Below are 288,358 nucleotides of genomic sequence, written 5' to 3'. Positions count from 1 at the left end.
GAAAGTCTATTTGCATTTTCAGATTGCAAGCTGTGTTCAGTTTCCTGATGTGAATTGGCTGCACAGTGTGTATCTTTGCATGTTACTCTTTTGTATTTGTAACAAATTGTTGCAAATGGAAACCAAATAATTCTTTCTGCACCCTACTGCTTTAAGATCTACATGTTTATTTATGTGTCGTTGCTTAGCAATGGAAAGGACTGAACATTTGAACAAATAATCATTTTGTCTATAAAAAGGTGATTGCTCATTAGTTAAAGGGGACCCATGCTTGTTTTATATTGCCGGCTAGATAAACAAATTTGCCCTTAGGACGATCAAGGTTTTGCAGCATACAGCAGGGGAATGCAGAAATAATGCGAACAAGGGAATAACTGAGGGTAGATCAACAAATTGTTTGAAAATGTGTTCTCGGAAGTTAAAAATGCAATAGCTCTCTGGCTATAATTATTTGAAAAGGGAGATAAAAAAATGAAAATTGCTTGTGCTGCAGGCTAAAGTCCCGGTTATTGGCCAACCCTCAGGTCAAATGGTCACTGGATTTTCTAAAGATGTTTATGGATTGCTTTTGTTGTATATACCTCTATAAAAACTAGCTCTTTAAAAGAAATAACCTGGTCAGAAAAATACTTATCTCTCTTTGTGAATTCTTGGATACCACACTTACTGGAAGCGTAGATAGCATACCTATGGAGCTGTAACAAATATATGCTATATACTACATGCATATGCTCACAGACTAAAAAGACAAATGCACCTTCACTAAAAGAACACTAATTCACCCTCCGTAGCACCCTAACCTAAAAGGAACCCCCCACCAGTTGCTTACCAGAACATGCCACTCAAGTCTTTGAGAGTCCACTGCATAGGCATGGCCATCGCCAATAAGATTTCCACATGGAAAATGTGAAATTAGAGGGTGTCATGGTTGCCATGCTGAGGAAGTTAGGTATAAAGGGCAAAATATTCTAATATTTTATTCTGCCTAAAAGGAGAAGCATGTTCTGTGACCTTTTTTTACAGACAGCGGGCTAAAGCCCACAGTCAGCTGACATCATTTAGCTGGTTCAGGCTCTGGAAGGACCTTGACTTTAATTTCAGGATTTACCCAGATGCCTGGACCGGCAGTTGGCTCACCCATTCAATGTGCTACTGAGAGACTGAACCAGCTGCTCCCACCTCCTGCACAGCCCAGTGCTCCTGTAAGAGCTGGAGGAGGAGAGCAGAAAGCTGGTGACCAACAGTCACTGATTTCTGCGCAGAGTGAAGGGGAGAACTGAGAGATCAGTGGTCTTTGATCACTTATTACACTTATGCAGAGCTAGTGGGGGACAGATGCGTCATTGGATCGATGTCGCACCCACCTAGGTAAGTATCATTTTTTTTTCCTAACCCTATACTTCTCTTTTAATGAATCAGTGACAGTGCAAACTTTTTATAACAGGAACTTAATTTATACAGTCCAAAGGAAAAAAGGGAAAGGGCAGACATGATTGAAACCTTAATACATTAAGGGGGGGGGGGGATAAAGTTCAGGAGGGCAGTCAAGAACATAGGAACATATCAGGAGGAAAGTTCAAAACTAATCCTAAAGGTATTATTTTACTGAAAGAGTAGTCAATGCTTGGAATAGATTTCCAGCAGATGTAATGACAGTAAGTAGCTTCAAACATGCTTGGAACAAACAACAAACATACTATAGATCTATACTTATGTAGCAATGACCCCGAGGGGTTGCTACGTGTTACAGCATCCACACATTTCACCCTGCTTCCAGACCTCTATTAGGCACACTTCTCAGTCAATGAACAGTCTTTTGCTTGTTTTTGTTGTTTTTATTAGGGGATTGAACTTGGTTGGGGAAAAGGGAGAGGGGATGCCCATAGGATTAACTGTACTTTGTAGAATAAAAGTAACTGTGTCACACTTCTCAGAAGAACAAGATGGCTGACCCTAAACTTGACAGAATTTTACCTCAGAACACTTCTTCCAGCTCACTTCCTCCAGCACACTACTTCACTGTCCAATTTTAGTAATCCTGTCACACCATCAGAACATGACTAGTCCTCACTCTGAATAAGTCCCAGTGTATTTACTTGATGGCCCTTTGTAGGCTGGGGCCTGCAGTACCCCTTTGTGGTAGCAACAGATTTACTTGAGAAGAATAAATGTACTTGATGGACTACTGATCCCAGCAAGTCCGACTTGCAAATCCTGCCCACCCTCCTGGCTGCATCGACTTGACACAAACTCCCAGTCCCTCCCCCTGGCTCTACATCCAGCTCCCCTGGCATGTCTCTTCCAGATCTCTCCACTGTGCTCTCCACTCACCGACACCTGCCCTGAATGACTTTACTCCGGACATGTGGACCAACTGTCTCCTCCAGCTCCTGTCCCAGGACATATCTCCATGACCGTGTAAGGAGAGGCTCCCTCCCAGCTCCCAAGCTCCCCGCCTGAGGTACACCCCCCAGAAAGGGGGTTCCCTCAGACACGACAGTCTAACACTCCATCATCCAGTTCACCCAGCCGACAACTCCTCCCCCAGCAGGCTGACTATGGGTATATGTAGGAGGCCTGCCCCCTGCCAATCCTAGTTGGGGATTGGTCAGAGCTCCTCACATGCACCCCATGTCACTTAAGCTCTTTGCCCTGCCCCCATTTCCAGAACATTCTCCCTGGAAACAGAGGAGGCGCCCAAGAGCTGAAGTACATGTCAGTCACCTACTGCTATACTAAACCACTCCCCTGCCCCAGATCAAAACAAACATGTCCAGCTCACAGCATAGGCCTGCTTAAATGTACCTGCGCTGGCAGCTTAAAAAAAACCTAAACTAGCACCTACCTACCTAGGGTAGAGAGTACTACACTCAGACTAAAAAGTAAAAAAAAGATATATATCTCAAAAAAATTGGAGCAGACTCGATGGACCGCTTGGTCTTTTTCTGCAGTTATGTTTCTTTTTTTAATAGTTTCTATATGCAGTTTGTTCAAGCCTTTTTCTTGATATGCAAAAAACATAAAGGTGATGTGTTAGTTGCCCATTCAGGGCACCCCAACAGGCAGTCTGATAGTCTTTGGGACCACTCAGTCTTAAGCCTATGTAAACCCTGTGTTGGTCAGCTTAAACAAGTTTAATAAACATCTTCCCTTTCTTCTTTCTTTTTTCTGAGGTTGTATTCATACAATGCCACATTGGAAATATAAAATATCCAGTCCATTACACACATGGAAATTAGCACAATCATATTCTTGTTCTACTCTAGACTAGGCTTTTTTCTTTCTCAAGCCTATTTTAAAGGTTAGATTCCTAAGTTAGGAGTTTATGTCCTTTTTGCATCCATTGTTCACACTGCTAAGACACTATCAATGTTGTCATCCCCTTTTAAGCACAATGCTTAGTCTATATAAATGTAGCACCTATAGAGGCGTAAGACCCCAGTTCATAGACCAATATATTGTACTATTACATTGCTCTAGTATGTACAATGTTCATTTTCTAAAACTGTACTTCCTGCAACGGTGTGAGACCCCAGTTAATTGACCATACAACTGTAATGATATTATTTGTTTGTTACCTCTTAAACTTGAATAAAGTTCCTGTAAAAAAAAACAAAAGAACAAAAAAAACTTACTTTTCTCACATTACAGTACTTGGCTCTAGCGGTGGCTGCTTGGGCCATACTAGGAAGAAGGTCATAAGCTTCCCACATTTTTAAGTGCCCCTGCAGTTGAACAAAGCAGCATGGTATACGGCACAGTATCAGTGGTTGAGTAGTAGTGATGGGGTTAGGGTGAAATGACAAAGTGACATATTCTCTTTAATAAAACTGACATTTTTTGCCTAGATGCACTTTTGACATTCACAATGATCCAGACTGTGTTGCTAAACTAGTAGCTTAAAAATATTATTACTGGTTTCTATGGAGCAATGCTACCCCTAGGGTCAAACTATCCACTTACATATTCATGTATAGTGCAGAGAATTCACTCTTCTAAACATTTTAAGGTAATTTTTTTAAATCGAAGTTAGTCTCTACCAATTGATGCTGGTCCTGGATAGCTCAAATGCAGAAATGGCATAGAAAATAGATTATCTTGGCTCCTATAAAGCTATAAATAATTTAGAGTATAATGTTTTAAAATGCCCTTTACTGGCTCTTTTTTGTGCAAATTTCACTTAGTCTCTGACTGTTGTATATACTGTATACAATAATGTATATTTACCAGAGGTCCACTTTCTTTGTCCCTCTTTGTAGAGAATTGGTGATTTAGGGCCTGGAAAGGTTTGTACCACATTGTGAAAACAAAATCAACTGCAGCTGATGGAAAATCTCAATGGATCTTTTGGGCTGGAAAATAACTGACTATTACATTTTTATAGTTTATGTGTACTTTTATTACATAGTTCAAAACGTTCCCTTCTGTCAAAAAATGGACTGACCTTGAACATTTATTGAGAAAAGAACATTTTAAAAAAGCAATGCCACTTAGATATACAAACTGCTAAACGTTGCTTTCTCTAATGGCTCAGTAGCATGCAAAGAAAAGTAGGTAACTAATATCCATCAACTTGACAGTAAATACTAGGAGCATTCCTTTTCTTAGCTAGTGTCTGTAAGAGACAATGTAATTTCATATATCTTCCCAGAATATACTGTATTTGACACCAATCTCACTTAAAGCAGCCCTTTATCACCCAGGTCACCTATGGCTCCCTGCACTCCTATCCACCTCTGCATTAAGAATTGGCATGTTTTTATTTACATTTTTTTTGTTTTAATCATTTTTTTTCTCACATTATTTCTGGCCCTGCCCCCCACCACTATTCTTGCTTAGACCTCTTGCCTCTTCCCTGCTGCCTCAGCTTCCTGGGATTCCACGTCACATATCAAAGGAGGCTGCAGAAGGGACTGACAGCAGTTAGTGGGCAAAGCTGTGCACATCATCAAATCAGATCACAGACATCCCAACCTGCAAAAACTTCAGGGTGGTGGCAAACTCATTTCAGGGAGGTGGGTGTGGCTTAAAACGTGCTACATATTGCCCATGGCTTAAATGGGGTGTGGTTTTATAAAGTCTGAGATGACTTCCATAGTGCAGAATGTAGTAATGTTAAATAGGGAATGTACAGTGTGGAGTTTATGGTGGTGGGTAGTTTGTGCAGGAGAGGAGTGCAGAGTATATGTAGGTGGGTATAATGTGCAGTGTGGAGTGTACAGCGGTGAGTAGTATGTGCAGGATGGTGTCAGTAGGGCAGTGGGCGGTGTCAGTAGTTGTTTATTTTTAATATCTTTTTTTTTACAAATTCAATTTTTTTATTGTTTGTTTTTCACAATAATTGGTGGTGGGGTTGGTGGAGGTGTCAGTAGAGCAGTGTGTCAGTAGTTTTTTGTTTTTGTTATTTTCTCTATTATTTTTTACAATTTTGTTGTTTATTATTTTCTTTAAATCATTTTTTTAAATATTTTTTTCACAGTGCTTCTGGGGAAGGGGTGGGGAGTATGTAGCGGTGATGGTGTCAGTAGGGCAGTGGATGGTGTCAGTATTTTTTATTTTTATACATTGTTTTTTTTCCAATTTAGTTTTTTTTTTTAAATACTTTTTGGGGGGAGGGGGGTTGGGGCAGTGGACAGTGTTGGTAGGGCAGGGGGATGGTGTCAGTGGCTTTTTATTTTATAATGTTTTTTAAATTTATTTTTTTATAGATTGTTTACAATATCATTTTTTGCATTTTTCAAAATCAACCCTGTTGGGGTGGTGGGACTTTGGTGAGATATCAGGGGTCTAAACAGATCCCTGACATCTCCCCTTTGAGACAGAGAAAGAGGCTGAGGGCACGGATTCCCCAGTCCCTTTCTCAGCATTGAAGATGAATGGACAGAAGACAATGGCTCCTGTCCATTCATAAACTGAGCAGAGTAACACACAGGTTGCTCTGCTCAGTTTTCACAGGACACAGGAGCGATCTTGCTCACTGTGTCCAATTCAGAAAAGGAAGGGTCGGGTAAATGACCGGTCCCTTCCTCCGCTATCCATCCTGACAGATCCCCACATCCGGTGGGAAAGGAGAGGAGGGAAGCCAGCTTTGGGGGACGAGGGAGGGTGGAGGAGGGGGACAGGAAGCCGGAAAAGAACAGAGGGGGGGTGAAGGACACAGAGAAGAATGGGTGGAGAAGAACAGGGGGTAGAAGGACACGGAGGGGGGCTGGAGGAGGAGGATATAGGGAACAGTCGGGGATGATCGGTGCAGCAGGAGGAACAGCTGTGATCACTGATCTTCCCTTTCACACTGAGGTGTTTTTCAGGTGCTAAAGGGCTAAAAATAGAGCCTGTAAAGCGCCTAAAAAACACCTCCCCTGCCCCCCAATATGAAAGCCCGAGTGCTTTCACACTAAGGTGCTGCGCTGGCAGGACGTTAAAAAAAAGTCATGCAAGCAGCATCTTTGGGGCGGTGGAGGAGTGGTGTATACACTGCTCCTCCACCACCCCTGCCCATTGAAATGAATAGTCACCGCTGCCGAAAGCGCCTGCAAGGCGCTACACGGGCGCATTTAACCATTTAACCCTTTCTTCGGCCGGTAGTGGGGGTTAAAAGCACCCCACCAGTGGCAGAATAGTGCCTCAAAAACAGCGGTAAAGTGCCGCTAAAACTAGCAGCGCTTTACCGCTAAGGCTGCCTATGGCTCAGTGTGAAAGGGCTCTTAAGTACAGCAAAACTGTAAGCATCAAAAAGGTAACTGAAATTGTATTTTTTCCTAACGACTAGAACTATAAGGTGGCTGTGTATATGTCCACCAATCTGGATATCAAGTCAGACCCTCTCGCATATTCCCAAACATCACTTTAGTGACCCTTAAAGCATTCATTGCACTATGACATTGCTGGAGGGAGATGTCTTGCCAGATCTCAGACTTGGGCTCCAAGTTGGTTTTTGCATATAGCATGTCCCTGGGTTTAGGGGGTCCCTAAAATATGCAGGAATTACTCCCACAAGAACAAACAAGTGACCATACAAACATAATGCGCTATACATTTCTTGTTGGTTGCCTTAGGGCAGCGTTTTTCAACCAGGGTGCCCAGGCACCCTGGGGTGCCTTGAGGTTTCTTCAGGGGTGCCTTGGCAAAATGTCTAAAAAATTGATCAAAAATTGTATAAAAGCCAGCAGGTGGATCAAGCCTGCCTTCTAGTTACACAAAGCCACGGGTTTTTATTATGCACCATTAAAACTTCCTAGACACTGGGCATTCTAACAACCAATGACATCATGGGTTAATAAAGAGGATGCCTGTTGCCTCCACAGCATCCTTGTTTGAGCCACCTCTGTCCCTCTCCCTCAGCACTGGGGTGATATTAGCTGACTAATGGAGAAAAATTGAGGGAGAAGAGAAACATTGGAATACTAGTCAGTACCAGTGTGCAAAAGTGTATTTGCTCTGGAAGAATAAATCACCTCTAACATTGGGTGACATACATGTGGCTGTTGCTGCATTATGTAAAGCTATTAGAGTCGTTTTTACATTTTAGAATGGGGTGCCTTGAGACTGTGCATAATTTTAAAGGGTGCCTTGGGATTGTCTACAATTTTAAAGGGTGACTTGACTGAAAAAAGATTGAGAAAAACTGCCTTAGGGTACCAAGTCATGTTAATCAATTTTTTTGTACTAACATCATATACTGCCTTGTAAAACACCATCTGTATCTATCCTACCTGGATCTATGACTTATGTTCTATATTTGCAATGCAAATAGGCACTCTGCAATATAATCATAAAACCTATAATTACAAATGCATGAACCATCGTCTTCAAATGACTTGAATTTACTGGCTTGTAAATGCCCTCCTGCAAGGCTTAACGCTGTATATGTCCTCTTTCAAAGCTAAAAGTGATATTAAACCCTCAGTTTTTAAGGACTTTCAGTAGCTGAATTAATCACTTACTGAGTATGCAGTTTCTTATTTTTTTAATCCTTGTTCATGTTTATGCTGGTGCCATCACCTTTGCCCAAGGTTTCCTGCTTCAGGGTGGCTCCCTTCTTTTGCAATGTCCTTTGGACTACCTTTGCATGCAGGGACTAGCGCTATGTCTCTCTACATTGTGTGCATCAATAGAAGCACAAAGTCCCACTTCCATCCAGAGATTGTAAAGCAATATTATGTCCCACTCCCTCCACCTCTGGGATACTGTTTGCAAAACATGTCCCTTCAAGTCACTACACACACCACCTTAAACAACCCTGCATTCCCGCCAAGCCTATCTCTCCACGGATTTATTTGGTGGACAAACAAGGGCCTATATTAGATAGGACACTTTCTAGATCACAAAATAGTTAAGCTACCAGAATAATTCCTCCAAACACATAGGATGACCCTCTGTGAAATGGTCCACCTGCATCAAATACTTCACTTTATGTGTTGTCTTAAGCAGTATACAGATGACCTTACTACAATAACCCTCTTTGAAACAGAACCCCAACCCAAGAGGGGGCAACTCAGTGTTATATATACTCTTCTCTACAACCACGACCAAGCTACCCTACCAATTGGTGTGGGAAGCAAACTTGGAAACAGAGATAGCTAAGGAAGGTTAGTTTCAGTGGGCAGCCAAGATACGTAAAGGGATACGTTACACCACTCTCATAGTAGCAAACTAAAAGATCCTGTCCCATTGGCTTCTAGTTACATTCAGTAGTTACATAGTTGGTAAGGTTGAAAAAAGAAAAAAGTCCATCAAGTCCAACCTGTGTGTGTGCACTTTTATGTCAATATTACATTGTATATCCCTGTATGTTGTGTAGTTTAGGTGCCTATCTAATAGTTTTTTGAAATGATCTATGCTCCCTGCTGAAACCACAGCTTGTGGAAGAGAATTCCACATTATTACCACTCTTACCGTAAAGAACCCTCTACGCTGTTTCCAGTTAAAATGCTTTTCCTCTAATTTTAGTGAGTGTTTTTAAATGCCCTTTCGGTGAAACGTTTTATCCCTATTGTGGGGTCACCAGTACGATATTTGTACATTGAAATCATATCCCCTCTCAAGCGTCTCTTCTCCAGAGAGAATAAGTTCAGTGCTTGTAATCTTTCCTCATAACTAAGATCCTCCAGTCCCTTTACCAGCTTTGTTGCCGTTCTCTGTACTCTCTCCATATCCAGCACATCCTTCCTGAGGACTGGAGCCCAGAACTGGACGGCATACTCCATGTGCGACCGGACCAGAGTCTAGTAGAGTGGGAGAATTATTGTTTTATCTCTTTAGTTAATTCCCATTTTAACGCATGCCAATATTCTATTGGCTTTGCTTGCAGCAGCTTGGCATTGCTTGCCGTTGCTTAGCCTATCATCTACTAGGACCCCAAGGTCCTTTTCCATCCTAGATTCCCCCAGAGTTTCTCCCCCTAGTGAGTAGATTGCATTCATGTTTTTGCCACCTAAATGCATTATTTTACATTTTTCCACATTAAACCTAATTTGCCATGTAGTTGCCCACTCCATTAATTTGTTCAGATCTTCTTTCAAGGTTTCCACATCCTGCGGAGAAGCTATTGCCCTGCTTAGCTTAGTATCATCCGAAAATACTGAGATTGAGCTGTTTATCCCATCCTCCAGGTCATTTATGAAGAAATTAAATAGGATTGGTCCCAGGACAGAATCCTGAGGGACCCCACTTTCCACATTTCTGAGTACTCCCCATTTATCACTACCCTCTGAACTCACCCTTGTAGGCAGTTTTCAGTCCAGGTACTCACCCTTTTGTCCATGCCAACAGACCTTAACTTGTATAGTAAACGTTTGTGGGGAACTGTATCAATTGCCTTTGCAAAATCCAGATACACCATGTCTACCGGCCTTCCTTCATCTAGATGGCAGCTCACCTCCTCATAGAAGGTTAGTAGATTTGTTTGGCAAGAACGATTTTTCATGGATCCATGCTGATTACTGATAATGACACCACTTTCATTATTAAAATCTTGTATATAGTCCCTTATCATCCCTTCCAAGAGCTTGCATACTATTGATGTTGACACATTCCCCTCTTTGTTTTAGGGGTTGTGGACAGGAAGGTACCATGTACCAAATATGGTGGACTTGTCCTAAAGTCAGAAGATTCTGGAGTTTTTAATTTATTGATGAGAGCAGTTCCTTATTTTCCTCTGTTTTTATCTCTTCTTTGTTCAATTCTCAATTCTCCCTTTTCCATCTTTTCTTCTTCTTTCTCATTTTCCTTTCTCTATTACCCCTGTGTGATGCAATCTCAACAATTCTGAGGATCATTGGCAACTTTAATGTTATTAAAGCGGCTCTTCAGTCATTTTTTTAACTTTCCATCTATTAAACACTTATGGACAGCCCGCCGTCGTTATACGTCGGTACTTGAAGAGGGATATCGTTGTTATGGCAGCAGCTAGCTACCATAACCCCGGTATCCTCTTCTTCAGTGGGCAGTCCGCTTTCAGATAAAAGGGGTCTCTGTGATGCATTTGCAAGATCACATTTATCGGCCGCGGGAGAGGACTGCACTCCAGTGCCTTCCGCCGCTTACCGGAGCCGTCGGTAGCGACAGAGGCGATCGGGTCCTCTTTGTGCGTAGTAAGGAAATGAGTGAGGGAAAGATGGCCCCCACTCATCTCCATACCATTGCAGGGTGGAAGCGACGTCAAAACATCACTTCCACCCATACCTCTTAAAGAGACTTTTTTTTTTCTACAAATGACTTTTAATTTTATTCTTATTTTTTATTGCATTTTAGTGTAAATATGAGATCTGAGGTCTTTTTGACCCCAGATCTCATATTTAAGAGGTTCTGTCATGCTTTTTTTTCTAAAGAACAGTGTAAAAATAAAAGGTAAAATAAATTAGAAAAAAAATTTTTAAACGCGCCCCGTACTGCCGCGCTCGCGTGCAGAAGGGAACGAAAACATGAGCAGCGCCCGCATATGAAAACGGTGTTCAAACCACACACGTGAGGTATCGTCGCAATCGTTAGAGCGAGAGCAATTATTCTAGCCCTAGACCTCCTCTGTAACTCAAAACATACCAACCCGTAGAATTTTTTAAACATCGCCTTTAAAAGATTTTTAAGGGTAAAAGTTTGTTGCCATTTCACGAGCAGGTGCAATTTTGAAGCGTGACATGTTGACTATTAATTTACTCGGCATAACATTATCTTTCACAATTAAAAAAAAAATTGGGCTAACTTTACTGTTGTCTTATTTTTTAATTCCAAAAAGTGTATTTTTTCCAAAAAAAGTGCACTTGTAAGACTGCTGCGCAAAAACGGTGTGCAGAAAGTATTGCAACGACCGCCATTTTATTCTCTACGGTGTTAGAAAAAAAATATTTAATGTTTGGGGGTTCTAAGTAATTTATTAGCAAAAAAAACTGTTTTTAACTTGTAAACACCAAAGCTCAGAAAGAGGCTCGGTCCTTAAGTGGTTAAATCATCTGCCCTTGTTGTTTTAACTTTGGATAGAAAAACATTTTTTTTCTGCCAGTAAATACTAGGGATGAGCCCAACAACCCTCGGTTCGGTTTGCAGCAGAACATGCGAACATGGGACACGAACGTGAAAAATCAAAAGTGCTAATTTTAACCACTTAAGGACCAGCCTCGTTTTGGATTTTAGGTGTTTACATGTTTGAAACAGTTTTTTTGCTAGAAAATTACTTAGAACCCCCAAACATTATTTATTGTTTTTTTTCTAACACCCTAGAGAATAAAATGGCGGTCATTGCAATACTTTTTTTTGCACCGTATTTGCGCAGCGGTCTTATAAGCGCACTTTTTTTGGAAAAAATTCACTTTTTTGAATAAAAAAAATAAGACAACAGTAAAGTTAGCCCAATTTTTTTTTATATTGTGAAATATAATGTTACGCCAAGTAAATTGATACCCAACATGTCACGCTTCAAAATTGCGCCCGCTCGTGGAATAGCGTCAAACTTTTACCCTTAAAAATCTCCATTACCGGAGCCGTCGGTAGCGGCGGAGGGCGCGGGAGAGCGGCGGGAGGGGGGTGGCACCTCTCCCGCCGCCGATAACGGTGATCTTGCGGCAAACCCGCCACAGAGACCACCATTATCGTGTACAGAAACGCCGGCCACAAAGATGGATACCTCGGTTGTGGCAGCAGCTGCTGCCGTTACCGAGATATCCATCTTCAAAAAAATTACGTATATATAGTGGCCGGTCGTTAAGTGGTTAAGGGTTAATATGCAAGTTATTTTCATAAAAAGTGTTTGGGGACCCGGGTCCTGCCCCAGGGGACATGTATCAATGCAAAAAAAAGTTTTAAAAATGGACGTTTTTTCGGGAGCAGTGATTTTAATAATGCTTAAAGTGAAACAATAAAAGTGAAATATTCCTTTAAATTTAGTACCAGGGGGTGTCTATAGTATGCCTGTAAAGTGGCGCATTTTTCCCCTGTTTAGAACACAGTCCCTGCACAAAATGACATTTCTAAAGGAAAAAAAGTCATTTAAAACTACTTGCGGCTATAATGAATTGTCAGGTCTCAGTAATAGAGATAAAAGTCATTGAAAAAAAAACACATGGGGGTCCCCCCAAAAATCCATACCAGGCCCTTTGGGTCTGGTATGAATATTAAGGGAAACCCCCGAACCAAAATGTTTTAAAAAATTGCGTGGGGGTCCGCCCAATTTCCATACCAGGCCCTTTAGGTCTGGTATGGATATTAAGGGGAACCCTGCGCCAAAATTTTTTTTTTTAAATGTCGTTGGGGTCCCCCTCAAAATCCATACCAGACCTCAATTTTAAGGGGAACCTCGCGCCAAAATTTTTTAAAAAATGGCATGGGGGTCCCCCCAAAAATCCAGACCCTTATCCGAGCATGTAACCTGGCAGGCCACAGGAAAAGAGGGGGGATGAGAGAGCGCCCCCCCTCCTGAACCATACCAGGCCACATGCCCTCAACATGGGGAGGGTGTTTTGGGGTAGCCCCCCAAAGCAGCTTGTCCCCATGTTGATGGGGACAAGGGCCTTATCCCAACAACCTTTGCCTGGTGGTTGTGGGGGTCTGCAGGTGGGGGGCTTATCGGAATCTGGACACCCAATGTTACTTACTTTTGACTCTAACATTTGGCTCATCCCTAGTAAATACTTTATACAGCCATCTTTCTCTTTCTTTTGTGCTCATTAGCCTAGGCTTATGACATTATGCACAGCTCTCTTTGTCACTCTCGTGAGAGTTTGCCAGCAAGGAAGGGGGGATGAGTCATAGGAGGGCCAATAAGAGCTGCAGAGCTGGAGGGGGCTGGATGAGGGCAGAGATAACAGGAGACCCATGTGTATTCATCCACATAGGAGAAATGAGCAGGTAAGCAGAGGTGTGAGTGTGTCTGTGTGTCTGTCTGTCTATGTGTGTATCTGTGGGTCTGTATATATGTGTATGTGTCTGTGTGTCTGTGTGTCTGTATATGTGTGTATGTGTGTATGTGTGTATGTGTGTCTGTGTAAATCCAGGAAGTGAACAGGCAGTAGCTAAAATGGATGCAGCCAGACTCAGCATATTTAGCAAGTATAGAGTCACAGTATATATATAATATTATGCAAAGTGGTTGGAGGGAAGCTTCAGAATGGCAAAGATGTTTTTATTACAAATTATGTATGCAGACTGCAGTTCCTCTTTAAAGTGATTCTAACGCCGCGTACACACGACCAAACTTTCCGGCAGAAAAGGTCAGACGGAATCATTCCATCCGATATTCCGATCGTGTATGGGCTTCATCGGACTTTTTTGTTTCGAAAATTCTGACAGATCTAGAAATAGAACATGTTTCAAATCTTTCCGACGTAATCAGTTCCTATCGGGAAAACTGCTCGTCTGTATGCTGTTCTGACAGACCAAAGACGACGCAAGGCCAGCTATTGGCTACTGGCTATTGAACCTCCTTTTTCTAGTCCCGTCGTATGTCATCACATTCTAAGCGATGGGACTTTGGTGTGATCGTGTGTAAGCAAGTCCGTTTCAGCGGACCTCCGTCGGAACTCAGTCGAAAAAAATGTCAGAGTTTATACTGACGGAAAGAAACGGTCGTGTGTACGCGGCATTAAGGTTGTGGGTTTTTGGGGTTTTTTTAAATAACAAGCATGTTATACTTACATATAGTTACATAGTAGGTGAGGCTGAAAAAACACACAAGTCCATCAAGTCCAACCTATTAGATAGGCACCTAAACGACCACAACATACAGGGATATATAATGTAATATTGACATTTTTCTACATTGAACCTCGTTTGTAGTTGCCCATCCCAATAATTTGTTCAGATCTTCTTGCAAGGTTTCCACATCCTGCAGAGAAGCTATTGCCCTGCTTAGCTTAGTATTGTCCGCAAATACAGAGTTTGAACTGTTTACCACATCCTCCAGGTCGTTTATGAACAAATTAAATAGGATTGTTCCCAGCACAGAACTCTGGGGGACCCCACTACCCACCTCTGACCATTCCGAGTACTCTCCATTTATCACCACCCTCTGAACACGCCCTTGTAGCCAGTTTTCAATCCATGTACTCACCCTATGGTCCATACCTTATTTTGTACAGTAAATGTTTATGGGGAACTGCGTCAAATGCTTTTGCAAAATCCAGATATATCACGTCTACGGGCCTTTCTTTATCTAGATGGCAGTTCACCTCCTCATAGAAGGTTAATAGATTGGTTTGATCTGTGCAATAGTATTGCACAGAGCAGCCTCAATCTTCTCCATTCTGGCTCCCCCACCTGTTGTCCTTACTCTTACCCCCTGCTGAGTGCCTCCAATAGTGAGCCTCTTGCTATGGGGCACTCAAGCTAGAGAACTGACCACGGTTAGCTCTCTTGTTTAGTGTGGTCAGTTTTTAATAGGAAAGCAGAGGGACTGGAAGGATCACCAGGGATTCACACAAAGGAAGCAATACAAAGAGAACAGGATATGTTCTCATACAATTACATGGTACAGCAGGCACATATCAGGAATATGAAATGTTGGGGTAACAAACACTTTAATACTACTTTAAAGTGTATTCCACCTTTACAGCCAAATTGGGATAATACCTACTTTATATATGTTACATGTTGCTAATTCATATAGCATAACTTTAAAAATGATTTTAAAATGCTGCTTATCATTTTACATGCTCTCTTCTGAAAACTCTGAACTCCCATAGTTTTTAGTAAGAAAACATGCACATTGCAAATTTTTACATTTATTTGGTTCTTTTGTTGTACAACAAAAATTGTGAGTGTCCACAAACACATCACCTTGTTTGATGTGAATGTACATTTGCAATTGTGTTCAGATATACATTACACAGTACCGTAGAAAAAACTTCTGGCTGAAGACATTGGGTCATTTTTTTCAGTAGCATCAACACCGCTGGTATCTTGAAAGGTAGATCAAAGATGAACAACTAGACAAAAATGAGAAATACTCAGGAGAGCCCCACAGAAAAACATCATTGTCTTATAAATGTCAGCATCATAAGTGACCAAAAACAGCATCTCTGACCAGTCAGGGAATATGAAAGGTTAAACCATGAAAAAAAATTCTTCTATAGAGTCTTATTTTGTGGATTTGGCAGCGTGACAGAATGGCAGCAGCATGGAAGTAGAATGTTTATTTTATAAAATATATAATATATATATATATATATATATATATATATATATATATATATATATATATATATATATATATATATTTATTTATTTATTTATTTCTCTCAACGTTTTATTGAGAATATAATCATGAACAAATAAACAGTTACAGAGTCCAGAGACAATACATCATTCCAGAAAAAGTCTTATAACAGTACCATTACTTCCAGAAGTACTTCCTGATTCTGAAATACGCATTCAAAGCACTAGTGCTACACCAAGCTTTGCAAAGTGTGAGATAGTTTACAAAATTCTAGCCAGGACTAATTCAATATTTGGAAAAACGTGCAATAGCTGCACTATTTCAAACCATATGTGAATAAAGCATGAGCTTGAGCTGTCTGTGATACCAAAACGCAAAAGTGGAATATATATAAAAAGCAGCGCTAATAAATGAAAATCAGTGTTATGAAAACAAAGATAAAGTTAAACATAACAAAATAAACTTATAAAGTGAAAAATTTGAAAAAAAATCAGCAATTAAACCAAAAGTCCATCATAGTCCATCCAAACAGGGGCTGAAATATATGTGCATCACACAAAAAAAAGTTCAATAGAATCCACATCCATGGATTCACAGTGCTAAACCAGTATTTGTATATTTTTGATATGATATTTCTTTGGCTCCTGCTTGTAGGAGGAAATGGAGTACAGTCATGACTAGGGATGAGCATCAGCTGTTCGATCGTTCCTCAAATTCGTGTGGCGCGTCACGGCCCATAATTCACTGCGGCATCGCAGTGCATTGCTTGCTGATGATTGGCCAAGCATGCACTATGACCCGCATGCTTGGCCAATCACAGCGCCGCCTTAACAGAGAGCCATAATTGGCCAAAGCCAAGGAGGCTTTGGCCAATTATGGCTCAGGGGATTTAGTACACGCCCCACACTATATAAGGCCGCCTGCACGGCGGCCCTGTGCAGTGTGTTCCGGTGTGCTTAGAGAGAGAGAGAGACAGTGTCATTTCATTTGAGTTAGCTAGATTAGGCAGGACAGTCAGTCAGTTAGCTGCACTTAAAGTGTATTGTGTATATATATGCATCCCAGGTGTTGCATATATATATATATATATATATATATATACACTGTATTCAGTTTAGCTAGATCCGTTCCTGTTATCTTCTAGACTATTTACATTTAGTGCAGTGCGTCCTGCTCACAGTGTTCAGCTAGATCCGTTCCTGTTATATTCCTACTGACAGGCAGGCTTGTCTTGTTACAGTATTTTTCTTTTGATCCTATTAGTGCCACAGTCAGGCAGCTAGACTATTTACATTTAGTGCAGTGCGTCCTGCTCACAGTGTTCAGCTAGATCCGTTCCTGTTATCTTCTTACTGACAGGCAGGCTTGTCTTGTTACAGTATTTTAAAGAAAATTACTGGTGTTCTTTTGATCCTATTAGTACCACAGTCAGGCAGCTAGACTATTTACAGTTAGTGCAGTGCGTCCTGCCCACAGTGTTCTGCTAAACCTACAAGTAAGTGGGGTGCGTCCTGCTCACAGTGTTCAGCTAAACCTAAAAGTTAGTGGGGTGCGTCCACCTCACAGTGTTCAGCTAAACCTACAAGCTAGTGGGGTGCGTCCTGCTCACAGTGTTCAGCTAGATCCATTTCTGTTATCTTCTTACTGACAGGCAGGCTTGTCTTGTTACAGTAAATACAGCTATCTGAAGAAAATTGCTGGTGTTCTTTTGATCCTATTAGTACCACAGTCAGGCAGCTAGACTATTTACAGTTAGTGCAGTGCGTCCTGCTCACAGTGTTCTGCTAAACCTACAAGTTAGTGGGGTGCGTGCTGCTCACAGTGTTCAGCAAAACCTACAAGTTAGTGGGGTGCGTCCACCTCACAGTGTTCAGCTAAACCTACAAGCTAGTGGGGTGCGTCCTGCTCACAGTGTTCAGCTAGATCCGTTCCTGTTATCTTCTTACTGACAGGCAGGCTTGTCTTGTTACAGTATTTTAAAGAAAATTGCTGGTGTTCTTTTGATCCTATTAGTACCACAGTCAGGCAGCTAGACTATTTACAGTTAGTGCAGTGCGTCCTGCTCACAGTGTTCTGCTAAACCTACAAGTTAGTGGGGTGCGTCCTGCTCACAGTGTTCAGCTAAACCTACAAGTTAGTGGGGTGCGTCCACCTCACAGTGTTCAGCTAAACCTACAAGCTAGTGGGGTGCGTCCTGCTCACAGTGTTCAGCTAGATCCGTTTCTGTTATCTTCTTACTGACAGGCAGGCTTGTCTTGTTACAGTAAATGCAGCTACCTGAAGAAAATTGCTGGTGTTCTTTTGATCCTATTAGTACCACAGTCAGGCAGCTAGACTATTTACAGTTAGTGCAGTGCGTCCTGCTCACAGTGTTCTGCTAAACCTACAAGTTAGTGGGGTGCGTCCTGCTCACAGTGTTCAGCTAAACCTACAAGTTAGTGGGGTGCGTCCACCTCACAGTGTTCAGCTAAACCTACAAGCTAGTGGGGTGCGTCCTGCTCACAGTGTTCAGCTAGATCCGTTCCTGTTATCTTCTTACTGACAGGCAGGCTTGTCTTGTTACAGTATTTTAAAGAAAATTGCTGGTGTTCTTTTGATCCTATTAGTACCACAGTCAGGCAGCTAGACTATTTACAGTTAGTGCAGTGCGTCTTGCTCACAGTGTTCTGCTAAACCTACAAGTTAGTGGGGTGCGCCCACCTCACAGTGTTCAGCTAAAGCTACCTGTAGAAGGTTGGTGGTGTTCTCATACTACAGGCAGGCAGTTGATTTTGCTAGCTGCAGTATCAGTACATATATATATATATATATATATATATATATATATATATCCCAGCTTAGTGCAGCTACAGGCCATTAGTATGTCTGGAAGGCCAAGAAGGAGAGGCAGACAGTCACAAGCCAATAAGAGAGGGCAAGCAGGCTCTGTGTCTAGTGCTGGTCATGGAGACGGTGCATCCTCATCAGCACGTGGCCATGGGACACGCTTGGCCTTTTTTTCGGCAGCTGGCCATGTTGAGCCGCAACATGCGGAAGACTTGGTCGAGTGGATGACCAAGCCGTCCTCATCCTCCTCATCCTCTCTCACCCATGCCCAGGGTACTTTGTCTGGCAAAGCAGTGGCCTCTTCCCTCGGCTCAATGTCATCAGTGACTCCTTCCCTAGCCCCACCATGTCCTCCTGAGGAGTCCCTCGAACTGTTTGACCACAGTGTTGGGTACATGCTCCAGGAGGATGCCCAGCGTTTGGAAGGCTCTGATGATGATACTGAGCTCGATGAAGGCAGTAACACGAGCACGGACAGAGGGGGTGCCCAAGAAGGACAGCAATCTGGCAGTCATGCTCCCCCTGCTGCAGCATACTGCCAGGTTTGCTCCAGTGATGAGGAGGGAGGGGATGATGAGGTCACTGACTCAACGTGGGTGCCTGATAGGAGAGAGGAGGAGGAGGAGGAGGAGGAGGCGGCACATCACCAACGAGGCAGGATGCCCTCCAGGGGCCAGCCTAAGGGCAGCACATTGACTGCATCACACCCCAAAGCTCCACATGTGCAGGGCGCTGCAGTCTCTGCGCGTTATTCAAAAAGTTCTTTGGTGTGGGCCTTTTTTGAGACGAGTGCATCAGATCACACCGCTGCTATTTGCAACATATGTCTCAAGCGTATCTCGCGTGGCCAAAACATCTCCCGCTTGGGTACCACATGCTTGACCAGACATATGTTGACCTGCCATGCAGTTTGTTGGCAAGCGTATCTAAAAGACCCACACCAAAGAACAAAGAGGACCTCTGCTTGCTCCTCATCAGCTGAGATTTCCAACCCCACTAGACCTTCAGTCCTCTCTGAGACCTGCACTGAGAGGAATGAAGGTGAAGAATTAGGTGTGTCACAGCCACGTACTTGTGGGCAATCTGATTTTGGTACACCGACGTCAGATTGTACCAGGCAAATTTCCCTGCCCCAGCTGCTGCACCGCCGAAAGAAGTTTGCTCCCAGCCATCCACATGCCCAGCGGTTGAATGCTAGCTTGGCAAAATTGCTAGCACTTCAACTGCTGCCTTTTCAGTTGGTAGACTCTGCCCCCTTCCGTGAGTTTGTGGAATGTGCAGTTCCTCAGTGGCAGGTACCCAAACGCCACTTTTTCTCACGGAAGGCGATTCCGGCTCTCTACCAGCATGTGGAAGGCAATGTCCATGCCTCGCTGGACAGGGCGGTCAGCGGTAAGGTGCATATTACCGCTGACTCATGGTCCAGCAGGCATGGACAGGGACGTTACCTAAGTTTCACGGCGCATTGGGTGACTCTGCTGGCAGCTGGGAAGGATGCAGGACAAGGTGTAGTAGTGTTGGAGGTTGTTCCGCCACCACGCCTCCAAAATGCTAATGATTGTGACACACCTCTCTCCTCCACCCCCTCCTCTTCTTCTTCCTCCATGGCCTCTTCCTCGGAACCAGCGGTGCTCCGTAGTCGTTCAAGGGGCTACGCAAGTACGCAGGCCAAAAGATGCCATGCGGTGCTTGAGCTGGTGTGCTTGGGGGACAGGAGCCACACTGGGGCAGAGGTTCTGTCAGCTCTGCAGGGGCAGGTTCAGAGGTGGTTGACGCCACGCCAACTTAAGGCAGGAATGGTGGTTTGCGACAATGGCACCAACCTCCTCTCTGCCCTCCGACAGGGACAAATGACCCATGTGCCCTGTTTGGCTCACGTCCTTAACTTGGTGGTGCAGCGGTTCTTGGGCAGGTACCCGGGCTTACAGGATGTCCTGAGGCAGGCCAGGAAAGTCTGTGTGCATTTCCGCCGGTCATATAATGCCAGTGCTCGGCTGACGGACCTCCAAAAGGAGTTTAACCTGCCCAAGAACCGCCTAATCTGTGACATGCCCACCAGGTGGAACTCAACGTTGGCCATGCTGCAGCGGCTGCACACGCAGCAGAGGGCCATCAATGAGTACCTGTGCGACTATGGCACCAGGACAGGGTCAGGGGAGCTTGGTTTTTTTTCCCCACGCCAGTGGGCCATGATCAGGGATGCATGCACTGTCCTGTCACCATTTGAGGAGGCCACGAGGATGGTGAGCAGTGACAGTGCATGCATCAGTGACACTGTCCCCCTTGTCCACCTGTTGGAGCACCCGCTGCGTGGAATAATGGACAGGGCACTTGAGGCAGAACAGAGGCAGGAAGAGGAGGACTTCCTTAGCTCTCAAGGCCCCCTTTATCCAGACAATGTTCCTGCATGCCCGCCGATCACACAGGAAGAGGACGAGGAGGAAGAGGAGGAAAAGGGGAGGAAGATTGTGTCAGTATGGAGGTGGAGCCTGGCACTCAGCATCAGCAGCAGTCTTTAAGGGATCAGTCCCAAGAAACACATGGACTTGTACGTGGCTGGGAGGAGGTGGCTGCGGACCATGTCGTCCTTAGTGACCCAGAGGACTCCGGACCGAATGCCTCAGCAAACCTACGCTGCATGGCCTCCCTGATCCTGCAAAGCCTGCGTAAGGATCCTCGTATTCGTGGTATCAAGGAGAAGGACCAATACTGGCTGGCAACCCTCCTTGATCCACGTTACAAGGGTAAGGTTGCGGACCTTATCTTGCCATCGCAGAGGGAGCAGAGGATGAAACATCTTCGGGAGGCCTTGCAGAAAGGTCTGTGCAACGCGTTCCCAGAGACTGGGAGGTTACAAACTCCTGTTTCTGGACAACGTGTTGCTGAGGCTTCGGTCAGTCAAAGAAGGAGCGGTGGAGAAGGTGGCCGTCTGACCGATGCGTTCAGACAATTTTTTGGTCCGCAGCCCCAAGGTATGATCGGTTCCAGCAACCATCGCCAGCGTCTGTTTTACATGGTGCAGGAATACCTAGGGGCAAGATCAGACTTGGACACCTTTCCCACCGAAAATCCTCTGGGTTACTGGGTCTTGAGGATGGATCACTGGCCAGAGCTTGCACAGTATGCAATTGAGCTACTGGCCTGTCCTGCATCCAGCGTTCTTTCGGAACGCACATTCAGTGCTGCTGGAGGCGTGGTAACCGATCACAGGGTGCGTCTGTCCACTGACTCGGTCGATCGACTGACCTTCATAAAAATGAATGAGTCTTGGATCACCACCAGCTACCAAGCACCTGATGCTGATGTAACTGAATAATTTTTTTTGAAATCTCAGATCCCTTCAAAGACTGCCTATGCTGATGCTGAGTGACTATTCCTGAGTAATTATCCTCTTCCTCCTCAATCATCACGCTGATAGCTTGTAAGAGCATTTTTGGTTCTGGGCGCCACCACCAGTGCCTAAGGCACAATTTTTCAGCCCCTGTTTAACAGGGGCGTGTAATTACGATTTTTGATGCAATACTTTGCAGCAGGGCTCGTTCCTGCATTCCAACTAGAGTGTCTGTGAGGGGTTGCAGTGTTGTGGCACCAGCACCAGTGCCTAAGGCCTAATTTTTCAGCTCCTGTTCAACAGGGGCATGTAATTACAATTCTTGATCTAATATTTCACAGCAGAGCCCTGTGAGGGCTTACAGTGTTGTGGCCACAGCAACACCTAAGGCCCAAATTTCTGCTGAGTATATAGGGCAGGACCCTACTTTCAAACAACTAACTTACAAACGACTCCTACTTGCAAGCGGAAGGAGACAACAGGAAGTGAGAATAAATCTACCCCTAGGAAGGGAAATTCTCTCCTGTAAGAGTTAATTTGGGAAAAACATTTCTCCTTTCCACTGATGCTTTCCAATCCATTGGGACAAAAAGTGAGGTGAAATCTTCTGAAGAGGAGGAAAGACAGCAAAACAAATGTCACAGGGGTGATAACCCTTCCCTATGTTTTCCAAAAAGCTTAAAAAAGATTTTTTGGCTGGAGCTAAACACGTTAAAAATGTACCCGTTCAAAATTACAAAGAGATTCTACTTAACAACAAACCTACAGCCTGTATACTGCTGTTCAGAGTATATAGGGCCTGGTGGCCCCACACCTTTCCTTATTTTAATTTGGGTGCGGGGTTCCCCTTAATATCCATACAAGACCCAAAGGGCCTGGTAATGGACTGGGGGGTACCCATGCCGTTTGTCTCACTGATTTTCATCCATATTGCCAGGACCCGACATTACATTAAACCCGCAAGCAGTTTTAAATGAGATTTTTTCCTTTAAAAATGACATTTGGTGCAGGGACTGTTCTAAACACGGGAAACACGCGTCACTTTACAGGCATACTATAGACACCCCTCAGGTACGATATTTAAAGGAATATTTCACTTTTTTTTTTTTACTTTAAGCATCATTAAAATCACTGCTCCCGAAAAAACGGCCGTTTTTAAAAGTTTTTTTTGCATTGATACATGTCCCCTGGGGTAGGACCCGGGTCCCCAAACCCTTTTTAGGACAATACCATGCAAATTAGCCTTTAAAATGAGCACTTTTGATTTCGAACGTTCGAGTCCCATAGACGTCAATGGGGTTCTAACGTTCGTGCGAACTTTCGGTCCGTTCGCAGGTTCTGGTGCGAACCGAACCGGGGGGTGTTCGGCTCATCCCTAGTCATGACCATGGCATGGAGACACTCACTCATTTATTCACACTGAGTATCAATCACTTAGATATACCACCTGCCTTATGTTAGGCAATTTTCAGGATCTTTGGTAAAACAGGCAGCAAGCACTATATTGTTTTCTTTCAGATTTCTATCCCAGGGTGTGTAACTGTGCATCAAGGGAAAAAGAGTTCCTTTTTGGATTTGTTTATCAGGTGTGACGTTTTAACAGTGAACCTGCAAGAGAGAGATATATCACATAGGAAAAACTACCAGTTAAAGCAGGGATCTCAAACTGGTGGCCCTCCAGCTGTTGCGGAACTGCAAGTCCCATCATGCCCCTGCCTGAGGGAGTCATGCTTGTAACTGTCAGCCTTGCAATGCCCCATGGGACTTGTAGTTTTGCAACAGCTGGAGGGCTGCCAGGTTGAGACCCTTGAGTTAAAGGCTTTAGAGCTAGTTACTGACCAACTGTCTTTGAATGGGTTTGGATCCTTCATATTACAATTGTTATGGGTCATATCACACAAGGACATGCAGGACATACTTATAACACCACAACTTCCATTTTTCCACTTAATTCCTTCCCACAGTTACTAAAGGAAACTAACACTGATCCTAATGCCTATATGCTTTGAGTTTGACAATAGAAACAATCCTATATCACTCAGGAAGAAAAAGTGGATAGCCAGTGCCTGTGAATAGGGAGGAGGTTCAGGTCCACTATCACCATGGGTTTTGGGGTGAATTCTGTGGGTTTAAAAATTATGGTACAAGCAAAATTTTGTGCAGAGGCACCAAGGAGTATTTTTTAAAAACCATAATGCACAGCATGTCCTTTAAACCATAGTTTTAAGGCTTTGGGGGGTCATGAAGAAGGGTTAATACATAAGCCAGTCCCCTCACTATAAAAAGGGGAGCACAGAGTAGCCAAAGTGTCACCGTTTTGAAAGCTGCTGTAGGAAAAAGGCAGAAGAAGCTGACAAACTGCATTGAGAGAGATTAAGTGTATGGTAGAGTCCAAAGTGGAGCTTAGGCTGAGGGTAGAGTGTAAGCGTAGTGAGACAGACTGGGTAAGCAACAAACCTGGCAGAAAGGAACAGAATCAGGATCCAAAAGGATAGTCACGAGCAGGCAGCGGTCATACACAGTCTGGCAGAGGACAGCTGAATCGTCAGACAGAAGTGTAAGTCAAGAAATCAGGCAGAAGTCCAAAACCATTGGTTCAGCAGTACACACAGGGAAGCAGACACCCAGGGAACAAATCCACACAAACGGGCCCAGAGCACAGGAAGTGCTGCAATTTAAGGGCTGAGTTGATTGCACATTGACTGCAGCTGGAAGGCAGGTGGAGCCAAAGAGTCCAAAGGGGCAGAAGCATTAAGCAGAGTATATGCTACGACTCAGATCTTCCTGTGACAGAGTGAATAGAGTTGCAGGACCAAAATCAGAAACTTCCAGGTTCAAAAGCACCCAAATACATGACATTAGGTGAATTAGAAATTCACACCTTTAGCAATGTAAATCAAAGAATTAACACCTATGACGTCTTCCTGACATTAAGGATTGAGTTATGTAACTAGAACAGGGTGGTCCCACAGCTTTTGCGCATCCTATCCTGTTTTTGGACAATGATGACTGTCTTTCCATGGTGATTGGATTAGAACGCCTATGCTACCTGTGTGGATATAAATGCTAGGGTGTTTTCCTGCTACTCATTAGAACTGAAGAAGTGGCTAGGGTAAGCTACGAAAAGTCCTCAACATTACAGAATGTCTAGTAAATGTGACTAACTATTACTAGATATACCATGGCCTAGATAAATGAGAACCTTCACAAACCCACTGGGTTGTGTTCTTTGTCTATAGTACATTTTGGCCTATTATCCCTTAATAATACTGTCCTGCCACTGACCAATTTTACACTACTGTATCCTCTGCAGCAGTGGTATAACTATAGCCATAGCAGCCAACTAGGCTGCTGTGGGACCCAGGGATGACAGGAAGACCACTAGGGGGGTTGCTGTAACAACAAACACAGAAAATCAGTGTGCATGTAAAGATAGCACAGATTCAGTACTGTATCATTAATCCTGATACCCTCCATTCTAGAAGAGATTGCTGTGGGGTGCACAGCTGGATCATGCTGTCTGTTAGTCACAAACCCACTTCTCTGTGAGCTTCTGGTCATCCTGGCCAGCTGTCTGATATTGTGCATCAGAGCCCTAACAGGTATGTAATAATATAAAATTTTAAATTATATAAATTTATTTTACTGACAATAAAGCCGAAAAGTTTAGGAGGTGAAAGGGCATACATTTTACGCCAAAGCCATAAGATCTTATACTGCAAACAGAACAGGTGATGCAAAAAAATTCTGTACACTGCTGCTCTTCTCTGGGAACTTCTATTCACAACACAGACTAATACTGTCTCAATTATGGACAGACTAATACTGTCCAGACTATGGTGAAAGCTTTTCTATTCCCTGCCCTTGATTTAGGAATCCTTTATGTTAAAGTGTAGGTCAAGCCAATGTTTTTCATCTTGTTCTTGATAGAGTGTTAGAGGATTAGAGCTCTTGTAAGGTTTTTACTGCTATCTGGAACTCTGTTAGAGAGATTTCCTCTCACTTCCTGTTCTGCTGACAACAGCCTCACCTTGCAGTAAATGAGAAATCTGCAAAAGACAGAAATAAAAATCTGAAAGAGATTCTAGCCTTCTACTCTTCTAACTTAAACCTTTTTTTTACAGTTAAATACAGAAATGGAAAATGGACTTTCCAGGCACCAATTATACAAAAAAAATATATATTTTTTATTAAACAATTAGTACAGAAAAAACACATTAAAATTCTGCAAATAAATGCAGTAAGCAACTAAACCTCTCCAATATGGATCATAGGTCAAGGTCATGTCAGTGTGGACATGTATGACTGTAATGACTTATAACATACAAAAGAGCTCTACATGTTTCGCGAAAATCGCTTCTTCAGGAGCTTGGAGGAAGTGATATCACCCACTGCACTTCCTGCATGCCCTGGTTCCAGGCCCCTTTTGATTGCTGTTTGTACATTCCCTGCAATACTTGAGATTTTATACTAGCTGCTGAAGAAGTGATTTTCGCGAAACATATACAGCTCTTTTGTATGTTATAAGTCATTACAATCATACATGTCCACATTGACATGGCCTTGACCTTCATGATCCATATTGGAGAGGTTTAGTTGCTTACTGCATTTATTTGCAGAATTTTAATTAGTTTTTTTCTGTACTAATTGTTTTATTAAAAATTGTATATATTTTTTCTATAACTGGTGCCTGTAAAGTCCATTCTTCCATTACTCTATTTAACTATTGACGTCTAGGACATGGCACTGCGCTACCTTAAACTCCCACAATTCCATCCTGTGTTGGAAGTTTGGCTAACTTTTTGATTCACTTTTTTTTTTTACAGTATGTCTGTGTTGTTGTTGGTGGTTTAACCTTACATGCTCTCTGGTAAAGTCTTACAACAGGATACAAAGTGAGGGGAAATCCTGTTAATGGAGCCCCAGATAGCAGTAGAAACCTTACAGGGGGTTCCAATTCTTTCCCGCTCCATCCAAAACTTAAAAAAGCTTTGGCTGAACTACTGTCCCAATTGACACAGCCAGGTGCCACACAGAGGGGTTGCTGGATTGGCCCCGTTAACATTTTGCTATGAGACCCCATGAATTGTAGTTATGTCCCTGCTGTGAAGTAACCTATTCTTGTAGTAAAGCTCCAGCCTGTGTTATTTGTCTCTAGAAAATTTAAGTTTAGTCTTGCTATATAAAATTGACCTGTAGCGTGCCAATTTTACACTGCTGTATATTTGTGACCTCTTAATTCTTGTAGTAAAACATCTGGCTGTAAACTTCCTCTCTAGTACATTTCATCCAATTCTCCCTTATTAAAAATGTCCCACTGCTGTTCAGTTTTACAGCAACAAGACAGTTAAGGATCTGGAATGCTTAAATTTAACCTAGAAGAGATTTTTCTTGTCAAAATAAAACTGGGAGTTTCATTTTCAAGGGCATGTGAACTGTAATTGTGGTGGCATTTCAAATGAAACAGGGAGTTCCTACACTGGCTAATGAAATGATAGGGGAATTAGAAAGTTAGAGACATAAGGGCAATTCAAGAGCTTCTCAATGTTCTTTATTAGAAGCAACTCATTGGGCAACATTTTTAATGTACTGGGAAGAGTGAGAGAGATGTCTGGCTGCTCATACAGTGCAGAGACAGAACAAACATTTATCAGTAGGTTCGGGGCCGTGCCACCAATGGACCAATGCCAATCAGGGAAGTGCAGTCAGAGGAGGCGGGTGAAGCAATGCCTTCCTGACCAAGCCCTTTTTTGCGATACGGCACTGCGTTGCTTTAACTGATAATTGCGTGGTCGTGCAACGTTGTACCCAAACAAAATTGATGTTCTTTTTTCCCACAAATAGAGGTTTCTTTTATTTGTATTTGATCACCTCTGCGTTTTTTATTTTTTGCGCTATAAACAAAAAAAGAGCGACAATTTTGAAAAAAAAGCTATATTTTAAAATTTTTGCTATAATAAATATACTCAAAAAATATATAAAAAAAAAACAAATTTCTTCCACAGTTTAGGCCAATATGTATTCTTCTACGTATTTTTGGTAAAAAAATCGCAATAAGCGTATATTGATTGGTTTGCGCAAAAGTTATCGCGTCTACAAAATAGGGGCTAGATTCATGGCATTTTTATTAAGAATTTTTTTTATTAGTAATGGCGGCGATCTGCGACATTGCAGCGGAGAGATCGGACACTTTTGACACTATTTTGGAACCATTGGCATTTATACAGCGATCAGTGCTATAAAAATGCATTGATTACTGTGTAAATGCCACTGGCAGGGAAGGGGTTAAACACTAGTGGCGATTAAGGGGTTAACTGTGTTCCCTCAGCATGTTCTAACTGTAGGGGGGATGGGCTCACTAGAACATGACAGAGATCACTGCTCCCAATCAGTGGGAGCAGTAGATCCCTGTCATGTTGCTAGGCAGAACAGGGAAATGCCTTGTAATGCATCTCCCCGTTCTGTCTCTCTGTACCATGATCGCGAGCCACCGGTGGAGATCGAGTCCATGGGTACGTTGTTTTGCGCACCCATGCCACTTTGCCAACGTATATCAGCGCGAGCCAGTCGGCAAGTGGTTAAATACAAGCTGGCACACTCTGTTTGCAGCAGACTGAAAGGATGGACAGCTTGGAGTCTTGGACCAATGGTAAAGTACCATTGGCCCAAGTTGTTCAATAAAAATGCTGCAGTGGAGGCACGCCTCTCGCTGCAGTGTCATAGAAGGGGGCATGTGTCTAAAAGACACATGCTCCCTTCTTGCCCAGCTCTCTTAACTACAAGGAAAAAGCATGGGTTTATGGGTATAAGATTTACTCACAATCCCATGTTTTTCTCATACACTTAAGAGGGAGAATGAGAATCTGCTTCTGTTGAAAAGGTACTGTTTTAATTAAGATAAATGATATATTATTATGCTATATCTTATAACATAATAATTTATTGTTTATCTATTTACTGTGAAATTACTGGTTGGAAGTTATAACTTCAAACTTCAGTAATTTGCCTGTTAAGTGCTTGAGTGCAGTTTTTGAAAATATAGTAAATTACCTTAAAAACTATTTATAATAATTATATGTATATTGCTTACTTATGGTAATTAACCCTTGCTACCCAGGCCAATTCTGACACTTCTCTCCTACATGTAAAAATCATAAATTTTTTGCTATAAAATTACTCAGAACCCCCAAACATTATATATATTCTTTTAGCAGACACCCTAGAAATTAAAATGGTGGTTGTTACAACTTTTTATGTCACACGGTATTTGCCCAGCAATTTTTCAAACTCGTTTTGTATTTGAAAGAAAATATATAATGTGAAAGATGATGTCACGCCGAGTAAATAGATACCTAACATGTCACGCTTTAAAATTGCGCACACTGGAATGGTGCCAAACTTCAGTACTTAAAAATCTCCATAGGCAACACTGTAAATTTTTTTACAGGTTACATGTTTAGAGTTACAGAGGAGGTCTAGTGCTAGAATTATTGCTCTCGCTCTATGTATGTAACCTGTGTGTATCTGATATTAGCCAGTGCCTCATCAGCCACTGACCTCACCGCAGCTCCCTGAGGCCAACTGAGGCGACACTCATGGAAGCACAGTGAGGGGGAACCGCTTATACTGGAGTGTGCATACTGCACACTCCATCTTCAGTAAAGCTCAGTAATGATGAGCCTGATAAAATTGCAGAGCAAAGCAGCATCACTAAGCTTTCTGCTCAGTCATTGCGCCTGTCAGCCAAGCCTCATCAGTGACCCTGAGCCTGTTAACAGTGCAGGCTTACCATCATGTGTCACATAGGTAGGTGCAGTAGCCAGGCAGGGACTTTCACCCAGTGATGCTGAGCCTGCACTTATAACAGCCTTTGCATCACTTAGCTTACTGCGTGTGTGTGTGTATGTATGTCTGTGTGTGTGTGTGTGTGTGTGTGTGTATTTGTGTATGTGTGTGTGTATTTTTGTATGTGTTTGTCTCCAATGATAGGAACAATTATTGATACAGAATCACCCCAGTTTGCAGGGAACTTGCGGTTTTGTAAATATCAATACTGTTAAAAAAATGACCACTATGAATCATGTATTATTTCCCATTTCACAATTGTCATATTGCTACCTTTTATGTTTATCCTACTCTTCAGTAACCTCAATTTGGAATAATGCTATCCTCTACAGTGCTGATATTGGAAAACCTACAATCGCAATGTTTGTTTTTCCATTGTTCTTGGTAGGATTGTTAGCCATGCAATTATTACATAAACTATGATTTAAAACATTGATTGGGGTTTTTATAGCACATAGCGTACTGGAACTGCCTACTCTCTGCTATAATGGAAGCTGCTGAGCAGCTAAGTTTTAATAGCCGTGGCCAGAACAGAGGCAGAGAGATTGTCCCAGCAGTGTATGATGGTTTCCTTGGTAACATCTCTTGAAATAAGGTGATGCCTGACGCTGGGTTATATCAACACAATTTACAAGAGAAGGATGCATGTGAAAAGTCATTCTTGCTGAACAGGAACTGAAATTAGTCTCCTTTTTACCAAGCAGAAGTTGATAAACACAACTCCAGCAAGAAATATGTAGCTGGCCTGGTTTCGGTTTTGTTCAATATTAAGAATATTATTTAATACCAGTCTGGCTAAGGGGCTTTTATTTAAAAAAACAGAAGCACTTTTATTTAATATGACAGTGCAAAGCATAATGAAAATGTGTGCAGTGCACTTACCTATAGCAACCAGCCAGAAGCAATCTCTTGCCTGAGCTGCAGTCATTTTATATATGATTGGCTTGTATGAGGAACTGCACATTAAATGTCTTCTTTCCACTTTCCTATGTATTAGATTACATTTAAAATTCTGCATTTTTCACAAGCAGCACTGTTATTTGGTGTGTTTGAGATGCGTTTTGAATGTGGTGCCATTCAGTTCTATGGGGCATGTGCTTTGCTGGAAAGCATACAAAAGATGGAGAAAGTAGAACTGCTTCTTAATGCTCCACTATCAAATGAATAAGTATAAATATATCTTTAAAGTGGCTGAAAACCTCAAACATGAAATATAACCAAAGAATATCCTTCTGTGTACTTGTCTCAATTAAAAGCACTCATGCCGCGTACACACAGTTGGACTTGCCAACGGGACAAGCTCCGTTGGCATTTCCGACGGAAAAATTTAGAGCATGTTCTCTATCTACAGTTGCAATAAAAAGTATGTGAACCCTTTTGGAATGATATGGATTTCTGCACAAATTGGTCATAAAATGTGATCTGATCTTCATCTATGTCACAACAATAGACAATCACAGTCTGCTTAAACTAATAACACATAAAGAATTAAATGTTACCATGTTTTTATTGAACACACCATGTAAACATTCACAGTGCAGGTGGAAAAAGTATGTGAAATCCTAGACTAATGAGATCTACGATTAAGAATTGTTGACTTGCATAAAGCTGGAAAGTGTTATAAAAGTATCTCCTAAAGCCTTGCTGTTCATCAGTCCACGGTAAGACAAATTGTCTATAAATGGAGAAAGTTCAGCACTGCTGCTACTCTCCCTAGGAGTGGGCGTCCTGTAAAGATGACTGCAAGAGCACAGCGCAGACTGCTCAATGAGGTGAAGAAGAATCCTAGAGTGTCAGCTAAAGACTTACAAAAGTCTCTGGCATATGTTAACATCCCTGTAAGCGAATCTACGATACGTAAAACACTAAACAAGAATAGATTTCATGGGAGGATACCACAGAGGAAGCCACTGCTGTCCAAAAAAACATTGCTGCACTTTTACAGTTTGCACAAGAGCACCTGGATGTTCCACAACAGTACTGGCAAAATATTCTGTGGACAGATGAAACCAAAGTTGAGTTGTTTGGAAGAAACACACAACACTATGTGTGGAGAAAAAGAGGCACAGCACCCCAACATCAAAATCTTATCCCAACTGTGAAGTATGGTGGTGGGGGCATCATGGTTTGGTGCTGCTTTGCTGCTTCAGGGCCTGGATGGATTGCTATCATCGAAGGAAAAATGAATTCCCAAGTTTATCAAGACATTTTGCAGGAGAACTTAAGTCCATCTGTCCACCAGCTGAAGCTCAGCAGAAGATGAGTGTTGCAACAGGACAACGACCCAAAGCATAAAAGTAAATCAACAACAGAATGGCTTAAACAGAAGAACATATGCCTTCTGGAGTGGCCCAGTCAGAGTCCTGACCTCAACCTGATTGAGATGCTGTGGCATGACCTCAAGAAAGTGATTCACACCAGACATCCCAAGAATATTGCTGAACTGAAACAGTTCTGTAAAGAGGAATGGTCGAGAATTACTCCTGACCGTTGTGCACGTCTGATCTGCAACTACAGGAAACGTTTGGTTGAAGTTATTGCTGCCAAAGGAGGTTCAACCAGTTATTAAACCCAAGGGGTCACATACTTTTTCCACCTGCACTGTGAATGTTTACATGGTGTGTTCAATAAAAACATGGTAACATTTAATTCTTTGTGTGTTATCAGTTTAAACAGACTGTGATTGTCTATTGTTGTGACTTAGATGAAGATCAGATCACATTTTATGACCAATTTGTGCAGAAATCCATATCATGCCAAAAGGGTTCACATACTTTTTATTGCAACTGTAAGTCCATCGGAAATGCCGACAGAAAAAGTTCGATGGGGCATACACACGGTCGGATTATCTGACCAAAAGCTCCCATCGGACTTTCTCTGTCGGAAATTCTGACCGTGTGTATGCGGCATATGTGTAATTTATGTCTGTTGCTTTGTTCCTCTGCTATCAGTATGAATCTTCCACGTACCCTCCGGTAGAGCCTGACGAGTAGAGGGAGACCTCTCATACAGCCCCGGCTCAAGGACCACTGGAATTGCAAAAGTGGCTGCGAGAGCACGGCAAGGTAAGAGTGCTTGCAAGATTCTCCATTGGTAGCAGAGGTGGGTAGCTGGTGAATAGCAAGAGCAGACTGGGTCGCTAAGCAGCAGATGACAGCAGGAACAGCATATGCAGGTATGCTGCGGATGCAGGACAACGTCACTGGAGCTACACAGAGTTGGATGGCGGAAGACTGATGCAGGGTCAGACAAGCCAGGTCATACACGGAGGATCAGATATCATGTAGGCAGGCAGAAAATGGTCAGTGTTCATGTTCATGCAGCGGCTGGCAACAGGAAATCAGGCAGTTAAGCAGAAATAACAAGGTCAAGGTAAGCCAAAGGTCAGGACCGGGGATAAGCAGCATGGTCAATACAAGATTAAATACAGGCACAGTAACAAAACACAGGGTAAAGCTGCAGATCAGACAGCACTGCACTAGTACAGTTGCTGTCCTTATATAGGCCCATTGGTGCCAATGTAATGGCTAATGCACGCGCCTGCGCACAAACATGCGCATCTGGTAAACATTCCCGCCTATGCGGGCACCCACAGGAGTGCGTCTGCACATACGCACGCTCACACGCATGATCATCTGCCTAGTTGCAGGGCGTTCCTGACAGAATCACTTCTGACAAATTTTCCTGACACCAAGAGAAAAGTGGTGACAGGGGAGGAGCCTCCAGCAGATTGCCTCAGCTCTGTTCCTGTGAGCTGCTTGAAGGAGAGTGTGTCTCTTCCCTCCAATCAGCTCTCAGAGCTCTCCTCGCTGGGCTCTGCAGAGTGTAACTTCAGCTCTCTGCCCCCTTTTTTCTGAACTCTCAGACAAGCTTATAAATTCAGCACATTGAACAGACTTAGAGAAGAGAAGACTGCAGATAGACAGGTACAACGTATGTAGACAGGAATCTCCTCCCTCCTGGCCTCCCCTCTATTGCGAAAACTTCTTTCACTGATAGCATTTCCTGTAACACGATCTATGAATGGGGTAGAGTCTGATCAGTCACAGGATTCTCTCTCCCATTTACAGATCATGTCAGGTAATGTTAGCATTAAAAGAAAAATGGGAAAAAGTCCCCCGAGCGGGGTTTTTAGGCAGCTAACCATAGATATGAACAAGGCATTAAATAAAATATTAAAGTGCTTTATTGAAGGGTAATGAATGAATGTAACAACATATAAATATAAATTGGGAGCTCCAGTGGGAAAATACCCATACCAAATACATATAATAGCAAACATAGGTTATACACAGCATATGATAAGGCTATTGCATAACAATCCTGACGCGTTTCGACCCATGAATTTTGGGGTCTCTTCAGAGGATGAGTTTGCTACAGAAAAAAGAAAAATTTTTTTTATAACAGTATGTCCAGCTTATTTAAAAGAATTACAGCATAGGCAAGTTTGTTTAGCAACCCTTTGCACATAATTACCACTGAGTTTGGATGTACCCCTCGATCAGAGCCTCCCCACACAGCAGCCAGACCATCCAGTGTGCCCGCACATAGCAGCACCCCAGGAAGAAGGGGGAACAGGAATCCACTTGATATGGCTTGCAAGGAGTCACACGTATAATTGCCCCCCCACCAACACACCACTGGGGGGGTGGGGCCGGAACCTACGAAAATTGTCAGAGCGTTAGCTCCTGAATATACCCATATAGGTTAGTAGTTAGATTTAACTGTTGGGCGGTCAGAAAGTGTTGTAATAATCTATTACAGCTTGAATTGATCATGTGAAGGATAATAAAATGAGTAAAGTGACTATATTGGTATAACTAATATAGAATATGTCAGGGATGACCTTGTCCTTAAATGCTGACAATGGCAGTGATAGGAAGAGAAGTGAAGGATGTGCACAGTGAATAATGACATGTAAAATATGTGTGAGAACAGGAATGTGCATGAAAATGATGCGAGTGAGTGTTTAAAACAGAAAAAAAAAAATACAAATGAGTGTATGTGTAATGTGTGAATTTGAGGAAAAAGTGCATGATATTGCCAAGTATCTAAGTCTATGTGAAAAAAAGAATGTGCATGAAAATGATGCAAGTGGAGGGCAGGAGGCGGAGCCTAGCAGAGCAGACATGCATTGTTAGAGCTCCACACCGCTGAGGAGAGAAGAGAAGGACAAAGCGGAGCCTGCAGGCTCAAAAGGTATCCATTTGAACCTTTTTGCCCCAGGGAACAAACTGTGAAAGTTTGGGCAGGAAATATGGTACTGGGAGGAAACCGTGGCAGAAATAAAAATCACCTCACAAAGAGATCACAGGCACTCACTGCAGCTGAAGCAGCTCCAGTCACCTCACAAGATACAGCATCAGGGCGCTCTCACAGACAGAAAATGTCACAGCAAGACTCTCCATTTGAGTCAGATACAGAACAAATCCTCTCACAAACTTCTCCACAAGCCTCCTCAGTATCCCCAGTAATATTATTACAATTTGAAAAGATGCTTCATAAGGCTTTAAAACAAACCTCAGACCAAATAACAAAAAGCCTAACCAAAGAAATAAGAGAGCTGGGAAACCGCACCGCAGCCTTAGAAATAAAAATGGATGAAATTGAAATTACAACCCAAGAAAATATAACAGAATTGGAACAATTAAAAAAAGAGAATTTAATACTTCAAACTAAGCTCGAAGATTACGAAAATAGAGCCAGACGTTCAAACTTGCGCATAAGGGGAATACCTGAAACTGTGACAGACCTGCAATCTACTATTACTGCTCTATTACAAGAACTAAATCCAGATATCCCTATTGAACGTTTAGAACTGGACAGAGTACACAGAGCCCTCACAGCCAAAAAGAAAGATGGACCCCCACGTGATATAATCACAAAATTTCATTATTACAGAACGAAAGAACAAATACTAATTGCTGCAAGAGAAAAAAAGGAACTTAATTTTCAAGGACACAATTATCAAATTTTTGCTGACCTATCCCAACTTACTATTACTAAAAGACGATCCATGAAACCCCAACTAATGGAATTGCAACGCCACAACATTATGTATCAATGGGGCTTCCCCTTTTCAGTCAGATTTAACTACCAAGGTACAATTTACAGAAGCAGATCAGCAGATGAACTACAACAAACCCTTTTAAAATTAAATCTGACAGAACCCACAAGCAGCAACACTCCCACACGCAGAAGAATAGCGTCATCTTCACCTTCAGGCAGCACCCAGAAAATTTCAGAACAAAATGGGAATCATCATTCTCACAAAAGAGGCCGTTATGCCACATCATCCATGGACCAAGAAGATTCAATGGACTGACATCCTAATTCCTGATATCTCTTCATATATTATACTAAGAGATGGTTCTCTATAAAAAACCTATATTTATAACTGAATGTAACTGCATTCTGATAGTCACACACTGTGTGGGATCATGTTACATTCCAGTTATATTTCTTATTACTTCTGATTCATATAGCCTTAGAATATATAAGTGAAATAAGGAAATTCTTGTTCAGTTATATATTATCAGGTAATAACAATAGATTTATTACTTTTTAGGACAAATATGTTCAATAATCCAGAAGTAATGGAAGCTTTTTCTTTCTTTTCTTAAAACAAATATATTATTACCTAACTAGTTCCTAGAATTATGTTTTTGTTTATTCTAATCTGAAGCAATACAACCTCAATTTTATGAATTAACATATCTAAACAGTTACATATGAATAAAATATGTAATTGTTTACTCTAAAAGGGTTAAAATCCCAAAATAATTCAAACTATCTTCATCAATACCAAAGTTATTAACAGTACCTTTCTAACTGAATTATTTAGCCTAGGGTAAGACTAACCATATACAACCACCCTGGAATAAATAATTTCAACAAAAACTATATTCTGCACTCCAATTAATGAAACATCATTTTGATGTCTTTTGACATAGCACTTCTCTCCTGTAAGCGGAAGATCCGTGTACCCCCATTAGCCCTCCTCATTCTCCCAACCATATTATGTGGGAGTGTGACGAAGGCACTTATTCCCCTGAGAGAGATATTTATTCTCTTTCACGGGTAAATTGTGATTACTTGCAAAAAATAATTTATACAATGTATCATCTAATCTCATATGTTTTTTGTTTACTCTTTACTCCAGAATTCACTGGTTTCTTTTCTATCTATTCATCTCTTCAGTCCACACAGGTTGATCTGCGCAGTCAGCTCTGCATAACAAAAAGTAAGTCAAAACTATTTGATCTATTGCCATGGCACCACTGAATATACTTTTCCTGAATGTTCAGGGAATAAATGTCCCTCAAAAAAGGACCAAAGCCTTCCGTACTTTCCATAACAAGAAGGCTCACATAGTATGCCTCCAAGAAACACACTTCACCAAAGATTCTACTCCAAAATATATTTCTCCTTTTTATCAACAAATTTACACGGCTTCTGCCTGTACCAAGCAAAGGGGAACTCTAATTGCATTTCACCGATCCACACCATTCACCTTATCATCAGAAATTAAAGACCCAGAAGGTAGATACCTGATACTCATGGGTTATATAATGGATACAGCAATCACGGTGATTTCCTACTACGCTCCTAACAAACAACCTACACCATTCCTCTCACATATATTACAAGTGATTAATACACACAAAATAGGAACAGTGATAATGTGTGGGGATTCGAACCAGGTCCTCCTCCCATTTCTAGATAAATCACCTTTTACACCATCCAAAATAACCTCTAGATTACCTTTTTCTCAACTTCTTTCCAAATACAATCTGGTAGATTCATGGAGAGAAAGTAACCCAATGAAAAAGAAATTCACTTATTTCTCGCACCCTCATCAAACCTTCACCAGAATAGATCATATTTTTCTAACAATAGGAATGATACCAGAAATTATTGCATCAGATATAATTCCGATTCCTTGGTCTGACCATAATGCAGTATACACTACTATAGCCTCAGCCATACCAAAAGCGCATGACCCAACGTGGTACTTACCGGACATAATGCTCAAACATCCACTACATCAGATGGCCATTGAACAAGCTTTAAAGGAATACATATCAATTAATAATACAACAGACATCTCCCCAATAACACTGTGGGAAGCTCATAAGCCTGTCTTGTGTGGTACAATACAAAGACAAATGGCACTATTTAAACGGGAACGCAAAAATCTAGCAAAAAAACTAGAGCTCAATTTTAATGCAGCTTACATATCATTTCAAGATAATCCATCTCAGAGTACAAAATCTCATCTGGAAAAATCTAGATTGGAATACGATCTATTTCTCACTGAGTCAGTTGATAAATCCCTCAAACGCTCCAAACACAATTTCTACATGAATACAAACAAACCAGGTACATATTTGGCTCGGGCATTAAATTCAACTAACAAATCTTTCAAACCAATACGTTTGAAATTATCAAAAAATGTTTACACTTGTAATCCAGTTAAAATAGTCCATAAATTTCACTCACATCTCGCAACTTTATACAAGACAAACAATGAATTTAATCCTACAGAAGCTGAATCCTTCTTCTCAAAAATAACCTTACCTGAATTATCTCAGAATCAAAAAAGCAGTTTGGATGAGCCTATAACTATAGATGAAGTTGCTAACGCCATAAAAGACCTAAAACTTAACAAAAGACCAGGCCCAGACGGCTACTCGGCTTTATACTATAAAACATTCTCAGAAATACTCTCTCCCATTCTCACTGAAACTTTTAACAAACTTCTAGATGGACATTCTTTTCGGCAAGAAACACTAATGGCAATTGTTTGTATGATCCCAAAACCCCTTTCTGATGATACTTCCTGTGTAAATTATCGGCCTATCTCTCTGTTAAACCTCGATATTAAATTATTAGCAAAAATAATAGCAAAACGCCTCAATAGCATTATAGGAAAATTAATACATAGAGATCAAGTAGGCTTCATGCCAAATAGACAGGCAGGCGATAATATACGCAGGGCAGTGTTATTGGCACATATTGCTAAAAAACGGAAAATCCCTTTATGTTTTCTATCTCTCGATATTAAGAGGGCATTTGACACAGTATCCTGGCAATATATGCAATATTCATTACAAAAATGGGGTTTTGGACCCCTCTTTTTAACATGGATCAAAGCATTATATAATAAACCCAAAGCCTATATAAAATATGCTGGATACAAATCTGAAGCCTTTAATATCGAAAGAGGTACCCGACAGGGTTGCCCATTATCTCCCTTATTATTTGCCCTTATACTCGAACCCATGGCCCAATACATCAGAACAAACCAAACTATAACTGGCATTGAAGTAGGAGGTATTACACACAAATTATGCATATTTGCAGACGATATATTACTTTTTCTATCATCACCACAGGTCTCTGGTCCTAACTTAATACCAGCTCTTGATGGATTTGCAGCCCTGTCCGGCCTTATGATTAATCCTAAGAAATGCCTAGTGCTTAATATTTCACTCACAAACATGGAATTGATCCCGGCTAGGGCTGCACTCCCATTCACATGGGCAGAAAAATCAATCCCATATCTTGGAATTCATTTAACAGCATCTCATTCTGACTTATTCTCAACCAATTATCCTCCTGTATTAAGACAGATCACAAATCTAATAAAACAATGGTCGCAACTTCCTTTATCCTGGATAGGGAAGATTAATGCAATCAAAATGACTATTCTACCCAAATTGCTTTATCTATTCAGAGTCCTCCCTATTCCAATTCCTTCCTATTTTTTGAGAATAGTACAAAAAAGAGCAACTTCGTTTATATGGGGATCTTCTAAACCACGTATACCTATACACACACTACATCTTCCCAAAAATAAAGGAGGCCTGGGATACCCTAATTTTACTAACTACTACAGAGCAGCACATTTGGCCAGTCTGTCCAAATACCATGCAAAACAGGAAATCCCATTATGGGTATTTATAGAGGCTTCAGAAAATGACCCTCTATTAATATCAAATTTATTATGGCTTGATCCTAAAGACCGCTTTAAAATTCATAATCCCATAACTAAACACTTCTTATCTCTCTGGGATAAACTAAAAACCAAATATCAGTTACAATCTCCACACAATCCTCTCCTTTCTTTTATCAGAAATCCGGCCTTTTATCCAGCATGGATCTACCCAAATTCTTTTAAAGCTTGGACAACATCAGGCATTCAGACACTAAATGACTTCATAGCATCTAAATCATTCCTTTCATTCCCATCGCTTAGAGAAAAATATGATCTACCAAACTCTGAGATATTTAGATATCTCCAAATCAAAAATTTCTATACACCATTCCTAAAGGGGGATACACCATTATCCCAATTATCCATTTTTGAATCAATCTGTACAAAAGATCCATTTGCTAAAGGTACAATTTCATCACTTTATAATCAATTATATGGAGTAGCAAATCTTAATAGACCCTCTTACGTTCAGAGGTGGGAGGAGGACCTGGGACGAACTTTAGAAGACACGGACTGGTCTAATATATGGCTCACATCTAAGTCATCTTCACCCAACATCTTGGCACTGGAGACAAATTATAAAGTCCTAACTCGCTGGTACCTTGTACCCGCTAGAGTGGCAAAATATTCACCTAATACCTCAGCTCTTTGTTTTCGAGGATGTCCAGAAATAGGCACATATTTACATATATGGTGGACGTGCCCAGTAATCCAAACCTTCTGGAAGGAAGTCTTCGTGATTGCATCTAAAATATTTAAAAAAATAATACAACCAGATCCATATTTAACTTTACTTAATCTAAAACCGGAATGGTTAACACTCTCTCAATTCAAACTTATGATCCAACTAATAACGGCTGCAAAACAAACAGTGGCCAAGGCATGGAAATCTCCTACATTGGTACTAGCAGAAACAATTCACAGAATGAATAATACAATGTCCCATGCTAAGATGGTAGCCATCGATCAAAATCAAATTCCAAAATTTGAAAAACTTTGGCATCCTTGGATAAAACAACAGTTCCAGTCAAATTTCAATGACTCTGTCCTGTTGCCATGGTAACAGATTAAATGACTTACAGAGACACCCATTCTAAGGCTTCAAAGAGAACTAAAAAGAATAATAAACTGACGAGCGGGACAACCTTGTGGACCATACCTCTACCTTTCAACCCTTTTTCTTCTTTCTCTTTCCTTTTCTCCACCTTACGATTAAAGCTCATTATCAGAATTTATTTGACCTATATACACTCTACTTGTAAACAATATGTATAGTAGGTATAAATCATTTAAATACCTACAAAAGTAACTAAGGAAATGATATATATCTTTAATTTAGGTTTACGTGAACCCAATGTTTAATATTTGAAATTTCATGATATTTACCTATATAAACCCTACTGTAAAACAATGAGCTTACTTTATAGATCCTTGTAAATTTACTTTATGTATCTTTTTGTATCTTTATAACATTGTATACTCAATAAACTTCTTTTGACAAGGAAAATGATAAAAGTGAGTGTTTGAACAGCAGAGAAACAAAAAATAAATAAATAAATGAATAAAATAAAAACCAACACAAAACAAAAAAGAGTGTATGTGTGATGTGTGAATATGAGGAAAAAGTGCATGATATTGCCAAGTATCTAAGTCTACGGCATCCAGAGCTGGTGTGCACATAAATAAAAATTAAATATAAGTAAAATATTATTCTATGGGGTCTGACAAAGCATTGATAATCAGATGTATCATAAGTTCATACTCACTCCTACTGTTGAGGAAAAGAGTCTGGCCGTCCAAGGAGGAAGTGGAGGGATCACACCCAAATCCACCCTCATTAAATAGTGTCCTTAATTAGTACTGAAATTAACAACAGGTACCGTTTCTTCCGCCCCTTAACCCCGGAGTGTAGAGGGAGACTGTGGCCGCCATTGGCAGGCCTCGTGTGGCTCCCTCGGCATCCATCAAGGCGAAGCCCCGACATCTGTCGTCACCTTCGCCGTAAAATACGTGACATCATGAGGCCGCACGCACATGCGAACCGCACATGCGCGCACATCGCACGCAATGTCCGAAGGTGATGAGGGATGCCACCGGCAGGGTAATCACGCCCGTGGGTGGCCGACCCGGGAGTCCGGCCATCCAAGGGGAGAGACAAGGGGAGCGCAGGTGACTGAGCTCCCCACCCTGCCGGGAAGACACATCAGAGAACATGATCCCTGACCCAGGGAGCATGCGACAGTGCAGGCATCACAGGGGCCCCGATGGCGCAAGCTGCAAGCGGGGAGGCGCCGATCGAGAGGCACACAAACGAGCTCACATATGCGATCTGTGAAAAACAACAAATAACAAAAGTTTTCTACATAATTACTTATTGATAATACAAAGTAAACATTAGAAACTGCGCACTGACAATTCTAACAATATTCCCAAAAGTATGTAAGAACCACAACAACCCAGAAATGGCAACATAATTTCAACGTTTAAATAGATTTGTTTGAAAGGACATAACTCTCAAATACACAAAAATATCTCCCAGATACACAAAATAGTAAATGTATAACAACCCAGATAAGGAAATTTGCATCGGATCCAGTGGATCCCTCATTGCTCACGGTTGCGATGCGATTTTACTCTATTCGCAACCACGAACAAGGCTATGGATTATAGACTCAATTAAGTATAATAATAATACAGACTCACAATACAAGAGCGTAACTGATTTAGTGAGCTCAAGGGAAGAAATATAATTCCAATTTAGTCCTCTTATTGAGAGTCTACTTAAAATCCTAATGTGCGATTTAACATGCGATTTAACACATTTTTGGAAAATATATGGATATAATCTAATGTGGTATCTAGGATTAACACAGAGGGATATATACAGGAGAACAGACAGTGCACAGCTCATGTCTAACTCCCATGTGTCAAATGGGGGAAGGGGTGTTTAACCACCCAAATTTGTATAGCAAAGAGGGAAGACACATTAAGGAGTCAATGCTGCTCACCCCAATATGGACAAGAAAAATGGGAAAAAGTCCCCCGAGCGGGGTTTTTAGGCAGCTAACCATAGATATGAACAAGGCATTAAATAAAATATTAAAGTGCTTTATTGAAGGGTAATGAATGAATGTAACAACATATAAATATAAATTGGGAGCTCCAGTGGGAAAATACCCATACCAAATACATATAATAGCAAACATAGGTTATACACAGCATATGATAAGGCTATTGCATAACAATCCTGACGCGTTTCGACCCATGAATTTTGGGGTCTCTTCAGAGGATGAGTTTGCTACAGAAAAAAGAAAAAATTTTTTTATAACAGTATATCCAGCTTATTTAAAAGAATTACAGCATAAGCAAGTTTGTTTAGCAACACTTTGCACATAATTACCACTGAGTTTGGATGTACCCCTCGATCAGAGCCTCCCCACACAGCAGCCAGACCATCCAGTGTGCCCGCACGTAGCAGCACCCCAGGAAGAAGGGGGAACAGGAATCCCGGCAGGGTGGGGAGCTCAGTCACCTGCGCTCCCCTTGTCCCTCCCCTTGGATGGCCGGACTCCCGGGTCGGCCGCCCACGGGCGTGATTACCCTGCCGGTGGCATCCCTCATCACCTTCGGACATTGCGTGCGGTGTGCGCGCATGTGCGGTTCGCATGTGCGTGCGGCCTCATGATGTCACGTATTTTACGGCGAAGGTGACGACAGATGTCGGGGCTTCGCCTTGATGGATGCCGAGGGAGCCACACGAGGCCTGCCAATGGTGGCCACAGTCTCCCTCTACACTCCGGGGTTAAGGGGCGGAAGAAACGGTACCTGTTAATTTCAGTACTAATTAAGGACACTATTTAATGAGGGTGGATTTGGGTGTGATCCCTCCACTTCCTCCTTGGACGGCCAGACTCTTTTCCTCAACAGTAGGAGTGAGTATGAACTTATGATACATCTGATTATCAATGCTTTGTCAGACCCCATAGAATAATATTTTACTTATATTTAATTTTTATTTATGTGCACACTAGCTCTGGATGCCGTAGACTTAGATACTTGGCAATATCATGCACTTTTTCCTCAAATTCACACATCACACATACACTCTTTTTTGTTTTGTGTTGGTTTTTATTTTATTCATTTATTTATTTATTTTTTGTTTCTCTGCTGTTCAAACACTCACTTGCATCATTTTCATGCACATTCTTTTTTTCACATAGACTTAGATACTTGGCAATATCATGCACTTTTTCCTCAAATTCACACATTACACATACACTCATTTGTTTTTTTTTTTTGTTTTTTTGTTTTTTGTTTTTTTTCTGTTTTAAACACTCACTCGCATCATTTTCATGCACATTCCTGTTCTCACACATATTTTACATGTCATTATTCACTGTGCACATCCTTCACTTCTCTTCCTATCACTGCCATTGTCAGCATTTAAGGACAAGGTCATCCCTGACATATTCTATATTAGTTATACCAATATAGTCACTTTACTCATTTTATTATCCTTCACATGATCAATTCAAGCTGTAATAGATTATTACAACACTTTCTGACCGCCCAACAGTTAAATCTAACTACTAACCTATATGGGTATATTCAGGAGCTAACGCTCTGACAATTTTCGTAGGTTCCGGCCCCACCCCCCAGTGGTGTGTTGGTGGGGGGGCAATTATACGTGTGACTCCTTGCAAGCCATATCAAGTGGATTCCTGTTCCCCCTTCTTCCTGGGGTGCTGCTACGTGCGGGCACACTGGATGGTCTGGCTGCTGTGTGGGGAGGCTCTGATCGAGGGGTACATCCAAACTCAGTGGTAATTATGTGCAAAGTGTTGCTAAACAAACTTGCCTATGCTGTAATTCTTTTAAATAAGCTGGACATACTGTTATAAAAAAAAAATTTCTTTTTTCTGTAGCAAACTCATCCTCTGAAGAGACCCCAAAATTCATGGGTCGAAACGCATCAGGATTGTTATGCAATAGCCTTATCATATGCTGTGTATAACCTATATTTGCTATTATATGTATTTGGTATGGGTATTTTCCCACTGGAGCTCCCAATTTATATTTATATGTTGTTACATTCATTCATTACCCTTCAATAAAGCACTTTAATATTTTATTTAATGCCTTGTTCATATCTATGGTTAGCTGCCTAAAAACCCCGCTCGGGGGACTTTTTCCCATTTTTCTTGTCCATATTGGGGTGAGCAGCATTGACTCCTTAATGTGTCTTCCCTCTTTGTTAGCATTAAAAGAACTTTTCTCAGTGGAGGAAAGGGCAGGAAGGGGCCCCCATGGGATCATCTTTAGTGCAGCTAAACCTGGAGACCCCAAGTTATTACTCCCACAGTTCAGTAGCAGGAAGAGGACAGGATAGCCCTGCAGTGAAGATTTCTTCAGAATCCAGCAGCTTACAAATCATGGGACGTATTTAATTACAGGTAAATAATATAACTAAAGTGGTAGAGAATTTTTTTTCCCTAAACTTCAGCTTTAATGCAGCTCTGTAATCACTGATACATCATTGAATGTATATTTTAAGTGCAAGCAGTGTAAGTACCAGAATTTGACTTGGTATCAGCCTTTTCCAGTCCCTGTACAGCAAGTCTGGAGTGTGAGGGGAAAAACAGCACAATAAGCATGCATGTTCATGTGCTGACAAGAAGCATGCTGATCAGAAGGGAAAGCAGAGTGACAGAGAGATAAGCTCATCATACCCCCACATATGCTCCACATCCACACTTACCAACTGTCCCGGATTTCCTGGGACATTCCCGGGATTTGGACTCTTTTCGAGAGTTTATTGTTTCCCGGGAAATGTCCAGAGAAAATCAGTTTTTTCACGAATTTTCACCGCCGCCGCTAGAGGTCCGCAGCCGGCGGAGCCATTGTCTCCGCCGGCCGCCATTTTTAAGAAGACCAGAATGGCTGGGTGGCTAGATGAAGCTCCTGTGTTGCTGCCCACCCTGCGCCCCGCTCCACCTTGTCCCGCCTACCCCCCCGCCCCGCTGCCGGTCTGTTATGGAAAGGGGCAGGGGTTCTATTGTAACCACGCGGCTGGTGGAGGGAGACATTATTTTGTATACCCCCTCCTACTAGGACACCTGAGGTAAGGGGGGGCACCGCTAGGGACACCTGATGTTAGGGGGGCACCGCTGGGGACACCTGATGTAAGGGGGGCACTGCTGGGGACACCTGATGTAAGGGGGGGCACTGCTGGGGACACCTGATGTAAGGGGGGCTCCGCTGGGGACATCTGATGTAAGGGGGCTCCACTGGGAACATCAGATGTAAGGGGGGGCTCAGCTGGTGACACCTGATGTAAGGGGGGCTCTGCTGGTGACACCTGATGTAAGGGGGCTCCGCTGGGGACATCTGATGTAAGGGGGGCTTCACTGGGGACTTCTGATGTAAGGGAGGGCTCCGCTGGGGACATCTGATGTAAGGGGGGGCTCCACTGGGGACACCTGATGTAAGGGGGGGCTCCACTGGGGACATCTGATGTAAGGGGGGGCTCCGCTGGGGACATCTGATGCAAGGACGGACTCTGCTGGGACACCTGATGTAAGGGGGGCTCCACTGGGGACATCTGATGCAAGGAGGGACTCTGTTGGGACACCTGATGCAAGGATGGACTCTGCTGGGGCACCTGATGCAAGGACGGATGGCTGGTGGCAGGCAACGTGGCAGGTGACATGCTCAGGGATCCCACTGATTCAGCATTATGGTGAGTTGAATGATTTAATTTTATATTACAATGTAATAATAGAAATAATGCACTTCAATCATCCTGACACCATAACAACCATGGTGCCGGGATGATTGAAGTGCTAACACCAGGTGTTTGGAGTATCTTTATCTGCTGGTTGTTAAACTTTCTAGAATACACATATTTCCATTGTTGTGTAGGATCTGGGCCTGCTGTCCCTCCATCCCTCCCCCCCTTTCCCTCTCCATCCCTCATTCATCTCAGACTCTAACCACACCCCCTTTGAGCCAGGCCCGCTTAAGACACACCCACTATTTTGTGTAAACCACACCCATTTTTCACCGCGCTTTGTGCGCCACATTTTTACTTTCCCCCTGTGGAACACCTACAAACGCATGTCCCGCCCCCTAATTATAATAAGACTCCGCCTACAGCCAAAAAAGTGTCCCTAAAAATTTTTTTTCAATGTTGGCAACTATGCACATCCAGAGAGCCAGAGTTGTGCCTCAGGATATGAATGTCCAGGTGTGTGTTTGTGGGTGTGAGTGTGTATATATGTGAGTGTGTGGGAGTATGTGTGCATGTGAGTGAGTGTATGAGGGTATAAGAGCCTGGGTGTATGGGTGCTATACATTAAGATTAAGGTTTATATACTCCAGTCACCTGCACTGTACATTACATACTTCTAAACCCTGCATTCTGTGTACTGGAATATAGAAGCCTTTAACCACTTCAATACCAGGCACTTAGACACCTTCCTGCCCAGGTCAATTTTCAGCTTTCAGCGCTGTTGCAATTTGAATGACAATTACGCGGTCATGCAACACTGTACCCAAACAAATTTTTTATCATTTTGTTCCCACAAATAGAGTTTTCTTTTGGTGGTATTTGATCACCTCTGTGGTTTTTATTTTTTGCGCAACAAATAAAAAAGACCGAAAATTTCGAAAAAAAAGTTTTTCTTTGTTTCTGTTAAAAATTTTTGTAAGTAAGTACGTTTTCTTCTTCAATGACGGGCACTGATATGGCTGCACTGACGGGCACTGATACGGCGGCACTGATGGGGACTGATGAGGTGGCACCAATGAGGTGGCACTGATGAGGTGGCACTGACGGGCACTGATGATGGGCACTGATAGGTGGCACTGGTATGCGGCACTGATGGGCACTCATAGGTGGCACTGATGGGCACTCATTGGCAGCACTGATGGGTACTCGTAGGTGGCATTGATGGGTACTTATGGGTGGCACTGATGGGTACTTATGGGTGGCACTGATAGGTGGCACGGATGGGCACTGATAGGTTGGCACTGATGGGCATGGATGGGCACTGACAGGTGGCAACGATGGACACTGATGGGTGGCACTGATGACACTGATTGGTGGCACTGATGACACTAATGGGTGGCATTGCTGGGCATCACTGAAATATAATGGTGCCAGTCAGTGCCCATTTGTGGGCACTGATTGGCACAGATCTGGCATAATTTGCACATGTGGATGGCCATGGGGTACATACCTGGCCATCCACATGTTGCCCGCTTCCCTGGTGGTCCTGGCGGCTTCCCTAGTGGTCTAGTGCGGGCATCCGAAGGGGGCTGCACTGATAACCAATCAGCGCAAACCCCCCTGTCAGGAGAGCCGCCAATCGGCTCTCCTCTACTCGCGTCTGTCAGACGCGAGTGAGGAAAAGCCGATCACCGGCTCTTCCTATTGACATCGTGATCAGCCGTGATTGGATACGGCTGATCACGTGGTAAAGAGCCTCCGCCGTAGGCTCTTTACCAAGATCGGTGGAGCGGTGTGTCACACTGACACACCTCTCCACCGATCGCCGCCATGCCCCATGGGCACACGGCGGCATGTTATCCTGCTGGATGTCATTCGTTATATTCGCTATAATTTCTTTCGTATTAGTTGAAATTCGTTATTTTTTACTCGGACATTCAGATGCATCCGAATGTCCGAAAGATGCAAAATTCGGCCAAATTTCGATTCGTTATGAAACTCATTGCACATGTCTACTAATAGCCACAGTCTCCAGATGATGAAAGAGAGGATGTAGAAACCACCGCAGGCTACGTCCTCTCTTTCGTCATCTGGAGACTGTGGCTATTAGACAGATTGCCATCCTTTAAAGGCTTCTATAGTGCGGTTTACTTTCACATGCTTGTGAGTAGTTTTTATTTGTTTCTTAATAAACCTAATGCCGTGTACACACGGGTGGACTTTTCGGCAACAAAGGCCTGACAGCCTTTCCGACGGACTTTCGACTGACTTCCGACAGACTTTCGAACGAATGGAGTTGCCTACACACGATCACACCAAAGTCCGACAGATGACCGGACTAAAATAAGGAAGTTCATAGCCAGTAGCCAATAGTTGCCGTAGCGTCGGTTTTCGTCCGTCGGACTAGCATACAGACGAGCGGATTTTTCTATAGGAACTGGGTCCGGCGGAGTTCCGACATAAAGATTTGAAACATGTTCCAAATCTAAAGTCCGTCAGATTTTTGACAGAAACAGTCTGCTGAAGGTCCGATGAAGCCCACACATGGTCGGATTGTCCGCCAGATTCGGTCCGTCTGACCAGTCCGGTCGAAAAGTCCACTCGTGTGTACAGGGCATTAGGATAATGCACAAGGCTGGTGCGCCCTCTCTTTTTTACTCCTTTTTTGACTGTTAGGATACCCCCATCCTGGAGGACAGCAAGGCCTGAGTCATTATCTATCTTGAACTATAGATCGCCTGATCAACATATTTGTGCACAAGAGTATTTGTTTTCTGCTATCAAAAAAACTCTGTCTACTGGGTTGTATGTTGCTTTTACTCCTGACCCCGATAATCTGTATACAAAACACTCCTGACCTCTGCACACTGTACTTTATTAATCCTAATCCCTGCACTGTGTATATTACATATTCCTCTGTCAACTGTGTGTTATATACTCCTAATCCCTGTACTTTATACTGTACATTATATACTCCAGACCCCTGCACTCTGTACACATTTATTATGCATGCATCTGTATGTAACACACCTCTGATCCTTGGACTCTGTACATAACACAATACTGACCCCTGCCAGCTGTAAATTACATACTACTGACACCATTACGTTGTACTTTATAAACTTCTGACTCATGCACTCTGTATGTTACACATTTCTTGCCCATGCAAGAAATGTGTGTATGTACTCTGGACATAATTGACTCCTGACCCCTGATCTCTGTATGCAAAACACCCCTGACCCCTGCACTCTATATGTAACATGTTTCTGATCTCTGTAATTTGTTCTCTGGGCTGTATATTAGTTTTACTCTTGGTTATTGTACTCAGTGTAATGAGCTGTGTGTTATTTTTACAAATGATTAAATGAGCCTTTTGTTGGCACAGCTGGCATGTGGTTGCTACAGCATGTGTGTGCGCAGTATATACATAAAGTAGGCTATTGTTCGGTTTAGCTATTCCCCTCCCACTTAAGGGCACAACTTGGCCACACTACGAATTACAACTCCTCTGTGTGCCTCAGGGTGTTCCAGAATTCTCAGAATCCTAGCAAGGCACATGGTCCTACCTCTGATCTGTTCTAATGCTGCAGCCTCTGTCAGTTTCTTCGGTATTGAACACTGAGTGTCAATTGCCTGTGTGCTACGCCATGTGCCATGGTTTGTCCCTCCAATCATTTTGTCACTGTTGAGTTCTGCAGAGTAGTAGGGGATGGAGAAAAGAACCACAGTGCACATTGTGGGTTAAGGGCATCCAACACTGGGGAGACCACCAAAAAGTGATTTGGTGCCGCAGCTCTAAAGGCATGGGAGATGGGAGACATGACACACATTAAAAGGTATTAAAAAGATGCTGATGTTACATTGGCTCCTGCTGCTGACAATTAAATGCTGTAATGAGGAAGCAGGGGTAGGGCAGGGGCCAGTCTGGATGACTCAGGAGCGAGCCTGCACAAGTTCCTCTATAGAAAATTGCTTTCTATGGGGGCACTCGCCGAAGAAGAGGAGTCTGGAGCATCAACTGGCGACCCCAGAAGAGGAGGATCAGGGCTGCTCTGTGCAAAATAATTTTTTCTTCAATTTGGATTAATGTAAATATGCATATTCCATATCTAGCTGATCCCTGTGGAATCTGGAAATCACTGTAGTAGCCTCCACTACCACAGTGATCCTATCTTCCAGGTCCTGACTTCCCTGCTGCATAGTAACCACGGGGGGTCACCTGCTCAGCTGTTTTCAATGAATACAAGACATCCACAAGACATCCACTGATGTTACTGCTCCACCTCTCGACCATGTCCAAATTCAAGGTGTTCTCTGAAGGACATCCGTGCCAACTGAATGACCGTCTGTAGTCACTAGGAAGCAGGGCAGCTGCTTGGCATGGTACCTGGAAGACAGCAAGGACCTCTGCAGTAGTGGTAGCTACTACAATTCTTCTCCGCTTTCATAGGATTCAGCCATGTATAGAATGTGCATAATAACAGTAGTATACAGTGGGGACAGAAAGTATTCAGACCCCCTTAAATTTTTCACTCTTTGTTATATTGCAGCCATTTGCTAAAATCATTTGAGTTAATTTTTTTCCTCATTAATATACAAACAGCATCCCATATTAACAGAAAAACACAGAATTGTTGTCATTTTTGCCGATTTATTAAAAAAGAAAAACTGAAATATCACATGGACCTAAGTATTCAGACCCTTTGCTCAGTATTTAGTAGAAGCACCCTTTTGATCTAAAACAGCCATGAGTCTTTTTGGGAAAGATGCAACAAGTTTTTCACACCTGAATTTGGGGATCCTCTGCCATTCCTCCTTGCAGATCCTCTCCAGTTCTGTCAGGTTGGATGGTAAACGTTGGTGGACAGTCATTTTTAGGTCTCTCCAGAGATGCTCAATTGGGTTTAAGTCAGGGCTCTGGCTGGGCCATTCAAGAACAGTCACGGAGTTGTTGTGAAGCCACTCCTTCGTTATTTTAGCTGTGTGCTGACGGTCATTGTCTTGTTGGAAGGTAAACCTTCGGCCCAGTCTGAGGTCCTAAGCACTCTGGAGAAAGTTTTCATCCAGGATATCCCTATACTTGGCCGCATTCATCTTTCCCTCGATTGCAACCAGTCGTCCTGTCCCTGCAGATGAAAAACACCCCCACAGCATGATGCTGCCACCACCATGCTTCACTGTCGGGACTGTATTAGACAGGTGATGAGCAGTGCCTGGTTTTCTCCACACATACCGCTTAGAATTAAGGGCAAAAAGTTCTATCTTGGTCTCATCAGACCAGAGAATCTTATTTCTCACCATCTTGGAGTCCTTCAGGTGTTTTTTAGCAAACTCCATGCAGGCTTTCATGTGTCTTGCACTGAGGAGAGGCTTCCGTCGGGCCACTCTGCCATAAAGCCCCAACGGGTGGAGGGCTGCAGTGATGGTTGACTTTCTACAACTTTCTCCCATCTCCTGACTGCATCTCTGGAGCTCAGCCACAGTGATCTTTGGGTTCTTCTTTACCTCTCTCACCAAGGCTCTTATGGAGGCCACTGTGCTCTTAGGAACCTTAACCACTTGCCGACCGCCTAACGCAGACCACCTGTTACGTGATTTTCCCCCCGGTGCCCGAGGCAGTTGGCATTGTTAGGGGAGCGATCCATGGTGAGGGGGAGGCCACTCATTCGTGGCCACCCCCTCGCGATCGCTCCCAACGAATGAAAATCTTCCTCCGCTGCTGTAATGTAAACAGTGGCAGAGGAAGTGATGTCATCTTTCCTCGAGTCAGCCTTTTTGTCCTGGCGCCGAGGAGAGAAGACATCAAGTAAGTGCACAAACACAACACTTACAGTAGAACGTTCTAGGCACACATTTCACCCCCCAGTCACCCCCCGATCACCCCCCCCCCCTACACCCCCTGTCACAGTGACACCAATAGCAGTTTTTTTTTTCTGATTATTGCATTGGTGTCATTTGTGACAGTTAGGGCAGTTAGTGATAGGCCCTTTAGGTCTAGGGTACCCCCCTACCCCCCCTAATAAAGTTTTAACCCCTTGATCACCCCCCCGTCGCCAGTGTCACTAAGCGATCTTTTTTTGATCGCTGTATTAGTGTCACAGGGGACGCTAGTTAGGGAGGTAAGTATTTAGGTTCGCTGTCAGTGTTTTATAGTGTCAGGGACCCTCATATACTACCTAATAAAAGGTTTTAACCCCCTGATTGCCCCCTAGTTAACCCTTTCACCAGTGATCAGCGTATAACTGTTACGGGTGACGCTGGTTAGTTCGTTTATTTTTTATAGTGTCAAGGCACCCGCCGTTTATTACCTAATAAAGGTTTAACCCCCTGATCACCCGCCCGGCCCAGCCCAGCCCACCCAAGTGCAGTATCGATCAATCACTGTCACTTACAAAACACTAAGCACACATAACTGCAGCGTTCGCAGAGTCAGGCCTGATCCCTGCGATCGCTAACAGTCTTTTTGGTAGCGTTTGAATCAGTCGTTAACAGTCAGGAGCTTTTTTACCTGTGAGTTTCACTAGTGTACCACTAAATTTAGAGCCCAAAATGGCAAATCGAAGGTACAGTAGTGAAGAGGCCTACATGTTTCTGAGCATGACAGATAGTGAAGAGGAAGTCACTCATCTGTCAGATTCAGGCTCAGAATACGATCCTGTAGACGACAGCGGCTCCATGACAGATAGCTCTGACGACGGAGTTGTGGTCCCTGCCAAGGTCAGGCGTACCGACCCCAATCTTCTTCTGCTGTTGTTGAGGTGCAGGAACCGCAGGTCCCTCGTATGGAGCAGAGCAGTACTAGCGCTGCTTTTCCTTCTGGTGAACTGGCAAGCACCAGCGGCCTATTACACCCCGGTCGTAGTCAAACCAGCACTGCAGTAACACTTGTTGATGTGGTGTCCCATAAGTGCAGTTCAAGCTGGTGAGGTGGCAAGCACAAGTAGAAGACAAACACAGGCCCCCAAGAAGAAGACAAACACAGGCCCATCGTGCCCATAATGCCCTTCCTGCTGCATTTGCCAATCCTAATTGGGAACCCAGCACTTCTGCAGGACCTGTACTTCCCCCATTCACATCCCCAACCAAATGCAGTCGGCTGCATGAGAGGCATTTTCTTTATGTCCTCCCGAGTACCCCTACCCAACGAACCCCCCAAAAAAGATGTCGTGTCTGCAGCAAGCACGGATATAGGCGTGACACCCGCTATTATTGTCCCTCCTGTCCTGACAATCCAGGTCTTTGCATTGGTGAATGTTTTGAACGCTACCATTCACTAGTTGAGTATTAGCGTAGGGTACAGCATTGCACAGACTAGGAACACTTCCACAGTGTCTCCCAAGATGCCATTGCATTTTGAGAGACCCGAACCTGGAACCGGTTACAGTTATAAAAGTTACAGTTACAAAAAAAAGTGTAAAAAAAAAAAGTAAAAAAACAAACAAAAAAATATATAAAATAAAAAAAAACAAAAATAGTTGTCGTTTTATTGTTCTCTCTCTCTCTATTCTCTCTCTATTGTTCTGCTCTTTTTTACTGTATTCTATTCTGCAATGTTTTATTGTTATTATGTTTTATCATGTTTGCTTTTCAGGTATGCAATTTTTTATACTTTACTGTTTACTGTGTTTTATAGTTAACCAATTTTTTGTTTTCAGGTACGCCGTTCAGCTGCAGCGTGAATTTATTCATCTTGACAGTAACAGCGTTTGCTCCCACGATACAGCCGTGACTCCGGCGCTGTTGGTGGTGATATATGCCGAAGCATGGGGGCAGCAGGGGTGGAGGAGCAATTTGCTCCTAACTTTTGGGGTGGATGCCCCCATGCTTTGCCATATATAAATGGTGCATGTATGCCCATCATTAGAAGTGGGTGGATGAAAGGAGGTATTCTAATGGTGGGCATACCCACCAATCAATCTCTTTTTTTTTCTTTCAGCCCACAGGCTGCATAAAAAAAAGATTACAATATATGCCCAACAAGGACCAGCAACGTACTGGTATGTTGCTGGACTTTGAGTGGTTATACCAGAATGACGCCTGCAGGTTTAGGTATCATCTTGGTATCATTCTTTTCAGCCAGCAGTCGGCTTTCATGTGAAAGCAATCCTAGTGGCTAATTAGCCTTTAGAATGCTTTTACAAGCAGTGGAAGGAAATGTCCGCCCCCTCCCATAATCTTCCATGTTTTTCTGTGGCTCTCCTGTCCCAACAGGCAACCTGAGAATGCAGCCAGTGATTTGGCCAGCTGACCATAGAGCTGATTTTGCTGGATGTAAACAGCCCCACTGGGAAATTGGGAAAGCATTTTATCACACTGATCTTGGTGTGGTCAGATGCTTTGAGGGCAGAGTAGAGATCTAGGGTCTAATAGACCCCAATTTTTTTTAAAAAAGAGTACCTGTCACTACCTATTGCTGTCATAGGGGAAATTTACATTCCCTGACATAACAATAAAAATGTTAAAAAAATGAAAGGAACAGTTTAAAAATAAGATAAAAAAGCAAACAAAAATAATAAAGAAATAATAAAGAAAGAAAAAAAAAAAAGCACCCCTGTCCCTCCCTGCTCTCCCGCAAAGGCGAATGCAAACGTTGATGTGGCGTCAAATGTAAACAGCAATTGCACCATGCATGTGAGGTATCACTGCGAAGGTCAGATCGAGGGAAGTAATTATAGCAGTAGACCTCCTCTGTAAATCTAAAGTGGTAACCTGTAAAGGCTTTAAAAATGTATGTAGTTTGTTGCCACTGCACGTTTGTGCGCAATTTTAAAGCATGTCGTGTTTGGTATCCATGTACTTGACCTAAGATCATCTTTTTTATCTCATCAAACATTTGGGCAATATAGTGTGTTTTAGTGCATTAAAATTTTAAAAAGTGTGTTCTTTCCCCAAAAAATGCGTTTGAAAAATCGCTGCACAAATAATGTGTGAAAAAAAAAATGAAACACCCACCATTTTAATCTGTAGGGCATTTGCTTTAAAAAAATACATAATGTTTGGGGGTTCAAAGTAATTTTCTTGCAAAAAAAATATTTTTACATGTAAATAAAAAGTGTCAGAAAGGGCTTTGTCTTCAAGTGGTTAGAAGAGTGGGTGATGTGTGACATAAGCTTCTAAATGTTGTGCATAAAATGCCAGGACAGTTCAAACCCCCCCAAATGACCCCATTTTGGAGAGTAGACACCCCAATCTATTTGCTGAAAGGCATGTTGAGTCCATGGAATATTTTATATTGTGACACAAGTTGCGGGAAAAAGACACAGTTTTTTTTTTTTTTCACAAAGTTGTCACTAAATGATATATTGCTTAAACATGCCATGGGCATATGTGGAATTACACCCCAAAATACATTCTGTTGCTTCTCCTGAGTGTATTTTGGGTGCAATTCCACATATGCCCATGACCTGTGTGAGCAATATATCATTTAGTGACAACTTTTTGTAATTTTTTTTTTGTCATTATTCAATCACTTGGGACAAAAAAATGAATATTCAATGGGCTCAACATGCCTCTCAGCAATTTCCTTGGGGTGTCCACTTTCCAAAATGGGGTCATTTTGGGGGGGGGGTTTGAGGTGCCATTTTAGCACCTCAAGAAATGAGATAGGCCGTCATAAACTAAAAGCTGTGTAAATTCCACAAAATGTACCCTAGTTTGTAGACGCTATAAATTTTGTGCAAACCAATAAATATACGCTTATTGACATTTTTTTTACCAAAGACATGTGGCTGAATACATTTTGGACTAAATGTATGACTAAAATTGAGTTTATTGGATTTTTTTTATAACAAAAAGTAGAAAATATCATTTTTTTTCAAAATTTTCGGTCTTTTTCCGCAGAGGTGATCAAATACCATCAAAAGAAAGCTCTATTTGTGGGAACAAAAGGACGCAAATTTCGTTTGGGTACAGCATTGCATGACCGCGCAATTAGCGCAGTGCCAAATTGTAAAAAGTGCTCTGGGCAGGAAGGGGGTAAAACCTTCCGGGGCTGAAGTGGTTAAGTGCAGCAGAAATTTTTTTGTAACCTTGGCCAGATCTGTGCCTTGCCACAATTCTGTATCTGAGCTTTTCAGGTAGTTCCTTTTACCTCATGATTCTCATTTGCTCTGACATGCACTATGAGCTGTAAGGTCTTATATAGACAGGTGTGTGGCTTTCCTAATCAAGTCCAATCAGTATAATCAAACACAGCTGGACTCAAATGAAGGTGTAGAACCATCTCGAGGATGATCAGAAGAAATGGACAACACCTGAGTTAAATATATGAGTGTCACAGCAAAGGGTCTGAATACTTAGGACCATGTGATATTTCAGTTTTTCTTTTTTAAGAAATCTGCAAAAATGTCAAAAAAGCTGTGTTTTTCTGTCAATATGGGGTGCTGTGTGTACATTAATGAGGAAAAGAAATGAACTTGAATGATTTTAGCAAATGGCTGCAATATAACAAAGAGTGAAAAATGTAAGGGGGTCTGAATACTTTCCATCCCCACTGTAAGCTGGACCAATATAACTATGCAAAAAAAAAAAACTATCCTTAAGCTGGTTATATAAGTACAGTTTTTTTTTTTCATTCAAATATTCAAATAGCGGGCTGAATGAAAACATAACATAAGCGATGTTGATGCAGGGGTCTCTCCTGCTGTTCTACTGTATTCTGACAGGGGGACTCCCCCAGTCAGAATACACAGCTCAGCAATCGCAGCCAGTGGCTGCTGATCAAGAACTGTTTTTCCAGTATTACGTTTTAACAGAAGCCAGTCTGTTTAACCACTTGCCGACCAGCTGCCGTCATTATACTGCGGCAGGTAGGCACGATCCCGCGAACCGTCGTAGCTATACGTCGGTCCCATTAAGCAGGATGGCAGGCGCGCGCACGCCGCCGGAAGCATAGCGGGGGTGCCGATGCTCGTGAACCAGTGGTGACGATGACCGCCGGCCACGAGCGATGGTGGGCACAAGAGGCAGAACAGGGACATGTGTGTGTGTAAACACACAAATCCCTCTTCTGTGAGGAGAGGTGAGAGAGATTGTGAGTTCTTACGAGCTGGGAACCACAATCTCTCCTCTCCTATAGTCAGTCCCATCCCCCACAGCTAGAACACACACATAGGGAACACAGTTAACCCCTTGATCGCCCCCTAGTGTTAACCCCTTTCCTGCCAGTGACATTTATACAGTAATCAGTGCATTTTTATAGCACTGATCGCTGTATAATTGTCAATCGACCCAAAAATGTGTCAAAAGTGTCTGATGTATCCGCCATAATGTCGCAGTCTTGATAAAAATCGCAGATCGTCGCCATTACTAGTAAAAAAAATAATAATAATAAAAATGCCATAAATCTATCCCCTATTTTGTAGACGGTATAACTTTTGCAAAAACTAATCAATATACACTTTTTGAGATTTTTTTTATTACCAAAAATATGTAGAAGAATACATATCGGCCTAAACTGAGGAAAAAAAATTACCTTTTTTTTAAAAAAAAAATTGGGGCTTTTTATTACAGCAAAAAGTATAAAAAAATGTGTTTTTTTCCAAATTGATGCTTTTTTTGTTTATAGCGCAAAAAATAAAAACCACAGAGATGATAAAATACCACCAAAAGAAAGCTCTATTTGTGGGAAAAAAAGGACGTAAATTTTGTTTGGGTACAGCGTCGCACGACCGCGCAATTGTCAGTTAAAGCGGCACAGTGCAGTATCACAAAAAATGGCCTGGTCATTGAGCAGCCAATTCTTCCAGGGCTGAAGTGGTTAAACTGGCTGTAGACACATGTACCGGGCTTTACACTTATATTTCCCACACATGGGTTTTATCATGACACCTTATCCAAAACAAAATTACAGCATTCTGGCTATAAAGCAGTCTAACTACACCAGTTCTCAGCATCTCTGGCAAGAATATGCAGCTAGATACTTCTGCAGAAACTTTATTTGCCAGGCATTGGCTTGCCTAGTGCACAGACAGACACACACTCTTAGCCTGTCTGTGCTCCTGCTGCTCCCTGGCAGCACAACGGTCTCCTTGGGTGGATAAAACCTTGAACCATAGTCAGCCCCCATTGTAAGAGGGCTGTGTGCACTTGCACAGTCAGCACGTTGGTGGTTGGCAAAATGTGGACCCAGGGTTGGAAGCTTCATCCCAGCCCAAACTCTACAAAGCCATCTGGCTCCATGACCCATACCAGGTTTACCAATCCTGGGGAAAAGTTAAAATCCAGTTTTCTCCACCCAAAATAAATTTCCAGAAGCCCCTTAACCTGTATGAGTAAGAACCATGGGTCACACCAGGCTCTTTGGACACATTGACACAGCACAACCCTGCCTTTGATAATGCATTTAAAGCTGAATTTTGAATATATTCCTCAATAGCCACAAAAGATAGACGCACAAATCCACTTTGTGTACAGCAAAGGCTGTTGAAAATCCTGATATTGCCTTGTAAAAGTAGTGGTGACATCACCACTGTGCTGCACTTACAGGAATTAGAGCTGTGGAAAGGATCTAGCAAATCAGCCAACTGCAGAAAACTACAGAGAGTGGAGACAAGACCGGTCACTCTGCACCAGTAGAGAGTGCAGCAGTTACTGGTCTTTATTACAGGAAGCAACTGCACAGAGGTAAACTTTTATCCTGTATTACTGCACAGATTTGGAAGAAATAGAAAAACTCAGACGTCAAAATGAACAGTTGACCTGGAGCATGGAGAACGTAGGCTCCATTCACATTAGCACGTCTCAAAATTCGTACAATTTCCGGTGCAACTTTGGAGCGTGACTTTGATACAACTTTCAGTGCAACTTTGATCCGACAATACACTCAATAAATTTAGGTCACATCAAAAGTCGCAGCAAAGTAGTGCAGGCACCTTTTCAAAGTTGCTGTGACTTTAAGTCTCACTGATTTGAACAGGTGTCATTGCAAATAATGGGGTGCAACTTGTCACGCGATTTTGAAGTTCAAAGTCGCATGACAAATCACACAAGTGTGCATGGAGCCTCACTATAATTCCTTTATCTGTAGAGATGCATATCTGCAATTGTGTATGTGCAGAATCATTGTGTGATTAAAAAAATCAGTTTATAAAAAACTGGTTATTTTAACCTCTGAATATCTTTTCCCATCAAAGGCCTTCTAGTTAGGTGGTGAAAAATTCAAAACCCAGTTTAGAACATGTTGGATCATAACCAAAACTTGAATACAGTTTTAGACTACATGCATGAATAATAATACAATGTAATATACGCATTTGAAAAAACATTTTTTAACATACAGATTTTTATTATTTTTTTTTAACATTATATGATAAATAGATAACTGAAGTAAACATATATCTCAAGATGTTAGCTTCAAAATTACAGAGCATCCTTTCAAATTACAATACCTTACATTTTCGATCCCAATACACTTTGTTCTTCTGTGTAATTTAAAATTCTATGCTTTCTTTGTTCAAAAACATTTTCAAATCTACTTCTTTTTTATTACGAGAAAATGAAAACCTGATATTACATCAAAGTCTTACTTTGCTTATATATATACTTGGAAGCAAATCGGTATTCTTATTTTTTTATTCTGTTTGGCTCAGTGTAATAATATGAACAAGTTATTATTTTGTATGGTTTTTAAACCAAAACCTACAAACAATCATTTCTACATACTGACATTGCTTAAGTTTCATGTTGTTCAATCATGCATAGAAACAGCAAATTCATGTCTTCAACACTACTAGATATGCTAAGCAGTATAGTTTAATGCAATGTAATTCATTTCTATGCTGCATTTCCTTGGAGGGAGTCCAGACATCAATTAGGATACTTTGACAGCCTGGTTCGATTATCATACTGCAGACATTTTTAGGAGAAAAAAATGGAAAACTAATAACTGACCCATATCTGAAGCCTGTGGAGAAGAATATTGCTAATACTTAGCTGTCAGAGAAAAAAGAATATAGCAAACCCTATTAGCCTCATGGAATATATTATACAGTATAATGTGTATAATATATATACATATATTATTTTTTATACTGTATACATGTACTGCTTTTTTATTTATATATATGTACAGTATATATATTATTTTCATATAACCAGTTCCAGACATCATAGTCCACAGACAGTATAAAAGAATGCACTCACTAGTTAAAATTGGGTCAAGGCTTGTCATAATATAGACCTCCATAGGATCACCGTGAGGCTGCAGAGCTCTGTAGGCATGCGACTACTTGCCACATGCCTGCAGAGCTCTGCAGCCTCACAGTAATCCTTTGGAGGTCTATATGGGTTTATGACAAGCCTTTATCCACTTTTAACGAGTGAGTGCATTTTTATTGTCTTTTATATTTTTTAATAAATCTCTACACCTAGATGGAGACACCCTCTTGTTTGTTTTTTATACGTGCATTAGGATCTCAAGACCTAATCTGCATCCACTTCACGAGGTGTTCCTTACCTCTCTCCTGGCCCTCTTAAATGATGTTTGGGCTCTAGTCAGCGCAATAGCTTATTCATTTTCTTTAGTCCACAGACAGTCTTTAAGTTTGATACATTTTTTGTAACTTTGTGGAATATGCATACAGCCTAGTAGCATATTTGATCCTGATATCTCAGGTGAAATATTTACATACATACTATACAGCACTTATTATATATACCCGGTAGCACACACTATTTTGAATACCCATATAGCCAGATCCTGACGCCCTGATGGAAAAATGAACAGGGTACTACTGCCAATAATTTATTAAGAAATTTATAAATATAGAGAAATTAAAGGGTTGATCCAAAAGCGGTAAACATTACAGAATGGGGCAAATATTCTGTATAAATAGGAAACAGCACTTTTACACCCTGTTAGGTAACAAACTAAAGATATATTAAAGTTGATAGTGGGCAACATTTAACTACCGTATTTGAAATTCATTCTTTTAGCCATTTTAACCAAGTACAGTGTGTTTCAAAATTAATGACCCAATGTTTAAGAAGCCATACAAACTTCCACAGCATGAGCAAGATTCACCAAAAATGTATGTATTTTGTGCGGTTTCGTTTACAAAGATTTATGGCCCTTTTTTGAGGGAAAAACCGTTACTGGACAATTCTATCTTGAAATGCTGAAAGACTGGCTTTTCCCACACCTCAATGAAGACTCTGAAGATTTTATTTTTCAGCAAGACAGAGAACCTCCACATTGGTACAGCCAAGTTCTTCGGTTTCTAAATGAAACATTGCCTTAACAATAGATTGTTTGCACGGGACCCAAAGACTTGGCATTACACTCTTGGCCCCCCAAGATCTCCAGACATTACACCCTGTGACTTTTTCTTGTTGGGATATGTAAAACAACGTGTTTATGTTCCACCATTACCCATTGACTTGGATTATCACAAAAACAGAATCAGGGCTTCAGTAACTTCTGTGGAAAAACACTCTCTCAGATGCGTTGAGGACAAATTCAGCTATCATCTTGATGTAATTATTATTATTATATGTGATATATATAGCGCCAACATGCAGCACTTTACAACATAAGGGCAAACAGTACAATTACAATACAGTTTAATACAGTTGGAATCAGAGGGCCCTGCTTGTTAGAGCTTACAATCTCAGAGGGAGGGTCAAGAGATACAAAAGTTAATAACTGTGGGGGACTAATCCATGCAACAGGTGGAGGGCACATAGAGCATTTATAACATGGTGAGTGAAACGTGAGGACTTACTTAATAGTTTGTCATTTGTTATGTAACTATAACACATTTTCATTATTAAAAAAACTATTTGAAATAAGGTCATTCTTTTTGAAATTTGCAGTAATGATGGCCAACAGAAATAGCCATCTATAATCTATGGGTATCTATATCACTTGGCTTGATAGTTCCAAAACCAAAAATAAATATATTGCAGCTTACCAGCCATTAGATGTGATGGCTGCATTCGTTTTCTTTTGTTTGGGTTTTTTCCCTGGTGATTTGGCCAGTAACACACCTCCTGTATTAGTAAGACACAACTCTGGATGAATGAGAATCGAAGGCATAGCAGATCACAGCATTGTCAGTCTAAGGGGGAGGGTAGTGTTAAATGCATTAGTAGATTTAGAAGTGTCAGTGTTCAGTGGTTAGTCTTATCCATGTAAACTGATACATTCTGCTGGAGAGTTTGTGCTGGGAAAATCAAGACTTGCTGGCTGGATCACCAGATGAAAATAGAAGAAATAAAGCCTAAAAAAGGGAACTGATATCCATCACATCTATGAATTGGTAAGCTACATTGTAATAAACGTTTGCTTTTGGGTTTAGTACTGGTTTAAAACAGATATGTTTATAAAGATGTGAGGCCAATTGCAACAAGTATAACACATATTTAGGTCATATTTAGGTCCATATATCCAGATGGAAAAAGAGGAGAACAGAGACAATTGTACAATACATGTATGCCCTGATAGACATGGCATAGCTGATTACATTTTAATTAACTTATTCCTTTTACCTATTAGGCCCGGGAATGGCCAATTATTGAAATAGCAGTACCAAAATGTCACAAGATTTTGTACAAATTAGCACAGTGTATAGGTACTTGTGTGCATTTTAATTACCTGGGCATCTAAGTCAGCTAGTACTTTAAAGAAAATAATTTTGTTCACCCCCACCCCCCAAAAATAAGGACCAGCCTTGTTTCAGAGAACAAAAAGTGCAACTAGAATTCAAATTAAACACATAATAAAAGATATATATTTTTTATTAACTTTGGGTCAGGAATATCTGTGTGGTTATCGAATGCTCTTTAATTTTTAATATCAAGGAATATTGTAAAGGCCACCATTAAATATTTCATCTGGGCCACTGCAACAGCATCTTATGAATCCAAAGTCTCCATAAGTAATAATGAAACCTACATATATTACATTTACAGTGTAATCATTTGCTTTGGGAACAAGTAATACATTTTATGAATGTGTGCGACTTTGTGACACCATGTAAAGAATTCATCAATGCTTGATCAATCTTTTTTCTATTTTAGATTGATGTTACATTGCTAACAGCATAATTTTTTTATGCACTTTAACTTTTCATAAAAGGGAGCAGACATCCATTTGCTGCCCTGGTGAAGATTTAGTAAGTAAATATTTCATGCTTACAAGATTGAAGAGAATCACGTGTACAAGAAAACACACCATCAATTAAGTATTTTCTGTTACATAAAGTTCTACTTTTATATGGTACAAAAACAACACATGGTATGTTAGGTGATATGTTAAAGAGGTATTAACCCCAAACAACAATGTATAATATTGCAGGTTACCAGTCAATAGATGTGGTGGCTGCATTAGGTTTCTTTTCTTTGGCTTTTTCCCCTCTGTTTTAACTTCTGGCCAGTAACACACCTTCTGTATTAGTGGGACACAACTCTGCAGGAATTTGAAGAAGAGGTCTAGCAGACAGAAGCCTTGTCAGTCTTGGGGGAGGGTAGTCTTAAATGTTTTGGCAGATTTAATTATACTACCAAATTGAAACCCAACTCCAGCTCATACTTTATTATCAGTTACAGCAAATATTTATTTTCCTTTTGGGATAAAGGTTTTGTTTGAATGCAGTAAATACACGCTGGTCACTTTAATCACCCCTTTCAGTGTTAAAGTGGAGTTCCATAGCCAAAAAAAAAAGAAAATATTAATGTGCTTAAAAAAAATAAAAAAAAAAACACTTGGAGAAAAATTTTTTTTTTTACTCACCTCTAAATGCCTGTTGCTAGGGGGTCCCTCATAGTCTGCCTCCTTCGGCACCTGGGCTCCTAACGTCACTTCCTTCGGCGCAGGAAGGGAGATCACCTCTCCCCCCTCCCTCTTGTCAATCATCTGGGACACGTGACCGGTCCCAGATGATTGCACGGCCAGTGATGGCGCGCGGCACGGCTCGTGCATGCGCAGTGGGTGCCCGGCTGTGTGGCCACAGCCGGGCGCCCACAGTTAAAATGCCGGCGCCAACGAGCGGAGGGGGGGGGACGAGCGGGGATTCGAACCCCCGCTTCGCTGGACACCGGGACAGGTAAGTTTCCAATTATTAAAAGTCAGCAGCTGCAGTATTTGTAGCTGCTGACTTTAAATTTTTTTTTTTTTTAAGTGGGAACACCACTTTAAGTGGTATGTCTCATCTATGTAAACTGATACATTCTGCTGAAGAGCTTGGGAAAAAGAACAGACTTGCTGGCTGAATCACCAGATGAAAATAGAAAAAAAAATAGAAAAATAGAAAAAAATAGAAGAAAAAAGCCTGAAAACGGAAACTAAAACAGCCATCACATCTAAGAATTGGTAAGCTGCAACATAATAAATGTTTGCTCTTGGGTTCTATACTTGCTTTAATAATTAATGGTATTGTACTGTACAAATTCTGCAAATTAAACAATAGCTGAAGTTAAAAAAAAAAGGATAAAACATTAAAATAGTGTCTATAGCATCCTCCTCAAATTTCAAAACAGTTTCCCATTACATCAGGCACCAACCTTCAAAATCAACTGCCATATTAAGCCTACATATTGTAGATCGGCTTAAAGAAAATTCCCATTGTATCCAAAACTGTATTTAAAGAAACTTGATGGGTTATATAGCAGATACCCATCAATACCAGAAGACTTATTACATTTCAATGGGGAAACTGTCAATCATGGATAGTACTAGACTATATCTGCTTACCTGCAAGTTTCCTTTCTCTCAGCACATGTAGTTGCTTTAGCCTTTCTATACTTTAATACAGTTGGAATCAGAGGGCCCTGCTCGTTAGAGCTTACAATGTCAGAGGGAGGGTCAAGAGATACAAAAGTTAATAACTGTGGGGGACTAATCCAATAAAAAAATGAATAGACAAATGTGCTAATCCGTGTACATCTCTAATCATAGAAATTACAATCATATAATGCAGCACTGCCCCAAGTCTCAAGAATTATAGCACTATTAACGTGAACTCCAAACAACAAAAATTCTCCTGCATGCTAAGAAATCTTTATACCATTCCAATCAATAACCCATCAATCTAAAAGAAGTTTTCTACATTACATAAACTTAACATATACAATATCACTGCTTATAGTTATAGAAAAATCCATCTAAAAATTATAGCAGTCATTTTTAAATATCTTGTGCTTCACACTATCCATAAAATATGTGATCTCCTGCATATCCTTCCACCTTCCACACCATGTGCGCACCTTCTTTTTTTGACCTATAATTGTGATAGGTCAAAGTGCACCTTCCCTTTTAAAAAGGGGCTTATTCACCACCAATTTTTCGCCCTCCGCGGTCTTCTGGTGGGAAATGGTACCTCTACTTCTCTTCCTTTGGAGATTTTGGGGTTCTCCAACCTTTTCACTGTTCCCAAGGTGAAGGAAAGCATCTCAATATTCTTAACAGGTTCATCTGGATCCAGAATTTCTGAATGGGATCTGCCAGGTCAGTCGTCACTTCCCTTCAGTGGGAGTACCTTCTGGCATCAGTGGACATCAAGGATGCCTACTTGCACTGCATGAATGCTACGTGCATTTTGTGGTGGTCATGTAACATTACCAGTTTGTTGTTCTTCCTTTTGGCCTGTCCATGGTACCTTATTACCATGGTCTTCATTGAGGTGGTAGCTCCTGTTCCAGTTTTGCTGCACTTTCAGGGTATCCCAATCATATGGTACTGTGTGACCTCCTCCTGAAGGAACAGTCAGTCTATGTCTTGTCAGCCAGGGTCCATGGTGGTGCAGAGTACATAAAAGGACAGAGACCCCTCCCCTCCTTTCCTTAAAAGGGAAGTATGTTTTTTTTTTCCTGAATCATACTTACCTAGGTGGATGCAGCATCGTTCCAATGCTGTATCTGTCCCCTGGCGCCTCTAACACTGAGAACCGAGCGATTGAACACCACCAATCGCTCAGTTCTCACAGCTGCCGGAGCAGAGGACTGGAGACTGTCAGTCACAGATCTCTGCTCTGTTCTGCTCTCTCCTCGCTCATTGGAGCGCTGGGCTGTGAAGTGGGCAGTGGCGGCCCAGCTCAGGCTTTTAGCGGCTCACTGAGAGCCTGAGCCGGGTGTCAGTCCAGGGATCTGCTGGATCCTGACTCCGTGGTCAAGGTGACGTGGAGCCTGAACCGACTTCTGTGACATCAGCAGAGAGCGGACTTCTACCTCTGACTTTGCTGTGAAATATTTTTGGTAATTGTCTACTATCCATCTGCACATCCCTACTGAACTGACTTTGCTGTGAAATATTTTTGGTAATTGTCTCCTGTCCATCTGCACATCCCTACTGAACTGACTTTGCTGTGAAATATTTTTGGTAATTGTCTCCTATCCATCTGCACATCCCTACTGAACTGACTTTGCTGTGAAATATTTTTGGTAATTGTCTCCTATCCATCTGCACATCCCTACTGAACTGACTTTGCTGTGAAATATTTTTGGTAATTGTCTCCTGCTGCCCTATCTTTAAACTTCCATATTTACTGCTAGCTCTATAACAAACACACTGCAATAGCAATATTACTGGTGATTGATTCTCAACTCCATGTGGCTTGAGTGATCAAGAGAGGTAATTGGCTTTACGACCCTAGCCTGTGTCTGTATCTGGTCACCTCCTCCCCATATTCAGGTGTCTCACATCAGACCCAATAATGACCAACTGAGAAATGCATCCCAGCTTAGTCTCCCTATAAATTTATGGCAGCTTATGGGGTGGCGCAGACAGGGGCAAGGCGCAGACATCATGGCTCTGTCTTGAGCGGCTCTGTCACGAGTGATGCGCAGTTTCACCGACGCAGTTTAACGAAAGCAGGATAACTAAAGCTGCATGAACAAGAACTCTGCCCCACTCTGCAAGACGACAAGCAAACCAGCTTTGACATTTATTTTATATTAGGTTCGTTTCCCACTCTCTATCCACTAACATGCTCCTTATTCTCTTCCTTCTCACATTGGTGTCTTCTATCCTTAAATTATCTTTACTCTACCCCTCCTCTCTTCCCTGCAGCATGCACATATCACCCTCACTCCTACCCTCTCCCTACTATGGCACCCATCATCTCCTGCATTTGCTGCACCCACATGCTGACATAAACACCAGGGCCACTAGACAGGTGCGCTCATGCACATCCCACTCCCACCTTGCCTTCCTCACCCTCCTCCTTCTCCTAGTCTCAGGTGACATTTCTCCTAATCCTGGTCCGCCATTTTCCAAATGCAAGCCACATATCCAATACCCCTCCCCCTCTGGCAACCACCGCAATCCACTCAGTTTAATTTCTATCTCCCTGCTTCCTCAAAGCTCCCCACCAATCTCATGCACCCTTTGGAACGCCCGCTCCATCTGTAACAAGCTAACATCTGTACATGACCTCTTCATCTCTCATGGCTTGAACATACTCCCATAACAGAAACCTGGCTTCAAAATTTTGACTCAGCTTCTCCTGCTGCCCTCTCCCATGGTGGTCTCCATTGGACTCACTCCCCCCAGACCCAACAGACAGAAAGGAGGTGGAGTTGGCTTCCTTCTATCCCCACAAAGCACCTTCCAAGTCCTTCCTGTCCCTCCCTCTCTATCCCTCTCTTCTTTCGAGATGCACTGTATTCATCTGTTTTCTCCCATTTCTCTGAGGATTGCAGCAATTTATTGGCCTCCAGGACCGGTAACTTTCTTGATACCCACCATTACCCACCATTACCCACCATTATTCTTGGTGACTTTAACATTCCTGTCAATATTAACAGCCCAACTACAGCTAAACTTCTCGATTTAACCTCATCTTTTGACCTAACCCAATGGACACATACTTCCACTCACTCCAATGGTAATACCCTTGACCTTGTATTCTCCCATCTCTGCAACCCTGGCAACCTCACCAACTTTCACTGTATCCTTGCCTCCAACCACCCATCCCTCCAAGCAGCAAACAATTACTTGTAGAAACCTTCGCCACTTTAACCCTTCTCTTCTCTATTCTGCTACAGACCACCTATATGACATAATCTCTCCCCTGTCCTGTCCTGACCTGGCCACCTCTGTCTACAACAGTTCACTTTCATCATCACTAGATGCACTTGCTCCTCTAACCACACGCAGAATCAGGCCCCGACCGTTACAACCCTTGCAAACTCAAGAGATATTGCCGTGCTCTTGAACGACTGTAGCGTAAAACCAAATGCCTGCAAGACTTCACCCTATATAAATCTGCCCTTCTAAAATACAACTCATGCCTCCATGCTGCCAAACAAGCCTACTTCGTCTCTCTTATTAATTCCTTGTCATCCAGTCCCCATTGGCTCTTCTCAACCTTTAACTCTCTGCTTCGTCCACCACCCCCTCTACCCACTAACTCACTCACTGCCCAAGAGATTGCCAATCACTTCAAAGACAAGATCGATGCAATTCGTGAGGACATCTCCACTGTGCGTACGTCTTCCCCACCCAACATACCTTGCCTAGCAGCACATTCAACACTCTCCTCTTTTGAATTGGCTACTACGGAAGAGGTTACAAAAATTTTCTCGGATGCCCACCTAACCAATTGTCCTTTGGATCCTGTTCCCTCACAACTACTACGGTCACCCTCTTCTTCTATCCTATGCTCCCTCACCCACATCTTCAATCTCTCCCTCTCTAGTGGCATCTTCCCCTCCCCTCTAAAACATGCGCAGATCACTCCCATTCTTAAAAAGCCCTCACTGGACCCTACCGACCTGAACAACTTAAGACCCATCTCATTGCTCCCATTCACCTCTAAACTTCTAGAACGCTTAGTCTACAACCGTCTTAGCTCCTACCTCAATGAAAATAACCTTCTTGACCCCTTACAGTCTGGTTTTCGCTCGCCGCACTCCATGGAAACTGCCTTACTAAAACTCATTAACGATTTACTAACTGCTAAAACCAATAGCCAGTACTCCATACTCCTACTGCTTGACGTCTCTGCGGCTTCCAATACCACTTATACGCTGATGACACCCAAATCTATCTGTCTACTCCTCACCTCACTCCTTCAGTCTCCTCTCGTATTACTAACTTACTAACTGACATATCAGCATGGATGTCACACCACTTCCTTAAACGAAATCTCTCTAAAACTGAGCTATTAATATTCCCCCCTGCCCGTGCACCCCTCCATGACTTTTCCATCAAAATCAACAATGCAACCATCAGTCCCTCCCCTCACGCCAGGGTACTAGGTGTAATCCTAGACTCTGACTTGTCATTTCAGCCTCAAATCCAATCGTTGTCAAAAGTTTGTAGAATTCACCTCCGTAACATCTCTAAAATTCGCCCCTTTTTAACAAATGAAACCACCAAGCTCCTCATTCACTAACTTGTTATCTCTCGCCTTGACTATTGCAAATCCCTTCTCTTTGGCTGCTGCCAGACTTATCCACCTTACCAACTGCTCAGTGTCTGCCAACCCTCTACTCCAATCCCTACACTGGCTCCCAATCACCCAGCGAATTAATTTCAAAATACTAACCACAACATACAAAGCCATTCACAACTCTGCCCCGAGCTACATCACTAATCTTGTCTCCAAATATCATCCAAATCGACCTCTCCGCTCCTCTCAAGACCTCCTGCTTTCAAGCTCTCTCATCTCCTCCTCCCATGCTCGTCTCCAGGATTTCTCCAGAGCCTCTCCCATCCTCTGGAACTAGCTACCTCCATCTATCCGGCTATCCCCTACTCTTGCTACCTTAAGGCGATCCCTGAAAACTCATCTTTCAGGAAAGCCCATCACATCTCCAACTAATCTCCTACCACTTCCACCAGCTCATTCCCCACAGTTACAACCTTTTGTACCACCTGCCCCACCCTATTAGATTGGAAGCTCTTCTGAGCAGGGCCCTCTTAATCCTCTTGTATTTTATTGTATTATAACTGTATTGTCTCCCTTTTATATTGTAAAGCGCTACGTAAACTGTTGGCACTTTATAAATCCTGAATAATAATAATAATAATAATACCTCTTATGAATCTTCTATAATAGCCTATCAAACCAAGGAAGGCTTGTACCTCCTAAAAAGTTCTAGGGGTTTCCATTTGTCACTTAATTAATTTTATTTTTGTTTGGCCTCACCTCCCCTCAGTGATCTCAAATACTCAATGGAAGTATTCAACAGATGAATATTTTGTGGCTTTAATTTTAATCCATGATTTACTAATCTCAAGAAAATTATTATGTCATCCATATAGATAAGTAAATGTTAAAAATTTAAGTCACACAGACACTCATTAGAAATCTGCCTCCTGGCCATGTGACAAATGGTGCAGCTTGAGAGAGAATCATGTGCATGTTGGTAAGGTGTATATAAATGAATCTGTCGCAACTCTAAAAGAACTGTCGCACCAACTAAAAACATCACAAAAAAATTAATCAGTACACACTCCCTCTCAGGATCACTAAATTGTAGTACTTTTTCTGTAGGTACAGTGGGGTTCTTAAAATAAGTGGCACTTCTGCTCTTGCACCATCCATCTGAACATTTTCTTCTTTCTTCACAGGTAATCTGCGTTTATATTCCCATGTCCTTCAAACTGAAAATTGACTGACCGCTTATATACATTTTTGGTAATCTGCGTTTATATTCCCATGTCCTGCAAACTGAAAATTGACTGACCGCTTATATACATTTTTGGTAATCTGCGTTTATATTCCCCTGTCCTGCAAACTGAAAATTGACTGACCGCTTATATACATTTTTGGTAATCTGCGTTTATATTCCCATGTTCTGCAAACTGAAAATTGACTGACCGCTTATATACATTTTTGGTAATCTGCGTTTATATTCCCATGTCCTGCAAACTGAAAATTGACTGACCGCTTATATACATTTTTGGTAATCTGCGTTTATATTCCCATGTCCTGCAAACTGAAAATTGACTGACCGCTTATATACATTTTTGGTAATCTGCGTTTATATTCCCATGTCCTGCAAACTGAAAATTGACTGACCGCTTATATACATTTTTGGTAATCTGCGTTTATATTCCCATGTCCAGCAAACTGAAAATTGACTGACCGCTTATATACATTTTTGGTAATCTGCGTTTATATTCCCATGTCCTGCAAACTAAAAATTTGACTGACCGCTTATATACATTTTTGGTAAATCTGTTTGTCACCGCTGTCTCAACTACATCTGTAGCCATGCTCACATTATTTCAATGTTTATTTAGCCATTAAATCTTACCTAAATTATGGGTTTCCTTATCTTTACAATTTTGGCCTTTTAGTCCCCTTGCAGTTTGATTGTGGTGTGAAAGTTATGACCTGCTTGCTGTGTTCCTAATATGCCCTCCTAATTGATTAATTGCCAGATTCCATCCACACCCAACACAGTATATAACAAGGGCTTCTTTACGGGGGAACATACAGGGGGGTGCACATACAGGGGGTCCTTCCAAAGATGTGGGGTTCTTAAAATAAGTGGCACTTCTGCTCTTGCACTTCAGCGATTTGCACAAAGCAAACCATAGCAGATTGCAGGTGATCTCGTTTTCATATTATCTCACCTTCTCTGAAACATGCACTCTTTACCTCTCCTCCTCTTCACAATTGCGGCCTCTCTCCTCAAGCTCTCTTTTCTACATCCCTCTGCTCCACCACACAATCTGTACATATCACCCTCACTTCTCCCCTCCCCCTATTACTGCACTCATCACCTCTTTCTAACTCTAAGCCCACTTGCTAACATACCCCCCAGGATCCTAAAGCATGTCCCCTCATACAAATCATATTCTCATATTACCTCCCTCACTCTTCTGCTTCTCCTAATCGCTGGAGATATTTCCCCAAACCCTGGGCCTCCCTTATTTAACTGTGCCCAACACACCCATCACCATCACCCTACACCCTCTGGCAGTAGTCGCAATCTACACAATTTAGTCTCCATTCCTCTTCTTCCCAACACCAGCCTCCCTCTCTCCTGTGCCCTCTGGAACGCCCGCTCTATCTGCAACAAACTCACTGCTGTTCATGACCTCTTTGTCACTAATTCCTTTAATCTACTTGCTCTCACCGAAACCTGGCTCCACGAATATGACACCCCTTCTCCTGCTTCCCTCACCCAGGGTGGCCTTCACTGGACTCACTCCCCTAGGCCTAATGGACGCAAGGGAGGTGGAGTGGGATTCCTCCTATCCCCCCAGAGAACCTTCCAGGTTATTCACCCTCCTCCCTCTTTTTCCCTCTCATCATTCGAAGCCCACTGTATACGTCTATTCTCTCCTACTTCCCTAAGAATTGCTGTGATCTACCGGCCCCCTGGACCATTATCGACTTTCCTTGATGAGTTTTCTGCCTGGCTACCCTACTTTCTCTCTTCGGATATTCCCACAATCCTTCTCGGTGATTTCAACATCCCTGCTAATACAAACACTCCTGTTACTTCTAAACTTCTTAGTCTAACCTCTTCATTTGACCTGAAGCAATGGGTACAGGCTTCTACTCACTCTGATGGCAACACCCTTGACCTTGTATTCTCCTACCTATGCACTCCATGCAACTTCTCAAACAATCCTTTTCCTCTCTCCGACCATCACCTTATTAGTTTCTCTCTCCCCCTGTCTTCCACCACCTTTCCCTCCAATCGCCTAACCATCACTCGTAGAAACTTTCGCAACTTCAACTCCTCTCTCCTCTATTCTGCTACTGACCCCCTCTATGACAAAATCTCTCCCCTGTCCTGCCCCAACCAAGCCATGTCCATCCACAATAAATCTCTGTCCTCCACCCTGGACAAGCTCGCTCCCCTCACTACACGTAGAATCAGGCCTCAACCCCTACAACCCTGGCAAACAGATGACACTAAAATTCTCAAAAAACGTAGTCGCGCTCTTGAGCGTCTGTGGAACAAGACTAAGTCTCTCGAAGACTTCAACCAATACAAATCTGCCCTCCAAAAATACTATTCTTTCCTCCACACTGCCAAGCAAACCTATTTTACAACTCTTATTAACACCTTCTCATCCAATCCCCGTAAACTCTTCTCTACCTTCAACTCTCTACTTTGTCCTCCACCGCCTCCACCCACTGACTTACTCACTGCCCAGGAAATCGCTAATCACTTCAAAAACAAGATTGATACAATCCGTGATGAAATCTCCATTCTACAGATATCTCCCCCAGCTAAGACCCCATGTCAACAGGTACAGCTGACACTCCCCCTATTCAAATCTACTACTACAGATGAAGTTGCTAAACTCCTTTCTATCGCCCACCTAACCACCTGTCCCCTGGACCCTATTCCCTCTCAAATGCTATGGTCACCCTCTGACCCCATCCTACACTCTCTAACCCACATCTTCAATCTCTCCCTCACCTCTGGCATCTTTCCCGATGCTCTAAAACATGCACTGGTCACCCCCATACTCAAAAAGCCGTCCTTGGACCCTACCAATCTTAACAACCTACGCCCAATCTCCTTGCTCCCCTTTTCCTCTAAACTCCTTGAACGCCTGGTTTACAACCAACTGAGTGACCACCTCATTAAAAACAACCTTCTTGATCCCCTTCAATCTGGATTTCGCCCTCAACACTCCACAGAAACTGCTCTTTTAAAACTCACAAATGACCTACTAACTGCAAAAACCAATGGACACTATTCTGTACTCCTACTTCTGGATCTTTCAGCTGCCTTTGACACGGTTGACCACCCCCTCCTCCTCAAAAAACTTTACTCCTTCGGTCTCCGTGACTGTGCTCTTCAGTGGCTCTCATCCTACCTATCCCAACGCACCTTCAGTGTCACTTACAATTCTACTTCCTCCACTCCTCTTCCCTTCTCTGTCGGGGTCCCCCAAGGTTCAGTTCTTGGACCTCTTTTAGTTTCAATCTACACCTCTTCCCTGGGTCAGCTGATAGCCTCTCACACAAATCTATCTCTCCACCCCTCAACTCACTCCATCAGTCACCTCACGCATCACTAACTTACTAACCGACATATCTGTATGGATGTCACACCACTTCCTCAAACTCAACTTCTCAATAAAAATATAACTAGAGATATCCAATGGTGCGATACAAATGTATATGCACATTACCACACATCAATATCCACCACTGTAACATCACCTGTGTGAAAAATCGCATATGCAACTTCACGCATACGATATGCAAAAAAATCGCACATGCGATCATTAACACACAAATAAATGAGCAGTATGAATAATAAAAATAAAATAAAGTGTGATGAAATCTCCTGAAGTTATTCAGAGATATAATCATCTGTTAATACGCAAAGAAATAAGGGTGTCAAGCCGGTGTATCCAGCTAACCTCTCGCTTTCTTAATTCCTTTTTTTTTTTCTTTTTTTTTTTTTTATCCACTTCAGCGAAAGTTTTCCGAGAGACATTATTTCAACTTTATGTGTCAAACTTTATCTCTTCTCCTTTTTCACATCATTGTGGATTGTTTCCGTCACATCTTTATTATTTTTCCCTTCTAGGATATTCTTAAATAATTTTAACAACCGACGACAAAACGCCTTCTATAATTATAAACCCTATTATTATCTTAATCTCTCTCAGTCCCTCTTATTTCCCCCCGCCCCCCCCTCCCCCTCGCCCCCCCCTCCCCCTCCCCTGTGTCTGGTCCGTTCCTTTATGTTGTTTATTTATCCACTTGGCTCTGCACCTATTCTTTCTTTTATCCTATCTAAATAAATATCCGAGACTTTGTAGTTTTTCCAACTTTCCCATCTACTATTATCCCCTTTCTCTCCTCCTTCCATTTTGTAGTGATAATCTATTTCCTTTAGCCAGTTTCTAATGTCTGGTTTTCCACTTTTTAGCCAATTCTTGGGAATTAAGGCCTTGGCCGCATTCAGGAGGTTAGGTATTATTGATTTTCTATATTGTTTCTTAGGTTTATTGTAGATATGGAAGAGGCAAGTCCAAATATTTTGTTCTATTTCTTCTCCAGTTATTTCTTTTATGTTATTTAACACTTCCTTCCAGTACTCCATTATTATTGGGCATTCCCACCATATGTGTGTGATCGTTGCTATTTGGCCACATTTTCTCCAACACAAGGAGGTTCTATCTTGATGGAATCTGTGTATTCTTACTGGGGTCATATACCATCTTGATACTAGTTTATAATTCATTTCTATAGTCTTCATGTCCCAAGCCTTATTATATCCCATTTCTATCATTTTTTCCACTTTTTGGTTATCTATTTTTAAATTCATTTCTTTTTCCCATTGATTTATATATTCTGGTCTTTCTTGTGCTTCCAAATCTGTCAGTATACTATAAATTTTTGATGTTCCGTTTTTTAATGGTGTTTCATTGCTACATAGCTTTTCCAGTGCAGTTAATTTTGTTTCATCTCTCAGTGGGTGTGGTATTGTGCTTACTAGGTGCCTTAGTTGAGTATACTTCCATTCATTCATCTTCCATCCATTCCTTTCCTCTATTTCTACTCGTGTTCTTATTTTACCATTTCTAGTGATATCTTTCAGTTGTGGGTTACCTATTCCTTGGATTTCAAATATTTCCCTCCCACGGGTGAAGAGATTCAATCCTGTGAGTGCTAATAGTGGTGAATTATATTTCCATTCATTCTTTAAGTGGATGGTGTCCCAAATTTTAAATACATTTTTTGTTATTTCGTGCGTGTCGGTGTCCAATATTCTATATTTCCGTGGAATCCAAATATTCTTATGTAGTGTGGCTCCACTTATTGTGTTTTCCATTTCCACCCATTTTTTTTCATTTTTCTCATTTGTCCACTCTAACATTCGTGTTAAAACTATGGCTTTATAGTACCTACTTATATCTGGAGCGGCAAGACCTCCATGCTCCTTTTTCCTTGTGATCAGCGTGTAATTAATTCTTGGTTTTTTATTAAGCCATATGTATTTTAGCAGGATTGTTTTAATTATTTTAAAAAAGCTCTGCGGGATTTTTACTGGTAACATCTGTAATCTGTAGTTTATTTTAGGTAATATCGTCATCTTAAACATATTTATTCTTCCAATCCATGAAAGTGGCTGTATTCTTAACTTTTTCATTTCTTCTTTGACCTCATTGATCAGTGGAATAAAGTTTGCCTGATAAATTTTTTCGACTCTAGGAGTTATTTTAATTCCAAGGTAATTTAGTTCTTTTTGTAAAAACTGAACTTCCTTTTTCTCTAGACCTATGTTTAATATTTCCGTTTTTATTGGATTAATTTTGAAGTTTGACAGTTCTCCGTATTTTTTAATTTCTTTCAGTATGTTTGGGAGTGACACTCTTGGGTTGGATACGTACATCAAGATGTCGTCCGCGTAAGCAGCGATCTTATGCTCTTTTCCTCCTAGTTTCGCTCCTTCTACCTCTTTGTTATTGTGGAGTGTTGCTAATAGTGGTTCTAAAGCCAATACATATAATAGTGGAGACAGTGGACAGCCTTGCCGTGTTCCATTCTGCATCTTAATTTTTGGAGAGAGTCTACCGTTTACTTTTACGACTGCTGTCGGGCCATTATACAAATTTGTTATCCACTTCATCATTTTTGTCCCGATACCCAAATGCCGCAATGTATCCATCATGAAACCCCAGTCTACCCTGTCAAATGCTTTTTCTGCATCCAATGACAGGAATAGAACTGGGGTCTCATTCTGCACCTTCTTGTGCAACATCAATAATGATTTTAGGCTGTTGTCCTGCCCCTCTCTCCCCGGGACAAAACCAGTTTGGTCCGGGTTGATCCACAGTGGGATTAGTTTTTTTATCCTAGTGGCCAGGATCTTGGAGTACAGCTTCGTATCGGCGTTCAATAGGGCTATTGGCCTGTAGCTTGAGCAGTTAACTTTGTCTTTCCCTTCTTTTGGTAGTATTGTAATATGAGCTAATAACGATTCACTTCTTATTTCTTCATCTTCCCCTAAGGAATTCATATATTCTAATAGTTTTGGAGTCAGCTGTTCTTCAAATTTTTTATAGTATTTGACCGTAAACCCGTCTGGTCCTAGGCTTTTTCCTACGGGAGTTTCCTTTAATGCCAGTTTTACCTCTTCATGCGTAATATTTTTTTCCAATTCTTCTAGTTGGTCTATTTTTAGTTTTGGTAAGTTTGCTTTTTTTAAATATTCTTGTATCTTCTTTGTTCTTGTATTCGCTTCTTTCCAACTTTCCTGTCCTTTTATTGCATAAAGGGAGCTGAAGTATTTTTGACATGTTATCGCTATATCTGTAGTTTTATTTACCACTTCTCCTTTTTCATTTTTGATCTTCTCAATGTAATTCAAAGACTTCTTTTTTTTTACCAGATTTGCTAGGTATTTTCCTGGTTTATTACCCCATTTATATTTTTCTTGTACTACTCTGTTGTAGTCCTTCCTTTCTTCTTGTTCCATCCAGTCTTTTAATTGCTCTCTCTTTTGAGAGAGTAGGCCGAAGATTTTGTTGTTTACTTGATTTTTATGTTTTCGTTCCAATTCATACATTTCTTTAATTATTTGTTGCATGTTTGTTTTCCTTTCCTGTTTTTTTCTTGCCCCTATGACTATTAACTTGCCCCTAATAACAGATTTATGCGCCTCCCATATTGTTGCTTTCGATACCTCTGGTGTATCGTTTTCCTCAAAATATCTTTTAATTTCTTCTATGATGCTTTTTTCGGTCTCACTGTCTTCTAATAAAGTTTCGTTGATTCTCCATGGACCCCTTTCAAGGACTTCTCCTTTTATTTTCATTCTCAAGGTTACTGGGCTGTGATCTGAGGCGGTTATTATGCCTATTTTTGTTTCTTCTATTTCTTCCAAGTTTCTATGTTCGACCATGATGTAATCCAATCTAGAGTAAATTTTGTGTACTGTTGAGTAGAATGTGTAGTCCTTTGTGCTGGGGTGCTGAATTCTCCAAGGGTCTATTAGTTGCTGTTCATATAATGTTCTTTTTAATTTCTTTAGTTGATTTACCTCTTTGTCCCTTACTCTTGAGGTACTGTCCATTTTATTATCCATGCTGAAGTTGAAGTCTCCAGCTAGTATTAATTTTCCTTGCTTGAATTCCATTAGTATTTTAATTATATCTATCAAATATTTTTTAGGGTTCTTATTAGGACAGTACACATTGGCCAATGTATATTTTACCCCGTGTATAGTTCCTGTAATAAATAGATATCGACCCTCCGGGTCTATTTTCCTTTGATCTATTAGAAAACGTACATTTTTCCCTATACCGATGGCTACTCCTTTGGCCCTTCTTATTGGCGAGTCTCCTTGATACCATGTTGGTATGTTTCTTGAATAAATTTTGGCATTTGAGTTTTGGGTTATATGCGTCTCCTGTAGGAAAATTATTTCTGCTTTACTTTTTTCTAGTTCTCGGAGAATGATGTTTCTCTTCCCTGGGGAATTTAGTCCTCGGACATTGTAAGAGATTATTTTTATGCTGTTTACGTTTTCCATTCTTGTGCCTTTTCTTCCCCGCCCGTCCTCCGGCCCTCCCCCCCACGTGGTCCCCCTAGGTGACCGGATGGAGGGGACACCCCGCGGACGCACGGGGTCTCCTCATCTCTTGTCTCAAAATAGGTGCGCCTATGTAACCACTCATGTGACTCAGACCTTTCCCTCCCCACCCTCCTTCCCTCCCTTTTCCCTCCTCCCACCCTCCCCCTCCCTTTTTTCTGATATGGGTTTTTTACCCCCATATTCTCTAGAGCTGAGAGCGTTTTACTTTGTTTTGTGGGGCACGCTCTGCCCCCTCTGCTCTATTTATTGTGAGGCGGAGCTCTGTAAGACACCCTATTCCCCCCCTGCCTAAGCACTAATAGGGCGACCCCCTGTCCACTCCGTGAGTCCCTGTTTCCCTCTCCCTGCATTTTTGTTGTGTTTTACCAATCCTTTCACTTTCCTTTTTTCCCATCCCATCAACCCCAGCCCCCCCCCCCTTTCCACTCTAAGGCCCCTTGCACCGTTGTGTGGTATTTTCTCAGATATTAATTTCCTCGAGAGTCCATATCTTGATGTCTGATCCTTGAATTTACTTGCCACTGCAGGTCATCTCCTGCCGTTATTCGCTCCTGACTATTTGCGTATTTTTCCAGTTCTGGGGAGGGGATTTCTAGTTTGTTGCAAAAGTCCGGAATCTCCTCCACATGTCTTAGCCTCGCACTTATTCCGTTTTTCCTTGCTATTAGACATGCTGGAAAACCCCAGTTGTATTGAATTTCTTGCTCCCGGAGGATTTCTAATAATGGCTTTAGTATCCGTCGTCTTTTCAACGTTTCTTGAGATAAATCTTGAAATATTTGTAATTTACCTCCCGCAAACTCTATTTGTGTTTTCCTCTTTAGGTTTATCCCGATCTGTTTTTTTTCTTCCCATTTTTCAAAGCGTACGATTACATCTCTAGGTGTTTCCCTTGCGAACCTTTGAGGTTTTTTTACTCGAAAGACACTTTCTATTCCTATTGTGTTAGTTGTTTCCTTTCCCAAGATTTGGTTGAAGAGATTGTTCATTTTTTCTATTAGATTTTCTGCTTGTTCTATTTCCGGTAACCCACGTATTCTCAAGTTTTTCTTTTTATCTCTATTTTCTTGCTCTTCTATTTTATATGATTGTTCCTGTTTTCCCGTTTTAATTTCTTTATTTCGTCTTCCAGTTCCTTTATGTTTTTTTGATGTAGGTCTACTTTGATCTCTACTTCTTCCACTCTGTTTAACATATATCCCATATCTTTATGAAGTGTTGACATCTCTGCTTTTAGGGAATTCTCTAGTGCCGCGAACATTTTTTCCATATCCTGTTTTGTTGGCAACTGTGGCCCTTGTTGTCCTTCCTCCTTTCCTCTGTCTTCCTCTCCCATTTCTGGCTCCATTCTGGGTTCTGAGAGGTGGCTGGTTTCTGTTTGTACTTTATACTGGCCTTTTTTATCCTTGTTGTCCTTCTCTTTTGTATCTATTTGTCTGCCCTTTGAACCCACTTGTTTCTCTCCTTCTCCGATTCCTTGCTGTATATACCTATTCATAGGGCCTGGACTTGGGCCTAGGCTGGTCCTAGGTGATTTCGGTATTGCTCCCGCACTTCTTGTTGTTTTCCCCTTCATGTTTGTTTCTATGGCTGGATTTATAAGATCTTCGAAGCTGCCTTCCAGAATACCCCTTGATTGGGGTCTCTTAAAAAAATGAAAAAAAAAAATCTCCCAGCCTTCTTAAATTGACTTATTTTTACTAATATTTCTTTTGTTCCGTTCTCCTACCCGGCATCCTCCCCACAATCCAATAATAGAAATAATTAATGAGATATGAGTAGTCCCCGTTTTCCAGAAGTTATGTTACTACCTTAAGTACATTAAGCATTCCTTGGTGCTGTTCAATTGTTTAAACCATAGTATTAAGTCCCCATGCACACGGACGTCTCCACAGCTGCTTTTCTGAGCCCTTTCTGCAGCTCAAAAAGGCCTGTCTATGTCAGTCCATGGCCTCACGCCCACCTAGGCGTCTCTGAGCCGCAAGTGGCATAGGCGTTCCTAAGCTGCAAAAAAAAAAAAAAAACGCTCAAAAACGCTATTGCAAAAATGCTGAAAAAAGCTGAAAAAAGTTAAAAAAAGTCACTGCAAAGACACCGGCGTCTTCACAGCGCTTTTCTAACAGCCCGTGTGCATGAGGGCCCAGGTGCTCAGCAAAATAATTCAAATATTTTAGCGATATAATGCAATCTAATTCAAGTATTCAGCAAGATGATTTATATATTCAGTAGTATAGTTCCAGTATGAGCTTATATGTTCCACATTTTTGTTACTATGAAATTTCTTCTTATTCTATAGTTTGTACTATCGAGCCTATAGTTAATACCATTTGCAAAAAACAAAAACAAAAAAAGACAAAAAAAAAAAAAAAAAAAAACATCACAAGAAAGGGAGATACTGCAGCAGCAGCAGCAGCAAGCAGGTGGGGGCTGGGAGACAACTCTTCCGCTGGCTTGTCTCTCTTTCACCTTCTCCTTCTCCCCTGTTCCCCCCCTGTTTTTATTGTTTTTCTTAGCTCACTTGATTCTACTTTTTCAGCTCTTTCGCCTTCATTTACTTTCATTTACTTTCGCTTTTCATTTCATTTTATTTCATTTTATTTCAATGTGTTCTTTCCCTTTCCCTTTCTTTTGTTCTATTACTTTTCCTTTGCCTGTTCACTTCAAGACAATTGCAATAGAAAAAAGCCAAAAGAGGGGAAAAAAAAAAAAAATACGGTACTTATCTTTTAGTTGTTGTTGAAGTTGGGACAAAAAGGGACGCTCACTACTGCTTGTTGCTGCTCTCTGATGCTGCGAACGTTCAGGTGCTGTCTCTGATGTTATCAATCTGCCCAGGTCTGTCTGACCCGCTGAAGTCTCAGCTGTTCTCTGCTCTCAGCTCTTCAGTGTCCGCTGCCGCTGCTCCTTGCTCCACTCACCCACCTTCCTGGCTCTCTCCTCCGAAATTCCCCGGTGCACTTCAGCTGGTTCCTCCGCTCTCCGCGGCCGGCAACACCGCTGGGGACTTGAAACAGCCCCCTGCAGCGCACCGTTTTCCCTGCTGCCGTTGCTTCCGAAGCGCTCCGATCTCCGCGGTTTTTCAGTTCTCCTAACCCCCCGTCCTCGATGAGCCTTCTAGCCCATCCGACTCCGGAGGGGTGGGGGGGGGGGGGGATGCAGTCAGACGCAGGTACAAACTTCCTCTGGCTTACACCACAAGACAGCTCAGTGAGTGATGAGCAGGGGGGGCGGGGAGGGAAGCTACCTACACCTTCTCATCAGGCCGATCATTCCTCTCAGCTGCAGGGAGAGGGTTCTCAGGATCCTCACGCTGTGCACAGAGCCATTACCAGGCTCCTCCCTCCTCTACCCGTGTCTGTCAGACGCGATCGCTTTCTTAATTCCAATTCCCTATTGCCTCTCCGTCTATTTTTTTTGGGAAATACCATCTATTACCATAAAGTTGTGACACTGTGTGTCCCTTTTTGATGAAATGTTTAGCCAAGGGGAGCTTTTTCCAACTTGTCCCTAATTGAGTACTTGTGTCTGGCTATACGGTCTTTAATTTTCTGTGTGGTCTCTCCTACATAAAGGAGACCACAGGGACATTTGACAATGTACACAACAAAAGACGATTGGCAGGTGTAATGATCTCTGATCAGTATATCATAACCTTTTTGGGGATGAGAGAAGCATTTTCCTCTGATCACACTGTATGCAACAGAGGCATGGAAATGAACACATATTTTGAGACCTAAAAAGGTCACTCGTGAAATTGGTGCCGAATATTGGTCAGCTTTCACTAGTTTAATGTGATTAGTCCCACCCCAATGGTATGAAGGTGGGGGGGATTACAGAATTCAGGAAACAAAGGATAACTACTATCAAAAATGGGCCAATGTTTCTTGATGATATTATTAAAGTGGAGTTCCACCCAAAAGTGGAACTTCCACTCATCGGATTCCTCCCCCCCTCCGGTGTCACAGTTGGCACCTTTCAGGGGGGTGCAGATATCTGTATATTACAGGTATCTGTACCCACTTCCAGCGTAGATAGCCGCAGAATCTGTAGTTATTTACTCCACATCCTGTCCCCCCCCGCTGTCTGCTGGGAAACACACGGGTCCCAGAGACAGCAGGGACCAGCCGTATTGCGCTGCACGACTCGCGCATGCGCAGTAGGGAACCGGGAAGTGAAGCCACACGGCTTCACTTCCTGATTCCCTTCCCGAAGATGGAGGCGGCAGCACCCGAGGACCGAGAGACGGTTCGGCCTCGGGTGCCGACATCGCGGGCGCCCTGGACAGGTAAGTGTCCATGTTTTAAAAGTCAGAAAAAACATTTCGGTGGAGCTCCGCTTTAATTCTATTAGAAAAAGGGTGAAATTGAGAAGTGAAAGGCATTCTGCGACCTGTGTTTTTAATTGTAACATTATTATGTATATTAATACGTTCAGAATGAACTAAATTTGTAGGATAACCTCATTGTTGCAGCCTGTCTTCCATCTCATTTAATCTAACATTGCAAGTATCTGTTTCAGTGGTAATTCTAGTCACTCGTTTTAATTGACTCCGGGGGATGGATTTAAAGACCCTGGGGGATGAAAGCTAGAAAATAGCAATAATTGATTATGGTCGGTAGGTTTCCTATACAGATCACTGACTATATGTCCATCCTTAATGGATAAAGATGTATCCAAGAATGGAGTAGCATCAGTGTTAGTGGACATATTAAACTTTAAACCTGGAATCAATAAATTCAAGTATGAATTGAATGAGGACAGTGAATTCAGGTCACCAGTCCATATAGCAAAAGCATCATCAATGAACCTGTACCAAACTGTACAGTGTTCATCGAATAATGTACAGTGAAAAATAAAAGCTTGCTCAATTATATCCATGAACGCATTAGCATAGGGAGGTGCTACATTGCTGCCCATCGCTGCCCCAGCGAGTTGCAAGTAATAGGTGTCTTTAAATAAAAATAAATTTTCCTCTAGAACTATTGTTAGCAGCTCCAGGAGAAATGAAATCTGAGCAGGAGTGTATTTTTTTAAATTAATTAGCAAACGTTTACAGGCTTCTATACCAAGACGATGAGGAATGGCTGTCTATAGATAAGCTACCTCCCATGTGACCAGCAGTGCATCAGGTGGAATGACAAGAGATTGTATTTTATTTAAGAAGTCTTGGGTATCTCTTATATATGAGTGAGTCTGTGTAAACAATGGTGTTAAACACTTGTCCAAATATTTAGCCAAAGGCATAGTAACTGATGCAGTGCTGGACACAATAGGTTGACCCAGGGGATTAATGGGATCTTTATGTATCTTAGGAAGCACATAAATGATCGGAGTTACAGGATATTCAGAAATTAAATAAGTATGTGTATTAACATCAATGATATTATTTCATACTGCTTGGCCAACCACCTTTTTATTTAGAACACGTAATGTGGGATTAGTCTCCAGACATCTGTATACCTTAGGATCTGCCAACTGTCTGTAAATTTCCCTCTCGTATTGTACGGTATCCATTATCACTACCGAGCCGCCTTTGTCGGCCGGCTTGATAGTGATTTCCTTACGTGTGGCCAAAGTGGAAAGAGCTGTAATTTCCTCTCGAGTCATATTATTTGGAATATGATCCCTCCCATTATTATTACTAAGGAAGAGATTAATATATATAATGTTTAAGGGGGTTCTAAGTAATTTTCTAGCCAAAAATACAGATTTTAACTTGTAAGCAACAAATGTCAGAAAAAGGCTTAGGCATGAAAGGGTTAATATAGCCATAATGCCAGAAAAGCATTACAACTGCTTTATTGAAGAAATAGATATCATCCCTGTATTCTACAAGGAATATAATAGTGATATTTTTCTTTTAAACTAACATAATATATGCAGCCCATGTACTTTTACTTTCTACTATGATCCCCTCATCTAACACCTTCATTAGCACTACTTTCCCTTCTTGATACAGGTGCAGTGGAATGGCCTTATATTGTTCCCTACTTGGTGGCGTATCAAAGGTTGGAATTGTATGAATAATAATTCTAATTTTGCCTAGACAAAACAAAATCCGATAAGAGACATAAGAGGAGAGTATATTGTCTCAATTGGATACCGATAGGCTAGAATAGTTCCAGGAAGAACATGCAATTCTGTGTTTTGCCGGTTCATTAATCTCACTGGAATCCTTCTGTTCTTTACTATAGTTGAAGCTCTGGCCAAACCCAGATCATCCGGTGTAGTCCCAGGTTCTATAAGCAAATCTAACCCTTGGAGACTCCTCTAGGGTTAAAACAGTTTTCTGCTTAGCAGGCAAAGTTATACCATGTTGATACAGGGCTTTTATAACTCCCATTTTATCACTGCAATTTACACCTTGCTTCAAGGAACCGCACACCCTTATTAAATTACATATATCCTCTCTGTTGTATCTTTAGTTGTATCTTTAGTTGTCTTAAGTTGCATCCAATATCTCATCCTATATTTAAGGAAATATTGGCCAGCCAACATTTTAAGAATTCTCATGCAGATTCATAATGATGAGCACACCATGTTACATAGTTACATAGTAGGTGTGGTTGAAAAAAAAGACATAAGTCCATCAAGTCCAACCTACAGTAGGTGACCGCGATATTGTGTCAATCTCGCTGCTGTTATCGGCGAGATTTGATACCCGCGAGCCCCGTCGCCGAGCTGGCTCGCTCATCAGGAAAAGAAAACTGTTTTTTCCTTTCACGAAAAAAACGGCGTGGGGGTCCCCCCAAAATCCATACCAGACCCTTATCCGAGCATGCAGCCCGGCCGGTCAGGAAAGGGGGTGGGGACGGGCGCGTGGCCCCCCTCCTGAATCATACCAGGCCGCATGCCTCAACATGGGGGGGTAGGCGCTTTGGGGCAGGGGGGGCCCTGCGGGCCCCCCACCCCAAAGCACCTTGTCCCCGTGTTGATGAGGACAAGGGCCTCTTCCTGACAACCCTGGCCATTGGTTGTTGGGGTCTGTGGGAAGAGGGATTATCGGAATCCAGCAGATCCCGGCCCCCCACCCTATGTGAATGAGTATGGGGTACATCGTACCCCTACCCATTCACCTAGGAAAAAAAGTGTCAATAAAAAAACACACTAGACTGACTTCAGGGGTCTTCTTCCGACTTCGGGGAAAGAAGAGGGAACAAGACGATGGAGAAGACCGGGCCACCACTAGCAAACGAGCGGCTAAAGAGCAGTGGGTAGAGGAGGAGCCCGGCAGAAGAACTGGAGAGCAGGAGAAGAGGCCGGAGAGCGGGAGAAGAGAAGAGGCCAGAGAGAGCAAAAAAGTCGGAAGAAGACCCCCCGAAGTCGGAGGAAGACCCCCCAAGTCAGAAGAAGACCCCCGGAGCTGCCTAATAAATTACTTTAAAAACCTGTTTAGTGTGTTTTTTTTGACACTTTTCTTCCTAGGTGAATGGGTAGGGGTTTGATGTACCCCATACTCATTAAAATAGGGTGGGGGGGCCGGGATCTGGGGGATCCCTTATTAAAGGGGGCTCCCGGATTCCCATAAGCCCTCCGCCTGCAGACCACAACAACCAACGGCCAGGGTTGTCAGGAAGAGGCCCTTGTCCTCATCAACATGGGGACAAGGTGCTTTGGGGTGGGGGGCCCGCAGGGTGCCCCCCTGCCCCAAAGCGCCCACCCCCCATGTTGAGGGCATGCGGCCTGGTATGGTTCAGGAGGGGGGGCACTCACCCTTCCCCAACCCCTTTCCTGACCGGCTGGGCTACGTGCTCGGATAAGGGTCTGGTATGGATTTTGGGGGGACCCCCACACCGTTTTTTTTGGTGTAGGGGGTTCCCCTTAAAATCCATACCAGACCTAAGGGCCTGGTATGCCCCTGGAGGGGAATCCATGCCGGTTTTTTATTTAAAATTTGGCGCAGCGTTCCCCCTCATGATTCATACCAGACACCTGTCAACAATGCCTGTCGCTCATCGCGAAAGGAAAAAACTGTTTTCCTTTCCCAATGAGCGCGCCAGCGCGAGATGTACAGTACCCTGTCGCCGAGAACCAGCGCAATGGGATCGCACTGGAAACACATTCTCGCGGTCAGGTAATGTATGTGTGTGATTATATGTCAGTATTACATTGTATATCCCTGTATGTTATGATTGTTCAGGTGCTTACAGTATTTAATATTTTTTTGAAACTATTGATGCCCCCCCCACTGAAACCACCGCCTGTGGAAGTGAATTCCACATCCTTACCGCTCTTACAGTAAAGAACCCTCTATGCAGTCTAAGGTTAAACCTCCTTTCTTCTAATCTTAATGAGTGGCCATGTGTCTTATTAAACTCTCTTCCACAGAAAAGTTTTATCCCTATTGTGGGGTCACCAGTATGGTATTTGTAAATTAAAATCATATCCCCTCTCAAGCATCTCTTCTCCAGAGAGAATACGTTCAGTGCTCATAACCTTTCTTCATAACTATTGTCCTCTAGTCCCTTTATTAGCTTTGTTGCCCTTCTCTGTACTCGCTCCATTTCCAGTACATCCTTCCTGAGGACTGGTGCCCAGAACTGGACAGCATACTCCAGGTGAGGCTGGACCAGAGTATTGTAGAGTGGGAGAATTATCGCCTTATCTCTTGAGTTAATCCGCTTTTTAATGCATGCCAATATTCTGTTTACTTTGTTAGCAGCAGCTTGGCATTGCATGTCATTGCTGAGCCTGTCATCTACTAGGAACCCACGTCCTTTTCCATCCTTGATTCCCCCAGAGGTTCTCCCCCCAGTGAGTAGATTGCATTCATATTTTTGTCACCCAAATGCATTGCATGTAAAGTAAGGTTTTCAGTGACAATAATACCTTTTTGTCCTAACTCTGTTTCTCAGTTTAACACTCATCAAGTTACTCCACTTACAGGGATAGGCAGATTGTGAGAGGCCACCAGTTTTACCTAGAAAGCATTCACTGAGGACTACATATGAAGAATATTTTACCAATTAAATCCCTCAGTCATTCAGTGCCTAACAAGCATTCTATCCACTGTCCATCCAAACAAAAATTGTCAATTGGGCATGGACCAGACAACTCTTCTGGACCCAAAACCTAAATTTTCTTTTTTCTTCCCTCAAAGTATGGCCTGTCTCCATACGGCAATCTAGTTTAAGAGACCCCTTGCTCATCCTTCCCCATTAAGGAGCAATATATCCTTTTTTCCGGCAACTTCATCAGATTGGACCCTCCCCTCTCCCTCCTGTTATAGGGTAGATCCTTGACCCCTCATTTCTGGTTGAGCGGTCTACCAGTTGAGATTTGATCATTCTTTCTGTATAGTTTTAAATGGGTCTTTTCATTGGTGGTGGGATTCTTGGAGTTTGCTGAAGCCATTAGTCCTTGTTGTCATCACCAGACGTTATACAGCTGCCCTCCAGTCCACCCTGTCTACCATCCTGGGAAACAGCAAACGATACCACAGCACCTCTGCACGCAATTTGCAAATTTCTTAGATGTAAGTGAATATTAAATAAAGTGATGTTGTTTTTACCTACACTGACCTGACGCCCTTTCTTCTTCTTTCATTGCTAAAACGTTCCTCAGTGGACATATTAATAAAGGTTCTATGTGCTTCTCCTTCATATTTAAAGCCACCTTCAATTGAAGCCCCCGTGACATACAATATGTGAGAATTGAGTCCTGTACTTTTTTGTCCAGTCACTCAGTTATGTTATAACCATCATATTTTTTTTATTTGTGGCACTAGTGCTCCAGCTGGCATTAGCGGGAGACAGCTTAGGCTGGAAGCCAAGGGTATCTCTGAGCTGCTTGGTGACTGCATCTGTTCAAGCATCCTGTTCATTAATGCCAAATTTGTAACAGTAATAATAAGTTAGTCTCTAATTTCAAAAGAGGGTTTATTTAATACAGGTAAAGTTTCTTGCACATAAGTATAATGTTCTGTAACTTCAAGTACACACTGGGGTTAATATTATATCAGTTGTTTACTTTTCAGGTACAGATGCAGATAATATATTTTTTACAGAACAATATTGGAAGTGAAAACTTTCCTTTTACTTTGATTTACTGGTACTTGAAGAATAATCTGACAATTAAGTTATTCACTTGTCTCCGAAAAGACCACAAACAGTGCCGGTGGTCATTTTTTTGGAGGGGGGGGCAGCAAACAGTATGCCACCGACACCCCCTGCCCCCCTGGTGGGTAGACTTACCCCATTGCTTCACCGGTGGCTTCCCCTGCTCGGCGGTAGCCTCCCGTTCCCCTACCCTCCACGGATCAGCACGGCGGTGGCCTCCCATTCCCCTGCTCTTCACGGGTCACTACAACGGCGGCGGCGGATCAGTGTTTCAACAGTGAATATTCATTTGCTGCTGTAACACCTGGGTGGGCTCATGGCGCAATGCTCTGCGCCACAAGTCCACCCTATTTTGAAGCCTATTGGAGCCTATGGCTCTACTCAGGTGCTTCCAAAAAAACACCCCCACCACTGTAATGCAGGTGCCCGGTAATTCAGGTTCATGATGCATGAATAGGGGGTGGCTGTGATTAGATTTATGCTATGCATGAATCTATCTTTTATACATATATAATAAAAAAAAATTAAATAAATTAAAAAAAACCTGGAAGCTGATTGGTTTCTATGCAGAGCTGCACCAGATTTTGCACTCTCCGGTTTTAGTAAGTCAACGCCAATACGTCTCATGTGGTACTTCCGCCGAAAAAAAAAAATTAAAAGTCAGCAGCTACAAATACTGCAGCTGCTGACTTTAAATAATCAGACACTCACCTGTCCCAGGGTCCCGCTCGTCTCCCCCTGCTCTCTGCGGCACCGGCATTGTCACTGTGGGCACCCGGCTGTGGCTTCACATCCGGGAATGCAGTGCGTGTGCGCGAGCCGCGCTGAACACCGTGACTGGCCGGGCAATCATCTGGGACCTGTGACATGTCTCAGGTGATTGCCTCTAAAAAGAGCGTCTCCGCCCCCCCCCCCCCAAAAAAAGAATTAAATGCCAAATGTGGCATGTCAGGGGGTCACCTTCCCTTAAAGCGGAAGTTCAATTTTTGGGTGGAACTCCACTTTAAAGTAGTATTAAACTCTCAGCATTTTTATCTTAACACACTGAGCACAACAAAATAAGCATTCACTAGTAAACTATTTGATAAAATTCTTACCCCGGCACTTGCAGTTTACAAGCTGACTCATGCTGTCTCACTGCTGCTTCTCTGAACTTTCAGTCTTCACAGGAAAGAGTTAACAGTGGATAGTAAACCCTTCAGGGAAAGGCAGGGGATTGCCATGCCATCCTAGGCTGCAGGGCTGTGTGTTTCTATTATTTTAGGGAGATACATCTTTAGTCCCTGCACACAAGGGAGGGTGGCTCCATAATATGCTGCAAGAGAAAGGAGCCACTCTGAAACCATAAACCTAGGGCAGTGATCATGGCACCAGTTCAAAGGGTCAGAGGTGGAAAGTAGGGTTCCCCAGGGTTCTGTGCTGGGGCCAATCCTATTTAATTTATTCATAAACAACCTGGAGGATGGGGTAAACAGTTCAGTCTCTGTATTTGCAGATGACACTAAGCTAAGCAGGGTAATAACTTCTCCGCATAATGTGGAAACCTTGCAAGAAGATCTCAACAATTAATTGGGTGGGCAACTACATGGAAAATTAGGTTTAATGTGGAGAATTTTAAAATAATGCATTTGGGTGGCAAAAATATGAATGCAATCTATACACTGGGGGGAGAACCTCTGGGGGAATCTAGGATGGAAAAGGACCTGGGGGTCCTAGTAGATGATAGGCTCAGCAATAGCATGCAATGCCAAGCTGCTCCTAACAAAGCAAACAGAATATTGGCATGCATTAAAAAGGGGATCAACTCCAGAGATAAAACGATAATTCTCCCGCTCTAATAGACTCTGGTCCGGCCGCACCTGGAGTATGCTGTTTGTTCTGGGCACCAGTCCTCAGGAAGGATGATCTGAAAATGGAGCGAGTACAAAGAAGGGCAACAAAGCTAATAAAGGGTCTGGAGGATATTAGTTATGAGGAAAGGTTGCGCGCACTGAACTTATTCTCTCTGGAGAAGAAATGCTTGACAGGGGATATGATTTAAATTTACAAATACTGGTGACCCCACAGTAAGTATAGAACTTTTCAGTGGAAGGGAGTTAAATAAGACACGTGGCCACTCATTAGGATTAGAAGAAAAGTGGTTTAAACTGCGTAGAGGGTCCTTTACTGTAAGAGTGGCAAGGATGTGGAATTCCCTTCCACAGGCGGTGGTCTCAGCAGGGAGCATTGATAGTTTCAAAAAACTATTAGAAAAGCACCTGAATGACCACAACATACAGGGATATACAATGTAATACTGACATATAATCACACACATAGGTTGGACTTGATGGACTTGTGTCTTTTTTTCAACCTCACCTGCTATGTAACTATGTCAAACTTGAACATTGGCAAGGATTAGAAGATGAAGAAGTGACATTCTCATAATAAATTAGCCACTACAAGTGCTTAAAAACTGATGGTAATGTCACTTTAAACAGAGCTGTCAAGGCTTGTTGGCATCTCCTAGGAAACCAGACTGCACTGTAGAAGCACCCAGTCACTGGTCTTTTATGGTGTTACTTCACTGTCAACTTAAAAATGTACTGTATTGGAAAGATATCTCCCATGGGACTTTGTTGCAGCAATAGAAATCACACAAATTCAAATATATATAAAAATAGAAAATATTTATTGGACAACAGGTTTAAAAATTGGCTGGTATATCGCAAAAAATCTGCGCTAACCCCAAAATTGCTATCTTATTTAAAACATGATAAGGGTTCAAAAGTGAACAGCAGAATATTTCCACACAATTCTGCACATATAAAGTGAAATTAATTTCTTTAGATTACAAAAAACTATATAAATAAACAAACAACAAACTATCCAGTGAGTGAAATGAGACAAATGACAAAAAGTGCTGCAACCTTAAAAAAAACTGAATTTTCAGTTTTAGCAATATGGTAACTATATTCAGGTGAGCTACTAATGTCACAAACAAACGGACTGAGGGAACTCCCTCAGCCTGGATGTGTGTGTGTGAATTATACCTTAGAGCAGAATTTCTCAACTCCAGTCCTCAAGGCACCCCAACAGGTCATGTTTGCAGGCTTTCCGATATTTTGCACAGGTGATTTGATCAGTTTCACTGCCTTAGTAATTACCACAGTTGTTTCATCTGAGTGAAATCCTGAAAACATGACCTGTTGGGGCGCCTTGAGGACTGGAGTTGAGAAACACTGCCTTAGAGCAACAATAGTAAATAACAAAAAAATTGTAACAACACAAATGTTGGGTATTGCACCTTCCAGTGAGGTAATATGTGAATGATTACAATGTAACAAAAAAGTCCACCGAAGGAATAGATAGTTGAAGGAAGGCAAGGAAAGTCCTGCAACATAAATAAATGTGTATGCTTCCTGGGTAAATTAATCCTTTCTCTGTGAACCAGATTCTTGTGATAAAATGAGAAAAGGTGGCCGCTTACCAGATCACGGGGGTCTTATGGGCTCATAGAGCATCCAGGAACAGCTGATAAGATCCTCCTACTCAGTCATCCATCCACCCGGGATTCTCCACTGTAAAGAAATCCCATACACTGGAGCAGCTGATCAGATAGTCCAGCTGATCGGATCACACAGACTCAATCCTTCACAGGCGCTGTTAGTTCTATGCAGCCGGACTGTCTTCAATAGTGACTCTCGCCGTATATGAATTAAAAAAACAGGAGAAACTCAATAGTGTGATAGGTAAAAACTTCTTTAATAAAACAAGAACATGGCCAACATCCAAAATGTTAGCAGAAAGTCAAAAAAATATGGAAAGTTTTAGCAACACTGCTGCATTCAGGCTAGTCAGCTGCTATGTGGTGACGTCAGGTTTCTTAGCTCCCCCTACGCTGCGTTTCTCCGTAATAGGCATCGACTGGGAAAGGAAGAGCCTCCTTTCCCAGTCGATGCCTCTTACGGAGAAACACAGCGTTTCTGCTCTAACATTTTGGATGCCGGCCGTGTTCCTGTTTTATTAAAGAAGTTTTTACCTATTACACAGTGGAGTTTCTCCTGTTTTTTTAATTCATATACGGCGAGAGTCACTATTGAAGACAGTCTGGCTGCATAGAACTAACAGCGCCTGTGAAGGAGTGAGTCTGTGTGATCCGATCAGCTGTTCTATATGTTCAGCTGCTCCAGTGTATGGGATTTCTTTACACCGCTACCTTGATGCCAGTGAAGGATCCCGGGTGGATGGATGACTGAGTAAGAGGATCTTATCAGCTGTTCCTGGATACTCTATGAGCCCATAAGACCCCCGTGATAGGGGTCCCACGGATCTGGTAAGCGGTCACCTTTTCTCATTTTATCACAAGAATCTGGTTCACAGAGAAAGGATTCATTTACCCAGGAAGTATACACATATATTTATGTTGCAGGACTTTTCTTGCCTTCCTTCAACTATCTATTCCTTTAGTGGACTTTTTTGTTACATTGTAATCATTCACATATTACCTCACTGGAAGGTGCAATACCCAACATTTGTGTTGTTACAATTTTTTTGTTATTTACTATTGTTGCTCTAAGGTATAATTCACATACACATCCAGGCTGAGGGAGTTACCTCAGTCTGTTTGTTTGTGACATTAGTAGTGCACCTGAATATAGTTACCTTAAAAATTGGCTGGTCTAGACAATTCACATCCTAATCTTGAGGACATTCCTACTAAGCACATATAAAGCAGGGATACATCAAATTAAAATAAATTGCATATCCACTAAATCATGCCAACGTGTTTCAACTTATGCAAAGTCTTCATCAGGGAATAAGGAAGTGGAAGGAATCAAAGATATGGACGTGACCCCATGTCCAGACCGACAGGAAATGGCTCAGTGGTACAGATCGCACGGGTATCGTCCCAAACCAGGCTCCAAGCCCCACAGAGAATCAATGGTCACCAAAAAAGGGGCAACAGAGGCGGCTTGCTCGCATTCACTGTTTTGAAATGTGAGAGACCGCAAAAAGTATAAGCTGGATAGTGTGCTACAGCAACAACAATGAGAAAGCAACCTCCTGAAAAAACATCCAGCATGGACTGATGGTATGGACTCCACTGGCTGAATATGGGAAGGGAGGGAGCTCTATATATCTGTGTGGTAATGCAGGCCTGCATAATCACCCCCAGCTGATGCCATTCAAAATTGATCCCCCTTGGTGCCCAATCCCCTCCCTGACATCTCAAGGGGGCGTGGTGGCTGCTGCTATATATTGTAGAACCATTGTTCATCTAAAAATAAAGAATATAATGTGAATACAAGACCCAGAGCAGTTGTTCACACTTATGCCACTAGACATGTGCAGAACAAAAAAATGTGTTTTGTTTCGATTCGTTATTTACAAAAATTTGTTTAGTTAAATTTGTTTAATCTGTTTAATCAGTTTTCGGAATACATTTAGTTTCTTTGTATTCAAATTGATTCGAATTTTCGAATTTGAATTCGGATCGATTGGAAAAGTTTTCAAATCAATTTTGAATAGTTTTCTAATTCGAAACGTTTTGGAATTTTAAAAGTTTTCCTGTTTGAATCATTATCGAATTCGAATCGTTTTCCAATTTCCAAAGAGAATAAAATAGAATAAAAGAAAAGGAATCGCATAGAAAAATTAGAATAGAATAAAAAAGAATATAACAAAAAATAAAAGAATAGAATACAATAGAGTAAAACAGAACAAAATAGGATAGAAAATAAAAGAACAGAATAAAATGGAATAGAATAGAATAGAAAGGAATAGAATAGAATAAAAAATGAATAGAATTAAAATTAAAAGATTATAACCATCTTCTGAAATTCAAATAGAATTGTAAAGAATAAAATTAAAAAACAATAGAATCAAATAGAATAGAAATAATATAACCATTTTTGGGAAATGGTTATATTCATTCTATTCTATTCTATTCTATTCTATTCTATTCTATTGTTTTTTAAATTGAATTTTTTTTTCTATTTGTTTATTCTATTCTATTCTATTCTATTATTTTATTTTCTATTCTATTCAAATGTATTCTATTCGAAATTCGAATTTCGGCAGATGGTTATATTCTTTCTATTTTATTCTATTCTGTTGTTTTTATCTATACTATTTTGTTATTTTCTATTCTAATCTTTTCTTTTCTATTCTATTCAAATTTGAATCGATTCTATTTACATTTTGGGAAATGGTTATATTCTTTCTATTCTATTCTATTTTTTTCTTTTCTTTTTTATTCTATTATAGTCTATTCTATTATTATTATTTCTATTCTATTCTTTTCTATTCTATTCTTTACTTGTGTATTCAAATTTATTCTATTTGAAATTCAAATTTCAGAAGATGGTTCTATTCTATGTTATTCTATTCTATTTGTTTCTATTATTTCCTAGTCTATGCTGTTCTTTTCTTTTCTATTCTATTTTGTTCTGTTTTACTCTATTATATTCTTTTATTTTCTGTTATATTTTTTTCTATTCCATTATTTTTTTTCTGTTCTGTTCCTTTATTTTCTATTTTATTCTCTTTGGAAATTCGAAAATGATTCGAATTAAAAAACTAATCGAATTCTAAAACTTTTCTAAACCGATCCGAATTCAAATTTCGTCCAAATTTTTTTTCATTATTTCAGATTCATTTAAATTTGGTACTATTGTAGTTCAGAAATTCAGATACATCCAAATTCCAAATTTCCAAAAAACAAAAATTCATCTGAATTTCAGTTTGGAACGAAACAAACCGCACATGTCTATACGCCATTAAGTTTTCATACAATGTAAAACCATATCAAACACTATATTGTGGTAAAAACCACACTGTGCCAAAAACAGTGAAATAATTGTCTTGAGGGAAGAAACAAATAAATATATATATAGTCCATTGGGTTGAAGGAGAATGCTTGTACCATACATTACAAGTATTACAAAAATAGCAAGATAATACAAAGAAAGACCAAGCAGTTCAACCAACTTTCTGTTTTTTAGCTTTTAGAATCTTTGCTTTATCACAATATTTATTATGTTCAAAACCAAAACTGTGGTCAAATGAATGTAACATTTTGTGAATATCAAATTAAAGCCATATTTTCTTTCTTGTAAATGTGTTTAGTTTAAAGGAAATAATAAAAAACCTGTAAAAAATCTGTAGCTCTTATTTGATAGGTTACCAATAAGGTTCACTCTATATTGTTAAGATTAGGGATGAGCCAAACAAGCCAAACACCCCCCCCCCCCCCCCCCCGTTTGGTTCACAGCAGAACATGCGAACAGGCAAAAAATTTGTGCGAACTCGTGAACACTTAAGGTCTATGGGACGCGAACGTAAAAAAATCAAAAGTGCTCATTTTAAAGGCTTATATGCAAGTTATTGCCATAAAATGTGTTTGGGGACCCAAGTCCAGTCCCAGGGGACATGTATCAATGCAAAAAAAGTTTCAAAAACAGCCGTTTTTTCGGGAGCAGTGATTTTATTAGTGCTTAAAGTGAAACAATAAAAATGAAATATTCCTTTAAATATCGTGCCTGGCGGGTCTCCTTAGTCTGCCTGTAAAGTAGTACATCTACATAATAGTGGAGAAGGGACAATGCCTCTTATTTGAGAACACACACAATTACACACCCTAAATAAGGGGTTGAGTGGACAAATGACAGAAAATACACACCTTTCTGAGTTTGTCCATCCTCCTCCTCCTCCATCTCCTCCTCCTCCTCCTCCTGCACCTCCTCCTCCTCCTCCACCTCCTATACCTCCTGCCACAACTCGACAAACAAAGCCACAGAGTGCATGGATGCGTGGAAGGAAGACAAGAGAGTGATGGCCTGGGTTCTCTCGGAGTCCAGGACCAGATTGTGTTCCCTATTGTACGGACGTCTCAGACTACTAATTTTCATTTTCAAATAGTTGATGTCTGCCCTGGGGTACAAAGGCTTCACAAATTTCTGCAGTTTCTCCAGCATTGCCTTCCCTCTTTCTTTTGTTATGACCCAGAATAAATGGTAATTTTGTTTTCAACAAATATTTGCTATGTGTTTTTATTAAAAAAAGACAGATTGTTTGTGAATAGGCAGGTACATTTCAAAAATACAATGTCAAATTAACAAGGGACACCAACCAACCTCCTTGAGATTAAAAAATACAAGATAATTGAAGACATCGCAGGTGAATTTGAGAAGTTCTACTCAAAGCTCTATAACCTACACCCCAGTCGCACAATCCAGACTCCCGCTGAAACTCGCACTAAAAACATCAGAGAATTCCTGTCCCAATATAGCTCTAAAGCATTACCTCCCCAGCAGGTCCAGGAGATGGAATGCCCTCTCTCGGGAGAAGAACTGGAGATTGCCATTAAGCAAATGAAACTGGGTAAGAGCACAGGACCGGACGGCTTCACCCTCCAGTACTACAAATTGTTCGCTGATGTTCTTTTTCCAAAGCTTCTCTCTACCTTTAACGCACTAGCAGATCCCCTTATGCTCCCAGGTAGAATGCTGTCTGCCCATATATCTGTTATCCCGAAGGAAGGGAAAGATCCCGCCCAAGTAGCCAGCTATAGACCAATTTCCCTCTTAAACGTGGACATCAAGCTCTATGCGAAGATTCTAGCTAATAGTCTACTTCCCCTATTACCTGGCATTATTTCCACAGACCAAGTGGGATTTGTCCCTGGTAGGGAAGCCAGGGATAACACCATACACACTTTAAACATTCATCACTGGCTGACATCCTCAAAATCCCAAGGCTTTCTTCTTTCCCTGGATGCGGAGAGGGCTTTCGACAGGGTGGCCTGGGACTACATGCGCAAAGTACTCTTGGCCCTGGGCCTAGAGACTCGCATGCTAGCACACATAATGTCCCTGTATTCCGGTTCCACTGCGGCCGTAAAGGTCAATGGCAGCCTGCCGGACGTCTTCTCCATTTCCAATGGTACACGCCAGGGCTGCCCCCTATCCCCCCTACTATATATACTAACTCTTGAACCCTTCCTCAGTAGGCTACAGAACAATCCCAACATACAGGGTGTGATTGTGAAAGGAAGGGAATACAAGGTCTCAGCTTTCTCTAACTTCCCCCGAACCTCGCTTCCCAACCTCCTTAAGGGTATTAAAACCTTCGGTACTCTATCCAATCTCTAGATCAATCATGCGAAATCACAGGCCTTAAACATATCCCTCCCTCCGCAAGAATTAACCCACTGTCAAGACTCCTTTCCCTTTAAGTGGGAGAATGAGGCTATCACATACCTTGGAATTCAAATCCCATCCCGTCTGTCAGACCTTTACATGAAAAATTTCCACACTGCCCTTCTCACAGCTCCAAAACACCTGAAGGACTGGATGGGATTGAACGTCTCCTGGTTTGGCCGCTCAGCTCTAATCAAAATGATAGCAAAGAAGAGACACAAAAGAGAAAATTTTCCTTCTTTTTTGTAATCAAAATGATAATCCTCCCATGCATTCTATACTTAATTCAATCTGTACCGATTCATCTACCACCAAAATTCTTTGCGAACTATCAGAAAGCTTGTTCCGCCTTCATATGGAAAAACTCCCCACCGCGTATTAAATACTTCCGCTTAACACTCCACAAAACCAAAGGGGGTATTGGACTATGAGATTTATATAAGTATTACACGGCATGCCACCTTACCAGAATAGCTGACTGGAACATACACGCACGTAAAAAAAAATGGATAAATCTTGAAAAGTCCTTCACATCCACTTCTCTCCACTTGCTCCCCCGGATACCCTCCAAACACTGGCCACCAAACATCTCATCACATCCGCTTATATACCCCTCTCTCTCAGCCTTTAAACAAGCCTCACAATCTGGGACACTTGCACCCATCCCGGGACCCCTAACTACTCTAAGAGGTAACCCTGCTTTTCCTCCAGGTGATTCCCAGCATTTCCTTCACCAGGATGTAGATGTTTTAGCCTCCCAATTTTTCTTGAGCGGGATGTCTATCCCCCTAGAGAAAATAAATGCCATGTCTGAGACCACCACTTTCCCCTTTTGGACATACAGGCAAATACGGCATTTCTCATGACCCACGCTCACTAAACCAACTGGACGAGACAACTCACGCCCTTCGAAGACCTTTGCCACCACAAAACACCACAGAGACACCTTATGTCCCTCCTATATACCCTCCTCTCTGAGGAGACCAAACACGAACCACATCCTTCACAAATAGCGTGGAATGGAGACCTACAATTACCTTTAACCAAAGAGGAATGGAACACTGTGTATGAAAATGGCCACAAAGGCTCACTGAATGTTGCCATTCAAGAAAATTGTTACAAAGTGATTACCAGATGGTATAGGACTCCATCCTGCCTCCATAAATTTTCCCCTACCATCCCTAACATATGTTGGAGATGTGAGAAATCGGTAGGCACCATGCTCCACATTTGGTGGGATTGTGAGAAATTACAACCCTTCTGGAAAGAGGTCCATAGCCTTATAGCATATGTTACTACGTTCACCCTGGATTATTCTCCTGCACAGTTCCTCCTTCATCACACATCTTTAGTGAAAAAAGACTACTACAAATTGTTAGCCATGCATATGGTAAATGCAGCTAAGCTCTGCATACCGAATCATTTGCGTTCTAAAAACGCTCCGACGATTAGGGAATGGTTGTCGAAGATCTCAAACATAAAAAACATGAAAGAATGAATCCATATCTCCCAAGATAGAATACACAAATTCACATTCACTTGGGCATGTTGGAATTATTTTACAACATCAGACCAATACCACCAATATGTTACATAGAATGGACTTAAATAGGTAATTTCGGGCCTCCTTAGTTTATTGGAAGCAACGGGGGAGCTAGGCAGTGGAGCCACACGAGAATGACCTACCAACTACATTTGTATCTGCTCCCCCCTCCCTTTTCTCCCCTACCAAGCCCTTCCTACTTTCTCCTTCCCTCCTGCTTCTTATGCCCTCTCTTCCCCCCCTCTCACTCTTCCTTTCCCTTCATGCTCCTCACCTTCACCTTCTTCACACACTGTTTCAACATATTCCCCTCTCTCCCTTTAGGTTGAATGTCCTGAATTCGACCGAAACCTATACAATACCCCCATACCCTCCCTCCCTGTGCCTATCCTGATGTCACTCAATACACCGTCCTAGGTTACACTACGTTTGTAACAAAGACCTGGAGCGAACCCATATGCTACCTCCTATCCTTGACCGCCCCAAGGAGGGGGGGGTGAAATTGAAAAAGAGATCCTCCACCTAACGACGCTCTGTTTAATGCACAAGTTTTTGTTCCTGGTCGACTCATCCCAGGCTGTTCTACTAAATGGTTTCCTAAGACTGTAAAACCATTTTGATGTTATTGTTGTGACTTTATCAAGTAAATGTAATGCTTGCTTTGTATACCCTTTCCTTATTAACTTAAATAAAAACTTTTATGGGAAAAAAATACAAGATAATAATGTTGTTGTTTATAACTTGACACACAAAAAATTTGAAAAAATCATGGAGATCACTAGAAAATAAATTTTAAAATAATCAAAAAAGGAGATCTTGATTTAAATTAAAAAAAAGGAAAAAAATCACTAAAAAAATAATTTTAAACATTATTAGGGAGGTCTGGCTTTAAAAACTAAAAATATTATTAAGGAGATCACAAGAAATAATAAAGAAAAAAGTTTTGTCAGAACTCTGTGAATATCAGCAGCAAAACAACTTCATTCTTCTAGCATTATAAAGAACAAAAGAATGTGCTGCATTAAAAGATCCAAAACAGCATGACGAATATGCTATCACCATTACGAACGCTAGTTTTATCAGACCGAGCGCTTCCGTCTCGTACTTGATTCTGAGCATGCGTGGTTTTTTGCGCGTCGAAATTGCATACAGACTAACGGATTTTCCAACAGGAATTTTTTCCGACAGGAAAATAGAGAACCTGCTCTCAATCTTTTGCTGGCGGGAATTTCGCCAGCAAAAGTACGATGGAGCATACACACGGTCGGAATTGCAGACCAAAAGCTCGCATCGGACTTTTGCTAGAATTTCCGATCATGTGTACAGGGCATAAGTAATAAATTTGTTACTAATGATTAATGATAATTGATGATTGCAACATAATACAATTAGAAGGGAAAAGAAAAAACCCTATCATACGTGCGTGTGTAAATGTATCTACACACATACATACACATGTATATAATAGACATGCATGCACACCTACTCACAGACACACTTACCTATGACAAAGACTATTCTATTTATCATAACAAGTGTCAACCATGTGGATGTTACATAATACTATGAATTTCAAGGTCTTCGTTGAGGCCCTCGGGTGAAAGGAAACCCAACATGTAAATCCAGAAGGTTTCCCTCCTACAGAGGAGGGAAAACCTCTCATTATCAGGTGAGCATACCTTTAGGGATGACCTCAATAAGCCAATACGTCTAGGCATTTGATGTCTTTATTATGTGCCTGGAGAAAATGGCGTGGAACGCTATGATTATCAAATGCCTTTTTGATAAACTTACGGTGCTCACCCCCTCCCTTGTATGTAAGGTACTTATCATGCGACCCACGTACCCAAGAAATGGCAGGGGTACATGTAAATGACAAATTTGGTTGAACACGTAATAAACTGCTTGGCCTGAAAAGAGGTGCCCTTGTTGGTAACAATCTCCAAGCGCCCATAAGGAATAAATTGGCAAGTGAGACAACCTCTTTTCTGGCATTGAAAAATGCCTGTTCTATTATTAAAATAAGCCCTAATGTCAAACAGAGGTTCTTTGCTGGAATTTTGTAACTTGCTCAGTGCAAGAATATTTTTTATATAGTACGTGATTTTCTGAAAGTTATTTGGGGATTGGGAGGTAACAGAGGGGCCGGACGTTGATCCAACATCAAAATGTTGTAATGTTTATGAATGATTTTTGAGATTGTCCTATATTTGGTATTAAAAGCGGACACAAATCTAGCTGTCTTGTCAGATTGTTTAACAATGCTATCTTTATATTTTGATGACTTACTGGTATGTGAGACAAAAGCATCCTGGACTAGATCTCCAGGGTAGCCCTTCTCTTCAAAATTTCTTAGAATATGCTTGCCTTGTGAAATATAATCTTCCAACCTTGAGCAATTTCTTCTCAACCAGTGGAACTGCCTGTTAGGGATATTCTTTTCTCAACCAGTGGAACTGCCTGTTAGGGATAAGATAAGATTTGCCACTATTATCCTATTGGTTGGTAGCTGCACTGGGTGCCAGTTGATTTGACTCTTCTGGTTTATGACAACCATCAGTGCTGGGACAAGGTCAAACAGCACCCAGGGCGAACATGCCGAGCTGCGCCCCCCCCCCCACGACCAATTATCTTACACATACCTGATCATTATAACTACATATAGAGTGCAGAGGTCAGGATTGGATAAATTACAAAGTACAAGGATCAGGAGTAAAGATAATGTACAGCGTGCAGGAGTCAGGGGAGGAAAACATACAGAGTGCAGAGGTAAGTTGTATGTACAGTAATATACAATGTGCAGGAGTCAAGAGCTGTAAACTGCAGTATGCAGAGACTAGGAGTATATACACCCTAGTGCATAGCAGTACCCCTATAAATTATATCAAATTTAGTGTATGATCAATTATCAAATATGAATAAGTGAATTATATATATCACATGAATATGGAACCAAAATACCAATGCTGCAAACAAAATTGTGAAGGGGCGAATCCCAGACTCCCGGTGCTGTAAGTAGAATACCAAAACATATAATACGAACAACTCATAAATATTCAATTACATATCACATATATGTGGGACAAAAATCCCTGTGCTGCAAAAACATTTTGTGAGGGAGTTAAGACCACACTCCTGATGCTGTATATAAAAAAATGAAATACTATAACATATAATGTGAATAACACCCAAATAATATTCAAATAACTCTATTTAAATTCTTATGGTTCATTTGCACACAATTTGGTGTTGGAGTTACTACCAAACTCCCAGTGCTGCAGATCAAACACACCGTGTAAAGTACTATAAAGTGCACTATAAACAAACAGTCCACTAGAGAGCAAGTGCTCTTGTGCACATTGCTGGATTGAGAGCACATGGCCGACAGATTCCTCCATCCACACAAGTGGGGTGGATGTGGGAATTCCCCCTTACTGGGACATTGTATTCTGACAACAGGGACTCTTCCCTATCAGAATACACTGATCAGCACTGCAGCCATTTGGCTGCAAACAGCTAAATTGAATAAGGATTTCCAGCAGAAGTGGATATAACAATCAGTTTCTGCCTAACAGAGAGGGTTACACACTGATCAAATTTCAGCCCCCCCCCACTGAACCAGATGAATTCTGATCAGTGTACACAGTTTTACCTTGTCCTTTGCTGCTCCCTGCAGTGCTGTTACAGGTCCCCTGCAGTGACAGTGGTCACACTCCGGCCTCCACTTTGGACCATACAGGGTTAATCTTCCTGTAGATGTGATGATGTCTAGGGAGGGAGAGAGCACTAGAGCTGGCTGAAGCATAGAAACAAGTAGGTAAAAAAAGACTATATCCCCTTTCTCCCCCCTCCCCCACACTGCAAGAGTGGACTTTCTTGGAGTTGGGCTGGGACAAGACACCCCATCCTTTGCTGTTTAATGCTTATATTCTTGAATAGATTAAGAATTAGCACGACATTTCAGGTGCTACATAGATGTAATCCACATTATATCTTATTAAAAATCATTATTTTTAGAAGATATAATGTGTATGTGGTATACATATATGTAGCACCTTAAATGTCACAATAATTCCTAACCTGTTCAAGAATTTTACTTTCACTTTCAATAAACCTGCACTGAAAAGTGCGGGGCATGTTTATATCACAGTGAGGAATGCAGAGCAGTCGGGACTCACAGTAGAAGAGGATCCAGTCTGCCATCTGTGATTTACTCATCTTCACTCTGCTCTGGAGGAGCGCTCTGCTGTGTGCTGGGAACCAAAGTTCGATGCAGCAGTGTGAGGTTCTCTTCCTGCTCCACCCACATGCACTTTCACTGGGACTGTACCAGCTCGGATCTGGGGGGGGGGGCTCATAGGAACTCAAAAAGGGAGCCTGGAAAGGGGTGTATTTGCGGCAGCAGAGCGGCAAGCAGGGGCACATAATCATTGATGTAGGCAGGCAACAGGGGCATACAAGTGTCACAGCTAGATTTTGTGGACAGATTTTTCTTCTCACAACCTAGCGCTCCCCCCCCCCCACACACACACACACTGTGCCCAGGGCAGAATCCCGCCCACCCCGCAACCATATACATGCCTGACAGCTTTTAGAGCTTTAGGACCTTGTGTTGTTTTATATTGCTTTACCGTACTATGGCCTGTAGAAATGTCTAGAGCATAATACATTATGAATATATTGCTCTTTTTGTAATGTAATTCTTACTGCAAAACTTGATAAATGACATCTCACCTATATTGCTGTGTTGACAATTCTAATCTTTTTCTCTGCTCAGCTTAATAGGTCACAATGACCCTTTCTGTGTAGTAATAGGGTAAGATGTCAAGACTTTGCAGTGGATTATTTGTTTAAGAAATAACAGTTCCCAATTCACTTAAAGTAAAGGGCAGATACTGTATATGCAAAAGGTAGAATCTTACACATATCAGTCAGTAGATTGTCGTGTATGTTTCAAGTTTCAAATAAATTAAATAAATTGAACGTGATTCTGTTACAAGTAGGGGCAAAAAGTAATATTGGGGATGAAGAATTAGGAGAAGATCTAATTTAAGTTTGTTTTAAACTGTGTTTGTGTACAGTTTTTTTTTGTTGTTGTTATATATTCAAGTTTTTGTAATTGTATAAATACCATTTGGTAATTGCTGTGCAACTTGTTTTAGGAGTTCTGTTTCTCATTTGAAGCTGTAGAAAATTGTTTGTCCTTCTTGCTGGCAAACCCCATATAGTAGTGTAGTGCAGTCCCCATATAAATAAAAAAAATTATATTGATGCACATACAGTTTTTTTTAATAAAAAACAAACAAGAATCCTAGTTATTATCCTAAAGCATAATTATCAGCGTTGTTAAAATGATGTATTCAGTCAAAGTATTGATAAATGGGTTGGGTGATATCTAAAATATATATATATATATATATATATATATATATATATATATATATATATATATATATATATATATATATGAGCCTGAGCGAGGAAACTCCCCAATGAAAGAACTGTGAACTGTGAAGAACTGTGCCGACACCTGGCGGGGTTAACACAAGCTGTTAAGGATCTACAAGAGGGATATACTCGGCTGGAAGAACGAGTTCTGTCATCTCCCGCCAACCCTCAAGGCGCTACCTCAGCTGGTACCTCATCCGCTCCTTCGGTAGTGATGTTACCACCAGAACCAAGGGTACCCACGCCCGAAAGATTTGTGGGTGAACGTAGTAAATACAGAGCCTTTCATAATGCTTGTGAACTCTATTTTGCCCTACAACCTTGCACCTTTTCTCTGGAAGCAACTAAAGTGGGCTTCGTTATCTCCCTGTTGACCGGTGAACCCCAAGCCTGGCTATATCGCCTTCTGGAACAAAAAGCTGAACCGTTAAACAACCTCACCACATTCTCAAGGCCGCAGAGTGGCAGAGGACTACGTGGCCGAGTTCAAGCGTTGGAGTTCTGATTCAATTCACAATTGGAACGATGTGGCCCTTCATTACCAATTTCGGGTGGGACTATCTGATCATCTAAAGGATGAACTGGCACGAGTAGGGATACCCCAATCTCTGGACAAACTTATTATTTTGTCAATTCAGAATTGACCAACGCCGAAGGGAACATCGCTCTGAAAGATCCACAGGTCAATGTCGGCCAACTTGGATGCTACCTAAAGTTCCTAGTTTCTCCAGCCAGACTCCTCCCACTCCAGTTGCTCCAGATCCGGATACCTCCAAGCCCATGCAGTTGGGCTTGCTTCGTCTTCGTCTTCGCCTCTGTATGTACTGTGGGGAACCCGGGCATTATGTGAGGTCCTGTCCTGAAAAGATGCATAAGTGCCTCTCAATCTCTTCTAGGCATGTTCCTGTCTTAGCAAACCAAGCCTCTCACCTTGCTCTCCCCATCATGTTACAGATCCCAGGAAAGAGTATCCAGGTATCCGTCATAATTGATTCCGGAGCCTGCAGCTGTTTCATAGACTTGACGTTTGCAGCCAAACACCTCATTCCACTTCAACCAAAGACCTGGGGACTAGCTGTACATCATGCTAATGGCTCTGTCATTAAATCCGGTCCAGTCACACAGGAGACTGTCCCTTTGCTCGCTATCCATCACCAAGAGTTTTTACGCCTGGATGCCATTTCATCACCTCTGTTCCCCATCATCTTAGGTATGCCCTGGCTGCATGCCCATAATCCCCATATTAACTGGGCCACTAGACAAATCAAATTTCCTTCAAGTTATTACCAGCAACATTGTCTGCAAGAGGCCTCAGTCAACCCCTCACCCTTACTCTGCCTTGACACAGATTCTGAATTATGCCAATCAATCCCAGTGGCATACCACGATTTTCTGGAAGTGTTCAGTAAGAAGGGTGCAGAGACCCTTCCTCCCCATAGATCCTACCACTGCCCTATTGAACTGTTACCAGGGGCTGTGGTCCCCTTCGGAAGGATTTTTCCTTTTTTGAGTTGGGCACGCTGAAGGACTATATTGATGACAACCTTAAAAAAGGATTTAATCGCCCATCTACCTCTCCGCCTGGCGCAGGCATCTTCTTTGTTCAAAAGAAGGACCATTCACTACACCCCTGCGTAGACTACTGAGAATTGAACAAGATTACTGTCAAAAATCATTATTCGAGAAGGAGATGAATGGAAAACGGCTTTTCGTACCCGATTCGAGTGCCTAGTCATGCCTTTTGGGTTATGCAACACACCGGCCACCTTTCAGCACTTTGTCGATGACATTTTTCGTGACTATCTGGACTTGTACGTCATCGTGTACCTGGATGACATCCTGATTTTCCTGTCCCCCAGATTTCCTGACCATCCGAAAGTCACCGCCATCTTAGATTGGCCAGCTCCTGTGGACAAGAAGGGGATTCGACACTTCATCGGGTTTGCAAACTTCTACCGGAAGTTTATTAGGGGGTTCTCTGCTATTATTGCCCCCATTACCGAATTAACTAATCAAGGAACCTGATTCCTCTGGTCTCCCAAAGCACAATCGGCATTTGAAGCCCTCAAAAAATTGTTTACTTCAGCCTACATCTTGAAGCACCTTGACCCTGCCTTACCATTTGTTCTTGAAGTTGAAGTGGGGGCTGTGCTGTCTTAACGGCAAGGAGCTAAAGCCCTACTCTACCCGGTTGCTTTCTTTTCCCGCAAATTATCTACAGCGGAAAGAAATTATGATGTGGGAGACCGTGAGCTTTTGGCCATTAAGGCCGCATTAAAAGAATGGCATTACTTACTTGAAGGTGCAGCACATCCCATTCTGGTCTATACGGACCACACAAATTTATAATATCTGAGAACAGCTAAGAGATTAAAACCACGGCAGGCAAGGTGAGCACTTTTTTCTCTAGATTCTTATTCCATATAACATACAGGCCAGGGTCGAAGAATACAAAACCAGATGCACTCTCACGTATGTTCAATGACCCTGAGAAGTCCACACTTCCAGACACCATCCTTCCCTCAGGAAACTTTCTCATACTACAGGAGAATCTCCTATCTCGAATCAAACAGGCTTCTGCTGGGGTTGCTTCATCTTTTGAAACCAGCTTACAGGCACAGGATGGCCTACTGTGGCATGAAGGTAAAATTGTTGTACCTAAGGACTCAAGGGTGGCAGTATTAGAGCTCTGTCATGACCACAAGCTGGCCGGGCATTTCGGTGCCCTGAAGACGACCGAACTGGTACAACGCATGTTCTGGGGGCCTCAGGTGGTAGGCGACTGTAAGAGTTATGTGTAGTCTTGTACTACTTGCTCCCGAAGCAAGAACAGCAGGGTAAAAGCCTGGGGTTTACTGAAGCCATTGCCCATTCCAGAGAGACCCTGGAAAATGATCTCAATGGACTTCATTGTGGAACTCCCTCCTGTAGAGGGTTTTTCTACCTTCTTCGTGGTGGTGGACAGGTTGTCCAAAATGGCCCATTTTTTGCTCATGAAAGGAACACCCTCAGCTGTGGAAACTGCAAAAATCTTCATCAAAGAAATTGTAAGGCTCCATGGAGTCCAGCCAACATCATGTCTGACCGGGGTGTCCTGTTCACCTCCAGGTTCTGGAAAGATCTGTGTGGGTCCCTAGAGATTGAATTGGCCTTCTCCTCCGCATACCACCCTCAGACGAATGGGCAAACGGAAAGAACCAACCAGACCCTGGAGCAGTACCTCCGTTGCTTTTCTTCGTTCTCACAAGATGACTGGGTCTCTTTACTCCCCATTGCCGAGTTCGCTTATAATAACTCTTCCCATTCTGCCATTAAACAAACTCCATATTTCGCTAATTATGGCTTTCACCCGTCCTTCCTGCCTAGTACCATACCTGAATGCTCAATCTCTGCAGTCTCTGAAACGATAGATTTCTTCTCTAAAAACAACAAACTTTTACAAGAGACCATGACCAAAACACAAGAGTATGTGTGGAGAAAACCAGGCACTGGTTTAGAATTAAGTCCAAAAAGTTCTATCTTGGTCTCATCAGACCAGAGAATCTCACCATCTTGGTGACCTTCAGGTGTTTTTTTAGCAAACTCCATGCAGGCTTTCATGTGTCTTGCACTGAGGAGAGGCTTCCGTCGGGCCACCATGCCATAAGGCCTCGACTGGTGGAGGGCTGCAGTGATGGTTGACTTTCTACAACTTTCTCCCATTTCCCAACTGCATCTCTGGAGCTCAGCCACAGTAATCTTTGGGTTCTTCTTTACCTCTCTCACCAAGGCTCTTCTCCCCCGATAGCTCAGTTTGGCCGGACGGCCAGCTCTAGGAAGGATTCTGGTCATCCCAAACGCCTTCCATTTAAGGATTATGGAGGCCACTGTGCTCTTAGGAACCTTAAGTGCAGCAGAAATTTTTTTGTAACCTTGGCCAGATCTGTACCTTGCCACAATTCTGTCTCTGAGCTCTTCAGGCAGTTCCTTTGACCTCATTTGCTCTGACATGCACTGTGAGCTGTAAGGTCTTATATAGACAGGTGTGTGGCTTTCCTAATCAAATCCAATCAGTATAATCAAACACAGCTGGACTCAAATGAAGGTGTAGAACCATCTCAAGGATGATCAGAAGAAATGGACAGCACCTGAGTTAAATATATGAGTGTTGCAGCAAAGGGTCTGAATACTTAGTGTCAGTACTAGGATCCCTTTAGGACCCAGCACAACTCACCTGACACAGCCTTTGCCTGGGAAACAACAATGATTGGCCAGATCACCTTTAAAACACTTGTATCAGCATTCAATCATTGCTCGTGTTAGAGTTTACCTTGTGTTTGATCCGGTTGATATCTGCTCTGTGTATTTCGTGTATGACCCGGCTCGTTTGACCCTGTTTGCTTGCTTCTGATTCGGTACTGTTTGGACTCTGATCTTCCTGTGTATGACCCAGCTTGCCTAGACTACGCTTTGCCTGATTCTACTGTAGTACCTTCATCTGCAGCAGTGAACTACAAGCACCAGACATCTATCCTCACCTGCAGCGGTGAACTACAAGCACCAGACACCATCTATCCTCATCTGCAGCAGTGAACTACAAGGTCCAGCAAACATCTACCTACATCTACAGCGGTGAACTACAAGTCCCAGCTGACCTGCTCTGCTCAGACCTGCTCATGGTATGTGCTCTTGTTCTTTGAACTCTTTGCATAATCAGAACACCTGAACTGTTACCTGTTATATGCTCCTAGCCTGACACTTAGGACCATGTGATATTTCAGTTTTTCTTTTTTAATAAATCTGCAAAAATGTCAACAATTCTGTGTTTTTCTGTCAATATGGGGTGCTGTGTGCACATTAATGAGGAAAAAAATGAACTTAAATGATTTTAGCAAATGGCTGCAATATAACAAAGAGTGAAAAATTTAAGGGGGTCTGAATACTTTCTGTCCCCACTGTATATGGCCAAGCAGGACAAGCATCAATTTGGGAGGGCGTGTGTGTCCTCCCACTCTTGCCGCTCATGCTGCCTCCCCCAGGCACAGCGAATCACAGATCAGGATGCAGAGCCAATTTCATTGCCCCTGTACCATATGCTTGCTGTGACCAATTACAGTGAATAAACCTATAAACAAAGACTACAATGCTGCAGCCTTTGAAGTCTTTTCTTTTTTTTTTTTTTTTTAATTTTAAAACAATTTTATTGAGAAATTTCACATATAACATAAAGTTGCATATAAACAGAATACAATAAAGTCCTGAGACAGATACATGCAATTGCTTGCTAGATCTTTACAGCTGTCTGGATACTAAATAACAATACTGTTTTGAGGTAAAAGAGGAGAGAAGAAGTACTATACGGGATCAGAATAAGGACAGAGTGAAAGAAAATCGTATCATAATTGCTACCAAATACTGAAAAACATCCTTTAAACCCTTCCAGCCATGTAGTGTGCCACCCTCACTGTATCAGAACCTCTCAGTGACTTTTGCCTTGGGTGAATAGGGTGGAGAGAGGGTAAACATTCAGAGTCAAACCGCTATGTATGCGAGCTAGCGGGCATATAATGGCTGTATGAGGGTAGTGATAAGCTATGATAGCTTCCGGGGTAAATGGTAGAGTGCTCCAGGGGAATAAGGATAGGCCCAGTGAAATAAATCAATATATTCAGGTCAGAGCAGTCGGAGGGAGCCCAACACCGCTGGAGTAGGATACCATGGTTAAGTATGTGTTCCTGCTGGGTGAGCGCCAGGACGCCCTGGGGGCCCTCACACACTACCCCAATGGGATCTTCCTGTAGGTGTGATAAGGATCTCCCCAGCATACATCGCCACCCCCAGGATTATAAGGTCTAAGAGGGAGGGCTATAAAGGCAGAGCCCTCCATGTCTTGACCAATATGTAGGCGAAGATTAAATTTATCGAGCTGTGAAGGGGTCCCTCCGACGTCTCATCCAACCGTCTCCAAAATTTCCCCCACCCAAGGGGTTAAAATTTCTTATTACTTCAAAAAAAAACAAGAGGCTAAGTAGATCCAGAGAATAGGGGTAGAAAATGTGGGAAAAGGGAGGATAGAGGAGAAGAAGGGTAGGGAGTTGATTAGCTTAAAGCAGGAGCAGGTCCGGGACTAGGCTCCATCCCCGGAATGAGAGTGATATTACAGAACATGGCCCAAGGCTCCCATACAGCATAAAATTTCTCCATTTTGTCATTCAATTTAGCAACTATTTGTTCCTGGGACATGATCCAAGACACCTTTCATTTGCAACACTGGAAAGATACCGTGGTTTTCTTCCAGGCTCTAGCTATAGTGATTTTGCCCCCAAAAGGACAAAAAAAGAGAGAGCCTGTAGATGTTTAGGTATATTGGGGATAGCGTGGTTAAACAAGGCAATGTTGGGGCTGGGGCCTACTGAAACCTTTACTAATTTGCTAATTGTATGGAAGATTTTCCGCCAAAAGGTTCTAATGCAGGGACAAGTCCACCAGGTGTGTAGCATAGAACCTACTAGCTCACAGCCCCTAAAACAAAGAGGTGAGGTCTCAGGGTAGATCAAAGCTAGTCTAGAGGGGACATAGTACCACCTGGACAAAACCTTTACATTAGCCTCAATAAGGGATATGTTACATATACCTCTGAAGGAGCGTATCCAGGCCCGGAACCATTCTGTTGTCGGCCACGTTCTGCCCGTGTCCTCCTCCCAGGCCTTCGCTTAGCTCGGCTTGCCCAGATTCGTCTGTAATGCGGTGTATATTAGTGAAATTCCTCCCTTTTGATCTGAAGTGTTAGAGCACCAATGCTCATAGGGGGTAATTGAGGGGGAATCCGGTTTGGAGACCCAAATAGCGTTTAGGAAGTGTGAGATTTGTGTGAATCTAAACTGTTCCGAATTGGGCATGTCTAACTTACGTTTGCAGTAGGTTAAGGTAGGAGGGCCAGTTTGGAAGAGGAAGTGACCTATCCGGTAGAGACCTTTCTCCGTACACCATCGGAAAGCCTGTATATTTAGTCCTGGCGGAAATTTAGGGTTGTGTAAGATGTGGGACAAAGGTTTTAGGGGGGATATGATAGAGGTATGTGTGAATAGTTTGGTGCTTAAAGAGTGTGAAAGGGTAGGGGCCATTATAGCCGGTCTTTGTTTGGAGTCACAACATAGGAGGAAGTCAATGTTATTGAGGGGTGTTGCTCACCTTTCCATAGAGAGCCATTCTGGCTTCGGGCCTTTAGAAAAGATCATCGAGATTTGTGATAATTGTGTCGCCTGGTAGTAACCCCAGAGGTCCGGCAGGCCCAAGCCACCTTGGGACTTAAGGCGGAGAAGTATTTTGGACGGACATCTATACCCCTTGTTTCCCCAGACAAATTATCTCTGATTGGAATTTCCCCAAAAAGCTCTTCGGGAGCGGGATTGGTAGCGATCGGAATAAGTATAAGAGGCGAGGCAAGAGAGTCATCTTTATGGCATGCACCCTTCCCATCCAGGATAGACCACATCTCGACCACCGTTGAAGATCCCCTCTACATTTGTTGATCATTGGGGGTAGTTGGCTTTAAATAGGTCTTTGATATCCGGGGTCAGGTATATTCCCAAGTAGGGGAAGGCCTTAGGAGCCCAGGAAAACGCAAAGTTATGAGTGAGCTGTGATAGTAGTTCAGGGGGACCGTGACATTTAAGGCCGTGGATTTGGACATGTTGACCTTCAAGCCTGATATTCTACTGAATGAGTTCAGAACCCCAAATATGACTGGCGTAGAAATTAAAGGAGATGTTATGTAAAGCAAGAGGTCATCCACATATAGGGCGCATTTGTGTTCCTTGTCACCGCAGGTCAACCCCTTAATATCGGGATTTGTTCTAATAGCTAAAGCTAAGGTTTCAATGGCTATGGCGAAGAGAAGGGGGAAAGAGGACACCCCTGTCTGGTCCCCCTACCAATGGGAAATGATGCTGGGTATCTGCCCATTAGTCTCACCTGAGCAGAAGGTTTGGAGTACATGGAGTGGATTAGGTTCATAAAGTGAGGGCCAAAGCCCCATCTTCTCAGAATCTCTGACAGGTAGCCCCAATCTATGGTGTCAAAAGCTTTGTGAAGGTCAATCGACAATAGGAAGCCTGTTTGTGGAGGACCCCCATCCCATTGTGATTTAAGGAGAGAGAGCACATCTATGGACCGTCTAATCTGATCGGGTCCCTGCCTCCCCGGAATAAAACCCACCTGATCTCCGTGAATGTAAGAAGGGATAAAGCTCGCTAGTCTATTTGCTAAAATCTTGGTCATAATCTTGATGTCATTGTTAATTAGCGAGATAGGCCGGTAATTCCCTATTTCGCTCGTGTCTTTCCCCGGTTTGGGAATTACCGAAATATATGCCGTGTTTAAATCTGTCCCCAAAGGGGAGCCTTTCCGAAGAAAGTTAAAAAACTTAGAGAGATGAGGTGCCAAGGTAGTACCGAATTTTTTATAATACCTGGTTGAGAACCCGTCCGGACCAGGAGAGGAACCAACTTTCAAAGTTTTGATCGTATCGAGGACCTCTGATGGTGGGAACGGCTGTCCAACAGGTCCTTATGTTTTTTAGTCACTGCAGGTAAACTTAATGAATCAAGGAAACTGCTTTGTGGCTGACCTAATGAGGGACCTTGAGGTTTGTAGAGTTCCGAATAGAACCGATGGAATTCCTCCATAATTTTTGTAGGGTGCTGAGTTAGATCTCCCGAATGCAACTCGATTTTGGGGAAGGCTAGTTGGCGAGGTTTAGGGCTAAGTTTAACCGCCAGTTTCAAACCTATCCTGTCTTTCTGGGAGTAGAAACGCTCCCCCGTCCATCTGAGGTGCTTTTCAGCAGCTGTAGTTAAGGACAAATTGAGAAGGGCCCGAGCTTTGTCCAGGTTAGCCAATGAATCCGGGGTGGGATTGAGTTTGTGGGCTTTTGCGAGTAATTGAAAATCTGCCATCAATTTAACCGTATCTGCTCTATGTTCTGCTTTAAGTTTAGCTGACAATTGCATTAGTTTCCCCCTGATCACAGATTTATGTGCCACCCACACCGTCGCTGGGGAGACATCCGTCGTAGTGTTTAAGCTGAAGTATTCCTTAATTGCTTCCTCTATGATAGAGGCTTGAATGGGGTCGCTAAGAATAGATTCCTGTAGACGCCAGCGCAGGCGATCTCTATGTCCCGAGTGTCTGAGGGCTGTCAAAGTGACCATAGAGTGGTCTGATAAAGGTGTATCCACGATTCCGGGATTTTACAAGTAAAGGGGTCGAATTGGAGCGCGTAAAGACGTTGTCTATCCTGGCATAGGAGCTATGGGGTGCCAAAAAATGCGTGTAGTCTCTTGCCCCCATGTATTAGCTTCGCTATTCGGATGCTTTGTTTGGACGGACGTTTACATTTTGACAACCCAGATCCGGATTTGTCTAGGGAGAAGTTGAAGGCTATATTAGAGTCCCCGCCAAAAAATGTTGTGCCCTATAGGTGGGGTCCAAGTTTGTGGAGTAGGGATTCAAAGAAAGCCCTCTGGCCCCTGTTAGGTGAGTAATAGGAAACAAAAGTGTATAGTTCCCCATCTAAATTCCCCGAAACCAATATATAACGTCCTTGGGGGTCTACAACCGTCTCAGGTTGAGATAGATTAATATGTTTAGCAAAACAGATTGTGACCCCTTTTGTTTTATTGGGCACAGAGGACAAAAAGAATTGGGGAAAGTGTCGGTGAAGGAAAGTGGTATTGTAGGAAATGGGAAAGTGAGTCTATTGTAAGAGGAGGATTTCCGCCTGCATAGACTGATAGAGTTGGAACAGTTTTCTCCTTTTGATGGTGGAGTTCAGACCCTGGGTGTTATGTGCTATAATTTTGAGGGTGGGGGAGATGGTTAGGTGTTCAGGCATAAAGTGGGTGGAACAAAGCCCTACTAGTGTGAAGGATCTTACCTGACCGGTGAGTGGAGGTTACCTTGAGATCCCTGAGGTAGGAGAATGTCGAGTACGCGAAATCCGAGAGGAGAGGCCAGAGGCGGGAGCGAAGTCCGGACCAGCTCATGTGGAGAGAAAAGGAGAGGGAGTGGAGAGGGATGAGAGAGAGAAGAAAAGAGAGAAAAATGATTGCATTAATCTGAATCATTATACATTCCTGCATGTAAAATAAACGAGTTATAATGAAATGGGGGTCCCCAGACCCCCCCCATTCCCCGGGGTAGGATGGTTTAGCCATGCCGTACCCTAAACCTGAGATGTTCGGAGTCCAAACAGTAGGACTTCCGGGAAAGAAACCCAAGGCACTATCAGTGTACTTGGTTTCTACTTGAGGTGCATTGGGTCCACCACGGCCCCGCCACCTGACTAGTAAAGCAACTTAAGACCGTAAAATGGTCTAACCTTTCTCAAAAGAACTGAGCGCTCCCACCTCTAAAAAACAATAAGAAACAAAATACCATCAGCCGGGAGCTGAACAATAAATTCCACCCCCTCCCCAGGACCCCCCCTAACCCTGGGGCCCGGGAGGGCTGGTGAACACATAGCATCGGGGATACCAAGGACTGAAAAACCGTTAGGTCCACATCTCTTGTATAAAAAGTGGGAGATGACCCTGCATCGCCTGGGCCCTGAGCCTCCAAAGCGGTCCAGTGTAATCTGTGAGATGGGGTAACAAGCCCAACCCCTGCCTAAAATGAGATAGGATACCCAAAAAAACTGTCCACTTGGTATAAGAAATTGTGAGATCACATAGAGATAAGGATTACTCTCAGGGATGCTAAATTGAACAAACATAACCCATCAAACATATTCCAGAGGTATTTAGGCCAAATTACCCCCCTATCTCTGACCCAGGCCAATAGAGTTGTAGGGGCTGATATTATCAAACCAGGGAAATCTGAGAGCCGAAGTGTGGACAGTTTCTTGTAATGAAAAAGTCAAACCCTTAATGTGGGAGATCTCAGATGTGGGACCTTTAGAGAACTGGGAGAAACTCTGAAGTTCTGAATAAAACAGAAGGATATATCCGGATCGGAGCCCTGATCCATGGATATTGCAGGACATCATGGAGGGAAATTTTCTTTCGAACGTTTAGTGCTTTGCTTCAGCCAGGTAGGTTGTAGCGGACTTGCAGGCGGAGGCCTTTTCGTGGACGAAGTGGAGCTCCTGCTGTTCTGGGAGGGCGATGGATCCAGAGGAATCAGGCCCTACTGGAGAAGCAGGTGTTCTCCCTGCACGAAGGAAAAAAAGCCGTAGTTTTTGTTTCTGTAGGAAAAATTCAGACACAGGGGGAAGGACCACCGATACGAGATTTCCTTTTCCAGCAGAAGTTGAAGCAATGGTTTGAGGGAGCGCCTTTTTTGTACCATGTATGGCGACAAATCTGCAAAGATCTGGATCCTGTGTCCCAACAAATTGAGGTTATCTGCACCCCTAGACCTCCTCATAACTTCCTCCTTCACAGAGTAAAAATGGAGCTTAACGATAATGTCTCTGGGGAGACCATCTGAGCGAGGGGGTTGCAGAGCCCTGTGTGCTCTGTCGAGCTCCAGGCGGTGCTCAGTGATATCAGGAATGAGGTTCCGCAGCAGGGTTTTCACACACTTATGCACCTCTTTTTCTGATTCGGGGAGCCCGCGGATGCGAAAGTTGTAGCGTCTCGATCTATTCTCGAGGTCGTCGATCTTCGCAAATGCTGTTTCAAGTTGTTCCTGCATGTCCTGTATCCTCGCTGAGTTTTGATTAATGCGTGAAACAGCTTGGTCAGCTTTCTTTTCAATTGTGTCCATTCTTTGCCCTATTTGCTGCAGATCCGCATGGATGGATGCTGTAATTTGGGCTGCATTTAGGGCCAGGCTTTTAGAGAGCAGCTGGGAGAAGGCATCCATCATAGAGGTGAAGTCTGAGGGCACAGGGATGGCTACAGATGTCTCAGTTACTGACAGTAAAAGTCCTGTGTGGGGGTCCGTCATAGGAGTAGATGGGAGGCCAGGGCCCATCCTGCCCAAGAGGGACTCAGTGGATGAAGGAGAGGTGGCCAGGGGCAGGGGCGGAATGTCCATACCTGGGGACTGGGGAGGCTGAGTGTCCTGGTCGGCTATGGAGTCTTCATCTCCCTCTGTGCTGTGCGGGCCTCATGGAGCCGCCGCCATCTTGGCATAGCTGGCCGGGACTCCGGCCACCTTCATCTGCCCCTCCAAGATCCTTCTAACGTGTGCCGTTATTACCTGGGGGTTCCCGGGGGTCTCCCCCGCTAATTGTGTCCAGGTTAAGTGCTCTGGAGAGCGCTCCAAACGCTCCGATATCTGTTGCAGAGCCGTGGTGGAGCGGAGCTCTAATAGCCAGCGTCCATCTTCAGGGCTGCCGCGCATGCGCCTGTTGAAGTCTTTTCTTTTACAGCAATTGGCAGCTAGAGGAGTTCCACCCTGTACTACACCCTCAAGAAGTAAAACAAAATAAATCAAAAACAGAGCAGTGCAGCATCAATGTGGTGACATTGTACTGCTCTGGTTTGTGATCGGAGACAAGGTATGCCAGAAACACGGTTATCCAGAGCAACAATGTCACCATAGTGACACTGCACTGCTCTGGTGACACTGACACTTTTTTTAGGGCTCATTTACACTTTCATTGCTTTCTGAAGAATGATTGTTATACTGATCGTTCTTTAGCAAGCATTTAACAGGCAGAGAAGAGGCATTGCATCGTCACCTCACTGCCTGTTTAAACCCCCTAAATGCTGGACTACTATGCCAGAAACCTGAAAGGATTCTGCAGTATTGCCTGCTGAGCATGACGGGGGTATAATTCTTGACAAGGCATGTGTACTGTATACCCCCAGCCACAACCTTCCCAGCTAAAGGGGGAGCAGTTGAGCAGCAGTAACAGTTCAACTGTGGGGTTTACTACCAACCAACTGCAAGTGTAAACGATCACTTACATACTTGCCACACCATTGCAACCAGTCAGTGTCCCTGAACACCACCACACCAGTCTCAGTGTCACCATACGGCATCATTCACATGGGGTATATCAGTTGTACTCTGTGTCAGGGCCATGTTTACATGCACAGTGGTGCAGAGATGTTCAATGCAGGCAGTCCCATTCATGTTAATTGGGACAAAGCAGGTGCACGGACACAGATGCTGCTCCCAATCTGACATCCATGCAGGTGCAAGACCTGAACATAAACAGTGTGTTTTCAAGGACATGCAACCGCATGGATGTCAGATTGGGAGCAGCGGTTGTGTCCGTGCAGCCACTGCTTCCCAACAAACATCGATGGGACTGCCTGCATGGCGATGCATTAAACTTCTGTGCATCCTCATGTGGGTAAACATGCCCCTTGCATAGGATAAGCACCCCATGTGAATGAGGCCTAATAGTACAGCCAGTCACAGTGTCCCCAATCATTGTCACACCAATCCCAGTGTCACCATAAGGCCTCATTCACACGGGGTGTATTAATGTGTACCCAGCGTGAAGACCATGTTTACCCACATGAGAATGCATAGGTGTTCTGTGCATCCCTGTGCAGACAGTCCCATCAGCAGCTACATGAATACAGCTGATATTACCAATCTGACAATTGTTCAGGTGCAAAACCTGAATGCAGACAGTGTGTGTTCAGGGACACGCAACTGCACAGATGTCATATTGGAAGCAGTGGCTGTGTCCATGCAGCCGCTGCATCTCAAGGGACATCAATGAGACTTCCTGCAAGGGGATGCATGGAACACCTTTGTATGCCTGTGCAGGTAAACACAGCCCTTGCACAGGGTATACATTGTTATACCCCTTGCGAATGAGGAATAATAGTACAACCATTCAGTGTACCCAATCACTGCCACAACACTCCCAATGTCACCATAAGGCCTTGTTCACATGGAGTCTATCAATGTGTACCCTGTGCAAGGGCTGTATTTACCCACACTAGGATACACAGGTGTTCCCTGCATCTTCATGCAGGTAGTCCTATTGATTTCTAATGGGATGCAGCAGCTGCAAGTACTATATGTAGCAGAATCAATTTTGGCCTAAATTTATGAAGAAAGTTAATTTATTTGCAGTTTTAAAACACTTTGTTTTCAGACTTTATTTTTGCCTAATTAATTTAGGCACAGTGTTGCAGGAGTGAGTAATTGTCATTCAAAGTACGACACTGCTGAAATCTGAAAAAATGTCCAGGAATAGAGACAAAATCTTTCAATACAGACACTCGTTCCCCATGACAACTCTCTGTGAAAATGTTTTTTTTTTTATTTAAGGAAATTAGATATCAAAGAAGGAAGTGAAGGAAAGTAGTGAAAAAACATTTTTTTAGCTTATGTAGACTATTTATATTAGGACCAATTGTGATATAATAATTATCCTTTTCTAGTGGGGAGATGGGAGGGCCGCCAGCCGAAAGACTTGGCTGAGGCAGGGGACTGTCTGAAGGAACTACATGCTGCAGTGCAAAAGAGAGGAGGCATGCCATGGGCACATCAGGCACACACAGTGTTCTGGTAAGATATTAACTGTATCATGTGTGTCGGCAGCCTAATCATCTCCTGTTGCTATGAATACTAATTGAAATTTGTCAAATGTAATGTACGTGCCTGATCACATTTTTGTTCACTTGGTTTTCCCCTTATCTACCTTATATTATTTTTGTTATTTTTGTTTTTTTTTTTATTATTTTTTTCATTCATTTTTTTTTTTATTTATTTTTTTTTTATTCTTTATACATGCACACATTTTCCAATTTTTACATCTACTCCATCTGCATCCATCCTGGTCCTTGTCAATAGATCCCTGTACGGACGCCCAAGGGTATGCAATAGGACTAACAATCTGCCCCTAGGGGTAGTGTTGTCTTGTTGTAGACCCGCCCTGAAGTACCCGGTCTCTTACGGCTTTCCGGTAATTCATTACATCATCATCAGAGCACGGCTCCTGTCTGTTCTCTGCCACTGTCTGCACGGCCGATCTCGGCCGTGTCAGACCGCCCACCGGACGTTGTCATCTCTTTCCCGGCTTCCGGATGTCAGTCCGTACTGCTTGGTACTTCCCTCTTGCATCTGCGGGGCATCATTGCGGCGTGGCGTCACACGCCGTGTTTTGGCGCCACGGGTAGAGATATTTAAATCCCACATGGTGCAAAGGCATTTGAACAAGCCGGGAGCTCATGAGCGATATGGACAAGATCTAAGGTATTTATTTCATCTGAAACAAGGCTGGATATACTTTTGTTTGTGACCCCAAAGGACTTATGAATGACGATGCCCTGCATATATATTTCTTTGTTGTATAGATCGATCCCAGCCATCTTCCCCTTATTGGGGACTTGGCTCCTCGGTCCTCTGCTATCCCTAAGTGTCTTCCCAGCCATGGCATCTATTGATAACTGGAGCAGTTTAAAAGTAAGACATACCGAGGTGAGAGGCATAACTTAAAATATAAGGATGGTTTTGAGAATTTCTCTTTATTATAAAATATTTGAAAGGCGGCTATGTGTTTTCTAGATTCCTTAGATGGATGTATCTGGTGTATACACAAAGGATACGCCTTTGCCCTGTGTGACTTTCTCATCCATATGAGCTCCCAATAGAGATAACTGCATATTAATTAAGACATAGGTTTGTGGTGAGTACAGTTCATTTCTGAGTTTTATATGGACTTGTACTTCCTTCATCCTTAATATGTTGCAACTTTATTTCAATACATTGTAGGCATTGCTGCACTTTCAACAGATTGTCTTAAACCATACAAACTACATCCCTCCCTACGGGAGATCTGACAATTTGTGGACTGGTTTTGGATGCAGGCTTTGGGTCCGTTTGCTCACTCCAAGACTCATTCCTGAGGTATTGATGTTGGGCTATCTTTGGGTTTATGTCGGTGGGTTTGTTTTTTATTCTTTTTTTGTGGGGTGGGTGCTAATTCCCATGGTTGGTGGACGATATGTGGTCATGCATGTGCAATGTTATATTGTGTTAATTCTATTGTACTGTATTGTACTAATTTAATTTTTGTGTTTTTTTTTTTTTTTTCTTCTTTTTTTTTTTCACACACTTAAGGTTGTGAATACTTTGATGTCTTATATATCTTTTTAACTGAATATCCCCGTCCTTTTCCTGATGAAGCCATTTCGGTCGAAACATGTTAAAACTTTAGGTCGTGGGAACACATTGTTTGTGACTTCAGTTGTCTCACTGGTCAGGGTCAGGATGTGTGTGCTTACCCAGGACTATGTTTGTAACTGCAGTCCCTACTTTTATCTTGTCTCCTTTAAATAAATGATTTATATGTTTATACTATTGCATTTGTCTTGCCTTGTATATGATGTACCTATAAAGTCCCATTCTCTCATTTTCTTTGTACCATCTCCTGTACCATGTGCGCTGCCTAACCATCTCCATTCTCGTGTACCATGTCTATTGCCTCACCATCTCCTTTCATCTGTACCATGTCCACAGCCTAACCATCTCCATTCTTCTGTACCATGTCCTCAGTCTAATCATCACCATTCCCCTGTAACTTGTCCACAGCCTCTAACCATCTCTTGTATCATGTTCGCAGCCCCTAACCATCTCCTGTACCATGTCCACAGCCCCTTACCTTCTCCTGTACAATGTTTGCATCTCCAGTATCATGTTTGCAGCCCCTAAACATCTCCTGTACCATGTCCGCAGCCCCTAACCATCTCCTGTATCATGTCCACAATATCTAACCATCTCTTGTATTATGTCCACAAACTCTAACAATCTCCTGTACCATACATACACAAAGTTCCTTAAGCGCTAAAAACTGTCATCCATATTCGTGCGTATGCAGACCCTGGAGGATACGAAATGGGCTAGAACCCAGTGCAGCTGTCAACCACTGGAAGAATGGATAACAAAAGACAAAAACAAAGAGGCAGCGCTCTATGGGTAAAGCACAAATACGTGTAAACCTTTGACTGAGTAAAAAGTTAATTTATTGCACTTCTGAGAAATAAAAAACAACTGTCAATAATAAAAAAAAAAAAATCTCTTCTATCATGTCCACATCCTTTAACCATCTCTTGTATTATGTCCACAATCTTTAACCATCTCTTGTATCATGCCCATAATCTCTAACCATCCTTTGTATCATGTCTGCAATTTCTAACCATCTCTTGTATATCTGCAGTCTCTGAGCATCTCTTGTATCATGTCTGCAGTCTCTGACCAAAAGGAGTCAAGAGCGTGAGCACCGCTGGGATGGGGTCATGGAAGGAGTCAGATGTGTGTGGACATTGGAGGAGAGAATATAGGATGAAACCAGAGCCACCAAGCTGCAGCTGGGAGAGGACTGTCTGACTGAACCCTGCACGGTGCACCTGAGAGGAGGTCAGTGACAACGCCGCCAGGCCAGTCTGAGGGGGGTCACTCATGTAAGGGGGGAGTAAATACAGTAAGGTAAGTGGGGACGCTGATATAAAGGTACCCCCTTATATCAGTAACCCCCCTCCCCCTTTCCTTAGTGTATTCACTCTGTGGAAGGTGGGCTGTTGCAGCAGTTTTCACTGGAACAGGTGGTGAGGGGAAACCTTCTTATTAGGACACCTGTTTGACTGAAAACTGCCACAAGCTCCTTTAACAAATTGTTATTTTAACAATGCATTAGCATTACTGTCTCTTTGGTAACTGCAATGTTATTTTTTAATGATGCCTCTGTGCTCTAGTTGAGGAGATTCACCTTCCAATTGCCCTGTTTACCATTCCACCAAATTCAAAACATAAATTGAGGTGGGGGCTGGGGGCTACCTGGAATTTCCCCTAAATTTCTGTGTTGGTGGCTAATTATCTATGGGACTGAAATTGAAGGGAAATCTCTCCAGCTGGACGCAGGTGACAAAACTGTTGGGTTATATTAACATATCCATGTAAATTAATAAAAACACTTTTTGACTGTTCTTATAATTTAAACACATTGCTAATAGCCCCATCTATATGTGTATAGCTTAAATATTGATATTTGCACTGGTTTGCACTTAAAACATCCATTTTAAGTATTTTTGAAGTGTCAGTAAAAAAATGTGGCTCTGTCAGTAAATTTCATGATTTTTATTATAAAAAAATTGCTGTTTGTAAATGTTGGGTGTCCTGTTAGTAAATTTTACTTAGGTGGGTTGGCAACACTGCAGATCAGCGGTAGAAGAATGTAAATAGATGTATGTTTGTTTACATCTGCCTGCCCATTCTGGCAAGAAATAAAATCAACAGACACAGATTCGGCAGGGGTTCTATTCAAAATGAACATGGTCCATGTAAAAGCGACCTTACTGTTTTGTATTGTTTTGAATTAAATTGGGTTATGTGGTCAGATTGGATGAAAATAGTGCTCGAGTAATTTTTCGCGGAGATATATGTAAACAGAAAATATAGCAATATTATAACAAACACATTGACATTTATTTCTGTTGTAAAGGTTATGTTTGAATTAGCAATGATTTCATAACTGTTTTCCAATTGTGCATTCTCATTCCTGCTAAATGATAGATGTTTTAAAGCTAATAATGATTTGTGTCCAAATTTTATGGATTGGTTATTGGCATTTCTGCTATTCAGTGTAACAAACATAAAAAAAAGAAAAAAAAAAAAAAAACCGAAATAGAAAAATTGCCTCAAACAATAACATTGCATTATTAAAAAAATGAGTGTTAGCTAATTTCAAGCAAATTCTTTAGTTCCAAAATTGTCTTGAGAGGATCAGCAGTTTATTTAGTATTTCAGTGGTAACAAGCAGTAAGTCTAGATGGGATTGATGTTTCATGAATTAACAAATTCTGCATTTAAATAACAGGTATGATATACAGTTGCTTTTGAAAATGTTCTAGAATATTTAACATTTGAACATTTTGCCCAAGGCTCTGGAAATGTAGTATGGTTTTGTAAAAATACAGCACAGGAGGCTGGCTGAAAGGAAGAAATTTGCCATTAAAGAATGGACAAAGGTCCCTTCCAGGCAAAATATTAAGTTTCTTTCACCCCCCCCCCCCCCATCCCCATAACTCATCATGTTAGTTTTTTGTTGCTCTTACCTGGTGAAGTAAGTTATACTCACCCAAGTCTGTCCCTTGCTGATGCTGTTTTTCGATAGTTTTATCCCAGAGATTGGCTTTATAGGGCTGTCTGCAGGTGAGAATATTATGGGTTTAAAATAAATTATGCAAATTGATGTACAGAGAATAGGAAAACAATAACAATACCTGTGAAACAGGTAACTAACAGGTAGGTATAATCGATTTTGGTATAATTGAGTTCCTTACTGTCAGCAAAATGTCTTAGAGCAAATAAAATAAGTGCGCTTACAGTCAGATGGTCACAGATATAAATTCATGTGTTACTTGCATAAATAAATAAATAAATATATATATATACTGTGCTAAAATACCAAAATCAGAAAGTGCTTATAAATAAATGAACTTCAATATTAAATTGAGTGCACAATAGGTGACTAAGCATGTGAATAAATGTGGATGAATCAAATTTCATAAATTGTAAATGAAATCAAAAGTGAATATAAAATGGGAAAAGTGAGTCCATTCATAAGAAACTCAATGAAGGCACATCAGTCCCATGAAGAAAAAGTCACATATCCACAGTTCATTGAGAACAGCCAGTGTGGGTGAAGAAAAGAAGAAGGTGGTGTGAAGGGATATCCAGACAAACAGTGAATCTGGAGGACACTATAGATGGACCCTTACCAAAAGCGGTGGACCTCCCTAATAGCAAGGTCTTGTGAGCGTGCAGATACAGCCCTCTGCAGGGACAGCTGTATGGCGGCGTCCGGATCAGCCGATGGATGCAGTGTTCCAACGGAAGGTGATTCCAGCACGTCCACCTGGAGGGGGGCACCCACTGGTCCAGGGGGCCGTAAGTGCAAAAAAGGCAAGAAAAGGCTGGTGTAGTAAGATTAAAAATATTTATTGCTAAATAAAGGCAGAAAAGACAACTCCACCATACAATGATTATAACAGATTAAAAAGCTGGCATGTAAAAAGCAAACACCCGTGTAAACATGGGGCGAACGACGTGATGGCGTACAGTACGTAGCCACGCCCTACATATTTTGTCATAAATGACGTCTTCAAAGGGGCACGGGCGACGCACTGAACCATCACCTATATAGTGCTGAACGGGAACCAGACCTCGTTTTCGTCTGAGTATCGTTCAGCACTGAACAATAATAAGGAAGCACAGAAAAACACCAAGCCTCGATCTGGTACCTACCACGCAATGAAAGCTCATTATGACGAAACATGTAGGGCGTGGCTACGCACTGTACGCCATCACGTCGTTCGCCCCATGTTTTCACGGGTGTTCGCTTTTTACATGCCGGATTTTTAATCTGTTATAATCATTGTATGGTGGAGTTGTCTTTTCTGCCTTTATTTAGCAATAAATATTTTTAATCTTACTACACCATCGGAGCCTTTTCTTGCCTTTTTTGCACTTACGGCCCCCTGGACCAGTGGGTGCCCCCCTCCAGGTGGACATGCTGGAATCGCCTTCCGTTGGAACACTGCATCCATCGGCTGATCCGGACGCCGCCATACAGCTGTCCCTGCAGAGGGCTGTATCTGCACACTCACGAGACCTTGCTATTAGGGAGGTCCACCGCTTTTGGTAAGGGTCCATCTATAGTGTCCTCCGGATTCACTGTTTGTCTGGATATCCCTTCACACCACCTTCTTCTTTTCTTCACCCACACTGGCTGTTCTCAATGAACTGTGGATATGTGACTTTTTCTTCATGGGACTGATGCGCCTTCATTGAGTTTCTTATGAATGGACTCTACTCACTTGTCCCATTTTATATTCACTTTTGATTTCATTTACAATTTATGAAATTTGATTCATCCACATTTATTCACATGCTTAGTCACCTATTGTGCACTCAATTTAATATAGAAGTTCATTTATTTATAAGCACTTTCTGATTTTGGTATTTTATCAATTACTCACAGTATATATATATTTATTTATTTATTCATTTATGCAAGTAACACATGAATTTATATCTGTGACCATCTGACTGTAAGCGCACTTATTTTATTTGCTTTGGTTTATTACACTGATATTGGTGTTTTTTTTGTTGCGGCTGCAGTTCAGCATTTATAATTGCTTTTTAGCGTGGGTTTTTTCCTTTTATAAAATGTCTTAGAAGCAGGAACTCTCAGTTTTACTCATTAACCACTTAACCACCACTCATTAACCACATAAAGGAGAAGTCCAGCCTGAGCTCATTTGGCTGGGCTTCTCCTATGGGTCACAGGAATACAATTCATTTTGCATTCCTGTGACCCGTTTTCAGCGGAGAGCAGTCTGAAGTCCACTCTCTGCTGACGTCACCAAGATCAGTCCAGGCACCTCCTCATTCTGACTCTGGAGACAGCCGCTCCCCACCCCTCCACAGCTCAGCGCTCCAATGAGCGTGGAGGAGCAGAGCAGGAGAGCTGCTGACAGATAGGCAGCAGCTGTCTGCTTGGGGAAGTGAGAGTACCAAGCCATCGGGGTGTTCGGTGGCTCGATTCTCAGTGAAGAGGCGGCGGAGGACAGATGCAGCAGCAGACCGATGCTGCATCCACCTAGGTAAGTATGATTAAAGCATAAAAATCCCATACTTCTCTTTTTAGGGACCGGAAGATTTTCCTCCTTAATGACCAGGCCATTTTTTGCGATACTGCACTAGGTCGCTTTAACTGACAATTGCGCGGTCGTGCAACACTGTACCCAAACAAAATTCATGTCCTTTTTTTTTTAACAAACACATCCTTAAATCTAGATTTGAAGATAAAGGATACAATCCTTCACTTTTAGATGAGAACATTAACAAGATTTCTTTGTTGGATAGAAATTCTCTAATATCAGAACAACCAAGACATGTACAGGATACCAAATATAAATGGTCTTTTCTCACCACCTTCTCCACTCAACATAAACAGATTAAAGATATCATCCATAGACATTGGAAAGTTCTCAAAAATGATAAGATTCTGGGCCCCATGCTTCCAGATCAAGCTGGAGTGATTTATAGAGGTGCTCCACCATTGAGTCAACAAGTTGCCCCCAATGTTATAGATCCTCCTACTATTCCTTCCTTTTTCCACAATATGAAGGGCTTCTTTCCCTGCCGCAGGTGAAATGTGTGTGCACACACAGGGCAGGCATCAGAAATTGTGGGGCCCCTTACACAGCTTTAGGCCTGGGCCCCCTGAGGCCCGACTCCCCGCCCACTGGTCGTCCCACTGACCATCCCACCAAGTTCTTCGGTGCACCCACTGTTATTTTAACACTCTTACACCTAGTCAGCATAAGGGCCCTTTCACACTGGGGCGTTTTGCAGGCGCTATTGCGCTAATAATAGCGCCTGCAAACCGACCCGAAAGTGCCGCTACTTTGTCTCCAGTGTGAAAGCCCCGAGGGGCGGTACGCCAGCAGGACGGGAAAAAAAGTCCTGCTAGCAGCATCTTCAGAGCGGTGAACGAGCGGAGTGTATACCGCTCCTTCACCACTCCTGCCCATTGAAATCAATGGGACAGCTCAGCTATACCGCCGGCAAAGCGCCTCTGCAGAGTCGCTTTGCGGTGGTTTTTAACCCTTTCTCGGCCACTAGCGGGGGGTAAAACTGCCTCCGCTAGCGGCTGAATACGACGGTAAAGCGCCGCTTACAATAGCGGCGTTTTACCGCCGACGCCGCCCCCGCCCCAGTGTGAAAGGGCCCTAACCCTTTCTCGCCCGCTAGCGGGGGGTAAAACCGCCCCTGCTAGCGGGCGGATACCGACGGTAAATCGCCGCTTATAATAGCGGTGCTTTACCGCTGACGCCGCCCCTGCCCCAGTGTGAAAGGGCCCTAAGACCCCTTTCACACTGCGGGCATTTTTCAGGCGCTACAGCGCTAAAATAGTGCCTGAAAAAAGCGGCTCCATTCACTCCAGTATGAAAGCCAGAGGGCTTTCACATTGGAGCGGTGCACTGGCAGGGCATCAGAAAAAGTCCTGCCAGCAGCTTCTTTGGAGTGGTGAAGGAGCGGTTCTCCCCATTGAAATCAATGGGGCAGTGCTGCCGCTCCGGCTGCATTTTGCAGGCGGATTTAGCCCCTTTTCGGCCGCTAGTGGGGGGGTTAAAACCGCCCCCGCTAGCGGCCGAATAGCGCTGCTTAAACAACGGTAAAGCAGCGCTAAAAATAGTGTTGCCTTATCGCGGATGATGGTGGTGGCACAGTGTGAAAGGGGTCTTAGGGTGTCCCATCCATGAAGAAGGAGATAAACAGCACATGGGGGCACAGTCAGCAGGACACATTAAATTGCGACTTACCCTCCATGCTGCAGTCTGTATTTGTCCATGTGCACTGTAGACGAGCTTGCCACTCCCCCTGGCTCTGTCTTGCCTAATCACAGTCCAGCAAATCCTTAGGCTCTGCCTCCGCAGGGATGGATAAGCAGAGAACATTAGCGGAGGTGAGTGTAATTTCTGCAAGCTTTCTTTCCTCCCCTTCCTCTCTCTAATAGCAAACTGATAACCTTGGCGGGGGTGCTGTTCTCTTCATTCATGTTTACACTCCACCTCCCCAGCTGATAAGTGGGGGGGGTGCTAGCGAAGTTTTGTGATCTCTTTTTTTCTCTGCTCGGCTGGCTCAATGGCATGCTGATTATCAGGGCCCCTGGAGACAGGCGGGGCCCTGGAGACAGGTGGGTCCCTTTACAGGTGTAATACCTGTACCCCCCTGATGGCGGCCCTGTGCACACAACATCTGCGGACATAGGAAGACAGAAACCTTCACGTCAAGCTCTACAGCTAGGGAATATCGTATGAAACACTTTCTGACCTGCCATACTCGCTATGTTGTGTATTTAATTACTTGCCCTTGTGGCAAGCAATATGTGGGTCGTACTATACGTACCTTTGCCGTTAGAGTAAGTTAGCACATAGCTAGTATAAAGAAGGGCCGCACAAATCATAGCGTTCCCAGACATTACCTTCATTGCCACAATCAAAATCCATCGGGTACAAAGTTTCAAGTGATAGACAAATTTGTCCCCATTGGAGGAGTGAGTCCAATTTGAGGGGTGTGTCTAAGCTTGAAACTTTATGGATTTATCAGTTAAAAAGTTATACACCTTACGGATTAAATATAGATTGGGACATCAACGCTTTTATTAATCAATCCTGAATGTTTCAATATCTTTTCGGTGATTATTGTTTCACATCACATCCTCTATACCACATAATGGGGATGCGTCACAATTTGAGATGCATCCTCATTGTGTTTCTTATTGAGTTTTATTGTTCAGATACTACCATATATATTGGAACATATTCCATTCTCTTGGGATTTTATATGGTTCTATTTATGTTGTGTTCTCTCTACTTCTTGCTATATAAATTTTTTTTATATACTTATACGAACGTGTTTGGAAGAGAGTTTACTATGGAGCTAAGATAACCCATGGTTAAGGTTCCTATAGACTGCTGGTTATCATTTTTATGATTAATTACAGCAAGATCTTGTGAGCCAATACATGCTATTGGTTGTCATCAAGCGATGACATTCATTTCTTACTCTCTCCATATGGTTCGACACTATTTTTTATTTTTGTTTTAACTTGAGGTTATGTTTATATTTGTTGGAATGTCTATATGGGATGTATGATGAGGTTTATTGCTCTGAATCCTTCCCATCTCTGACCGTGTGGAATTTCACTTTTTAACATATTACCCATATGGTAGCCTTTTTATGGTAGGATATACGAGTGATCTATACGACTTTATTTGTAGTGTATATTGTACACGCGTTAGGGTCATTGATCACTCCAATCCTTACCAGTCCGGCAGTTATACTTATTGAGTCTCAAACACGTGACTCCATTTTACTCCACATGACTTTTTGTTGTTACACGTGACGGATCCTTAGTTGCGCACGCATTACTAGTTGTTTTGATCTGATTTTTCCCATCACGTGTTACATTTAACCGCTGATGATTGATCCGATGTTTTTGCCACACGCACTAGCGTGTGACGTCTATCGTCATGCTCTATGATGCTCATTTAGCTGATTGGACATTGACCTGGAGGCTTGGTTCTCCCGAACCCTATGGGTTTTACGTTTATGTAAGCTATTCGTCTGACCTTGTGATTTTAGCTGGAACGCACGCCTTGAGAACCCGGAAGTTAGATTCCACACGGTCGGAACAGGTGCTTTACATTTTTCTATTCATATTTTGTATATATAGGCGCAAGGAATGGCAGGCCAGCATATACCCCAGTTGAAGTCTCATAAGATGAAACGTGTAGGATTATTTTGCTTGCTGAGCTAAGATTCATTGCGCTTTTATTTGTCACTATACCGGTTTTTATTATAACACCTCTGTTGTTTTAAGTGTTTAGATTCATTTTTAATAAATTTTCCTATTTTGGATTCTTGGATTTATACTATGTGGAGGCCTTTTCTTTTTTTCTTTTTATAACATCATTACCATCACAAAGAGGACTAAAAGATGATGACCGTTATGTAAAATCATGTTGTTTGTTGGTACTAATGTAAGTCCCACCCAGATCTGCAGTATACTGGTGGTGAGTAAAAGTCTGTGAATACTGACCTGTTATCACTGGCCTTCGTCTTTTGAAGGAGAAGTCTATTCATCATATCGGTCAAGACTCCATCTGTAACATTTACAATCCAGTATATTCCTTGTCAAAAGAAGTTTATTGAGTATACAATGTTATAAAGATACATAAAGTAAGTTTACAAGGATCTATAAAGTAAGCTCATTGTTTTACAGTAGGGTTTATATAGGTAAATATCATGAAATTTCAAATATTAAACATTGGGTTCACGTAAATCTAAATTAAAGATATATATAATTTCCTTAGTTACTTTTGTAGGTATTTAAATGATTTATACCTACTATACATATTGTTTACAAGTAGAGTGTATATAGGTCAAATAAATTCTGATAATGAGCTTTAATCGTAAGGTGGAGAAAAGGAAAGAGAAAGAAGAAAAAGGGTTGAAAAGTAGAGGTATGGTCCACAAGGTTGTCCCGCTCGTCAGTTTATTATTCTTTTTAGTTCTCTTTGAAGCCTTAGAATGGGTGTCTCTGTAAGTCATTTAATCTGTTACCATGGCAACAGGACAGAGTCATTGAAGTTTGACAGGAACTGTTGTTTTATCCAAGGATGCCAAAGTTTTTCAAATTTTGGAATTTGATTTTGATCGATGGCTACCATCTTAGCATGGGACATTGTAATATTCATTCTGTGAATTGTTTCTGCTAGTACCAATGTAGGAGATTTCCATGCCTTGGCCACTGTTTGTTTTGCAGCCGTTATTAGTTGGATCATTAGTTTGAATTGAGAGAGTGTTAACCATTCCGGTTTTAGATTAAGTAAAGTTAAATATGGATCTGGTTGTATTATTTTTTTAAATATTTTAGATGCAATCACGAAGACTTCCTTCCAGAAGGTTTGGATTACTGGGCACGTCCACCATATGTGTAAATATGTGCCTATTTCTGGGCATCCTCGAAAACAAAGAGCTGAGGTATTAGGTGAATATTTTGCCACTCTAGCGGGTACAAGGTACCAGCGAGTTAGGACTTTATAATTTGTCTCCAGTGCTAAGATGTTGGGTGAAGATGACTTAGATGTGAGCCATATGTTAGACCAGTCCGTGTCTTCGAAAGTTCGTCCCAGGTCCTCCTCCCACCTCCGAACGTAAGAGGGTCTATTAAGATTTGCTACTCCATATAATTGATTATAAAGTGATGAAATTGTACCTTTAGCAAATGGATCTTTTGTACAGATTGATTCAAAAATGGATAATTGGGATAATGGTGTATCCCCCTTTAGGAATGGTATATAGAAATTTTTGATTTGGAGATATCTAAATATCTCAGAGTTTGGTAGATCATATTTTTCTCTAAGCGATGGGAATGAAAGGAATGATTTAGATGCTATGAAGTCATTTAGTGTCTGAATGCCTGATGTTGTCCAAGCTTTAAAAGAATTTGGGTAGATCCATGCCAGATAAAAGGCCGGATTTCTGATAAAAGAAAGGAGAGGATTGTGTGGAGATTGTAACTGATATTTGGTTTTTAGTTTATCCCAGAGAGATAAGAAGTGTTTAATTATGGGATTATGAATTTTAAAGCGGTCTTTAGGATCAAGCCATAATAAATTTGATATTAATAGAGGGTCATTTTCTGAAGCCTCTATAAATACCCATAATGGGATTTCCTGTTTTGCATGGTATTTGGACAGACTGGCCAAATGTGCTGCTCTGTAGTGGTTAGTAAAATTAGGGTATCCCAGGCCTCCTTTATTTTTGGGAAGATGTAGTGTGTGTATAGGTATACGTGGTTTAGAAGAGCCCCATATAAACGAAGTTGCTCTTTTTTGTACTATTCTCAAAAAATAGGAAGGAATTGGAATAGGGAGGACTCTGAATAGATAAAGCAATTTGGGTAGAATAGTCATTTTGATTGCATTAATCTTCCCCATCCAGGATAAAGGAAGTTGCGACCATTGTTTTATTAGATTTGTGATCTGTCTTAACACAGGAGGATAATTGGTTGAGAATAAGTCAGAATGAGATGCTGTTAAATGAATTCCAAGATATGGGATTGATTTTTCTGCCCATGTGAATGGGAGTGCAGCCCTAGCCGGGATCAATTCCATGTTTGTGAGTGAAATATTAAGCACTAGGCATTTCTTAGGATTAATCATAAGGCCGGATAGGGCTGCAAATCCATCAAGAGCTGGTATTAAGTTAGGACCAGAGACCTGTGGTGATGATAGAAAAAGTAATATATCGTCTGCAAATATACATAATTTGTGTGTAATACCTCCTACTTCAATGCCAGTTATAGTTTGGTTTGTTCTGATGTATTGGGCCATGGGTTCGAGTATAAGGGCAAATAATAAGGGAGATAATGGGCAACCCTGTCGGGTACCTCTTTCGATATTAAAGGCTTCAGATTTGTATCCAGCATATTTTATATAGGCTTTGGGTTTATTATATAATGCTTTGATCCATGTTAAAAAGTGGGGTCCAAAACCCCATTTTTGTAATGAATATTGCATATATTGCCAGGATACTGTGTCAAATGCCCTCTTAATATCGAGAGATAGAAAACATAAAGGGATTTTCCGTTTTTTAGCAATATGTGCCAATAACACTGCCCTGCGTATACTATCGCCTGCCTGTCTATTTGGCATGAAGCCTACTTGATCTCTATGTATTAATTTTCCTATAATGCTATTGAGGCGTTTTGCTATTATTTTTGCTAATAATTTAATATTGAGGTTTAACAGAGAGATAGGCCGATAATTCACACAGGAAGTATCATCAGAAAGGGGTTTTGGGATCATACAAACAATTGCCAGTGTTTCTTGCCGAAAAGAATGTCCATCTAGAAGTTTGTTAAAAGTTTCAGTGAGAATGGGAGAGAGTATTTCTGAGAATGTTTTATAGTATAAAGCCGAGTAGCCGTCTGGGCCTGGTCTTTTGTTAAGTTTTAGGTCTTTTATGGCGTTAGCAACTTCATCTATAGTTATAGGCTCATCCAAACTGCTTTTTTGATTTTGAGATAACTCAGGTAAGGTTATTTTTGAGAAGAAGGATTCAGCCTCTGTAGGATTAAATTCATTGTTTGTCTTGTATAAAGTTGCGAGATGTGAGTGAAATTTATGGACTATTTTAACTGGATTACAAGTGTAAACATTTTTTGATAATTTCAAACGTATTGGTTTGAAAGATTTGTTAGTTGAATTTAATGCCCGAGCCAAATATGTACCTGGTTTGTTTGTATTCATGTAGAAATTGTGTTTGGAGCGTTTGAGGGATTTATCAACTGACTCAGTGAGAAATAGATCGTATTCCAATCTAGATTTTTCCAGATGAGATTTTGTACTCTGAGATGGATTATCTTGAAATGATATGTAGGCTGCATTAAAAGTGAGTTCTAGTTTTTTTGCTAGATTTTTGCGTTCCCGTTTAAATAGTGCCATTTGTCTTTGTATTGTACCACACAAGACAGGCTTATGAGCTTCCCACAGTGTTATTGGGGAGATGTCTGTTGTATTATTAGTTGATATGTATTCCTTTAAAGCTTGTTCAATGGCCATCTGATGCAGTGGGTGATTGAGCATTATGTCCGGTAAGTACCACGTTGGGTCATGCGCTTTTGGTATGGCTGAGGCTATAGTAGTGTATACTGCATTATGGTCAGACCACGGAATCGGAATTATATCTGATGCAATAATTTCTGGTATCATTCCTATTGTTAGAAAAATATGATCTATTCTGGTGAAGGTTTTATGAGGGTGCGAGAAATAAGTGAATTTCTTTTTCATTGGGTTACTTTCTCTCCATGAATCTACCAGATTGTATTTGGAAAGAAGTTGAGAAAAAGGTAATCTAGAGGTTATTTTGGATGGTGTAAAAGGTGATTTATCTAGAAATGGGAGGAGGACCTGGTTCGAATCCCCACACATTATCACTGTTCCTATTTTGTGTGTATTAATCACTTGTAATATATGTGAGAGGAATGGTGTAGGTTGTTTGTTAGGAGCGTAGTAGGAAATCACCGTAATTGCTGTATCCATTATATAACCCATGAGTATCAGGTATCTACCTTCTGGGTCTTTAATTTCTGATGATAAGGTGAATGGTGTGGATCGGTGAAATGCAATTAGAGTTCCCCTTTGCTTGGTACAGGCAGAAGCCGTGTAAATTTGTTGATAAAAAGGAGAAATATATTTTGGAGTAGAATCTTTGGTGAAGTGTGTTTCTTGGAGGCATACTATGTGAGCCTTCTTGTTATGGAAAGTACGGAAGGCTTTGGTCCTTTTTTGAGGGACATTTATTCCCTGAACATTCAGGGAAAGTATATTCAGTGGTGCCATGGCAATAGATCAAATAGTTTTGACTTACTTTTTGTTATGCAGAGCTGACTGCACAGATCAACCTGTGTGGACTGAAGAGATGAATAGATAGAAAAGAAACCAGTGAATTCTGGAGTAAAGAGTAAACAAAAAACATATGAGATTAGATGATACATTGTATAAATTATTTTTTGCAAGTAATCACAATTTACCCGTGAAAGAGAATAAATATCTCTCTCAGGGGAAAAAGTGCCTTCGTCACACTCCCACATAATATGGTTGGGAGAATGAGGAGGGCTAATGGGGGTACACGGATCTTCCGCTTACAGGAGAGAAGTGCTATGTCAAAAGACATCAAAATGATGTTTCATTAATTGGAGTGCAGAATATAGTTTTTGTTGAAATTATTTATTCCAGGGTGGTTGTAAATGGTTAGTCTTGCCCTAGGCTAAATAATTCAGTTAGAAAGGTACTGTTAATAACTTTGGTATTGATGAAGATAGTTTGCATTATTTTTGGATTTTAACCCTTTTAGAGTAAACAATTACATATTTTATTCATATGTAACTGTTTAGATATGTTAACTCATAAAATTGAGGTTGTATTGCTTCAGATTAGAATAAACAAAAACATAATTCTAGGAACTAGTTAGGTAATAATATATTTGTTTTAAGAAAAGAAAGAAAAAGCTTCCATTACTTCTGGATTATTGAACATATTTGTCCTAAAAAGTAATAAATCTATTGTTATTACCTGATAATATATAACTGAACAAGAATTTCCTTATTTCACTTATATATTCTAAGGCTATATGAATCAGAAGTAATAAGAAATATAACTGGAATGTAACATGATCCCACACAGTGTGTGACTATCAGAATGCAGTTACATTCAGTTATAAATACAGGTTTTTTATAGAGAACCATCTCTTAGTATAATAAATGAAGAGATATCAGGAATTAGGATGTCAGTCCATTGAATCTTCTTGGTCCATGGATGATGTGGCATAACGGCCTCTTTTGTGAGAATGATGATTCCCATTTTGTTCTGAAATTTTCTGGGTGCTGCCTGAAGGTGAAGATGATGCCATTCTTCTGCGTGTGGGAGTGTTGCTGCTTGTGGGTTCTGTCAGATTTAATTTTAAAAGGGTTTGTTGTAGTTCATCTGCTGATCTGCTTCTGTAAATTGTACCTTGGTAGTTAAATCTGACTGAAAAGGGGAAGCCCCATTGATACATAATGTTGTGGCGTTGCAGTTCCATTAGTTGGGGTTTCATGGATCGTCTTTTAGTAATAGTAAGTTGGGATAGGTCAGCAAAAATGTGATAATTGTGTCCTTGAAAATTAAGTTCCTTTTTTTCTCTTGCAGCAATTAGTATTTGTTCTTTCATTCTGTAATAATGAAATTTTGTGATTATATCACGTGGGGGTCCATCTTTCTTTTTGGCTGTGAGGGCTCTGTGTACTCTGTCCAGTTCTAAACGTTCAATAGGGATATCTGGCTTTAGTTCTTGTAATAGAGCAGTAATAGTAGATTGCAGGTCTGTCACAGTTTCAGGTATTCCCCTTATGCGCAAGTTTGAACGTCTGGCTCTATTTTCGTAATCTTCGAGCTTAGTTTGAAGTATTAAATTCTCTTTTTTTAATTGTTCCAATTCTGTTATATTTTCTTGGGTTGTAATTTCAATTTCATCCATTTTTATTTCTAAGGCTGCGGTGCAGTTTCCCAGCTCTCTTATTTCTTTGGTTAGGCTTTTTGTTATTTGGTCTGAGGTTTGTTTTAAAGCCTTATGAAGCATCTTTTCAAATTGTAATAATATTGCTGGGGATACTGAGGAGGCTTGTGGAGAAGTTTGTGAGAGGATTTGTTCTGTATCTGACTCAATTGGAGAGTCTTGCTGTGACATTTTCTGTCTGTGAGAGCGCCCTGATGCTGTATCTTGTGAGGTGACTGGAGCTGCTTCAGCTGCAGTGAGTGCCTGTGAGCTCTTTGTGAGGTGATTTTTATTTCTGCCACGGTTTCCTCCCAGTACCATATTTCCTGCCCAAACTTTCACAGTTTGTTCCCAGGGGCAAAAAGGTTCAAATGGATACCTTTTGAGTCTGCAGGCTCCGCTTTGTCCTTCTCTTCTCTCCTCAGCGGTGTGGAGCTCTAACAATGCATGTCTGCTCCGCTAGGCTCCGCCTCCTGCCCCCCACAATCCAGTATATTCCTGTACAAGCTCGTTTGACTCACCGCCAACGGCTTGTGAGTCCACCACCTCCGGTAAGAGTACAACATCTGTTTACATCTTTTCTTGGATGCTGATCGTTTTGTTCAGGGCCTTCGGTCTGATTGCAGCATATACTTACCCATAATATATATATTTATCAGCCAGCCTTCAATTGCTTGAACTTGAATCTCCCTTCAAATAAGCATATAGTGATTGGTTTGCACAAAAGTTATAGTATCTACAAAACAGTGGATAGATTAATGGCATTTTTATTATTCATTTTTTTTTTTTTACTAGTAATGGCGGTGATCAGTGTTTTTTAGCGGGACTGTGACATTTCGGCAGACAGATCGGAAACTTTTGACACTTTTTTGGGAACACTGACATTTATACAGCGATCAGTGCTATAAAAATTACTGCATAAATGACACTGATAGGGAAGGGGTTAACACTAGTGGTGATCAAGGAGTTAAATGTGTTCCCTGGGAGGTGTTTCTAACTATAGGGGGAGTGTACTGACTGGAGGAGGAGAGAGATCGCTGTTCCTGATTAGGGATGAGCCAAACACCCTCCGGTTTGGTTCGCATCCAGATCATGCGAAGGCAAAAAATTTGTTCAAACATGCGAACACCATTAAAGTCTATGGGACACGAACATGAATAATCAAAAGTGCTCAGCAAAATTATATTTCTAAAAAAAAAAGTCATGTAAAACTACTATCGTTAGCGCCGGCTATAATGAATTGTTGGTCCGGCAATACACATAAAAGTTCATTGATAAAAACAGCATGGAATTTCCCCACCAGGGAACCCTGAACCAAAATTTTTTAAAAAATGCGTGGGGGTCCCCCTAAATTCCATACCAGGCCCTTCAGGTCTGGTATGGATATTAAGGGGAACCCCGTGCCAAAATGTAAAAAAAATTGGCGTGGGGTCCCCCCAAAAATCTACACCAGACCCTTATCCGAGCACACAACCTGGCAGGCCGCAGGAAAAGAGGGGGACAAGAGAGCACCCCCCCTCCTGAACCGTACCAGGCCACATGCCCTCAACATTGGAAGGGTGCTTTGGGGTAGCCCCCCAAAGCACCTTGTCCCCATGTTGATGGGGAGAAGGGCCTCATCCCCACACCCTTGCCCGGTGGCTGTGGGGGTCTGCGGGTGGGGGGCTTATCGGAATCTGGAAGCCCCCTTTAATAAGGGGACCCCCAGATCCCACCCCCCGTGTGAATTGGTAATGGGGTACAAATGTACCCCTATCATTTCACAAAAAAAGTGTCTAAAAGGTTAAAAAACACAAGAGACGGTTTTTGACAAGTCCTTTATTAATTTCTTTTTCTTTCCACTTCTTCTTCCATCCTCTTTCTTCTGGTCTTTCTTCGGGGTTCTTCTTCTTCCTCCATCATCTTCTTCTCCATTTTCTTCTTCCTCCACTTTTCTCGTCCTGCATCTTCCTCCGGCTTCTTCTCCGCTCCATCCGCACGATCCGCCTCAGTGGGAGTCTTCCGCCGTGTGACACTTCGGTTCTTCTAACACTTCTTATATAACGGAGGGTGGGGCCATTCGGTGACCCCGCCCTCCCCTGACGCACGGGGACTTCCCTCTAGCTTGTCAGAGGGGGGCAGGGTCAAACAGGTGACCATTAATGAACGACAATTCATTATTATTAGCGATAGTAGTTTTACATGACTTTTTTTCCTTTAGAAATGTCATTTTGCTGTCAGACTGTTCTAAACACAGGAAACATGGGCACCTTTACAGGCATACTATAGACACCCCCCAGGTACGAAATTTAAAGGAATATTACACTTTTATTGTTTCACTTTAACCATTATTAAAATCACTGCTCCCGAAAAAACAGACATCTTTAAAACTTTTTTTTGCATTGATACATGTCACCTTGGGCAGGACCCAGGTCCCCAAACACTTTTTATGACAATACCATGCATATAAGCCTTTAAAATGAGCACTTTTGATTTCTCCCATAGACTTTTAAAGGGTGTTCCGTGGCATTCGTATTTGCCGCGAACACCCCAAATTGTTCACTGTTCGGTGAACGGGCGAACTCATGTTCGACCCCAACATAAAGCCCATCCCTATTCCTGATCACTAGGAACAGACAATCACTCTCTACTCAGAACGGGGATCTGTTTTTTACATTGATTCCCGTTCTGGCTCTCTGTGAAGCGATTGCCATGCAGTGTGCCTGCTATAGCTCTTAAAAGAGCCGACGTACAGCTACGGCGATTCACGGGAACGAGCCGACCTGCCACAGTATAATGACGGTGGCTGGTCCGCAAGTGGTTAAGCTGCTAAGCTGACATTATTATTTATATACATAGCATAATTTTTTTGGTTTTGCTTTTTATTGGGGGGGGGGGGTGTATTTAGAGCAGCTTAGTTCATTTATTTAATGTTCTCTGTATTTTTTTTATGTTTTTGATTGTTATTTTTGAAGTCACAGATCCAAAATTTGAAAAAAAGCTTCCATAAATTGATTTGAAGAAAATCACACCCTTAAAAATCCACTTTAACCACTTGTTTACTGGGCACTTAAACCTCCTTTCCCCTCCTGCCCAGACCAATTTTCACCTTTCAGCGCTGACGCACTTTGAATGACAATTCCGCGGTCATACAGCACTGTACCCAAATGAAATTTTTATAATTTTTTTCACACAAATAGAGCTTTCTTTTGGTGGTATTTAATCACAGATGGGTTTTTTTTGTTTTTTTTTGCTAAACAAACAAAAAAAAGATGGAAAATTTTGAAAAAAAAATTCATGTTTCATAATTTGTTATACAATTTTGCAAACAGGTAATTTTTTCTCCTTCATTGATATGTGCTGATGAGGTGGCACTGGTGGGCACTGATAGGCTGCACTGGTGGGCACTAATAGGCTGCACTGATAGGCCCTGATAGGCACAGTTAAGTCAGCACTGATAGGCACAGATAAGGCGGTACTGATGGGCACAGATAAGGCGGCACTGATGGCCACATATAAGATGGCACTGATGGGCCCTGATGGGTGGCACTGATGGGTAGCATGGATGGGTGGCACTGATAGGTGGCACTGATGGGCACTGATGGGTGGCTCTAATGGGTACTGGTAGGTGACACTGATGGGCACTGATAGGTGGCACTGATGTGCACCACTGTTGATGAGGCACTGATTGTGGACACTCATAGGTGGCACTGTGGGCACTGATGGGTGGCACTGTGGGCACTGATGGGTGATGCTGGTGGGCACTGGTAGGCAGCACTGTTGTGTACTGTTGGTGGCACTGGCAGGTGGCACAAGTGGGCACTGAGGAGCTGGCAGCAGCTCTCAGTGATCGGGACTGATGTCCCTCTCAAGGCCGCTGGTGATTGGCTTTTTTTTTTTCTCCTCACGCTGTCAGTGCGAGGAGAAAAAATACCCTGTTTACATTACATGATCAGCTGTCATTGGCTGACAGCTGATCACGTGGTAAGGGGTCGAGATCGACCCAATACTCTAATCTGTGATCCAGCTGTAAAACCGCTTCTTCAGGAGGATGAAAATGTCTATAAGGAAACAGTATATTAACCACTTTAGCCCCGGACCATTATGCTGCATAAGGACCAGAGGACTTTTTCCAATTTGGCACTGCGTCGCTTTAACTGTTAATTGCGCGGTCATGCAATGCTGTACCCAAACGAAATTTGCGTCCTTTTCTTCCCATAAATAGAGCTTTCTTTTGATGGTATTTGATCATCTCTGCCATTTTTATTTTTTGCGCTATAAACGGAAAAAGACCGAAAATTTTGAAAAAAAAATGATATTTTCTACTTTTTGTTATAAAAAAAATCCAATAAACTCAATTTTAGTCATACATTTAGGCCAAAATGTATTCGGCCACATGTCTTTGGTAAAAAAAATGTCAATAAGCGTATATTTATTGGTTTGCGCAAAATTTATAGCGTCTACAAACTTTTTCTGGAATTTACACAGCTTTTAGTTTATGACTGCCTATGTCATTTCTTTGAGGTGCTAAAATGGCAGGGCAGTACAACCCCCCCCCAAATGACCCCATTTTGGAAAGTAGACACCCCAAGGAAATTGCTGAGAGGCATGTTGAGCCCATTGAATATTTATTTTTTTTGTCCCAAGTGATTGAATAATGACAAAAAAAATAAATTTACAAAAAGTTGTCACTAAATGATATATTGCTCACACAGGCCATGGGCATATGTGGAATTGCACCCCAAAATACATTCAGCTGCTTCTCCTGAGTATGGGGATACCACATGTGTGGGACTTTTTGGGAGCCTAGCTGCGTACGGGGCCCCGAAAACCAATCACCGCCTTCAGGATTTCTAAGGGTGTAAATTTTTGATTTCACTCTTCACTGCCTATCACAGTTTCGAAGGCCATGGAATGCCCAGGTGGCACAAACCCCCCCAAATGACCCCATTTTGGAAAGTAGGCACCCCAAGCTATTTGCTGAGAGGCATGTTGTGTCCATGGAATATTTTATATTTTGACACAAGTTGCGGGAAAGTGACAAATTTTTTTTTTTTTTTGCACAAAGTTGCCACTAAATGATATATTGCTCACACAGGCCATGGGCATATGTGGAATTGCACCCCAAAATACATTTAGCTGCTTCTCCTGAGTACGGGGATACCACATGTGTGGGACTTTTTGGGAGCCTAGCTGCGTACGGGGCCCCGAAAAACCAATCACCGCCTTCAGGATTTCTAAGGGTGTAAATTTTTGATTTCACTCTTCACTGCCTATCACAGTTTCGAAGGCCATGGAATGCCCAGGTGGCACAAAACCCCCCAAATGACCCCATTTTGGAAAGTAGACACCCCAAGCTATTTGCTGAGAGGCATAGTGAGTATTTTGCAGCTCTCATTTGTTTTTGAAAATGAAGAAAGACAAGAAAAAACATTTTTTTTTTCTTTTTTCAATTTTCAAAACTTTGTGACAAAAAGTGAGGTCTGCAAAGTACTCACTATACCTCTCAGCAAATAGCTTGGGGTGTCTACTTTCCAAAATGGGGTCATTTGGGGGGCTTTGTGCCACCTGGGCATTCCATGGCCTCCGAAACTGTGCCAGGCAGTGAAGAGTGAAATCAAAAATTTACGCCCTTAGAAAGCCTGAAGGCAGTGCTTGGTTTTCAGGGTCCCGTACGCGGCTAGGCTCCCAAAAAGTCTCATACATGTGGTATCCCCGTACTCAGAAGCAACAGAATGTATTTTGGGGTGTAATTTCACATATTCCCATGGCATGTTTGAGCAATATATCATTTAGTGACAACTTTGTGCAAAAAAAAAAAAAAAAATTTGTCTCTTTCCCGCAACTTGTGTCACAATATAAAATATTCAATGGACTCGACATGCCTCTCAGCAAATAGCTTGGGTGTCTACTTTCCAAAATGGGGTCATTTGGGGGGGTTTTGAACTGTCCTGGCATTTTATGCACAACATTTAGAAGCTTATGTCACACATCACCCACTCTTCTAACCACTTGAAGACAAAGCCCTTTCTGACACTTTTTGTTTACATGAAAAAATAATTTTTTTACAAGAAAATTACTTTGAACCCCCAAACATTATATATTTTTTTAAAGCAAATGCCCTACAGATTAAAATGGTGGGTGTTTCATTTTTTTTTTTTCACACAGTATTTGCGCAGCAATTTTTCAAACGCATTTTTGGGGGAAAAAACACACTTTTTTAAATTTTAATGCACTAAAACACACTATATTGCCCAAATGTTTGATGAAATAAAAAAGATGATCTTAGGCCGAGTACATGGATACCAAACATGACATGCTTTAAAATTGCGCACAAACGTGCAGTGGCGACAAATTAAATACATTTTTAAAAGCCTTTAAAAGCCTTTACAGGTTACCACTTTAGATTTACAGAGGAGGTCTACTGCTAAAATTACTGCCCTCAATCTAACATTCGCGGTGACACCTCACATGCATGGTGCAATTGCTGTTTACATTTGACGCCAGACAGACGCTTGCGTTCGCCTTTGCGCGAGAGCAGGGGGGGACAGGGGTGCTTTTTTTTTTTTTTTTTTTTTTTTTTTTTTGCTTTTTTATCTTATTTTTAAACTGTTCCTTTCATTTTTTTTTTTTTTTATCATTTTTATTGTTATCTCGGGGAATGTAAATATCCCCTATGATAGCAATAGGTAGTGACAGGTACTCTTTTTTGAAAAAAATGGGGTCTATTAGACCCTAGATCTCTCCTCTGCCCTCAAAGCAATCGACCACACCAAGATCGGTGTGATAAAATGCTTTCCCAATTTCCCAATGGCGCTGTTTACATCCGGCAAAATCTAAGTCATAAAATGCTCGTAGCTTCCGGTTTCTTAGGCCATAGAGATGTTTGGAGCCACTCTGGTCTCTGATCAGCTCTATGGTCAGCTGGCTGAATCACCGGCTGCATTCTCAGGTTCCCTGTTGAGACAGGAGAGCCAGAGAAAAACACGGAAGACGGTGGGGGGGGCATTCCCACCTACTGCTTGTAAAAGCAGTCTAGAGGCTAATTAGCCGCTAGGATTGCTTTTACATGAAAGCTGACCACTGGCTGAAAAGAATGATACCAAGATGATACCTAAACCTGCAGGCATCATTCTGGTATAACCACTCAAAGTCGTGAATGGCGTACCTGAAGACAAAAAAATGGTTAACAATAAAACACAGTAAATGGTAAAGTATAAAAAATTGCATACCTGAAAAGCAAACATGATAAAACATAATAACAATAAAACATTGCAGAATAGATTACAGTAAAAAAGAGCAGAACAATAGAGAGAGAATAGAGAGAGAGAGAACAATAAAACGACAACTATTTTTTTTTATTTTATATATATATATATATATATATATATATATATATATATATATATATATATAATTTTTTTTTTTTACACTTTTTTTTGTAACTAACTTTTATAACTGTAATTGGTTCCAGGTTCGGGTCTCTCAAAATGCGATGGCATCTTGGGAGACCCTGTGAAAGTGTGCCTAGTCTGTGCAATGCTGTACCCTACGCTAATACTCAACTAGTGTATGGTAGCGTTCAAAACATTCACCAATGCAAAGACCAGGATTGTCAGGACAGAAGGGACAATAATAGCGGGTGTCACGCCTATATCCGCGCTTGCTGCAGGCACGACATCTTTTTTGGGGGGGTTCGCTGGGTAGGGGTACTCGGGAGGACATAAAAATGCCTCTCGTGCAGCCGACTGCATTTGGTTGTGGATGTGAATGGGGGAAGTACGGGCGCTGCAGAAGTGGTGGGTTCCCAATTAGGATTGACGAATGCAGCAGGAAGGGCACTATGGGCACGACAGGCCTGTTTGTCTTCTTCTTGGTGGCAGCGGGATACTACTTGTGCTTGCCACCTCACCAGCTTGAACTGCACTTATGGGACTCGCCACGTCACCAAGTGTTACTGCAGTGCTGGTTTGACTACAACCGGGGTGTACTAGGCCACTGGTGCTTCCCAGTTCACCAAAACGCTACCAAAAAAACTGTTAGCGATCGCAGGGATCAGGCCTGACTCTGCGAACGCTGCAGTTATGCGTTTAGTGTTTTGTAAGTGACAGTGATCGATCGATACTGCACTTGGGTGGGCTGGGCTGAGCCGGGCGGAGGGGCAAAACGCAGGTGCTAGCAGGTATCTGGGCTGATCCCGCTAACACTGCGTTTTTGGGAACCCTAAACTGCTGGGGACGCTAGTATAGATGTGATCGGATCAGATATTGATCCGATCAGATACTATACCACTAAGGGAGGTGTACGGTGCATGCATGGGTGTTAGCGGTACTGGCGCTAACATGACGCTGCCTGGGGCTGGTGCTTGCCAGTTCACCAAAATGCTACCAAAAAAACTGTTAGCGATCGCAGGGATCAGGCCTGACTCTGCGAACGCTGCAGTTATGCGTTTAGTGTTTTGTAAGTGACAGTGATCGATCGATACTGCACTTGGGTGGGCTGGGCTGGGCCGGGCGGAAGGGCAAAACGCAGGTGCTTGCAGGTATCTGGGCTGATCCCGCTAACACTGCGTTTTTGGGAACCCTAAACTGCTGGGGACGCTAGTATAGATCTGATCGGATCAGATATTGATCCGTTCAGATACTATACCACTAAGGGAGGCGTATGCTGCGTGTGTGGGTGTTAGCGGTACTGGCGCTAATCTGACGCTGCCTGGGGTGACGCATATCACCGCCGGGCGATCAGGGGGCTAAACCTTTATTCGGTAATAAACGACGGGTACACACGACACTATAAAAAATAAACGAACTAACCAGCGTCACCCGTAACAGTTATACGGTGATCACTGGTGAAAGGGTTAACTAGGGGGCAATCGAGGGGTTAAAACATTTATTAGATGGTATATGGGGGTCCCTGTCACTATAAAACGCTGACGGCGAACCTAAATATTTACGTCCCTAACTAGCATCACCAGTGACACTAATACAGCGATCAGAAAAATGATCGCTTAGTGACACTGGCGATGGGGGGGGTGATCAAGGGGTTAAAACTTTATTAGGGGGGGTTTGGGGGGTACCTACAGGGGGCTAACAGTAACTGCCCTAACACAGTAACTGTCACAAACTGACACCATGTAGTAATCAGAAAAAAAAAACTGCTTGGTGTCAGTGTGACGGGGGGGGGGGGATCGGGGGGATCGGGGGGTAAAGGGGGGTGTAACATGTGCCTGGCATGTTCTACTGTGTGTGTGTGTGTTTGGTGCACTTACATTGAAGTCTTCTCTCCTCGGCGCCGAAACGGAAACTGCCGAGCTGAGGAGAGATGACATCACATCCTCTGCCTCTGTGTACTACACAGAGGCAGGGGACGATTCCCATTGGCTGGGAGCGATCGCGAGGGGGGCCACGATCGGATGGCCTCCCCCTCATCCCTGATCGCTGCCAGACCAAAGGCGACCACCGCTGGCACTGGGGGGGAATCCGATCAGACCCCTCACCCGCGGGAAGGCAAGGATATATATGTATGTCCTTTTGCCTGCCTGTGCCGCTCTGCCGACGTATATCATCGTGCGGTGGTCGTCAAGTGGTTAAAGAAAATATACAGTATATATTGTATATTTTCTTTAATATACTGTTTCCTTATAGACCTTTTCATCCTCCTGAAGAAGCGGTTATACCACGAAACGGGTAGAGGAATATTTACACCCCACCTGAACAGAAACTGTACCGGGGAAACCTGCTATGAGTTAGTTCCCATGTGGTGTATATTGTACTATTTTATAAATTGTCTCTGTATACATTGTTGTGCTTTTAAGATATTGTTTGTACACTGTTACAGAATAAAATTTTGTATTTTTAATCAATTTGTGGTTATATCAGTACCGAGAAAGTCCATTTATGTTCTTCTGGGTATCTATGTGTACGGGATAGCTTCGGCAACTACCCCCACATTTTTACCACCCCCAATTATATATCCATATTGATATTATGACATGCATGAGGAGATTCAGCTCTGAACTCACGGCTGTGGGTAGATCATATAGAAGTAAAAATGGAGGAGTAGGCTACCACTATCAATGATTTGATAGATGCCCACGACACTGTGGAAGAAGAACAAAACTGGATTACTAACAAAACTGGCAGATTTAGAGGACAGGGCAAGAAGGAATAATGTGAAAATAAGAGGTATTCCTGAAGCAGTGAACACATGTCACCACGTTACTGTCTACTCTCATGCCAGATCTCCTTCCTTTGGAGGTTTTCTATTGACAGAATACATCGCAATCCAAAGCCCACTTTCATACCAAAACATGTCCCCAGAGATGTTATTTTCTGCGTGCATTTTTACCAATCCAAAGATCGTTTGATGATCAGTTGAGATTGGGGGTTGATCGAGATGGACGTGCGGTGAAGCCGCTCCTAACTACCCAGGCAATCAGCTGTTTTTACTCCCTAATTATGGGCTCCTCCCGAACCTTCCATCTAGCAGCGTGCAGTGAGCCACAGTGTGTTGGGAGATGATCCGAGCTGGCTGGTGGATCTGACAAATATCCCCTGGGAGCGGACAACGGGGAAGGGGTGAAGTACTGACGATACCGACTGGCCATCCCCGCTGAACAGAGAAGAGTAGGGATGCTTATCAGCGATTCTAACTGTGCTGTATGAGAGCAGGATCGAGTGGATGGAGGAAGCGCATTTTTCCCCTTAAATATTATACTGACTACAACCACTGGAGGACTCACCAACAGAGACAAACAGATCCGAGATTCCCTGCTCCCCTGTCCATTGTGGGATCGAGAGATGATCCAGCCAGTAAGTAATACTTAGACTGGAGAGAAGGATTGCTGATAAGTAAAGAAGAGTGGCAGTGTTTTATACTAGGACTGTGTGGATATTATTATGTATCTCTATTCAGTGATCAGTTGATTCTTAGAGACGGAAAGATTACAAAACACCCACTCTAATAGCTGAGGGAAGATCTGAATCACCATGCAATATATAAATTAAGAAGGGGACTGGAGAAATATTTATTTTTTTGCTATGTTTAAAGGAGAGAAAGGAGTCATTTTCCTCTAAAGGCAATCTGATATTTAAAGTCCTAGTTGTGGGCTTGATAGCGGAAAAGACTTTAAACCTCCTTGGTCTTGATACGGGCTAAACTAACACAGTATTATCTGGATGCACTTAAGCTATTTCTAAAATTCCCAGGTGTGCAAGAAAAGTTTGGTTGTGCTTTTATTGCAATAGTCCTTATCCTGGTGGGTCTGGATTATAATATGCCTCCAAAAAGTGCGCAATCCCAGAAAGCTAAAAGGGGATCAAATGGAGGTATAGCTAAAGTCCCCCCGAAACCTCCTGTAACCCCCAAAACAGATATTAAGGACTTTTTTCAACATTCCCAATCTCAGGATCATCTAGAAGGTTCTATGACAGTTGATACAAATCCTGTGTCTCTTACAAGCGATATGGAGCCTAGTCTCAATATTGGTGCTGTAGCGCACATGCCACAACTTGTAATGGATCAAGAGAGAGTGGGGCAGAATCCTATGTGGGATATGCAGGCTTATATAAAGTCTTTACTAGGGAGGATATGGACAAATATGTATACAGATTGGAAACATCGTATAAGGAGAAGATGCAGACATTGAGGTCTTCTTTAACTGATGTACAAGAGAAGTTCACAACCACAGATTCTAGACTGGATGTTATTGACCAAAAAATATTACTATTAGAGGAGAAAAATCAAGAAATTGATCGACAGTTAAAACATTTAATCGATGTTTCTGATGATTTGGAAAATAGAAGTAGGTGTAACAATATAAGAATAAGAGGCCTACCCGAATCAGTGGGAATAGATCGCCTGAAAGTAGCTCTCCAAAGTATATTTAATGACTTATTGAAGAGGTCAAAGACACAGGATCTTGAAATTGACAGAGCACACAGGGTTATGGGCCCCAGAGACAGAGAAACAACAAGACCAAGAGATTATATGTGGAATCCATTTTTTTCCTGTTAAAGATAGCATTATGGTAGCTGCCCGGATACAGCGCACTATAGTATATGAGGGATCCCAGCTTATGCTCCTACATGACCTATCTAGATACACATTGATGAAAAGGAGGGCAGTAAAGCCCCTACTGGACATTTTACGACAAAAGGAGATACCGTATAGATGGGGATTCCCCTTTCAAATTGAGGTCATTTAAAATGGACATAATATTTCATTTCGGGACTTGGGGGGACCTCCCTAATTTTCTAAAAAAGCTCCAACTCCCTGTAGTGGATCTACCTACATGGTCTCAAATATATTATGGTAATCCAGTAGGCTAAAACAGGTGATAGATAGTTGAGTAGTGACAGAAGGGGGATGGCAGAAGGAGGGCTGGGGTAGATTGAGTTTGAAGGGGAGAAGGAACTAGGTTCCCAGCGTGGGGGGGGCGGGGGGGTTCTTTTCTCAAGGCTTGCATAATACGTCAGTTTTATATGCACTAATAGTTACAGGTATTACACTTAATGCGGAGACGGTAATTTACTTATCACATTACATTGAGGAATTTGTTCATATTGTGTGATGACAACTGCCTGGCTTTGGGCAGGCTGTATTATGATTAGTAGGGGAAAAAAGGAATGGGGGTTGGTGTTTTTGTTTTTTTTTTACACATTATATTAGTTTTCTATGCATCAAAAATTGCAGGTATTACACTTTATATGGAGACTATAATGCACTACCACACTGAGGAATTTGTTGGTGTTAAGTTGTTGATAATTAATTGATTGTATGATGATTAGTGGGTTGGGTGGCATGGAGGAGGGGGTTTTTTAAATTTTTTTTAATTTTTTATTTTTTTTTATTATCAAACATTATTTGTGTAAATATGTTTAAACACCGTTTGGTGCATAATATTTGGAATAAGATTGAAGGGTTATGATGTAAAACTTATTATGAGGTTAACACCAGTCTTTCAGAATTTTGGATGAGTCTGGGTTATGTGTGGTTATATGGGTGGTAAATGATCTATTAGAGGTTGGATATGTGGGGGGGGGGGGGACAGGGAGGGTTTTTGTTTTGTTTTTTTCTGTTTGCATATTATATTAATTTTGTATGCATGAATAGGTGCAGGTATTACACCTTATACGGAGACTGTAACACACTACCACACTGAGGAAATTGTCTGTGTTAAGTCGTTGATAACTAGTAGATTGTATGATGATTAGTGAGTTGGGGTGGTGGTGGGGGGGGGGGTTTCTTTCTCTTAAATCAATAGTAATTAAGATCAAATATTGCTTGTGTAATCATGTAATTATGTTTGAACACCATTTGGGGTATAATATTTGGAATAAGATAGAAGGGCTATGATGTAAAATGTATTATGAGGTTAACATCAGTCTTTCAAAATTTTGGATGAGTCTGGGTTATGCGTGGTTATAGGGGTGGTAAATGATTCATTAGAGGTTGGATAGGTGGGGGGGGGGTCGTTTCCTGCTGGGAATGAAAAACACTATAATATTATGCTTGGGTAGGAAACGTCTTTTCTAGGGTAAACCCTTTTATCTCTCTGAGTAGGGAACTTACTTTGTAAGATTGATTCTAAAAGAATCGAATAGGTAGTGAGAGAATCTGTGTGAGAGGTATGTGTGATTGTAGAGGGGGGGGATACAAATAATTTTTTTTTTTTTTTCCCCTTTCTCCTCTTCTTCTTATGCCGGGGACAATTAAACTCTGCTCATATAATGTTAGAGGTTTAAACTCTGCAATAAAAAGATCTCAAATCCTATACTCTCTGCATAAACAAAATGTAGATATTGCCTTATTCCAGGAGACACATTTTCGAACACACCATATGCCTAATTTACAGAACAGATTTTATACAACTTGGTACCATGATTCTTTTTCATATTCAAAATCTAGGGGAGTCTCAATAGCAATACATAAATCAGTTCCTCACCAGGTAATAGAAACATGGAGAAATAATGATGGGAGAGTACTTTTTGTAAAACTTGTTATACTTGGTAAGAGATACACTCTAATTAATGTTTATCTTCCTAACTATGAACAAATTAAAGCAGCAATACACCTGTTGTCAGATCTTATGGAGAGGGCAGAAGGGGTAACAATAATAGGGGGCGACTTTAATTTTGTTTTCAATCAGGATATTAACACTACTACATCCTCGAGAGTGCAGAAGGGTAGCAACAAAAAGAAATTTAAGGATATGTTGGGAAAATATGAGTTGGTAGATATTTGGCGGGCTTTTCACCCAATGGAACAGTTATATACATTTTATTCAAAGGTTCACGACACCCATCATAGATTAGATTATTTCCTGACTAATCAACTAGCAACAACTGCGGTTTCCTCCTCGAATATAGGCAGTGCGATCTGGTCAGATCATATGCCTATATTTATGGTGGTAGCAGAATCCAATAAGAATGGGAACAGATGTTTTTGGAAGTTGAATGATAATCTTCTGTTTGATGAGCCTGTGTAAGGGAAATTAAAGAAGCTATAATAAACTTTGTAAAGGATCATATAGGGGATACCACCTCTGTACCTACTCAATGGGAGGCCTTGAAATGTATAGTGCAGGGTTTTATTCATAAAACACGGAACTAGATTAAAAAAAGTTAAAGAGAACAGAACGGACAAATTGCTAAAGGAAATTTCGAGACTAGAATTATTATATAAGGGAACACCAGCATTGGGAAAATGAATTAGTGGAAAAAAGAGCAGAGCTACGAACCTTGTTAAATGAACAATCATTGCGGGCTAGGGACAGAAACCGGGCTCTGTATTTTCAACAGGTTAATAAACCGGGTAAACTGTTAGCTAGAGCTCTACACCAACGGGTAAATACATCATCTATTATAAAGATTAAATCAGAAACTGGTGATGTAGCGTATGACCCGAAGGGGATCCTAAAGGTTTTTCATACCTTTTTATACCAGATTATATAATATTCCAAATCAACTAGCAGAGCAAAAATTCCAGCAGAGAGTGCACCAATTTATAAAAGATACGGCCTTACCAACTTTATCGGTAACTGAAGTAGAACAACTAGAACAGGAGTTCTCTGAGCTGAAAATACAGAATATAATAGATACACTGACACCGGGCAAAAGCCCGGGATCGGACGGTTTTACCCCGCGATTCTATAAAACATTTAAAGATCTACTAATCCCCATTTTGAAGCGGACATTTAATTCTGTGTCTGCCGGGCAGCCCTTTGTTTTACAAGGTATGCAGGCTTATATCTCACTAATACCCAAACCCGAAAAGGACCACACTTTATGTGGTAATTATCGACCTATTTCTTTGACAAATGTTGATCTGAGAATATATTCTAAAATAATAGCAAATAGAATTACTCAGATTTTACCAAAATACATACATCTGGATCAAGTGGATTTCATTAAAGAACGGGAGGCAAGAGACAATACCTTAAAAACCCTGACATTGGTGGAATATGTTCAGAGACACACCATCCCATCCTGCTTAATTGGAATTGATGCCGAGAAGCCGTTTGATAGGGTGGGTTGGTGCTTTCTACAAGAAATGTTAAAACAGTGGGGGATAGGGCCAGTGCTTTTAGAAAAAATAATGGCGTTATATTATAACCAAACTGCGAATATACGAGCAAATGGTGAGGTATCCGATACAATCACTATCGCAAATGGTACCCGACAGGGATATCCATTGTCCCCTTTATTATACGTATTAGTTATGGAACATCTAACAACAGCTATTCGAAACTATAGAGATATCTCTGGTATAGAAATAGGGGATAATGAATATAAAATTTTAGTTTATGCGGACGACCTATTATTGTATATTACTAACCCCTTGGTTACCTTGCCAAATTTAAATAGGGAATTTAAGCGTTTTGGGGAGGTGAGTAATTTTAAAGTGAATTTTGATAAATCAGAAGCACTTAATATCACCTTACCAAATGCTACAGTAGATCTACTTAAAAAAAAAAACTTTTCGTTTAAATGGCAAACTGATGTGCTTAAATATCTTGGAATATACTGGTTGCTTCAACATTAAAAGTGTGGGATGGAATATTGAAACTGGGAATAGGGTCGACATATAGAGGTCCAATGACCCCCTTATTCGATTCACGCTGGTCAATGTATATGTTCCCAATACACATCAAATTCGCTTTTTAAATGGCTTGATGAAGAAAATACAGAAGCTCCAACAGGGATCGTTGTTGCTTTGCGGGGACCTTAACATCCCCCGGACCCAAAAATAGATTCTACAGCCACTCCTTCCAGGACACCTTTATCCTTGACCACATTCCTACGGACCCACAACCTTTTTGATATCTGACATCGTAGACACGCTCCATGTACAGCTTGCTATAAAGGCTAGTTATAGGTTAGGGTGTATTTTTGTACAGCTGGTTGAATTGTGTGCAGGGACACACTGGATGCCTTCGCTGCCATTGTGCTTTTGCTGGGCATCACGTGCATCCCTGTGCCTTCAAGGAGGGGTGAGCTCCCTCCAGGAACACCTGCCCTTAACCAATCCATTGTTATATGTGATCCTACTACGGAGATTCTGGATATTTTAAAGTTAGGGCCACAGTATATACAGAGGTCCCTTGTTGTGGGCACTGTGGCATATGCATATATTTCCAAATGTGTGCAAACAAAATCCTCTGTTTTTAAACAGGTAGACAGGGTCAGACAGGGTCAATTTGGTTGTTTTGCAGGGTGGCTGGTATTAGAGCTTGGAAATCTATTGTTTGTTTGCAATGTGCATTGCCCTTCCATGTGCACCTTGCTGTAAAGGCTAGTTATAGGTTGGGGTGGTTGCCATTTTTTTTGTACAGCTGAGTTCTGATCATAGTCAATATCTGATCCAAGGTCATCAACAAGGGAATCCAAACTAGCAGGCAGGGCAGGGACCAGGTGCAGGCAAGGACAAGGTAAAGGAACAGGGCAGGCAAACAGGGAGCTTGAAGCATGCATTCAAAACACTACCACAGGCAAGACACTGTGAGCTTGGCTGGCTTAAAACCGGTTTTGTCTCCACCCAGAGGCTAGCTACATCAATCATCCTGCAGGTAGACAGGCAGACAGGGAGAACGTAGCACAGCCAAAAGCAGGATGCTGGAATGGGACCAGCAGCTGTCATAAAACAGGAGTGTTACACACTCCTGACAACAGCTCTGTTTTTATTAACCACTAGGCGTCCGTGCTATAGCCGAAAGACGGCTACAGCGCGGACTGCAATTGCCGGGAGGGCGTCCCTGGATGTCCTCCTGTTCCCGGGGAAATTCTGCTCTGGCCGTGTCCCTTGGACACAGCCAGTCACAGATCGCCGTAAACGGCCAACCACAGCGGCCATTTACAGCGCAATCAGAGCTTCCAATGCGAGAAGATCTCAAATGTAAACATATGAGATCATTGTCCTGGTGCTCCAGGGCCTTCAAAAGTGTAATAGGTGGTTGAGAAATGAAATGTGTAATTTATGCTCCTAGAATGCCTGAAGGTGCTATTTCAATGTTGTGCCTCTGTATGTGGCCAGGCTGTGTAAAAGTCTCACACATGTGGTATCGCCATACTCAGGAGGAGTAGCAGAATGTATTTTGGGGTGTAATTTTTGCTATGTACATGCTACGTGTTGGAAATATCTTATAAATGGACAACTTTGTGTAAAAAAAAAAAAAATGCGTTTTCATTTTTTTCCACATTTTCCAAAAACTTCTGGAAAAAAATGAACCATTCAAAAGACTCATTATGCCTCATAGATTATACGCTGGAGTGTTACAGTAGTTTTCCAAAATGGGGTCATTTTGTGGGCGTTTCCATTGTCCTGGTGCTCCAGGGCCTTCAAAGGTATAATAGGTAGTTAACAAGTTAGATGTGTCATTTATGCTCCTAGAACACTTGATGGTGCTCCCTGCATGTTGGGCCTCTCTATGTGGCTAGGCTGTGAAAAAGTCCCACACATGTGGTATCGCCATACTTAGGAGGAGTAGCAGAATGTATTTTGGGGTGTCATTTTTGCTATGTACATGCTACGTGTTGGAAATATCTTCTAAATTGACAACTTTGTGTAAAAAAAAAAATGTGTTTTCATTTTTTTCCACATTTTCCAAAAACTTCTGCCATACTTAGGAGGAGTAGCAGAATGTATTTTGGGGTGTCATTTGTGGTATACACATGCCATGTGAGAGAAATAACCAATTACAATGACAATTTTGTGGGAGGAAATAAAAAAAAAAATCTTCATTTTGCAAAGAATTGTGGGAAAAAATTACAACATCAAAAACCTCACCATGCATCTTACTGAATACCTTGGAATGTCTACTTTCAAAAAAGGGGTCATTTGGGGGGTATTTGTACTGTCCTGACTTGTTCGGGTCACAAGAAATGAGATAGGCCACCAGTACATGAGGTGTGATCAATTTTTTATGATTTGCACCACAACTTGTAGACTCTAACTTTCACACAGACCAAATAATATACACTAATTTTGGTTATTTTTACCAAAGATATGTAGCAGTATAAATTGTGGCCAAAATTTATGAAGAAAAATTAATAATTTGCAAAATTTTATCACAGAAACAAAGAAAAACGCGTTTTTTTTTCTAAATTTTCGGTCTTTTTTCATTTATAGCACAAAAAATAAAAAGCCCAGAGGTGATCAAATACCATCAAAAGAAAGCTGTATTTGTATGAAAAAAAGGACACAAAATTCATTTGGGTACAGTATTACATGACTGAGTAATTGTCATTCAAAGTGTGAGAGCGCTGAAAGCTGAAAATTGGTCTGGTCACGAAGGGGGTTTAAGTGCCCAGTTGTCAAGTGGTTAAAGTATAAATTCACCTTTCAAAAAAAAAAAAATTAATGCACACATTTTTGCGCTTCCAGGATGACCTGTGCTTGGAGGAGATGGATTGAATGATGCTCACCTTCAGACTAAGGACATCTAGTGGATGACAAAAGTACTGCAGGGGAAATAGGATTGAATGTGAATATTGTAGCACAGGATGGTTTTGTTATTTTACCTTTTAACAGCCTATTCATTTGTATCTTGTTGGTTTTGGCTGGAGTTCTGCTCTAAAGCTCTGCAATAAACAGGGGGTGTAAGCTTTACTGATTGGGGGGCTCTAACTCTGATATTGGATGGCTCCATCAAGACTTATACTTGACACAACAGTCTGGCTCTGCAGCTGGACTGTTGTTGTCAACTAGTGACTTAGACATTTTTGAAACTACAGGGTCAGATAACAACCAATACATTTTAATAGGAGGCCCAAAATTTTTAAGGTGGGACACTTTAAATGTGTCTATTATTACCATAAAACATCATATTTTCATTGTATTTTGTGCTTACATAACTATAAAAAGGCACCAGATCCCTATTATAATTACTCCATTTGTCCTTCTTCTACAGCTTGAATTAAAAATAATTTTCTTAAAGAAATCACTTACACCTTTTGTTGAGTGTCATTTAAGCAATTAATATTTTCACACCTTGCGCACCCATTGGTAACTTGTTAAAACGATATGCCTCATTTTCAAAAATGTCCCTAATGCAGGTGTTGATAATACAATGCAATTATATTTTTATTAAGCAGGTTTGCATGTCAATCCTGTTATATAAGGTGTCAGAAACTGAACAACCAGTTTTTTTTATAGATACTGACTATGGGTAATTAGGCAAAAAACTATTAAAGTATGACAACATAGGATAATAAATAATGTTCGGTGGACCCATAGCCATATGTTAACATAAGCCCGTGTAACAGTCTTGTTGAGATGGATTAAAAAAAAGGAGAATTAGAAGAGCTGAAACACACAGTTGTTAACATAAATAAAGGCCTAGGCAGTTAATGATCTGGTGATCTCTGCTGTAAGGTAGGATTTGAGCTTCATTAGAAAAAAGATTGAGTTAAAAGTGGAATAATACAGAGTTATCATATATGTGGATTGGATAATGTATAAATGATCCTTTACATTCCAGATCATTGGTACATAAGATTACAATGGTGTGGATTATTTTCTAGTATTAACAATCTTATGCAAAATTCTGGAGCCATCGTGAAATGATTGTATTACGGCTCGGCAAGGACCAAAGATATTTAAGGTCCTGATTTGGTTGTTGTTCTGTTTGCTTATTTTATCAAAAAGCAGGAATGGGGAGGAAGGGGAGAAAGGGTCATGGAGAAGGGGGTGTCTGCTAGGGGAGTAAGGGCTAGTGATTAGAAATGGAAGGGTGGAGGAAGAAAAAAAAAAAAAGAAAAGGAAGAAGGGGAGGTTAGGGGCTAAGTTTGAAATAAGGTGTAGCAGAGTCCCGGGTCCCTTGAGGCCTAATGGTGACCTCCAGAGTTAGGGACAGTTGACATCCTTCTTTGCAGAGTGGGTTACAAGGCATGGTGGGTGTACTACAAGATGAAATGGTGGGCTTCAGACACTTTTTGAATGCAAAGAGATTTATTGTTTCTTGAACAGAACTGTGGGAGAGAGGGTTAGGGCTAGGATACCCTTAAGTAGATGCAATGATAATTGGCAGACTCAGAGACTTCTATAGGTAGACAGCTATACAGGTGAAGGCTCCAGCCGGACACCACTTCTGTAGAGGTAGGTATAGGTAGGTCTCCTATGGCAAAAATCTTGTATCAGTTACTAACCGTAGTTATATTCAACTATTGTGTTCAAACAGTTCTCAGCTCACTCCACAATCACTCACTGTGGGTCTTCACTCAACGAACTCCCAGTCTTTCAGTAGACTTTGAATCCAATAGCCACTGGATCCCCTGAGCTCTTCCACTTTTAGCACTCAGTATCTTCCTCAAGCATCACCCCCGCTTCCCTGCTGGGTCCTTGGCTTGGCACTCACAGATACTCTTCACGCATCACCCCTGCTGGCACCAGCTGATGCTCTGCAAGTGTCACCTCTGCTGTCCTGCTGGGTCTCATTGAAGTTTTCCCACTTCTTCACCTTCCCCTGTTGGTAAGAAGACTGCTCTGGTACTGGCTTACTCACAGTGATCTCCGATAAGAAGGTGGATGGTCCCTTAGTGACGATAGCATCCCCTTCTACCTCCGACCACAGCTGGTTCCCCGTCCGGCTAAACTGCTACTTTTGTTTGGACTACAAGTTAGCAGTCCCAACCCTACACTGCTCTCCCACTCCATGAAAGGCCCTCAGGCAGCCTAGTAGCCAAATGTCCCCGGTAGGGATGAGCCAAACACCCCCCAGTGCGGTTCACACCAGAACCTGCGAACGGACCGAACATTTGCACGAACGTTAGAACCCCATTGACGTCTACGGGACTCGAACATTCAAAATCAAAAGTGCTAATTTTATAGGCTAATTTGCATGGTATTGTCCTAAAAAAGGTTTGGGGACCCGGGTCCTGACCCAGGGGACATGTATCAATGCAAAAAAAACTTTTAAAAACGGGAGCAGTGATTTTAATGATGCTTAAAGTAAAAAAAAAGTGAAATGTTCCTTTAAATATCGTACCTGGGGGGTGTCTATAGTATGCCTGCAAAGTGACGTGTGTTTCCCGTGCTTAGAACAGTCCCTGCACAAAATGTCATTTTTAAAAGAAAAAAAGTCATTTAAAACTGCTTGCGGCTTTAATGTAATGTCGGGTCCTGGCAATATGGATGAAAATCAGTGGGACAAACAGCATGGGTACCCCCCAGTCCATTACCAGGCCCTTTGGGTCTTGTATGGATATTAAGGGGAACCCCGCACCCAAATTAAAAAAGGAAAGGTGTGGGGGCCCCAGGCCCTATATACTCTGAACAGCAGTATACAGGCGTAAACAAGACAAGGATTGTAGGTTAGTTGTTAAGTAGAATCTGTTTTAAATTTTGAACTGGTACATTTTTAACGTGTTTAGCTCCAGCCAAAAAATCTATTTTAAGCTTTTTGGAAAACATAGGGAAGGGTTATCACCCCTGTGACATTTGTTTTGCTGTCTGTGCTCCTCTTCAGAAGATTTCACCTCACTTTTTGTCGTAATGAAAAAAGTTTTTTGAAAATTTAAGGTTTTTTGTGAAACAAAGATTGGTGATAAAGCATCAGTGGAAAGGAGAAAAGTTTTTCCCATATTAACTCTTACAGGAGAGAATTTCCCTTCCTAGGGGTAGATTTCATCTCACTTCCTGTTGTCTCCTTCCATTTGCAAGTAGGAGTCATTTGTAAGTTGGATGTTTGAAAGTAGGGGCCTGCCCTATATACTCAGCAGAAATTTGGGCCTTAGGTGTTGTTGTGGCCACAAAACTGTAAGCCCTCACAGGGCCTTGCTGTGAAATATTAGATCAAGAATTGTAATTACATGCCCCTGTTGAACAGGAGCATAAAAATTGGGCCTTTGGTGGTGGTGGTGGTGCTGGTGCCACAACACGGTAAGTCCTCACAGATACTCTTGGTGGGCGCAGAAACGGGCCCTGCTGTGAAATATTAGATCAAGAATTCAAATTACATGTCCCTGTTGAACAGGGGCTGAAAAATTGGGCCTTAGGCACTGGTGCTGGTGCCACAACACTGCAACCCCTCACAGATACTCTAGTTGGAGCGCAGGAACTAGCCCTGCTGCAAAGAATTGCATCACAAATTGTAATTACATGCCCCCGTTAAACAGGGGCTGAAAAATTGGCCTTAGGCACTGGTGCTGGTGCCACAACACTGCAACTCCTCACAGATACTCTAGTTGGAGAGCAGGAACTAACCCTGCTGCAAAGAATTGCATCAAAAATTTTAATTACACGCCCCTGTTAAATAGGGGCTGAAAAATTGGGCCTTAGGCACTAGTGCTGGTGCCACAACACTGCAACCCCACAACACTGCAATTGGACCTTAGGCACTGGTGGCGGGACTGGCGGCGTCCAGAACCAAAAATGTTCTTACAAGCTATCATCATGATCATTGAGGAGGAAGAGGATAATTACTCAGTATAACAGGATAGTCACTCAGCATCAGCATAGGCAGTCTTTGAAGGGATCTGACATTTCAAAAAAATTTATTCGGTTACATCAGCATCAGGTGCTTGGTAGCTGGTGGTGATCCAAGACTGATTCATTTTTACCCTGTAATCAGTTACAAAGCCTCCAGCAGCACTGAATGTGCGTTCTGAAAGAACGCTGGATGCAGGACAGGCCAGTAGCTCAATTGCATACTGTGCAAGCTCTGGCCAGTGATCCATCCTCAAGACCCAGTAACCCAGAGGATTTTCGGTGGGAAAGGTGTCCAAGTCAGATCTTGCCCCTAGGTATTCCTGCACCATGTAAAACAGACGCTGGCGATGGTTGCTGGAACCGATCATACCTTGGGGCTGCAGACTAAAAAATTGTCTGAACGCATCGGTCAGACAGCCACCTTCTCCACCGCTCCTTCTTTGACTGACCGAAGCCTCAGCAACATGTTGTCCAGAAACAGGAGTTTGTAACCTCCCAGTCTCTGGGAACACGTTGCACAGACCTTTCTGCAAGGCCTCCCGAAGATGTTTCATCCTCTGCTCCCTCTGCGATGGCAAGATAAGGTCCGCAACCTTACCCTTGTAACGTGGATCAAGGAGGGTTGCCAGCCAGTATTGTTCCTTCTCCTTGATACCATGAATACGAGGATCCTTCCGCAGGCTTTGCAGGATCAGGGAGGCCATGCAGCATAGGTTTGCTGAGGCATCCGGAGTCCTCTGGGTCACTAAGGATGACATGATCCGCAGCCACCTCCTCCCAGCCACGTACAAGTCCATGTGTTTCTTGGGACTGTAAATGATCCATTAAAGACTGATGCTGATGCTGAGTGCCAGACTCCACCTCCATACTGACACAATCCTCCTCCTCCTCTTCCATGTGTGATCGGCGGGCACGCAGGAACACTGTCTGGATAAAGGGGGCCTTGAAAGCTAAGGAAGTCCTCCTCTTCCTGCCTCTGTTCTGCCTCAAGTGCCCTGTCTATTATTCCATGCAGCGTGTGCACCAACAGGTGGACAAGGGGGACAGTGTCACTGATGAATGCACTGTCACTGCTCACCATCCTCGTGGCCTCCTCAAATGGTGACAGGACAGTGCATGCATCCCTGATCATGGCCCACTGGCGTGGGGATCTCAGCTGATGAGGAGCAAGGAGAGGTCCTCTTTGTTCTTTGATGTGGGTCTTTTAGATACGCTTGCCAACAAACTGCATGGCAGGTCAACATATGTCTGGTCAAGCATGTGGTGCCCAAGCGGGAGATGTTTTGGCCATGCGAGATACGCTTGAGACATATGTTGCAAATAGCAGCGGTGCGATCTGATGCACTTGTCTCAAAAAAGGCCCACACCAAAGAACTTTTGGAATAACGCGCAGAGACAGCAGCTCCCTGCACATGCGGAGCTTTGCGGTGTGATGCAGTCAATATGCTGCCCTTAGGCTGGCCCCTGGGGGGCATCCTGCCTCGTTGGTGATGTGCCTCTTCCTCCTCTCTCCTATCAGGCACCCACATTGAGTCAGTGACCTCATCATCCCCTCCCTCCTCATCACTGGAGCAAACCTGGCAGTATGCTGCAGCAGGGGGGAGCATGACTGTCACATTGTCAGATCCTTCTTGGGCACCCCCTCTGTCCGTGCTCACGTCACTGCCTTCATCTAGCTCAGTATCATCATCAGAGCCTTCTAAATGCTGGGCATCCTCCTGGAGCATGTACCCAACACTGTGGTCAAACAGTTCGAGGGATTTCTCAGGAGGACATGGTGGGGCTAGGGAAGGAGTCACTGATGCCATTGAGCCGAGAGAAGAGGCCACGTTGGCAGCTGCTTTGCCAGACAAAGTACCCTGAGCATGGGTGAGAGAGGAAGAGGAGGATGAGGACGGCTTGGTCATCCACTCGACCAAGTCTTCCGCATGTTGCGGCTCAACGCGGCCAACTGCCGAAAAAAAGGCCAAGCGTGTCCCACGGCCACGTGCTGATGAGGATGCACCGTCTCCACGACCAGCACTGTTGCCTCTAGACACAAAGTCTGCTTGCCCTCTTTTATTGGCTTGTGACTGTCTGCCTGTAGTATGAGAACACCACCAATCTTCTACAGGTAGCTTTAGCTGAACACTGTGCAGAGGACGCACTACACCAACGTTAAAATAATGTAGCTGCCTGCAGTAGTGATAGGATCAGGAAAATACCACCAACCTTCTACAGGTAGCTTTAGCTGAACACTGTGCAGAGGACGCACTACACTAACGTTAAAATAATGTAGCTGCCTGCGGTAGTGATAGAATCAGGAAAACACCACCAACCTTCTACAGGTAGCTTTAGCAGAACACTGTGCAGAGGTCGCACTACACTAACTTGTAGCTTTAGCTGAACACTGTTCAGAGGACGCACTACGCTAACTTGTAGCCTTAGCTGAACACTGTGGGGAGGACGCACTACACTAACTTGTAGCTTTAGTTGAACACTGTGCACTACACTAACTTGTAGCTTTAGCTGAACACTGTGCAGAGGTCGCACTACACTAACTTGTAGCTTTAGCTGAACACTGTGAGGAATACGCACTACACTAACTTGTAGCTTTAGCTGAACACTGTGAGGAGGACGCACTACACTAACTTGTAGCTTTAGCTGAACACTGTGCACTACACTAACTTGTAGCTTTAGCTGAACACTGTGCAGAGGTCGCACTACACTAACTTGTAGCTTTAGCTGAACACTGTGAGGAGGACGCACTACACTAACTGTAAATAGTCTAGCTGCCTGACTGTGGTACTAATAGGTTCAGAAGAACACCAGCAATTTTCTTCAGGTAGCTGTAAATACTGTAACACAAGCCTGCCTGTCAGTAGGAAGATAATAACAGGAACGGATCTAGCTAAACTGAATACAGTGTGTATATATATATATATATATATATATATATATATATATATATATACAGTATATATATATATATACATATATATATATATATATATATATATATATACAACACCTGGGATGCATATATATATACACAATACACTGTAAGTGCAGCTAACTGACTGAATGTCCTGCCTAATCTATCTAACTTAAATCAAATGACACTGTCTCTCTGTCTCTCAACGCCGGAACACACTACACAGAGCCGCCGTGCAGGCAGCCTTATATAGTGTGGGGCGTGTACTAAACCTCCTGAGCCATAATTGGCCAAAGCCACCCTGGCTTTGGCCAATTACAGCTCTCTCTACAGACGGCGCTGTGATTGGTCAAGCATGTGGGTCATAGTGTATGCTTGGCCAATCATCAGCCAGCAATGCACTGCGATGCTGCAGTGAATTATGGGCCGTGATGCGCCACATGAATTTGGCGCGAACGGCCCATATCGTTCGCGATTCAGTGAACAGACGATGTTCGAGTCGAACATGGGTTCGACTCGAACATGAAGCTCATCCCTAGTCCCCGGATAGGCCTCAGGCTTCCGGCCTAGCAGCCCGGGGCAGCACAACACACGTCCACCCAGACAGCCATCCAGGTGGCACAGAACCCTGATCACCTGACTCCACCCAGCAGGCCAAGGAAAATCCCTGCCCATTGGCTGAGACACCACATCCATTCATGTTTGAGCCTGCAAAGCCCCTGTCTTATCTAATGTCACTAGCATAGTTCCACCTAGTGACAGATAAGAAAGGGTGCAACAGGTCCAGATTTAGAGAGGAGTCAATTGATCTCCTAACAATTGACCAAGGCAACTATCGCCTGGCAACTAAATTTGATAGCAACCCTGCCTAAACATCAGGGTGCTAAAAAGGTTTCAGTCAAAGGCACAGACCAAACATGCCACATGTTTCCAACAAAGTAATTGCTCCTTATATTTAGTTGAGAATTGGAGCTGATACAAATAAAACCACATTTTTAGAAATTGCGCATGCTTTCACAGCATGAGGTCTTCCATTTTATATTATTAATATTATTACTCACCATAATCCATTGTCACACCATTGGAGGGGGATGTATCTTTCCACTTAGTTGGTATACAAATTCTTGCAGCATTTCAGAGGTGAATTACGTGGGAACATTTATACATTTCTCTGAGATTGATAGAGAGAGCTGAGATTTAGGAGGCAAGCAGCAGGACTATCTACCAAAGACAGGCTAGAGAGATCCAAAATTAGGGCACATACCTCTTGCCCAAAAAAGCCTTATTCATGAGCATGTCCAGAAAATATGGTAGAGACAACTCTCCTGTTTCCCACATGTCCATCAGCTTTAGTTTCACAGCAACTCTATACTACCTAGTTTGTAGTTTATATCCGTACTCTTGGAATCTACTAAATATTGAGGACTTATGTGCTAAGCGTAACATTGTTCAGATGCAACCTGTTGGTTTAGGTTATTTTTCCACTTAAGATGCAAGGGAGGCTTATCATTTTCAGGTGGTGCAATAACAGTAGAATAAAAAAGAGAGAGGGCATGTTGGAGTGGTCAAATCATGTCATAATAAAACATAACCAGTAGTTTGTGTAAAATTACAAACTTGTGGCAGCTGGCACCTGACTACAAAGCCTAACTGTTTCAAATGTTCCCTTGGTTAGTTTTGCTAGAGTAAACAAAAAAGAAGGTTAGTCTAGTATAGTCGCTGATTAAATCATGAATCAGATTATTTTTAAAATAATCTGATTAACTCTATTTTCTGTGGGAATTTACAGCTCATAAAAAAGTATTATTTGTCACCAGAATTTAATTAAAATATTGTAAATGGTTTATGCTTCTATTTACATATACATTTGCATAAATATTTAAAGTTCATGATGATTATTGGAATAAGACAAATATGACCAAACAAATTAAACTAATCAGCCGTGTGTTCAAACTGGGATTTGCAAAGTAAATTTTACCATAAAGAAAAGTAAACAAGGGCAATTATGTTAGGCTGGGTAAGGTACCTATATTACAATTACCTCTTCTGCTCAAAACATCACTACTATGTGCATTTGCATTTAGTGGTTTTGTTTTACATACAGTACAGAATATTAATAGTAGCAAAAATACACATATTTCTATTTATACTCCAATACAAGTCAACAAATAAAAGTACTCAGTGATCTACCAAGGCTTTTCTGACGTCTTAAAGTTTGCTCAGTGGACCCTAATCTGAGTTCTCTGTACATCTATATATAGTTACATCTATATCCGCACTCTGTGATCTGCCAGCTCCCCTCTTCCTCCACTCTCTCTTTCCCTGTGATGATCTGGCCACCTTCTCTCTTCCTCGGCATAGGGGAGGCTGCAATGATGGGCACAGGTGAGGCTGCAATGGTAGGCACAGGTGAAGCTGCAATGGTGGGCACAGGTCACGCTGCAATGATGGGCACTGGTCACGCTGCAATGGTGGTCACAGGTCATGCTGCAATGATGGGCACAGGTTAGGCTGCAATGGTGGGCACAGGTCATGCTGCAATAATGGGCACAGGTGAGGCTGCAATGGTGGGCACAGGTCATGCTGCAATGATGGGCACAGGTGAGGCTGCATTGGTGGCCACAGATTACGCTGAAATGATGGGCACAGGTGAGGCTGCATTGGTCACGCTGCAAAGATGGACACAGGTTGCGCTGCATTGTTGGGCACTGACGAGGCTGCATTTATGGGCATTGACAAGGCTGCATTGATGGGCAGAGGTAACCCTGCATTGATGGGCACTGATGAGGCTGTGCTGATGAGTACTGGTGAGGCTGAATTGATGGGCACTGGTGAGGCTGCACTGATACTGAAGTTGTTGTTTTATATTTTAATTTTAATATTTATTTTTGTAACTTAATTCTGCATAAAACATTTAAGTGTCATTTCATGAGATAATTTATGAGGGCGTGTTTAGAGACGGAATTAGGGGCGGTGCAGGGTAGGGATTGGCTTGGGCAACTGGTGGCGAGTAACCCTTAAGGCCTTGCTAGTAGCTTAGGACTTGAAATTTTGTGCCCTGCTTAAGGTATCTGAAACACATCAATAATTTAGATACAGAGTTTGTAAACTGAATTAAGACTACTGTAGCACTACCTCCCCAGGACCTGCTTGGTAATTTGGGTTCTCTGTTTTGTGTCTCAACTCCCAGAACAACCTCAGCCCCTCTGTCACACCTAGCTAAATGAAAGTTACTGCAAGCACTTATAAGTATTTGAGTACAGATACCTTTATCTCTGCTGTGAATTAGCACCAGGAAATAGACACAAGAACGTTTAATGGTAAATTAAATCAATGTGTTGGTACAGGTTAGAATAAATGGTGGTTTGATCATAAATGAACATACAGAAAGTCTAAGGTTGGGGCCCAGTTGTATTGTTAGTTCACATAAAAAAGTCCCAGTCAAGCCTGGGGGGCAGCAATGAGGCTACTAGATGGCTGCATGATCAGTTCCTAAAGGGCTCAGTCTCCCTAGCAGCCGATAGTAAATACCGACAGTAGCAGCTCACCAGTCCCAGCGATATTGCATCTCACCATCTGGTTACACACAGTAATTAGTCTACTCTCTGCTCTGCACCCAGTTGACTTTGGCTGTTGGCACACCTAGACGACTCAGACCTCCAGATTCTGCTCAGGCTTCCCTCTGGGAAATTCAGTTCAAAAGCTCTTGTTTATAGTAGATATATATTATTAACAGCTACAGCCAGAGTTATTCTAACATTCCATTCTTAGCCAAGCATTTGGCTACACTACAGTCACGCCTGTTCATTTTTATGTGGTTCAGATGTTAAAACTAAAATTATTATTATTATATGAAACTTTCTTTACTAAAAAAAATTGCTAACACTAAAAACAAAATGCTAAATAAGAAGGACTATTTGATATAAACACAGAGGAGGGAAATCATAATGGGTGTCATAGGCACGCTTTAGAATTCCATCTACTGCCGTACCACAATTGTCAGTATTCGCAGCTTATTCATGCACTTGTCACAGAGGTACAAGAATTTGTCAGTTCTGGACACTGAGGTCAGAGTGTCCATACTGGTTACTCTGTGTGTTCCCTCCAGGGAATACAATTGAACTTCCTGGTATTTTTGGTTTTCCTCCAGGACTTGATAGTTCTGCCTGCAGTTGGACTTTAAGCTTTTGTGAGTTTACAGTTTTAATTGATCATAATTGTTTTTCTGACCTGGTTCCAGGTAAGTCTGGTCATTTACTTTGTAATTTTTGCAAACCGTGTGACAGCTCATAGTCCCATAATGTATAAAATACACTAATCCAGAATGTAAAGCTTCTCTAGTGACTGTTCTTTTATTCCCTTTTCAATAAGGAGAAGGCACAATATAGAAAAAAGAAAAATGTGGCAACACATCGCCTCAAGGACGGGTACATCTTCAACAAGATTTGGCTGTCCATGGACACCTTTATAAACTGAGACATCAGTCTTCCCTATTATTCAAGGTACAGGTCTTGACCTCTTTTCTTGACAGAGAAGTAGCAAATTCAGTATGTCAGTTACAGGTCTTTCTGTTGCATATCAGCTTTTTTTCCTGCAATAAAGCCTTTGTAAAAGGACAATAACCCTTATGATGAATTCTAATGGTCAGTGAATCACAGCGATTACACAGCTCAACTACAGATAATTTGCTTGAGTTTCGAGGAGTGCTAGTAATTCAACACCTTTTTTCAAAATGCCACTTTATCATAATATACTAAGACAGGTACAGAAAAATCAATGGTTGGGGATCTACATCTATCACTATGACTTGAAAACCCCTGTGAAAGTATTAGACCGCAGGATGAAGCTCTAATTATCTGGCATAGTGCTGCAGTATACAGCCACCTGATTTTATCTCAGTGACATTAAAACAGATATCTCTCTGAATCCAATGCATCACTTCAATCTAAGAAAATAAATCAGTCCTTTGCTTCTGCCAACACTCTTGTCAAGTAAGTGAGACCAAAAAGAGGTCACAGAGAATGAATAACATCACAGATATATTTATTACTCTCACACAAATAACTTATAGATTAACATATCATAAAAAGTCAAAGTGTATTGACTTTGCAGAGCTATCCTGATGAATCACCAGACTAGTGTGTAAAGGTCCCAGAGTGTATTTACAAAATAAACAATATTTTTTTTTTCTTGTTAATACTGTAGTATCAGCTAACAACTGAAATAATATGCTTTATCAAGAGTATTGATTAGACATTGGCTTGGCATTATGCACAGTTTTATTTTTTATTTCAATGTTGATATGTAAAGAGTATCAACTGCTTAATGCAATGTAGCAAGACCAGCATCTAGACTAGGAGGTTTTGATGAATATGCTTTCACATTGCATTGCATTACCAGTCACCTCAATGCCCATACTACAGGGTTCATGATTTTTATAGGAGAAAGTGGGGCACTAAAACATTGTCTTAAGTCTTTCGAAAATGTACCACACGAGTGAAGAATTGCATTAGGTTTTCCACATCTCTGCTTGCTCAGGTGGGCCTAGGAATGGGAATGGGAATCAAGGTCCATCTAGAACATTTTCAAACCTCATTTGCCCTATGTTACCAAGCGATTTGATATGGTGTCTATAGATTATTTTCTTCTGAAATAACCACAAGGAGAATCCAAAATGTAATGAATCTTTGTAGCATCAAGTCACAACCTTAGGTTAAGAGCAAGGACTATTCCTAAAAATTAATTGCTTAGAATGTTTTACTTGATTATTTTTCATGATGTCAGGTTGTTGTTATCTGTGTCCCTCTTGCGGATATTTCCTCTCACTTACTGGCTGTTTGATGGCTATCAGGCACAACATTATATTAACTGTAATCTGAACATCGTGTGCTTTGTATACATTACTGGGACATACTTTTGAGGGTAAATGATGTTTACATTAGGTGTGAGTGGGTTGCCCATATATCAGTACTAATGTCAAAGTTAGGTGAAAATAAAAGGGCTTCTCTTCAAATTCAGAATCTCCAAGGGGGTATTTTGTGGGGATACTACTGATGGCATATTCTACAGCAAAGAGAGAGAGAGAGAGCAGTAGCTTAGGCATTAAATATATGGATACAAAGTTGGTGGACAAAGGAAGGATTTGAATTCTTGGAAAACCAGGCACATTTCATATTTAGCTATAAATTCTGTGCTAGAGACCAGCTACAACTTAATAGGAAAGGTGCTGTTGTACTAGGGAAAAAAGTTCTGGGGAGGGGGCGAGAATATTCATGGGAATAGAAAATGGGTAAAAAGTGGAGCAAATAGTGAATGGTAAATAGAAGTCATAGCTGGAGGTGTGTGTGTGTGTAGGTTGGACAGGAGGGTCAGAGATTAAGCAAAAATTAGGTAGTAAAAACTGTACGAAACTGAAAAATAATGTGGCAGTACAAACATAAAATGTAGGTTAGCAAACACAAAACAGTATCCAATAATTAGCAAACTAAGGCAGCTGCAGATTGAAACTGACATTGAGGTATTTGTTTGTACAAGACATATATATTTTTATCTATATGGATGTGCTAGATTTGGTCATATATAATAGGCCAGATACTACAGTACACCATTTGTGTAACCTTGACTATAGCTTATAATTGGAACATTTTCCTTTGTTGCTGCTGCATTATCCTTCTGCAGTGTGGACAGTGTGGTCAAGGTTAAACTGAATATTCACTAATGTAGAAGTGCAGCAGCCATCTTTAAGGAGACCGCTTTGTAATGCTCATCTATGGAGTGTCTCCAATGCAAGGGGCAGCCATCTTGACTGGGTCTGGAGGACGGTGATCGACTAATGCAACAGAGCAAGGGGACAATAAACTGGGCTGCTGGAGAAAGGGAGCTGTGTTTTGCCACCAGCCTGCTGCAACCAGTTTGCTGTGCTGAGCAGCTCAGAGAGAGCACCACAAGGTTGCAGGTAAGAGGGAACAGTAGTGTGTGTTCAGAGTTTGCTGGCTAATGCTGTGCTGCCCAAAAAAAAGAGCTGATCAGACACTGATGGTGCCATCATACTCTATGCAATGCAAATTTGCTGACCAACATTTTTTTTTTCATCAATCACTGGCCATTGGGATAAAACTGGGACTGTTATAGCAAGTTAGGACTGCCTTATATATACTGATGCTAGGTAAATAAAGTTCAGTTATCTTCTACTCTTCTAAGTGTTTAACCGCTTCAGCCCCAGAAAATTTTACCCCCTTCCTGACCAGAGTACTTTTTACAATTTGGCACTGGGCCGCTTTAACAGACAATTGCGCAATCGTGCGATGCTGTACCCAAACAAAATTTGCGTCCTTTTTTTCTCACAAATAGAGCTTTCTTTTGGCAGTATTTGATCACCTCTGTGGTTTTTATTTTTTGTGCTATAATCAAAAAAAGAGCGACAATTTTGATAAAAAAACAAGATTTTTTACTTTTTGTTATAATAAATATCCCCAAAAATGTTTTTGAAAAACAAATTTCTTCATCAGTGTAGGCCAATATATATTCTTCTACATATGTTTGGTAAAAAAAAATTGCAACAAGTATATATTGATTGGTTGCGCAAAAGTTATAGCGTCTACAAACTATGGGAAAGATTTATGGCATTTTTATTATTATTTCCTTTTTTTTAACTAGTAATGGCGGGGATCTGCGATTTTTAGCGGTACTGCAACATTGCGGTGAACAGATTGGACACTTTTAACACATTTTTGGGCCCATTGACACATTACGATCAGAGCTAAAAATAGCCACTGATTACTGTATATATGTCACTGGCAGGGAAGGGGTTGACACTAGGGGCAATCAAAGTGTTAACTGTGTCCCCCAGTTAGTTTTTCTAAATGTATGGGGACAGGACTGACTGGGGGAGGAGACATATCACCGTTCCTACTTAGTAGCAACAAACGGAAAACGTGCCCACCGGCCACACGCATCGGGCCCCCTGGCAGCTCTTAAAGGTACAGAGTTTCACCCAGCTTAGCCATTCTGCCGAAGTATATCGACGTGAGCTGGTTGGCAAGTGGTTAACCATATCTCTCAGAGTAATGTTCTTATCCTATTGATTGTTTGTATTTGTAAACTTGCTAAACCTTTCTTCTTTTAGACTATGCTTGACCTAATAAATGCTTTAAATACCTCGGGGTGTGTTGGTAAGTGCTGGGTGAGTGAGGTGTGTCATCAGGTGTGCAGAGAAATCACAAAACAATTCAGTGACTCCTCTGGGGGTAGCAAAGAAAAAGGAAAATTTTTTAGAACAGTGCCTCCATCTAGTAACATTTGAGCTGGTTTCTAATGAGTATTGGACAAGTAGAGTATAAAGCCGCGTACACACGAGCGGAATGTCCGACAGAAAAAGTCAGACAGAAGCTTTTCATCGTCTATTCCGATCGTGTGTATGCCTCATCTGACTTTTTTTTTTGAAAATTCTGACGGACCTAGAAATGAAACAAGTTCTAAATATTTCTGACGGAACCAATTCCTATCAGGAAAACTGCTCGTCTGTATGCTGTTCCGATGGACCAAAAACGACGCATGCTCTGAAGCAAGTACGAGACGGAAGCTATTGGCTACTGGCTATTGAACTTCCTTTTACTAGTACCGTCGTACCTGCTGTAAGTCACCTCATTCTGGATGGTCGGACTTTGGTTTGCCCGTGTACTGTATAGGCAAGACCACTTGAATGGAATTCAGTCAGAATTCCATCGGAGAAACTTTCGGAGTTTATTTTGACGGCAAAACCGGTCGTGTGTATGCGGCATAACAATTAGAGAAACACAGTGTAAAAAATTCAAAGGAGCAGTTAGTTTTGTAAACAGTGAGGATGTACCATTAAATTAAGACATTAAACAAATTATTAAGACATACCAACAACAAATAGAGTAGCAGTAGAAAACAATTCTAGGAATGAATAAAAAAAAAAAAAGTAATACACTTTTCAAAAAAATAGATTACACTTATAGAGACTGAATGTAAAAAACAAATGGCTAATGATATTAACCACTTGGCGCCCACCCTTTTACAAAATGATGGCGGCAAAGTGGTTTGATATTCCTGACCGGACGTCATATGACATGATCAGGATATCGAGCCGCTGCGTGCCCCCGGGGGCGCGCATCGCGGCGATCGTTGTTGCGGGGTGTCAGTCTGACAGCCTGCAACACCGATCTAGGTAAAGAGTCTCTGACGGAGACGCTTTACCACGTGATCAGCCGTGTCCAATCACGGCTGATCCTGATGTAAATAGGAAGAGCCGGTGATCGGCTTTTCTTCACTCGCGTCTGACAGACGCGAGTAGAGGAGAGCCGATCGGCTGCTCTCCTGACAGGGGGGGGTCTGTGCTGATTATTTATCAGCACAGCCCCCCCTCGGATCCTACCCAGGACCACCAGGGAAGCCGCCCAGGACCACCAGGATGGCCACCACACTGGACCACCAGGTATGCCCCCTAGACCCCCAGGGAAATACCAATCTGTGCGCAGGCAGCTGCCAATAAGTGCCCAGGCAGCTGCCAATCAGTGCCCACTCCAATGCCTACCACTGCCAGTGCCACCAGGGATGCCTATCAGTGCCGCATATCAGTGCCGCGTATCAGTGCCCATCAGTGCCACGTATCAGTGCCCATTAGTACCCAGCAGTGCCGCCTATCAATGCCCATCAGTGCCCAGCAGTGCCGCCTATCAGTGCCACCCTATCAGTGCCCATCAGTGCCCATCAGTGTCGCCTATCAGTGCCCATCAGTGCCAACCAGTGCCACCCAGTGCCACCCATGAGTGCCCATCAGTGCCGCCTATCAATGCCCATCAGTGCTGCATATCAGTGCCATCCATCAGTGCCGCCTACCAGTGCCCATCAGTGCCACATATCAGTGCCCATCGTCAGTGCCCGTCAGTGCCCGCTCATAGGTGCCACCTCATCGGTGCCGCAGTATCAGTGCCTGTCAGTGCCGCCTTATCAGTGCCCATCAGTGAAAGAGAAAACGTACTTATTTACAAATTTTTCTAACAGAAACAAAAGCAAAAACTTTTATTTTTTTCAAAATTTTCTGTCTTTTTTTATTTGTTTAGCAAAAAATAAAAAACGCAGAGGTGATCAAATACCACCAAAAGAAAGCTCTATTTGTGGGAACAAAATGATAAAAAATTTGTTTGGGTACAGTGTAGCATGACCGCGCAATTGTCATTCAAACTGCAACAGCGCTGAAAGCTGAAAATTGGTCTGGGCAGGAGGGTGTCTAAGTGCCCTGTATTGAAGTGGTTAAATACCCCCCCCCCCCCCCATTTTTTTTTAAATAAAGATAGAAACAGTAAGAGCAAACTATGTGATAATATAGGACCTCCAGAAGAGAAGATAATCTAGGAATTTTAACTGTGAAGGATATAATAATATAATATATATATAATATAATATAATATAAAGCAAACCCTGAACTACTACAAATTATTACCTACTGAAAGTAAGGGGTCCTAAGTGCTGCATTTACCATACCATACCTGCTATTTCACAACATTAGGACTAGTATATGCCAATATTGGGTAAGTGCCATCTGCCATCAGCTGCTGATAATCAAGCATGCGGAGGTGAAGTGTGGTTTGAACTGTAAATTTACCGTTATCATATCATAACTTTTAGCAGCTATGCGATTCACTTGACAACAAAGTTTTACTTTTTAATGAAAATCTTGTAATACAGACAGATAGTGCCAAAAAATTGATGCAAATAACATTGTGTTAATGTGTGTGGGTGTTCACAGCATGTATGTGTCTCTCTCTCTCTGTGCCTGTGTGTCTCTGTTTTTTAGTCCAGTTGTCAGACTGAACAGATCAGAGAGACAACACACAGACACCAGCTGGAGTGGAGGAAGATTTCTTTACTAAGGTGGAAAATAATTACTGTTTACAGGACATTAGAGTGAGTTAGGGTCTAAAATCTTCCAGAAAGCCCTATTACAAGCAAAAGTTTCTTTTTTTTTTTCTTGGATGGAGTTTCAAGAAGTTAGAGCCTCTGTTAGTGCCTGTGTCCCTGTTGGAAAGATTTCTCTTCACTTTCTGTCGTGGTGATTTAAGAAGATATCTTTAAAGGCTCTTGCGCAAGGGTCGGCTGAGCCTGTTTAGCATAACTGCTGGCATAATTCCTCCACCCAGGCAGCCCAGGTGTAGCATACAGCCTCCATTTGACATGAATGGCTGTGCGCTGCTGTATATGGCAGTGCTATCATAGTGTAGTGTATGCCAAAATAACAAATATGTATGCTGCCTTTGGCAGAGGTAATACTCCAGCAATTACATTGAATGGGCTCAGCTCCCCATGTGAGCCTGCCCTAGGAATGGTGCTGCTAACATTAGGTAAAGTATGGTGTATTTTTGTTGATCGTGTATTGAATGGATTTCTCTTGGGACTGATCATCTAAAAATGTCGGCCTGCATAATCAGAAATGTAAATGTTCATGTATATGTGTTGAATGCTGGCAAAAACCCTGAATGGAATTACTTGAGCTACTGGGAGACAAGTTGCCTGCATTGTCTTTGATTTTTGGGAAGGCACATACTTTGCCAGTCAGGGCCGTCTTTCATATTGATTGGACCCTGGGCTAAACTTTTCTTGGGGACCCCCTATGCAGTTTTGCTCTCCACCTGCTGAGACATACAAATAAATAGCAGCTAGACTCAAAATCAAAATCAGTTTACTGAATCAGATCAGGCAGCTATTGCGATTGGTTGCCAGAGGTTACAGCGTATCATTACCGCTCACTGACTGGTTGCTAAAGGTTACAGCACACATTATGGCTCACTGATTAGTTGCTAGAAGTTACAGCACATGATTTCTGCTTGTTGATTGGTTGCTAGAGATTACTGTGGATATGACCTCAGAGGGGCATGATATACATATCAATGCCGCTGGCTGCCCCTATTTACATATGAATGCCGCCGCTATATACATATGAATGCCGGTAATTTACACGTAAACACAGGGTCTGCAGGTGAGTCATCTGTACAACAATAAGGCAGAGCTGGGCAGCATTAGTAGCTTCACACTGAGATATTGGGACACAGCACAGGACTAAAACTTCAAGGAATGAGGGAAATTAAACCAAGATAGTTAACAAGTATAAGACAGCTGCTTTGGGCCCCACAACAATGACAGGGCCCAGAGCAGCTGCCCCTTTTGCCCTTCCTTAAAAACGGCCCCGTTGCCAATGACCTTGGGAAGTTAGAATAGAGAGCACATGAAAGCACATGAAAGTTGTTAAAAGTATGAACTGTGCAAAGTTACCCAAGTTGCAATTTTCCTCCTAAAACTACTGACAATGTGGTAAGAACTGCAGAAATCACATTATATATATATATATATATATATATATATATATATATATATATATATATATATACACAGTGGGGACAGGAAGTATTCAGACGCCCTTTTTCACTCTCTGTTATATTGCAGCCATTTGCTAAAATCATTTAAGTTAATTTTTTTCCTCATTAATGTACACACAGCACCCCATATTGACAGAAAAACACAGAATTGTTGAAATTTTTGCAGATTTATTAAAAAAGAAAAACTGAAATATCACATGGTCCTAAGTATTCAGACCCTTTGCTGTGACGCTCATATATTTAACTAAGGTGCTGTCCATTTCTTCTGATCATTCTTGAGATGGTTCTGCACCTTCATTTGAGTCCAGCTGTGTTTGATTATACTGATTTGACTTGATTAGGAAAGCCACACACCTGTCTATATAAGACCTTACAGCTCACAGTGCATGTCACAGCAAATGAGAATCAGGAGGTCAAAGAAACTGCCTGAAGAGCTCAGAGACAGAACTGTGGCAAGGCACAGATCTGGCCAAGGTTACAAAAAAATTTCTGCTGCACTTAAGGTTCCTAAGAGCATAGTGGCCTCCATAATCCTTAAATGGAAGACGTTTGGGACGACCAGAACCCTTCCTAGAGCTGGCCGTCCGGCCAAACTGAGCTATCAGGGGAGAAGAGCCTTGGTGACAGAGATAAAGAAGAACCCAAAGATCACTGTGGCTGAGCTCCAGAGATGCAGTCGGGAGATGGGAGAAAGTTGTAGAAAGTCAACCATCACTGCAGCCCTCCACCTGCTTTATGGCAGAGTGGCTCGACGGAAGCCTCTCCTCAGTGCAAGACACGTGAAAGCCCGCATGAAGTTTCCTAAAAAACACCCGAAGGACTCCAAGATGGTGAGAAAGAAGCTTTTCTGGTCTGATGAGACCAAGATAGAACTTTTTGGCCTTAATTCTAAGTGGTATGTGTGGAGAAAACCAGGCACTGCTCATCACCTGTCCAATACAGTCCCAACAGTGAACCATGGTGGTGGCAGCATCATGCTGTGGGGGTGTTTTTCAGCTGCAAGGACAGGACAACCGGTTGCAATTGAGGGAAAGATGAATGCGGCCAAGTACAGGGATATCCTGGACGGAAACCTTCTCCAGAATGCTCAGGACCTCAGACTGGGCCAAAGGTTTACCTTCCAACAAGACAATGACCCTAAGCACACAACTAAAATAATGAAGGAGTGGCTTCACAACAACTCCGTGACTGTTCTTGAATGGCCCAGCCAGAGCCCTGGCTTAAACCCAATTGAGCATCTCTGGAGAGACCTAAAAATGGCTGTCCACCAACGTTTACCATCCACAAATCAAATTGGAAAAATTCTGTGAGCCACAATGATCTTATGTCTTGCTTGTGCTACCTCCAGCTGCATGCGCTAATCACGCTTCATATAACGTGCATAGGATAAATTTACAAGTTATGCGCTGCGCTTGGGTGACCCCAAAAACAAAATTAATAATAACCAACTCTGTGCTTACTAGTGCGATAATATTAAATACAAATAATATGAATGTTGAATAAACAAGGTGTGAAAAAACAAGTGCTTGTTACACCATAAATTAGTGTTTAATAGTGCTTGTTACACCATACATAGTGTCTTAATCAACATAAAAAGTGCTTAGTGCTCAATATAAAGTATCCTGCTTTTTTAAATAAAAAAAATTAATAAATAATAAATAAGGAAAAAAGTTTTCTTTGGCACTCTAAATAGTGCGTGCAAATAATGTCCAGCAGTGATAATAAAACAATGCATGCAGGTGGTGTTCAGCTGTGACAACAATCCAACATCATGCCGAAAATATCCTGAGTGCTGCAAAACATGCTCCTGTGCTCCTTCGTGACCCCCTTAAGCTAATGTGCTCACCTCAGAGCGTGTGACTCAGCTTCTACCCTGAGTCCAAATACGCTTTGGAGCCACCCCTGGGCTCAGTCTCAGTGTCTGAAGCACTCCTCCAGCTGGAAACAATGTGGCTCCATACATATAAATGAAAAGGAAACTATATAGTGTAATATAGTCAAAATACTTTTATTAAAAGAAAACGCTCCCCACACCGGGGTGCTCACATGACACTGGTGCGTCAGTGCACCATACTATAACGGCTTTCTATGCAAAATCACTGGATGTTTGGTGCGGTATGCTGTGCTGGGACAGCACTGGTGTAAAGTCCATGTCAGTCTCTCCGTCCTGGCCCCTCCCCCAAATGGAAGACGTTTGGGACGACCAGAACCCTTCCTAGAGCTGGCCGTCTGGCCAAACTGAGCTATCGGGGGAGAAGAGCCTTGGTGAGAGAGGTAAAGAAGAACCCAAAGATCACTGTGGCTGAGCTCCAGAGATGCAATCTGGAGATGAGAGAAAGTTGTAGAAAGTCAACCATCACTGCAGCCCTCCACCTGCTTTATGGCAGAGTAGCTCGATGGAAGCCTCTCCTCAGTGCAAAACACATGAAAGCCCGCATGGAGTTTGCTAAAAAAAACACCTGATGGACTCCAAGATGGTGAGAAAGAAGATTTTCTGGTCTGATGACACCAAGATAGAACTTTTTGGCCTTAATTCTAAGCGAAATGTGTGGAGAAAACCAGGCACTGCTCATCACCTGTCCAATACCTGTCCCAACAGTGAAGCATGGTGGTGGCAGCATCATGCTGTGGGGGTGTTTTTCAGCTGCAGGGACAGGACGACTGGTTGCAATTGAGGGAAAGATGCATGCGGCCAACTACAGGGATATCCTGGACGGAAACCTTCTCCAGAGTGCTCAGGACCTCAGACTGGGCCAAAGGTTTACCTTCCAACAAGGCAATGACCCTAAGCACACAGCTAAAATAATGAAGGAGTGGCTTTACAACAACTCCGTGACTGTTCTTGAATGGCCCAGCCAGAGCCCTGGCTTAAACCCAATTGAGCATCTCTGGAGAGACCTAAAAATGGCTGTCCACCAACGTTTACCATCCAACCTGACAGAACTGGAGAGGATCTGCAAGGAGGAATGGCAGAGGATCCCCAAATGGAGGTGTGAAAAACTTATTGCATCTTTCCCAAAAAGACTCATGGCTGTTCTAGATCAAAAGGGTGCTTCTACTAAATACTGAGCAAAGGGTCTGAATACTTAGGACCATGTGATATTTCAGTTTTTCTTTTTTAATAAATCTGCAAACTGTCAACAATTCTGTGTTTTTCTGTCAATATGGGGTGCTGTGTGTACATTAATGAGGAAAAAAAATTTACTTAAATGATTTTATAACAGAGAGTGAAAAATTTAAGGGGGTCTGAATACATTCTGTCCCCACTGTGTATATATATATATATATATATATATATATATATATATATATATATATATATATATATACTTATCTTATAACCTTGGTATAAATAATAATAATGTTAACCATAGATGAGTGATGCTTTTTTAAGTTATCTTTATACCTTCGGTCAACATCAACACAATAACACGGTAACAACAAAATCTATTGGCGCTGCCCTTAATGGTGTGTGTGAATAATTTGTTATCGGATCAACCTCTAGATGACTGCCAATATTTAATGTGCTGAAATAAATCCCTTTATCTTCTTGCCCTCTATTTGATCCCTGTCAGCTGCATTGCTTGCTGTCCCAAAAGGCTGTTCATCAGACTTTCACAAATGTCTGTTTCCAGTCATTTCCAATCAGGAACTCCTGGGGATACTTTGATGCTAGAAGGAAGAAAGGCAATTTTGTGACAGAGCTTATGACGCAACCACAAAGTAATAAGTATCATATAGTTTGTTCACCTGACAGCAATAATATTATTAGATATAATACCGCACAAAGTCTCTAAACCACTATATGTAAAAGTGATTTACTACCTACGTGAAGGGTTAGGAGTTTTTAATGTTGATTTCCAATGTTATTCATTGTCTATTTTAATGTTTTCATTTTTCAAAGCAAACATGTAAGCTACAAATCATGTCACCAAGAGAGACAGAAGGGGAGAATGTTATTGACACCAAATAGAGGTATAGCAGACATTTCACACTCATTCAGCAGAGGTACTAGTAATGCTCATGGCGGAGTAGAAACTTGTAGCAAATTCAAATAATTTTTGTTTAGTTCCTAGATTTTTCTTAGGGCTACTCACAAGTAATTTCCCTATTTCAGTCTATTGTACAGTGAGACAGAGGAGACAATGTACATACAGATGGCCAAAAGTTTTGAGGATGACACAAATATTAATTTTCACAAAGTCTACTGCTTCAGTGTTTTTAGATTTTTTTGTCAGATATTACTATGGTATACTGAAGTATAATTACAAGCATTTCATACATGTCAAAGGCTTTTATTGACAATTACATTAAGTTTATGCAAAGAGTCAATATTTGCAATGTTGACCCTTCTATTTCAAGACCTCTGCAATTCGCCCTGGCATGCTGTCAATCAACTTCTGGGCCACATTCAGACTGATGGCAGCCCATTCTTGCATAATCAATGCTTGGAGTTTGTCAGAATTTGTGGAGTTTTTTGTTCATCCACCCTTTGAGGACTAACCACAAGCTCTCAATAGGATTAAAGTGTTTGTTAACTCAAATATAAATCAATGGCAGCCCCTCTATTAGAGCTATGCATACCACACTGTATAAGTCTTTTGTCAAAACGAGCCATGTAAATACCTTTTTAGACCAATCTTCAGGCCGGTCACGTGACTCGAGGCCGCTTTATATCTCTGATACATGGCTTCTGCAGGAGGGGCCAAGATCTCCCTCTGACGTCAGATGGGGAGGTCACATGGCCGCTCAGCCCCTCCTGCAGCAGCCCTGGAAACTGTCTGAGAGTCACGTGACTGGCATGAAGATCGCTCTAAAAAGATATTTACATGCCTCATTTTTATAAAAGACTAATACAGTGTGCTCTGCCTATCCGTAATAGAGGGGCTGCCAGTGACCAGTTCTAATTTTTTATTTTTGATAATAGCGGCGGGGGTAGGGGGAGGAGACAGAGAACACAGAGCTGACAGGCAGGGAGGAGGGGGTGAGAGGAGAGCAGAGAAGGGCTGCAGATGACGGAGGGACATACGCTGACCACGGTGGTCAGGGCTCAGCAGCTGTCAGGACCTGGACTTGAACCATGGACCTCAGCTGCTTCTGGCAATGAATCTTCTCACTGAGCTAGCTGAGATGCTGGACAATGCCTTGTCAGATCCTTTGGACAACCCTGCCTTGTGCCTTGATTTCTGCTGAACCTTGAACTCTTTTCTCCTCCCACAAACTTCCTGATATAAGCCATGTCTCTGCACTTCCTCCTTGCCAGAATATTGTGCTATCTCCAGCCTGTATCTCGCTCCTGTCTTCCCTGCTTCTGTCCATATTTGCTACTGCTCGTTATCAACCCTTGGCTTGTTCCTCGACTTCTGTTTGATCCTTACCTGTTTATCCGCTACTGGACCCCGGCTTACTCACCTCCTGGTGGGGCAATCCTGAGGACCGTGACCTGGTACTAACACGCAGCAAAATCCATCTCCACCATCAGGAACTCTGGTGAACACAAGTTAGTACTTAGACTCCACACCTCAGGTGAGCCTGCATCATCTGCCAGGGTAACTGCCTGTGTACCTACCCTGCTGGTCAGTGGTAGCCCAGCAACTGCTATAGTAATTGGTCTTTGAGCCTGACCCCTGATCGTGACAGCAGCCCTGATTATCCTGGTCACAGCAGAGAGGGGGATACAGGTAGTTGCAGGTTTAGCCAGGTTTTTTACCTTCTAGAGAGGGGCAAATTACACAGAACAAACACTTCTGTTGTAGCTCAACCGGTTATTGGGGACCCTGGTATTTCTACCAATGTCCCCACCACCGGAGATACCATGGGCCTTCTAATTTTAGTCACCAACACCACCACACCCATGCTTGATAGTGACCAGTTACCATCTTCTACCCCCACAAATGTGTCTTCTTCTCCTTCCCCTGGTTCTTTTTTAGTGCTCAGTCCTCCTCAGGCAACCTCCAGAAAAAGAAAACTCACAGGAGAGGTTGTAGAGGAGGACGAACCAAAAAACAACCCTCTTGCTCTAAAAATCAGAAAACTATAACAATATTTAATTTATTTGCGCATATTCTCTCCAATACAGATACATCTCTTTTAAGTCGAGGACTTAATTTTACTCCTCTGAACAAACCAAATCCATTTCTTCTTTTTAAAGATCTCAACAAGTACATATGTAACCTTACACTAAAAAGATAACAAAAAATAATTTGCTGCCTGTTGTTCCACCTTCCACATCTCCATCTGCTGTGGCTCATGATCAGTTTGAGTTTGATGCTATTCTGACTGAAGTCACAGATACATCATTTGGTGATGAGGATCCTATGAGTCTTTTCACACAGCACTCTGCCATCTCTCCCCCCATAATTCATACATCTTTCAGGCCTAAATCTATTTTCTACCCCTCACATGCCAAGGGGCCCTATTTAGTGAGTTTTTATAGCGTGGTTTACGCAGAATTTTTAAAGCTGTGTCAGTTCTCTACTACTTCCAAAACCAACAATCTCTCCCCTCCTGAGATTAAAGCCCTACAAACCTTGACTGAGGCTAAAAATATAGTCATCAAACTGGCCGATAAGGGGGAGGGATTGTCCTACAAAACAAAGAAGATTATGTGAGTGAGGCTAAGAGATTATTATCTGACAGCACCACCTATATTAAAATTGCACGAGATCCTACACTTGAATTTGCTAAAGATGTTGATCTTTTAGTCTCCACAGCATTTCAAGATGGTATTATTAACAAAATGGAAAAGTCCTTCTTCTGTAAAGACTTCTATCAGATACTGTATTTATCACCTCCCCAAGGTTCATAAAAATCTTCAATCCCCTCCAGGCAGACCAATTGTGGCTGTGATGGACAGTGTGATCACAGGGCTTAGTCTATATATTGATCAGTTCTTACAGCCCATAGTGCATACAGTCCTATATCAGAGACGGCACACACTTGTTAGAATTACTGTCTCCATACAAATGGGAGCCTACTTCTGTATGGCTCTCACTTGATGGGAGCTCCCTGTACATGTCCATCCTCCACACCTTTGGCCTAATGACCCTGGAACATTTCTTAGCTCAAGATCCTCTTATCAATTCTCACCAGGCTGCTTCTATCTTAGAAGAAACACGTTTTTGTCTCATGCACAATTATTTTAATTTTGATAGAGATTTTTATTTACAATTACAGGGCACTGCGATGGGGGCTAATTTTGCGATAGGTTTTTGGGAGAATCAACATATTCCTAAACAAAATCCTTTTTTGGTTCATATTGTTTTCTTTGGGCGCTATATAGATGACATAATTATCATCTGGGATGGCACTCCTGACATAATGAGCCAATTTTTAAACTATCGTAATGACAACCCTTACGGTTTGTCCTTTACATTCGTTACTGACCCCAATACCCTGGCCTTTTTGGACCTGGAATTGGGCAATGATGAAGATACTGCTACCATCTTTGCCAAAAATTACATTAAACCAACCGCTTGAAATTCATATTTACATCATAAAAGCTGCCATTACCCCAAATGGATTGATAACATCCCTAAAGGACAATTCTGCCATTTGCGACAGAACTGTTCCAGAGACAATGACTACATTGACCAAAGTGCTTTTCTAAAAAAGTAGTTCAGTGACAAGCAATACCCTGAGACTCTAGTAGATCATGCATTTGAACACTACCTCAAAGGGAAACCCCCCCAAAACTAGTCGCGAACCAGAAGATTATTTGGTTCTATTTACGACTACTTTCCATTTTCAATTTAAAAACATGGAGAAAATACTGGGCAATCACTGGAACATCTTACAACAGGACCCGCATCTTAGTACCATTATTCCCAAAAATCCTAAGGTAACTTACTGTAGAGCACCTAATCTCAAAAACAGAATCACTCCCAGTAAACTTAGACCAAGTACAATTCCTCCTTCCAAGCCAATCCTTATACCACTTGTAGGAATGTACCAGTGCCGTAAGGCTCTCTGTAAGACATGCAAATTTGTGAAGAATGGCCAGAAATCCTTTAGTACAAAAGGTAAAAATTACCAATTGAAAGACTTTTACTATTGTTCCTCAGATTTCGTAGTATATGGGCTCACCTGTCCGTGTGGCCTGATTTACATGGGCCGCACTATAATAGCCCTGAGAATGAGATTTGGTGAGCATAGGAGACTTATTGAGGGAGGGACTGACCCACATAGTGTCCAGAGACATTTTTCTGAGGCTCATCAACATTCCACCACAAGTTTGGTAATCGAGCAGATAACCAGTTCTCTTCCGGTGGCGAAACGGTTTAAGAAACTCTGTGCCAGAGAAACATTCTGGATTTATAATCTCAATGTTCTCTAACCTGGTGGTATCAATGAAAGTATTGAAATTTCAACTATCATATAAATATCAACAACAGACATCACCATTATTATTTTATTATTATTTCACCTTTATTAATATAGAATCAATTTTCAACAAGTTTCTAACCTTTATTTATTTACCTTCAGGTTCTTACAGCATGGGGTGGCGGGAACTATTTGTAAGTATTGGTAGTTCTGTAAGATAGAGGTATACTTTATATGACTTCCTCATGTCATATATTTATTGTGTCCTACTTGTATGCATTTGCATGTATAATTTTTTACAGCGTGAGCTAAACATTGGCTGACACCATTATTCTCGGTGCTCCCCATATCCCCCTATCCCCCAGCCCCCCATCCCCCCTCCCCTCCCCTTCCCCCCTCCCCTTTCTTTTTCCCTCTCCTCCTTGCAGTGGTTTATATTCCTGGTGCTCCCCATATACCCCATTACCCCTACAACCCCCCCTTCCCTTTTTCCCTCTCTCCCTTCACTTTACTGTGGCCATAGAGTTATGCCAGCATGAGGTTACAATAGGGGATATAAATATATATCTGCGTTTCTTGTTTCTTCTTCTTCTGTTTTACATCTGTATAAGATCAATTTTATTAAGTAACTATTTATTGTTATTAATTTCATTTACCTACCATATGATAATTTATAATACATATTGCTATGCTGTTGCTATCATATATTATTATTGCAGCTGTATGTTCCACATCAGCAATGCATGATAATATGTGCGATATATTGATTTTAATGTTTTTCAATTATATTATGGTTTTTTAATATATATATATAGTTACCGTATCTTCACTCAATCTATTAATATGGCCCCATTTCCTTTACATACCTAATTTAATTTTATAATATTTTTAAATATTTAATATAATGTTAATGTTAATAGGGCCAGATAGACTATTGTCCCTTTAAGCATCAGTAATTATTCCATTTATTTGTTATCTGCTATTGATTATATTAGTTGATATTAATAGCCCACGAAATATTGCTCTACAGACTTGTTAGATCCTTAGGCATATCACTACCTGTTATTCACAAATTACATTTATATGTGTGTTAATTATAATTGTCTTTGGTTGCATTCCTGCATTGTATTTTTTTTTACCCTATTCATACTAATTAGCTCTGCCCACATTCCCGAGTACTGTCCTCCTCCCCCTCCCTGTATATTTTATTTAAAATGCCCCACATGGTTCCTCCAATGAAATCTGCTTTGAAAAAGGAGCGTGGCTTGCCGTGGTATCGCAGCGCGCATGCTCAAGAAACACGTCTCATAACGTGTGACGTCATCTGCTGACTCCATCTTTCTCCTTGTGCCTCACGCCTCATTTTGAGTCCTGCCATCCAAGCCAGATCTTCCTTTACAGCGGTGGACTCCACTCAGTCAGCACCCGAGCGTGAAGGACCAGGAATAGAAGGATCGTCCACACCAGGACTTACCCTTGTTGGGACCTACATTCCTGTAACTTCTACTCAAATGTTAGTTTTTTATCTTATGTACCATTAAAAGTTTTAAACGTCTACACCCAGAGGCGCCTCTCTTCTTGTTTTTTTAACAAACACTTGAATGTCTGGGGAGTCTCTTGGCCATGGACCCAAAATTTTTATGTTTTGTTCCCCAAGCCACTTAGTTATCACTTTTGCCTTATGGCAAGGTGCTGGGAAAAGCGTTCGTCACCAAACTGTTCTAGGATGGTTGGGAGAAGTTGCTCTCGGGGGAAGTTTTTGCCATCCTTTATTCATGGCTGTGGTCTTAGGGAAAATTGTGAGTGAGCCCACTCCCTTGGCTGAGAAGCAACCTCACACATGATTGGTCTCAGGATGCTTTACTGTTGGCATGACACAGAACTGATGGTAGCACTCACCTTTTCTTCTCCAAACAAGGTTTTTTCAGGATGCCCCAAACAATTGGAAGGGGGATTCATCAGCGAAAATGACTTTCCCCTGTCCTCAGCAGTCCAATCCCTGTACCTTTTGCAGAATATAAGTCTGTCCCTGATGTTTTTCCCAGAGAGAAAAGAATAGAAGGATAGTCCACACCAGGACTTACCCTTGTTGGGACCTACATTCCTGTAACTTCTACTCAAATGTGAGTTTTTTATCTTATGTACCATTAAAAGTTTTAAACGTCTACACCCAGAGGCGCCTCTCTTCTTGTTTTTTTAACAAACACTTGAATGTCTGGGGAGTCTCTTGGCCATGGACCCAAAATGTTTATGTTTTGTTCCCCAAGCCACTTAGTTATCACTTTTGCCTTATGGCAAGGTGCTGGGAAAAGCGTTCGTCACCAAACTGTTCTAGGATGGTTGGGAGAAGTTGCTCTCGGGGGAAGTTTTTGCCATCCTTTATTCATGGCTGTGGTCTTAGGGAAAATTGTGAGTGAGCCCACTCCCTTGGCTGAGAAGCAACCTCACACATGATTGGTCTCAGGATGCTTTACTGTTGGCATGACACAGAACTGATGGTAGCACTCACCTTTTCTTCTCCAAACAAGGTTTTTTCAGGATGCCCCAAACAATTGGAAGGGGGATTCATCAGCGAAAATGACTTTCCCCAGTCCTCAGCAGTCCAATCCCTGTACCTTTTGCAGAATATAAGTCTGTCCCTGATGTTTTTCCCAGAGAGAAGTGGCTTCTTTGCTGCCCTTCTTGACACCAGGCCATCCTCCAAAGGTCTTCACCTCACTTTGTGTACAGGTGCACTAACACCTGCCTGCTGCCATTCCTGAGCAATCTCTGCAATGGTGGTGCTCTGATCCCGCAACTGAATCAACTGGAGGAGATGGTCCTGGCGCTTGCTGGACTTTCGTGGGCACCCTGAAGCCTTCTTCCCAAATGCAGTTGAAATGGGTTTTTTATGGGATTAAGTTCATTTTCATGGCAAAGAGGGACTTTGCAATTAATTGCAATTCATCTCATTACTCTTCATAACATTCTGGAGTGTATGCAAATTGCCATCATAAAAACTGAGGCAGCAGACTTTGTGAAAATTAATATTTGTGTCATTCTCAAAACTTTTGGCTACGGCTGTATATAGTTAAGGCTGGCCAGAGACGCTGCAATTTTCTTTCCTGAAATTTCTCCCGTGGATCTATTGTGTTCTCCTGGCAGGGGGAGCCATCCCTGCCGGGAAAAAACACAGTGATTATTGCTAACAGCTACAGCCACTAGCAATTATCGCATGAAAAATCTGACAGGCTGGTTGTACCAAAGTTGAGCAATTTATCAGTTTGGATACAATCAGCCTGCCCATACATGGTTCGAATCTCAGACCGGTCCCTGCTGAACCGGCCAAGATTCAAACCATTTATGGCAGGCTTTACTCACCTGTACTAGGTGACTAATGAATGTCAATTTTCATTTTACACTACATAATGCCATACCTCACTGTCTGTCTCCGCTAGACACGTTTCACCTCTTTCACTGGGCATCTTCAGAAGTGTTACAATATTTATAATGCCAGCACCTCTGATATAGACAATTGTAGATGATTATCAGTTATTGGCAGAAGCAGTTAACTTTATGATTTTACTAACACTTGCACCCCACCAACAGCAAAGGAACACTTATGCCACGTACACACAATCGGATTTTCTGACAACAAATGTTGGATGTGAGCTTGTTGGTGGAAGGTCCGACCATGTGTATGCTCCATCGAACATTTGTTGTTGGACTTTCCACAAATGTTGGCTAGCAGGTTCTCAAATTTTCCGCCAACAAATGTTTGTTGTCTGACTTTCCGATCGTGTGTACACAAGTCCGTTGGACAAAAGTCCATGCATGCTCAGAATCAAGTACGAGCTGGGAGTGCTCGGTCTTTTAAAACTAGCGTATGTAATGGAGATGTCGTGTACTTCTTGTACGTCACTACATTCGTAATTGTTGGCCAACATTTGTGTGACTATGTGTATGCAAGACAATTTGGAGCCAACATCCTTCGAACAAAAATCCACAGTTTTGTTGTCGGAAAGTCCAATCGTGTGTACGGGGCATTAGGCTGACTAAAGCCTAAGTTGACCCTATAAATATCAAAGCATATGTTGACTCTTTAAATTTTAAAGCATACACTGACCATATAAATACAAATGCATGACACAGGGACCCTATATACATAAAAAAATTATATATACAGTATCTGTGGAACGCAGAGCCCGGTGGATGTGACTTCTTAACTGGACCTGATGCATGGACTGGGCGACGCATTTGCAGGCCTTCATAATGTAACAATGTCAAAAATGTAAATGTTTCTTCTTAATAGAGCAATCTGGGGGTATTTACGTGGTATATGTATGGAATTCCCCCAAAATATGTATCTGGTTTGCTGCTTTTGCCAGAAGTCTGTATTGAGTTACAAGTCAAATTTCAGTTATCCCTGCAATGGAAGTTTGATTTTGGTGGGATACTTTCTAATGGCCTATACACACAACCTGAAAAATTGGAGGACTTTTTTTGCTTGCTAGTCGCATTTGAAACTGAATAGGCTACTTACTTTCTGAAAATTTTCATACAAGGACAAACGACCTTCCCACTTACGAATATACATTGGAGCGTAGAATTGGAAGTGATGTAATGTACGTGTGACCACTCTAGCCATGCCTGCAGCCTGCAGCATAGACGATCATAGTTCTTGGAGGATTGTCGTGTCCCTAACATGTTTGCCATGTTTATTCATTCTGAGTGCACGTTTGTTCTGCAACAATGGATCTCTTCAAACCAGAAATGCTAGATCCTAGCATTGCAGTATCTGTGCATGGAATATTTGCCATTCAAAATGTCCTTAAACATAAAAAGATGTCCTGAAGAAGAACCATATCTACAGAATGGCTGCTCAACCGGGGAAAGTACACCCACAAGTCTGCTGATAGAACTCCAGGAAAACAACCCTGAAGATTTTCGCAATTATTTGAGAATGAGTAATGAGTGCTTCCAGGAATAGCTAAATGCAGTTACACTGCATATACAGAAACAGGACACTGTAATGCGTGAGGCTCTTAGTCCAGAGCAAAGGCTCATAGCCAGCCACCCTGCGTTATTTGGTGACTGGGTGAAGCCTGCAGAACCTGAAGTTTACTACTGGAATTTCCCCACAGGCACTTGGAAAGATCATCCTGGACACTTGCAAAGCTCTCATCCTGACGCTTAAGGATAAATATATAAAGGTACAGTGGCTTTTACTAGAAATGTGTAATGCTTGCTTTTTTGTGTCAAAAAACACTCTCTCATTTACTCATAATGGATCCATGCTACTAATGTTGTGAGCTACAACTGTGACTGGTTCACAGTTATACGATGCAGGAAATGTAGTGAATCGTGTGTGTTTCCTGCACCACATTGCAATCAAACGGCGTCTATACGATCTGCTGCGGGTGTCAATGTTATCTTTAACGACACCCCAAAAAAAATTGCAAAACACAGTGCAATTGCCAGAATCGTATTGCATGGGTGTAAACACCCATGCAATGCGATTCAGGTGCGGGAAAAAAGGGTCCTGCACTATTTTGGTGCAGATGCAATTTCAGCCATACAAAATGTAGCATTATTATTGACTATCTATCTCTCTGCTTTTCTCTTTAGTTTCCAACCAATACAGTGGAATAGATGGAGGTGGTCCAAAAATTGAATGACCTATAGATATTCCCAAACTGTGGTGGTGCCATCAATGGGAAGCACATGAGGATATCACCACCCCCAAAGTCTGGGTCATATTTCTTTTACTACAAAGGCTTTTTCAGTATAATAATGCTAGCCATTGTGAATGCCAATTACGAGTTTATGTATTTGGACATTGGTAAAAATGGACGCAACTCTGATGCAAATGTGAACACACCATGTTTTACCAGCTCCTGCAGAGTGGTTCCTTGAATCTGTCGACCTGCGATGAAACCTTGGAAAGTATAAACTGTGTCTTTGTCGCAGATGATACATTTGCATTGGGAGACCACCTACTCAAGCCTTATGAGGAACATGACTTCTGAGCATAGAATATTTAACTATAGATTGTCCAGGGCACGAAGGGTAATCGAGAATGCATTCGATATAATGGCCAACTGTTTCTGCATTTTTCAAACCCCAATCAGTCTTTCTTTGCATAAAAAGACTCCTTGGTTCTGTGTTGCTGTATATTACACAATTACCTGCTGAGACATGCACAGGTCTATATTGCTGCTGTGCCTTGTGAAAAGTATTCTAACAGAGGAATATCTATGCCTAGCCAACATGTGCGTGATGAGTTAACACCTTGCCATTGCCCATCCAAGGCTGCCAACTCAAAGTGCCTGTCAATGCCGGATGGATTATCTCAATTATTTTGTGAGTGGGGGGGCTGTGTCCTGGCAGAATGACATGTAAACACTGTAATACATAATATAGAGATATGCTTTAAGACACAAGCCATTTGCTGTAGAATATATTTCTGGTAATTAATAGGGATGAGCCGAACACCCCCCAGTTCGGTTCGCACCAGAACCCGCGAACGGACCGAAAGTTCGCACGAACGTTAGAACCCCATTGACGTCTATGGGACTCGAACGTTCGAAATCAAAAGTGCTCATTTTAAAGGCTAATTTGCATGGTATTGTCCTAAAAAGGGTTTGGGGACCCGGGTCCTACCCCAGGGGACATGTATCAATGCAAAAAAAACTTTTAAAAACGGCCGTTTTTTCGGGAGCAGTGATTTTAATGATGCTTAAAGTAAAAAAAAAAGTGAAATATTCCTTTAAATATCGTACCTGGGGGGTGTCTATAGTATGCCTGTAAAGTGACGCGTGTTTCCCATGTTTAGAACAGTCCCTGCACCAAATGTCATTTTTAAAGGAAAAAATCTCATTTAAAACTGCTTGCGGGTTTAATGTCATGTCGGGTCATGGCAATATGGATGAAAATCAGTGAGACAAACGGCATGGGTACCCCCCAGTCCATTACCAGGCCCTTTGGGTCTTGTATGGATATTAAGGGGAACCCCGCACCCAAATTAAAATAAGGAAAGGTGTGGGGCCACCAGGCCCTATATACTCTGAACAGCAGTGCAAACAAGACAGGGACTGTAGGTTTGTTGTTAAGTAGAATCTGTTTGTAATTTTGAACATTTTTAACGTGTTTAGCTCCAGCCAAAAAATCTTTTCTAAGCTTTTTGGAAAACATAGGGAAGGGTTATCACCCCTGTGACATTTGTTTTGCTGTCTTTCCTCCTCTTCAGAAGATTTCACCTCACTTTTTTGTCCCAATGAAAAATGTTTTTTGAAAATTTGGGTTTTTTTGTGGAACAAGGATTGGAAAGCATCAGTGGAAAGGAGAAATTGTTTTCCCATATTAACTCTTACAGGAGAGAATTTCCCTTCCTAGGGGTAGATTTCATCTCACTTCCTGTTGTCTCCTTCCGTTTGCAAGTAGGAGTCATTTGTAAGTTAGATGTTTGAAAGTAGGGTCCTGCCCTATATACTCAGCAGAAATTTGGGCCTTAGGTATTGCTGTGGCCACAACACTGTAAGCCCTCACAGGGCCCTGCTGTGAAATATTAGATCAAGAATTGTAATTACATGCCCCTGTTGAACAGGAGCTGAAAAATTAGGCCTTAGGCACTGGTGCTGGTGCCACAACACTGCAACCCCTCACAGACACTCTAGTTGGAACGCAGGAATGAGCCCTGCTGCAAAGTATTGCTTCAAAAATTGTAATTACACGCCCCTGTTAGACAGGGGCAGAAAAATTGGGCCTTAGGCACTGGTGCTGGTGCCACAACACTGCAACCCCTCACAGACACTCTAGTTGGAACGCAGGAACGAGCCCTGCTGCAAAGTATTGCTTCAAAAATTGTAATTACACGCCCCTGTTAGACAGGGGCAGAAAAATTGGGCCTTAGGCACTGGTGCTGGTGCCACAACACTGCAACCCCTCACAGACACTCTAGTTGGAACGCAGGAACGAGCCCTGCTGCAAAGTATTGCATCAAAAATTGTAATTACACGCCCCTGTTAGACAGGGGCAGAAAAATTGGGCCTTAGGCACTGGTGCTGGTGCCACAACACTGCAACCCCTCACAGACACTCTAGTTGGAATGCAGGAACGAGCCCTGCTGCAAAGTATTACATCAAAAATTGTAATTACACGCCCCTGTTAAACAGGGGCTGAAAAATTGGGCCTTAGGCACTGGTGGTGGCGCCCAGAACCAAAAATGTTCTTACAAGCTATCAGCGTGATGATTGAGGAGGAAGAGGATAATTACTCAGGGATAGTCACTCAGCATCAGCATAGGCAGTCTTTGAAGGGATCTGAGATTTCAAAAAAAATTATTCGGTTACATCAGCATCAGGTGCTTGGTAGCTGGTGGTGATCCAAGACTCATTCATTTTTATGAAGGTCAGCCGATCGACCGAGTCGGTGGACAGACGCACCCTGTCATCGGTTACCACGCCTCCAGCAGCACTGAATGTGCGTTCCGAAAGAACGCTGGATGCAGGACAGGCCAGTAGCTCAATTGCATACTGTGCAAGCTCTGGCCAGTGATCCATCCTCAAGACCCAGTAACCCAGAGGATTTTCGGTGGGAAAGGTGTCCAAGTCTGATCTTGCCGCTAGGTATTCCTGCACCATATAAAACAGACGCTGGCGATGGTTGCTGGAACCGATCATACCTTGGGGCTGCGGACCAAAAAATTGTCTGAACGCATCGGTCAGACGGCCACCTTCTCCACCGCTCCTTCTTTGACTGACCGAAGCCTCAGCAACACGTTGTCCAGAAACAGGAGTTTGTAACCTCCCAGTCTCTGGGAATGCGTTGCACAGACCTTTCTGCAAGGCCTCCCGAAGATGTTTCATCCTCTGCTCCCTCTGCGATGGCAAGATAAGGTCCGCAACCTTACCCTTGTAACGTGGATCAAGGAGGGTTGCCAGCCAGTATTGGTCCTTCTCCTTGATACCACGAATACGAGGATCCTTACGCAGGCTTTGCAGGATCAGGGAGGCCATGCAGCGTAGGTTTGCTGAGGCATTCGGTCCGGAGTCCTCTGGGTCACTAAGAACGACATGGTCCGCAGCCACCTCCTCCCAGCCACGTACAAGTCCATGTGTTTCTTGGGACTGATCCCTTAAAGACTGCTGCTGATGCTGAGTGCCAGGCTCCACCTCCATACTGACACAATCTTCCTCCTCCTCCTCTTCCTCCTCGTCCTCTTCCTGTGTGATTGGCGGGCACGCAGGAACACTGTCTGGATAAAGGGGGCCTTGAGAGCTAAGGAAGTCCTCCTCTTCCTGCCTCTGTTCTGCCTCAAGTGCCCTGTCCATTATTCCACGCAGCGTGTGCTCCAACAGGTGGACAAGGGGGACAGTGTCACTGATGCATGCACTGTCACTGCTCACCATCCTCGTGGCCTCCTCGAATGGTGACAGGACAGTGCATGCATCCCTGATCATGGCCCACTGGCGTGGGGAAAAAAAACCAAGCTCCCCTGACCCTGTCCTGGTGCCATAGTCGCACAGGTACTCATTGATGGCCCTCTGCTGCGTGTGCAGCCGCTGCAGCATGGCCAACGTTGAGTTCCACCTGGTGGGCATGTCACAGATTAGGCGGTTCTTGGGCAGGTTAAACTCCTTTTGGAGGTCCGTCAGCCGAGCACTGGCATTATATGACCGGCGGAAATGCACACAGACTTTCCTGGCCTGCCTCAGGACATCCTGTAAGCCCGGGTACCTGCCCAAGAACCGCTGCACCACCAAGTTAAGGACGTGAGCCAAACAGGGCACATGGGTCATTTGTCCCTGTCGGAGGGCAGAGAGGAGGTTGGTGCCATTGTCGCAAACCACCATTCCTGCCTTAAGTTGGCGTGGCGTCAACCACCTCTGAACCTGCCCCTGCAGAGCTGACAAAACCTCTGCCCCAGTGTGGCTCCTGTCCCCCAAGCACACCAGCTCAAGCACCGCATGGCATCTTTTGGCCTGCGTACTTGCGTAGCCCCTTGAACGCCTACGGAGCACCGCTGGTTCCGAGGAAGAGGCCATAGAGGAAGAAGAAGAGGAGGGGGTGGAGGAGAGAGGTGTGTCACAATCAGCATTTTGGAGGCGTGGTGGCGGAACAACCTCCAACACTACTGCACCTTGTCCTGCATCCTTCCCAGCTGCCAGCAGAGTCACCCAATGCGCCGTGAAACTTAGGTAACGTCCCTGTCCATGCCTGCTGGACCATGAGTCAGCGGTAATATGCACCTTACCGCTGACCGCCCTGTCCAGCGAGGCATGGACATTGCCTTCCACATGCCGGTAGAGAGCCGGAATCGCCTTCCGTGAGAAAAAGTGGCGTTTGGGTACCTGCCACTGAGGAACCGCACATTCCACAAACTCACGGAAGGGGGCAGAGTCTACCAACTGAAAAGGCAGCAGTTGAAGTGCTAGCAATTTTGCCAAGCTAGCATTCAACCGCTGGGCATGTGGATGGCTGGGAGCAAACTTCTTTCGGCGGTGCAGCAGCTGGGGCAGGGAAATTTGCCTGGTACAATCTGACGTCGGTGTACCAAAAGCAGATTGCCCACAAGTACTTGGCTGTGACACACCTAATTCTACACCTTCATTCCTCTCACTGCAGGTCTCAGAGAGGACTGAAGGTCTAGTGGGGTTGGAAATCTCAGCTGATGAGGAGCAAGGAGAGATCCTCTTTGTTCTTTGGTGTGGGTCTTTTAGATACGCTTGCCAACGAACTGCATGGCAGGTCAACATATGTCTGGTCAAGCATGTGGTACCCAAGCGGGAGATGTTTTGGCCACGCGAGATACGCTTGAGACATATGTTGCAAATAGCAGCGGTGCGATCTGATGCACTCGTCTCAAAAAAGGCCCACACCAAAGAACTTTTTGAATAACGCGCAGAGACTGCAGCGCCCTGCACATGTGGAGCTTTGGGGTGTGATGCAGTCAATGTGCTGCCCTTAGGCTGGCCCCTGGAGGGCATCCTGCCTCGTTGGTGATGTGCCGCCGCCTCCTCCTCCTCCTCCTCCTCCTCCTCCTCCTCTCTCCTATCAGGCACCCACGTTGAGTCAGTGACCTCATCATCCCCTCCCTCCTCATCACTGGAGCAAACCTGGCAGTATGCTGCAGCAGGGGGAGCATGACTGCCAGATTGCTGTCCTTCTTGGGCACCCCCTCTGTCCGTGCTCATGTTACTGCCTTCATCGAGCTCAGTATCGTCATCAGAGCCTTCCAAACGCTGGGCATCCTCCTGGAGCATGTACCCAACACTGTGGTCAAACAGTTCGAGGGAATCCTCATGAGGACATGGTGGAGCTAGGGAAGGAGTCACTGATGACATTGAGCTGAGGGAAGAGGCCGCTGCTTTGCCAGACAAAGCACCCTGGGCATGGGTGAGAGAGGATGAGGAGGATGAGGACGGCTTGGTCATCCACTCGACCAAGTCTTCCGCATGTTGCGGCTCAACACGGCCAGCTGCCGAAAAAAAGGCCAAGCGTGTCCCATGGCCACGTGCTGATGAGGATGCACCGTCTCCACGACCAGCACTAGACACAGAGCCTGCTTGCCCTCTCTTATTGGCTTGTGACTGTCTGCCTCTCCTTCTTGGCCTTCCAGACATACTAATGGCCTGTAGCTGCACTAAGCTGGGATAGAACACCTGTAATTTTCTTCAAGTAGCTTTATATACTGTAACCAGACAAGCCTGCCTGTCAGTAGGAAGATAACAGGAACGGATCTAGCTGAACACTGTGAGCAGGACGCACTGTACTAAATGTAAATAGTCTAGCTGCCTGACCGTGGTACTAATAGGATCAAATAGAACACCTGTAATTTTCTTCAGGTAGCTTTATATACTGTAACCAGACAAGCCTGCCTGTCAGTAGGAAGATAACAGGAACGGATCTAGCTGTACACTGTGAGCAGGACGCACTGTACTAAATGTAAATAGTCTAGCTGCCTGACCGTGGTACTAATAGGATCAAATAGAACACCTGTAATTTTCTTCAGGTAGCTTTATATACTGTAACCAGACAAGCCTGCCTGTCAGTAGGAAGATAACAGGAACGGATCTAGCTGAACACTGTGAGCAGGACGCACTGTACTAAATGTAAATAGTCTAGCTGCCTGACCGTGGTACTAATAGGATCAAATAGAACACCTGTAATTTTCTTCAGGTAGCTTTATATACTGTAACCAGACAAGCCTGCCTGTCAGTAGGAAGATAACAGGAACGGATCTAGCTGAACACTGTGAGCAGGACGCACTGCACTAAATGTAAATAGCAGGAACGGATCTAGCTGAACACTGTGAGCAGGACGCACTGCACTAAATGTAAATAGCAGGAACGGATCTAGCTGAACACTGTGAGCAGGACGCACTGCACTAAATGTAAATAGCAGGAACGGATCTAGCTGAACACTGTGAGCAGGACGCACTGCACTAAATGTAAATAACAGGAACGGATCTAGCTGAACACTGTGAGCAGGACGCACTGCACTAAATGTAAATAGCAGGAACGGATCTAGCTGAACACTGTGAGCAGGACGCACTGCACTAAATGTAAATAGCAGGAACGGATCTAGCTGAACACTGTGAGCAGGACGCACTGCACTAAATGTAAATAGCAGGAACGGATCTAGCTGAACACTGTGAGCAGGACGCACTGCACTAAATGTAAATTGCAGGAACGGATCTAGCTGAACACTGTGAGCAGGACGCACTGCACTAAATGTAAATAGTCTAGAAGATAACAGGAACGGATCTAGCTGAACACTGTGAGCAGGACGCACTGCACTAAATGTAAATAGCAGGAACGGATCTAGCTGAACACTGTGAGCAGGACGCACTGCATTAAATGTAAATAGTCTAGATAGAAGATAACAGGAACGGATCTAGCTAAACTGAATACAGTGTATATATATATATGCAACACCTGGGATGCATATATATTCACAATACACTGTAAGTGCAGCTAACTGACTGACTGTTCTGCCTAATCTATCTAACTCAAATCAAATGACACTGTCTCTCTCTCTCTCTATCTCTCAGCACACCGGAACACACACTACACAGGGCCGCCGTGCAGGCGGCCTTATATAGTGTGGGGTGTGTACTAAATCCCCTGAGCCATAATTGGCCAAAGCCACCCTGGCTTTGGCCAATTACAGCTCTCTCTACTGACGGCGCTGTGATTGGCCAAGCATGCGGGTCATAGTGCATGCTTGGCCAATCATCAGCCAGCAATGCACTGCGATGCCGCAGTGAATTATGGGCCGTGACGCGCCACACGAATTTAGCGCGAACGGCCCATAACGTTCGCAATTCGGCGAACGATCGAACAGCCGATGTTCGAGTCGAACATGGGTTCGACTCGAACACGAAGCTCATCCCTAGTAATTAATATGTAACAATTTTCTGCTTTTATGTCAAATATTACATTTGCAATTAAGTTTACATTAAAAATGTGTCGCCTTCATGCTTGCTTTATTAGGGATTATCTTTTGGGGTCTTTCTAAATGTAGCAAGCACATGCATCATATATTGGTCAAGAAAGACACGCCAAGTTTAACGAACACTTTCTATTTATTGCACATAAAACAACAACAAGGTTAATACATGTGCATTTTGCTCTGTTGCTTTTAAAGGAAAGCAAAGTCCTCTACAATCCAGAAACTGACATTGACATTAATGTTGTAACCATGCCAGTATCGCTATAGGTGATAATAGTAAGCATTTGCTTAATGAATGATTGGGCTCAAATGTCACTACAAAGAATCACCTGTGATTTGAAAATGAATGTGTTGTGATTACTATTTACAAGTGGTTTCCCACACTGCTCCTGGGTGACCCCAGACTTGTCAAAGTGAGTATAGTAATCACACCACATTCCTGCTCAAATCACCGGTGACTCTTTGCAATGTGATCTGAGCCCATTCATTCAGTTTGTATGTCCTCACATTGCAATGCACACACAAAAATATTTTAAATTTGTATTGGCAAGTGATTGAGGCAAAGAGGGGGATCTACTAAAACTGGTGCACACAGATTCTGGTGCAGCTGTGCATAGAAACCAATCAGCTTCCAGGTGAGGGGTGAACTCACTTTTGTGAGATACAGTGTGTGTGTGTGTATATATATATATACTCTGCATCCAGTGTAGCCTATATCTACAGTGCATTCTGTGGTGTACTGTTTCTAATACACTTCTGGCGGTGTACACAGTATCTAATACAGTGTGTACAGTTTCTACTACACTTCTGGTAGTGTACACAATACAGTGGAGCCTTAGTACAGTTTCTACTAATTTTCTGGTGGTGTACACAGTATCTAATACAGTGTGTACAGTTTCTACTACACTTTTGGTGGTGTACACAGTACAAAATACAGTGCAGCCGTAGTACAGTTTCTAATACAGTGCAGGCAGTGTACACAGTATCTAGTACAGTGTGTACAGTGTCTACTACACTTCTGGTGGTGTACACAGTATAAAATACAGTGCAGCCTTTGTACAGTTGCTAATACAGTGCAGGCGGTGTACAGTTTCTAATACAGTGCAGGCAGTGTACACAGTATCTAATACAGTGTATACAGTGTCTACTACACTTCTGGTGGTGTACACAGTACACAATACAGTGCAGCCTTAGTACAGTTTCTACTAATTTCTGATGGTGTACACCGTATCTAATAGTGTGTAAAGTTTCTAATACACTTCTGATGGTGTACACAGTATACAATACAGTGCAGCTGTTGTACAGTTGCTAATAAAATGCAGGCGGTGTACACAGTATCTAATACAGTGTGTACAGTTTCTAATACACTTCAGGCGGTGTACACAGTATCTAATACAGTGTAGTGTGGTGTTGTAAAACAAAAAATACATCATGTCCGGAAGGCCACCAAGGAGAGGCAGACGCTCATAGGCCACTAAAAGAGGGCAAGCAGTCTCTGTCTCTACAGTCAACAGTTAAATATAAAAGGGAAGTTGGGACTTTAAATGAAGCGCTTGGGTAGTGGAGGTAAAGAAGTACCATATTTGAATTGCATTATGAAATTATGAAATGTTTATTGGTTATAGTAAATAACAGACAATAAAAAGAGTATTCATTTCATATACAGTAAAAAATATATTCGTTTCATATATGTATAAGAAGTGTACACATAGCAAAAGCATGGTAAAAGATATATATACGTATAACAGCACATGATCTGATGTTATACTAATTATTCCTTACTCAGCAAATGCACATTTACCATGTGGACGCACCTGTCCGTATCAGGCATGTTGTTGCTAGTAATACTATGCCTTTTTATTCCAACATCAGATCATGTGCTGTTATATATCTTTTACCATGCTTTTGCTATGTGTACACTTCTTATACATATATGAAACGAATATATTTTTTACTGTATATGAAATGAATACTCTTTTTATTGTCTGTTATTTACTATAACCAATAAACATTTCATAATGCAATTCAAATATGGTACTTCTTTACCTCCACTACCCAAGCGCTTCATTTAAATTCCCAACTTCTCTTTTATATTTATCTATTACCAGGATGGAGGCACTTAACTGTGCCTTATTTAAAGTCCCAAACCCCCCCATATTTTCCTACAGTCAACAGTGGTGGTTGTGGACAAGGTGCATCCTTTGCAGGTGGCCGTGGGGCACGCTTGTCCTTTTTTTCTGCTGCTGGCCGTGTTATTGAGCCACAACATGCAGAAGAGCTGGTGGAGTGGATAACAAAGCCGTCCTCATCCTCCTCATCCTCTGTCACCTAGGCTAAGAGTAGTTTGCCTTCCAACACAGCTGCCAAAGCAGCCTATTCCACCAGCTCCTTGACCACAGTCACTCCTTTTGTAGCCCCACCACCATGCATGGAGGAGTCCCTAGAATTATTTGACCACAGTGTCGGGTACATGCTGCTGGAGGATGTGCATCAATTTGAAGGCTCCTTGGTTCCCAGGTTGAGGAAGGGAGTAACTTGAGCCTAGAGAGAGGGGGTGCCCAAGAAGGACAAGAAACTGGAAGTCATGTTCCCCCAGCTGCAGCATACTGCCAAGTTTGCTCCAGTGACGAGGAGAGAGGGGATGATGAGGTCACTGACTGTACTTGGGTGTCTGAGAAAAGAGAGGAGGAGGAGGCACAACTCCAATGAGGCAGGATGGCTTAAGGGCAGCCACCCTATTGCATCACACCGCAGAGCTCCACAGGTGCAGGTCGCTGCTGAATCCCCGCTGACTTTTAAAAGTTTCTTGGTGTGGGCCTTTTTCGACACGTGTGCAGCAGATCGCACCATTGCTGTTTGCAATCTATGTCTGAAGTGGATCAAGCATGGCCAGAACAGCAGCTGCTTGGGCACCACATGCTTGACCAGACATATGATGACCTGCCATGCAGTCCATTAGCAAAGCACATGAAAGACCCACATCAAAGAAAAAGGCGGACTTCTCCTTGCTTTTTATCTGGGATCTCCAACCCTACTATACCATCAGTCCTCTCAAAAACCTGCACTGAGAGGAATGAAGGTAGAGAAATAGGTGTCCCAAGTACTTGCAGCCAATCTGCTAGCAGTACACCACCATCTGATTTTAGCAGGCAAATTTCCCTACCCCAGTTGCAGAACCGTAAAAAGAAATTTGGTCCCAGCCATCCACATGCTCAGCGTCTAAATGCTAACTTGGCCAAATTGCTAGCATTGCAGCTGCTGCCTTTTCAGCTGGTAGACTATGCCCCCTTTTGTGGATTTGTGGAATGTAATGTACCTCAGTGATAAAAAAAGACACCACTTGCTAACATCTATAGCTGGCTATCGCAGTAAGAAGCATTGGTAGGCTAACAACAGGTACAAACAAGGCCAAGGATAAATCCAAGGGAAAAACCAAGCTCAACTTGCCACCAGCCTGCAGACAACCAAATAACCTGTCTAACAGTATGCGTTAAAAGCAGAGGTTTAGTCTGCACACATTTGCAAATGCATGCGTAAGCCACAGAGCCTCATCAAGGCACCCTGATATCTGTGGTACCTAACACTAATTAATAAGTGTCCCCACAGTGGAGGCACATGCATTCTGATGGATAGGTGAGAGCAGGTGGACTGAAGGGGAGTCACCCCTTCTTAAAGGTACAGGGGCACTTGACCAATGTTCTATGTTTGGCATACGTCCTGAATTTGGTGGTGCAGCGGTTCTTGAACAGGTACTCAGGCTTACAGGATCCCCTGAGGCAGGCCAGAAAAGTCTGTGGTCATTTCCGCCAGTCATATAATGCCAGTGCTTGGCTGGCTGACATTCAAAGGGAATGCAACCTGCCCACCAACTGCCTCATTTGTGACATGTCCACCAGGTGGAACTCAACGTTGGCAATGTTGCAGCGGCTGCACACCAAGCAGGGGGCCATCAATGAGTACCCGTGCGAGTATGGCACCAAGACAGGGTCAGGGGAGCTTGGCTTCTTTTTGACACGCCAGTGGCTACTGACCAAGGATGCATGCACTGTCCTGTCACCATTTGAGGAGCAACGAGGATGGTGAGCAGCGACAATGCGTGCATCAGTGACACTGTCCCTCTAGTCTTCCTGTTGGAGAACACGCTTCATGGAATCATGGACAGGGCACTTGAGGCAGAACAGCGGGAGGAAGAGGAGGAATTTTTTACCTCTCAAGGCCCCCTTTATCCAGATAGCATTCCTGCGGGCCAACCAAACACTCAGGAAGAAGAGGAGGAGGATTGTGTCAGCATGGATGTAGAGGATAACACTCAGCAGCAGTCTTCAAGGGATGGTTTTCAGTCCCCAGAAACCCAAGGAGTTGTATGTGGCTGGGAGGAGGTAGTTACAGATCATGTGATCCTTAGTGACCCAGAGGACTCAGAATCGAATGCCTCTGCAAACTTACGCTGCATGGCCTCCCTGATTCTGCAAAGTCTGCGAAAGGACCCTAGGATTTGTGGTATCAAGGAGAGGTATCATTACTGGCTGGCAACCCTTTTTGATCCACATTACAAGGGTAAGGCTGCAGAACTCATCCTGCCTTCGCAGAGGGAGCAGAGGATGAAACATCTTCAGGAGGCCTTAAAGAAAGGTTTGTGCAACGCATTTCTAGACCCTGGGAGGTTACAATTTCCTGGTGCTGGACAACGTGTTGCTGAGGCTTCGTTCAGTCAGAAGACGAGCGGTGGAGAAGGTGGCCGGCTGACCGATGCCTTTAAACAATTTTTCAGTCATCAGCGCCAAGGTCTGATCGGTTCAAGCAACCATCGCCAGTGTCTACATTACATGGTGCAGGAATATCTAGGGGCAATAGCAGACTTACAGATCTTTCCAACAGAGCATCCACTGGGTTACTGGGTCTTTATGATGGACCACTGGCAAGAACTTGCTCAATATGCAATTGAGATACTGGCCTATCCTGCATCCAGCGTACTCTCTGAACGCACATTCAGTGCTGCTAGAGGGTTTGTAATGGATCAAAGAGTCCGCCTGTCCACGGACTCCATTGATAGGCTCACATTCATAAAAATGAATCAGTCTTGGATCAGCAGCTATCAAGCATCTGATGCTGATCTAACCGATTGAATTTGCTATGGGTGTGGGATCCCTTGAAGACTGCCTATGCTGAATATCCTATTCCTCCTCAATCTTGATTATGCTAGCTTCCAACAATATTTTTGGTTTAGGGCACCACCACCACCACCACCCAAGGCCCAATTTTTCTGCCCCTGTTTAACAGGGGCATGTAATTGCATTTTTTTAATATAATATTTCACAGCAGGGCCCATTCCTGTGCTCAACAAGAGTATCTTTGAGGGCTTACAGTAGTGTGGCACCACCACCACCCAAGGCCCAATTTTTCTGCCCGTTTAACAGGGGCATGTAATTACAATTTTTGATATAATATTTCAGTGCAGGGCTCTTTCCTGTGCCCAACAAGCGTAACTGTGAGGGCTTACAGTGTTGTGGCACCACCACTTTATTTATATATTTTTTGGACACTTTACCTTTGTATCACAGGATACTACATTATTCAGGATCTTTGTGCAATACACGGAGCACGAGCACTTTATTATATTATTATTATTTTTTGGAAATTTATTAATCACCCTTGTTTGGATATATTTTCTGGTTATTTGTTGTATTTGTGTTACACATGTATATTAGTTGTATAGCTATTTAAGCACTGCACATTTGATATATCAGTTTCTCTAGGATGATGTCCTTCCTTCTGTTAAGCCTTTCATAGTTCTCCTATTTTGCATTGGTTTGGAAAAAATGGACTTTGTAGGCATACTTAAAAGCAATATCACAACGTTTATTTATTTATAACAAATTCATGAACAGACAATAGATAAAACACATAGACATAGGTGAGAGTGGATCCAAACGGGCTCAATGGATACAACTGGTTGGCCTGAATAAGCCTGAGTAAGGCAGTCAACCCAATACAATAACATATAAGATAACCTGACCAGGTCAAATCCTAAAATAGTTGATAATGTGTAACGGTAGCCAGCTCAGGAAATGTCCGTTCTGCTTTTCAAAGTACAAATACCGCGCTCGACTACTTTTGCGCCTATATATGCACTTCTTCTGGAGCTAAGACAATCTGATGAAAATATAGGAAGGGCAGAGTAAAGTCACTTACACAAGAAAGATTGTTATACAAAAACAACACAAATACAACAACTACATTTATTCTAAAAATATGGTTAGCGATACAACAATATTGGAAAAAAAGGACTTACACATATATAACAAAGTTTGCTGTCAAGGTAACACCCAACCCCAGGATCTGGCAGGCAAAGGTATAGAATAAGTGTGGTAAAATAAGGTTGTCAATAAGACAACCAAACAGATTATATAGAACAGTAGGAAACAACACCTGCCTATTAGAGGTTATATATGTAAGATAAGTTAGTCTACAACGGGTAAATAAGGTGAGTAATCCCAAAGGTCTTGGTTGGTATTGATCTGCATACATAAAATAGAAGGTAATAAGGAGGGGATGCTAGGAATCATAATATTTGGAGAGAGTCAGGCTTCTAAAGGGAGGAACATCACATTTAATTACAATTTTAATAGGATAATGTCATACTCCCAAAGACTTGGTGCACTCACCTGGATAGATAGTATATTAGGGCAAATGGTGGGTCTATAAGTGTTCAAAAATGTGACCATACACAAGGTGTAGGGATGAGCTTCGAGTTCAAGTCGAACTCATGTTCGACTCGAACATCGGCTGTTCGCCAGTTTGCCGAACAGCAAACAATTTGGGGTGTTCGCGGCAAATTCAAAAGCCGCAGAACATCTTTTAAAAGTCTATGGGAGAAATCAAAAGTGCTAATTTTAAAGGCTTATATGCATGGTATTGTCATAAAAAGTGTTTGGGGACCTGGGTCCTGCCCCAGGGGACATGGATCAATGCAAAAATGAGTTTTAAAAATGGCCGTTTTTTCGGGAGCAGTGATTTTAATAATGCGTGAAGTGAAACAACAAAAGTGTAATATTCCTTTAAATTTCATACCTGGGGGGTGTCTATAGTATGCCTGTAAAGTGGCGCATGTTTCCCATGTTTAGAACAGTCTGACAGCAAAATGACATTTCAAAGGAAAAAAAGTTATTTAAAACTACCAAATTTTTTTTTAAAAAAGGCATGGGGGGTCCCCCTAAATTCCATACCAGGCCCTTCACCAAAATTTTAAAAAAAAATGGCGAGGGGGTCCCCCTAAAAATCTATACCAGATCCTTCAGGTCTGGTAGGGTTTTTAAGGGGAACCCCGTGCCAATTTTTTTTTTAAAAAATGGCGTGGGGTCCCCCAAAAATCCATACCAGACCCTTATCCGTGCACGCAACCTGGCAGGCCGCAGGAAATGGGTAACCCCGCCCCCCCTCTGATGTCACAGGGAATGCCACAGGGAAGTCCCCGTCAAGTCCCCGTGTGCCAGAGGGGGTTGGGGTCACCGGGTGGCCCCGCCCTCCGTTATTTAAGAACCGTCAGAAGACGAGAAGCGTCACACAGCGGGAGCCTCCCATCATGGATGCGGAGCGGCCCGAAAAGAAGAAGGGAAGAAGACACCGCGGAGGAAGATGCTGGAGGAGAACACCGGAAGAAGAACCAGAAGACCAAGAAGAAGGAAGAAGAAGATGGAGGAAGAAACTGAAGGAAGATAGAAGAAAGAAGATAGAAGAAAGAAGATGGAAAAAAGAAGACTTTAAATAAAGGAATTGTCAAAAACTGTCTCTTGTAATTTTTAACATTTTTGACAGTTTTTTTGTGAAATGGTAGGGGTACTTTTGTCCCCCTTACCATTTCACACAGGGGGGGCCGGGACCTGGGGGTCCCCTTGTTAAAGGGGGCTTCCAGATTCCGATAAGCTCCCCACCCACAGACCCCCACAACCACCGGGCAAGGGTTGTGGGGATGAGGCCCTTGTCCCCATCAACATGGGGACAAGGTGCTTTGGGGGGCTACCCCAAAGCACCCTCCCAATGTTGAGGGCATGTGGCCTGGTACGGTTCAGGAAGGGGGCCACTCTCTCGTCCCCCCTCTTTTCCTGCGGGCTGCCAGGTTGCGTGCTCAGATAAGGGTCTGGTATGGATTTTTGGGGGGTCCCCACGCAATTTTTTTTATTTTGGCACGGGGTTCCCCTTAAAATCCATATTAGACCTGAAGGGTCTGGTATAGATTTTGAGGGGGACACCCACGCCATTTTTAAAAAAAATTTGGCCAGGGTTCCCCTTAATATCCATACCAGACCTGAAGGGCCTGGTATGGAATTTAGGGGGACCCCCACGTCATTTTTTTTTAAAGTTTGGTTCGGCGTTCCCCTGTGGGGAATTCCCATGCCGTTTTTATCAATTAACTTTTATGTGTATTAGTGTAGAGAGAAGTGCAGCGCTAAGAAGTAAAAAAATAGTGGATGACATTAATTCATATCATACAATGAATAATATACAGTATATTAGTACATAGATTCCATAGGTATATAATATCATGCGATGAACATTCTAAGTTGTGTACATTGTGTCCATGACTCAAAAGGATGTTTTGTGACACACTAGTAATTGGTGTTCTAAGTAAAATAAGTCCGTGAAAAAATCTTGAGAAATATATAACACCAGGAAGTGTAAAGAAATTATGTAGTGTTGATAGAAGAATCCACCACCGTTCTTAAGGGGGGCTTACCGGAAAGATTGGACACAGTAGCCTACTACTACACATTTGGACAGGCTGCACTTTACAGAAATTCCTTGCTCTTATGCACACATCCCAGTACCCTGGTCACCTGGATTTGCGTCTATAATAAACAGAAACCATTGAGGATCCCCACTTTTACAAGCTTGATTGACACAGTGGGTGTATACCCATCTGTGTCCAATCTTTCCGGTAAGCCCCCCTTAAGAACGGTGGTGGATTCTTCTATCAACACTACATCATTTCTTTACACTTCCTGGTGTTATATGTTTCTCAAGATTTTTTCACAGACTTATTTTACTTAGAACACCAATTACTAGTGTGTCACAAAACATCCTTTTGAGTCATGGACACAATGTACACAACTTAGAATGTTCACCGCATGATATTATATACCTATGGAATCTATGTACTAATATATAATATTCATTGTATGATATGAATTAATGTTATCCACTATTTTTTTACTTCTTAGCGCTGCACTTCTCTCTACACTATTTTACTTACAGGATTAGATCACTTGTTCGTGCTAGCTGCTTAAATTTTTATGACAGCGCGATATTTGCACATTTTTTTTACCAACTTTTATGTGTATTGTCGGACCGACAATTCATTAATAGCCGCGAGTAGTTTTAAATGACTCTTTTTCCTTTGAAATGTCATTTTGCTGTCAGACTGTTCCAAACACGGGAAATATGCGCCCCTTTACAGGCATACTATAGACACCCCCCCCAGGTACAAAATTTAAAGGAATATTACACTTTTATTGTTTCACTTTAAGCATTATTAAAATCACTGCTCCCGAAAAAATTGCCGTTTTTAAAACTTTTTTTTGCATTGATCCATGTCCCCTGGGGCAGGACCCAGGTCCCCAAACACTTTTTTATGACAATACCTTGCATATAAACCTTTAAAATTAGCACTTTTGATTATTCATGTTCGCGTCCCATAGACTTAATGGTGTTCGCGTGTTCGAACAAATTTTTTGCCTGTTTGCATGTTCTGGTGCAAACCGAACGGGGGGTGTTCGGCTCATCCCTAACGAGATGCAATAAGTCAGAAGACTTGAGATGATATTAATAACACCAGACCACCAAGGGGTTCTATAGAGGGCATGCATAGGAAACAGTCATAATTAAAATCCTCCTACAGAAGTTCGAAAGTAACAACTTTATATAGGGAAATGATTCACTGAGATCACTCACCAAACAAAGGAGCCTGTGGGTTGAGGTTTGTCCTGGGAAATCAGGAGAGTATGTCCTGCCTTTCCCCATAGCATGTCCCCTCTTATAGCGTGTCCCGAACAGGATGCCCACTGCCACTGCTAGAGCACCATGTGACGTCACCGACCTGGCCGTAGCTCCTGCACATGCACTGTCGCTCTCTCGCTCCTGTGCACCCATGGTACACAGCCATATCCATAGAGTGCACAGGGCTGTGGCAGAGTGGCCACACTAGGAGCACTAGCTTTTCCTTTGCTTGTGTAGCTTTCTCACTGTGTTGTTTTCAGTCTGTCTTCTTGCCCACCATGTCTGCCATTTTGTGCATGCTGCATCCGAGGACTCGCGGTTGTGTCGCAAAAGTCGGCAACATTGCACGTCCACACAATAGCGTAAAAGAGGGGTGGGGCAATTAACGCATGCCCAGTGTAGAAACAATGACCAATCCTAGTGCTGTCGGTGCGTTCCTGCATGAACGACCATCGAGAGCACGAGTTTTCACAGCCTACAAATGATATTCCACCTTGAACAAAGGTAAATTTTGTTCCATCGTCATCTTTTGTCCTTTGTCATATCCTTGTACTTGAATTCAGCTCCAAGCTGAATACAAGCCTTACATTGCATAACTGAGGGATTATGGTAATGTGATTACAGGCTAAACTATTAACACAAATTTATGTATGATAAAAGGTATTAACTATAGCTTAATTTTAAACATTTAATGTTATTTTGCAGGAATCATGCCAGATACGTTTATATGCCCAGATTTTCTGCCACAGTTTATTGAACTGTAAAAGTAGCTGGCTGTATGCAATTTGATTAAAGTGTTTAACACACCCCAATAAGAAATCATTATTGACAATGAACACAATGATGTTGTATACATTTTCTCCTCTTTCCCAAAAAAATAGTTTTAGGAGGCATGGCTCCACCACCACATAATAGAAGATAAAAGGGTTTAGGGTGTGTCAGTCCCCTCCCCTTCCAAGACGAAGCTACGCCACTCGTTGTTGCAAAACGAGTTGACGTCATCACGGTCATGTGATGCCGCTCACACAATCCCCCATTCATTAGGCACTGGGAGAGCAGAAGCCTGCTTGGTGGCCTAAAGAGTCTACGGATCAGCCTGGAATTATCACGGCATGCTCTGCGGTTACTGCATGAATCCACCGCTCATTCTGGCTATGAAGCAGCAATGCCTCCCCACTTGGCCATGGATGGCCTGAGACACACAGCGTGGATTTCATGATCACGGCCGTAAGAATGGAACCTACCCACATTATTGGCCACAGGACCTGGTATTGTAGGATTTCCTTTCTGCCTCAAGCCTTACTTCAGAACTTTAATGCATTTCTGCAATAGTTGCTTTCTTCACCTTGTTTACTTGATGATTGGCTGTGATCACTAGATGTAGAACATCACTTCACTTTTGCAGGACTTACCTGAGTGAAAGAAGTCACTTCTATTCATTTTCATCTGACCACTATATGCACAGCTCCAAAATATATGAACTTAGAGGCTTTATGCGATGATTTACAGCTTGTGATCCCATACCAGGTGTTCCATTACTAGATATTTTTTCATCAAGTATCCAGCAGGCTTGCAATATTTACTGCTTTCCATTACCCCCGGGGCCATACACACATAGATTGTCTCAATAGCATCCCTCATTGGTGTATTCCTTTTTTTGCTCCATTGATCAAGCGGTATCCACCGCGGACGACCTATGGGGGTATAATAATTTGGTGTCCGGACCTTTTTGTTATTTATTTAGTTAGATGTTTTTATATGTCTGTATGTCCATTGTCTAAGTACCACACTCTATCCCAGCAGTGTGGGACTTTACAAACCATTATCAGTGTAGATATAATTTGATTCTCGGTATTTTGAGCAATGTTTTTATTCTTTATCTTGAATAAACTTTTGTACATTTTTACCAGACTCTAGTATTGCCCTTTGCTGCCTTAGTAGCCTCTTTATCTCTTGGGGTTCTCTCATCTGAGGTCTCCCCCATCTTTTCTTTTGGTATTGAAATGTATAGGCCGATGCCCTGTTTGTGGAAAATAACATCCAAAGACTATTCAAATGGAAATAAGATGCATGGTGCCCTGACAATACTGATGGAACTATGCAAAGCAGTGTGCCCAAATCCTACCCTTGAATATGAAAGGAATAAAACTGCCACCTTAAAGACTGTCTTCAAAAAGGAGCTTAATAAAATACGTCAATTCCAGAACTCCGGTGCTGGAACTGATGATATTTATGTTCCGCGTTTGTGGTATTTTGAGAGTTTCTCACAAACCAGGTGGATGTAAGAGCTTCACTATGCACACTTCAATCCACATTCACTGCACCCCCAGAGCACATAACACATGATGTGGCCAATGATATTTCTTAAGGATATATCTATATTACAGGTTAGTGAAAACATGTCCTCTAGCTGAGAAAAATGTGTTATTTTTTTAAGTGAATGATTTGTAACATATAATTGCCATGCGTTTTAGAACTGCATTTTGCTTCTGGAATGTACAGTGGGGCAAAAAACTATTTAGTCAGCCACCAATTGTGCATGTTCTCCCACTTAAAAAGATGAGAGAGGCTTGTAATTGTCATCATAGGTATGCCTCAACTATGAGAGACAAAATGTGGAAACAAATCCAGACAATCACATTGTCTGATTTTTGAAAGAATTTATTTTAAAATTATGGTGGAAAATAAGTATTTGGTCACCTACAAACAAGCAAGATTTCTGGCTCTCACAGACCTGTATCTTCTTCTTTAAGAGGCTCCTCTGTCCTCCACTCATTACCTGTATTAATGGCACCCGTTTGAACTTGTTATCAGTATAAAAGACACCTGTCCACTACCTCAAACAGTCACACTCCAAACTCTACTATGGTGAAGACCAAAGAGCTGTCGAAGGACACCAGAAACAAAATTGAAGACCTGCACCAGGCTGGGAAGACTGAATCTGCAATAGGCAAGCGGCTTGGTGTGAAGAAATCAACTGTGGGAGCAATAATTAGAAAAAGGAAGACCTACAAGACCACTGATAATCTCCCTCAATCTGGGGCTCCACGCAAGATCTCACCCTGTGGTTTCAAAATGATCACAAGAACGGTGAGCAAAAATCCCAGAACCACACAGGGGGACCTATGAATGACCTGCAGAGAGCTGGGACCAACGCAATACAGGCTACCATCAGTAATACACTACGCCACCAGGGACTCAGATCCTGCAGCGCCAGACGTGTCCCCCTGCTTAAGCCAGTACATGTCCGGGCCCCTCGGAGGTTTGCTGGAGAGCATTTGGATGATCCAGAAGAGGATTAGGAGAATGTCATATGGTCAGATGATACCAAAGTAGAACTGTTTGGCAGAAACACAACTCGTCATGTTTGGAGGAGAGAGAATGCTGAGTTGCAACCAAAGAACACCATACCTACTGTAAAGCATGGAGGTGGCAACATAATGCTTTGGGTCTGTTTCTATGCAAAGGGAACAGGACGACTGATCCGTGTACATGAAAGAATGAATGGGGCCATGTATCGTGAGATTTTGAGTGCAAACCTCCTCCCATCAGCATGGGCATTGAAGATGAAACATGGCTGGGTCTTTCAGCATGATAATGATCCCAAACACACCGCCCAGGCAACAAAGGAGTGGTTTCGTAAGAAGCATTTCAAGGTCCTGGAGTGGCCTAGCCAGTCTCCAGATCTCAACCCCATAGAAAACCTTTGGAGGGAGTTGAAAGTCCGTGTTGCCCAGTGACAGCCCCAAAACATTACTGCTCTAGAGGAGATCTGCATGGAGGAATGGGCCAACATACCAGCAACAGTGTGTGACAACCTTGGGAAGAATTACAGAAAACGTTTGACCTCTGTCATTGCCAACAAAGGATATATAACAAAGTATTGAGATGAAATTTTGATATTGACCAAATACTTATTTTCTACCATAATTTGCAAATACAGTGGGGAGGGAAAGTATTCAGACCCCCTTAAATTTTTCACTCTTTGTTATATTGCAGCCATTTGCTAAAATCATGTAAGTTCATTTTTTTTTCCTCATTAATGTACACATAGCACCCCATATTGACAGAAAAACACAGAATTGTTGACATTTTTGCAGATTTATTAAAAAAGAGAAACTGAAATATCACATGGCCCTAAGTATTCAGACCCTTTGCTCAGTATTTAGTAGAAGCACCCTTTTGATCTAATACAGCCATGAGTCTTTTTGGGAAAGATGCAACAAGTTTTTCACACCTGGATTTGGGGATCCTCTGCCATTCCTCCTTGCAGATCCTCTCCAGTTCTGTCAGGTTGGAAGGTAAACGTTGGTGGACAACCATTTTTAGGTCTCTCCAGAGATGCCCAATTGGGTTAAAGTCAGGGCTCTGGCTGGGCCATTCAAGAACAGTCACAGAGTTGTTGCGAAGCCACTCCTTTGTTATTTTAGCTGTGTGCTTAGGGTCATTGTCTTGTTGGAAGGTAAACCTTCGGCCCAGTCTGAGGTTCTGAGCACCCTGGAGAAGGTTTTCGTCCAGGATATCCCTGTACTTGGCCAAATTCATCTTTCCCTCGATTGTAACCAGTCGTCCTGTCCCTGCAGCTGAAAAACACTCCCACAGCATGATGCTGCCACCACCATGCTTCACTGTTGGGACTGTATTGGACAGGTGATGAGCAGTGCCTGGTTTTCTCCACACATACCGCTTAGAATTAAGGCCAAAAAGTTCTATCTTGGTCTCATCAGACCAGAGAATCTTATTTCTCACCATTTTGGAGTCCTTCAGGTGTTTTTTTTAGCAAACTCCATGCAGGCTTTCATGTGTCTTGCACTGAGGAGAGGGGCCGCTCTGCCATAAAGCCCCAACTGGTGGAGGGCTGCAGTGATGGTTGACCTTCTACAACTTTCTCCCATCTCCCAACTGCATCTCTGGAGCTCAGCCACAGTGATCTTTGGGTTCTTCTTTACCTCTCCCACCAAGGCTCTTCTCCCCCGATAGCTCAGTTTGGCTGGACGGTCAGCTCTAGAAAGGGTTCTGGTCATCCCAAATGTCTTCCATTTAAGGATTATGGAGGCCACTGTGCTCTTAGGAACCTTAAGTGCAGCAGAATTTTTTTGTAATCTTGGCCAGATCTGTGCCTTGCCACAATTCTGTCTCTGAACTCTTCAGGCAGTTCTTTTGACCTCATGATTCTCATTTGCTCTGACATGCACTGTGAGCTGTAAGGTCTTATAGAGACAGGTGTGTGGCTTTCCTAATCAAGTCCAACCAGTATAATCAAACACAACTGGACTCAAATGAAGGTGTAGAACCATCTCAAGGATGATCAGAGGAAATGGACAGCACCTGAGTTAAATATATGTGTCACAGCAAAGGGTCTGAATACTTAGGACCATGTGATATTTCAGTTTTTCTTTTTTAATAAATCTGCAAAAATGTCAACAATTCTGTGTTTTTCTGTCAATATGGGGTGCTGTGTGTACATTAATGAGGAAAAAAATGAACTTACATGATTTTAGCAAATGGCTACAATATAACAAAGAGTGAAAAATTTAAGGAGGTCTGAATACTTTCCGTCCCCACTGTAAATTCTTTCAAAAATCAGACAATGTGATTGTCTGGATTTGTTTCCACATTTTGTCTCTCATAGTTGAGGTATACCTATGATGACAATTACAGGCCTCTCTCATCTTTTTAAGTGGGAGAACTTGCACAATTGGTGGCTGACTAAATACTTTTTTCCCCACTGTACATGGACAACGTTAAATTGCATTTACAGGCCAATGTGAGTAAAAGTTCAGTCAATGCTATTGATGTAACCCTTTATTTCCTATTTCAGTCACAGGACCCAGAAAACAGCGAGGATATTGGAATCTCCAGTCCTGTAACTACAACCCTCAGTAGGAAAAAAGGAAAAACTTTGAGGATGCTACTTCCTTATTTCTCAACAAGGCTACAGCTGCACTGCAGAAGAAGGCAGAGGATTCAGATGAGAAAACAAAAAAGCCCAAAGGCTAAAGCTGCCCTAGAAATAAAAAACAAAAATAAAAGTAACCAGCAATGGTTAAGTGACAAAATAAATAAGAGCTGCCAGCACCTGAGAGTCTAGTATCAAACTCAAAAAGTACAATTATAAACACAAAAGATGCAGCGCTAAAATTATGTGAAAAAATTGGGACTGAGGAAAACTAAAGCGCCCATAAGCATAGAGTCCCATAAGCATATCAACATGTGATCAATGGTGAAAAATTCATATGAGGCATAATCTAATAAACAATGATATAAGAATATATATGAAACTGGACATATATAAAAAGAGCACATAAAAAAAATGCAAAAAGAAACGTTCCATTAAAGTATTAGCCCATGAATGAACAAAGAAAAAACACCCATCCGTGAAAATGCAAGGAACCAGAAGAAGAAAAAGGAATCATCCGTGTAATTTTACACCCTAGGTGAGTATTATAATCCGCTTAGCAGATGGCGATGACTGCTGTTACGGCAGTCTCACCCAGCTCAGGGAAATCGGTCTCCCAAAAACCAAAAGCACAATAGCGGAACAGCAGCTAGCGGTGGATAATTCTCGGGAATATGAAACAAAAAACTTCCATAGTGTAATATGTACAACCCCCAGACGACAGCCTATCGTGACGAAACGCGTAAGGAGGAGCCTGCGACGGTGACGTCATTACATTTTCGGATGGGCTAACAAATGAATGTAGGAAGTGAAGTTCAACAGACGGAGACATCGCCATTTGTTCTTATGCCATACTCCACCGCTCTTAACTGACTGCAACATTGTAAGTGCAATTCTTTTTTAACCATAATAAATGACCTTATTTGTACATATTACACTATGGAAGTTTTTTGTTTCATATTCCCGAGAATTATCCACCGCTAGCTGCTGTTCCGTTATTGTGCTTTTGGTTTTTGGGAGACCGATTTCCCTGAGCTGGGCGAGACTGCCGTAACAGCAGTAAGCGGATTATAATACTCACCTAGGGTGTAAAATTACACGAATGATTCCTTTTTCTTCTTCTGGTTCCTTGCATTTTCACAGATGGGTGTTTTTTCCTTATTCATTCATGGACTACTACTTTAATGGGACTTTTCTTTTTGCACTTTTTATATGTGCTCTTTTTTTATATGTCCTTTTTCATATATGTTCTTATATCATTGTTTATTAGATTATGCCTCATATGAATTTTTCACCATTGATCACATGTTGACATGCTTATGGGACTGTGCTTTAGTTTTCTTCAGTCCCAATTTTTTCACATAATTTTAGCGCTGCATCTTTTGTGTTTGTAAGAGGATTCAGATGGTTTCAGAGTCATGACTGCCAGCAAGCACAGAAAAATGACTCATGAACAGAAGGAGTTGGCAGATATCTTGGTCTTGGAGGTGCTGCACAAAGGGCTCAGGGGAGAACTGACAAGGAAGACAAGATTGACAGAAGAACAACACCCTGTACTTTCACAACCAATGCAGCTTTCCCAACCCCAGACATCACACCACAAGGCAGCACAGTGGCATTACCCACCAGTTCAACCCCACAATTCTCATTGGGCCCAAGATTTGAATTATACGCACCTTTCATTTTTTTGGCTTGAGGGAGGGGGATCTATCCACACGTTGGGTTTTTTTAGGTCTTTTCATCTCCCAATACCCTAACGCCCTGTACACAAGGTCGGACTTTCCGGCGGAATATGTGCAATCGGAGCTTGTTGTTGTAAATTCCGACCGTGTGTGGGCTCCATCAGACTTTTTCCATCGGAATTTCCGACATACAAAGTTTGAGAGCAGGCTATAAAAATTTTTGACAACAAAATCCGTTTGCGTAAATTCCAACCATGTGTGGACAATTCCAACGCACAAAGTGCTACGCATGCTCAGAATAAATTCCGAGACGGAACTGCTCGGTCTGGTAAAATTAGCGTTCATAATGGATATACCACTTTCGTCACGCTGCAATGTTTTAAATTGTTGAATGCAGCACACTCTCTTCTTCTTTATAATGCTAGAAGAATGAAGTTGTTTTGCTGCTGATATTCACATGAGTTCTCACAAACTTCTTTCTTTATTATTTCTCGCGATTTCATGAATATAATATTTTTATTTGTAACATCTACCGAAAATTTCTTTATTGTTTTATAATTTTTTTTTGGTATTATTTGTTGTATTTTTTTTAAATTAAATACAGATCTCCTGTTTTTTTGTTTTTTTTGGTGATCTCCAGAATAGTTTTGGGTGTGTTTTGTGTGTCAAGTTACCACAACATCATTATTATCTTGTCTTTTTTTAATCTCAAGGAGGTTGGTTGGTGTTGGTGTCCCTTGTTAATTTTGCATTGTATTTTGGAAATGTACCTGCCTCCTCACAAACAAACTGTCCTTTTTGAAGGAAAACACACACACTAAGGCGAGTATTAGTTCCCAAAAATACCTTTATTAAGGGGTCCTAACCAAATAAAGACGGAGGCAATGCTGTAGAAACAGCAGAAATTGTCGAAGCCTTTGGCCCCCAGGGCACACATCAACTATTTTCAGGCAAAATTGGTAGCCTGAGGAGTCCATATTTATATACAATCTGGTCCAGAAGTACAAGAGATCATGATCAGCAGCAGATGACATGTATGTTCCCAGGCTGTGGTCATACAAGAGCCTGCATCTTTTGTCAGACCAGACTGCACCCAGGCCATCACTTTCTTGTCTTCCTTTCACTCTTCCTTCCAGGCTGTGTCTGTGGTGTTGGAGTTGCGGCAGGAGGAGGAGGAGGATGATGCAACTCACACAGGTTGGTATTGGGTGTGATTTGGGCCCTCAACCCCTTATTTAATGTTTTATAAATGATTTCCTAACACATGAGGCGTTGGTCCTCCTGCATGTCCTGCAGTTTGGTGGCAGCCATGGAGGCAAAGGCCTCCATGAGTGGGGGTGGCTCTGAGGGACACAGAAGCCTCCTGAATCAGCCTGAGCACTGACTCCTCCACGTTACTCCTCTTCCTGGGTCTTTTGTTTGGAAGGCGGAGGGAGGAACCTATGATTCTGTGAGGCTCCTACTGGGCCCGGCCTCCTCCTGACTGCCACTTACCTCAGCCACCTCCTGGCTGCCACTAAGCCCCGCCTCCTCCTGGCTGCCACATTCCACAGCCTCCTCCTGGCTGAGGTCTTCCTGTATGAAAAAGGGACATAGTTTTAGTTTTTTCTTCATCAATCACACACAATTTTCATCTCATGACTGTTGCAAATTGAATGTTAATAAATAGAAAAGACTATCATTCTGAGCCCAGCATTTTTCATTATTGTCCCAATTATTTTTGCCCACTACTGTCTAGTGATATGTAAACGCCTTTATTAAATCAGCAATTAGTGATCAATAATAACATCTAGTAAACATCATTGTTTTGCCAAGAAATCTGTAGAAGAATGCTATACCTGACTCCAACTGGGCTCCTCCACTTCTTCCTGGCTGAAAGTCCCAGGTTGGACATCGGAAGTCTCAGCTGGGGTGAAAGATAGGGTGGAAGGAAGAGTGGAAGGAAAGGTTGAGAGGGATTCCCTGACTTCAGTCTGCTCTGACAGAAGACGAAGTCTCTCATAGTACCAGAGCCTGGGGACATAAACGTCATCTGCTGCAGCTCCTGATCTCTGGGAATCCTGGACCTTCTTGCACACCCTTAGATCAGTGCTCCTTAGGCCACCAATTTTGGCTTTTAAACAGGGGATGGTTGCCGTGGGGACTACTGGCTTCACCAACTCCAGCAGTTTCTCCAGAGCTGCCTGCCTCTTTTGTTTATGATTATAATGCGGATGTTTCACCTGCCACAGACATGGCAGCTCCCTGTATCGGTTTATGAACAGGGGGAGGAAGTTGTGATCATAGAAGCCATCCATTTTCTCTGCTGGCCTCTGTAGGCCTTGATATGACTGATTTCTGATTGGGACTCTAAAACAAAGTTAATACTGCAGCTGCAGGAACAGATTCACAGGACTCAATCACTGTGTTTAAAATGTCCGTTCAGTGAAAAATTTATTATTACATGTTATTTTATACATAGATAAGAAAGGGGTGGTGTGAGATGTTATTAAAAGCTAACAAATAGAAATATGTTATTAAAAGCTAACAAATAGAAATATATTATTAAAAACTAGCGAATAGAACAATTGCAAAAGTAAAACCTTGAAAAGGGAGGGGGGAGTAGAGAGCGTTTAGTAGGAGAAGTGTCTGTGTGTTAGGTGAAGGTTACAGAACACATTTTAACAGTGAGAACAAAATGGATTCTCTTGTGCTTAAATGAACAGTACAATGAATGTCCATGTCAGCCTCAATCTATAAGCAGTATAGGCCCAAGTTAAACTTGTACCTTCATTATCATGATCGGCGCTCCCGATACTCCTTCCTCCGCTCACAGATCGTACGTACGACGCATGCATGTTATGCTTTATATACACTACGCATGCGTGAAACTCCGGCCTCCCCTGACGTTCTTTCTAGTTTATTCCCCGCCCCTTCTCTTTCGGCGCAGTGGGGAGAGCACATGGCGGAGAGACAACAGGTGCATGATAGAGGAAAGCCCGGAGCCAGAAACGTCATGATCCCAGAGGAGATTTAAGGCATCAAGTATGGCCTTTGTTGAGACGGTGGAGATGGTGGACATTTTGAAGAGGGCCGACTATGATGGGAAGCATGGACCTTACACAAATACAAATGTGAGAAAGGCCAAGATCATGGCTAAAGTTGTAAAGAGTCTGCACAGGAATCTTGGGGTACCGCAATCCAAGAATCAAACGGTGGTCGGACCTCAAATTAAGTGAGCACGATCAGTATAGAAGGATCAGGAGAGTGCTGCAAAAAAGTAAGTAGTTGTCCTGTGTTCCTATTCTTTCTTTTTATTACGTTCGTGCTGCTCCATGTGCTTTTCTTTCATGTTGTACATTTTAAAATGGCAACTTTCATGTTCATGGGCACATTAATCGTTCGTAGGAAACATTGTTCGTTCAGCCACTAAAATACGATGTTTTGGCCAGATGCAGTTCAATACGGTTTTTCTGGCCTACTTCTATTAATAAAAGTTTGTTGTCCAGATGGGTTTGTAACTAGAATGAAATGCAAACTAGATTCTGTGTAAGGAGAGGACACTCAGCAGCTGTTTACACAACTGGATGCTGGAGCACTAGTGTGGGACAAAAGAACACCCTTTTTAATAGGGGGCCCACACAGGTGCTCCAGTGTATACTATAGGGTGTCTCCATCTGTGAAGCTTGCACAAAACAGGTAAGTATTCAAGCTTTACAAAGGACAAAAAAAAAAAACTTCAGCTTGTAACTGCCGAAACAGACAATTGTACCCCACTTCCAAACAATGTTTCATATTCCTATTTCTGCCATCAAATATCTGTGTGCTAAGTATACCTATTTTTGTTCACATAGGGGAGAAAAGACTCGGAGGATACCACTCATCAGAGGAGACCAGGAACCCCCCACTGCAGGAAGAAGGGGAAATCCCCCAAACCCAACCAGAGGAGGAGGAGGGAGATGTTGTAGAAACTGTCACCACAACAGGTGAGTGTCTGCGGCCACAGCCTCAGGTAAGAGATGGATACCTGCATATTTATAATACATGGTGTGTTTTGTTTGTTTTTTTGTAGGTGATCGTGATGTTGTGGAAGAGGAATGTCATTTCACCAGTGAAAGTGCCCAGATCCTCATCGGGTAGATAATGGGGTGTAATAGAGATTTAGAAAACATAAAGCAAAACATCAATGATGTTCAAAACAAAATGAAGAACATCATTGATGTTTTAGTGAGAATCTAAAACACCCAGAAATCCCTAAATTTCTTCTGTTTTTTGTGACAAAAATTTTTTACGTATGTTAAAAGCCAAATTTAGAAGATGCACACATGTGCTATCTGCCATCACGGGAGATCAATGTACGCGTTTTGTGGGTGCAACCCCTTTCTCGATAATAAAGTAGCTGAGAGGAAGGGGTTGCACCCACAAAACACGTCCATTGATCCCCCATGATGGCAGCTAGCACATGTTGACATTAGGCAATTTGTGTGCATCTTCTAAATTTGGCATTTACAGGGGTGGCATCACCCCATCTTCTGAACGCAATATCAAACACAGTTTGTACATACTCGTGTCTGATATTGCCTTCACTATATAAAAGTTGAACTTTGTAAGTTCCAGAGTTGTGTATTGTTTTATGGTTTTAAACATGCCTGTTTTACCTATAAAAGGCCATTTATCATTAATGTGACCTAAAACAATGTTATACAACAAACATGTTGGTTTGTTCAAAAACCCTTTTATAAACGCACATGTGTTTGTGCTTTGATTGAAAAGATTGATAATCAACAATGTTTGGCTTCTTCTTTCAATGCTCAAAAGCATTTTTTGGAGTAAAGTTGTTATTTTCAGTGGCAATGGGGGTTATTTACTAAAGGCAAATCCACTTTGCAATACAAGTGCAGTTTCAGTGCAGTCTCAAGTGCACTTATAGTGCAAAGTGTAGTTTCCTTTAGTCAATAACACCCAACAGTGCTTTCTAATTTTACACAATCACGCCATTTTCATGACTCCCCAAATTTCGGTCATGGTGTTGAAAATTATTCATATTTTTGTCAGTAATGCATTACATACATTAACAAAACAAAAACAATGTTTGGCTTCTTCTTTCAATGCTCAAAAGCATTTTTTGGAGTAAAGTTGTTTTCAGTGACAATGGGGGTTATTTACTAAAGGCAAATCCACTTTGCAATACAAGTGCAGTTTCAGTGCAGTCTCAAGTGCACTTATAGTGCAAAGTGTAGTTTCCTTTAGTCAATAACACCCAACAGTGCTTTCTAATTTTACACAAGCACGCCATTTTCATGACTCCCCAAATTTCGGTCATGGTGTTGAAAATTATTCATATTTTTGTCAGTAATGCATTACATACATTAACAAAACAAAAACAAGGTGTGTGTAGCAGACCCACAACATAATAATAATAGTTAGCCGAAGAAGAGATTGTCACCTCATGTGTCAATGAAATGTCGTTTGCACTGTTGAAGCAAAAGGCCAAAAAAATAGAACATTAATAAAAGATAACCGAGGAGACAGCTAAAAGAAAGCCAAGCAGTAAATCAAAGCAAATATTTTTTCAGTTTCAAATATATTTTTGTTTAAAAAATGTCTCAGGCATTGTCTGGCATATCGATGGCCCCCCTACCCGCAAAGTATTCCATGTATTTTATACGGACCTCGCGGGCACTCTGGGGGGGCAAGCCAGGACGGCCAGTTTCAAGCGCCGTCAGGGTTGGTTCATTAATATGAATTCCGGCCTCAGGCCCAACTGAGGCAGCATAGTTCCAAGAATTTCTCCTTAAAAAGTTGTGGAGAACACAGCAAGACAGGATGATGTGATTGAGTTTATATTCCGCCATGTGTTTCGGTGTAAGAAATAGGCAGAACCGGCTGGCCATTATTCCAACCGTATTCTCCACCACTCTTCTGGCTCTGGCCAGCCGGTAATTAAAAACCCTCTGGTCCGGGGTGAGGGTCCTCATAGGGAATAAGATGGTCCCCCAGCGCAAACGCTTCATCCGCAATGAAGACGAATGGGAGTCCTTCTGCATGGTCTTCTGGAGGTGGCAAGCCCAAGCTGCCATTCTGGAGATGCCTGTAAAACTCAGTCTTGGCGATGACTCCACCATCCGGCCATTCTTCCCCGCCTCCACATACAGGAACTCGTAAGTAGCCGACACCACCGCCAACATCACAATACTATTGAACCCCTTGTAGTTATAATAATTTGACCCCGAGTTGGGGGGTGAGATTATGTGGACATGTTTCCCATCAATTGCCCCTATCCAGTTGGGAAAGTTCCACCGCTGGGCAAAGTGGGAGGCCACAGTCTGCCATTCCTGTGGTGTGGAAGGAAACTGTGGAGTCAAACAAGAAAAAAAAATTAGTCATTTTGCACATAAACATTGAAAGCAGATTAGACACAAACATTCTTGGCCAACATCAGTATAAGATTTATTTTAGGGAGTATTTTTTTTTTGAAAATTCTTTTTATTCAAATTTTTCATGTATACAGTGACTTCTGGGCCGCCAACATGGCTAAGCCCAGTTTTGGCCTCTCAGGGCCCAACAGTGAATCCCTACCCATGGCCTCCCCCCTCCCCCCCCCCAAAACCCCCCCCTTCCCTCCCTGTCACAGCCCAGATCCACAGATTCATAATAACCAATGTATGTTTAGCACTCCTGTAATACAAAGTTATCACACCGCTGGGCCAGACTGTCTTTTATCACCTTATACATCCTCTATCATTCATCTTCCCTATATTTTTCCCTTGTTTCCATGTTACGTAGTGTTTTCCTCAGTAGTATTTTTCCGTCCTCCAGTTAAATTTTAAACTTATATTAATATGGCTAACCTATTGTACTTTTATCTCCATACCATGCCTGCCACACCTTATCAAATTTATTTTTACAACCTCTAGCTTGATAAGTAGATTTGTAAAAAGGCATCATATTATTAACCAACTTCTTCCAAAATGCGACATCAGGAGCTTGAGAATCTTTCCATTTTAGTAATATGGCCTTTTTGGCATAAAAAAGCAGAATAGTGAGCAGTGTTCTTAGAGCCCTGGTCTGTACCACCTCTTGTACTAATCTCAACAGACACACCTTGATATTCAAAGGTATAGGGATTGTGAGAAGGTCCGAAATACATGAAAGGACCTCCTCCCAATATCTTTTTATTTGTGGACAGTCCCAGAACACATGACCTGCATCAGCCGGGGAAAAAGAGCATCTCCAGCACTCCGCTGATGCTGACCCAAAAATCCTTCCTAGTCTTGCCGGAGTGTAGTAACTCCGGTGGAGAAATTTGAATTGAATCACCCTATCTCTGGCTGACACCAAATGTTTAAAAGGTTGATCCCATACTTCATCCCAGTCCTCGCCCTGAAGCTCAGGAACCTCCAGTTCCCATTTGCTTCTGATCTTTGCTATTGCTTTTGGTGTAAGTTTGAAGAATTCTTTGTAAGATTTGGAGAGGGGTTTGTCTAGAACATCCTCCGATAACATTGACTCAAGTCTGGACGGAAAATATTCTACTTTACGTACCCTGAATTGTGACTGATAGGCGTGCCGTAGTTGTAAGTAATGGAAAAGATAGACATTTTCCAGGTTATGTCTTGACTTTAACTGGGGAAACGTCAGAAGGGTTCCAAGAGCTGTTATGTCCCCTAGTGTCTTAATTCCCTTTATTGCCCAGATCATTGGGTCGGGTATATTGTAGAAGTGCTGCAGCATAGGGTTCATCCACAGCGGAGTAGTGGGCGAATAACCTTGAAAGCTTGGGGATGCTAAATGAACCGCCATGTCCCAGGCTTTTATTGTTGCCTTCATGGTAGTAGTTAATGGTAAGTCAGACTTAAGTCCCCTAAATAATGCCATACGCAAGCTTTCATAGGACCCCAGGTGAGCCGTTTCCAATACCGTGGCTGCATCCCCATCGTCCATGATTAGCCATCTACGTGCGAAAACCATCTGTCCTGCCAGATAGTACTTGTGCCAATCTGGGAGTGCCAGTTCCCCCCCCCGTCTCCTGGTTCCTGAAGTGCCTTAAGCCCAATCCTGGGGGGTTTTGGAGCCCATAAAAAGGAGCCCACTATACCATCTAGTTGATGAAAAAAAGATTTTGGAATCCAGATTGGAGCGTGTCTCCGAAAATATAAAATCACCGGCAGGACCTTCATTTTGAGTAGGCTAATCCTGCCTATTAACAAGAGTGGGAGCCTGGACCACGCCTGAGTTTTTTGTTTGAGGAAAGTTATTAGTGGGAGTAGGTTAAGGGACATGTAGTCATTTATATTTGCTGTGACCTTTACTCCAAGGTATTTCATAGATGATACCCATTGTAACGGCAGATCCGGGTCGACCCCATTTTTTGCTCTATCATCTAAAGGAAGTATTGAGGACTTGTTCCAATTCACTTGTAACCCCGAAAACCTGGCAAAATCATCCAAGATTTCCAGTACTACTGTTAGTGAATTTTTCGGATCCATCAGAAACAAGAGCATATCATCTGCGTAAAGTGCAACTGTTTCGTGAATGGTGCCTACTTTGATATCCTGCACTCTCCCGGAGACCCTTAAGGCAATGGCCAATGGCTCCATCACTAGGGCGAAAAGGTAGGGGGACAGAGGACACCCTTGTCTTGTGCCTCTACCTATCACAAAAAACTGAGACACCCTCCTGCCCATGCGGATCGCCACCCTGGGGTTGCTGTATAGCAGAGAGACCCATTTCCGAAATTGTGGTCCAAATCCCATGATCTCTAATACCTTACCCATGAATTTCCAATCTACTGAATCAAAGGCCTTTGCTATGTCGAGGGATACCACTATTTTAGATTCAGAGTCTGTGGAGGGAAGCTGTAGATGCGTGAACAGTCTCCTAAGATTTGTGTCTGTCGATTTTCCTGGCATGAAGCCAGTTTGATCTATATTAACTATAGTCTGAATAACCTGGGCCAGTCTGGTTGCTAATACCTTGGTTAAAATTTTTAGGTCTGTGTTCAGTAGGGGTATAGGACGGTACGATGCACATTCTGTCAGATCCTTCCCGGGTTTTGGCAGGAGAATCATATATGCTTCCATCATTGAATCAGGTAGGGAGGAGTGTTCTAGACAATGTTCCAATAGCCAATTGAATCTACCAGCTAATTGTTCAATGTTTGCCCTGTAGAAGTCAGCAGGTATACCATCTGGCCCTGGGGCCTTGTTGGGCGGAAATGCACATATTGCAGCCTCTATTTCTTTAACTGTTATTTTGGCCTCTAGTAAGTTGCCGTCTTCCTCCGATAATCTAAGTATCGGTAGATTCCGCATTACATTGTCCAATTCCGCCATGTCATAGGGAGGAATGGGAGAATACAGCGACGAGAAAAAATCCACAAACTCCTGCATGATAAGTACCGGATCGCTAACCTGCGCCCCACTCCCATCTTTGATAACCGGGATGTGTGCCATCTGAGGGCGATCCGCCACCAGCATGGCCAGGAGCTTCCCATTTTTGTCTCCTTCTGGGAAAATTTTATGTTTTTTCTGAGATTCCACTGATTTAGTCTGTCCTTTAACCTGCAGTGATAGACATCGTCTAACCTCCAGTAGGGATTCATACGATTCCCTTGATGGGGCTTCCGCATGTGCCCTGGCCTTTTCTCTCTCTTCCTGTTGCAGAGTGTTATATTCCTCGTTCTCATTTACCCTGGCTGTCTTAATGGCCGATATGGATTCCCCTCTGACTACCGCCTTGAAGGCGTCCCAGACCACTGGAGGCTCTGCTGTATCAACATTGGACATCCAGTAATTTTTTGTCGCCCCTTCCAGCTGGGCAGCAACCTGTTCATGCTGCAACCATCCGGGAGATAAGCGCCAGCCCCCCCTCTCCCCCCCCGGACCTACGGCCAGAGTGAGGAGGAGGGGATTATGATCCGACAGACCCCCTGCCAGGTAGTCAATATTAGACACATATTGTAACATGAGGTTATTACCAAAAATCAAGTCAATTCTCGCTGAGGAGCCATGTGCTGTCGATATGTGAGAGAAGCATCTATCTATCGGATGCTTCCACCGCCACATCTCCTCCACTCCAACCGTGGAGGCCCAATTCCTTAAATCGGTAGAGCTTGTCCTGCCTAGGTTGGAGGAGTCCAATGCCGCATCTAGCACCGCATTGAAATCCCCCAACACCACCAGGGGTAAATGTAAAAATTGTGCCAATCTGGTCACCATGTCATACAGAACTTGAACCTGAAAAGGTGGAGGTACGTATACAGTTATTAACAACATTTGACTGTTAAGAATGTCCATTATCACTGCAGCATATCTTCCCTCTGGATCTGTAACTACGTGATGAATAGTGCAAGGAACAGATCTACTAATGAGAATGGACACTCCTCTCGCAAACGTGGAGTATGTGGAGTGAACGGCTTTTTGGATCCACTGTTTACGTAAGGTCAACACTTTACTACCCTCTAAATGCGTTTACTGGAGAACAACTAGGTGAGGTTTATAGTGTTTTAAATAGTGAAAGACTGAGGCCCTCTTGAACTTGTTATTGAGACCCCTGACATTCCAGGACACTATATTAATTTATCCGTCGTGACTTTTCCTGTCCATAGGACCAATAGTGGGGAACGTCAGGGGACCCATTCTTCCCCCCCCCAACGGTGTTACCCATACTCAAAAACATTAATAGATCTCCATACCTCATGAAAAATTCAGACCTTTGGGCTGTGACAGATATACCTTCCCCCCCTGCTATTATACCAGAAGAAAGTCCCCAACAAAACTCAAAAACAGTACTGGTATGTAGCTTCATCCCAAAAAAACAACAAAAAAACTTCTTGTGGGATCTGGTCATTGCGATCAACAGTTCTGCAGCTCAATGTCGAATCCACTTGTTTCCTCTTCGCTCCAGCTCAAAAATTTTTTATCAGAGCATCCAGAAAAAAAAGGGTGTAGAATAAAATAAAAAACCAAGAGAAAAAATAATTTAACAACCGAAAAAGTACCTCAGCACATGTTACGGAAAGAGCCTTCCTCCCTTGCGGATATGTAGAGATCTTCACTAGAGACGTCCTCCATCTGAGGTCAATGGGTATTGGCTTAAGCTGTAGACTCGGAACACCTCCGTCGCATCAGCATGTGGTCCTTGCGCACAGTTAGGTGCTTATTCCCGCAGGTCTCTTACCCAGCTTAATCTTGGCTCTGTGTTGAGACTCTCGGGCATATGAAGATTGATCTTAAGGCCTTCCGCTGTGCACACATTAATAGCTGCAAATTATCGTTCTCTGTATTACACGGTTTCCTGAGTAATTAGGATATGAACCTTTGCCATAAAACAACGCACAACAGGTGCAGCATTCAGTCCAAGTAAGATTGAAGTCAGTTCAAAGTAGATTTATGATAGTTCCTTGTCTAGCCAGTCACTGGCCTCTCCAGGATCTTCAAAAAATTTCACGCTGCCCTTATATTGAATCCTGAGCTTGCTCGGGTATAGCATACTGTATTGGATCTCTTTATCTCTCAGTCGCTTGCATATGTCATTAAAGGACCTACGTTGTTGCTGTGTAGCCGCCGAAAAGTCCGGAAAAAACATTACTCTTGCATTTTCATATTTCAGCTCCGGTATTTGCCTGGACTTGGCCAAAATCATGTCACAGTCTCTATAGTTCAGAAACCGGACCAGCAGGGGCCTAGGGAACGCTCCTGGCGGTCTGCGGCCTGTGGGTACTCTGTGTGCTCTCTCAACAACATATGTGGGGGGCAAATCCTTCAGTGACAGAATTTGTTTGAAAAAACTTTCAGCAAATAGGATAGGCTTATCCCCTTATGCCCCCTCAGGTAGGCCCACAACTCTGATATTATTTCTCCTCTGTCGGTCTTCGGCATCTATTGCTCTGCGCTGCAAGGAGAGCACCATGTCTTTCAGTTCAGCTAAATTTGCCCCCTGAGAGTGAGTGATATCCTCCACATCAGAGACCCTCGTTTCCACCGTATTAAGCCGCCCCCAGATCTTGTCAAGATCATGCCTTATCAGGGTGCATTCGGATGATAGGTGATCAATTCTACCCATAAGTTCAGACTTACTAGTGTTTATGGCTTCTAGGATCGGTCTTATTATAGCATCCGTATCCACAGCCCCCTGAGGCTCCTCCACTTGATCCTCAGCTATCTCCATCTCAGCAGCGTCTCTGTCCGTCGCCCTCTTCCCTGATGTCATCGTGGCGCGCTTTGCTGTGATCCGTGCAGGCAAGATGGAGGGGGCGGAGTCTTTCGATCCGTCCTTCATGGAGCGGGTATGGCGCTGCTTGTTCGCGGCTTTCTGCTTCTTCTTGGAGGACGAGGAATGCATCCTTTTGCTCCTGACTGCTTCCCCTACAGGATGGTTAGGTTGGAATGGCAGCTTGAATGCTCCAAAGTCACGGATTAGCACAGGATAAACGGAGCCTCTGAGAAACGCTTGCTGCCTTGCTCACATCCGGCCACGCCCTCTCTTTTTAGGGAGTATTTTAAGACAAAAGTATAAGGTCCACCTATCAGATTCCTCACCCCCCTCTGATGACCCATTTAAAAAATTTTAGGGGGGATGTTTTGGACAGGTAACCCTCTCCACTTCATTGAGAGCTGAATGCATACATAATGTGTTTTACTTTGGCCAGCCCTTCCTTACTTACACTATTGGCAGCCCACTGGACAGGTAAGAAGTGTTATAATACAAATATATAAAATACACACTGTACAAATTGGAGCACAATTTTAACATCCTGCAATTACCTATCAAGATAATAATAGGATAGAAAAACTTTAAACAGTACCATTTGAAAGTATTCAAGCAGGCCCTTGCACTACATGCTTTGGGGAATTCATCCATAAATCTGACCACAAAACGGGTAGGTATAGTGTGTATGGGTTTGGCAAAGTCAACAGATAGAGGATAGGTATTGGTTGACCTAGCGGTTCAGGGGAGGGAGGGTTCCAAATGAGTTTGGGACCCAAAAAAAATGCCTCTGGCACTCTGCCAGAATTTAAGGAAACAAATAAGATTTTTACACATTATAGGGGGTGTTTAGGGTAAAGCACTACAATGGAGCTGACAAAATACATTGTTAAGTGACTAGGCGAGGTGGATATGGGCCCAGGAGAGCATGCTGGGGAGATAAGTGAAGGCAAATATGCATGAAGGAAAAAAAAAAACATTAAACATTCCAGCATGCATGAGGACAAAGGGGACATTCACAGCATATTACAATCATGGTAATTAGGGAATGATGAAAGAAATACGATACATTAGCAAACATTAAATACATAGAATGTGATGTTAAAGGATAAATCTTACCTTAATATAGTCCTTCTGCAGGACCTGGATGATGGCAGAACAGGTCTCTGGGATAATGATCCCCAGAGCCTGGGGGAGATGCCTGTCGAGAACTTGAGGTCCTGCAGGCTTCTCCCCATCGCCAAGTACCACAACATGGCGACTATCCTCTGCTCCGGAGTGATGGCTTGCCGCATGCAGGTATCCTGCCTGCTGATATAAGGGGTCAGCAAAGCCAATAAATGGTGAAAAATGGGGTCCATCATCCTGAGAAAGTTCCTGAAATCGGCAGGATTATTCTCACGGATCTCACGGAGCAAAGACATGTGACAGAATTGGTCACACTGGAGCAAACAATTCTTGGTCCATGAACTCCTCCCTACCCTGTTCATGGACTAGGCTTGTGTCAAAGTAAGAACCCCAACACCAAGCCCCCGCACAGCACAAACTCAACGATGAGTACGTACATGCAACATGGCTTCAAAATGGTCGGCTGGTCAGAACGAAGTAACAGAATGCACTGAACAACAGCAAGGCCTGTGAAGAGCGACCTGAAAATCAGTAATGAACGGACAAGAACACACTGAATAAAATAATGGGAACTCACTTCACGCACTGAAGACCAGATACAAACCCACAAGCACAAACTGAACAGCAGAAAAACTAACTGAAAACCACTAGTCTGAAAAAGCGTGAATTGTCTCTCACCAAACTTTTACTAACACGAGAGCAAAAGGAGCTTATAGTCCCGTCATACGTGGTGTATGTCACCGCGTTCTTGACGTTCGGAAATTCCGACAACTTTGTACGACCGTGTGTATGCAAGACAAGTTTGAGCCAACATCCGTCAGAAAAACTCAGATGGATTTTGTTGTCAGAACATCTGATCAATGCCTGATCGTGTGTACAGGGCATTATTGGTAAAATGATTATTCTATTCATTGCAGTAACTCGTTATAATTAAATATATTATTGATTATTGCACTTTGTTACAACGTTCTGCACTTATATAAACAATTACATCCAATATCGTGTTGTTCTTCTTTGGATGTTATATTCAATCGTTATACTTTGCACTTTGAAAAATGTATGCTTGGTTATTTGTAATAAAATTTGTAATTATTAATATTCCACTTTCATGATTTTTGTTTGCAATATATATTCACTTGCACTTGTCTATGCAAAGAAACTTTCCACACATATATTTGATATTTGTGTATTCAGTGCTCCTATAGTTCAGTTTATACAGTTTATTCACAGCACACATCACATAAAATACACATATTACTATATATTCTATACTAGCAGGATGGAATTAGACATTGATAGAAATTCCAGATTGAAAAAAAAATATTGATCCCCATTTATATGATACATGGCAAGGGATTTTTCCGTGGCAACGTATCATTTGTCGTTCTATATTACATTTTTTGTACTTGTTGACATTAAAGTTTTTCCTTCTGGTTCATTCCCTTGTTTCCAATCATGCATGATGTTCGCCCCTTGACTATTGTCATATGAACACCATGCTAATAATGCGATTATTGTTAAATGTGCTATCAGACGAGAAACATTTCTGCTCGTATTCTTTCAGAAAATTTCAGATGAACAGTTTGGATGAGCTCATGGAAGCTGTGTACTAATGATCCAATTGTTGTATGATCGTTTCAAAAGCGGTATTTTTCGTCCGATTTTCAGATCATGTGTATGGGCCATAAGGCTCTGTCTCATCTAAATGGTTACAGACACTGCAGCTTTCCTTATTACAACTCTGAAACTGATTAACTAGTTATAATGAATGTTGGCCCTCCCACTCAGAAATCAGTTTGAGAAAGGAAAAGCATGGATTAATTCAGTACAAATTAAATACAAATTTGCACAAAATGCTATAACCAATACGTTGTATATAGTTTATCTGGCATTGCACTTTACATTTGGAAGTTGAGTTACTCCCATGCAGTTTCTGCTACAGATAGTGCCTTCTGTACTCTACAATGATTCATTGGCATGTTTCAGAAACAGTGGGAGAATAAGTAGGAAAGAAAACTGGATTTAGGCATCATTTTTATAAGATCTAATGTAAAGTAAGCGGAAGGCTAGAACAATAGCAACATTAATATTTCAAACTTTTTAGAAATGATAAATTTACCTTCATCGTGGAAATATACAATATCACTAATGTTATGCAGCATCTCTGCCAGTTTTATACAATAATGATGTCGGAATGAAAAAATAAAGAGGGGCCACACTAAGGCTGTGTCTGCAAATAGATGTGCTCTTACTCTTTATAACAGTCACTTGGGCAATAAGACTTGCTAAAATAATGCAATCATTAAACTATAGAGGGGTTCTCTTTCTTTAGAATAGAATTAAAAGTTGCACCCAAAAAAAGTAATAACCTTTTCCTGAGATAACATATAAAATACATCTCAGTGAAAGAAATGCTAACATTTTATCAACTTCAGTCCTAAAGAACTCAACCGGTAATGGTTTGCCATATATGGCAAAGAAACAGGTTTACTTTAATGCTCCCTATCCTAGTAGCACATACTCGGCCTTCCTTCTCTGCATTCAGCCTTTGAGAGCAAGGAAAAAAAGCCCAGTGTAACCTCGGATCCACACTAGTCAAGGATTGCAAAAGGCTATGGGCTCTGCCCACCCCATGTGACAGTACTGAGCTTAACACTAAGTCATATAAGAGGAGGGAAGGGAGTCACATGCTCCTCTATATCCATAATAGAGATATGGATAGTAAAAGAAGGGTAAGAATGTACCATCTGGGAGAGACTATTAAGCGGTTAAGGTTAAGAGCTTCAATCAAGCTCAAGGTTATCTGCTGCTGTCTCTAATTGGAAAGTGTGGATATGCATGCATATAAAAGTAAAACTCTCTGAGACACATTCACGGCAGGATTACTTCTTACACTAATAGGTACATCTCACTGGTTATGATAGATAAGAAAATGGAGAATCTTCATGTCGAGGTTTGGCTGTCCCTGGTTTTATCTTGAGTTCCGCATTCTTCTGATGTGTGGGATGTAGGGTGTATCCGCCATTTTGAGAAGATAAAGAAACAGAGCTAATCTGTATACTTATATAATGAGTAAGGAGAAAAATATGTATACACATAAGAAAATAGACATTTTCAGATTATTATTACCATCTACATCACATTCCTTCCTAAAATGGCTATTTTCTCTTTTCTGTCCCTAATACTAAAGGTCCTACTTCACCTGGCCCATTCTCCTCAGCAACTCTTTTAGGCTGTATATAGAGTTAGGCAACAACTTGTTCACTACCCTCCTTGATACAGCTGGAGAGGTGCAGTCAGGCACTATCTATCCCTATAACCTTATAGGATTGTGAGATTTTGGACAGGGAGTGACTGTAGAGGAGTGAAGGGTTTGTCATCTTCCATCATAAGGGGTCCTCTTCTTCTTGATGGAGAAATGTAAGTGTGCTATTGTCTACAGCCTTGCTCATTAACTTTTTACGAAAGGTAGAATACGGCATACAATCAGGACTAAAAGAACCAGGATTATTAATACTGTTACCCCTATCTGGGCGAGCACCTTCTGCCACCCACTCATCCAGCTAAAGTATTGATCCCATGAGTCTGTGATACCTGAGTTCTTCTTCAACTCCAATGACAGATCTTCTAATTTCTTTAAAGCTAGAGTAACCTTACCATTTGGGCCAGTATTATCAGGAATGTATGTACAACAGGTTCCCGTTTTTTCCTATGATTTTACAAACAATTACTTTCTCAGCTAACATCATGTCTAAGGCCATCCGGTTGTGGAATGTCATGTAGGAAGTGGGGGCTAACTGGTCAGCAATTCCCTGGAGGGCATCTTTGGTGTAATTTACAAATCTCTGTTGGTTATAGTATATGTAGTTAATCCAATCTACATTCTTGTTGACAGTTATTATGGGGATCAAAGACTCAAAACCAGCTTTTACCTGGTCCCTGGCTTTAAATTCATCAGGGACCCCCCTTGGAACCCCTATGACATCTATGTATACATGAGGGTCAAAGCTTCCGGAGAGAACTGCTCACTTCCTCCTCTGACTGTGTGTTGGGTCAGTGTATATATCAGGGGTATCTTCGGTTAGGATATGGGGGGGGGGCATAATGACCTTTGCAAGGGCACATTCACTGGTCCAGATTCCCTCTAATCTGGTCCTGATTTTCAAATTCCCACAGATCCAATACACATCACCAAGAGACTGGACCCGGTTTAATACCTGTCTTCCACAAAGTCATTCTGCTCATCAGGGGCTTTCTATTTTCATCTTTTCTTGTCTAATGCACTCTGGGGTCACCCAGTCTGGCCCTGTGTTCCAACCCACTCCCCCCCCCCCCGAACCACAACTCTGTCCACCAGTAACTGTCTGTGTGGCATACATATATATCCTTACCATCAGGGATGTCACTGTACCAATGGCGTTACCATGAAGGGTCAAACGGACAAGGTACTATGTCACAGTAATCTAAGGTAAAGGTGGTGACATGTGTACCTGAAGAGTTATACCAAAACATAATTATGTTATCATTTTTGTGATGGCCACCTCCTGGGCCCCTCCCCCCCAGATCAAACAGAAATAGGATATGCAGCACCCGTAAACCCGATCTCCTGCAATGGTAAGCGTGCATCCAGGTGTTCTTCCTGGCCAACTTGACTGAGGTGGCTGTGGTCAGCAAAACTTGGAATGGACCATCATATCTTGGCTCAAGGATCTCCAGACAGTAGTTGGTGTGTTCCTGTATCTAATTCAGGATCTGGAATGGAAGAAAACACCTGAACATGCGTTCAGGTTAATTCTTGTGATAAAGTGGTTACATAATTAGTCAACACATCAGACTGCAACTGTAACTGTTGTGGAAAGTAACAATCAAGTCTGGGAGCTGAACCAAACTAAATTTCATAAAGGGATAGGGCATGTTTGGGGGGGGTCTGACACTGAATAGGGCAATGGGCAAACTGTCTGGCCAACTCATGTTAGTCTCTTGGGCCATCTTTAACATCCTGTTTTTTAGTGTCCCATTCATCCTTTCTACCTTCCCGCTACTTTGAGGGTGGTATGGGGTGTGTAGCGCCAACTGAACCCCCAGTGCTGCCCAAATCTCTTTTGTAAGGTTTGCTGTTAAGGCTGGTCCCTGATCTCTCAATATCACCTCTGGGACCCCAAATCTACATACTATCTCACTCAGTAGTTTCTTAGCTGTGGTCCTGGCAGTCATGACCACTTCCACTAGGGCTTATTCGAATCTGCTACTTCTTGGCACTTGAGGATGATCAATTTGTATCCTCTGGAAAGGAGTATAGGGCTTTTGCCAGGTGCTTCTTCTGTGCGTCCTGGGTTACATTTGGTGCTGAAAATGCATGATCTGCAGAAGTTGTCGGTCAGTGGAGTAACTCTTGGTGCAACACTTGTTGATAAGAGAGTTCATAAAAGTCTTTGTCAAGTGGGCAGCTCCATGTGCCCATTACATCACAGCTGGGTACATACTCCTGGGTAGACAAGGCTTTTTGTTGCACTCGAATAGTCCATCTCTGAGAGTTTCTCCTCTACGTTTCCAGCTTTCCTTCTCATCCGGACTTGCTGTTTCCTGTAATTCTTTTAGATAAACTCTGTCCACTGGGAGAGTCTTTAAGGTAAGCACGGGGTGGTCTTCTTCTACCACTCTGCTGTCCACTTCCCGTGGACCACTAGCTGTCTGTTTGGCAGCTGAATTGGCTAGATGATTGCCTCGAGCTTCCTTTGAGTTCATTTTGTCGTGTGCTTTTACTCAGAATAGTCACTTGGGTTGGGAGAAGCGAGGCATCTATCAAGTTTTCACAGGTGTTCCTGCAGCTGTCAGGAATCCTCTGTCCTTCCAGATAACACCATAATCATGGGCAATGCTGAAAGCATTTCTTGAGTCCATATGAATGTTGGCTCTTTTTCCCTCTGCCCATTTACACGCTGTAGTAAATGCTTGCAGCTCTGCCTCCTGTGCAGACATCACCGGTGGTAAGGCTTCAGCTTGTAGAAGTGTGTTTTCAGTGGTGACCGCTTGTCCTGTGTGGTATTTGCCTCGTTCATCAGCAAACAAAAATTGTTAGGTCTGAATTCTGCAGGGGCATTTCACTCACAGGGGGGAGATGCGTGGTTTCCAGCCACATTAGTTTGATGCAGTCATGGGGTGACAAGTGAAGACTCTATTCCTCCTCCTTTCCCCCCTCGAGAAGTGGAAGAAGGGTGGTAGGGTTCAGTGTTTGACAACTTAATAGAGTAATGCTGTCTAGTAGGAGGGAACACAGGAGTCTCAAGTGTCTGGTAGTGGACAAGTGTTTCGGCTGGATCTTGGTTGAATATGGCAACAACGTCATGGGGAGCAAGCAGAATGAGGCAGTATCCGAGTGTCAAGTACCTGGTAAGTAGAGCCCGGAATGCAGGGAACAGCCTCTTGTATACCTCCAACTCGGGAACCCCTGGTAGTGATGACAGGGGCTCAAGAGTGCGAAGGGGCACAAGTGCCTGACTGGAAGGCTGGAGCAGGGAGCTGAATCAGGTAGTCGGCTGGAAGGTGTCCTATAGTCCGGCAGCAGGATGTAGGCAGCAGGGAGGTGACCTGTAGTCCAGCAGTGGGATGTAGACAACAGGGAGGTGTCTTGTAGTACAGCAGCAGGATGAAGACAGCAGGGAGGTGTCTTGTAGTCCAGCAGCAGGATGTAGACAGCAGGGAGGTGTCTTGTAGTCCAGCAGCAGGATGAAGACAGCAGGGAGGTGTCTTGTAGTCCAGCAGCAGGATGAAGACAGCAGGGAGGTGTCTTGTAGTCCAGCAGCAGGCTGAAGACAGCAGGGAGGTGTCTTGTAGTCCAGCAGCAGGATGTAGACAGCTGGGAGGTGTTTTGTAGTCCAGCAGCAAGATGTAGACAGCAGGGTACAGGCAAGCCGGGTCAGACACTGGCGGGCAGAGCAGGTACAGAAGGTAAATCCAGGAGAGTAGTCAAGTCCAAAAGCTGAGATCAGGGCGGGCAGAAAACAGAGTAGTCAAAGTCCAAAGTCGGGATCAGGGCAGGCAGCAAACGGAGTAGTCAGGAACAGTCCAACAGGTATCAGATAGCAAATACAAAGTAACAGGGCAGTAGGGGTCTTCAGGAACGCTGTAGTCCGGACAGCAAGGCAGCAGTGGAACAGTCCCCTTTAAATAGCCTCCTTTGGTGCCAAGTGCTGTTACAGGGGGCGCGCGCGCGCACCGGCGCCGCTATTGGCGCTATTGCGCATGCGCGTACGCCTATTGGCGCTATTGCGTGTGCGCGAGCGCCGGATGGCGCTTTTATGCACAGGCATTCCTTTAAACTTTAGTTTGCTGGGGTATTTGCAAGAGGGCTTTCCCTGACACCGAGGACCAAGTTCAAAGTTTTGTCAAGCAAGGCTTGTGCAGCAAAGCCAGCTCACAGACACAATAGGCCTCCTCTTGCTACCGCATCCAGCCGACAGGAATAATATCCTATGGGGTGTAGGCTGATGCCGTGTGATTGGGTGAGTACACCTGCAGCATGTCCCAGACATTCGGATACAAAGAGCTTGAGCATTTTGTCGTAGTCTGGGAGCCCTAGCGCTGGGGATGGCACACTTGGGGGCCTCAAAGTTAGATATTTCTTCGGGAGACATCTGGAAGGGGTCTGATTGCAGAGCATCAGTAGGAAGGCTTCTGGAATCCATGCTCCGCACTAGGAAATTAGTCCAAGGAAGGCATAAAGGGATTTCTGGCCTTGTGGCAGTGGGATGTCAGAGATTACTTGCACCCTGTCTTCAGTGAGGTGTCTTGTCCCATGGGACAAACAGTGTCCAAAGAAAATGACAGGTGTTGAGCACCACTGCAATTTGACCTTTGAGGCTTTGCAACCCTGGTTGGCAAGATAGCACAACAGGCTTTCTGAGGTGACTTCAACAGGGGGTAAGTCAGCTGCACAAAGGAGAAGGTCATCAACATATTGGAAGAGAATCACTTCCGGGTGTTCCTCTTGTCATGTGTCAAGGATGATAGCCATAGCTTTTGCAAACTGGCTTGGAAAGTTCTGTGCCCCTTGTGGCACAACTGTTTAGGTATGTGTAGTGATATAATATATATAATTAATTAGTAGTTATTATAATGATGATGTAAGTACTCTTCCGCAGCAACCCAATTCTTCCAGAGAGATGCACTTTATTGACTTCCAACACAGAACAAGGTCCAAAGTCCACAGATGAAAAAAAATCCGACAGAGGAAATATAAATTAGAGTCCCATTTTTCCTAGGTCTGCGCCTTCATAGTCATACACAGACAGACTATATCAACTATAGACTGAACGCCATGTTATATTCACTAGACATTGAATGGCTGAGCAATTTAATTGGCCGTCTCCATTTCAGGCCTTTGATATACTTTAGTCTTTCAGACAGACAACAACCCCCAGCCGTGAACAGCTGCAGTCATAAACCGCCCCAATCTGCACTCCCGCATATCAACATCAACAAGTCCCCTTTGATATGTGTAATTAGATTAACATATACCACCCGAACACCTACATTCCTAATCTGTATTCTTGCATATGAACATCAACAAGTCCCCTTTGATATACTAGTACCCTGGGAGGGAGTTTCTGCTAGGTCAATATTGTACTGTATGTGTACATATATATAATAATATAAAGTCCCACATAATCCGGTGAACATATTATAACATATACCCCCACTTGGGTCGGTTCTAACTACTAGAACTGACCCATAAATGAAACGACAAAAAATATCATTACGATTTAAGGTACTGAATGCTTTACAATGGCTCATATAAAATATGAAGTTGAAACTGGTTACATCTCTCTTCACCGGCCTCTAAAATATCCCCATGAAACAGTTATTAGATAATATAACTTTTAGACCATGACTGGAAAAGGATTTGGTAAACATCAGTGGCCCATATAGCTGTTAGGCCTTATTATATCACATCAAGATCTTGAATATTGCACAAAGATGAGCTGATGTCTCAGTCCAGTCTTTGGTCTGACTTCCTCACATCTCTCACCATCTCACCGAAAATAAACTTGGTATGCTCTGGGAGCTCCAATCCACGTTAGTCCAGGATTCTCTCATCTCCAGGCTCAAGCTTTTCATTTTTAAAGATGCTTTTACGCAAACATTCTACTTACATCTTTATGGTAAGAAGAACCATCAAAAGGTTTGGATACGGAAGTAAAAAACTGTGCTGCAAACTATTTCCTTGCACTTGACATTTATGAGTCCATCTTGCAAGCATTTTACAATTCACATCTGCTTCTTTCTATTTCCTATTTGAACAATGATGACCAGTTGTGTATCTGTCAAGTACCAGAATTTGTTGCTTGCCAGCCACAATTTGCTTTTGTAATTTGCTGTAGGCCGACCCCTCATTGCCTTCAATAGAGCAGTTACTTGGATCATTCAGTCCATAATTCCACCTGAATGGTATACCAACAAATACCCCCCACACGATGGTTCAGATAGAACCAGCTTGACATCAGTGTTTATCAGATCTTCTATCCAGACAAAGCGGCAGTGGAAATTCTTGCCAGTATCCTCACCATGAAAGGTAAAAAGGTCTTTTTCATCCATATATGTCATAGCCTTTAGCATATTATAAACAACTGATTCAACAAAGTTTCGAATCATGACTGGAGTGATGAATTTCACTCACCCCTCTTATAAATTTTGGAAAACCACCCAACTTACTATAATTTATGCTATGCCAAGCCATTGTGCAGCATCTCACATTAGATGTCAAATATATTGATCAATACGAATTATGTAATATGTACAGATGTTATGAAAATTATTTTAGGTTTAAATGCTTCTCTTTGGTTTTAAGATAAAGTTCAAGAAATAAAACATAAAGAAAATAAAAAATGAAAAGCAAAATATATCAGGAAAAGGGAGAACAATTAAAAATTAGGGCGTTGAAGAAAAAAGATAAAAAGGTCCATTGCTTGATGAATATTGAGAGAGTCCATGAATTCCTTATAACTCCTTGTTGTCTATTCAGCATTTCTCCCATAATTCTCCCCCACTAGCCAGCAATTTCAGACTGTGCTTCTGCTATTCACATGCAAGCAAGTATCTCCGGCGGTACCTGAAAGACAAAACTCTCCAACAAAAGCTCATTAGCAAGGTCCTTAAACGTTGTTTAAAGTTAAAACAAAGCACTATTTACACATTTACAGTTTAAAGCTAATTCACCCCCACTGCTAGACAAGTGTCATTTGCATTCAAAAACAGATCTGGAGAATGTACATCTTGTACCCCTTTCAACTGCTCTAATAATGTATCACGTTCCCCTCTCATCTTGTCATACTCAATCTTCAGGTGGTCATATTTCTGTTTTAACTGAGAAAACGGTATCCAGGTTTTGGACCTTTTCTTAATATTATTTTGGTCAGCTCTGTTTTTCATATAATTATCACCTATATTTGACCCGGTGTCTCCTCTCTGGGTGTTATCATAGGATATTATCTTCTGATCTTTAGGTTCAGTATTTGTCCTAAATAATGTGGCTAAATCAATTTTGACAGCCTGCTCATTTGACTTTCTCCATAAATGGTCTGCTCTCAACAATACGTCTTTTAAATCATGAGGATTTGGGGTAACTAATAAAATATTTTGTTTGATATCTTCATGCAAAGCATCTAGAAACATATTCATATGTATCAAGCCCCCACGCTCAAATGCAAGAATATTACCGACCAATAATTCCATAATTGTTGCTATCCTATATGACAATTCATATGGAGATTCATTTTGCATTTGTTGGATCCTCCCATGAATAGTAACATCAGAACTTACACCATACAAAACACATAATAATTCCATTAATATGTCCCTTGTCCCCAAAGGCTGAATACAGATTTGTTTAATTCTCATCCAAAGACCACTTCCTATAGAATGTTGTATGACTCTTTCTAAGTCAGATGGGTTGAGAGTGTACATATCTCTGACCTGCTGCACGTCACAAAACCATTTTAAAAATCTGTTTAAATCATGGTAGGGAACCATTCCTATTTCTTTAAGAATTGTGTCTAATTCTTTTGGTTTCAAAGGCTTCATTACAAGCTAAACCTCACCTGTATTATTATTATTGTTATAAACTGTGGTGGTCACAGTGGGGGCAGCTGGTAATGAATTATCAGATTTAATATGAGGTTCTGTTTCATTTGATAGAAAGTTTGTGTCTGTATTTTGCTGAAGATAGCTGAATCCAAGATTTGATGCATATCTGCATTCCTGAGATTTCTTCTCTAATTCCATAATTCTTAATTTTAATCTCTCATTTTCCTCTGAAAGTTCATCACAACATTTAGATTTCTCAAGCAAAGCTCCCCCAATGGTAACTGCATGTAATTTTAAATTTACTGTCTCAGTGTCTGATTGGTTTTGTAACCTCTCACAAACACTGTTGCTATTATCATCTGCCTTCTGTAACTGGGTAATCTCCTCAACCTTACCATTCAAAGAACTTTCCATTGTTAAACAGCAAGATAACAAGCCCTGCACAATACAACCTTTTCTTTTACTTTCTGAAATTTTGCTATCAAAAACATTTTTCTCTAAAAATTCCTTCATCATAGTCCACGTCTGCTTACATTTTTCTGGAATTTCATAAGAACCGCCATGGCGCTTAATACATTTTAATACCCATCTGTTAACTTTAACAGAACTGACTCTAGCTTCACACTGAGTAAGCATTTTGACTATATTACTAATATTTTTTTTTTTTTAAAAGAAATATTTTACTCACAGCATTAGTTCTGGGGTTCCCAACTTGTTAAATTTTGTAGATCAGACTCTCTTATGTCACAACCAGACATTACAGTCACAGCACAGCTTCTTCTTTCAACTTCTGCCCACCTCACAGGATTGTTGTCACCACCGACTTCTGTTACTAAGTCCGAAAATGCTCTTCTGGTCACTTGAACGGCACCAATGTAGTGATGTAATATATATAGTGGGTAATTAATTAGTAGTTATTATAATGATGATGTAAGTACTCTTCCGCAGCAACCCAATTCTTCCAGAGAGATGCACTTTATTGACTTCCAACACAGAACAAGGTCCAAAGTCCACAGATGAAAAAAAATCCAGACAGAGGAAATATAATTTAGAGTCCCATTTTTCCTAGGTCTGCGCCTTCATAGTCATACACAGACAGACTATATCAACTATAGACTGAACGCCATGTTATATTCACTAGACATTGAATGGCTGAGCAATTTGATTGGCCATCTCCATTCAGGCCTTTGATATACTTTAGTCTTTCAGACAGACAACAACCCCCAGCCGTGAACAGCTGCAGTTATAAACCGCCCCAATCTGCACTCCCGCATATCAACAAGTCCCCTTTGATATGTGTAATTAGATTAACATATACCACCCGAACATCTACATTCCTAATCTGTATTCTTGCATATTAACATCAACAAGTCCCCTTTGGTATACTAGTACCCTGGGAGGGAGTTTCTGCTAGGTCAATATTGTACTGTATGTGTACATATATATAATAATATAATGTCCCACATAAATCGGTGAACATATTACCACAGTATGTTGCCGTTTCTTTCCGTGGATCAATGCAAAAAGATGCCAGTAGAAGGGGTGAGGGTGGACACTGAAGAAAGCGTTTGTAAGGTCCACCCCTGTGAGGTACTTTGCAGTCAAAGGCATCCACCGCAGGTACCTGGTTCTCTTTTAGGGGTTCTCTTCTTCCTAGAGAACAGAGGTGTATTGCATGGAGATGTACAGGCTATTAGGGCTCCATTTGACACGAGGGCCTTGACATACGTCGAAATAGCTGCAGGTTGGGCTAACTTTAGGGGGTATTGTGGTTTCCGGGGGGCAATGATACGCCCTCTTTTAGCTTGACTGAAACTCGTGACACCTTTAAGTGACCGTTGTCTTGTGGTCCTGTGGACCATAGGCACGTAGGGATTCTGTCAAGTACTTCCTGCAGTATTGAACTTGAAGTTATTGCTTCATGAAGTGTCATCAGGAGAGCCAGAGAACACAAAGCAGATGAGTCTTCTAAAGATAGGGGAGTATGTAACTTCATTCCCCCTTCAGGCGTGTACATTATTGAGGCCTGTAGTCTGGACAACACATCAGCTCCTAGTAGATTCAAGGGACATGTAAAGCACACCACAAATCTGGCAAGCAAATCAGGAAATGTCCCCACTTGGAGTGGCTCAGCAAATGGACTGGAGCGGGGCACCCCATCCACTCCCACGCAGGAAACGTGTGTGTGTCTTTTCATAGTGGGAGAAACTCAGATCATCAAAGGCCTGTACAAGTCTAGCATGATACTTCTTCAGACTCCCCTTTATCTTGGGTAATATCTTGGATTGTGGTGGTCTGATCCGTCAATTTCTTCTTTGCCCAGTCATGGAGATGTGCGCAGAACTCCACCCCTGAGGTGTAGGAAGTGGCACTTGTCAGGCAGGCATCATTGAAGGCCATCTACATGACTGGCCAAAAGACATGTCCTGCTTTGATTTGGCATAGGCTGATCAAGTCTCTCCAGGCAGCTGAGTAAATTTCTTTTGTCTGCACTATCCTGCGGTAGAAGGGCATTGGCTGCTTCTCTGGGTCAGGCAGACTTGTCACTAAGGTCGCTGCTTGTGATGGAGTAAAAGCGACATACATCACTGGTGCCCTTTCTGGTAACTGAGACTGTTGTTGGGGTGGAGGCTGGCAAGGGGCACTGTTCCTTATGGTTGCCAGCATGTGCTTGAGATCCTCTCGGAACTGTGAGTCCGGAGCCGGATTAGGGGTTAAATCAGCGGGTGGCCTTGCTGCCTGTTGTTGGTCTTCCCACTCAGACGCTTCTTCATAATAAACATATCCGGCCTGTGAATGTGATGCTTCCGTATTGGGGAAGACAGGTGTGTGGTTTGAACTATCCTGGTTTAAAACAGGAAGGACTGGGTATAGGCTGTGTTTGAGCCTACTGGGTGTACCAAGATGGCCGCCAGCAGGAAGTGCACTGGGCTGGGTAGAAAGTGAAAGCATGGGTGCACTAAGATGGCCACCGGGCGGAGTTGTCACAGTGGGTTGTGCCTGGGCTGGGGTGGTGAGAAGAGAGTGGTTGTTAGGCGGAGGGCAGTGCTGTCCCTCCCCTCCTTTTGTTTCAAGTTCCAACATAGCGTGGTGGTTCACATATTATCAACTCTGTGATACATAATATAGTACAATCGCCATCTTTCTTAACTTCCTTTATCCAATTTTCTTTATCACACAGGATTTTTCTCCCTGTTTCTTTAGCAGCATAACTTTTGCGACTTCGTTCAACTTTGTTAACTATTTCAACATCTTCTCTCCTCTTCACAATATCACATTCTTCACAATATCACATTCTTCACATTCTTTTCTCTCTCTTCTGTTTCTCGGCTAACGGCTTAAGAGGAGAATACGTACAACTAATGGGTTAATATTCTTTCTTACGGCTCCTTATCAACAAATTCCTTGGGTGGGGGCACATAAGGCTGCTACTGTCTGCTATAACCCTGTAATGTACCATTAATCTCAGTACAAGCACGTCAGGGGTAGTGGGGAGCAACGGCTTGTGACCCAACAGATCCTTCGGGTAGCCTCCTTCTCGCACTTTCACCAGTCCCCAACCCCTCTCGTATATAGCAAACAATAAACCACAAATACACTCTGGACATTACACCTACTACTCTCTGAACCGCAAAGTTTCAGCAGGCTAAGATAAACCACAGGGGCAGACAACTCCCCTAAAAACCCCATTTATAGACGTTTGTTACACCTCCCCCCAGAGGCCGACAGCTCGTCTTGGGGTGAGACATCTGTAACACTTTCAGACTGCGAAGCCATCAGCTGAGATAACCCTCAGAGGTCCTACAAACCCCGAGTAACCCATCTATAACTGTCTGCTGCAAGAAGACATATCCCAGAGGCCGACAGCTCGTCTGGAGATGAGAACACACATACACACATGCAGCACTTTTAGACTGCTGAGTTTTATAGCCCAAAGAACGGCAGACAGAAAACAAATACAGACAGCAGAAACCCATCGGCAGGTTCGTTAAAACAGCCTCAGGCGAGGAAATACCTGCCTCTAAAACAGTCTCAGCATACCGACAGAATCCAGCAGTCAACCAAGAGATAAGAAAGTCGTACAGTGGTAAGAATATAAGAAACTTACCGTACTGTTAGGGCTGCACAAAGACCCCCCTTCTTATCTATCAGTTTAGCCGCTCGCATCCTTATCGCGGTCTAGCTTTGACTGTAGCCTGAAGCTCCCAGGTTTCGGCACCAGCTGTTAAGGTTAAGAGCTTCAATCGAGCTCAAGGTTATCTGCTGCTGTCTCTAATTGGAAAGTGTGGATATGCATGCATATAAAAGTAAAACTCTCTGAGACACGCTCACGGCAGGATTACTTCTTACACTTCTAATTTATTCAAGGCGGTGCTAATGTTTTATACACAAAAATACGTCATTGCTATGTTAGTCTAATAGGTACATCTCATTGGTTATGATAGATAAGAAAATGGAGAATCTTCCTGTCGAGGTTTGGCTGTCCCTGGTTTTATCTTCAGTTCCGCATTCTTCTGATGTGTGGGATGTAGGGTGTATCCGCCATTTTGAAAAAATAATGAAACAGACCTAATCTGTATACTTACATAATGAGTAAGGAGAAAAATATTTATGCACATAAGAAAATAGACGTTTTCAGATTATTATTACCATCTACATCACATTCCTTCACAAAACGTGTTTCTTTGCTTTGCATCAGCCACAGATTTGCTTTAAGTCTGGGACCACATAGGTCAGGGGTCTTCAACCCCTGGGCCGCGGCAGGCGGCATGACATTTTAAGGCACCGGTGGATCAGTGAGGAAAGCGGGTGGGCGAATGAGAGAAGCGGGCTGGCAAGCAGAGATGATATCTCTCTCCGCCCACCTAGCATCACCGCTCTTCCCCCCTTTACAGTGTGAGCAATGTCGGCGGTGCGGTGGGGAGTAGAGATATGACATCATCTCTCCCTGCCCGCCTAGCATTACTGCTCTTCTGCCATCACAGCATACAGAATGTCGGAGGTGCAGCGGGGAGCAGGGAGATGACATCATCTCTCACCGCCCGCCCCACATCTCTGCTCTCCTGCCCTCACTCAAGAACGATCACTGAACCAGTGTCACAAATGCAGTGAAAATCCTCATCTGGTGGCACTGGCAGGTGATGTGGCAAGTGGCATTCCTCATTTGGTGGCAGGCAGTGTGGAAAGTTGCATTCCTCATCTGGTGGCACAGGCAGGTGACATGGCAAGTGGCATTCCTCAACTGGTGGCAGGCAAGCGTGGCAAGTGGCATTCCTAATTTGGTGGCAGGCAGCGTGGCAAGTGGCATTCCTCATCTGGTGGCACAGGCAGGTGATGTGACAAGTGGCATTCATCAACTGATGGCAGGCAAGTGTGGCAAGTGGCATTCCTCATCTGGTGGCAGGCAGCGCGGCAAGTGGCATCCCCCCCCCCCCTTGCCAGGCCTTGGCACAATTTTCTTCCACGTAGCCGGTCCCCGTGCCAAAAAGTTTGGGGACCACTGACATAGGTAACTAAAGGAAACCTTTGCTGAGGGGATATGTAGGCCAATATTTCTAGCTTCTCCTGAAAATACTTGTTGCCTAACTGTCATGTTAATGCAAAAATGTAAGTATTTTCTGAATGATAGACACAGACTAAGCACGCAGATCTGGAGTTCAGATACAACTTACTGTGTCCTTAAAGAGGATGTAAACTCTCCCACTCTGATGCTTCTTTTCATTTAGCCCATTATAATAATTATCAAACTATAGCCACTGTAGTCCAGTCCAAATTGCATATTACTTACTGTTTAACCACCTCAATACAGTGCACTTACACCCCCTTCCTGCCCAGACCAATTTTCAGCTTTCAGCGCTCTCACACTTTGAATGACAATTACTCAGTCGTGCAACACTGTACCCATATGAAATTTGCGTCCTTTTTTTCACACAAATAGAGCTTTCTTTTGGTGGTATTTAATCACTAGTGGGTTTTTTATTTTTTGTGCTATAAATAAAAAAGACCGTAAATTTTGTGAAAAAAATGCCTTTTTCTTTGTTTCTGTCATAAAATTTTGCAAATTAGTAATTTTTCTTCATAAATTTTGGCCAAAATTTATACTGCTACATATCTTTGGTAAAAATAACCCAAATTAGTGTAAATTATTTGATCTTTGTGAAAGTTATAGAGTCTACAAACTATGGTGCCAATCACTGAAAATTGATCATATCTGATCACACAGATGTACTGATGGTCTATCTCATTTCTTGGTACACTAATGCCCCGTACACACGGTCGGATTTTCCGATGGACAATGTCCGATCGGAGCGTGTTGTCGGAAATTCCGACCGTGTGTGGGCGCCATCGGACATTTTCCATCGGATTTTCCGACACACAAAGTTGGACAGCAGGAGATAAAATTTTCCGACAACAAAATCCGATCGCGTCAATTTCGACCATGTGTGGCCTGTTCCGACGCACAAAGTGCCACGCATGCTCAGAAGAAATTCTGACATGGGACAGCTCGTTCTGGTAAACTTAGCGTTCGCAATGGATACAGCACTTTCGTCACGCTGCAATGTTAAAAATGGTTTAATACAGCGCACTCTCTTCTTCTTTATAATGTGACAAGAATTAAGTCGTTTTGCTGCTCATATTCACACACAGTTCTCACAAAGTTTTATTTGTGTTTTTTTAGTGGGATTCCCTCAATATATTGTTATTAGTTGTCACATCTGACAGTTTAATTTTTTTTTTTTTTTTTTTTTTTTTGGATTTTCAGCCTTTTTTTTTCTTTAATGTTTGGATTTTTTCCAAGGCTGATCTTTGCTCAATGTTAATTTTATTTTTACTCCAGAATATTTTTGTGTGTGTTTTGTGTGTCAAGTTACCCCAACATCATTGATATCTTTTATTATTTAATCTCAAGGAGATTGTTTGGTGTTGGTGTCCCTTGTTCATTTCACATTGTATATTTGAAATGTACCTGAATCCTCACAAACAAACTGTCATTTTTGAAGTAAAACACATAGGAGAGTATAATTCAAAACAAAAATCCTTTATTAAGGGATCAGAACCAAAAAAGAGGAAGGCAACACTGGATCAACATGAGAAATTAGCGAAGCCTGGGACCCCCACGGCAGACATCAATTCTTCAACATCAAAATTGGTGGCCTGAGGAGTCCATATGTAAGGGAGGGCAGTCTGGTCCAGAAGTCCCAGAGATCTGGATAGCAGCAGATGACATCTGTGTCCCCAGGCTGTGGTACCACAAGAGGCTGCATCTTTTGGCCGACCAGACTGAACCCAGGGCAATCACTGTCTGGTCTTCCTTCCACGCTTCCTTCCGGGCTGTGGCTGTGCAGTTGGAGATGTGGCAGGAGGAGGAGTAGGACCTGGAGGAGGAGGAGGAGGAGGACTGGGAGGACCTGGAGGAGGACTGGGAGGACCTGGAGGAGAGGGAGGAGGAGGACCTGCAGGAGGAGGAGGAGGACCATCCCAAAGCTGTGTGTGAGGTGTAATTTGGCCCCTCATACCTTTCTCCAGAGCCTCTGATATGAGGGCCTCACACATGGCTTTTTGGCCCTCCTCCATCCTCTGCATTTTATATGCTATGAATGCAGCAATGTTCTCCTGCCTGGTGTGTGGTGCTCCTAGGACCTCTGTAGGCCTCCAAAAGAATGCTATAGCCGCCTCCTCTAGGGCACTCGTCCTACTGCCACTTTCTGTTTTCAGGTGTAGGGGAGGGACCTTGATATCAGCCAGTCGGCTCGGCCCGGCCACCTCCTGGCTGAGACTTCCCTGTGTATGAAAAAGGGACATGGTTGTAATGTTTTGCATCATCAATCACAATCCTAAATTAGTACTCCCAACTAACATCTAGTTATCATCATTGATTGGACAAGCAGAAATATTTAGAGGAATGCTATACCTGGCTCAATCTGGGCTCCTCCACATGTGGCCTGGAAGGCCCAGGTTGGGCGTCAGAAGCCTCAGCCGGGGGGGAAGGAAGCGTGGAAGGAAGACTGGAGAGGGATGGCCTGGGATCAGTCTGGACTGCCAGAAAGTGCAGCCTGTCGTAGTACAACATCCTGGGGACATAGATGTCATCTGCTGCTCCGGATCTCTGTGAATCCAGGACTTTCTTGCGCTCCCTTAGATATGTGCTCCTCAGGCCACCAATGAAAATCTTTAAATAAGTGATGTCTGCCGTGGGGATCACCTGCTTCACAATTTCACACAATTGCTCCAGTGCTGCCTTCCTCTTTGCTTGGTTCTTGAAATGGGGATGTGTAATCTCCCACAGACAGGGCAGCTCACTTAGCATATCTATGAATACTGACATGAAGTCATTATCTTTCATTAAGATATCCATGTTCACTGCAAGACACAACACAAGACAAAGCCTAATGTCAGACAAAACTCTCCTAATCTTGTTACAATATAGGCCTCAATCTAGAAGCAGTATAGGCACAAGTTTGGCTCTTACCTTCGTTCTTACGATCGGCGCGTCCAATGCTCCTTCCTCCGCTCACAGATCGTACGTAATACGCACGCGTGTTACGCTTTATACACACTGTGCATGCGTGTAACTCCGCCCGCCCCTGACGTTCTTTCTAGTCTATTCCCTGCCCCTTTTCGTTCGGCGCAGTGGGTGAAGAGCACATGGCGGAGTTACAGCAGGTGCGTGCTAATTCGAACAACGAGGAGGAGGAGGAGGAAAGCCCGGATCCTGGCACGTCCCGATCCAGAAGGAGACGTTTTAAGGCCACAAATATGTCGTTTGGGGAGATGTTTGAGATGGTCGACATCATGAAGAAGTCCGACTATGACGGAAAATATGGGCCTTACCCCAACCCCAACATCAGAAAGGCCAAGATCATGGCGAAAGTGGTCAGGAGTCTTGAGCGGAATTTCGGGGTACGAAGGTCTAAAGATCAGCTCAGGAAGCGGTGGTTGGACCTGAAGTTGAGAGAGCCAGAGCAGTACCGAAAGATCCGGAGAGTGCTGCAAAAAAGTAAGTAGTTGTGCTGTGTTCCTATTCTTTCTGTCTTTATTCCGTTCGTTCTGCTCCATATGCTTTTAGTAATTGTAACGTTTCAAAAGGTCAACTTTAATGTTCATGGGCCCATTATTCGTTCGTATCAAACATTTTTCTTTCAGCCTCTAGAACACCATTGCATTTTCACACATTTTTGGGGGCCTACTTGGATGCCAAATATTTGTTTGTGTAGATGGGTTTGTTACTAGAATGAAATGCAAACTAGATTGTGTGTAAGGAGAGGACACTGAGCAGCTGTTTTCACATCTGGACACTGGAGCACTAGTGTGGGACCCCAGAACACCCTTTTTATTAGGGGGGCCACACAGGTGCTCCAGTGTATACTATAGGGGGGGCTACATCTGTGAAGCTTGTACCAAACAGGTAAAGTATTGCAGCTTGACAAAGGGCAATAAAAAATATACATCTTGGAACTCGGCTAAAATAGATAATTGTACCCCACTTCCAAGCAATGTTTCCTATTTCTAGTTCTGCCATCAAATATCTGTGTGCTAATTATACCATTTTTGTTTTACATAGGGGAGAAAAGACTCGGACACCCCTCATCCCAGGAGACCAGAGACCCCCCCCCCTCTGGAAGAAGGGGAAATACCAACCCAAGAAGCTGAGCAGGAGGAAGAAGAAGATGTGGTGGAGATTGGCACCACAACAGGTGAGTGTCTGCGACCACAGACTCAGGTAAAAGAGATGGATGGTGGCAGATTTTTGAGACCTTTTTTTTGTTCTTTATCTCTTTTTAGGTGATCGTGATCCAGAACGCTTTACATCTGAAAGTGCCCAGATACTCATCGGGGAGATCATGGGGTGTAATCTCCAATTGCAAAACATCCAGCAACAAATCACTGATGTTATTAAAAAAAATAATAACATCATTGATGTTTTGGGGCGAATTTAAACCCCACAAAATCACCTGTTTTATGTTACTAAAATTTTTACAATGTTTAGAAAAGCCAAATTTGGAGGATGCACACAGTGTGCCAACATGTGCTATCTGCCATCACGGGAGATCAATGGACGCGTTTTGGGGGTGCAACCCCTTCCTCAATTATAAAGTCGCATTGAGGAAGGGCTTGCTCCCCCAAAACACGTCCCTTGATCCCCCCCTGATGGCAGATAGCACATGTTGACATTCTGAACTTGGTGTGCATCTTCCAAATTTGGCTTTTCCAGGGGTGATTTCCCCCCATCTGAACGCTATATCAAACACAGTTCCTAAATACTCATGTCTGATGTAGCCTTCAGGTTTTACCATATGTGAACTTTGTAAGCTCAAGTTTTTTGGCTTTCTTGTTGGTTTTACACAGGCCTGTTTTATCTGAAATGGATATTTCGATTTTTGATAATGCTACTGCAAACATTGTTATACAACAAACATGTTGGTTTGTTTTAAAAACCTTGCGGAAATGCACATGTGATTGTGCAGCTATAAAAAAGTGCCTTACTCAAGAATGTGTGGATTATTGTCTCAACACTACAACACTTTTGGGGTGATGTAATTGCTGTTTTATGCACAAATGGGGGTTATTTCCTAAGGGCAATTACACTTTTCACTACAAGTGCAGGTTCAGTGCAGTTGCAAGTGCACTTGTAGTGAAATGTGTTTTGGCATTTAGGAAGTACCAGCCAACACTATTTTTTATAAGGTTACCCAATCACGACATTTTCTGCACTCAAAACATTTCTGTCAGGGTCAGCTAAAACAAACACAAGCAGTAAATGTCCACCAAGAATTTCTTTTGTTTGTTTTTTATTTTACAAAGGTGTCACAGATTCTCTGGCATATTGATAGCCCCCCTACCCGCAAAGAACTGCAGGTAGCGTAACCGGACATCACGGGCATTCAGGGAGGGCAAGCCAGGACGGCCACTTTCAAGCGCCGTCAGTGTTGATGGATTTGGGATTCCGGCCTCAGGCCCAACTGAGCCAGCATAGTTGGCTGAATGTTTTCTTAAAAAATTATAGAGAACACAGCAGGCAAGTATTATATGGTTCAGTTTATACTCCGCCATATGGATGGGTGTCAGAAATAATCGGAACCGGCTGGCCAGGATTCCAAATGTGTTCTCCACCACTCTTCGGGCTCTGGCCAGCCGGTAATTAAAAACCCTCTGTTCCGGGGTGAGGGTCCTCATCGGGAATGGCCGCATCAGGTGGTCCCCCAGCGCAAATGCTTCATCAGCAACGAACACAAATGGGAGACCTTCAACATTGTCCTCTGGAGGTGGCAAGTCCAAGCTGCCATTCTGGAGATGCCTGTAGAACTCCGTCTGGGCGATCACTCCACCATCGGACATCCGGCCATTCTTCCCCACGTCCACATACAAGAAGTCGTAATTAGCCGACACCACCGCCAACATCACTATACTATTAAACCCCTTGTAATTATAATAGTACGACCCCGAGTTGGGTGGTGGGACGATGTGGACGTGTTTCCCATCAATTGCCCCTCCGCAGTTAGGAAAGTCCCACCGCTGGGCAAAGTGGGAGGCCACAGTCTGCCATTCCTGTGGCGTGGAAGGAAACTGTTGAGGAAAAAACAATAAACATTACTATTTTTTCACAGAAACATGGCAAGCAGATTATACACAAACATTATGGGGCAACCTCCAGATAGCATTTAATAAGGGGAATTTAACAAGGCCAAAGTATAAGGTACACCTATCATATTCCCCCTCCCCCCTCTCATGGGCCATTTCTAACATTATAGGGGGGGGGGAACTCTTGGACAGGTAACCCTCTTCACTTCATTTTGAGATGAATGCCTAAATACAGGGTATTACTTGGAACAGCCCCTCCTTAATTACACTATTAGCAGACCACTGGACAGGTAAGAAGTGTCTGAATACAAAGATATAAATACACATTGTACACATTGGAGGACATTTGGACATTCTGCTATTACCTATCAAGATAATAATAGGATACAAAAACTTTAAACAGTTCCATTGGAAAGTATACAGGCAGGCCCTTGCACTACATGCTTTGGGGAATTCATCCATAAATCTGACCAGTAAAGAGATGGGTATAGTGTGTATGGGTTTGGCAAAGTCAGCAGATAGATGATTGAGGATAGAGAATTGGGATCAGCTGACTTAGCAGTTGGGGGAGGGAGGGTTACCAAAAATTTGTGGACACCACAAAAAAAGCCTCTGGCACTCTGCCTGAATTTAAAGCTAAAATAACATTAACAAACATTTTAGGGGGTGTTTGGGGTAAAGCACTACTATGGAGCTGATAAAATACATTGTTAAGTGACTACATGAGGTGAATATAGGGCAGGAGACACCATGCTGGAGAGGTTATTGAAGGGCAAATATGTATGAAGGACATAAAATAATAATTACATAAAAATCCAGCATGCATGAGAACAAAGGGGACATTCACAGCATATTCCAATCATGGTAATTAGGGAATGAGGAAAGAAATACAAGATATTAGCAAACATCAATACAATAAAATATGATATAAAAGGATAAAAATCTTACCTTCATATACTCCTTCTGCAGGACCTGTATGATGGCAGAACAGGTCTCTGGGATAATGATCCCCAGAGCCTGCGGGGAGATGCCTGTCGAGAACTTCAAGTCCTGCAGACTTCTCCCTGTGGCCAAATACCGCAAGGTAGCGACCAACCTCTGCTCCGGAGTGATGGCTTGCCTCATGCAGGTATCCTGCTGCTGATATAGGGGGTCAGCGAAGCCAACAGACGGTGAAACACGGGGTCCATCATCCTGAGAAAGTTCCTGAAATCATCAGGATTATTCTCACGGATCTCACGGAGCAAAGGCATATGACAGAACTGGTCACGCTGAAGCAACCAATTCTTGGTCCATGAACTCCTCCCCACCCTGTTCATGGACTGGACTTGTGTCAAGGTCAGGACCCCAACACCAAGCCCCCGCACAGCACGAACTCTACGAGGAGTACGCATACGAAACATGGCTAGAAAACGGTCGGCTGCTCAGAACGAAGTAACAGAATGCACTGAAGAACAGCAAGGCCTGTGAAGAGCGACCTGAAAACCAGTAACGAACGAACAAGAATACAGTGACTAAAGTCACCCGTAACTTGCTTGCACGCACTGAAGAGCAGATACAAACCCACAAGCACAAACTGAACGGCAGAAAATGATCTGAAAGCCACGAGTCTGAAAAAGCGCGAATCCTCTCACCAAACTTTTACTAACACAAGATAGCAAAAGGAGCCCAAAGGGTGCCGCGCTTGGTTCTGAACCGGCCTTTTCTAGTCTCGTCGTACGTGGTGTACGTGACCGCGTGGTTGTCGATCGGAAATTCCGACAACTTTGTGCGACCGTGTGTAGGCAAAACAAGTTTGAGCCAACATCCGTCGGAAAAAATCCGAGGATTTTGTTGTCGGAATGTCCGAACAAAGTCCGACCGTGTGTACGGGGCATAACAAGTCAGAAAAGTACAAATACCCCCTAAATGACCCCTTTTTAGAAAGTAGACATTCCAAGGTATTAAGTAAGTAGCATGGTGAATTTTTTTAAGTTGTATTTTTTTCCCACAATTCTTTGCAAAATGAAGATTTTTTTTTTTTTTTTTTTTTTTTTTTTTTACAAAATTGTCATATTAACAGGTTATTTCTCTCTCAGAGCATATGCATACAACAAATTACACCCCAAAATACATTCTGCTACTCCTCCTGAGTATGGCGATACCACATGTGTGAGATTTTTACACAGCCTGGCCACATACAAAGGCCCAACATTGAAGTAGCATCTCCATGCGTTCTGCGAGCATTAATGACACATCTCAGTTCTCAACCACCTATTACATTTTTGAAGGCCCTGGAGCACCGGGACAATGGAATTGCCCCCAAAATGACCCCATTTTGGAAAGCAAACACCCCAACGTATAATCTATGAGGCATAATGAGTCTTTTGAACGGTTCATTTTTTTTCAGAAGTTTTTGGAAAATGTGGAAAAAAATGAAAACGCATTTTTTTTTACACAAAGTTGTCCATTTATCAGATATTTCCAACACATAGCATGTACGTAGCAAAGATGACACCCCAAAATACATTCTGCTACTCCTCCTGAGTATAGTGATACCACATGTGTGAGACTTTTACACAGCGTGGCCACATACAAAGGCCCAACATTGAAGTAGCACCATCAGGCGATCTACGAGCATAAATGACACATCTCATTGCTCAACCACCTATTACACTTTTGAAGGCCCTGGAGCACCAGGACAATGGAATTGCCCCCAAAATGACCCCATTTTGGAAAGCAAACACCCCAACGTATAATCTATGAGGCATAATGAGTCTTTTGAACGGTTCATTTTTTTCCAGAAGTTTTTGGAAAATGTGGAAAAAAATGAAAACGCATTTTTTTTTTTACACAAAGTTGTCTATTTATCAGATATTTCCAACACATAGCATGTACGTAGCAAAGATGACACCACAAAATACATTCTGCTACTCCTCCTGAGTATGGCAATACCACATGTGTGAGACTTTTACACAGCCTGGCCACATACAGAGGCCCAACATCAAAGTAGCACCATCAGGCGTTCTAGGAGCATAAATGACATATATAATTTCCTGGCAACCTATCATTTTTGAAAACCCTTCATATTTCTAATACATAGCATGCACATACCAAGAATTACAATCCAAAATAAATACTATTGCAGAAAGGGTAAAAAAAAAGCATTACCTGTGCTTTTAGTAGTATCCACAGAGGAGAGCACTGGTCCAGGCAGCAGGCAGGGAGGTGCTTAGCGACAGCAATATTAACTATCCAGGCAGCAGGCAGGAATATTGTCTATAGTCGGCACAGCACAGTCCATAGAAATTGTCCTGGCAGAGACAGCCAGCACAGCCATAATATTGGTCCTGGTACACTGTTAACTGCAGACACTCATTATTGTACCGCTCTCCAGCCCTTCATAAACATACTGCCTCCTGCTACAGCTAATTATTTGCATAGTCCAGGTAGCGGTGTGGTCCATTCATGTGACAGGCATGGGCATGGTGGCAGTAAGTCAGCAGCAGGCTGAGGGCCACAATCAGGTAAGACCTGTGCACAGGGGCACAGGGGTAGAGGCTTCGACCCACCAAAATCTCTATGAAGCCTCCGGACTCCAGACCACAATTCCGAAACCCGGAGAAAACAAAAATAATTGTTTTCTCCAACCGGAAAAACAATTCTGGAGCCCCTCACATATGTGAGACCCCTGTGTACTACAGTAGTAGGGCAACAGATCAGTCCAAGCGGTAGGCAAAAGCATAGTCCATAAAACAGGCCAGGGTCGGTTCACATGTAAGCAGTCCAAGCGGTAGGCAGTAGAGTAGTTGATAAAACAGGCCAGGGTCAGTTCACGTGGAGGCAGTCCAAACGGTAGGCAGAGGCATAGTCACAAAACAGGCCAGGGTCAGTTCACATGAAAGCAGTCCAAACGGTAGGCAGAGGCATAGTCAAAAAACAGCCAGGGTCAGTTCACATGGAAGGCAGTGGCATGGTTATTTGGGAAAGAATGGAAAATGGTCAGCACAGATGATGAAAATGGGGAAATGGTAAAAATATGGGCTAATATTTTATGGATGTATGATAAAGTTGGAAGCATTCACCAATGCAAAGGCCAGGTTGGGAGGGACACTGGGGACAATGGTAGCTGGTATCTTTTCTAAATACTCTTTTGGTGCACACGCAACATTTTTTTTGCCGTCTTCGGCCTGCTTCAGATGGTGGAATGCTGAAGAGGAAGTGGAGCTCATGGAGTCGGCAAACAGCCTCAGAGCGAAGGTCTTCTGGGGGGGGTCTTTGGTGATAGATGAGGGACGTGACAACTTCTTCTATGAATTTTAGGAAGGGGGCGGGGCTTTCAATGGATTTGGTGTAGACTACGTAGGAATTGTAAATGGCCAAATGAATGAGATAAATTGCTACCTTCTTATACCAGAATCGGGACCTCCTTATTGACAAATAGGGCTGAATCATTTGATCGTTAAAATCTACCCCCCCATGTAGAGATTATAATCTTGGACACATGTTGGCTTTTCAATGGGACCTTGTCTTCTTTGTACCACAATTGCAGTGTCTTCATGGATGGTGGACATCATGTGCACGTCCCTCTTATCCTTCCACCTCAAGGCCAGCACTTCGTTGCATCTCAATGATGCTCTTTCCCCCCTTCGCAGCTTTTGGTTCACTAAAGATTGCGGGAAGCCCTTTCTATTTTTTCTGGAGGTTCCACAGGCCAGGGTTTTTGCAGTGTATAAGTGTTTGAAAAGGGGCAGGCTGGTGTAAAAGTTGTCAACGTAAATGTGATATCCTTTGTTTAGAAGTGGGTATGCCAGGTCCCATACAATCTTTCCAGTTGTGCCCATGTAGGCCGGGCACTCAGGGGGCTGGAGCTGGGAATCTTTTCCTTCATATATGCGGAATGCATACAAATATCCCGTGGCTCTCTCACATAGCTTGTATAACTTTACTCCGTATCTGGCCCTTTTGCTAGGAATATACTGCTTTATTCCTAGCCGGCCTGAAAAGGGTACCAGGGACTCATCGACGCAAATTTTCTGATTGGAGACATAGAGTTCTGCAAATTGTTGAGAAAAGAAATTTATCAGTGGGTGAATCTTGTATAACTTGTCGTAATTTGGATGATTGTGGGGAGGGCACTGGGTGTTGTCGCTGAAGTGAAGAAAGCGCATTATCATCTTGTATCGGGACCTGGACATTAGGGCAGAATAAATGGGCATATTGTGGATAGGGTTGGTGGACCAATAGGCATGTCCTTCATTTTTTTTTGTAATCCCCATGTTTAGGGTGAGGCCCATAAACTTTTTGAACTCCTCCAAATTCAGATCTCTCCACTCAAAAGGACGGGCATAGGATGATTGGGGGTTGTTGGCAATATATTGCTGGGCATACAAATTTGTCTGGTCCACAATAAATTGCAGCATAGTGTCGGGCAAAAACATATGAAAGAAATCAATCTCTGAGAAATTTTGGGTGTTGGTCTGCACACCTGGCAGTGCTGTGAACGGGGGAATAATTGGCGATGCCGAGTTGGAAGGCAGCATTATTGGGTTGGCAAGATCATCTGGCATGTATGTAGAGGCCCTGGCTCTTGGGGGGTGTGACACTCCAGTAGTTGGATTGGAATTTCCTGTGCTGGTACTCAGGCGTGATGTGGCAGGACTGGTACTGGGTCTGGGCATTTGTTCCTGGGGCCTATCGCCGGCGGCAGCGCTGGTACTGGGCATTTGTTCCCGGGGCCTAACGCTGGCGGCAGCGCTGGTGCTGGGCCTGGGAATTTGTTCCTGGGGCCTATTGGTGGTGGCAGCGCTGGTACTGGGCCTGGGAATATAATCCTGGTTTCCAGAGTGCCGTGCCCTTTTGGGAGGGACCCATTCTTCCTCCGAATCATTTGTCGATTCACTATTTGGTTCAAATGCCGAACTTGAATCAGAATCCAAATTGGAATCTGATGAGAACTCCCCGTTGCTCTCATCAGTCATGGAGAGGATCTGGAACGCCTCCTCACTGCTGTATACTCTTTTGGACATGACGCGGTGTGACAGGTGGCAGGTAACGGTCACTGATGGGCTGTGCGATGGGTGGTAGCTGACGTTTACTGATCGGTGATGACGGTGTGACAGGCGATGGTCACTGATGGGTGACAGGCCACGGACAGTTACTGGTGATGGGTGACGGTCACTAAAAGGTGACAGGTGATCGGTGATGGCTGACGGTCACTGATGGGTGACAGGTGATGGGTAACGGGTGATGGCTGGCGGTAACTGATGGGTGATGGGTGATGGCTGGCGGTCACTGATGGGTGATGGCTGGCGGCCACTAATGGGTGACGGGTGGTGGTCACTGATGGGTGACGGGTGATGGCTGGCGGTCACTGATGGGTGACGGGTGATGGCTGACGGGTGACAGGTGCACCGCTGATGGCCACTGATTTGTGATGGGTGACAGGTGCACCGCTGATGGTCACTGATTTGTGACGGGTGACAGGTGCACCGCTGGCGGTCACTGATGGGTGACGGGTGATGACTGGTGGTCACTGATGGGTGACGGCTGGCGGTCACTGATGGGTGACGGGTGACGGCTGGCGGTCACTGATGGGTGACGGGTGACGGCTGCCGGTCACTGATGGGTGACGGGTGATGGCTGGCGGTCACTGATGGGTGATGGGTGATGGCTGGCGGTCACTGATGGGTGACGGGGGATGGCTGACGGGTGACAGGTGCACCGCTGATGGTCACTGATTTGTGACGGGTGACAGGTGCACCGCTGATGGTCACTGATTTGTGACGGGTGACAGGTGCACCGCTGGCGGTCACTGATGGGTGACGGGTGACAGGTGCACCACTGGCGGTCACTGATGGGTGACGGCTGGCGGTCACTGATGGGTGACGGGTGATGGCTGGCGGTCACTGATGGGTGACGGCTGGCGGTCACTGATGGGTGACGGCTGGCGGTCACTGATGGGTGACGGGTGAGGGCTGGCGGTACTGATAGGTGACGGGTGAGGGCTGACGGGTGACAGGTGCACCGCTGATGGTCAATGATTTGTGACGGGTGACAGGTGCACCGCTGACGGTCACTGATGGCAGTCCCTGCACAGGTGCACTTTATTGGGTGACACTGGTGACTGTTGGGTGACAGATGACAATTGGTGGGGGCGATGGGACAGGTGTGGTGTTGGTGCAGACACTACAGAACACAGATCGGTAACTCACTGCTTCTGGCTCTTCTCTCCTCACACTGGAAACAGTGTGTGAGGAGAGAAGAGCTGGTAACAGCTAGTTACCGCTCTGTGTTTACATTTATGATCAGCTGTGAATGGATCACAGCCGATCATGTGGGTAAACAGCCAGCCAATGGCTGTTTACCGGCGTCGGTGACGAGTAGTGTTCCCGGGAACACTCCGTCACCGACGTGCACTCGCAGCGCGCTCGCGATCGCGCGCATGCGCCGTGCACAATGGGGTGGACCTATCTGTGATCGGCCGTGACTTCATCACGGCCGATCACGTGGTAAACAGCCATGTCCAATGGCTGTTCACCCCCCTCGGTGGCGAGCGGTGTCTCCGTAACACGCCACCACCGAAGGAACAGGGATGCGCGCGCACGATCGCGCGCATTCCCTGTTTAAATGGGAGGACGTCATATGACGCCCTCCCGCAACGAGAGCCACGCCGCCTGGCCGTCAATTGACGGCCGGCGGTCGGCAAGCGGTTAAAATAACTTTAAAAGACTTGTTTCCAGGAGTAAGGCAGCGCCATCTTAAGTATTGTTTTCTGAGTCCACAGTAGAGTTTATTTCCACCCTTACATTGAGAACTTCCTGTAATGTTAACCAAGCCTCCTTCTTCTAAATCAAATGTTTCTATGGCAACCCTGCTTCCCTGCTCATAGCTGACTTGTTTTATTTCATAGTATTTACTTGTGCCAATTATCTAGTGTTTGCCTATGTCAGTCTTATCCGCTTCAGCTGATAAGACTGCAGTAATGCTGTCTGTTGTCCAGGTTTACACTCCATGTGATGTCGCACGGTCACATGGGGTGTAGTAGGAAGCTCTGAGTGATTATGCAGTCTCCTGGGATTTCAGTGTTGTGCCGTAGGAAGTCCTGATAATAGACAGAGAAGCACACAGAATGTGCCGTAAATCAGGGGAAATATGGGCATGCTCAGTGATGTCATTCTAAAGAACAAAAAGAATTACAGCAATATTAAGCAAGTAAGGAGATATCTATAAGTAGTGTTCATTAGGGTTTTTTATGCTGATTTACATAGGACAAAGTTGTGGGGGAGAGTTTACAACCACTTTAATTTACATCAGCGTATTGAACTGCACCTTGACTCACCATGCTTAGATGCAGGCAGAGGCTCCTTTACCTCTTTTACCTGGCTGGGCATGTGATCTGCAGCCAGATGTACAGTCCTCCACCATTAGTGCAGGCAGCTGGGCAAGAACCCAATAGCATGCAGCTTCTATGAAATACCCAACCACTATGGGGCGCACTTTTTTACCAGAATACCACACTTCAAGTGGGGGAGTCCTGCATCTTCAGCCGCCTGTCAGTACTTTCAACCATGATGCCAGCCCAGAGATCTATCCTGCACTTCACTATAAGAGACAGTAAGTGTTTACTAAAATATTGGTCAATCTCTAGTATGTGTGGCTACAGAGTCTTATAGAAATAGTGGAATATTGCCAACCAGTGTCTATATTAGGTTGTAGAGACATTACTCCTATGAGCTCCTGTTTGTACAGCTTCATAATCAGTTTAACATTGTTCTGACCCTGTTTGCATTGTTGATCCCACTTTGCACCTCTTTAGAAAAGTTCAAGTTAACCTCTGTCTGACCATACGGTCGCTTAAACATTCTGTTACAGCATGACATGTGAAGGACTTAACACCCAGTCTTCTACGCCACCCCTTAAACATAAACTCTACTCCCTCCAAATCCTCCCGTGACAAGGTGTTGGAGTAAATGGCCTTGACGGCCTTTTATTAACAACTTAACATAAAATTAAATAAATAACATTTTTAAATAACTTTTAATAATCTTTTCAGTACTTTTTGGGGTCTTGGAGGGGAACACACACCACTGGTCACTGCGACAAACTTCATATAAACTTTAGGCCTCCAGTCGCAACCCCCGGACTGTGAGATGGTATACAACCTTCGCAGTGACTTACCTTTTTACCCCTTCCTGGTTAAGCCCTTGTAACCGGAAGGTACCTGGTAAACCCCATACTACAGATGGGTACCAACCATGTTATATCTCTATATAACATACATCTCCTCCTCCTCACAGACCCAAACCACTGCCCAGGCTGTCTTTGTAATCCCCCTTCTAATTAACCCTACCAGGGAGGGTGGGTTGGAATCTTTCTCCCCGCCACTCTCTAATGACGTCACTTCCCCCCCTCCTTCCTATTCCCTTCGCAATGTGCGCCTCCCCTGCTGCGGCCACTCCCCCTTTCTTAAAGGGGAAAAAACTTTATTACTACCAACGTGACTGTGCAGTCCACACTTGTCATGCTGTCCCTGCGCTGATCCCATTTTCTCCTCTGCTCCGGGACTTTCTTGACATGTGAAGGACTTAACCCCCAGTCTTCTACGCCACCCCTTAAACATAAACTCTACTCCCTCCAAATCCTCCCCACAAATGACGTGACAAGGTGTTGGAGTAAATGGCCTTGATGGCCTTTTATTAACATATTAACATAAAATTAAATAAATAACATTTTTAACTAACTTTAAATAACCTTTTCAGTACTTTTTGGGGTCTTGGAGGGGAACACACACCACTGGTCACTGCGACAAACTTCGTATAAACTTTAGGCCTCCAGCCACAACCCCCGGACTGTGAGACAGTACACAACCTTCGCAGTGACCTACCTTTTTACCCCTTCCTGGTTAACCCCTCTTAACCGGAAGGTACCTGATAAACCCCATACTACAGATGGGTACCAACCATGTTATATCTCCATATAACATACATCTCCTCCTCCTCACAGACCCAAACCACTGCCACCGCACGCAAGGGGTAAAACCTTACCCTTGCGAGCACCTCCACACCCTCAGTGCTCATTGTACACCCTCTTGCAAGCCTAGCACCCAAAGGTCAGTTCCCACTTCATTAAGGTGCACCCCATCGCTCCTAAGGTACCTCTATGTATCCACCTCCAACTCCCTATGATGGTTACACTCCCATTCCTCATAATGGACCTGCTGACTTCCTTATTCACTTTTACTCTGGCCCTAGCAACCTTTTTAGCTGACCAAGCCCACCGCTAGGATGTCCTGCCAACCATATCCGACCATACAATGACCATCCCGGGGAAGGCCGCCTGTAGACGTAAAAAATCTAATTTTATGTCACGTATTAGATCCCTCATGGACTCCGCCCCCATGTCCTTCCCCCCACATGTAGCACCAAAACATCTGGTGCCCTGTCCCAACGAGCAAACCTGTGTATTTCTGACCTCACCCTGTTCCAAAGCATACCCGGTACCCCGATTCATCTGACCTGAGCCTCATGTCTGGGGATGCATAGCTTACAAGAACATATTTGGGGGGCACACCATACAATGCATTTAAATTCAAGATGGTGCTGCTGTAAGACCTATAAACAGTACAAAATATTTTACAGCGCACACATACAAGAATGACATTTCCTGCAGGGCTAGTTAAAAACACCTGAACACCTGAACATATTCAAAAAATACGGGGGTTTGGTCACACTATATGGTCATATAGTGCTAAGCCCACTTACTGCGACAAAGTACCCCGAATTAGTGGGTCCTACACTAGTAATAGAATGGAAGATCCTCTGTCTCAACCATGGGAGCTGAACTCCTCTATGTGGGAGAACTGAAAGGGATACATCCTAATCATTCTTGTATGTGTGCGCTGTAAAATATTTTGTACTGTTTATAGGTCTTACAGCAGCACCATCTTGAATTTACATGCATTGTATGGTGTGCCCCCCAAATATGTTCTTGTATGTTGTAATAGGCCCTGACCAGGTTTTTGGGCTGGAGCACCCCTCCCCCTCCTCATTACCTCCTATTTAGTGGCCACCAGTGATTAGGATGTATCCCTTTCAGTTCTCCCACATAGAGGAGTTCAGCTCCCATGGTTGAGACAGAGGATCTTCCATTTTATTACTAGTGTAGGACCCACTAATTCGGGGTACTTTGTCGCAGTAAGTGGGCTTAGCACTATATGACCATATAGTGTGACCAAACCCCCGTATTTTTTGAATATGTTCAGGTGTTCAGGTGTTTTTAACTAGCCCTGCAGGAAATGTCATTCTTGTATGTGTGCGCTGTAAAATATTTTGTACTGTTTATAGGTCTTACAGCAGCACCATCTTGAATTTAAATGCATTGTATGGTGTGCCCCCCAAATATGTTCTTGTATGTTGTAATAGGCCCTGACCAGGTTTTTGGGCTGGAGCACCCCTCCCCCTCCTCATTACCTCCTATTTAGTGGCCACCAGTGATTAGGATGTATCCCTTTCAGTTCTCCCACATAGAGGAGTTCAGCTCCCATGGTTGAGACAGAGGATCTTCCATTCTATTACTAGTGTAGGACCCACTAATTCGGGGTACTTTGTCGCAGTAAGTGGGCTTAGCACTATATGACAATATAGTGTGACCAAACCCCCGTATTTTTTTAATATGTTCAGGTGTTCAGGTGTTTTTAACTAGCCCTGCAGGAAATGTCATTCTTGTATGTGTGCGCTGTAAAATATTTTGTACTGGGGATGCATAGCTGCCTACCATTTGGCCGAACATCAGCTTATCTGGCCCCCCAGTAAAGGAATGAGTGGCCCAGGATCCAAACCAGGCTTAACGCTTCACCTGTGAATCAAAAGATGACAAACAAAAACAGTAAGTTCCCCCCAACCGCAAACACTAACCCCAAAGCCTGCACCCCCTTTAACAAGCCTGTAACAAATGTGGGCGAATATAGAGCTTGAATCTGTCTGAGTCCCACCTACTGATGCGCTTCACTTCTTCAAAACTAAGACCAGCCCTGGCAGCCTCTGTAGCAGCACCTATGCGGAAAGAATGGGAGGAGTAGCTTTTTGGATCATACCTGGCTGCCGATAAACATTTCTTGGACACTGCTATAAATTGAAACTTAGACAAGGACGACCCATCTGCATGCATCAAAAATGAGCCTGTTAACCTCGGACGCATGTCCCTGAACGATTGCACCGCTCTTACTGGACAAATGTGTGACTCTGCAATCTGGAAAACTTCCAGTTGTCCTTACCGGTCTGATCAGTTTTTGACCGTTTTATCCATATTCTAACCAAATCATTCAAATACTCCAGATCCTCCCACTGCAGCCCCCCTTGAGCCCGTTTGGACGGGTTGACTAGCTCGCTTACCCGTAACGCCCCAAAGAACGCTAGTGCAAAGGCCGCGTGGAATAAGGCACTTTCAAACTCTGAACTGCAAATGTATGATATATGCCGGAATAGGCAGTGTAACATGTCAAAAGACACCGGGCGCCACCCATCCCTCTTCTTATGCGCTTTCCTTATCCTTTCACTGCTTGCTTCACCCAAAAGTCTTTAGTATAGTCTCGTAGCCCTTGTAACTTAAAAAAAGAAAGGCCAAACCTGCCAATTACCTATCGATGGAAGCTGCCGTGATATCCCGCTCAAATCCCATATTAATAAAATAAAGAATTGCATGGGTTACCTCCCGGCCTCCAGAGGCGATCTCCAGCCTGTGCAAGCATGCTAACCAATCTTGCCATACCTTGGAGTAGGCGTCCCAAGTGGCCTTACTCACGGAGCGTTGAATCCACCCACGTTCCCAAGGCAACGTTCCACATCCAGTCAGGGCAAGTAACCCCCTGCTGCTCCGCGTCTGGTGCCAACTCCCTGAACCTGTCCCACTGGAAACGAGACAGCGCATCAGCTAAGGTGTTCTCAACCCCTGGTAAGTGTACAGCATAGATGAAGACATTCAATTTCAAACAGCGCAATGCTAAATGCCTCAGCAACCTGACCACTGGCATAGACTTGGCCAACAAACGGTTAATCACCTGGACGACCCCCAGGTTGTCACAGTTGAGCCGCACCTTCAGGTTACGGAAGGATTCCCCCCATATTTCCATTGCCACCACAATTGGAAATAGTTCCAGGAGGACTAGGTTCTTCAAGAACCCAGCCTCCACCCAAGCAGGGGGCCAGCGGGTGGCGCTCCAATTTCTTTAAAACACGGCCCCATAGCCCGTAGAGCCTGCCGCGTCCGTGAATAATTTGAGATCCCAATTACTGATGGGACCTGACATCCACAGGGCGGGCCCCTTAAATGATTCCAGGAATTCATGTCACACCCGCAAGTCCTCTCTGTGCTCACTGTTAAGACTCACAAAGTGAGTGGGGGCCTTGACCCCTGCGGTCGCTGCCGACAGCCGCCGGCATAACACCCTACCCATGGGAATTATTCGGCAAGCAAAATTTCGCTTCCCCAATAACAAATAAATAACAATTTTACATTTATAACAATAAATACATTTCAATTCCCCAATAATGTAGCTGCCTCAATTGCACTTTTCTCCTACCGATGGTCCCACGCACCTCTGCCATGAGATTTTCCAATTTGTCCAACAGCAATCGGCACTCCATTGCCATGGAATCCACTTCAATCCCAGGAAAACGATGTTGGACGTGGGGCCTTCCGTTGTAAGTAAGTTCTTCGCTATGGGAGGGGCTACCGCCAGTAAGCATGGTATTTTAAAACCAATCGCGAATCCTGATTTCAATAACTGAGCTGCTTTTCGGTCGGGATATCTGCTGAGGAAAGGATGCATCCTTTCAACCAGCACCGGCGTTGTCCCTCTTATTCGCAGGCTCGTCGCCACGCCACTTCCCTCTTCTGAAGTACTTTGACAGTGCGTGAGATCCCCTGCAGCCGGAGCATGTGTGCTTAAATCGACAGTTTGCACCAAACTTACATGTGCCCTCGTTGAACTGCCAACAGAAGCCCCATCTCTTTTCCGTCGGTTGTCCTGGAGCTGCGTTACCTCTGACCCCTGCCTGAAAAAACTGATTCAGAGCCCTCGCTGCAGTCATAAGCTTCATCCACAGGCTGATATCCTTGTGGTCCCAGCGTAGCGACTGTCGGACGGCCATCCGTTGTCGAAACTGTTCGTCGTACCGCAGCCATGCCACCCCGCCGTAGGTCCGGTGCGCCTCATTAATGGCTTCTAAGTACACAAACACAGCTGAGCAGTGCTCAGGGGCCTATTCCCCTACCACACTCAACAAGATGGCGAACGCCTGCAGCCAATTAGAAAAAGTATGTGGAATCAGCCTCTATCTGCGTTTTTCCTCATCCTCCTTCTTGCTTTCTTCCGGCTTCAATCTGTCCAGATTGAATTTTTCTAGCGGCAATAATGTGAATATCTCCACATATTCCCCTTTCCAAATTTTTTCTTTTACATCTGTTTTAAGATTGGCTCCCAATGGGCCATCAAAACAGACATAAACCTCGCTCTTTGCGGAGTCCGCCAACCTGGCTGACTCCGCCTTCTTTTCTCCTGTTTTTTCCCGGCTGTCCGGGACCGAAACCCTGGCTGATGTTACTAGCGGATCGACCACCGCCGTCCCAGTTCCAATTGTCGGCGCAGCCAAATCGCCACTAGCCATGACCATTGCTGTCAGCGTAGTCACTGCGGCACCATCTTTTCCCTGTGGTGGACCCCACGCCTGCGCTGGTGACGAACTGTCCCCCGTGGTCGGCTCAAAGTGCTGTACCAAATCCCACAAACCCGACAATAACTCCTGCAGGCCTGTCCCGCCTGCCCTTTCTCCGGCCTCCCTGGGCTGTTCTGCTGGTGGCCTAACCCCGCTTGCCCCTGAGGAACTACCCACCCCGGGGACCCCCTTTTCCTGCCCTGCTCCAATAACTTTTCTAATAAAGAAGAAACGGATAGAGTAGAACTGCACTCACCGGGCTGCCCAGGACTGGGCCCACCAGCCGCCACTCCGGAATCCACCGCTGACGAATGTCCCTGGTTTTCGTCCCTCTCCGACCCGGACAGCTCCCCCTCCGATCTGTTGCTGACCTCCTCCTGCCAAACAACCACTGGCTGCACTCCAGAGGGTCCTTCTCTGGCTGCCGAGGGTCTATGCTGTTGCTCACTCTCTGTGTTGTAATGCCAGACCCGTGTGCTGCCCACCTGGATGGACTACTGTGCCTTTGACTGGTCTGGGCCTCTGTTGTTCTCCCTCTGCCTCCTCCGCTCACCATAGACACTGCGCTCCTCACATTCCTCCCTCTGGAAATCACATAGCTGCTGGCTGCCTCGGCCACCTGGCCAGCCCCCTGATGCCCTGTTGTCACACGCTGGACCGGCTGGCTGCTCGGGACCCCCCTGCCATCCCGGCCGCCTGCTCCTGGCATCTGCGACGAGCTGGGGGGGAGCCATGTGTTGTGCTGGGCTCCCCCATCCCTGCGCTCCAAGCCTCTGCGCTGTGTCCTCCTTGTGTCACCTTGCCTGGCAGCCCATGCCTGTTGTTCGCTGGGGGGTGGGTGGATCGTTTCTCTCCTCTCCTGCTGCTGTGGCCTCTGACACCCAGGAGCAGTGTCAGGGCTGAAGCACTCAGGCGGCCTGGAACGGCGCGCACGTGGAGCCTCAGGGGCCCCCCGTTCGTTGCCGCTCTGCCCTCGTTTAGGATGGCTGCTACCTGAGCTTGCAGCCAGTCTGCCCCCTGTGATGCCGCCGCCGCCGCACGCAGCTGCTCCATCAACTCCGTCATCGCCGCCGTTGTCGCCGTATCTAGAGGGGATTGGTACAGAGCGGTGAGAGCATGTGTAGTCTTTCTCCCCGCCGCTCTCCACTTCCCCCCTTCCTATTCCCTTCACAATGTGCGCCTCCCCTGCTGCGGCCATTCCCCCTTTCTTAAAGGGGAAAAAACTTTATTACTAACAGCGTGACTGTGCAGTCCACACTTGTCATGCTGTCCCTGCGCTGATCCCATTCTCTCCTCTGCTCCAGGACTTTCTGTAGTTAAGAAAGCATTGAAGCCAGTGATGGCCAGGCAACTTGCATTCTCAAAAGGTCAGCAATGTCAGCCGCTCAGTACAGAGTTCCTTTAAATCTCTTTGCTGCTGAGAGTTTTTTTTTTTTTTTTATTCCATTCTTTATTTAGTTTGCCAGCAATACACCAACAATAAAAGATATGGTAGTTACAAAAGATCACCACATTAGCATGGACTTGTAATAAACCTGTATTTCTACAAGGAGAGAAAGTAATGTATAAATGACCATGAAAACACACAATAACTCATGTGACATGACATGTACAACTATATAATGGGGGGAGGGAATCTGGGGTGAACATCTAAGATATATGCTTCTCTCACATACAGTACATTGCTATTATTGTATGTTGGTCTTTATGTGGCTTACATTATAAACTGAATCATGGTGGCAAACAGATTCAGCTGACTGGTTCAACTACTTGTTTACAGTCATCTTATTATCATCACATAGATTTTAACATGTTAAAAAAGTGGCTGCCTAACAGAGGTGACAGAACCTCTGAACTTTGGCATCTATGCCCCCCAAAAGTAAAAGAGCTGCATTGCCTATAGGCTTCCTGCATTGATCTTTTCACAATTATTATCTAGGCAGGGTTTTAGGATGGGGGGGCGCCAGACCCGGCCCTTCCTTTTTGACCCCTCCCACTTCTCATAAGCCCCACCCCTTATATAATCCACCCACTCCATCCTCTGTATTGAACTTGCTTCCACACATATTGTCAGGAGTATACAGCTCAGAATTATAGGACAGAGTATACAGCTCATCATCACAGATACTGTACGGTATGTAGATCAGCACCGCAGATAGTATACAGATCAGCACCACAGATAGTATACAGATCAGCACCACAGATAGTATACAGATCAGCACCGCAGATAGTATACAGATCAGCACCGCAGATAGTATACAGATCAGCACCGCAGATAGTATACAGATCAGCACCGCAGATAGTATACAGATCAGCACCGCAGATAGTATACAGATCAGCACTGCAGATAGTATATAGCAGCCAACACCACCGATAGTATATAGTAGCCAACACCACCGATAGTATATAGCAGCCAACACCTACGATAGTATATAGCAGCCAACACCACCGATAGTATATAGCAGCCAACACCACCGATAGTATATAGCAGCCAACACCACCGATAGTATATAGCAGCCAACACCACCGATAGTATATAGCAGCCAGCACCACAGATAGTATATAGTAGCCAGCATCACAGATAGTATATAGTAGCCAGCACCACAGATAGTATATAGTAGCCAACACCACAGATAGTACATAGATCAGCACCACAGATAGTGTATAGTAGCCAACACCACAGATAGTATATAGCAGCCAACACCACAGATAGTATATAGATCAGCACCACAGATAGTATATAGATCAGCACCACAGATAGTATATAGTAGCCAGCACCAAAGATCATATATAGTAGTCAACACCACAGATAGTATATAGTAGTCAACACCACAGATAGAGTATATAGTAGTCAACACCACAGATAGTGTATATAGTAGTCAACACCACAGATAGTGTATATAGTAGTCAACACCACAGATAGTGTATATAGTAGTCAACACCACAGATAGTGTATATAGTAGTCAACACCACAGATAGTGTATATAGTAGTCAACACCACAGATAGTGTATATAGTAGTCAACACCACAGATAGTGTATATAGTAGTCAACACCACAGATAGTTTATAGTAGCCAACACCACAGATAGTATATAGCAGCCAGCACCACAGATAGTATATAGCAGCCAGCACCACAGATAGTATATAGCAGCCAGCTTTTCAGAGGAGTGGCAGTCTTTTATAGTAAGTAGTAAGAGACTCAGAGCATCAGAGGAGAGGAACATATGCATTTGTCAAGTTATGACAGTGGACTCACCAATTTTGCAGTCTCTTATGTCCTCCAATTGAAGTTTTGGCCTGCTGCAGCTTTACACACACACCTATCTAGCACCATGCTGTGTGTGTACATCAGAGGGTGGGGCTGCTAGTGTGGGCACAGCAGGGATTGGTCACTACAAGGGGTCTTCAGCATCCGATTCCTGGGGGCCTGTGCTGTTCACTCTGAATCCTGCTGTATCCAAAATCTCAGTCACAGGAGTGAGATATTGAGTGACACTGCAGGATCAGCACAGTTCACTGTACACCCATCCAGCTTCCAGTCATGGAGTTCTGGCTGGGCTGTGGGTGGACCGTGGAGGCGGAGTCGCTGAAATTCAGCAAAGGGCATTTCCATACACTCAGGGAGGTTCAGGACAGGTGACACTCTACAGTCCAGCTGGAAGGCAAAAGTAGAACTGGTGCCCGCTCAGCCCGACTCCCAAGCCCAGCTGACCTGCTGCTAATAGTCCACTCCATTGTCCATGCAGCCTCTCACCTTACTGCAGCTCCAAAGAACGGAGCTGCCGAAGTGACAACGTTACTTCCGGCTTTTGTCAGTTTCAGAAAACCCTGGAAGTGACCTCGAGATTTTTAACAACAATGCTCCTGCCCATAGAATCACAGTGATTTTATGGGCAGAAGCTACTCGGCGTACTGCATTGTGCCACAAGGCGGGTTAAGAGCCCGCAAATAAAGCGCCATGTCTGCAATCTCGTGATTGCATTGACGTGGCGCTTCCCATAGTGCACTGCGCCCGGCGCCACAGTGCACTATGTTAAAGAATTTTTTATTATTATTATTTTTTCTTAAAGGGGTCGTTTTAAATTTTTCTTTTTTTTGTGACTACAGGAGGGGGGGTGGCGCCCGGGCACTCCCTGTGGACGGGCCGCCACTGGCTGATATGATGACTGGCAGGAGAGGTTCACAAAGCACAGATCTACAAAATGAATGAAGCAGAAGCAGGAAAAGTCTTGCACTGTAGGTAAGGTACAGCTTCTACTTTAGCAAGAACAGTGAGCAGCACAGTTGTTCTGTTTCAAATGTCACTTTATGCATTGACCTATCATGGCTAATCGCACACTGCAAATGGGACTTCTTATGGCTTTCTTTCAACAATGGCTTTCTTCTTGCCACTCCTCTTGCCACTCTTGGAATGCATGACTAATAGTTGTCCTGTGAACTGATTCTTCCACCTGAGCTGTGGATTTCTGCAGCTCCTCCAGAGTTACTATAGGCATCTTGGCTGTTTCTCTGATTAATGCTCTCCTTGGCTGTCAGTTTAGGTGGACAGACATGTTTTGGTAGGTTTGCAGTTGTGCCATACTCTTTCCATTTTCGGATGATGGATTGAACAGTGTTCCATGAGATGTTCAAAGCTTGGAATATGTTTTTATAACCTAACCCTGCTTTACACTTCTCCACAACTTTATCCCTGACCTGTCTAGTGTGTTCCTTGGCCTTCATAATGCTGTTTGCTCACTCAGGTTCTCTAACAAACCGCTGAGGGCTTCACAGAACCACTGTATTTATACTGAGATTAAATTGCACACAGGTGAATTTTATTTACTAATTAGGTGAATTCTGGAGGCAATTGGTTTCACTAGATTTTAGTTATGGGTATCAGAGCAAAAGGGGCTACATACAAATGTATGCCAAACTTTACAGATACTTATTTGTAAAAAAGTTTGAAAACCATTTATCATTTTCATTCCACTTCACAATTATGTGCCACTTTATGTTGGTCTATCCCATAAAATCCCAATAAAATACATTTCTGTTTTTGGTTGTAACAAGACAAAATGTGGAAAATTTCAAGGGGTATGAATACGTTTTCAAGGCACTGTAAGTGCAGTAGAGAGCATGTTCTTCTAGTTTTTTTAAGTGTACGAAGACAATTGGGTTGATTTACTAAAGGAAATAGACTTGTGGGTGGGGCTTAAGGCTTATGGAAACACAGTGGAACTGCAGTCGCTAATGCCTAAACATAGGCAGGGAGCTGCGGTCATGGGAAATCAGAAGTAAGGCAGATCTCACAAACTTAGAAGCGAGCAGCATTTGCACAGTTGACTCTATGTAACTTATGGCCAAGCTTGTTACACTGTGTAACACTAAACACTCTAGACTCAGTTACTTATTAGAAAACACAACTTCCCACGTGTGCAACATTTAGGAACCAGTACTGGAGAGTCTATTCCGGTCTCCACCAGTACAGCAATTGCTGTCACCTCACTTCCAGTGACATGACTGACTTCTGTTACTGGATACAGGAAATGCACTTTTTACATGACTCTGTACCACAAGGTCGGTTCTAATATGTCTGTAACTGGTTGCTAGTGAAGGGGTCAAGCATAACACCTCTTCACTATCAAAGTAACCATCATCACTGCTAATCACTCGTTTCCTGGCTGGTTGGCTGCAGTAGCAAAAGATACAAATACAGTTTCCCTAGCAACGGTAATATAGCCTTTGCTAGACAGCATCCTATAGATTAAATGTACTGCACACACTCTAACCTGCAATCCCCTTAATGTAAGCCAAGTTCTTTTTATACTCTGTGCATGCATGGAGAGACTTTAGACCAGGCATTAAACAGAACAACAAAAGTATTTACTGAAATAGTGCATTAGCATACAGGAAAAATTCCCTCAATACAACTTTACATACATTTCTGTATAGATTTCTTTAAGTACCCCATAGGTAACTGTACCTTACGTGGATGGCAACTTCCATCAGGCAATCTTTCAAGGCAAGAGTCACTTTAGTCAGTAATCCAGAGAGGTAGCTAGCAGTCTTTTAAAGTCCATGATCTGGCAGTCCACACCTGGTACTTGTAAATCCATGAAAATTCTCATGTTCCCCTCCCCTTGGGGAACCACAACAGGGCTCCCTAGATGGGGGCACATACCATCAGAGTAAGAGCCTACTCCTTGGCAGTATTTCTCCTGGATTCTTCTAGGACATTGGGTAAGCCCTTTTTATGATCTTCTGGGGTCAGCAACCTTGCTAAAAAGTGTAGGAAAACCATTAACCCTTTCTGCTTAGTTACCTCAGCAGGCTCAGCAGGTCAACCCAAAGACACAGTACAGTACACACATCTACATTGTAGCAGTATAGTTGGAAAATAGCACAGGGGACTCAGCTGCAAACCATAAGTCAGCACAGAAGAAAATCTTTATCCCTTTGGAAGTACCTGCTTCCATACTGTGTACTTTGCAAGTGCAGTTGCACTAATTTTCCACAGAGTTTAGTGGATGTGGTTAAACTCAGCTGAATTCCACCATCAAATCATGTGCAAGCAAAAATGCTGTTTATTTTAAATTTCCTTTCACTTGATTGTGTATTCCTTACAAAGTGAAGCTTCACCACATTCACTAAGCTCTGGGGGAAATGAATGCAACTGCAATTGCAAAGTGCACAGTGCATTTGCCTTTAGTAAATCAGCCCCAATGATTTTACCAAACCCTGTCTTTGTGAAGAATTAACACTGACTGAGAGAATATGGCGGAAACAGGGAGGTTCTAGCTAGGAGCGAACTAACTAATACTAAACAAGAGGAGGGGGAGAGAGCGAGATACCAAATCACAGATGTCAGCGTACATCAGAACAATAGTATAAATGTATACAAGACAAAGCACCTGGACCACATGGCTTACACCCAAGGGTCCTCAAAGAACTGAGCTCTGTTACATCTAAGCGAATGTTTCAAATTTTTAGAGACTCTTTATAGACTGCCATGGTACCACTGGGTTGGCGGAAGGCCAATGTGAAGTCTTTACCAAGTAACTACAGAGAAATTCGTTTAACTTCTATAGTTGGGAATATAGAGTTTATTAAAGGACCATAAAGAAGAATTTTTGCTAGAAAATATTGTTTTAAGCAATAGTCAGCATGGATTCACAAAATGCCAAGGGTGTCAAACAACTCAGATTTTTTTTTATGAGGAGGTAAGCAAAAACTTAGACAAAGGAGTGGCTTGGATTGTGCAAAAGCATTTGACACAGTTCCCTACATGCAGCTAATATCTACATAAAAGTCTACAGGCTTAGAAAATTCAGTTTGTAAATATATAGAAAACTGACTAAAAGACCAAATTCAGAGAGTAGTGATTAATGATTCATACTCTGAATTGTCTAAGGTTATTTGTGGTGTACCCCAAGGTTCAGTGTTGAGACTCTTCCTTTAAACATATTTATAAATGATATAGGGTTTGGGATTAAAGGTACCATTTCAGTGTTTACCAATGACACCAAGCTTTGCAGTAGAATTATGTCCTTACAGTATGTCTCCAATTTACAAGCTGACCTCAATGCACTGTTAAATTGGGATACTATGTGGCAAATAGCTTTAACCCTTTCGCTGCCAGGACTTGCACTCCACTTTTAAACTCATGTAGCCAGAACTTTTTTGCAATTTCTCCATTGCTTTTTTTTTCCATTACAGCTTTCTGAGTTTGTAAAAGACCCCCCAAAGCATACATTTTCTGAAAGCACATGACCAGTAGAATAACAAGAAGGTGCTAATTTTTTTTTATATTTGCACAAATGTTTATAAAAAAAATATTTTTTGCTGAAAATACACTAAAATTATTATAATATTTGTACACTTTAAATGGCTCTTTCTTGTGAAATGGTGAAAATCAAAGGCATGCAAAACTGTAACCAAATTTCTCTAAAAAAGCAGTAGTTTTCCTTTTTTTGACTTACAGCTTAAAGTTTGTAACCCCCCCCCCCCTTCCCCCAAACAATCATACATTTTCTGAAACCAGCCTCTAGAAAAATGCCTGCTCGACTGGTGCCACCAGCTGTGGCTTGCAGCACTGATCAATGTATTCTAATGATGAGTCTCTTCAAATGTATGAATGGGGGAATTGGCTCATTTTTTTTTTGTTCAACCCACAGGTATGTACTGCCTTACTGAGCCTCTCTTAAAGAAGAAATTAATTAAAACCAGCAACTGTTTAAATAATGAACGCCATGGTCAGGTCTACATACAGCATAACATATAATATATAGGGGTCAAGAGTAACTAAAAAACAAAACAACATGTGAAGTGAAGCAGACAGAATGAGTGCCACATTTAAATCAGAAACCTCCCTCACATTAAAGTCCCCAGAATCCCCCCTATACATCAGTCTCCCCTTACATCTGTGTCTCCAAAATCCCACATTACATCAGTGTCCCCAGAGTGCCATCACCTTACATCAAAGTCTGCAGAGCCCCCCTAAATCAGTCCCACCTTACAGCAGGGTGCTCTCATACATCAGAACCTGGGAAAGTACCCTCTTAAACTAAACTTAGAATCCAGTGGAGTTCCCCTTACATCAGAATCTGGCAGAGTGTCCCCTTACGTCAGAATCCAGAGGTGTTTCCCCTTACATCAAAACCTGGCAGAGTGCCCCCTTACATCAGAGCCTGGCAGAGTGCCTTCTTACATCAGAATCCAGTGGAGGGTCCCCTTACATCAGAATGCAGTGGAGTACCCCTTGAATCAAAGCCTGGCAGTATGCCCCCTTACATCAGAATCTGGTGGAGTGCCCCTTATATCTGAGCTCAATTGTCCCTAGGTGCTAACTGGACATTAAATCAACAGGGCAGGTTTGTGAAGCCCCTGGAAGAACAGAGATGGGGAGGGAGATAGGTGGATGGGAAAAGGGAGAGAGAAATGGGTAGAGTTCAGTCATAGTGCAGCTAAGGAAGCTCCTTTGACTTCAGTTTGTATCGCAGCCCATTTGGACACCGACCGTCTCCTTCAAAAGCCGCTGGGTGGCAGTCAGGCTCCACCCCTCGCTGACAAAGTCCAATCAGGACGTAACGCCGCGAACGGGGGGAGGAGCTTCGTTACGGACGTCATCCGCTGCCACACTGTGTTTGTCGGTACTACACTGTGCTGTAGTCCGATCAGTTTTACATTACGCCCATGAGCGCTTGTTTTTTATTGTTTTAATTAGTGAACTTTTCAATAAACCATACGGATTACTCTTAGATGGTATTCTTTACATTTTTTTCATTGACACTTTGGAGTGGTCTTTTCTACATCTTCATTCACCTGGCGGCTTGTATCTTTGGTATCTCCCTGCTGGACGGCTGGTTTATTCCTCTGGATGACCGGACTTCTAGGCATCAGTGACATCCTCCAGAGACATCACCAGGAACTACCATCATCCCCGTGGGGATACATGTGAGTTTGACCCCTGCTTTGCAGAGGTCCACTGAATCTTATAAGCGCATTTTGAGTATTTGGGGGAAGATGTTACACAAGACCGATACATAAAGTTAACTTAATATGGATTCGTCCTGATGGACATTTGTGATTTTCATCCATCCATTTTTTGATCACTTAATCAATTTTATTTATTGCGCTGCACTCACCCTTTATTGTTGTATACTTTCCAGGCATATGTGATTGCCTGTAGTGTTCAGCTTGCATATTTCATTTGTAACTGAGTTTGTTTTATCTGTTTGCGCTGATTGTCATCCCTTTTTGCATTGTTGATTTAGTTAGTGGGATATTGCAACCTTTGAGCAATATACTAAAAAGCAATTTGGTCCCTAGGAGACTGAGGTGGGATCTTCCCCCTAATGACGGTCTTACTGAGGAGGAGTCGGTTTCAGAATGGTTTAATTTCTTTGACAAAAAAGGACATGAGCTTATTGATTTTTTGTTGCTTAGAAAACAGAGGAAAATGACTTTTTTAAATAAGCAAATCGCTGACCTGAAAACCAAATTAAAGCCACTTCAAAACTCATCAGATTTCTCCAGACTCTAATGAGAATTAAAAAATAAAATGGTGAAGTGGGATAAGGAGATACAGGATAAGAAAAAGAGTAAATTTATTAGGGACTCTGGGGATTATAGGAATGGAGAAGTTTTTAAGTGGCAATCCAGAATACCGGCCCCCAATGTTCCTTCTTTGCCGACCCAGCCCAGACCACCCCCAATACCCCTATCTCCCAACCCAGATCCCTTAATTCTCAGGGAGCCATCCAGAAAAGACACCCTTACCCCAATAATAGAGGGAGGGGACAGTCCAATAGAGGGGGTTATAGTAAAGGGAATCAGTATCATCACCCCGTGCCTTATAATCAAAGATCCAGGGATGATAATTGGGGGCCTCCCTGTTCCTCCAGAGGGAGGCCCTCAAGTAATTAATCCAACAGAGGCCATTATGTACATAATAATTACAATCATAGTTATGGGGGCAACGACTTTCAATATGATAGAGCCCCTGTACCTATTCAGAACTGGTTTCCTCCATTACGTCATGATAACTCTCTTCAAGGTGAGGGTTTTTTTAGGGAACCCTCAGCCCCAGTGGCCAACACCATGGGAACACACGCCTGGTGGAAGCAAATGGGGGGGAAAAGAAGAGAAAGAGAGGGAGAAGAGCCCACTAGGTACAGGGATCTGTAACATCAGTGGCACAGATTTATCAGATGAACTGAAGGTTTTAGACAAGGTCTTAAATTCGCCCCAGTCAGGAATTTCAATAAATTTCAAACATATATCAGCCTACAGAAGTTCATTGGGACCCTTAACATTAAAAGGTACTTCTTGTCTAAACCAGGGGAGAGGTCAAGCCAAATCGGTGCAGCCATCCCCATTGGGGGCTACTCCGGCTTGGCTAACAAATCAGTATTTAATCCTCCCAAGAATGACCATCGACATATTGACGTTTTTAAAAACATGGTAACCAGTGATTTACAGGAAATGAAGATTAAGAAAATAGGAGATCCTTCATATCTCAAAAAAGGAATTAGTACATTAGAGAAAAATAAAGATGTGGTGATCCGCCCTGCGGACAAGGGGGGAGGAGTGGTGGTCATGAGTAAATCATACTACAAACTAGAAATGAAATGACTATTATCGGATAGAAATACCTATCAACTGTTGGGGAGTGATCCGGTGTTCAAATTCAAAAATGAATTACAAACTCTTATCTCAGTAGGTAGGACACAGGGAGTACTAAATAAAAAAGAGGCATCATATTTGAATCCCAGCTCATGCAGGAGACCGATAATATACTTCTTGCCTAAAATACATAAAGACGCTAGTTCACCTCCAGGTCGACCCATTGTAAATGGTACCGACTCCGTTACAGCTAGCATGGGTCAGTATATAGATCACTTCTTAAAACCGTTGGTGTCTACTACTAAAGCATACCTGAAGGACACTAAACACATCATTCAAATTTTAGAACATATTCCTTGTAAAGAAAACAGCTTTTTAGCTTTTTAGTTTTTAGCTTTTTAGTCTTTTTAGCTGACGTTAGCGCCTTGAGGCGATTCAGTTCGCATTTGCTGCGCTTTACAAATCATTCATTCATTCATTAGTTCACTATACACTATTATAGGCCACAAGGATGCCCTTAATTCCGTGCAGTGGGCCCTCAATGTATCCTCTCACCCTCCTCCTCTAAAAGAATTTCTCCTGATAGCCTTGGATTTTTGTCTGTCCAGAAATTATTTCTGGTATGGTGGAAGATTTTTCCTCCAAATTCTTGGAGTAGCCATGGGAGCTCGATTTGCGCCCAGTGTCACTAACATCTTCATGGCACTATGGGAGGAGGACTTTGTATTTGGTAGCAGACCGGCTCAGCTGGTCTGCTACCAAAGATATATAGATGATTTAATTATGATATGGGAGGGTGACTTGATTAGCCTTCAGCTTTTCATGTCCAAATTCAATGACAGCATTAAAGGGATCCATTTATCTTGGAATGCTGACACTACACGAGTAGCTTTCCTAGATTTGGAAATTTTTAAACAAGGCGATAGGTATATGACCAAAAATTACTTTAAGCCGATTGATAGGAACGGATTCATACCGTTAGACAGCTGCCATCATCACTCTTGGCTATTCAATGTCCCCAAGGGACAGTTTATCCGGTTAAGGAGAAATTGTGCCCTTGATTCAGACTATTTCTCCCAAGCTAAAGTATTGGCTAACCGTTTTCTACAAAAGGGTTATGATGAGGAACACATAATGAGCGATATAGCCACGGTCGGCAACTTCGAGCGACTTTCTCTAGTCGCTAATTCAGAGAACAACCAAAAATCTAAGGGTGACTACAAAATTATCCTCGATTACAACATCCACCATAAATCATTTGAGAGAATAGTCTTGAAACACTGGGACATTCTTAAAAAAGATAGTGTTCTGGGTACAGTGTTGCCCCCTCATCCTAAATTTGTTTATAGAAAACCTCCCACGTTAAGGGATATTTTAGCACCGAGCGTGGTAGATCCCCCTGTGATCAGACAGGATAATCAGATTTTTTACTTCCTGTCAGGTTTCTATGCCTGTGGGAGATGTCCTGCTTGCAAACAATGTAGATTTAATCTTAAGAGGAGGAAAGATTTTACAGCGTCAGTTACCAATAAAAGTTATCAGATTAAACACTTTATAACGTGTAATACAGTAGGGGTCGTTTACATGTTGGAATGCGACTGCGGACTCCAATATATAGGTAGAACTTCCAGGCCTATGGGAGTCCGCATAGCTGAACATGTGAACAATATTAAAAGAGGATTAATTACACACAATGGGGTTGATTTACTAAAACTTGCGAGTGCAAGATCTGGTGCAGCTCTGCATAGAAACCAATTGGCTTCCAGGTTTTATTATTAAAGCTTAATTGAACAAGCTGAAGTTAGAAGCTGATTGGCTACCATGCACAGCTGCACCAGATTTTGCACTCTCCAGTTTTAGTAAATCATCCCCAATGTTTCCAAACATTTTAGGATTTTCCACAACCAAAACCCCAGATGTTCAAAATTTTGGGGTGTAGAAAGAGTGAATCCACACTGGAGGGGGGGGGGCAATTTCATCAGGCAGCTGAGCCAGCGCGAATCCATGTGGATTCATGAGACTCAGGTTATGGTTCCCAAGGGGTAAAATGTGGGATATGTAATGTCCTAATTTACTTTTTATATATATTTATTTTTATTTATTGCCAACAACAACCTTTGTTTGGAGGTGTCCCCGTGCAATTTAATATGGATGTCTTAATTTGACTTCTGTTTCCGCCACCTCTATTTCAGATATAGCTTGATTTTAATTGTATATGGAGAGGCTGTCGGTATGGTCCGGTTGCTAAGGAAGCTCCTTTGACTTCTGTTTGTATCGCAGCCCATTCGGACACCGTCCATCTCCTTCAAAAGCCGCTGGGTGACAGTCAGGCTCCACCCCTCGCTGACGAAGTCCAATCAGGACGTAACACCGTGAACAGGGGAGGAGCTTCGTTACAGATGTCACCCGCTGCCACACTGTGTTTGTCGGTACTACACTGTGCTGACCGGACTTCTAGGCATCAGTGACATCCTCCAGAGACATCACCAGGAACTACCATCATCCCCGTGGGGATACATGTGAGTTTGACCCCTGCTTTGCAGAGGTCCACTGGTAAGCGCATTTTGAGTATTTGGGTGAAGATGTTACACAAGACCGATACATGAAGTTAACTTAATATGAATTCGCCCTGATGGACATTTGTGATTTTCATCCATCCATTTTTTGATCACTTAATCAATTTTATTTATTGCGCTGCACTCACCCTTCATTGTTGTATACTTTCCAGGCATATGTGATTGCCTGTAGTGTTCAGCTTGCATATTTCATTTGTAACTGAGTTCGTTTTATCTGTTTATGCTGATTGTCATCCCTTTTTGCATAGTGCAGAGCTTGCTTACCCCAAGCTGGTCTCTACAGGTTCAGACAGCAGCATCAATCATACAGCCAGATGTATCTGCCAGCTACATACTTCAAATTTCCTGCCCACACATCCCCATTTCTCAGGCACAGCACTGGGCAGACACAGGGAAGAGGGGTGGGAAGAGGTGAAGTAGATCAAACCCTCTCTCTACTTCCATCTGTGCAGGGGGGGCAGTGTGCTGACAGGGCTGTGAAAGTGTTACAGACACTTAGACTTCACAAGTGCAGCCAGCCCATTCCCAAATCTACTGACAGCTTCTTTTACTGGACAGTTGGCAACCCTGCCTGGGCGCAACGTCCATTGGGGGGTGGGGTGGGATGTTTCCTGGGGGGGTGTAACTGAAATCTGGGAGGGTGCAGGTCATCCCAGCACCCCTCCTAGATCCGCCAATGACAGAGTGGCTGCAAGGACAGAGCTGCTGCTCCCCATCTGACATCCATGCAGCTCTAGGTGCATGGCCCCAAACGCAGACAGTGTGAGTTTAGGGACATGTACCCACATGGATGTCAAGTTGGAAGCAGTTGCTGAGTTCCAATTGACATCATAGGGATTGCCTGCAAGGGGATGCACTGAACACCTGTGCATCTCTGTACAGCTAAACATGGCCTCATTGTAGTATGTCCCATGTGTATGAGGCCTTAGGTAGCAGACAGGGTTGTTGTGGGGGGGCAACATGGGGCAAATGCTACACATTCAAGTCAATGGAGTAGCATAGCAAATGCCTCTCAACCATGTGCAATGAATGCACTTGCGGCACATTTGTCTGTAAAAACAGAATTAAAACAGGTGGTAAGGGGGTGTTGCAGCACTTCCTCAGCATCTGAATTGCGCTTCAGAGGCAAGGGAGATTTAGATGCATGTCTAAATCCACTCTTACTATGTTTTTTAACTTTTCCTTTTTTTTAACAGGTACAATTTTTTTTTACATTTTTTTTTTGAGGGGTGGGCTTTGGTGAGATATCAGGAGTCTAAATAGACCTCTAATTTCTCTTTGAAGAGTCAGAGAAAGGACTGAAGACAGACCCTTTCTCTGCAGCCTCAGGTGCACTGTAGATGAATGAATAGAAGTCTCTGTATAGAAACTCCTATTCATTCACAAATTGAAAAACTGTTTGCTATGCTTCAGTGATGAATGAACACAAGAGCAATTGGTACCGCTTGTTCACTGTGTTCATTCAGGAAATAATACATTTATTTATAATGCACTTTACATTAAAAAGATCTCAAAGTGCTACAGGTTAAAATGAGCAGTTTAGACAATGAAACGAACATCTAAAAAAAACAAAAAGCTTTCCGAAAAAGAAATGTCTTAAGACCTTTTTTAAAACATTCAGTGGATTGAGGAGCCCTCAAGGTGTCAGGTAGGGCATTCCATAGGTGCGGGCATCTGCACAATAAGCCCTGTCTCCCATTGTCCTTAGTCTAGTTCTAGGTATTTGAAGAAGGTTTGAGTGAATGGAGCGGAGGGAACATGATGTGTTTTGTGGTTTAAGAAGTTCTTTGAGGTAGGGAGGGGCATGTCCATATAAACATTGGTGTGTGAGGAGGGAAACCTTGTACTCAATCCTGGCGGAGACAGGAAGCCAATGGAGTGAGTGGGGAATGGGAGTAATGTGCTCATGTTTCTGCACTCTCAAAGCCCCCCTCATCCTGACACCAATCTCCCACCCCAGCAGCAGCTGCAGCCAGCAGGAGGGGAGGAAGGGAAGCCGAGCAGCAGCGCTGCAGGGAGGGCACGCCTGGAATCAGTGGGGGGTCCATAGCAGCGGGGGATGTATTCTGATATCTTCATCTCCTGTGGATTCTCTGCACCACCTGAAGCCGGCAGGATGGGACAGGCAGGGAAGCTGGCAATTGCATGGGATCCACAGTGGATCGGTGTTAGGGGGGTAGTGCTGGGGGGGATAATCGGTGCTGAAGGGGAAAGGTGAGGCAGAGGATGGGGACAATAAGGGAAAGGGGCATTTTAGAGAAGTGGTGGTGGGTGGGGGTCACATTTTAGGTGAACAGCTCTGATTAGCGCCTTGCTCAGCGGAGTCTGCTGAATATTTGCTCAGCGGAGTCCGCTGAACAGTTTTGCTATAAGCTCACGGTCACTGAAGTGACCAAAAGCTTATAGCAGAAGGAGGAATGCCTGTCCATACAGCGTACAGACCTTGGCCAGCTGGAAGCTGTGCCATAAGTCCATACGCCATATGGATCTGGCAGTGAAAAGATTATTGTTGATAAAAGTAAAGTTATGCACCAGGGGGCTAAAAACATGCATAATACACATTAGGAGGCAAACAGCTGGGGGAGTCAATGGTAAAGAAAGATCTGGGTGTTCTGATATATCATATACTTGCCGTATTTATTGACGTATAACATGCACTTTTTTCCCCTTAAAATCAGGGGGAAATTGTGGATGCGTGTTATACAAGGATCCCTGCTGTCTCTGAGGGAAGAGGAGCGAGCCATGACTGAATTACATAGAGCCACGATCTCCTGTGTAACCAGCACTCACAGCCACTCCTCCTGGCCCCGCATTGGGCCACTGTTCTGTCTATCATATGAGCAGGGCCAGGAGGCGTGGCTGTGAGTGACGGAGCACTGGGTACACAGAAGATTGTGGCTCTGTGTAGTTCAGTGGCGCACGCTCCTCCTCTTCCCTCGGAGACAGCAGGGATAATCCAACACTGGTGAGGCTGCAATGATGGGAAAGGTGAGGCTTCAGATGGGCACTTAACAGGCTGCATTGTTGGTCAATTTATAGGCTGCAGATGGGCACTGAGCAGGGTGCATTGATTAGCTGTGACCCTAATTTTGCTTCAAATTTATTTATTTAAAATGTAAGTTTTTTTCCTTAAACTTATACATAGATAAACTTATACATAGATAAATATGGTACTTATAGCATGCAATGCCAAGCTGCATTTTCTAAAGCTAGCAAAATACTTTCTTGTAATAAAAGAGGTATGAACTCCAGACAAATTAGTAAGACCTCATCTAGAATATACATTGCAGTTTTGGGCAGCAGTTCACAAAAAGGATATTGGAGAACTGGAGAAAGTGGAGAAAAGGGCAACCACACTGATAAGAAGCATGGAGGAGCTTAACTATTGAATTTATTTTCTCCTGAGAAAAGGAGATTAAGACAGGATATGATCAACATGTACAAATACATAAGTAGTCCATATAGCGAACTTGGAGTTATTCCTTTTCAATTCATTACAGGAAGGTTTATTAATCCAGAGAAGCAGATAAACTTGCAACTGCAAGTTAAATTATACCCTTACAATATAAATGATTTCTGTTTATTTGGGAAGTGGCTGTAGGAAAGTTTATGACTGAAGTGGAAAACACAAAAAAGAGCACAAAGTTCAGCGGTACTTATGTTAAACTATATAAACAGTAATAAATGAATAGAATAACAAAATAAGTAAGATAAATAGATATCCAACCTATGAAACAAAAGAAACTATCAACATGCAGTATTCATATATGTAAAGAATCAGTTAATAACTCTCTCATTAGTATGGACAGTCCCACATTCATTCCCAAATATGTAAGGTACCTGTTGAGAGTCTTTTTCAGAGTAGAGCTTTGACTGAGGGTTGAGGCGTAGCCCCATAAAAGCCTTCCCCATATTTGTTTCCTCATTGGAGTTTCCCCCACATCTGTGTCCCCATCAGAGTCTCACCCACATCTGTGCCCCCATCAGTCACACCCATATCTGTGTCTCCAACAGAGTCTCCCCCACATCTGTGCCCCCATCAAAGTCTCCTCCACCTGAACGATATCCCAGAGGGCACACCAAATCCTATGAAAAGATTAATTTATTTTATGCTGCTTGCGGCTAACATTACCATAGCAGGAGCGTGGAAGACTCCTACTGTTTTTATCAGCTGCATGCAGCATAAAATGTCTTGGATCATGTTGCATGAGAAAGTGGCTAATGTGATAAATGATAAACAGACGCTCTTTGAGCAGACCTGGGAACCATGGGCACATTATGTTCAGGTTCCTCTTTCTCCTACACTTGGCTAGTTGGTCTACTCTGTGATTATTGTGAGTTCTAGGTCTCCCGTTCTCCTTCTTCTGCCCGTTCTTTTTCCCCTTTCCTTCTTTGACTTCTCTCCTTTGCTCGGCCTTAGGCTTTCTCTTCCTTTGATCCTGTATACATTGGTATGATTCAGCTTGATTTGCCAACTCCTCTGAAGTTCCAGGGAGGGAAATTTTTTTATTGTATTTTAATACTTATTGAAAGTTATATGTAATATGATGTATATGACCTGTTTCCTAGTTCATGACCTACCCTGTTTGCAATAACTGATATTTTATGTATCGTGCCTGTGTCTTGTAAGATTTTGTGAAGCTTTGTTGGTACTGATATTGGCTTTTTGGATGTATTGCTCTCTTTGAAATAATATAAAATATTCAATAAAAAATTTTGAACATAAAGTATCCTCCACATCTGTGAAAATATATGTGTCACTGGCGCAAAACCTATCCTATCAAAAATAGTGTAAGTGGTATTTATAGCTGCTGCATCCAAAAAATGTTTTTCAGAGAAAAATTAAATTAAAAGTGCTATGTGAGTGGATGCGCTGCTCCCATCTGTGCTCTCTATATTATCTGTGTATGTGCTATCTTAATAGCCTAATTTGGTTCACCATCCACCTAACAGGTTATATCTCATTTATACAATAATCATATGTTTGTATAATTCATCACATGTGAACAACAACTTAATCCAAATACTTTAAATCATATAAAAAGTCCAGTGACATATGTCACATAATGATAGACTCTTCTTCATATGTGTTGCAAATCATCCGTTATAATTGCCGTGGGCGGCGTGCTCTTGTGTGTAGTATCAGATTAAAGTGACTTAGTGCTTCACCACCACCTGTGAGATTTGCCACTCACCAGATTAATCTTTAAAACTGCACCTTTGGTTCATTAACAGGGATAACCACTCCACTCAAAGGAAACTTTCTCCAATATCTATACCAGGTCCTCAATGTTCCTCATGCAAACGGATAAAAAACCATCATCGCGCAATAACGTTTAAAACCTTTATTCCATACATAAAAAACACTTTGCACTCACATTTCCAAGTGCCATTAGGCCGGCACCGAGCTTTTCCCGCAGTTAAGGACGGGTGGGCACTGCAGCCCGGTTCGTCTGGTGTGTGCTAGATGGTCTCCGTTGCCGCTTACGTTCCCCCCTGTTTGCGTTCGCGTCCTCTCCAAACCCCGTTCGTTCCCGGTCACGTGGGTACGGTAATCTCCCAGCAGCCTCTACGCGTTTCGCAATCAAATTTGCGTCATCAGGAAGCTGCTGTGTGATTGTTTCTCATTCTATTTATGTTGTGTGCGGGTGGAAATTGTTTTGCCGCCATCTTGGATGTGGGAATTCCCTTAGTTCCGTTCTATTGGGGCTTTCTTTCTCTTAGCACCATTTTGCTTATGGGCAATTAGCCCATTCCGTGATTGTTCATTGCACCCGCTGTTTCCCCCCTCTACCATTGTTAATACTCATTCCAATTTACCTATTGTTACATTAGTTGTATATGAATGGTTATAAACTAACCCGTCCGTATCTGCTGGAGAGGCTCTCACATGTTAAAAAATACATAGATACATGGCCTTTGTTGGCCTTTATGTGCTTTAACTAAAAAAAAACTTTTTATGCACATTGTTATTCCATAATTGATTACCGCTAGATCTGTAATATGGAACAGCAAATCCTTACCCTTTCTAAAATAATTTTTTACATAGCAACTATCCAGAAAATGAAATTAAATTAAAAAATAAAAAATAAAATATAAAAATGAAAATAAAAATAAAAAATAATAAATAATAAAATTAAAATAAAAAATAAAAAATGAAATATAAAATAAAATAAAATAAAAATAAAAATAAAAATAAAAATAAAAATTATATAATAAAAAATAATAAATAAAATAAAATAAAGAAAAAAATAAAATAAAGAAAAAAATAAAGAAAAAAAATAAAGAAAAAAAAAGAAAGAAAGAAAAAAAGAAAAAATGAAAAATAAAGAAAAAATGACAAAAAATTGAAAAAATATGAAAAATATAATAAAAATAAAAATAAAAATAATAATAAAAATAAATATAAAAAGGTAAATAAAATAAAATAAAAATAAAAATAAAAATAAAAATAAAAATAAAAATAAAAATTAAAATTAAAATAAAAATAAAAATAAAAAATGAATAAAAATAAAAATAAATATAAATATAAGAATAAAAATAAAAATAAAAATGAAATTGCTAAAAATGTGAAAATCTGATATAGAATGTAAATTGATTTTAGTAATTTTCCAAAAAACAGTTGATGTCTAGTTCCACGTTCAACCCCTGTGGCCTCATCGTGTCCATTTTGAATATCCAGTGGGTTTCGTTCTTTGAAACCTCCCTTCTCATGTTGGTGTTCCTCCAATTGCGTTCTATTCTGTCTATCCCATAAAATTTTAAATGTTGGGGGTTTCTGCCATGTATGTCCCTAAAATGTTTAGATACACTATGGTGTTTAAATCCTTTTTTAATATTTCTGACATGTTCGCCTATTCTAATCGACAAAGCTCTAGTTGTTCTGCCTACGTACTGTAGTCCACAACTGCACTCCAGTACGTAGGTGACATGTGTACTACTACAGGTTATCAACTTTTCTATTTTATATGTCTGCTTGTTGGTATTTGACCTAAAGTCTGTTATTTTTCTGTCTTTCTTATTGGTGGATCTACAGGCTTTGCACTTTCCGCATCTATAAAATCCCTTCTGATTAAAAAAATTTGACAAACTTTTGGGAGGGTCTGGCACATTTTTGACTATTTTGTCCCTGATCCTTCTTGCTTTTCTATATATGAATGTTGGTTTTCGGGGTAGTACTTTGCTCAGTTGTGGGTCGCTACTGATGATGGGCCAGTTGTTCTTTATAATATCTTCTAATTCCTTATATTGAGTATTAAAACCCGTGATAAATGGTATATTGTCATCCTGGTTGTTTTTCTTTGTTTTGTTACTGAGAATTGCTTCCCTATCAATGTTAGCCACTTTTTCACGTGTGTTCTCCAGTATACTCCTTTTATAACCTTTTTCTATGAACCTGTCTATCAGGATATTCGTCTGTCGGAAATAGTCCTCCATTTGGTCACAATTCCGTCTAATCCTGATAAACTGGCTCTTTGGAATGGATATTTTCCACTGGGGGTGGTGACAGCTCCCCATTGGTATGTACCCATTCCGGTCCGTTTCTTTGAAGTGTGTTCTGGTCCCAAGTGTGTTTTTATTTTTGTATATTTCTAAGTCCAAGAAATTAATTGTTTGTTGATGTACTGTAGCAGTGAATTTTATGTCATACTGGTTGCCACCAATATGCTGAATGAACTGTTCCAACTCTTCGTGGCTTCCCTTCCATATTATCAGGATATCGTCAATGTAGCGTTTGTATAGCAGCAAATGTGGCCAGCATCTTCCGTAAATTTCTTCCTCCTCCCATTTACTCAGGAAGATGTTGGCCACACTCGGTGCATACTTGTTCCCCAAGCCTACCCCTTTAATTTGTCTATAGTATTTATGGTCGTGCCAGAAAAAATTATTCCCCATGGCCATTCTTAATCCCTCCAAAATAAACCTCCTTTGTTTTAATTTTAGATCCGATAGGTTTTTCATTCCCCATGCTACTGCTGCCAGGGCATCGGTTTGTTTAATGTTGGTGTACAACGACTCCACATCTAGTGTTACCAATAGTGTGGAGTTGTCTACCTTTAGGTTTTTTAAATTGTTAATAACATCTTTACTGTCTTTAAGAAATGACTTCCCTTCTCCTGCTATAGGTTGGAGGAATACGTCTAGGTACTCTCCCAACCTAGAATGTATTGACTCAATGCCACTGATTATGGGTCTCCCTGGTGGCTTAGTTTTACTTTTGTGGATTTTGGGGACTTGGTATATCACTGGTATTCTTGGGGCCTCTGTCAATAAGTATCTTCCTTCTTTTTTGTTCAGGATTTTATCCGCTATACCCTTGTCTAGGTATTCTTTTAATTTCTTTTTTAACTCTCTGTTTGGATTCTTTTTGAGGGGTTGGTAGGTACTTGGATCCTTGACTAATCTTTCCAACTCTTTATAATAGTCTTCTTTTGTTAGGATCACTACACCCCCCCCCTTATCGGCCGGTCGTATTACTATGTTTTTCCTTTTTTCTAGTTTCCTTAATCCCTGCCATATTCTATCCTTACTACTTTTTGTTGGTTTAATGTTTCTTATCTCCTTTTCCACTAGCCTTTTGAACACCTCTATGTGTTGGTTAGTGGTAGACCTGGGGTTGAACGTGGATTTGTTCCTCAGCTTGCTATGTTTGTATACCGTATCGGTATGTTGATGTTGTGATTCTTCTTTTTCCAAAAAATATTTCTTTAAACTTAGTTTTCTGATAAACTTTTGTAAATCAATAAAAGCTTCAAATTGATTGAAAGTTGCCTTAGGTGCATATTTAATTCCACTGTCTAATACTAATAGTTCTTCCTGGGTAAAGGTTACATCTGTTAAATTAAAAATACCCTCCCCTAGTTTTCTCTTTTCCTTTTTGCCTCTCCCTCTACAGCCTCTTTTTCTCTTTGGTTTGTACTTTCTCCAGATTCTTGGGGGTTCCTGCTCCAACTCCCCCTGTTGGTTTGGAATACTGGCATGGGTGGTTTGTACGGTTCTCTCCAGTCCCGCCATTCCCCCTGCCACATAGGTGGGCCATAGTTGGGATTATAATTTGAATAATATCCCCTTCCTCTACCCCTGTACCCTCCTCTCCAAGGCCTGGAATATTGACCCAAAGGAGGAGGGTAGGTGGGTGGATTCATCGTTCGATTTTCGTGTTCGGGTTTTTTATTCACCTTTCTCTGATTGGTAGTTGGGGTGTGTGCTGACTTCCCAATTTCTCTTTTTATTAGATTTGCCTTTGGGGTACCTAGTGTATCATTGGTTCCTTTGTCTGCATCTACATCCCTGATGTTCACCTCCTCATTCAGGGATGTGTTTGCAGAGTTAGTGGGTGTTTCCTCCTCCTGCCACCTATATACTTTCCCTTCTACATAATCTTTTTTGTCCCTTTGATATTTCTTAACTTTTTTGTTCTTTACTTCATTATCCAATTTAGTTAAAAACTCTTGTAGTTTTGCCACTCTAGTTTTATACTCATTTGTTTCTACATGTGGTATCATGTTATCCCTAATGGTGCCAATGGTGGATTCAATCTTTTTCAATTTGGTTCTCCTTCTTTCAATTATGATTTCTAACAATTTATTTTCACAACCATTGAAAAAATCAAACCAAGTTCTGGATAGATTTTCATCTATTATTCCATCATTGGGGCCTAAGTCCCATCTGAGCCTTCTTGGGGTGATTTTAGCCTCTCTATATTGATCCAATGTGTGGATATCCCACCATATTCTGATTTGCTTGTCCATGGCATTCTTTAAGTGTTTAAAGTTTTGCTCCAAGCTGAGTGCTGTGGTGTTATCA

This window comes from Aquarana catesbeiana, linkage group LG05, assembly GCF_042186555.1.
Source record: "Aquarana catesbeiana isolate 2022-GZ linkage group LG05, ASM4218655v1, whole genome shotgun sequence".
In the NCBI taxonomy this organism is placed as follows: Eukaryota; Metazoa; Chordata; class Amphibia; order Anura; family Ranidae; genus Aquarana; species Aquarana catesbeiana.
Note: the sequence above shows the minus strand (reverse complement) of the source record.